Source organism: Dromiciops gliroides, chromosome 6 (genome assembly GCF_019393635.1).
Source record: "Dromiciops gliroides isolate mDroGli1 chromosome 6, mDroGli1.pri, whole genome shotgun sequence".
Lineage (NCBI taxonomy): Eukaryota > Metazoa > Chordata > Mammalia > Microbiotheria > Microbiotheriidae > Dromiciops > Dromiciops gliroides.
In genome coordinates this window covers 250,279,377-250,521,911 of record NC_057866.1, presented here as the reverse complement: position 1 = coordinate 250,521,911, position 242,535 = coordinate 250,279,377, and the positions used below count along the sequence as shown (strand labels likewise).

Below are 242,535 nucleotides of genomic sequence, written 5' to 3'. Positions count from 1 at the left end.
CAGAGGGATGCGATGCACTGTCAGCTCCGGGTGCGTGAAGCAATCCAATTGATTGCTAGAAGCAGGCTTGAACACTTTCTTAGTGAAAGTTTCTGCTCCGGGTATGGAGCGGGGTGGGGTAGAGATGCCCCAAAGACTAGAAATATATTTATTTTATGTCGCTCAAACAGCTTTGCAAAAATTCTTTTCCGAGACTAAAGGAAAAAGATAATTAGTTTCTTTTATAATCCAAGTTAGAAATGAAGTTTCCAAACAAGGAGAACTTAGTAAACTAAACGTGTGTGAAATTGCTATGATGTGACTAAAATAGATAAAATGTAATGTTCTAATGAAATACTTCTCAGAAGAAAACAGTTGTTGAAAGCTGTGGAATGTCTCTGCAGGGCGGCTGTTTATGACAAACAAACAGCTTACAACAAATATCGGTTTATATTAAGTACTACTTTAAACAGATAATTGGATTGGCCTTTATAACTGACACCTACTCCAGTATGAAAAATGTCAAATAACTTAAAAGTGAATAACCAAAAAATATAACTATCACCTAATACTTTATCTTCCAGACAACTTCCAGGAACTACATTTAAACCAAAAACTCACTCTTGTTTATTTCCCCCTACTGGATTGACAAAAAAAAATAGAAGCCTAAGAAAAATCTCTGTGATATAGTATAAAGAAGGAAAATGTCTTTCTGCCTAGCCAAAACCAGAAATTTCAGATAAACAGGCAGTCTATGATCTTGTTACTAGGCTTTACCAATGCTTAGGCTAAGCACTCATACTGAAACTCCATATTTTTCTAGTTTTGAATAGGCACTGAAATTGAAGTCAAGAAAAACTAGGCTCAAATCCTGCCTTAGATACTTATTTGCTGTGTGATGCTTTAGTTTGCTGTAATGAACTCTAAGGTCCTTTCTAACTCTAAATCTCTGGTATGATAGGAATTGTTCTAGATAGCTTACAATTTAGGTTATGGCACAACAAAAGGTGAACAGTATTTTTTCACTTTAAACCTAATCAGTCATTCAACAAGCATTTTTTAAAAATTAACTTTTCAGGGGCAGCTAGGTGGCACAGTGGATAGAGCAACGGCCCTGGAGTCAGGAGTACCTGAGTTCAAATCCGAACTCAGACACATAACACTTACTAGCTGTGTGACCCTGGGCAAGTCACTTAACCCCAATTGCATCACTAAAAAAAATAAAAATTTTTTTTAAAAATTAACTTTTTATTTATAGTTTTGAGTTCCAAATTTTATCCCTCCTTCCTTCTCCTCTCTCTTCCCAGAGAAGGAAAGCTATCAGATGTGGGTTATACATGTGCAATTAAGTAAAACATTACCATATTAGTCATTTTGTACAAGGAAACTTGAATAAAAGAAAAAAATGAAAGTGGACAATAGCATGCTTCAGTCTGTATTCAATCAATATCAATTCTTTCTCTGGAGGTGAATAATATGCTTCTTCATCTTTTGGGATTATCTTGGATCATTGTATTGCTGAGAATAGTCAAGTCATTCACAATTCTTCATCAAACAATATTACAGTCTCTGTGCACAATGTTCTCTTGGTTCTGCTCACTTCACTATACATTAGTTCATACAAATCTTTTCTGGCCTTTCTAAAATCATCCTGCTTGTCATTTCTTATTGCACAATAATATTCCATCAAAATCATAAACCACAGTTTGTTTAACCACTCCCCAATTGATGGGCATCCCTTTGATTTCCAATTCTTAGCCACCACAAAAAGAGATCCTATAAATATTTTTGTACAATAGGTCTTTTTTCTCTTTTTTGGGATGTCTTTGGGATATAAACCTAGCAGTGGTATTGATGGGTCAAAGGGTAGGCACAGTTTGGTAGCCCTTTGGGCATAGTTCCAAATTCAACAAGCATTTTTTATGCAACTATGTACTGAGCTCTGATGACTCAAATAAAGGCAAAACACATCCCTACTGATCCAATCATTCTGGAGAGCAATTTGAACTATGCCCAAAGGGCTATAAAATGTGCATACCCTTTGACCCAGTAATGCCACTAGTAAGTCTGTATCAAAAAGATTTAAAAAAAAAAAGGAAAAGGACCTACTTATACAAAAATATTTATGACATCTTTTTGTGATGGCAAAAAATTGGAAATTGAGGGGATGACCATCAGTTGGGGAATGGCTGAACAAGATGTGTGTATGATTGTAATGGAATACTGTTGTGCTATAAGAAATGAAAGTAGGGTGATTTCAGTAAAACCTGGAAAGAATTACACTACCTGATGAAGAGTGAAGTGAGCAGGACCAGGGGAACATTATACACAGTAACAGCAATATTCTAAAATGATCAACTATGAATGACTAAGCTATTCTCAGCAATGCAATAATCCAAGACAACTCCCAAGGACTCATGATGAGAAATGCTAGCCACCTCCAGAGAAAGAACTAGTGGAGTCTGAAAGCAGATTCAAGCACACTATTTTTCACTTTATTTTTCTCATGGTTTTTATTTTGGTCTGTATGTTCTTTCACAACATAACTAATACAGAAATGTTTTTGTATGACTGCATATGTATAACCTATACAAAATTCCTTGCCCTCACAGGAGGGGGAAGGGGAAAGAGGGAAGGAGAAAATTTGGAACTCAAACATTTTTTTTAAATGAATGGTAAAAATGGTTTTTACATGTAATTGGAAATAAATAAAATATTCAAAATCAAAATTTTAAAATACAATTAATTAAAAATATATTTTTGTACACAAAATGAGGAGGGGGACACCATTCCTGCCCTCAAGGAATTCATATTATAATTGGAGAGAAGAGAAAATACTTAAGTGAAGGCCAGGAAAGCTAAAATGCAAAGATGAGGGGGCAGGGAATTTCAGGAAAAGGGAACAGCTAGTAGTACAAAGTTACAAAGGCATGGAGTTGAAAGGTTGAGAAGAACAAAGTAGTCCTGTGTAGCTGAAGCTTAGAGGTCATGGGGCAGGAAATCAAGTGTAAAAAGCCTAGAGAGGTAGGAAGCCAGTGAGTTGTGAACCAACCAGTATACATTTGATCCTAATAAATACACATTTATGTATCACTTTAAAGTTTAAAATATGTTTCCCCCAGGGGCAGCTAGGTGGCACAGTGAATAAAGCACTGGCCTTGGATTCAGGAGGACCTGAGTTCAAATGTGGCCTCAGACACTTGACACTTACTAGCTGTGTGACCCTGGGCAAGTCACTTAACCCCAATTGTCTCACAAAAAAAAAAAAAAGAAAAAGAAAAGATGCTTCCCTAACAACACACTATCACTGTTTGTTCATTTATTTGGTCTATGCCTGTGATTTCATTGTTGTGGGAAACTGGGTAAACTCCCTTTGTTAAAGAGTTGCCTGGGCCAATGAGGCATTTAATGACCTATCCATGGTCACACAGCTAGTGTGTTGAACCCAGATCTTCTAGACTCCATTCAAAGCCCAATCTCCACTGCCCCAAGCAGCATACCTTGTTTTCCTTATTAGTTTAAAGAGGCAGAAGATGAGGCTCACAAAGGATAAGCAACATGCTTAAGGTCACAGAGCTGGTAATTCTACTTATCCATGTAGAAAGCACTAGGGTAGGCTCAAGATACACAGGCAAAACCAAAGTCCATGCCCTCAAGGAATAGGAAGAATGCCACACGGATATAGAAAGGTAAATGCAAAATATGGACAAAGCTTTTGCTTAGTCTGAACCTTTCATTGTATGTGGGGAAATTTTTTAATGTGAGGAAATTTTCTCTACCAATGCACATATACAACTTACAGGGATAGAGTTGTCTGTCCCAGTTAGATGGGTCAGTGGAGAGAATGCTGAGCCTGGAGTCATATTCTTGACAGCTGTAGGACCACAGGCAAGTTGCTTAACTTCTATTAGTTTGAATTTCATCATCTTTAAAATGAGAGGTTCAACTACAGGGCCTTGAAATCTATGATCCTAACTTGTGACTTGCCCAGTCATACAAGTAGTATATCAAGGGCAAGACTGGAACTCAGGTCTTCCTGACTTAAAGTCCATCACTCTATCTACCATGCTTCTTCACGTCTCAGCACAGGACTGACATACAGAACCTCCTGATGGCTTTCCCTGCCTCATCTTCACTGAATGTACTTCACTGAATTCTCCAAAAAGCTGTCAGAGGGATATTCCTAAAATGCAGATCTGACTATTTCAACCCCATCCCTTATCAGCCGCATACAATAAATTGCAGTGGCTACCCTTTACGTTTAGAATCAAATATTAATTCCTCGATCTATTTTCCAGGTCAGTTTTTTTTTCCAATGAGCTATTTCACATTTTTTTCTACTTTGTCATTCTTTTGACTTTGCTTTATGGGGTTGTTTTTTGTTTGGTTGTTTATGTATAATGGATTCATTAGCTTCTACTTGCCTAATTTTATTTTTAGGAAATTATTTTCTTCAGTGAGTTTTTGTACCTATTTTTCCAGGTGGCCTATTCTGCTTTTTAAGGAGTTTCTCTCTTTGATGGATTTTTGTACATCTTTTACCATTTGGTCAATTCTGTTTTTTAAGATGTTATTTTCTTCAGCATTTTTTTTCCTCTTTTATTCTGTTAATTCTTTTTGGGGGTACATGGAGTGTTCAGGGAGAACCCACACCTCTGGCTTGAAAAGTTGCCAAGCCCTTTTCAGGGCTGTTCATCCACCTTTGATGTCCACCTGATTTACCCAACTCTCACCTGTGGCTCCAAGGAGCTGTATGTAGTATGCACAGCAGCCACATCCCAGTAAAACTGTCTCAGCAGACAGGCTAAAGCAGGTTGAAGTAACTGATAGGCCTCAAACCCATTGGTAAGTTAGGAAGATATCTACCCCAAGCAGGTGAAGACTTTCTCTGTTCCAAAAACCATAAAGGTGGTTTAAGCAGTGAGTGAGCTTAGAGCTTGATCAGACAAGGTCCTGACTTTTGTCTTACCACTGGACATAGATGGCTAAGGAAGAAAGAGTGAGGCTGATGACATAACTCTGTCTTACTTAAATACAATTCATGCTTAAGTAAAGACATCCTGTGATATCACTGGTCCCCTTCAAAAATGAAGGATTAATAGCAATTCTCTTACCATAATTTTCTTGCATCACTTTATTTCCCCAATTTTTTCCTCTACCACTCATCTCTTTAACTTTTCCAGGAATTCTTATTCTGTTTGGGTACAATCAGCATTCTATTTTGAGGCTTTGCTCATAGCTGTTTTTACAATGTTGTTTAATTCTAAGTTTATGTCTTGGTTTCCCCGGTCACCACAGTAGCTTTTTATGGTCAAGTTCTTTGTTGTTCTTGTTTGCTTGCTCATTTTACCTTATGTCTTCACTTTGAATTTTATGCTGAAGTTGTGTTCTGCTCACCTGTGAGTGGGGAAACGCTATCCCACATTTCAGGTGTTTTTCATGCTGCTATTTTCAGAGTTAGTTGGGGGGGGGGGGGTTTGCAAGATTTCAGTGCTTCCAAGGTGGTATGATCCTGGAAGAGGTGTGGTCACAGCTCTCCTAGTCCATGCTCTGGTCCTTACCCAGGAAGGATTCCTGCTCCCCTGAAGCCACAAGCTCTAGCACTTCTCTTTGCTTTGGAACTGTGACCAGGTCTCCTGTTCCCTTGTGAGTGTGTCAGCACTCCTCTCAACCCAGGAACTGTGATCCAGAGCTGTGTATGGGCAATAGAATCAATCAGCACCCAGCTATACCCACTGTTATCAAAGGGTTCCCTGTAATCTCTTTCTGACTATTAGAGCACCTTACCATTTCTGGGCTGGGAGCCCCCATAGTTGCTGCTGTTGTCAACTGCTACACTTGTAGACTCAAAATAGACCTCCACCCCAGTGTCACAGACTTCTCTCGCCACCTCTTCAGTTTTCTTAGACTAGAATGTCTTACCCCAACCTTTTGCTGGCTCTGCCACTGCAAAATTTGATTTGAGGTATCATTTCAAAGTCATTTTAAGAGGAATGTGGAGGAGTTCAGTTAGGTAGCTGCTTTTAATCCACAATCTTGGCTCCACCTCCATTGCACCCATATTTGAAGATTTGCTCACACGATAGAAGATACCAGAGTTTAGTGTTTACCAATACAGCCTTTAAATGTTATATTTGCTGGGCTCAGTATCGGGGGCAGGATCAGTGTTTTCATTCAGCAGGTAGGCTATTTGTGCAAGCCACCAGATGGCAGTCAAAACATGCTATATAAATTCATGGCACTTTACATGTCCTTCAGCACATGTGAAGCTGTCCCTGAATCCCCTAGTTTTTCCATCCTATTGGTTCTTACCAGGTTTCTATCTAAAATCTAGGTATAAGGATATTCCAATAATAATTCAAGGTTTGCCTGGCTCATTTTCCCCATCCTAATCAGTCCCTCCAATTCTTTTCCCCCTCTCAACATGACACGAAGAATTTAATCAAAATGAATTGCCTTTGACAAAAATGCATTTACTGAAGTGAAATAAAGGCCAGCTTTTAAATCTCTAGTTGGAATAGCCTCGGTCAAACTGAGCTGGCCCCTATCTCCTTTACTTCTGCCACATGAACCCAAATTGCTTTTGAAAGGATTAGGACAGTGTACCCATTCAAAGACTTTGGGAAAGAAATGCTTTCAAGAATCCCCTATATCAAGTTATAAAGAAGAAGAGGAAATTTCTCCTTGCCCCTTCCTCTGCTTTCCTTATCCCTTTGTGACCATCTCTCAAACCCCTAGGCTACCTTCTGGGTAAAGCCCTCTTGGATGCCTTCTGGGAATTGGTCAACTTCCTTTCTCCTTGTCTTCAGCCATTACAGCCATGACCCAGAATTCACAGTGAGGAAAGGCTGCAAGCTTCAACTATGAAAGAGGTAATGGCAAATGCAGCCTCTGAATTCTATAAAATATGCCTCAGGGAAAAGAACTTTATTTTTTTTTAATAAGAACTCTTGGGAAAACTGAAAATCATCTTAGCAGATATTAGATTTAGAACATCTTATACTGTGTACCATAATATGCTGAAAATGTATATGTGACCTGAATATAAAAGGTCACATATTTTTAATAGAAGAGAAAGGAAGAGATTCTGTCCAAGATGTCTTCCTGAACAGAGGAAGACACATTAACTCCCCAGCACCTACTCCAGCATAAAGCTGAAATGTGCACCAGACTGAATGACGATCAAGAAAACCAGTGAAAAAATATAGCAACTTCCTCTACTCTAGAACTATAAGATGGAAAACCATGGGCAATAGGAAAGGGGGCTATGTACAAAGCCAGTGCCAGCAGAGGCTAACAAGCCCACAGCCTCCCTTGAAAAGGCTCTTTATGTGGAGGAAGCAAGAGCAAAGGGCTTTCACCAGAAAGTCCCAGTGAGGATCATTAAAGCCCTGAAGACTGCCAGCCATAAGGGCACCCTCAGCATGTTATAAATAGCCCTGGAGTTCCTAGGTCCTGTACTGAAATAATAGAGGGGGCTCTGAAGATCCAGTGCTCTCAACCTCAGTGATCCTTTGGACCCAATCCCAGGATATGGAGATCAGCACAAAACCAGAAGACCCAGAGGAAGACCAAGCAGGGCAAATTGCCACCACCACCCACCTACCAAAATACAGGAAGTGAAAGATCTTGGCCCTAGTATAAAACTCTTATTCAAGAATTAAGGCTAGAAAGTATTAAAAATTATTAGAGAGCTAGAGACACCCAAACAGAAGAGAATAGCTCCATAATGACTACAAGCAGAGATTCAAAGGAAAATCATGGATGTTCCACAAAGACTATGTAAATATGTAGAAGAAATTAATCAAATGATTAAAAAACAATTAGATAAAAGCACTGAAGGAAAGAATTGGGGAAAAAATGGTTTAGGAGAAAACATGGCAAACCTTACTCAATTAATGAGTTCCTTAAAAACTAAAACAAACTGGGGAACAGCTAGGTGGCACAGTGGATAAAGCACCAGCCCTAGATTTAGAAAGACCAGAGTTCAAATCCAGCCTCAGACACTTGACACTTATGAGCTGTGTGACCCTGGGCAAGTCACTTAATCCCCGTTGCCCCAAGCAAAAACAAACTAAACTAAACTAAAACAAACCGAAGAGAAATCAGTCACTATATAAGATAACATGAAATATACCCAAAAAAGAATTAAGAAAATGCAATATATCTGCTTTTAAAAATATTTAACATGTAAAACAAGTCAAGGAGAGATAATATAATAATCTTTAGGCTCCATGGAAGTCACTATTTTTAATTTTTTAAAAAAATGTCCAGGCCAAGATGGCAGAGAGAAGCCAGGAAGCTGCCTGAGCTTTCCTGTGTTTCTCTCAAAAACAACATTAAATCAAGTCTCTAAACAGATTCTGGAACAACAGAACCTACGAAAAAAGAGACACAATCCTCCTACTTGAGATCATTAAGAAGACTTCAGGAAAGGTCTGTCTCACCTGGGTGAAAGGGGAGGGAGGCTCAGCACTGCTCAGCTCATCTGGTGACTCACCTCAACACATCTCAGGTTGGTGAGCAGTTTGTCTCAGTGGATGGCTCGACACTGCTGCAACTTGACACAGCTGAGAGTGGGGCAGCTGAGAGCAGTAAGAAGCTTGCAACAGCGAACCCTGTGCCCCAGGAACGGACTTCAGCTTTATAAGTTTAAAAATAGGCTACAACATGAGCAAGAAACAAAAAAGGACCCTTACCATTGATAGCTTCTACAGTGAAAGGGAAGACCAAAACTCAAACACAGATGAGTTTATCAAAATACCTACAAGTGAAGACTCAAGTGGGAAGATGATCTTGTCTCAAGACCAAAAAGACTTCTTTGAAGAACTCAAAAAGGCTTTTAAAAACCAAATGAGGGGCGGCTAGGTGGTACAGTGGATAGAGCACCGGCCCTGGAGTCAGGAGGACCTGAGTTCAAATCCGGCGTCAGACACTTAACACTTACTAGCTGTGTGACCCTGGGCAAGTCACTTAACCCCAATTGCCTCACAAAAAAAAAATGAGAGAGGTAGAAGAAATGGAAAAAGAAATTAGAGAAATGAGAGTTACAGTGCAAAAAGAAGCACAAAAATTGAGTGAGGAAAATAATTCCTTAAAAAATACAATTGGCCAAATGAGAGGAAAAAATGGCCAAATGGGAGAAAAAAATTGGCCAAATTGAAAAAGAGGTGCAAAAGCTTACTGAGGAAAATAAGAACCTAAAAATTAAAATTGGGCAGATGGAAGCTAATAACTCCATGAGACACCAAGAATCTGTCAAGCAGAATCAGAAGACTGAAAAACAAATAGAAGAAAATGTGAAATACCTCATTGGAAAAACAACTGACCTGGAAAACAGATACAGGAGAGATAATCTGAAAATTATTGGACTACCTGAAAGCCATGATCAAGAAAAAAGTCTAGACACCATATTCCAGGAAATTATCAAGGAGAACTTCCCTGAAATTGTAGAATTAGAGCATAAAATCATCATTGAAAGAATCCGCCAATCACCTCCTGAAAGAGACCCCAAAAGGAACACTTCAAGGAATATTGTAACCAAACTCCAGAATTATCAGGTGAAGGAGAAAATACTCCAAGCAGCTAGAAACCATTTAAATATCATAGAGCCATAGTTAGGATTGCACAGGACCTGGCAGCCTCAACATTAAAGGATCACAGGGCTTGGAATAGGATGTTCAGGAAGGCAAAACTGATCATTCTCTTTCAGAGGAAAAGATGGACATTCAGTGAAATAGGGGACTCCCAAGACTTCCTGAGAAAAAGACCAGAACTGAATAGAAAATTTGATCTCCAAATATAAGACTCTAGAGAAATATAAAGAGGTAAAAAAGGCAGGGGGTGGGGGTGGGAAGGAGAAGGTTGTTCAGTGATGTTAAACTGCTTGCATCCCTATGAGGGAGGATAATACTTTTAACTCTTGGGAGCTGTATCTCTGTTAAGGTATTGCTATCAAATTGACTTTGATGTGATGATATAAAGAATATTAAGGGGGCAGAATAAAAGAAGACTAGGGGGAGGAGAAGAAGGGGGAGGTGGAATGGGGATAATTACATCATATGAAGAGGCACAAAAAGAACCCATTACAATAGAGGGAAAGAAGGGAGGGGTGAGCATTGTTACAACCTTACTCTCGTCAGATTTGATTCAGGGAGGGAACAAAATACACTCCCATTTGTAGAAAGGAACTTAGCTTAATATTTAAGGAAACAAAAGGGGAAGAGGAAAAGGGTGGTATTGATAGAAGGGAGGGCAGAGGCAGGGGAAAATGGAGGGCAAGAAAAAGAAGGGCAGCTGATAAAAAGGAGGGCATATTGAGGGAGCCAATGGTCAGAAGCAAAACACCAGTTAAGAGGAATAGGGTGAAAGAAGGGAAAAAAGAGTACAAACAAAGGGGAAAAGGGGATAGAGGGAAATAAACAGTTAATAATCTTAACTGTGAATGTGAATGGGATGAACTCTCCCATAAAACAGAAGCAAATAGAAGAGCGGATTAAAAATCAGAATCCTACAATATGTTGTTTACAAAAAACACATTTGAAGCAGAGAGATACACACAGAGTAAAGGTAAAAGGTTGGAGCAAAATATTATGCTTTAGCTGACATCAAAAAAGCAGGGGTAGCCATCTTTATCCCAGACAAAGCAAAAATAGATCTGATTAAAAGAGATATGGAAGGAAACTACATCATGCTAAAAGGTAGGATAGATAATGAAGTAATATCAATGCTAAACATGTATGCACCAAGTAGTATAGCATCCAGATTCTTAAGGGAGAAGTTAAATAAATTACAAGAGGAAATAGACAGCAAAACTATACTAGTAGGGGATCTGAACCTTCCCCTCTCAGAATTAGATAAATCTAACCACAAAATAAATAAGAAAGAAGTTAAAGAGGTGAATAGAATATTAGAAAAGTTAGATAGGATAGATATCTGGAGAAAACTGAATGGAGATAGAAAGGAATATACCTTTTTCTCAGCAGTACATGGCACATATTCAGAAATTGACTATGTATTAGGGCACAATATAGTCAAATATAGAAAGGCAGAAATAGTGAATGTATTCTTCTCAGATGATGATGCAATAAAAATTACATGTAATAAAGAGCCATGTAAAGGTAGACTGAAAATTAATTGGAAACTAAATAATCTCATCCTTAAGAATGAGTGGGTGAAACAACAAATCATAGAAACAATCAATAACTAGATCCAAGAGAATGACAACAATGAGACAACATACCACAACCTATAGGATGCAGCCAAAGCAGTGATTAGGGGAAATTTTATATCTCTAAATGCTTACATGAATAAAAAAGAGAAAGAGGAGATCAATGAATTGGGCATGCAACTAAAAAAGCTAGAAAAAGAACAAATTAAAAATCCCCAATTAAATACTAAATTAAAAATCCTGAAAATCAAAGGAGAAATTAATAAATTTGAAAGCAAGAAAACTGTAGAATTAATCAATAAAACTAAGAGCTGGTTTTATGAAAAAACCAATCAAATAGATAAACCTTTAGTTAATTTGATTACAAAAAAAGAAAGAAGAAAACCAAATTACCAATATCAAAAATGAAAGGGGTGGGGGCAGCAGCTAGGTGGTACAGTGGGTAAAGTGTTGGCCCTAGAGTCAGGAGGGCCTGAGTTCAAACCCAGCCTCAGACACTTGAGACACTTACTAGCTGTATGACCCTGGGCAAGTCACTTAATCCTCATTGCCCTGCCAAAAAAGAAAGAAAGAAAAATTAAAAATGAAAGGGTTGAATTCACCACCAGTGAAGTGAAAATAAAAGCAATAATTAGGAGCTATTTTGCCCAACTGTATGCCAATAAATTTGACAATCTAAATGAAAAGGATGAATATTTAGAAAAATACAAATTGCCCAAGTTAACTGAAGAGGAAATAAAATTCTTAAATAAGCCCATTTCAGAAAAAGAAATTGAACAAGTCATCAATGAACTCCCTAAGAAAAATCTCCAGGGCCAGATGGATTTACAAGTGAATTCTGCCAAACATTTAAAGAACAATTAATTCAAATACTATACAAACTATTTGGAAAAATAGGTGAAGAAGAAGTTCTACCAAACTCCTTTTATGACATAAATATGGTGTTGATACCTAAACCAGGCAGAGCCAAAACAGAGAAAGAAAATTACAGACCAATTTTCTTAATGAATATCAATGCAAAAATCTTAAATAAAATATTAGCAAGGAGATTACAGCAAGTGATCACCAGGATAATACACTATGACCAGGTGGGATTTATACCAGGAATGCAAGGCTGGTTCAACATTAGAAAAACTATTAATATAATCAACCACATCAATAACAAAACTAACCAAAATCATATGATTATCTCAATAGATGCAGAGAAAGTGTTTGACAAAATACTACACTCATTCCTATTAAAAACACTAGAGAGCATAGGAATAGGTAGAGCTTTCCTTAAAATAATAAGCAGTATCTACCTAAAACTATCAGCAAACATTATATGTAACAGGCAAAAGTTAGAGGCATTCCCAATAAGACCAGGGGTGCAACAGGGATGTCCATTATCATCTCTAGTATTTAATAGTGGACTAGAAATGTTAGTTATAGCAACAAGAGAAGAAAAAGGAATTAAATGAATTAGAATAGGCAAGGAGGAAACAAAACTTTTACTCTTTGCAGATGATATGATGGTATACTTAAAGAGTCCTAAAGAATCAATTAAAAAACTTCTTGAAACAATTAACAACTTTAGCAAAGTTGGAGGATATAAAATAAACCCACATAAATCATTAGCATTTCTATACATGACCAGAAAAGTTCAGCAGCAAGAGATATAAAGAGAAATTCCATTTAAAATAACGGTAGACAATATAAAATACTTGGGAGTCTACCTGCCAAGACAAACCCAGGAACTCTACGATCACAATTACAAAAACACTTTTCACACAAATAAAATCAGAACTAAATAACTGGGAAAATATCAATTGCTCATGGATAGGCCAAGCTAACATAATAAAAATGACAATTCTACCTAAATTAATTTACCTATTCAGTGCCATACCAATCAGACTACCAAAAAGTAGTTTATAGTTAGAAAAAATAATAACAAAATTCATCTGGAAAAACAAAAAGTCAAGTATATTAAGGGAACTAATGAAAAAAATGCACAGGAAGGTGGCCTAGCTGTACCAAACCTGAAGCTTTATTATAAAGCAGCAATCATCAAAACTATTTGGTACTGGCTAAGAAATAGAGTGGTGGACCAATGGAATAGGTTAGGCACAGGAGACAATAGTAAATTACTATAGTAATCTACTGTTTGATAAACCCAAAGACTCCAACTTCTGGGATAGGAACTCAGTATTTGACAAAAACTGCTGGGAAAACTGGAAGATAGTATGGCAGAAATTAGGCATAGACCAACACCTTACACCTGATACAAAAATAAGGTCAAAATGGGTTCAAGATAGGGGCAGCTAGGTGGCACAGCGGATAGAGCACCAGCCCTGGAGACAGGAATACCTGAGTTCAAATCCGGCCTCAGACACTTAACACTAGCTGTGTGACCCTGGGCAAGTCACTTAACCCCCATTGCCTCACTAAAAAAAAAAAATGGGTTCAAGATTTAGACATAAATGGTGATACCATAGATAAATTAGGAGAGCAAGGACTAGTATACCTCTCAGATCTATGGAGAGGAAAACAATTTATGTCCAAATAAGAGATAGAGAATATTATGAAATGCAAGATGGAAGACTTTGATTACATTAAATTAAAAAGGTTTTGTACAAACAGAAGCAATGCAGCCAAAATTAGAAGGGAGGCAGAAAACTGGGAAACAATTTTTACAGCCAACATTTCTGATAAAGGGCTCATTTCTAAAATATATAGGGGACTACATGAAATTTATAAGAATCCAAGTCATTCCCCAATTGAGAAATGGTCAAAGGATATGAACAGCCAGTTTTCTGATGAAGAAGTCAAAGCTATCTATTGCCATATGAAAAAAATGCTGTAAATCACTATTGATCAGAGAAATGCAAATTAAAACAACTCTGAGGTATGACCTGACATCTATCAGATTAACTAATGTGACAAAAAAGGAAAATAATAAATGTTGGAGAAGCTGTGGAAAAATTGGAACACTAATGCATTGTTGGTGGAGCTGTGAACTGATTCAATAATTCTGGAGAGCAATTTGGAACTATGCCCAAAGGACTAAGGGACTGTTCATACCCTTTGAGCCAGTGGTACCACTGCTAGGTCTGTATCCCAAAGAGACCATGGAAAAGGGAAAAAGACCCTGTGATGTTTAAAATCTAAATGGGATGTCTAAAAAATCTAATGTGTGGTCGCTTTAAATTAGAAGCTTTAGCACCAGTTTACAATCTAGTCAACCTGAAGTAGGCTAATCAGCAGTCAATCACTCTCACCGAATTCAATCAGTTTAGATTAATCTCCAGGTGGGCCTAAATCCCATTATTTTATCACAACCCACATATACAAAAATATTTATAGCAGGTCTCTTTGTGGTGGCAAAGAATTGGAAATCAAGGGAATTCCCATCATTAGGGGAATGGCTAAACAAGTTGTGGTATATGAATGTAATGGAATACTATTATGCTGTAAGAAATGATGAGCAGGAGGAATTCAGAGAAACCTGGAAGGAGTTACATGAACTGATGCTGACTGAGAAGAGCAGAACCAGGAGAACATTGTACACAGTAACAGCAACATTGTGTGATGAACAATGGGGATAGGCTTGGCTTTTCTCAGCAGTGCAAAAATCCATAACATTATCAAAGAACTCATGATAGAAAATGTTCTCAACATCCAGAAAAAAAGAACTGAGAATTATGAATGCAGATTGAACCACACTATTTCTACTTTTGGACTGTTTATTTTCCCTTCTTTTTTGAGGTTCTTCCCTTGTGCTCTGATTCTTCTTTCACAAGATAACTAATGTAGAAATATGCTTAATGTGATTCTACATAAACAACCTGTATCAGACTGCTTTCCATCTTGGGGAGGAGGGAAGGAAGGGAGGGTGGGAGAAAAAAATCTGGACCTAAAAATCTTGTGAAAACAAATGTTGAAAATTATCCTTATATGTAACTGGAAAATAATAAAATACTTTTTAAAAGTCCAGATGCTATATTTCAAGAAATCATAAATGAAAAGTACCTACATTAATTACATCCAGAAGACAAGATAAGGTGGCAAGAATTCAGTGATGATCTCTGGAAAGAAACCTAAAAGAAAGAGAAAGTCCCAGGAACTCTATAACCAAAATCCAGGGCTCCCAAACCAAAGAAAAAATATTATAAAGATTCAAAAATAAGTAATTTGGGGCAGCTAGGTGGCGCAGTGGATAGAGCACTGGCCCTGGAGTCAGGAGGACCTGAGCTCAAATCCGGTCTCAGACACTTAACTCTTACTAGCTGTGCTACCCTGAGCAAGTCACTTAACACCAATTGCCTCACCAAAAAAAAAAAAAAAGTAATTCAAGGAGCCAGAGTTAGGATCACACAAGAACTGGCAGCTTATACTATAAATGAGAAGAGATCTTGGAATGCAGTATTCCAAAAGACAAGAGATACAGGTTTACAATAAAAAATAAATTACATGCAAAACTAAATATAATCCTAAGGAATGAGGATGGGAGAGGGGGAATGGACCTTTAATGGATTCTAATGGAATAGAATTCTTTCAAGAATTCAAGAAATGAGTCAGGCAGTTTTAAAGACGTAGTACGTAGGCAGTAAATGGAAAAGGGTAGGTCAAATTCCACATATTTGCCAGTTCTTGTGTCTCCAGAAAACAGGCTCCCTTGCAATTTCCATGTGGGTGAGGTCATTTTAGGTAGTCTAGGCATGCACCAAACTCTCATTACAAAACTATGGAAAGGTATTATGAGGTAATTGAGGTAGGAAGACACTAATAGTTGGTATAAGGAAAAGATTTATGGATGAAACTTTTGAGCTGGGCTTTGAAGCAAACCAGAGATTCTAAGAGAGAGAGAGGCAGAGCAAAAGCAGAAGCACATTTCTGCAATGGAGAAATCAAGAACTCATAAATGAAAAGTACCTACATTAATTACATACAGAAGACAAGATAAGGTGGCAAGAATTCAGTGATGATCTCTGGAAAGAAACCTGAAAGAAAGAGAAAGTCCCAGGAACTATATAACCAAAATCCAGGGCTCCCAAATCAAAGAAAAAATATTATAAAGATTCAAAAAGAAGTATGCAAAGGCACAGAGGTAGGAGATGAAGTATTATGGGTGGGAAACATCAAGAAGGCTAATTTGATAGGATTGTAAAATATATGGAAGGAACTGATTATAAAAGACCAAAAAAAAATCAACAAAACATGATAAGAAAAAAAGTATTCCACCTGTTGAAACCATGACCGCTAACCTTTACAAAAGATTTTAGCCTTTCTACTTCTACTTGTTTTTCTTTGGCATCTGATGATAAACGTGGAGGTGTGGTGAGGTACAGAGCCAAAATGGCAGAGTAAAGGTAGGGACACATCTGAGCTCTCCCAAATTTCTTTCCAAACAACTATAAAATAATGCCTCAAAACAAATTCTGAAGTAGCAAAACCAACAAAAGGATAGGGTGAAACAATTTTCAGCACAAGACAACTTAGAATGTCAACAAGAAAGGTCTAACTCACAAGAGTGAGAAGAGAGCACAGTCCAACTCAGACTGTACCGTGGCAAGCCAGCAGCAGGCCTGGGGGGGTGATTGAATTGGTAGCAGCTTTTGCTGCTCATAGCCCACAGAAAGAGGTCCCTTTGATGACACTGAGTAGAGGACTTTATTGCATTGCCTATACATGGTTCCTGGTGACAATCCCACGGTGAGGAGGAAGAGCAATAGTACATTAGACTTTTGTAGTTGTCTTACACCAAGAAATTCTTGTTCCTAGAGGCAATGGGATATTTATTCCATCAAGCAGGACTAAAGGAATGATCTTCCTTTTAAAAAAAAAAGTGGATTTTTATAAAATTCTGTTGGAAAATCTTGACCTGGCCAAAAATTAAAAGATTAACATTTCCCCCTTGATTCTCTGAGCTTCTGTAGGTCCTTTCTGCTTTGATGGGGCTTATGTGGCTCACTGAATCAAATTAAGAGATTGTGTTTTGGCAACTGAGTGATTTAAGCTCATCAATTTTAGAACAAGATACAGCTTGCAATAAGTGTTTTACTTTTGTTTTAGTAGTGCTTTAGTTTCACAATTCTAGGTTTAGATTTGTTGACCCTGGGTTTTTGTTACTGGATTAACAATGTCAGTGACTAAGGCAAGAGACAGTAATTAAATCACGCTGAATCATGAAAACAATTACAGTGAATAATGTTTGATACAGTACAATCTGCTTCTCTGAAACCAGAGTGGGTAAACTATTTTAAGTAACAGCATTGAAGATTCAAGTGTAGCATATATAAGCAGCATAAAATTGGTTTAACTCTGACATCGGTAGACCTATGTGTGGTGTTCTGATGCCAGACTTATTTTAAACTTCCTTTCATATGAAATTTAGAAAAAAAATTTAATGTCTTTAGAAATTCTTTTAAGACACATAAACAGACATACGCACAAATACATACACACCACCATCACAAGTGGTTAAAGCTAGAATAATGTCAAGCTCCATAAAAATAAATATGATACTTCTTTTTTACCTAATAACTGGGTATCCAGTTATTGTACCATAGGTAGATTTTAAAAGCACATTATTGGGGCAGCTAGGCAGCACAGTGGATAAAGCACTGGCCCTGGATTCAGGAAGACCTGAGTTCAAATCTGACCTCAGACACTTGACACTTACTAGCTGTGTGACCCTGGGCAAGTCACTTAACCCTCACTGCCCTACACACACACACACACACACACACACACACACACACACACACACACACACACATGAAAAAAGTGCATCATTGCTTAAATTATGTTCATCTGTGGTGAAACAAAGTAGCACTGTGACTAGAATGAAAATCATCTTGAGCATCCTGTTTCTGACTACGCTGACATACTTCCTTCTTACCCACTGGAAAGGCTTAATAAAATAATTGTTGTTTTATAAGTTTATTTAGTTATGTACCAAAAAGTTTGAAAAATTAGTTGCTCTTAATATGCACTGATATTAACTTGAATTTTTCCTTATAAAAGTCAAGGGCCCCATGCTCATATTTTTTGTTTTTACTTTTAGTAAAATGTTCTCATAAAATATCCCTTTAAGCTTTTGTTTGTATCATTATTGTTTTCAGTCGAATTATTGCTTAGTTATTCTTTACAAAATACAATCACTGTGCATGAGTTTTATGCTTTTCAGCAAAAGGGTTTTGTGAAAGTCAGCAAAAAAAAACCCTCTCTTTGTCTCTTAAAAAATAATAGTACAGGGGTCAGCTAGGCGGTGCAGTGGAGAAAGCACCAGCCCTGGATTCAGGAGTACCTGAGTTCAAATCTGGCCTCAGACACTTGACACTTACTAGCTGTGTGACTCTGGGAAAGTCACTTAACCCCCATTGCCCCACAAAAAAAAAATAATAATAACAGTACATTAGAGCATGTACTGTAGGGGAGCAGGGACCCTGGTCACACAGTTCCACAGGGTAGAAAAGAATACTTCTGAAAACTCACAGGTCAGAGCACAAACCAGGAGAGCAGTGACCACACCTCTCCTTAGAACATACCATCTTTGAAGGACTGAAAACTTATAAACCCCAAGAACTTTCTCTGAAAAGAGCTGCACAAAAAAATCTAAAGCTTGGGACAGTATGCCCTCAATCCCCAGGAGTGTAGCCCAACTTTAACATAAAGTTAAAGTCAAGAAATCAGCTGAAAAAATTAGCAAATTATATTAAAAAAAAAAAAGAACCTGACCATAGAAATTTTCTATGGTGACAGGGAAGGTCAAAACACAAACTCAGAAGAAGACAAAAAAGTCAAAATAGCTATATCCAAAGCTTCAAAGAAAAATGTTAATTGTTCTCAGGGCTCAAAAGAATTCTGGGAAGAGCTTAAAAGGGATTAAAAAAATAAATAAGGTAGGTAGAGGAAAAATTGGGGAAAGAAATGACAGTGATGCAAAAAAAATCATGAAAAAAAGAGTCAACAGTTTGGTAAAGGAAACATAAAAAAATACTGAAAAAAATAATGCCGTAAAAACAGAATAGATTAAACGGTAAAAGAGGTATAAAAATTCACTGAAGAAAAACTCCTTAAAAAGCAGAATTGGCCAAATGGAAAAAGATGTACAAAAATTCACTAAGAGAAGAATTCCTTAAAAAGTAGAATTTGCCAAATGGAAAAAACGAGGTACAAAAGCTCACTGAAGAAAAAAATTCCTTAAAAATTAGAATTGGGCAAGTGGAAGTGAATGACTCTTTGGGATATTAAAAAACAATAAAACAAAGTCAAAATTTTCAAAAATAGAAGAAAAAGAAGTATCTCATTGGAAAAACAACTAAAAAAAGATCAAAGAGAGATAAATTAAGAATTATTAGATTGGGGGGGGCAATGAGGGTTAAGTGACTTGCCCAGGGTCACACAGCTAGTAAATGTCAAGTGTCTGAGGACAGATTTGAACTCAGGTCCTTCTGAATTCAGGGCCAGTGCTTTATCTACTGTGCCACCTAGCTGCCCCCAGGATTTTTTTTAAAGAGCTTAAACATCCTGGGGGCAGGTAGGTGGCATAGTGGATAAAGCACCAGCCATGGATTCAGGAGGACCTGAGTTCAAATCCAGCCTCAGGCACATGACACTTACTAGCTGTGTGACCCTAGGCCAGTCACTTAACCCTCATTGCCCCACAAAAATAAATAAATAAAAATAAATAAATAAATAATAAAATAAAATAGTTTAGACATTATATTTCAAGGTATTATCAAAGAAAACTGTCCTGATATCCTAGAACCAAAAAGTAAAATAGACATTGAAAGAATCTACCAATCACTTTCTGAAAGAGATGTCAAAATGAAAAGTTCCAGGAATATTATAGCTAAATTCCAAAGAAACATATTGCAAGCAGCCATAAATAGACAATTCAAATATTGTAGAGCCACAATCAGAATCATACAAGATCTAGCAGGTTCCATCTAAAGGAATGAAGGGCTTGGAATGTGATATTCAGGAGGGCAAAGGAGTTAGCACTAACAACCAAGAATCACCTACTCAGCAAAACTGAATATTATCCTTCAAGGGGAAAAAATGGATATTTAATGAAATGGAGGGCTTTCAAGCATTACTGATGAAAAGACCAGAGCTGAATAGAAATTTTGAGTTTTGAAAACAAGACTCAAGAGAAGGATGAAAAAGTAAACAGGAAAGAGAAATCATAAGGTATTCAATTCAAGGTTAAACTATTTATATTCATGGATGGAAAGATGATACATGTAACTCCTAGGAACTTTATCATTATTAGGACAGTTAAACATAAGGCACAGGTTTGACTTGATTATGATGGGATGATAACTTAAAAAAAAATGTTAAGGGGTGAGAAAGAGGGAAAAGGGGGAAGGGAGAGGTAGAATGGGGGAAATTATTTCATATAAAAGAGGCACTAAAGAGCTCTTACAATGGAAGGGAAGGTGTGGGATGGTGGACAACACTTGAACCTCAGCAGAATTAGCTCAAAGTGGGAAAAACATACATACTCAGTTGGGTATAGAAATCTACCTTAAGATAGTGGCAAAGGAGACAAAAGAAGGAGGGGAGGGTGATAGAAGGGAAGATGGATTGGTCCCACAAAGAGGGGTGACTAAAATGAACACTGCCAACAATTAATTTCTGCTAGTAGAAGAGAGGCTTGTGTGATGTATTAATCCTATATTATTATTGCTATCACTGTCATTGTTATTTATTATCAATTCCAACTGCAAGTACAACTTCCATTTTGGGAAATTCATTTAAGTAGAAGATGCAGTTGTATGAATATATTTTTCTTGAAAACAGCCATTTTGACAAAGTTCAAGACTTATTTAGGCTAAAACCATAACAAAATATAGGCACAAAGGGACTTTTAAAAAATTTCCTGAAAATTTTCTATCTAAAACCAAAAGCCAACATCATACATAGTGGAGATACACTAGAAATTTTCCTAATAAATACAGGCGTAATCAAGGAAGGCCACTCTCTTAATCATTATTTGATAGGGTTCCAGGAATGCTAGCAATAGGAAGACAACAAAAAGAGATTAAAGTGAGAAAGATAACTCAGGAGGAAATAAAGCTATCCCTATTTGTGGATGTTATTATGCTTTACTTAGGAAATCAGCATAAGAATCAGCAAAGTTTCAAGCTTACAAAGTAAATCCTTAAAAGTCAACTACATTTCTATGTAATAATAACAAAATCCAAGATTTAATAACAGAACAAGTGAGATTTTTTTCTTTCTCATTTAGAATTTGACAGGTCACATTTAGGAGAAAAATAACTGGTCCTTATAAAGTGGTTTTTTGTTTGTTTGGGGTTTTTTTGGTGAGGCTATTGGGGTTAAGTGACTTGCCCAGGGTCATACAGCCAGCAAGTGTCAAGTGCCTGAGGCCGGACCTCACTCAGGTCCTCCTGAATCCAGGGCTGGCGCTTCATCCACCGCGCCACATAGCTGCCCCTATAAAGTGTTTTTTAAACAAAAGAGATTTTTTCCCCCCCAAGAGTTAAAAACAGAAAGGAAAATCCCATCCCATATCACTAAAAAGTACATACAATTTTTGGAAACCAATCTACCAAAGTGCAAAAAAGACTTACAATGAATTCATTACAAAGTACTTCTTCAAGAAATAAAAAATAACAAATACCTGGAAGAATATTCAGTGCTCGTGGCTGGTTCATGCCCATTAAAAAATTACTATGCGATCAAAGTTCATTTACAGTTTTAACACTATCCCAGTCAAAATATCAAAGGGATCCTTTACAGAACTCAACAAAATAATAACACAATTCATTTGGGAAAATACAAGATCTAGGCTACAAGGGAAACGATGAAGAAATGTGTGAATGAAGGCCGACTGGCACTTCCAGACCTCAGTGCAGCTGGCTTTCAAATAGTCATTTGAAATTTGAAAGGCACCAATTCTCTCAAAGCATCTTATGACTGACTGGGCAGGTGCTGATGGCACCTCGGGGCACCGGCTGGGTGTAGGTTTGCCCCATCTCGCAGCCGCCCGCTGCTTCGGAGCCCCGGGCTGCAGGTCACTCCTGCTGGCTGGCCGGGCTCATCAGCAGAGAGCCGGGGAGAGCTCGCGTCCCAAGGGCCGAACGATTGCTACGGGTCACGGCCCATGGCCAGGCCAGGGCAGGAGCCAGAGCCCGGGTGGACAGCAGCGCGGAGCAGGCGCCGGGCAGGAGCGGCATAGCGTCTCGGTGGCCCCGGGTCCGAGAGGTGACACAACACCTTCGGACAGCCTGGGACGCGTGAGATTTAGGGGCGGGGGGGAGAGGAATTGGGGGGGGCTGCTCGGCCGGCTCCTGCTTTTCTTTTGGTAGCTCTACCTGGCGCGGGCACTGAACCTGTCGGTTATTCCAAGCCTTTTCCTCGTTTGTAAGACAGGACTAAGGCTCAGCGGGGGGGCACCCCAGCGGGGGGGCTCAGTGACTCTCAGCAGGGGACTAGGAAAAGAGCTCTGGAGATTGTAGAGGCTGAGACCGGCAGGGCCGCTAGGAACGCCCCTCCAGGGCAGTCCGGCTGCCGGCGGGGCGGCGCCTCGGCCGGCAGAGGGCGCTCGAGGCCCCGCTCCGCCTCCGCGCGCTCGTGACCGCTCCGCGCACGCTGCGCCGCCTGGGCTCGCGGGCACGCGCCGGCGTCCGGAAGAGACGACGGCGGCCGGCGGCCGGCAGGCTAGGGAGCGCGCGTGCGCGGGGGCCGTCTGGACGTCTGAGGCCGGGGACGGAACGAAAGCATGGAGGGCGAGAGGACGTCGGCGATGCTCTCGGGCTTCTTGTATGGTTCCCTCGCTTTCCAGCACCTTAACTCCAACGCCGACACGGTGAGGCCACGAGAGGCCACGGCCGGGGGAGCGAGCTCCGAGCGGGGGAGGGGCAGCGGCAGCGGCCACCCCCCACCGGGCGCGGGCGGCCGGGAGACTCTCGGTCCTCCCGCCCCCGCGTCTTCCGCGTCCTCCGGGCGTTGGCGAAGGGCCTACTATGTGCCGGCCCGGAGCCCCGGCGGGGCTCGGCCGTGAAGACGAGGTGACCATCCCCCACCCCCCGGAGGAGCCGCGTCGGGGCCGACGGAGGCTCGGGAGCGGAGCCGGGGGAGCCCGAGGACTCTAACATCGGCCGGGGCGCCTCGTCTTCTTGTTTCCTTTACTGTTTCCCGGCCATGTTTTAATCCCTCCGGGGCCGCAGTCGGCCTTGTGCCAACGCTTTCTCCGTGGCTCCCAAGTCCCGACGGTGACGATGATCGACGATTGATGATTGATGATTGATGGATGATGGTGATTGATTGATGGATTGATGGGTGGTGATGATTGGTGGGTGATGGGGAAGACGATGACGACCCTCGTTAAGCAAAACAAACCCGAATTGGCCATATCCAAAAATATGTCTCCTTCTGGAAGGTGGACGTCATCCTTTACTCTTGGTCCCCTCTGCATTATCAGGGATGAAGGTTGTTCTTGGAAGTTATTTTCCTGTCCAATGCTGTTCTGTGCCAAGTATTCCCCTGCCTTCGTATAAATCTCCCAGAGTTTCTCAGCATCTCTACCTTCATTTCTCCCAACACTGTTTCCATACCATCATTGGCTCAGCCATTCTTTATTTGATCGGCACCCTCCTAGTTTCCATTTCTTTGTTACCTTAAAAAGAGGTGCAGCCTTTTCTTCTTTTATTTTTGACACCTTTGGGAGTGTAGGCCTAGTGTGGTATCTCTGAGTTATTGTATATAAACAGTTTAGTGATTCTTGGGGCATGGCTCTAACTTGCTTTCTATAATAGCTCAGTCACTAAACAGCTCCATCAATAACCTATCAGTTTGCCTCTTTTCATTATCCACATTTTATCGCCTTTTCCATTCTGATGAGTGTAAAGGGACTTTCAGTTGCTTTAATTTGTGTTTCTGTACTCGGTGATTTGGAGCATTTAAAAAAAAATATTTGTTGATGTTTTAGATTTCTATTTTCAAAAACTGCCTTCTCTTTTTTTTTTTTTTGGTAAGGCAATTGGGGTCAAGTGACTTGCCCAGGGTCACACAGCTAGTACGTGTCAAGTGTCGGAAGCCAGATTTGAACTCAGGTCCTCCTGAATCCAGGGCCAGTGCTCTATCCACTGCACCATCTAGCTGGCCCCAAAACTGCCTTCTCTTACGAATTGACCTTTTTTCAGTTGGGGAATGGCTCTCTCACCTACTCTTTAATCTTTCAAAAGAAAGTTCCTCAACAGCATCATTTTCATTATCTCTACCTAAGAGTTGATTATTCTTGGAAACATTTGAGACTGGGAATTAGGCATATTGAATTTTTCTTGGTCACCACAACCTGGTTTGTAAGAGTACTAACTTTCATTTATTTCTTTGCCTTTTGTGAAATGAAACAAATCCTTTAGCAGAGTCATTAAAAAATAAAACTGAGTGGTTTAGCATTGTTGTAAAACACTTTTATAGGGGTGAGATTACAAACCTACATGTATATTTATTTTAAGTTTCTGGCTCAGGGCTTTCTTTGTCTAATTCATCCAGAATGGGGGTGACCATGTTACTCATGCTCCAAAATCTCCAGTGTGATCTAGAATCAAAAAAGATACTTCTCAGTTTGACATGTACTATAAAACTCTTCATTAACTCGCCCTTGCCTTCTTTTTCAGATTTATTACACATTACTCCCCTTCATGCAACCTGCTTCTAGCCAAACTGGCCTACCTGCTGTTCCTCTAAACATTCTGTCTCCTAACTCCATGCCTTCCTATCAGGTGTCCCTTCTTTTCTTCCTTACCTGCCTCTCAGAATCCCTGGTGTCCTTCAAAGCTCAGCTTATTCATCACCTCCTACATGAGGCCTTTCTTAACCCCTCAACTGCTAGTTCTTCCCTCCTCCAGTGCCCCAATTTTATTTACCTTTTATTTGCTCTTTAAGGGCATGGGCAGAATTTTTTTAAACCCATGCCTAGCATGGCATAGGTGCTTTTAATAACTACTTGTTGACTGATATACCTGAACAACCTTCAGTGAATCCTCATTATGCAGAGAATAAAGCCCCAACTTCTTTCAGTGTTCAGACCTCTCCATTCTTCAAGTTTACCCTTCCTATGTGCCAGGACTTTCACCTTTATCAGGATCTCACTATCTTCTAAACCTGACATACTTATTCCTGATTTGAAACCTTAATGCTTACGATTTCTTTTGCTAGGAAGGCCCTTTTCCCCATTAGACTGAACTCCTTGAGAGCAGAGACTGTGTTTTACCTTTCTTTGTATCCTCAGCACTTAGCACAGTGCCTCTTCCATGCTCAGCATATTTGTTGATGACAGACTAAATCCTGCCTTCAGGGTTCAGTTTATATCCCTACTTCCTTAAAAAAACAGTAAGAGCTTACTGCTATGTTCAGGCACTGTGCTAGGTGCTGGGTAGTTCCAAAGACAACAAAAAAGCTCCCTGCCTTCAAAGAACTTATATTCTAGTGGGGTATAGGACCTGTAAAAAGAAACAAATACAATGTCATTTGAGGAAACAGAGAATGCCAACAACTGGAGGAACTGGGAAAGGGTTCACAAAGAAAGTGGCCCCTCTGCTAAGTATGGAAGGAAGCTAAGCATTCTAAAGGGCATAGAAGGTAGCTTGCTTATAGGCATGCAGCTGAGAGATGGGACATTACGTGCAGGGAACATACAGCAGACCATTTAGGCTGATACATAAATGTGTGTGACATTAATGGAAAGTCAGCCTAGAGCCAGACTAAAGGATTTAGAATGCCAAGAGGAGTTGTTATTTGAAAACAATTGGAGATTTTTGAGCAGGGAGTAGACTTGTCATTTGGGAAGATTATTTTGGTGGCTGTGGAGAATGGATTGGGGAAAAAAAGTAACAAAGGAAAGTAGGGAAGAGGCCAATTAGGTTATGCAACAGTCCAGGCAACAAGGCAATAGAGTTCCAAAATAGGTTGGAGACCACATGAGCGGGGGGAAAGGGTGTGGATAGGAAAGGTGTTGAGACAACTGAAAAGACTGGCACAAAGGGTCATTGTTGGCTGACGGGGAGATTGGTCATACCCTCAACAGAAACAGGAAAGTTTGGAGAAAGGGCAAGATAATAAGGTTTGTTTTGGACGTACTGGGTTTGCATTGCCTAAGGTGTCAAGGAAGGCTGTTGATGATGGGGACCGCAATTCAGAAAGATTAGGGCTGGATATGTATCTATTTATGCATCATCTGTATAAAAATGGTACTTGAACCCTTAGAAGATGATATCATAGAGGAGAAGGCTAAGGACAACACCGTGAAGCCCCCCCTCCACCATGGTGAGGGGACAAGAGAGGAATGATAATTCCCAGTAATACAGCCTTGATCTTCCTCTTAACACAGTTTTTATAATACCTGTACCATTGATTTTGACATATTGTCTTCCTGTTATTTAACTAATTCCTTCTCCCCTTCAATGAGGCCAAGAAGAGGTGTTATTTTGTAACCTTTTTAGTATCTAGTCTATTGTAGATACTCAGGTTTGGAATTAATTGAGTAAAGACATAGTAAATGTTAGTTAACTTCATCTATTTCTTCTTTTTTGTACCCCTATAGGAAGGTTTTCTCCTTGGGGAAGAGAAAGGTGAAGCCAAGAACAGCATTACAGACTCTCAATTGAATGATGTTGAAGTTGTTTATACAATTGGTGAGTATACTATGTGTTCTCTATGTGCCAGACCTAAGATAAATGCTCTTCTTATAAGATAGTTTTCTAAACTTATTTTAAAATGGAGATTGCAAATAAAATCAATGCACCCCCTATTCCTTATCTAAAAGTATTAGGTAGATCTTTGCTAAAGTAGGAAAAAACTAAGAAAAAGTGAACAGAAAGAATTACAGAATGCATTCTATATTCTGTAGGTAATTTTAAATGAAATTTCTTTTTCTTCCTCCTCCTGTAATGCTAATGAGTTATGTGGGTTTGTTTTATATTCTGTAACTTTGCTGAAGCTTTTAATGGTTTCACTTAATTTCTTAGTTGAATTCCTACTGTTATTTAAGTATGCCATCATATAATATGCAGAAAGCAGTAATTTTGTTTGCTTTTTGACCATGCTTATTCTCTCACTTTCTTTTCCGTCTTATTGCTGTAGCTAGCATTTCAAGCTCTGTATCAAATAGTGGACCTCCTGATCTTATAGGAAAGGACTTTAGTTTATCCTCATTACATATGATGCAAGCTCTTGGTTTTAGATAGATATTACTTATATTAAGGTAGGATCCAGTTATTCCTCTGTTTCTAGTGTTTTTAACAGGAATGGATGTTTTATCTTGTCAAAAAGTTTTTTTGTGTGTGTATTTATATAGTAATATGATTTATTGTTAACTTTTTTCTCATCAGTTATATTTGTAATATCGAAACAGCCCTGCAGCCCTGGTATAAATCAAGCCTGGTCATAGCCTTGTGCTATGTTTCTATAGTCTCCTTGCTCATATTTTATTTAAAATTTTTGCATCCATATTCTTATGTCATTTAATTTCTCTGTTTTGAGTCTCCCATGTTAAGTAGCAAGACCATATTTGTATCATAAAAGAACACTTTTTCCTAAATTTTATGTAATACTGGAATTATTCTTTAAATGTTTGATGGAATTTGCTTTTAAATCCATTTGGTCCTTCAGAGGTCATTCTCTTTTTCAGTTCATTTATGTCTTGTTTAATTTCTTTTTCTAACAATAGATAATTTAAGTACTCTATCACTTGTGTTAATTTGGGCCTTTTATATTTTTATAAATATTTTTGTAAAATGCCACGTACAGTGAAATATGTATTTCTTTCTATTCCCATTTAGTAACCATCAAATTTCTATCATATCTACCTTTTCTAAAATGTATTCAGGTCCTTAACTTCTTTCTTGTTCATTATTTGGTTATATTTGTCTAGATCTGAAAAGGTCCCCTACTATTATAGTTTTATTGTCTGTTTTTCCCTTTAACTCGTTTAACTTTTATGTTATTAAATATGCCATTTGGTCTATATGTATGGGATTGATATTAATTTGTTGTGGGAATTTTCAGCAAAATTATTTTTCTGTTTATCTCTTTTAATCCAGTCTAGTTTTTTTACTAGTGCTTTGTTTGGGATCCTGATTGTTACTCAGGCCTTTTTTACTTTAAGGCATGATAGATTTGGCTCCAGCTCCCTATTTTAGCTCTGTGTGAATATTACATTTTAAGTGTGTTTCTTGTAAACAACATATTATTGGATTCTGCTTTCTAACTCATTGCTGTCTTATTCCATTTTATGGGTGAGTTCATCCTATTCACATTCACAGTTATTGTTAATTCTGTATCTCTCTCCCTCCTCTTCTCTGTTATTTTTCCCTCACCTTATAAAGAAAACAGTTGTTCAAAGTGTGTGCTCTGCAGCAGTACTACAGGTCCCACAGGCTGCTTCGGTTTCCCTGCCCTTTTTTCCTTTCCTTCCCTAAGAACCCAATCGCAGATTACTTTCTTTTAAGCTCCTCCTTAGGGTCCATGCTCTATGGTTAGTTTCTTTTTCAGTCTCTCAGTCTTCTCTTTTATTCCCCCCTCTCCCTTTCCTCTCCTATTTCTCTTTGAGTGAAATTGTGTCTGTATTCTTTCCTCCTTTGAGCAGTTCTAATGAAAATAAGGTTCACATGTCACCTGTTCTCCCTACCCATTCCTTCTTCTGTGTAGTCTTCTCATTGTGCATCCTGATTGTGTGATACTTTCCCTCACCCCTCCCTCCCATTCTCCTCCCTCACCCCCAGTGTATTGCTTTCCCCCTCTTTTTCCTTTCTTTTTTTAGACCATATCAAAACTTATACCAAGATCTCTTTGTTATGACATCTTCTAGACTCCTGATATTAGAGTTCTGAGGGGAAACATATCTCCCTCTATTAGAATGTAAATACTTTGTCCTTGTTTAATATATTATTGCTTTCATTATTTCCCTTTTTCAATTTCTCTTAATGCTTCTGTTTGTATTTCAAAATTTCTACTCATTTCTGGTCTTCATGAAAGTTTGGCAGTGTTCCATTTCATTAAAATTTCATTTCTCCCCAGTTATGTTATACTCAGTACAATGCCTGGGGATTTGATCTAATGGTTTTAAAATTATTTTATGATGACAAAATGAGTTAAACAGCTTCTAAGTATCCAAGAAGGGCTGACTTTCCCTGTTCCTTGTCCGAGGTTATGAATTGTGGTGATGGCCTCTTTCCTCATGTGCACAGCACAGGCTGTCTTCAGCCGGACTAGCTGACATCAGTGACCATGTACAGTCTGCCATGTGTTTGCAGTTAGACTTGCCTGAGCATCATAGATGGAAGCCATGGGGAGAACATGAGGGCATGGACTATTGTGGCTAATGCCTAACTAAAAGTGAATTGTGGGGCAGCTAGGTGGCGCAGTGGATGGAGCACTGGCCCTGGAGTCAGGAGTACCTGAGTTCAAATCTGGCTTTAGACACTTAACACTTACTAGCTGTGTGACCCTGGCAAGTCACTTAACTCCAATTGCCTCCCTTAAAAAAAAAAAGAAAAGAAAAAAGTGAATTGCACATAGTGGGCTCTTGTTAAGTATTTAGTAATATAAATAATCATTTACATAGCACTTAAGGATGGACAAAGCCCTTTCCCTCAAAAGCCCTGTGAGATATGGAGTACAAATATGATTAGCATTTTTGGGAAGAAGTTCAGTCATAGTTAGATATCTATTAAGTGACAGATTAGGGACTAAATCCAGGTTTCCTAATTATGAGTGCAGCACTCCTCCTATTTCATAACTTCTCACAAACATCTACCTAAGGAGATGATCATGTATGTAATGTCTCATCCCCCTGCCCCTTTCCTTAGGCCCTGATTTGCTTTTTGACATGGCAGTGAGGTACTTTAACTTTTAGACATGTTATTTTTTTCCTACTCAGAGATAACCTCTGCTTTAGTGAAGTTAATGCTGCTTTTGGGGGGGGTGTCCCAACTATGTTTAAGGGTACTTTCCCTATGAGGAAATTCTACCAATTTGAGTCATTGATGATTGGACAACTTGGAGTTTTAGAGATGTATGAGAAGTTCAGTGAGTTGCCAAGACTCACATGGGCAAAATGTATCTGAGGTGGGACCTGAACCTAGGTTTTATTGACCTTGAGAGCAGTCCTCTGTATACTGTGCCAGGCATTAATACATCTAAATTACAACGTATGTCATTTATTTCTTAGGATTTATTCATTGTGATTATAAAATAGTTCCTAAGTATCAATACATGCATGGAATTTAATATGTTTTAAGCAACCACGGAATATAGGTATAGAGAATACACAAAATACTTTCCTAATGCTAACAGCTGCTTTACCAAAATAAGAAACTAGAGAAAGAACATCTTGAAATTCATAGAAAATATAGCAGGCTAAGATTGTGCCTTTGGAAAGGTATTTGTAATCATTACTGCAGTATTAAGAATTTTAATTCGGGGAAGCTAGGTAGCACAGTGGATAGAACACCGGCCCTGGAGTCAGGAGGACCTGAGTTCAAATCCGGCCTCAGACACTTGACACTTACTGGCTGTGTGACCCTTGGCAAGTCACTTAACCCCAATTGCCTTGCCCCCCCACCCCATTAAAAAAAAAGAATTTTAATTCACTTAATATAATCATACTCATCTTTTCCTTTCAGACATACAAAGGTACATTCCATGCTATCAGCTTTTCAGGTATGTGTTACCATATGTGAGAAATTCGGACCAGTGGTTTGTGATTGGATGATGTCACGCAAGCAAGGACTAATTTATGCCAAGCATTGTATTGGGGATATAAAGATTTTTTTAAAAGATAGTCCCTCCCACAAGAAGCTTAAACTCTATCTTACTATGAAAAGGCTTTTTCTTATTGTTTGAAAGTTGCTTATATACTCATCCAACTTGCTCTGGTTTCTATTTAATACTCACATTCCCTCCAATTCCCTTAATTTGCTGCATTTTTCACCTTCTGAATCACCTCAACCACCTGCTCATTTACCCAATTTGTTTCACTAATTCACCTACTTTTCTACTCTCTACTTAACCAATTCTGTTACTTACCCACTATGCTTTCTTTGATGGTTGCTCACCTTTTACCTCTTTTATTTTCTAAAGCACTATGGTTTTGATCTTTCCCCTACCACCCACACAGTATGCCGTGTGACTAAAGTAATGAGGCTGATTTCCATAAACCACATAAAAAAACCACTTTTGTTACTTTATAGTTACAAACTTTATATGACATGAGAATAACTTCCATAATAATTAGAATACATCTGTTGAGAAAATTTGAATCTGTGTGGACCTGTCATGAAGTGCAAACCCAGTCATAAATCTAAGATTTAATATCGAGCAGTTATTAAAAAAAAACACCATACAGCTCTGAGGATCTAGATTAGGAAGAATAGAGAATAGGTGGTCTTGGGGGTCAGATTGTAGAGGGCTTTGATCTCCCTTGTAGAAGTGGTAGACCATGGGTGTGAAGTACTGTGTATACTCTCAGATTCAGTTTGATGTGTTACTTTTGTTGAATTGGGATTTTCCCTCCTCTCTTTTTATATTCAGTTGCCAGGAATGATTTGCAGGGAGTATATAGGGAATGTCATATAAAAACAAATTATCAATAACATAAAAAATAAAGCAGTTTCTTGGTATGTGCTTTTAAAGAAAAGAAGAACAATTAGTAGACTAGGAATTAAGTAACTTTATTTGAAAACTTTTGGAAGATGTCTTTGTATATATTTGGGGGCTCATTTGTCCGGTAGATTCATGAGGTGTGATAGGGTTTAGTACAATGTATAGGTGTTTGCTCTTAACTAGCACACAGATACTTACTGCTTTGCATTGAATAACTTTGGTTAGGACCAACTGTAATATGACACTGGCATTGAGGGGATGCTTTACAAAGGGATCTCATTGAAATGTTTTCATCTGCCTCTTTTTAGCTTTTACAACGCGGTAGGTGAAGTAAATGAGGAGGCACTGAAGGAGGTCATCCCATGCTGCAAAAAGGTATTGGGACTTGTTGACTCACTCCTTTCATTATCTACTTTTTGGACTTATAACAAAGAGTAATAGTCACATTAACTTTGGACACCTGGCTTTTAATCTTCCTGTTATCCTCTGAAGAGGATGGGGGAAAAGCTGAAAGGCAGCACAGTCAGTGCGGGGCCTGGAGGGCTATAGGCAAATCTTCGTGCTTTTCTCAGCCTGTTTCCTCATCTGTCAAATGGAGATAAAATATTGTGCCCAAAGGGTTTTATGAGAAAAGGCCTCTGCAAACTCTAAAGTGCTTTACAGATCTGAGTGTCAGGCCCTTTACTGCACAATTGGGGAGTTAGGCTGGAAATCAAAGGATATTCCACCCAAAGGAGGATTTCCCTGTTACTGGGGAAAGCACTGGCTTCATCCTCCCCATGAGCTGCTGACCTTGGGCAAGTCACTTCCCCTCCCTGGCTTTCAGTTTCCTCATCTGCAAAAGGGGAGGATTGGATTAGATGGCCTCTGAGAGAGGGTCTTTAAGTACTTACTGAGGTTTTGCTTAAATACCTCAGGTGAGGGAAACCTCACCAACCCTTACTTATCCTAACCTCCTAAGGACCTTCCCATTACACTTTTGGAAAACTGTGAGTTTTTTTTCTTAGGGGGCAGCTAGGGGACACAGTGGATAAAGCACTGGCCCTGGATTCAGGAGGACCTGAGTTCAAATCCAAGTTCAGACACTTGACACTTATTAGCTGTGTGACTCTGGGCAAGTCACTTAACCCTCATTGCCCCACCCAAAAAAAAAGTTTTTTCTTACTTCAGTCAACTTGCAGCCCTTGCTCCTAATTCCACCCTTTGAGACTCAACAGAACAAGTCTGATCCTTTCTCCGGAGGACAGCTTTGAAAGTACTTGGAGCAGGTCCTTGGTAACTCTTAGCTTCTCCTGACTAAAGAGCTCAAGTCCCTGCAAATAATCCTCATATGTCATGAACTTGATGCCCTACCCTGGACACCCCTATGTTTATCAGTGACCTTTACCTAAAGTGTGGTCCCTGAACTGAATGGAATACTGTCTTTTTGGTCTGATCAGGGCAAAGCCGCTCATCTGTCTAGTCATTCATTTTGTATGACTAAACGTTTTTGGTTAACCTGTTTGTTTTAGTCATACGGAATTTTGCTTTTTAAATCCATTGCCTTAATCTTGTCTTTTAAAAATGATGGTATTGGGGCAGCTAGATGGTGCAGTACATAGAGCACCAGCCCTGGATTCAGGAGGACCCGAGTTCAAATGTGACCTCAGACATTTGACACACAGACCCTGGGCAAGTCACTTAACCCCAATCACCTCACCAAAAATTAATTAATGAATTTTTTAAAAATTATGGTATTAATTAAAGGTTCAGGTTTTCGGACAGAAAGGGTAACGTTCTGTTGAGTAGGGCTTCTTTTTCTCTCTTAAAATTTTTTTTGGGTAAAGTTTAAGGAATGCACAAGAATATTGTAAATACAAACCAATATTTACATTTTTTGGAATATGTGTGTATAATGTTTATGTATAAATCCTTAAGCTTGTCAACAGTTTCTCTAAATGTTAATCACTATTCCTGAATGTTTTATTAAAATTTTTTTGTCTCATTGTGGTAGTACAGTTTTATATAACATATTTAAATTTGATTTTTCCCCCTTTTAGAAAGTTATTGGATGGTACAAATTCAGGCGTAATTCAGACCAAATGATGACGTTTCGAGAGAGGATTATTCACAAAAATTTACAAAAACATCTTTCAAATCAGGGTCTTGTTTTTCTGTTACTGACACCAAGCATAACCACAGAAAGCTGTTCTACTCATAGGCTGGATCATGCATTATATAGACTTCAGGAAGGGTAAGTGTTGGCACATATTTGGATTAGCTCACTGAGTTCAGGATTTTTCAATAGTTCTTACATATTTTATACAGATATATAAGTTGGTGTAATAACGTTTTATGCATGGGTTTATGCGAAATGGGTCTTTTCCTTTCTCATCTGGATTTTTTTGAACACAGGGGTCATAGCAATCCCTGTGACACTGGGAGCAAAATCACAAATTTCTCCTTCCTTTAGTGGTGCTAATAATAAGCATAGTAGCACCTCATGTTATACATATACCTTTTCCATGTAGCATCAAGACTCGACAAAAATGTATTGGCTTGATAGGAGGTTGTTTTTTTTGTTTGTTTGTTTGTTTGTTTTTTTAGTGAGGCAATTGGGGTTAAGTGACTTGCCCAGAGTCACACAGCTAGTAAGTGTTAAGTGTCTGAGGCCGGATCTGAACCCAGGTACTCCTGACTCCAGGGCCAGTGCTTTATCCACTGCGCCACCTAGCTGCCCCTGTTTTTTTAACTAATGTAAAATAGCTTAAAGCCAATATTGGTTATGTCTCATTGAAGCAGTATTTCATTTTAAGTGAATTAATCCATGTAAAGTAACCAACATGTGTTTTCTCATATTTAAAATAATTGACAGTGCTGTTGTGTATAAAAGTAATTGCTCATAAATTGGATTGGTTTTAGCTATTTACTTTGACCAAATAATAGATGATACCTGTAGGGTGGTCTATTATGAATGGGAAATGAAGAGAATAGAATGCTACTGCTAATTTCTAACCTGACTGTAAATTTATATCAAAAAATCTTTTTTAGAGTTTTCCATAAAGTGCCTTTAGTGGTGGCCAACTTAGGTATGTCAGAGCCGCAGGGATATAAGACTGTATTGGGGTCCTATACATCCACTGCCTTTGGCCGAACAGTCCATGCACATAGGTAAGATGGCTTCTCAGCCACTAACTCGTCACCAATTTCAAATATACTCATTTGCTTGAAAAATATTTTTGTATCATTACATTTAAAAAGGATCCAAACTTGAACTAATTATAAAGGTAAAACCATTGTGTTTATAGTCTGACTACAAATTTATGCTAATCTCCCTTCTAGTTTCTCATGGTTCCTTGGTAATCCTTTTATTCCTCCTTCATTGCTCACCATATCAGTAGATCATTAAGCATAATTAAGTGCCTCCTCTGTGTCAGGCCCTATGCTGGGCATACAGTGAAACAATCCCTTGGAATTCATATTCTTTTTGTGGAAAAGCAACATGTACATAGGTGAGGAAATACAATTTATTCACACACACACACACACACACACACACACACTCTCTCTCTCTCTCTCTGCACAAGGTACTTGAAGAGAGTCAAGGACCTCACAGTATCCCCAAAGTTGCACGTGGGGCCCTGCTGGAGGACATAGCTTACAACTGGAGCTTCTTGACCAAGGAAGTGCTTTGGGAATTTCATACTTCCTCAGGTCCCAAACCTTTGTCTTTCGGTCTTAACTCTGCCTTCATCCTCTTTTCCCTGCAAAGGACTTTACTACCTACCATATTGATAAAACCCATTCAATTTGAACTTTCTGATCTTCCATTTCCTTCCCACCAGTCTGAAAGACTGGCATGACCTTTCTCTTTAGAAATTCTGCAAATTCTCCATAAACCCATCTGATTTTTCCTATTACCATTCCTCTAGGACCTTGTTCCATCATTGGTCATCCCTACTTTTAAAAGTTCAGCCTGTCTTGCCTCAACTTCTAGTTATAAATGTCATATTTACCTCATCCTATATACATACACACACATATATATACACACACTTTTGACCCTACAACATATCCCACCTTCCCTACTTCTTGTCTTTCCTACTTTTCCCTTTAAAAAACAAAAAAGAATAGCACTCTACATCCTTACCACCCACTCATAAAATCTGTATTCAAGGACCATACATCATCTTTTTTAATATTGCATCATTTTTTAAATACATACATACATAAGCGCATGTATGTGTAAATTATTTTCTCTTCCACCAACAGGTCAGAATTTTTTAATGAAGATGGAACTTTAAAAGAGGTACAGAAGATAAGTGAACTATATGCCACCATACAGGAAGAATTAAAGGTGATTATCTCACACCTTTAAAAATCATTTCTAAGATTTAGAAATCATGCCAGGCCTGCATGTTTAGGATTTCTTCAAATTAAATTCACATATTTTGCCTAGTGCTATTACCTATCAAAAACACACTGTACAAAAAATTTTACACTTTATTATTGCATATGTACATTGGAGTGGGTTTTTATTTTTAAATTCAGAAAGTTTATTTTAATACATTTTTCAATCTATAAACTTGAATTTTAAGGTTGTAATTTTGAGGAGTACATTAAGTTTCCTCATCTCCCAACCTAGTTAGCCACATTGTTGTTGAGGTAAAGAAAAAAAAATTGTACTTGCAGAAATACAATTGGTAGTGTGTGATACGATTCAGGAAGTGGTTAAAATTTGTAATGCTGCCCTTATTCTGTCCAGTAGATTTCCTTTTACTTAGCATAGGCTACTAATGTATTATGAATTGGAATGTTGTCTATTAATTAAACTAATTTTCTTTTGTAGGAAATGTGCACTCAAGTATTAGACAGTGAGCAATTAGTAGACAATTTAATAAAGGATATAAATAGACTAAAAGAGGAACTTGCAACAAGAAAGAGAGCAAAGACTCTTGTACCAGGTAAAAAGAAAAGTTAATGTTCTTATATTGCTTACCCTGTTTTATTCCTATATAGCTGTCATTCACGGGTAACTGTAAATCATTAACCTGGCACTTTTAGATTGACAGTTGTTAGTTCCCCAGCATCCTCTTCACTCCCTATTTTATAAAGAAAATAGAGGCTCAGAAAGGGATGGCTTGGATACTTATCATACCCAGTTATCAAACCAGTATGCAGTGCACCACGTTACCATTTACACTGGTGTCAAACTTTTACTTGGCTTCAGTTTAACAAGATTGATGTGGTCAACAGTCTCTGGTTGGGGGGGGTTTGCTAAATGAAAAGGACCCTCTCAAAGTCAGCTTTGGCAGATGTAAGCCAAGCTTGCAGAATATTCTAAGTAAAAGTATTATTGTGAAAATTTTTAAATTGGACTCAGATCAAATACACTATGAAAAGCCCTAGACCATTACATTATATGTCAGTCTGAACTTTTACATGATATTGAATAATAAATTGTGTTATCTGATGTAGCAGCAAGAGGCCGTGACCCGGAAGCAGAGGAGAACGTTCTTCTGTGTCAAGCTTTACGGACGTTTTTCCCAAGTTGTGGATTTCTTCATTCATGTATTGTCTGTTTGAAAGGCAGGCAGGTCTCTACAAACTGCTGTAACACTGACCATAAACTCCATCTGGTGAGTAAATTGACTCTGATGCTAGAAAGCCCAGATTTTCCAGAAGAAGATGATGGTGGTGATGGTGGTGATGGTGATGAAGATGATGATGAAACAAGATGTGGAGTTAAGCATAAATCTCCTGACTCAGGAAATCAGAGACCATTAAAGAAAGCACGAGTGTCACAAACTCATAATCAGTCTCTTAAAAGAGATCATGAAAACAGTGATCAGGAAAAAGAATTGACAAGCAGTTTAGAAATGGATGAAGATGCTGAGAAATTGAAGGATGCTACTGAATATCCAGGCTCACCAACTTTCTGAACCTTTTATACAATTTTTCTGATTGTCCCAATGGACCAAAAGGTAACAGGGGGGAAAAAGTAGTTCTAATAATTTTCTAAAGTGTTGCTTCATTTAAAATATTTTGGAAACTTGTTAAATTAGGAATGTGGCCGTATTTTTATTATAGTACTCTTGGAGTAAGGCAAAAATTACTAGTCATTTTTCAGGTTGTTTTTTTTGTTTTTGTAAATAAAATCTTTCACTGAAACTGTTAATCCACTTTGTAGATGAAATATTTCTATAAAAACAAAGCCATCATTAAACCTGAGACTTTCTTTGTAAAGTTGGTCTAAGGAATACAGGCCACACTGCAAAGTTATATTTCAGAACTCAACTACTCAAGTTTTCACTACATACATTTTCCCATGCCTAATCAGCAATCAGGTTAGTCTTTCCTAAGTCTGAACTGGTCCTGCCTGAATCAAGACATTCTTTTTTTTTTTTGGTGGGGCAATGAGGATTAAGTGACTTGCCCAGGGTCACACAGCAAGGAAGTGTCAAGTATCTGAGGCCAGATTTGAACTCAGGTCCTCCTGAATCCAGGACTGGTACTCTATCCACTGTGCCACCTAGCTGCCCTGAATCAAGACATTCTTGTGCCCACTAAGTTCCTTGGTGGCAAATACTTTTGGGGGTATCTGTCACCTACCAGTACTTGGCTCCTAAGTCCACCTCTTTGTCTGAACAAGTGATTTTTCGATTAAAATTCTAAAGGGCTTGGTGTAAAAACAAACAACACATCTTTAATTTATTATATTATACATGACATTGCCTCCTTCACCCTCCCTGCCATAGGCTAAAATCAAGAGATCTGCTGGTAGAACCAAGAACCCACAGCCAGCTCTACAACATTGAATGATAACGTCCGGTAGAGTTCAGCTGAGTTTTTTTATTTTCTACCACAAGAGTAGAGTTAACTTTATAAAATCAGATCATAGGTCCAGAAAACCTAGCGTAGAAACAGGCCAGCTCCTCTGATGTACAGGCTGATGTTGTTTGAACTGAATCACAGTTGGTACCACAGGTTATCTGTCAAATAAGTTTTCTTGGTACTAGCTTTATTCTCAGTATTTGATGTTGCAAATTTTGGGATCTTTCAGATAGGCAGGATCCTTGTAAGTAACTGGCATAAATCCTACAAAAAGATAATTTGCTTTTAAGTTTCTCACTGTAATTTGCACAAATAAAAATCAATAAAGCTAAAATTAGAAAATGATCAAACATAGAATAAAAGCTTACACAGTCTAACCTCTAGAGCAAACAGACTAAGAGCCATTCCTCAATAGACTAGTGGTCAGAAAAGATGAATGTTTGCAAAGGAAGAAATGCAAACTAATTCTAGAAAGTAAGATTAGAAACACATTAAAATATTGAGTTATCACTTCATATAAAAACCAGCAGAAAATAGTGAAATTTAGTGTTGGACGAGAACCTGTTAGAAGACAAGTATGCTGTACTGCTGGTAGAACAGTCTTTTATGAATTTCTGGAATTATTTAAGGACAGTTACTTAATTCTTCACCTCCTTTGATCCAGAAATCCCACTCCTGAGACTATATCCCAAGGAGGTTAATGAAAACCAGAAATGATTATTATGTGAAAAGTATTCATAGCATCATTGAAAAAAATAACCAAAAGCTGGGGAAAATGTGCCTGGTAATTGGGGAATTACTAAAAGAGCCATGACATATGAGTATGATGAAACAGCACTGAGCCATAAAGACAGAATATAAAGAATTCAGAGAAACACAGCAAGACTTGTATAAAGTGAGCCAGAGTAAAGAAAGCAGAACAAGAATATACACCAACCATAAGATGTGTAAAGACAGCCCTCTGAAGTAGCACAAAATTTAAATAGATCTCTTCCTATTAAGTACAAAAGGGCAAAATGACACACACACAAACTGCAATCGGGCCATTCTGCTTAATTCTTGGGAAGAAAGTTAATGAGGGGTTAGTTGGAAAGTGTCATGTTAAAAGCAAAATGGATCCCAAAACACATACATTAAACTATATAATGGTCAAAAAACTGGATGGTAAATATTCACTAACTCTTACCCATTATCTGAGCCCGCTTAATAGCCTTTGTAATCTCTTTCTGTTTTTTCCCACATAAACCTATGAAAGAAAAATGTTTTCATTAAATTCACTCCAGATATAAAAAGTTAATGCTTATATTAAATTCCTAGGATGATTAGAGTATACTTCCAAACAAGAAAACTTTGCTTTAAAAGAAAAACTATTTAATTTCAAAATACCCCATCAATTCCTATTCTTGAACAAATACTTTTGGACAGGAGCACTAAAATAGTTCATTGAACCCAAAGTGCCTAAAATTCAACCATTCTGCCTCATCTCTAACTAGTCAACAGTTATATTAGAAAACTGGCTAATTTTCTTAAAGGTAAAACTATGATTTTAAAAAATTATTTATACATTAAAATATTTACAAATGCATATTAATATAAATACCTGTTATGTGTCTTCCATAAATGCATCCAGTGAATGGAGAAATAAACTGGGACAAAAGCTGTTGATATTTTTACAAACAAAAAACAAAATTAACAGCAATCAAAACTAAAAAATTCGGTCTTCGATTTTTTTTTAGTCCTGTAATACCAATTCATAATTATATGGTGAAAAAGTTGCCTTACAACAATCTTTTCAGGTAGGTATGAATAGTATTCCCATTTAGAATGATAGGGAAACTGAGGCTCAGCAGTGCTGAGTGTCCTAGCAATAGAACTAGGAAATGTTAATACTGAAACTTCAGCACAGGGCCTCATGATTTCTAAATCCATTGAAATATCCACTACTAAACTGTAAGATTTGACAACCATTTACTTACTTATTTTTGGAAGAGACAATATCTTTAAGAAGTATCAAGCCCATTTATTAACAGCATGAGCCCAAATTTTAATATATTTGTATGAAATCTGATTAAAAATATCCACACCTCTTATTTAGTATCATCAGGGGAGGAAGTAACTTAAGTTTACCCCCCTTTAAGTACCAAGCTGTAAAAATGTTTTCCTTTTGCATGGTTATCTTTAATCTTAGTCCTAGAGAACTCGTGATAAAACAAGCCTCTTAATTGAGATGTGTAATATGGTACACTTTGTCAGACTACAGGTTTTGCTCAAATGTTTTGTTACAAAAGGGTAATGTGGCCTCATATCTAAACTATATTGAGAACTGAATAAATATATAATACAAGTCATTCCCCAATTGAGAAATGGTCAAGGATATGAACAGGCAGTTTTCAAAGGAAATTAAAGCTATCTATAGCCATATAAAAAAAAAAAAGTTCTCAATCACTACTGATTATAGAGAAATAGAAATTAAAACAACTCTGACGTGCCACCTCACATCTATCCAACTGGCTAATATGACGAAAAAGGAAAATGATAAATGTTGGAGATGTGGGAAAATTGGAACACTAATGCAGTTAGTGGAGTTGTGAACTGACCCAGCCATTCTGGAGAGCAATTTGGAACTGTACCCAAAGGGCTACCTTTTGACCTGGTAATACCACTACTAGGCCTGTATCCCATAGAGATCATAAAAAAGAGAAAAAGACCCACACGTACAAAAATATTTATAGCTTCTCTTTTTGTGGTGGCAAAGAATTGGAAATTGAGGGGTTGCCCATCAATTAAGAAATGGCTAAACAATTTGTGGTATATGAATGTAATGGAATATTATTGTGCTGTAAGAATCGATAAGAAGGCAGGTTTCAGAAAAACCTGAAAAGATTTACATGCATTGATGCTGAGTGAAATGAGCAGAACCAAGAGAACATTGTCCACAGTAACAACATTGTATTTTGATCAACTGTGATTGACTTAGCTCTTCTCAGCAATACAGTGATCCAAGCAATGCCAAAAGACTCATGAAGGAAAATGTTCTCCTCATCCAGGAAAAGAACTATGAAATCTGAATGCAAATTGAAGCATACTATTATACTATTTTCACTTCTGTTGCTTCGTTGTTTATTCTTGTGGTTTTTTTCCGACTCTTGTTTTACAACATGACTAATGTGGAAATGTTTTAACATGATTGTAATGTATAACATATATCAGATTGCTAGCTGGCCTCCAGAGGGGGTAGGGTGGGAGAAAAACTTGGAACTCAAAATCTTACAGATGTAAATGTTGAAAACTATCTTTATGTGTAATTTGAAAAAAAATTAAGGTCTGGTACAATGAAAAAAATAAACTCATGAAACAAAACAAAAAAAGGTAGTGCTATTTAAGGGTATAAATAGAAAAAGGTATCAAAATGAATACAAAAATGCATTTATAACTTTGCCTTATTAAACAGAATACTGAACATAAGTTTATGCAATGATCCATTACTATTTTGGTGAATATCAGTTACTGGAGGGAAGAGAGCTCTTTATACCAGTATACTTAGAGTTCTTGCATCAGCATTTTATGGTGGGGTTTTTTTCCTCCCTCACTATTACCTTCTATTTCTTGCCAGCAGTACAGTTTTACCTGGCACATAGGTGCCAGGAAATAAATTTGGTTAGAAATACATTCATTATGGTATATAATACTTAGAATTGAAACACGTGAACTTTATGACATCTGTTGAGAAGCCATTTTTGCTTACTTCTTTGGATGAAAGCTATAATTTGACAATTCCGGTTAATTCAAATTAAATGAACATATCCTGCAGGTATAAGCATCTTATATGTCCTCACTACGAGTTTTAGTGCTGTGGCTCCCATTTAAAAAAGTATTGAATTCTCCTTTAACAGCTATCACCAAATCCCATATTTAAGCATCTCAGGTAATAAATTCAAATCTCACCTGAACATTCTTATAATCTACAGTTTTTCCACACAAAATACATTTTTTGTTTGGTTCCTTGTAGGGATTTTCCATTGGAACTGGCTAGATTGGAGGGGGAAGAAAAAGAATCTGTTAATAAAATATAATTCAGTGTAATAGTTGGCACCTATAAAGTGCTTTAACATTTGCAAAGCACTTTACATGCATTATCTCTTCTAAGCTTCATAACCACCTTGTGAAATAAGATACTACAGGTGTTCTTACATCTTCTTACAAGTGAGAAAGCTGGGATCCATAGGGATTAAGTGACAAAATTTTACAAAGCTGGAATATTTATGGGGCAGGATCTGAATCAAAGTAGTTTCTGAAACGAACTTGCCTAGTAAATGCCTCTGAATATATATGACCCATGCACCTAGCATATTATCTTGCACATAGTGCTTAAAAATGTTGAAAAATCTGGTGTTAGACGCATAGGAGAGGGAAAATCTTTGGAATAAAATCAAGAGTTAAGCCTACTTTTATACTGAAAAGTTTCAGCAATAAGTATTTTTGATAACAATTTTACATTTAATCATTTAGAGAAAACATTTTCTTACAGAATCCTTATTCATACTTCTAAGAAAGTTTTGGAAATGATACAATATACTGAGAACAAGTTTGTTATAAAGGATTTAAAAAAAAAAACTTGAACAATACCATGAGAATTCAATCTCATTTACAAAAGCTCCTGAGAACTTGAAATTCCACACTCTTCCTTACCATGTCTTCATTACTGGCCACCTGTTTATACTGAGAACAACTTCTCCGGGGTACTATAAGTAAACAAAAAAAAAGTAAAAAACAGTTATTTGGTTAACTACACCTTTGATGACCTTTAAAAAAAAAGTCAGTCACGGGGAAAAGCATCCATGTTTCGCAACTCTTAGTGGGCTGAACCAGGACCAAGTAAAGGAGGAATGTAAATTTCAGGCATTATTCCAAACCAGAAATAATGCCCCGCCCCCAGCTCAGGTCAGGGCAATGGCAGATACTTTGGGATGGGTAACCCGCAACGAATTAAATTGATAACAGTCTATTGAACATCAGCGCACCTGTGATGAAAGCAAAACCTTTTTCTGGTGCGAATTTTGCCAGAGGAGGGTGCGGGCCATTCGATGAAGACAGAGGCAGCGAGCCCACCTTGAGAGTCCCGTCTGATGGCGTGGGGGGGAAGGGAGAGGGGGCCGCTACTGTGTTCCAGGCACCACGCTAAGCGCCGAGGACACAAGGAAAGTCCTGCCTTCCAGGCGCTCCCCATCTAATGGGAGAGACAGCCTGGCACAAGAACTAAGAGTGACCGGGCCGGCTCCCTGGAGGCGGGGTGCAGATGGGGGCGGGGTGCGGACACTCAAGACGGCCAGAGAGCTGGAGGGGAGGCGTGAAAGCACCCACTACGTGCCGGGTTCCGTGCTAAGGGAAGGACACGGCCGAAAAAAGCACCGCGGCCCTTGAATTCACTGAGCATTTATCAAGCGCAGGCGCTGCAAAGTCAAGATCAAAAACAGGGCCAGGTCCTGCCCTAAGTGAACTTAAGGGGGAGGAGGGTGCGGACGCAGAGAAGGGAATACAAAGTGGGTGGCGGGAAGGACTAAGGTCCTACTGGGTGCTGGGAGCCTCACACGCTGCCCATCGAATCCAACAACCTGGAAGGCAGGTGGTTCTAGCATCTCCACTCTGCGGATGAGGCCACTCGGGCAACTTATCCAGGGTCACCCAGTTGTAGGCGTCTGAGACCGAATTTGAACTCGGGTCCTCCCGCCTTCCCGGCGTTCCAAGCCCCGCGCCACCGAGCCGCCTCGGTGTTCGGCACCACCATAGCGCCCGGCACGTGGCGGACTGAATGACTAATGTATGGAGGAGGATCGGCCGAGGCCTGCGCGAGCAGTCCAGTCGAGTTGGGCCTTGAATGCCGGGTCACTGCCTTCACCCCCACCCTCCCGGAGACGGCCGCTCTCGGAGGAGCCGGAGGGAGGAGGCGCTTACCCGTCTGAAGCCCGCGGCTAGCGCGGCCAATGCAAACACTCCCCAAACGCACGATGAGCTTCTCCCTCCCGAGAGCAAGACAACCCAGCGGGGCCGCCATGACAAGGCTACACACCTCCCTCCCCACGCTCGAAAAATAATTAAATAAATAAAAGATCCGTTCGGAACGATCCCTTCCGGTTCGCGGCTCACTTTGCCGGTCCAAGACCGGATGTAGTTGTGAGCCGGGGGGGCCGAGAAGGCGAGTTGATGACGTAACGAAGCCCTCACTGCACACATGCAGAAAAGTCGATGGGGGCGTGGTTTCTGAGCATGCGCGGGCTCTGGCCGTGGCAGCCCGCGAGCCGGGGTGTTGGCACCTGAGCTCGGGGCGCGCGTCCGGCCCTCGGCTTCCCCGGAACGTGGCGGATCCTCGCCCGGCCCTGGTCCCGGAGCTCCGCGGCCTCGCCTCCGGGGCATGGAGGGCTCAGGCTCGGCCATTCGCAGGCGGGTATCTGCCCGCAAGAGGAGCCGCCGCTCCGGGAGGGAGACCGCCACCGTTGGCGCGCTGCAGCCGGGCGGGGAGGAGGAGGAAGAGGGGACGGAGGGGAGGAGGCGCCGGAGGAGCGGGACCCCGGAGCCCCCCGAGGTAGGGACCCCGGGGCTGCTGCGGGAGGGGCGGGAGGCGGCCGAGCATCGCTCCTCCACACCCTCTCCACGGGCTCTCGGGGGTCGAGATCTCTTCCGGCCGCCCGGGGAGAGTCCGGGGCGTTGAGGTGCCCGGGATGCCAATCACCCCCTCCCTCCCCCTGTGGTCCCTTCCCGGCCCCCCTCTGTGCGCATCCTCAGGCTCTTCTGCACACCTGCCCCCGACCTCGGCCACACAGCGATGGCCACACCCTTGACCTTAGTACCTTGGTCACCAGCTCCGAAAGCCCCCTCTCTGGTCCCAGCCATTGTCATTTCACCTCCGCCCAGACGCTGGTCAGCACGCCCCCCGGGACCTCCACTCCCTCCAGCCCTGCACCAGATGCAGCCTCTCCCTTTCCCCATCTCCATCACCCCTTTGGTCAACCGGCTTCTCCGCCCGAGCCCCTGACCCCCGGATTGCCCTCCCCACCTGCAGCTTCCAGCCCTGCACCTGCGCTCCTCAGTGAGGCTGGAGACAATCGGGACAGACCCCGAGGACTGGGGACGCCGGCTGACGTCACGGTCTCAGCGGGACTCACCGTCCTCCCGGCGCCCCAGCCCGGCTCCCACTCGCTCTCCACGTCCCATCTGATGTCGAGACCCCTTGAGTTTACCATCAATGCCTCTATGCTGCCGGCCCTGGGCACTTCGTGCCTGCTCTTTGATTCCCCCCGACTCGAGTGTCTTCTGTCCATATTCTACTCAGCTGTCAAAGCCATCCTCATAAATCTCACGTCACTGCACCTACTCTATAAACTGCAGATCCCTGTTACCTCCTGGATAAAATCTGACATCTTGTTGGGCTTTCAAAAACCCTTCATAATTTGCTTCTTCGTCTTCTCCACCAGACTTTTCTATCCAGTGACACTGGTCTCTGTTTTTCAGACAAAACACTCCCTCTCCCATCTTGTCATTTTCACTGGTTATTATCCCCAATGCCTGGGATGCTTTCCTTCCATCACTTCTTGCTGGCTTCCTTCAGGTTCCAACTAAAATCCTTTCCTCTTCTCTCTTAATTCTTTTAATTGTTTCCAGATTATTCTGTGTGTGTGTATATGTGTGTGTGTGTATATGTATATGTGTGTATATATGTATGTGTGTACACACACACACACACACACATATAGTCTATTGTAAATAGCTGTTTGTATGTTGTCTCCCCAGTTAGATTATGAGCTCCTTGGGAAAGGGACTGCCTTTTTGCCTGTCTTTGTATATCCCCAGTGCTTAGCAGCACATAGTAGGTGTTAAATAAATGGTGTATGCCTAATTTCTGCCAGACTGCTTTTAAGTATAATGAAATATCATTGTGCCATAAAAATGATGAAATATGCTTTCCTCTTTTCCCAAAAGTTTATTTTTTAAATCAAATACTGAATCTTTCCTAATTAGTTCATGTTTTCCAGTTTATTAAGTACCAGATTATTGAGTTCCACTGTTTCTGATTCTTCTTTGTCCATATGTTACATGGATTTTTTTCCCAAATACAGAATTATTTTGATGATTTCTTCTTTATAATATAGATTAGTCCTTCCTCATCCCCACCTTGAGATTTTTGCTCTTTTATTTGTCCAAATGAATTTTGTCATTTATTTACAGTATTATAAAATAGCCCTTTAATAATTTGATTGGCATAGCATACAGCCCAGCCATGAGTATGCAATATTTTTTTTTTTGGTTGGGCAATGAGGGTTAAGTGACTTGCCTAGGGTCACACAGCCAGTGTCAAGTGTCTGAGGCGGGATCTGAACTCAGGTACTCCTGAATCCAGGGCCAGTGCTTTACCACTGTGCCATCTAGCTGCCCCCGAGTATGGAATATTTTTGAAGCTATCTAAGTTGTTCTTTATTTCATTAAGGTACACTTTGTAATTTAATGTATACAGATATTTTGTATCCTTCTTGGATTTGATTATGATGCTGTTGATTTTTGTGTGTTTATTTTGTCACCTGCGTTATCCCAGGATTTGCTAAGCAAGCCCTCAATGTCATCAGCAAACTTGGAAAGTTTTATTTCCTATTTGCCTATCCTTATTGTTGGCTTAGTGCTATTTGCTAGTATTTTGAGAAGAGATCTGTTCCCTTATGATAGCCTTTTTAGTGAAAATGAATCCTGGAATCTACAAAGCTTTTTAGTTCTTGTTTTCTGTAACCTGTTAAGGGGTTTTCCTGTCAAGCCTATTAGGGCAAATGAGGCAAATTGCCTTCTTCCAACTGTAAATGGCACTAGAGAGGAAGCAGTGTTTTGCTTTGGTTTTCCTAGCCACAGCTGAGGATTCTCCTTTCTTCCCATTAGTTCTTTCAGATACCACCACTTTCCTCTAATCAGACCCGCAGACACTTGCTTTCAGTTTCTGTCCATCTCTCAGCTCCCTCTAGTTCTGGGCGTCTCTTCTGCAAAGAACTTCTCTTGGGGGCTTCTCTGAACTTGCTCCTGCCCCTAGCTTTGCTTGGCTCTTAAACTTTGTCTCCCATTGCTTCAGATTAGGGCTTTATTATATGTAGTGACCCACTAATTTAGAATGACAGCCCAAATACATATTTCTGTTATCCAGGACACGATTTATTATTCTATTGTCTTATAGTCCAATATTATATGGTCCTGTCATCAAAAAAGAGCTCTTTGATTCAGAGTTTCCCAGTTAAATTTCCGGGTTCTAAAAAGTCCTATCTATATTATTTATTAGAAAACAGTCCACTATTGTCAGGCATCGTGGTGGCACAGGGAGTAGAGTGTTGCGCCTGGAGACTCTGGTTCAAATATAGCCTTTGACACTCACTAGCTATATGACATTGGACAAGTAATTTGAATGTTTTTGCCAGTTTCCACAACTATAAAATAGAGGTAATAACACCTACCTCATGGGTTTGTTGTGAGAATCAAATCAGATAATATTTGTAAAGTGCTTAGCACATAGGTACTATACCAGTGCTTTTTTTTCCCTCTCCCATCATTCACAACTTTCCCCTCAAAAAGGAGCTGCTTTCTCTCAGGGGCTTTCAGTATCTTTAACTGAGAAGCTACTTAGAACTATTTGTTTTCAATTCTTAGGACTACTTCTTTTTCTTCTCACATTGCTTTTCTCTGTTTCACACAGCAGTATCCTTTTCCTGCCCCTTTCAGTGTATAAAAACATAATAAAGGAGCATTTTCTTATATCTGAATTTCATTCTTATTGGAAAACCTTTGAATAGGTTTCTAACAACTCTACTTTTTGAGGACTAGTGTAATGGCTAAGTAAGTGGAAGAAAGCTAGCTCACTTGATCACTGGATGATGAATCTTTGGCTAGGGAAATGGATGAATCCTTCAATTGTTTTCCCTTGATGTGTATGACTATAATCATAAATTTAATTTTGAACTTTTCAGATGTGAACAACATTACCTATCCTAAGTTTCTTTTCTTTTTTTTTTTTTTTTTAGTGAGGCAATTGGGGTTAAGCGACTTGCCCAGGGTCACACAGCTAATAAGTGTTAAGTGTCTGAGGCCAGATTTGAACTCAGGTACTCCTGACTCCAGGGCCGGTGCTCTATCCACTGCGCCACCTAGCTGCCCCCTAAGTTTCTTAATAAATATATTTTCTGTACATAATTGACTATTTTGCTAATTTTGTTGCAGATTTAATAGTAACCACTTGGATTTGGTAAAGCCAAGAAAATAGTACTGAAGTTGCTGGGTGTCACCAACACTGATATTAAGTACTGTTTTTTGTAGTTGAAGAAAAATAACCTAATTATATTGTGGGCAGCTGGGTGGCACAGTGGACAGAATGCTGGACCTGGAGTTAGGAAGACTCATCTTCCTGAGTTCAAATCTGTCTTCAGATGCTTACCAGCTGTGTGACTCTGGGCAAGTCACTTCTTCCTGTTTGCCTCAGTTTCCTCATCTGTTAAATGAGTTGGAGGAGATATGGCAAACTACTGCAGTATCTTGGCCAAGAAAACTCCAAATGGGGTCACAAAGAGTTGAACACAACTAAAATGACTGAACAAGAAAAACTTAGACCTTAAGGAAATGTTAGATATGTTCATATGCCATTGAAAATCATTTGACTACTTCTGGTCATTTTTTTTCCTTACAGTTCTTCTATTGAATGCAAACCTCACTTTTTTAAAGGGGAGTTAATTGCTCATTTTGGGGAGGTGTAGGTTTTTTAATCTATTTAGGAATTGTTGTCTGACTCTTCATGCATGATTCCTTTACGAGATTTTCTTAGCAAACTACTCTAGTATCTTTATTATTTTCTTCTCCAGTGAATTAAGAACCAGAGATGAAGTTGATGTAGGAGGTGAAAAAAGGGTTAACAGAAAAACTTAAGACCCAAGCTTTAATTCAGATATTAGCTCTAAAAGGGAGTCAGACCCCAGTTAATGGATAACTTAGAAGTCAGGATGCTAGGTTCTTGTACCCACATAAATCATTACGCATAACAGGAAGAGAGGGATCGAGACCATGAAGACTGAAAGACTATAACAATAAGACACAAGACAGGGTATAGAAATTCTAATGAAAAATGGGAAACTGGCCGTGGGAAACAGAGGCATGCGCAAAAAATTCAAATTTGTCCCCAGATTCACATTATGACTGTAAACCCCCAAAACACACCTCCACTGAAAAAGGTACCCGCCTCGGGGGTTGGCTTAGGACCCCAGGAACTCCAAATTAGGACAGGCCCTCCCCTGTACCTCCCCAAGGTGGAGATTATTATAATGAGATTAATAATCAATTTATCCATACTATAAATATAACTGTCTTTTCTTTCACTGTTTGAGTGATACCTTTCCATTATTCTGGTTCTCTCCCTGTGGTCACCCACAGTTTTACAATAAAACTTGGGAAAATGAGTAACTGAGTCTTGTAATTCTTTTGGGATGACTCACGATCAATTTGACCCCAAATTCCATCCCACATCAAAGTGACTTAACCAGTGTCAGACAACTAGAAAAGGGTCTGAGGTTGGATTTGAACCCAGGTCTTCCTGACTCTAGACCCAGTGCTCTATCCATGGAGTCATTAAGCTGCTCTAATTGGGGATTAGGGTTCCATCTAACTATCTGGAAAATGGTAGCTAACAATTTAGGTCTAAAATGTTAAGCTTGAAGGGGCAGCTAGGGGGTGCAGTGGATAGAGCACCGGCCCTGGAGTCAGGAGGACCTGAGTTCAAATCCGGCCTTAGACACTTGACACTTACTAGCTGTGTGATCCTGGGCAAGTCACTTAACCCCAATTGCCTCACTTTAAAAAAAAACAAATTAAGCTTGTGTTCTTCCTCTTATTTTCCTCTTGTTTTTCTCTACTGTTAGATAAGTAATTTTATTGGTATTTATCCAAGTTAAATCTCATTTTATTGGTTTTCCCCTTATTTTGATTAGAACTTAATAAAACTGTACCATTCTTTCTACTTTGGGTTTATTTTTTAATATGATTTTTTCTTTTGCATTAGTGTAATGTTATCTAGTTAAACAAAATTTAACAGCTCCACAAAATCTAATTAGATGGGTTTTTGTGGCAATTTAGTCTATCAACTACCTTTACCTTCGGTCCTGAGTATTCAGGGAATTTTCAATATATTTCACAACTTTTGAAATGAATCAATTTTACTTTATACATTAAACTTTTGTAAGAGGAGGTCTCATGTTTCTGGTCAGAATAATTATATGTTGTTGCAATATTTTTTTTCCAGAGGATTTAAAACAATTTTATTTTTATACTTAGCACTTCTCAGGGTAACATAATATATTTAAATGTTGCTTTAATATTGATAAGTACCTTTGTTTTCCTTTCAGTGTGATGGCAGCGAAGAGGATATGTTTGGTGGTTATGATAGTTTTGCTGAAAACTCTTTTTTAGCTCAAGTAGATGATTTAGAACAAAAATATATGCAGTCTCCTGAGCATGGAATAATTACCACACAACCTGCTTTTGAAAAACTTTGTTCAAAAAACACAGAGACCAATGAATTTGATATTATTACCACTGACAGTAACTTGACTGAGGTTAAAACTCGGGATTACTGCTATTCCCCAAAGACTTTGAGTTTGCAAGAAAATGTAACCACCAAACCTGGAGATGACCTTTTGTATGATGTACCATGCTCACAGGCCTTATATTTTGAAAAAACAAAGGACTCTTCCAGTAATTTGAATAACCCAGCTGCTAAAGAAAGTTATCCCCTATCCTCACACCAGACTTTGAATGATATACCTCCAGAATGTCCCCGGGAAAAGAAAAAGTCATCTCCTAAGAGCACAGATCCTGATCTGAGTAGGAAAAGAAGCCTTAAAGATCATTTGAAAAGTGCCATGACAGGAAATGCCAAAGTCCAGACACCTAAATGTTCTAAGAGGGAGCAGCTGAAAGAAGCCATCCTGTCTGAAGAGATTCATGTGGCTAAGAAAGCATTTGAATCTTTTTCTGACGACCTAGGTCCTTTTTATTCATTACCCAGTAAAGTTAGAGACTTGTTTGTGCAATACAAGGGGATTAAAAAATTATATGGTGAGTCCATTGTTTTCCCAGTAACTGTGATGAAAATGTGTGCTTGAATTTATATATATATATATATGTATATATATATGTATATATATATGTATATATATGTATATATATGTATATATATATGTATATATATGTATATATATTTTTTTATTTTCCCCCAATTACATGTTAAAACTTGTTTTAAACATTTGTTTTAAAGTTTTGAGTTCCAAATTCTATTCCTCCCTTTTCCCCTCCAGACCGTAAACAATCAGAGGTTATACATGTGCAATCATGTAAAACATTTCCATATTAGTAATTTTGTACAAGAATACTTACTCAAAAGAAAAAGAATGAAAGTGAAAAATAGAATGCTTCAATCTGTATTCAAACAATATCAGTTCTTTCTATGGAGGTGGATAGTATACTTCATCATTAGTCCTTTGGAATTGTCTTGGATCATTGTATTGCTGAGAAGAGCTAAGTCATCAAAAGTTCTTCATTATACAATATTACTGATACTGTGTACAACATTCTCCTGGTTCTGGTCCCTTCACTTTGCTTTAGTTCATATAAATCTTTGCAGGTTTTTCTGAAGTTATTCTGCTTGTCATTTCTTATAACACAGTAATAATTCTATTATAATCATATACCATAACTTGTTTAGCTATTTCCAAATTGATGGGCATCCCTTTGATTTCCAGTTCTTAGCCACCACAAAAAAAAAGCTGCTATAAATACTTTTGTACAAATAGGTAATTTCCCCTTCTTTTTCTTTTTTGATGTCTTTGGAATATAGACCTTATCCTAGAATTTTTTGAAAGGGGAAGACTGAATTACTTTCTTAAACTTTGAAATTGGGCATTTTATTTTTAAATACATGTATTTTAAGTTTATTTTCATATATTACCTTCTCTCCTCCCAGTGAACAACAAAATCTGAATAAAACCCTGAGTATAAATATGCTTAGTCCAGAAAAACAAATTCCCATATTGGCTATACGTGCCCCCAAATGTATATATCTCACTACATTTAATATTCATCACCTCTAGGGCAAAAAGTGAGTAGTGTTTCATGGTAAGTATTTTAGACTCCATAAAGAATTTATCAGAGTTCCAAAATCTTTCAAATTTGTCATTCTCTATAATGTTTCTGCTGTAAAAATTGTTCTCCTAGTTCTACTCACTTTAGTCTGATTGAGTTCATAGGGGTCTTGCCAGTCATTTCCCAAGGCACAGTATTATTGCATTATATTCAGATACCATTACTTAACTGTTCCTTAATAAGAGCACAGCCCTTTAATTTTCAGTTTTGAGCTGTTATGAAAAGAGCCATTTTCAACATTTTTGCACATATGGACCACTTTTTCTTCTTTCTTTGATCTTTTGGGGGTATAGACCTAGCAATAGTTGTAGCTGGGTCAAACAAAGGGCATGTGCATTTTGACGGTATTTTGGATGAAGTTCCAAATTGCTTTACAGAATGGCTGGACAAATTCACAATTCCTTCAACAGCTCACTAGTGTGCTTGCTTTCCTTCCCACAGACCCACTAACATTTGTCATTTTTCCTTTTTGTCATCTTTACCAGTTTGATGGGTATAAGGTAGAATATAGGTTTGCTTTGCTAATAAGGATTTAGAACATTTTAATAGCTATTGATAGATTATATTTATTTTGAAAACTCCCTGTTTATATTCTTTGATAGGTGTCATAGTGAGTGTATAAAGCACTGAACTTAGAGTCAGGAATACCTGAGTTTGAATTCTGCTTCAGGCATTTTAGATGTGTGATCCTGAGCAAGTCATTTAACTTCTGTGTACCTCAGTTCCCTCTTCTAGAAAATAGAAATGGTAGCATCTTCCTCCCACACCTGTTGTAAGGATCAAATACCATGACCTACATAAAGTACTTTGCAAATCTTAAAGTGTTGTATATAAAAGCTGTTACAGTTACTACTGTTGTTACTATTTATCTATTTAGAAATAGGTGGTGCATAAATTTGAATTGATTCCTTTTGTATCTTGGATAGGAAACTGTTGTCACAGAAGTTTGCTGTGAAGTTTTTTTCTCATTTACCAGTCAGTTTCCCTTCTCCTTTTAACTACTATTAATAATTGTTAGCATTTGTATGACAAGGTTTGCAAAGCATTTTACATATCTTAATTCATTTGATGTTAGATACTAGATTTGTGCAAAATTTTAATTTTATATGATGAAAATTATCTATTTTATTTTTCTGATTCTCTCTTATCACTTGTTTAATTGCGAACCTATTCCCCATCCATATGAACCACTTTTTAAAGACTTGCTAATTCCTTCTCACTCTCAAAATGAGGCTTGCTGAAAGACCAATCTACTTAGTGGAGTGGGCTCATTTAAAACACATTTATGTGCTATTCTTCATTAAGTTAGAGGATTTGTAAGCCTTTATTTCTTTTAAGTCTTTTACTTCTTTTGCCACTTCATAGTGTGTTATGTTATTGAAAATTCTGGGGAATTGATTTTTTTTTATTTGAAAACTTAAATCATATTTAGTTTGTGTAATTTGTTTAAAGAAAGTTTGACTAAATTTCTAAGATCGGGCTATATATGAATAAATTTGACTACTTTTGGGGGTACAAGATTCCCATTTTAATAAAATGCTTGAATGTTAGAATATTTTCCAAAAAATTCATTTTATTTGCTTCCAAGTATAATAATCCATATGTTATAAAAATGTTTCAAGTCAAATGGGGTTTGTTTTCATTAATTGTTTGAGAGACTGTTAAGAGCTTGAAGACAGACTTCAGAGATCGTGAAATCTTTTATTTTACAGATGAGGAGAATGAGCCCAGTAGGAGTTCAGTGACAACTAGGTAGTAGCAGATCTATAACCCAATTCAGGTTTTTTTTGGGAAAGCTAATGAGTTCAGTTTTGCATATGTTAAATGTGAGTTGAGATGTCTAAGAGGCAGTTGGAGTTTCAAAACTGTAGGTCAGAAAAGAGGTGAGGGTTGACTGGATAAATAGGTATGAGAATCTTCCAAATAGACATGGCAATTGAATCCTTTGGAGCTGATGAGATGACCTTGTGGAATAGTATAGAGGGAGAAGAGAAGGCCCAGTTCAGTCTAAATTCAAAGCCTTGCCAGCTTGTTAAGGCTTCACAGATTTCTTGATGAGCTGTCAGGCTAGAATTCAGTGGAGGTTTCACGGGTAGTGGGCACTTAACAAATGTTTGTGTGTTTTTTTTTAAATGACAAGAATAGAGAGGAGTGAAAATTCAGCCCAGCTGAGGTCAAATTATGAATCAATTATTTGACTTAATAGTGTGCTGTATTGTGTAACATTAATGAAAATTTACAGTTTTTACTGACAAAATGTCATACTAGATCTTAGTTGATCTCCATTTTAACTTAACTTTGTGAAAGAACTGATAAATAAAAGAGAAAAGTAACTTCTTTCTTTTTGTAATTCTACAGATTGGCAACATACTTGTTTGACATTGACCTGTCTACAACAGAGGAAGAATTTAATATATTCACTGCCAACCAGTGGTGGAAAAACTCTTGTAGCTGAGATTTTAATGCTTCAAGAATTGCTTTGTAGGCAGAAGAATGTTTTGATGATTCTACCGTATGTAGCTATTGTCCAAGAAAAGGTGGGATAAACGTTTTTTCTTCTTGTTCATTCATGCTTATTCCCATAATAATGGTAGAAATTAAGCTTATGTCATCTTGTATATTTAAGGTTTTACTGACTGATAATTCATCAAGATTGTCTTTTTTCCCTCCAATGTAAAGTGACATAGGGTACAATGGAAAGGGAAGGTAGAGGGGAAATAAAGACTATGGGAGCTTTATGGGAAGTGGTGGTGGGGTGACCATCTTAATTCCCCACCACCACTTGATCCTTCATTGATCATTGGGGGTCCTGAAAACTATGAGTCTCCTTGCCAGGTAACTCATCTGAAGATGAGTTGTCTCTGCAGAAGGGCACGAGGGACCCTAGGCCCTTAAAGGGGGCAACTCTGACTTTCATCAAAAATTGGATGGGGTGAGGAACCCAGTTAAATGGGCATCTGGTGGTTGGAGGTTGTAACTTCAGAGCTGGAGGGAACTTTAAAGGTCTAAATCCCCTTACCTCTCTCTCCTACACATTGGCTTAGCACAGTGTTCACTTCTAGGTGCTTAATAAAGACTTGTTGATTTATCTGGAACAAAGTCCTAGTCATCTTCATACTAGTTTCCGAAGGTTAAGTCTTGAATTATTGTTCATCCTTCATTCTAGAAGAAGACCAGTGACATCAGGACTTGTGACATGGGGGGGGAAACTGGCTTGTGGGTATCCCTCTATTAAAGAGTTAACGATGCTTAGGTAAATCTTGTCTTTTCTCAGGTTAAATTTCCACACAATTTTAGTTTATGTTTTAGTTAGATTTTATATGAGCACTCAGTTTTTTTAATTAATATTTTGAAACCTATTGTTACAGATTTCAAGCTTGTCAAGTTTTGGAATAGAGCTGGGTTTTCTTGTTGAAGAATATGCTGGAAGTAAAGGGAGATTTCCTCCGATTAAAAGAAGAGGAAAAAAATCTGTGTATATTGCTACTATCGAAAAAGGACATGGTCTGGTCAACTCATTAATTGAAGATGGAAGAATTAACGAATTGGGTCTAGTTGTCATAGATGAGGTTTGTTAATACTTTCCTAGTTTATTAGAGCATTATTAGTAAAATGATTAGTAAAAATGATTTCCTCAAAGCTATATATAGATCTCCTCCAGACCACAACAAAAGAAAGTACCAAATATGTCATGTATTTTTAAGATGATTTTATTCTTAATCCATAACCCTCTCTCTATTGCATTCGTCTTGGTTATTTGCTGGACATTACCCAGATTGGTAAAGAAAGTTTTACTGATGCCTTTTTTTCTTTTATATCGAAGTCATTTAACTACTTATACTCCTTTTCCCTCCCCTATGAAGGAATCTTCCTCTGTAACAGAACAACAGTTAAGTAAAACCAACTAACACAGTGACCACATCTGGCCGCGTATGCAATATTCCACACTTATAGACTCCCATCTCTAATAAGAGAAGGGTGGTGTGTTTTCTTAACTTCTTTGGAGCCAAGGGTAGTCCTTATTCAGTGGTGAACCTTGTTTTATTCGAAGTTATGTCCTTTACATAACTGTATATTGTTTTCCTAGTTCTGCTTACTTCACTGTATCAGATCAACGTGTATATGTTGTATCTTTTTGAATTCTTCATTTCTTCATAGCACAATAATATTCCATTATGTCCACGTACTGCAGTTTGTTCAGCCATTCCACAGTCTATGAGCACATACTCTATTTTAATCAGTTCCTTGTTACCATAAAACCTCTTGCTGTGAATATTACACTAAAAACATGCCATAGTCTTAAAAGAAATACAACAACAGGTTCTAAGGAAAGGTCCTTAAAGGCTTGTTGTCACTAAAGGTTCTTAATTGCCCACTTATTGTGCACACAGTACAGTTTTTAATTAAGGTTATACATTCATTTTATATTAATATTGTAAAGCCCATTTTATTAGAAATAAATTTAACAATTTTTTGTTGTTGTTTCAAAGTTGCATATGATTGGTGAAGGAAGCCGAGGAGCTATCCTGGAAATTACCCTAGCAAAAATCCTTTATGCCAGCAGTAAGTATTTGGTGAATTGTGGTTATTATTTAAGTGACTAGGGAATTGCATTAGAAATCAAGAATCCCAGCCCTGCCACTAATAAGCTGTGTGACCACGGACAAGTCATATAGCTCTTCTGTTTTCCTTTTTATAAAATTCACATGATTTCTATCCACTACAAAAATGTATTGTAAGGATAAATGAGGTAAAAGATGTGACAGTATTATATAAAGTAAACCGTTGTTCCAGAAATACACCTCGTCCGGCAATGCATAAAAAAGGCTCAGCTGCTTCATACGCCTGCCTGATGTGCCTGTCTCTGCTGGGCAGACTCATGCGCTGGTTGCTGCACTCTTGCCTTCTCTGTTTCTCCACTGCTGACTTTGCCTTCCCTGGCAGAGTATTTCTTGGCTGTCTCTATGGAAGATTGGCCACCACGGCCGCTCTCTGTTACCTTAGTGTATCTATCTGACTCTATGGCCAGGGTGTATATGGGGGTTAAACCCAAACCACAGCACCCACCCTGAGAACAGAAAGTTCACACCAGCTTGCAGTCTTAGCTGTATGTTGTCAGATACACCTTTTCTTGCTGTGCTTCCTCATGACATTAGTGAAGTGCTCCCCATTTGCTCCCACCTTTGCCTTCCAGAAAGGCCTGGCTGCATAGAACCATTGCCAGTGTGAGGGAGATGCTGGTCTTGACCTAAGCAACATCTTGCCAAACAACTTGATGCCAAAGGGCATCTGCTCCTGTGGGCACTGCCATGTCCCACTCAGTCATGTCATTTCACACTGGGCATGGGCTTGGGTTCATGGCTGCCTTTACCTGCTGTAACAAGAAAAGATTACCATTAATTTGCAAAACTCTCTGAGACTATACATGTAAAACACTATGCAAGCCTTTAGGCTCTATGTAAATGTTAGGTGTTGTTAATTTTATTAATTGTAGCTATAAACAAAGTATGTTATAATAACTGATTATAATGATGGGCATGCATTACCAAGAAAAAGTTAAATTATTTTCAGTATACTTTGCTTAAAAAATCAGGAAATGTTGATACATTATGCAAAGGTTTTCATTAAAAGGAATATGTCATAACTTAAATCTAGATGATTGAAACATTCCATCATTTTATTTGTTTCTTCAAGAATCAGCCACATACTGGCACAGCATAGAATAGCTCTTTGAACCTAGTTTGATAATTTTGTTCTAAACATATAGAGTAATGTGGGTTTTTTCAATTTTTTTTTTCCTTTCAGAAACAACTCAAATCATTGGCATGAGTGCAACTTTAAATAATGTTGAAGAACTACAAGAATTCCTGAAAGCAGAATATTACACTAGTAAATTTAGACCGGTATGTGTTGAAGGTGTTCATGTTAGTAAATAAATTCGTCTAGACTTTGGCATATGCTATGATCCGGATAACATATACTATAAAAGGAAAGGGGAGACAACAGAATTGTCCCGTAAGGAGCCCCTGACACTGTTGTGCTTCTTCTGCCATTTCTAATCCAACACCGATAGATTATAAATCCAACCTTCAACCTTGAGGTTGCTTAGGGGTCCCTGAATCTATGGTGAAGGGAAATTCAGAGCCTTCTAATTCTGGGACCATCAGAATGTTCAGTTATGGTCATCACGGGAAAAATCCTGGGAAACCCCCTCCCATTTGAGGTGGCTTTTTAGGAAGTGGGCACTTCCTGTGTTTGGGGGCTTCCGGAAGGGTGGGGATATTCCAGGTACCCCTACAGGTTCCATCTAACTGTCAGTGGAATCACCCTTACTTCATCTAGATGTGACCAGAAACATTGACAGGTAGGCTCAGAATGTCTGTTGTGGAATCTGCAGCTGTTATCATTTAGGGATGTTTAGAAATTCCCCAGTCAGTAGGATTTTAGGTGAACCCCTAATTATGGAAACCAAAGATGTAGGTGTGGAAGAGAAAGCACTTATAGGTTCTTATTTTCAGATACCTATATAGGGGGAAAGTAACCTTTCAATTGAGCTGTATGTACTTATTTTTACTCCGCTTTTCTTTTTTCATTTATGTATCTGTCTATTTTACTTATTTACTTATTTGTAAATTTGGGGCATATGGCAGAAATCTAGTTCAGATGTATTTAAGTTGTCAATGTGTGAACAAAACAATGAGAAATGTTTTTGCTCTGATTCAAGCATAAGACTGGATGGTTGTAATGCATTTTGTAAAGAAAATTTAGATTTCATGTGGTTTTGAATTTCATTCTCTTATAGAACATCATCTTAAACATATTTGAAGAAATTACAGTGAGATTTCATTTATTTTTATTTGAAAATAGTACTTAGTACATATACAGGATATCCTCAAAGCTATGTTGCAGTTTTACATTTTAGTGGTTTCAGACAGCACTCAGACTTTTGGGACAGCTTGAATTATTGTCTTTTCTCATAACTTTCTCTGATACTAGTATATGAAGGTAGCTATTTTCAGCCCCTTAAACAAGTTTAGAATTTTTTGTTCAAAATAAATGGGATTACACCCCCTACATTTTTGTATAATGTGAGCATTATCAGATTTGGCCATTTTGAGAAAATAAAGTTCATCGTGAATAATTGTTTATAATGAATAATAATTGTTTACTGAAGACATTTTGCATTTACAAAAGAATTCATCCCCCAATAACCACATTAACTTTAAAAAAAAGTAACACTAAACCAACACCCTCACCCCCCAATAATCAAATTTTGTGGGGAGAAACTGAAAAAGTTGCCAGAGTATTCTTCTTAATGATCATATCTGACCACAAACTCCAACACCAGCAAAAGTAAAATGCTTCCTTCTGGTTGAAATCCCTTCACAACTGGGCCCATGGCAGCCTCTTCAGGCTTCTTACACTAGTGTACCCTCCAGTCTAGCCACACTGGCCGGCAGGCTGGGCCCCATTTGTGAGACTTCTTCTCTAGGCTCCGCCTTCTCCTGGCTCTTTCCCCACGTGGGAGCACTGTCCTCATCTTCTCCCCTTGACTTCCAGGGCCTCCCTTAAGTCTCACTTCGGCTCTCACTTTTGCAAGAGGCCTTTCTTGGTCCCCTCCAGTAGGACCTTCCCTCTCAGATTACCCGATGGCGACACTGTGTATCTTACAAGGATGTAGTTATTTGTATGTTGTTTCCCTGTTAGATTGAGACCCTTGAGGACAGGCACTGTGTTTTTGCCTTTCTTTGTCTCCCAGGCTTAGCAGGGCACAGCATATATCAGAAGGGCTTAATAAATGCTTGTTGAATGAAGATTCCTTTTTTTTTTAAAGGATGAAGAGAAAGCTTTTATGTTAGTGGTGAGGAAAGAGATAGTAGTGGATTAGGAGAGGTTGAAGATAAGGGGGGAAAGGAAAGATGAGGGATCCAGCTCCTAGTGGTAATGGGAACCAGGGCAACACTTCGGAGTAGTTAGCCCTGGCCAAGAGTCTTTCCCTCTTTGTTAGAACCTACAGAGCAGACATCCTCTTCCAGAGGGGCGATGAACTCCGAGTGCAAATTGCCTTACATTGCCCTCTGCAATATAGCTCACATAGAAATGTTTTTCATGATTTCATATGTATAATTGATATATTGCTTGCCTTTGGATTGGGCGGGGGGTGGGGCTGGAATCTGGAACACTCAATTTTAACAAAATGAACACCAAAAATAAATAATGAATTGGGTTTTTAAAAAGAACCTAGAGCGGGGCAGCTAGGGGGCGCAGTGGATAAGTACCGGCCCTGGAGTCAGGAGCACCTGAGTTCAAATCCAGCCTCAGACACTTAATACTTACTAGCGAAGTCACTTAACCCCAATTGCCTCACTAAAAACAACAAACAAAAAACAAAGAACCTAGAGCATAGGAGAAGATAATGAGACCTAAAGAGTGAGAAAGTTTGATGTCTATACTGTGGATAGTGTGATAACATTAATTAACAAGGAATAAAATCTTGACCATTTACCAGTGAGGCACATTTGAGATTAGTTAACAAATTTATAGTGAATTTTATCATCATGGTTGCATTACTTTCTCCACAGTTTCGAAGTGTACATGAGGAATAATGGAAAAGGCAGAGTAACCTAGGAGTTAACCTAGGTAGGGTTAATGTTTGTTGACAAGGCATAGCTATTGATTGGAAAACAGCAAAAGGGATTCAAGTGTAGCTGATAATGTATTAGGAGGTGGTCAAAGAATGGGTTTAGGAGGGATGAAGCAGGAGGAGAAAATGAAAAAGTAAATTGTGATAGGAAAGAGGAATTTCAGAGTTCTTAATCATATCAGGAGAATAGTTATGGGTGACCAATAAGGGTGATGACAACCCACGTACATGGCTGATGTGGAGTGAAGATGGAGGTCATGGGAGATTTGGAAGCCAATGAATTAGGAGGCCAGGCTGTTTGACACAGTTATAGTGAAGGTTCCAAATGTGAGGGCGAGGGGTCTGGGTGGAAAGGCAAATTAAAGGCAATGTTTCAAAGCATCAAATTCATACTTATTTCCTTAAAGATGTCATTTCTTTATTCTTTATTTTCATGAAGGGTTTTTTTCCCCTTGTTAATGTCCCCCATCTTTTGTTAATGTTAATTTTTGCAATATCATATTTAAAAATTTAGCACTTTGATGAACAATGAATATTTTATTCATAGATATACACATACACATACATAGTATGTTAAGTAAGTACAACTATACTTTTAAAATTCCAGGTAGAGTTAAAAGAATATCTGAAAATAAACGATACGATCTACGAAGTTGATGTCAGATCAGAGAAAGGCTATACATTTTCTCGTCTCCTGAAATGCAAGGTAATGTTGATCACCAGAAATTTAAGTGAATATTTATATTTGTTCTTTAATGCAAATATTGACATAAAAAAGTTAAGCATGCTCTACGTGAAACTGTACTGAAGACTACATTAAGATGATGATAATTTTCAGTAAACATTAAAAATGAAATTTTTAATGTATATTTTTGTAGAGACTTTCTTTTCTCCATGAATAATAATCTGTATCCCATGTGTCTGACATTCCAGAAGTAACAATAATTCACTGGCAATTTTTTTATTTTATAGTATGAAAAACTCTAGTTTACATACAGATTTAGTGTCTAATTAGTCATCTTACATAGTCTTCTTGAGACATTTATTGAGGCAAGTTGTGTTCTTCTTTCTGGACTTATTGTCCAGGTTATTGCTCTGCTTTGGTGGGAATGATTTTTAAAACCATTCTGAACTTAAACACACAATAAAATGGACTTTTTCTAGAATATATAACAGAACACGAGACTGTAGATATTTATGTACATTTTATTTTTATTCTTAAGTGTATGATAAATTCAGCCTGTAGCTTTCAAAGCTGTCCTGCTTGTCTTTGCTTCATCCCGGGCTTCCAGATGCCTCAGTGAAGCTCCCCTTCCCCTCCCCTTCTGTCATTTCCCCTCTCCATCTCCCACTTACTCCTACAGCCACTCCCACCTTAGAAAAAACAAATAAACATAACAAGCGATTGTACAACTGTGCATAGTCAAGCAAATCAAATTCCTGTGTTGGTTATATCTGAAAATATATATCTTACTCTCCATTCTGAGTTTGAGTGGAGGTCATGAATTTATTGGCTACTTTCTTTAATTCCTCTCGTGAAAAAATCCATTTAGAAATAAATTTTAAAAGAATCTAATGTTGGGGCAGCTAGGTGGTGCAATGGATAGAGCACCAGCCCTGGATTCAGGAGGACCTGAGTTCAAATATGGCCTCAGACACTTGACACTTACTAGCTGTGTGACCCTGGGCAAGTCACTTAACCCCAATTGCCTCACTAAAAATTAAAAAAAAAAAAAGAATATAATGTTAAGTGGATTATAACTTAAGAGAAATTAAGGTATTTGTACACTGCATAGGTAGTTTCTTGTTTTGCTAGCCTTCAATTAACAAAGATGGCAAAGCTGAAAGAGTATAACAGCTGATATGATTTCTAATTATGGCTGTTTTTTATTGTTTTTCAGTATTCTGATAATCTCAAAAAGATGGATCCTGATCATTTAGTTGCTTTGGTGACTGAAGTTATTCCTAATTATTCATGCTTGGTTTTTTGCCCTACTAAGAAAAACTGTGAAAATGTAGCAGATATGATATGCAAGTTTTTGAACAAGTATGTTAATATTTTTAAAAATATATTTCCTCTGTTATTTCTATCACAGAATATATAATTTTTTTCTTAGAATGCTTGATTTATGAATGAATGAATGAATGAATGAATGAATGAATGAATGAATGAAGCATTTGCCAAGCATTTACTATGTGCCAAACATTGAAGCTACAAAATCAAAAGGAAAATGGTTCCTAATCTCAGAGAGCTTGCATTTTAATGGAAATCAGTACCTATTGACAGCTAAGTCAGCTACAGAGGTCAGTGTGATGTTAAGTGAATGGAACCTCGGGGAAGTGGATTGGCATGCCCTTTCCAGGAGCAGTAGCAGTATTTTTTATTTAATTGTGGTTGCAGAACTCGAAGGGGCTCGGTGAGTAGAGGGTGCCCCAGTGCTGCTAGACAGTAGATGGTAGGGTTGTGGCCACATTAAGTATTCGGGCCATGGGAGATCTGAGAATTCACTGACTGTAAAGAACTAAGGATTACATCTTATCTGAACAGCCTACATTTGTGTCTTAAGCAGCATACATTAAAACTGGAAAAACTTGAATAATATGCGTTTTTATCCTCCATAAAAGTCCCATTCCAGTGTATAATTGTGGTTTGGAGGTGATCCTGAGTTCTTAAAGGTTATGTTGGCTGAGAAGGTTCTAGCAAGCTGGGAAATGTGGGCCTGACAAAGCAGTTCTGTCTGTGGATAAACTTTTATTTCAGAGGGCTTCATTACCAGGCAGTGAATAATTTTTTTAGGTATTAAAACAAAGACAATTTATTAAGGCATAGAGGAATTCCAGGCTGTGTCTTTGAAAAGCATGCCAGGAAAAACAAACAAAAATTAAAAAAAAAAAAAAGCATGGCAGGATCATTGAAATCATGAATATTTAAAGTACTCAAGTCAGTATTTCTACTTTCATATGAGAGTCACTGAGGTGCGCACAGAATACAAGACTAGGAGTGATCAACAGTTGGTTGCAGAGAGTTCAGGAAAGATGAGGATTGAGAAGAGAACATTGGATATTCCTGTTAATGTTGGAGAGAATAATGTCAGTTGATTCAATAGCCAGACCTTCTTGTTAAGAGAATGAGAGGAAATGAAGTGAAGACATCTATTGAAGATGTCTTTCTCAACGAGTTCAGTCACAAAAGAGGAGAGAGATACAGGACAATAGTTAGCAGGAATTGATGGATCAGGTGAGGGTTTTTGAGAATAAGTTTGGAAGAGATAAGAGAGAGAATGGAAAATGACAGAGAGGTAGTCTACTGGAGATGACTGGTTGAAAGGGGATCCCTGGTGCATGTAGAGGTGTTTGCCTTGGCAAGAAGGGTCCCCTCTTCATGTGAGATGGGTGAAGGAGCATTTAATGGAAGAAACATCTGAATAATGTGAGAAAAGAAGGAAGAAAAGGGAGCTTTTTGTAAATGGTCTCCATTTTTTTTTTTTAGTGAAATATGAAGCAAGATTCTCAGCTAAGAGTGTGGAAGAGGGGGAAGTTTGTGGAGGGGTTAAGAGGCGTGTTTGGATAGAAGTATATAGCTTCAGTATACATAATAGTCTACTTGACCCTATTTTCTGTTTAAACTCAGGGACTTTTGATTCACTGATAGTTATCGCCAAAGGTAACCAATTTCATTAAGCCTTATACAACTCTTCATATGATGACTGTACATAAAAATGCTCTCAGAATGCTACAAGATTGCCCTTGTTTCTGATTTGATTACTTTGTTTTCACAAACCGTTCCTGTTTATATAAGTGTGAGTAGTACCTGTCATTTAATTTAATTCAATACATACTGTTTTCACTTTGAGATACCAGAATCACTTTGTGAAAATGTACATGACTCATGGCTAAACGTTTTTTCCCCCTATAAAAACGATTCTCCGTTTAAGGGATCATTAATCATAACCAACCATCGGGCATTTATTAAATGCCTTCTATGTTTCTGGTACTGCGCTAGGTCATGGGGATTAAAAGATAAGTGAAAATAGCCCCTCTCTTCCAAGAGCTTACGGTCCACTGATGGAGAGGGTACTTGGTCAGATAATATCTACATGTACAGGTAGGTACAAAATTAATACAAGGTGATTTGGTAGAGCTTGGCTTATGAGGAAAGACCTCATGTAAAAGGTGGCTTGTGAGCTAACCCTTGAAGTGTAATATTGCTACACGTGTAGCAACGTTAAGTGAAGTCTGAGTCATGCTCCTCATAGCCACTCCTCAGCTTGCCACTTCCCTCATTCTCTTATTGACTTGGATCTTCTTGGATCATTCTCTTATTGACTGGCTCTAGAGTGAGCCAGTGGATTGTTTGTAGGATTTATTTCTAGTTAATAAAGTTTTATTAGCTTGAGCCCTACTCCAAGTTCATTAAATATTAGTTATTTAATGAACTGGAAAACCTGCCTTCCCTTTAGTAATTACTTTTTATTTCATCATAATTGAGTGAATATTAAAATGATGGAATATATATGTGTGTGTGTATATGTATATATATATATATATATATATACACACACATTATTAACCAATGAAATCAATCATAGGACAACATTTTGGCTTTAAGAAGTAGTTGACAGGTTCTGTAGAGCTTTAAAGGCCAAATGGAGAAGTTTATCATTTATGCCGAGGCAGTAGGAAGCTGCTGGAGCTGGAGCTGGAGGAGTAGGGGAGCCACATGGGCGCATCTGCCTAAGGACAATTACTCTGGCAGTAGTTTGTAGATTGGATTGTCGTGGTTATAGAAGTGGGGCAATGAGACTAATTAGAAAGCTGTCGCAATAATGTCAGCAAAAGGGGAGAGGGGCCTGAGCTTAGGTGGTTGCTGTGTGATTAGAGAGACAGTAGCATGGGAGATATATTGTGAAGATAGAAACAGCAGCATTTGAGGTGAGAGAGACTGAGGGTTTATGAACCTGTGGGCCTGGGGAGATGGTGGTACCTTTAACAAAAATAAGGATGCTTAGAAAAGGGGAGGGTTTGGGGATGAGGTAATAAATTCAGTTTTAGACATGCTGAATTTTAAGATGTTTCTGGAACATACAGTTTGAAATGTCCAATAATTAATTGGTGAAGTAGGATGGGAGCTCTCAGAGCTTCTGTCTGGGATCTGGGATCTGGGAATCATGTGCATAGAAGGGAGAGTTAAGCCCACGAGGGCTGATTAGGTACCAAGAGAGGAGAGAGAAAAGACAGGCTGAAGACATGCCCTTGGGGAAGGCCGCAGTCGGAGGTGATGTGGATAGTGAGCTGGCAGGGAAGGTCATGAAGTAGAGGCATCAACAAATAGAGGCAAAATAAGGAAAAAACCAGAGAGGGAAGAGCTGGAAGCCTAGGCTCTTTGGCCCTTCTTCTCTTCTCTCCTCTCGGGAATCTCATCACCTCTTATTGTCTCAACTGTCGTGTCTTTGCACAGGATTCCCAAATCCACATCTAGCCTTGGCTAGAGCGTCTTGGAGGAAAGAGTGGTCAGCAGTGTCAAATGTAGCACGTAGGTCAGGAAGGATTAGACCTGAGAAAAGACCATCCAATGTGTAACAATTAAGAGACTCTTGAGTTAATGTTGAGAGAGCAGTTTGAGTTGTGAGGTCAGAAGCCATATGGTCGAGCATTGAGTAACGAGAGAAAGGAGGTGGAGGCAGTGAACTTAGATATCTTTTTCAAGGAATTTGGATAAGAAGGCTATCAAGATACAGGATAAAATCCAGTGAAGGGTTTTGTTTTTTTTTTTTAAATGGGAGAGACTTAGGGATGTTTGAAAGCAGGAGGGAAAGAACTGATAGAAAGAGATTGATTAGCGATAGAGATGATGATTGAGGACACAATCTGCTGGGAAAAGGGAGGGAATGGGACCATGCACACATATAGAAGGAAGGCCATTTCTGTTGGAGACTGGAAAAGAAGAGAATGGGAGATCATGTTGAGAGGGACATAGGGATATGACCCTCCACTGAGATGGAAAGTGCCCCCCATTCGGCCTAGTGATCTGATCTCAAAGTCTTAAAGCCCTTTAGAGCCCCCTATTTCTCTCTATTTTTTCTCTAGAGAGAAGCAATAATGGGAAGCTACTATCCCCCTTTCTAAATATAGGCATATCAACTTAAAAATTGTTTCAAAGAGTCTGCACTGAGACATTACGTAGACATGATAATTTTTTGCAGAAACAGAAAATGTTGCAAAATAATTTATCGCTGAACATTCCAGGAGAATGATTTATTGCTGAACCCAATTACCGCATTTTGCTCAAATTAGATGTCTGTAAAGAGTATAAAAACTGCTTGATTTCCTAATCCCGGTGTGTCACACCTCCTGGTTGTCCCAGTGAGTGTGGTGCACCTTTCTTTCAAAAGAAATAAAATCAATGCTTTGGCCTCCTTTCTCCTCGAGTCTCTATTACAGGGGTCAGTGGGTGTACTTCCCATCCCACTCGATGTTAAGAGGGTTGGGTTTGGTTTTTTTTTTGATGAAAATGGCCCTCATTTTTTTCAGTGAAGTAAGAGGCAAAGAAAAGTCTCTGCTGAGAGAGGAGAAGAAGGGAAGTGTGGGGAGCTTCATTCAGGAAGGATCCAAAGGCTTGGGATAGCTTCTCTGGGAACCGACAGAGAATCGCATAGGGAGGAATGAATGGGGTGCCTTACTGCCATGAGGTTTGGGTAACATGAACTTGGAAAGTCCCCAGTCAGTGTGGTGGGGGTTTCCTCCAGTTTCATTCAGCAGCTGTAGAGGAGGAGCAGAGGAGGCAGATAAGGGGAACAGTCCAGGACTGAGGTATGTTAAGAGAGGAGCAGTGCCAGGAAACAGGAGCAGGTGAGTGCAGGAGTGAAACGATGAACCATTGACCTGACGTGGGAGAAGGTTGAGAGTGGGTACAGTTAATGAGAAATGATAAGAGATGGAAGGAATGGAAGTCTCAATAAGAGTGACCAAGTATAGGATGAAGCCTTGAGAGAGATGAAATATTAAGTGATTATGATCACATAGGGTAATGTCAGAGTTTGTCATGAGGAAAGTAGAACATTTGTGGTTAATGTCAACATCTGGTCTTTGACCATCCCTATGAGTGGTTGAGGTGGAGTAAGGCATATAAAGCTGTGGAGGAAATGGGAAATGAGGGAGCATCTACATACATGTCAGAGTCTTCTAGTATACGGGCAGGAGTTGAGGAGAAGACGGTGAGCCACGTGAACTCTGGGAGAAAGGAAAAACAGTGACGTGGGGGTTGTTATACTTTGTTATACTTAAACTACTCTAATTTTGGTGGAGTAGACAGTTTTCTTAGCTCTGATTTCATATGCCATCAATAAAGGTGGGATTCAAGTTGAGCATAACTTTCCATTTTTCTCTCTGTCTTTTTTGTGTGTGTCAGGGGGCAATGAGGGTTAAGTGACTTGCCCAGGGTCACACAGCTAGTACGTGTCGGAGGCCAGATTTGAGCTCAGGTCCTCCTGAATGCAGGGCTGGTGCTTTATCCACTGCTCTACCTAGCCGCCCCCATTTTCTCTTTTAAGGTAAACGTGCCTTTCTGGTGCCTGTGCCTTTTGCCGTTATTTTTGGTGAGGCAATTGGGATTAAGTGACTTTCCCAGGGTCACACAGCTAGTAAATGTTAAGTGTCTGAGGCTGGATTTGAACTCAGGTACTCCTGAATCCAGGGCTGGTGCTCTATCTACTGTGCCACCTAGCTGCCCCCTGCCTTTTGCCTTTTGAGGAAGATATTGTCCTTATTATAAGGTGGCTTCAGTACAGTTGTCTGGTTTCTCTCTTTATAGGCCACTGTACTTTACTTGATGATGGCATAACTTGTTTTGGAGAAGAAGAGAGAATTTATTAGATGCAAATTGTTAAAATGTACTGATTAGTGTACCTTTATCAGGACACTCATTGGGAATATCCTATGCCTGCAAACGTACATTTGGTTATAGGTGATAAATAGACACTGTCAGGAAGGGTTTCATTTTGCTGGTGGTGCCTGGATGCTCAGGGGCTGTGGCTTTGAAATGAAGGAAGAGGGGTTTGGATTTGTTTTTTGTCTCCTTTAGAAAAGGATAGAGGGGCAGCTAGATGGTGCAGTGGATAGAGCACCGGCTCTGGAGTCAGGAGGACCTGAGTTCAAATCCGGCCTCAGACACTTAACACTTACTGGCTGTGTGACCCTGGGCAAGTCACTTAACCCCAATTGCCTCACACACACCACACAAAAAAAAAAAAATTAAAAAAAAAACAAAAGGGTAGAGACGTGGGAGGGTGGTGTATGTAGTTATCTTGTCTTTATGATTTAGTATAGGATGCTAAAATATATGTATATTCATTTATTTGGAAATACAGCCACAAGAAGATTTGATAAAATCATATCATCATAATGCCACAAAATGACAATTGTCATCATCACTGAGAAGTCAGATTCCATCCCTGTCGCTCCTTGTGCGACCTTGGCCAGATCACGTGACCTTTCTGGTCTCACTTTTTTCTCTGAAATATGAGGATCAGACTACATTGAATCCCTTTCAAGCCCGACGTCTGATCAGAACTAGATTTCTAAAAAACAGTTTGCAATCGTCCATCAGTCAGTCAGTAAAACGTATTAAGTGCTTACCGTGTGACAGGGGTGGGCTAAGTGACAGAAAGCAGAAGACTGGGACTGCAAGACCTCGGGGTTGAATGGGTAGATCACTCAGCTGTTCTCCCTGTGTCTGATGAAAGTGTAGTAGAAGAAAAAGATGGTGACCTGGTGAAATCAGAGTTTTATATTTATAACAGATTTTTTTTTGTAGGGACTATCTAAAACACAGGGGAAAAGAAAAATCCGATGTCCTTAAAAACCTGAAGAATGTCAGTAATGGCAGCCTGTGTCCTGTTCTGAAGCGCACCATTCCCTTTGGAGTTGCTTATCACCACAGTGGCCTCACTAACGATGAAAGGAAGGTCTTAGAAGAAGCCTATGCCACCGGAGTCCTCTGCCTTCTGACATGTACTTCGACTTTAGCTGCTGGAGTGAACCTGCCAGCACGAAGGTTAGTGAACATGTTTGTTGACTAGTCTTTTCTACACAGTGTCTTTTATATATGTGACAGTATTAAAATACAACAAATTAACATATCAAAACCTTAAAACCATTTTTCAGGTCTTTTTCACTTGATCATTTGTTAAAAGTAAACTTAAAGATATAATATTTATTGAATTAATTTAATTAAAATGAAGATTCATACTTTAAAAAATCACCTTAAAAAAATCTATTTTGTTTATATTATTTGTTTGTACATCACCTACATTTCACACTTAGCCTTTTTCTATTACTTCCCCCCCCACAACACACACACACTATTCCCAGAGTGCCATGCTTATATTCATGAAATTAAAGCAGGAAAAAAAGCTCAGTTAAACAAACAAACATATAGGGGGGAATCTAACATCAATGTAATGCTCTATACCTGCCTACTCTCACTTCTGCAACGACAGAGGTATTTTCTGATACCACTTCTTTGGAGAAAAGCTTCAATTTCAAAGTATTTAGTTTTCTTTTCTTTTGTTCAGAGGTGTCAGACGTAGCCTGCACAACTCCCAATTAAAATGTAACCAGGAATGTTTAAAATAAAAATATAATATAAATAATTTTGATTTGTGGTTTTCTAAGTCAATATGCAGGGGTGATGTTTCTCTTTGAGTTTGACACCACTGCTTTTGTTGTTTGTTCCATTTTCATTGTTATTGTGCATTTTTTTCTCTTGAGTCTACTTATTTTATATTATATGTATATATATTATTATACTTCAAATTATATTTTGAAGAATAGCAATATTCCATGACTTCTTTGTGCTACTATTTAGCCACTCCCCAGCCAGCAAATACATCCATTGTTTCCTGTTTTCTGCCACCACAAAAAATACTGTTAGATATTTTGGTTGTGTCTCAGACCTTTTCTTCTTTGTCATTGAACTTTTGGGGGTATGTCTCTCAGTGGAATCTCTAGATCAAAAGGCATGGAGAATTTTTCACATTTTTTGTAAAGTTCCAAATGGTTTTCCAGAACAAGTGGATCACTTTATAATTCCAACAGCAACCTAAGCCTTTCCTCCAACTGCTGCTAACGCTGGCTGTTCCAAATTTGCTAGTTTATTAGATTGACTATGAGGTGAAAGATCGGGGTTGTTTGATTGACATTTCATTTATGCATCAAAAGAAATTAATATATGCACTGCCCTTTTCAGACCTTAAAGTACTGTATAAATGTTGTTATTAGGGTTAAAGATAGGCCATTTGAACAACTGGCTTTCCATTGGCACCAAGGAACTTCCAGTGAAGTGACTCATTCTGTCAGTACAGGTTGGCACCTTCTCTGCAACTTGTGGTCTTAGCAAGTTGCACAGGCACTGAGGGGCTAAATTAACTTGTCCAGAGATCCACAAGCCACTGTGTCTCAGAGACAGGACTTGAACACAGGTATTCCAAAGCTCTGAGTTAAAAGTCCCACCTCTGACACTTAACAGCTGTATGACCTTCTGTTTTAGAATCGGTACTGACCTGCATCAGTAGAAGTTTACTTATCATTCCTTAGACTGACAAAATTACAGGTCCAGAACCTAACCCTTATATTAGTGATCTGGAAGCATTATTACTGTAAGGAATTAATTGTGATTTGGAGTTTTTATAGCCCCCCATCTTTGTTTCAAATCATGGTCAGACAGAAAAGATGCAAGCTTTTAAAAGCTAAGAGAAGATGGGTGTGTGCTTTAAAGAGATTATGGAATAGGGGCAGCTAAGTGGCCCAGTGGATAAAGCACCAGCCCTGGATTCAGAGGACCAGAGTTCAAATCCAGCCTCAGACACTTGACACTTACTAGCTGTGTGACCCTGGACAAGTCAATTAACCCCATTGCCCCACCAAAAAAAAAAAAGAGAGAGAGAGATTATGGAACAACAACTCAAGAACATTTATTGAGTCAAAGTATCAAAATAAAGTACCTAACCTCCACTTAGGAGTTCCCACCACGCCCACATGGGCCTGGCCCAAATTATTATGGGGACAGCCCAAGGGGTATGTTGAACCGATTTGGAGACTCAGCATTGGGATAAAACCACCCTTCCTGTGAGAGAGAGGAGGAAGGGGTAGAGAGACTCTCAGAGAGGGACAGTGAAGGAAGGTAGAGGAGCTGGTGTGTGTTTGATTCTACACACCTAACCAGGAAACACTGCAAAGTTAATTTTCCTTAGAATTGCAGATTCCAGGTGGTGGTGTGTTTGTGTTCCTTCCAGTGAGTCTGGCTCGTTAAGCCAGCCTGAGCTGGAAACAATTTTGAGGTTTGAGTCAGTTTTTGTTTGAGATAAGCTATTCTAACTATCTGGGAAGTGAGACATATTTTTCCCTTTCTCTATTGCCCTTTCTCATTGTCCCTAGCTTTAATTAACTCCTCTTGTGTTGAAAATTTTGTCACCATTAATAAAACCTGATTTGTTTGTGAAAAAAGAGGCTGTTAATCTCCTTTCTCATTTGTCTGGGAGAACTAAATGGAAAAGAGGCAGTTTGGAGAAGGGGAAACTCTGGACCTAGAGGTCCCCCATTATTTTTTGAACCCCAATATTACAGCGAGCCACCCAATAACTCCCATACTAAATTTGGCACTGACATTACAATCATCAGTGGTTTGCAATTCTTTTGGGAACGGCTTATTCATATTCTTTGATCACTATTTAAGAGAGAGTGGTTTTTTGTTCCTACATTTTTCTGTTAGTTGTCTATATATCTTTTTTTCCTTTTCCTTTTTCTTTTCCTTTTTCTTTTTTCTTTCTTTCTTTTTTTTTTTTGGTGAGGCAATTGGGGTTTAAGTAACTTGCCTAGGGTCACACAGCTAGTAAGTGTTAAGTGTCTGATGCTGGATTTGAACTCAGATCCTCTTGACTCCAGGGGCCAGTGCTCTATCCACTGTGCCACCTTGCTGTCCAGTTGTCTATATATCTTTGATATTATACCATATCAGAGATATTTAATTCAAAGATTTTTTCTAGTCATCTGCTTTCCTAAACCTAGTTTTATTAATTTTGTTTATCTATAAAAAACCCTTTTAATTTTATGAAATTAAATTGTCTGTCTTTTATAACAGCTTCTCTCCCTTGTTTGCTTAAGAATTTATCCCTACCTTATGCTTTCTAGTGGTTTTGTGTGTGTAAAATATTTACTATTTGGCTCATATATCCAATTTGAATTTGCACAGACTTTTGAGGAATATAAGCATCTTTAAAATTAAAAAAAAGATAGCTGTACAGTCAGATGTAGTTGCTTTGTCAGTTTGTTTTGCTTAATTGACGTTCCTTGTTACTTCACTGGATAGTATATTGGAAAGATGACTAACGTGTAGGAAAAAAACATCAATAAGACTAAAATATTGATATTAATAGCAGATAGCAATTATATGTTAATACATTTATCTAATTCCATAGAGTTATTTTGAGAGCACCCTATATTGCAACACAATTTTTAAAGAGGAATCAGTATCAACAGATGATTGGCAGAGCTGGTCGAGCTGGAATAGATACTTTTGGTGAAAGTAGCCTTATATTACAAGAAAAAGACAAGCACCTGGTAATGTATACAGACAATTGTCCTTATATGTAGAAAATCTTAGGTGTTGAGATTTGATACCCACATCTTTTTGAGTTTTTTCTGTTTTAGAAAAACTCAATGAGTATTGACTAATATTTTCTTTATATTGATTAAGGTAGATTATTTCTCCATGTTTATTATTTTTACCTTCTCTATAGGACAGGTTATGAGAGTCTACATTTGAGTGTCATAAATATCTAGTTACATCTGATTTTATTAAGGTTGTTGTCCAAAGCTTCATGACATCAAAAAAAATTTTAGTTTCCTTTTTGTAAAAAAAGAACAACAATAAGATTCTTAGAACTACATTTTCAATGATAAGATTAAGTTAACACTAAATGTAATGTAGTTTTATTTTATAGGTACTGAACTAGTAAACAGCCCTCTGGAGAACTGTTGTAGCCATCTTGGGCAAGAAATCACAAAAGGGATCCCAAGTTTGCTTCCGTCAATTGAATTGGGCTAAAGGTATACCTAAAACTTTTTACAGTTAATCCACACTGTTTCTCAGGGGCAGGGCCAGTTCATATCACCTTGTGTATTAGTGTGCTTGTTCTCCCACAGCCCCCCTCCCACATTATTTCAATCTTTTGACATTTTTGTCAGTTTGCTAGGTGAGGGGTGAAACCTGAGCCATTTTGATTTAATTTTTTTTTTTTTAGTGAGGCAATTGGGGTTTAAGTGACTTGCTCAGGGTCACACAGCTAGTAAGAGTTAAGTGTCTGAGGCTGGATTTGAACTCAGGTCCTCCTGACTCCAGGGCCCGGTGCTCTATCCACAGCACCACTTAGCTGCCCTGGATTTACATTTTTTATAGTGATTTGATAGTCTTTAATATATTTGTTAAGAGTGTAGAGTTCTTTTGAGAACTGTTCTTATCAACTGAAAAAGATTTTGGGGTTTTATTTTATTTTGTTTTTTTGTTGAGACAGGAGGTTTGGAGAAGTTCCTGGTGTGGAAATTCCCTCCATTAGTGCACATTGGCAGCTAAACTGTAATTCATAATCTTAGAGGGTTGACTAAACAAGTTGAATGACTTGTCCATACAGCTAGCATATATTGGAGATGGGACTTGTACCTAGGTCTTCCTGACCCCAAGACCAGCCTTCTTTCTGCTGGAGACCACGTTGCTTCCCTTTGGGGACCCCATTTTAATAAAACTCAGCATGATGAATGTTTTCTTCAGCAGGATGTTTTAATTTTTCTTTTGTTATAATGTTTTAAAACATATCTTCATCTGTGTCTTATGCAAGTTTCTTCTTCAGGTAGCTAATAGCTACCTGTAATAGTCATGAATAATGTATATTCTACCTTTGTATGTTGATGGAAGCAAAATTAATGCATTTAATTTCCAAACATTTTTCAGCTAGCAAAAAAACCTTGAAGAAATATATCACTTTATGTGTGGAACATTTTTTGGCATTCAGCAAAAGACTTTATCTGAAGAAAAAAGCCTTTGGGAAACATCTAGGAAAGCCCTGGAAAGCCTCATAGAAAAAGGGCTCCTACAAAGAAAAATTGCTTGTGAGAATGATGAGTCCCAGTGTGATTTACAAATCACCAAGTTAGGGCAGGCCTCTTTAAAAGGTAAGGAATGTGGATGAATTACATTGCTAATTTGCATTTCAGATTTGGTGTGCTAATTTTCTAGGTATTTCCAAATTATTAATCTTGCTTACAGGACAAGCGATTCAACTATTTTGAAGTATTAAAAGATGTTCTTAAGGAAGTAGAACCCTTTAAATGTTATTGGTTTGAAGTTCAGTATTTAATATTCTCAGTTTAAAAGGTTAAATAGTTTAGGTTTTGTATAATTGCTGATATATCTTTCTTATTTTTTTTGGTGAGGCAGTTGGGGTTAAATGACTTGCCCAGGGTCACACAGCTAGTAAGTATCAAGTGTCTGAGGCCACATTTGAACTCAGGTCCTCCTGAATCCAAGGCCAGTGCTTTATCCACTGCGCCCCCTAGCTGCCCGGGAAATATATTTCTGAAGTAGAATTTTAATTAAGGCCTTTCTGACTCCCAGGCCCAACACTCACCATTGTGCCCTCTCGCTTCAGGAAAGAATATGAGATGTAGAGGTAGATTCAAGAGAACTTGGCAATTGATTGGATGTGAGATTGAAGAGCAAAGCTTTGAGGATGGCTCAGAGTTTGTTCTGGTTGACTTAAAAGGGTGGGTTTTGGAGGGAAGATAAATTCAATTTTGGACATGTTGGTTTTGAAATGCCTCTAGGACATTCAGGTCTAGCAGGCGGATGCTATGTAAGGACAGAGCTCACATTTGTTTAAAAACATTCATTTTATGTGTGGTTTTGGTTTTTTTGTTTGTTTTTTTGGTGAGGCAATTGGGGTTAAGTGACTTGCCCAGGGTCACACAGCTAGTAAGTGTCCAGTGTCTGAGGCCAGATTTGAACTCAGGTACTCCTCAATCCAAGGCCGGTGCTTTATCCACTGTACCACCTAGCTGCCCCAAAAAGATTCATTTTAAAGCCATGTTCTGTAGAATCTCAGGGTTAGGGAACGATGTATCTCAGGGCATTTCCTAGCCCTCGGTCATCAGTTATGATTTGGAGGTCTGAGATGTGAAGGTCATTGGTTTCTAAAACTGGAATTTGAAAGAAAAACCCACTCTCATCCACTTTTCTAAAACATTAAAAATCTTAGCTTGCTTAAATGGATTTATTTATTAATTAGGTGAAGCTATGTGTTTAAAACATGCATAAAACTTAAAATTTTCAACATTGTTCTCTTGAGATCCTGAAAAACTAAAACAGCTGCAATACCTTTCTTTTTTAGGAACTTTAGACTTGGCTTACTGTGGCCAGTTTTACACCAAGACTTAAAGAAAGGCCTTGAAGGCCTTGTGCTTGAAAGCCACCTTCATCTAATCCTATCTACAAACTCCATATGATATGGTTTCTCAGTGTAGACCAGATTGGATGATCTATCTCAGACAGGTAAGAATAAGTTATGTAAGCTACTCGGAAAGGAAAAATCTGTTCCTCATAATGTATATAAATGGTTCTTCTGATTAGATTTAAAATATTGACCGTCATTTTGAAATCAGATCTTCTGACTCTAAAGAAATCATTCCAAAGAAAATAGTCTTCAGCACATTTTATTTGCACATAAAGAAAATAATAAAAGACCCACATTTGTTGTTGTTGTCCTGTCCTTTGTTCCTGAAGAGTACTGTGACATTAGGTGATGTCATGACCTGCACTGCATTTAAGTGATTAAGTGGATTCATTTCATTCATTTATTTATTTAGTTATTTATTTATTTATTTATTTTTGGCGGGGCAATGAGGGTTAAGTGACTTACCCAGGGTCACACAGCTAGTGTCAAGTGTCCTGAGGCTGCGATTTGAACTCAGGTCCTTTCTGAATCCAGGGTCGGTGCTTTATCCACTGCACCACCCTAGCTGCTCCGATTAAGTGGATTTAAGCTGTGCGGGGTCACTAACCTCACCTTCTTTCTTCCTCTGGATCCATCTGGGTCTAGTGGTGAAATATATATCAGGACAAACTGGAGATGGCCCTGGATGTTTAAGGTAATTGCGTTAAGTGACTTGCCCAGGGTCTCACAGTTAGTGTCTTGAGGTGAGATTTGAATTCGGGTTCTCCCAGCTTCAGAGCCAGTGCTCTATCCACTGTGCCAGCCCGCTGCTCTATCTCTTGTTTTAGAACTTAGCAAAAGCAGAATTCTTTGAGGATGGTAAAATGTACAATTATTCCCCCTATATTAGGTGAAGCCTGTAGGTCTCATGATGTAGTTGAGCTTGCTCAACCTCTTCTCTTGCTACGCTAACCCAATCCCAGAGCTTGGGCATATGATCCAGGGCAGGGTGGCACTGGTGATGTATCACCCCAGCCCCACAAGGAGGATAAGGCCCCTCTAAGACCAGATGCAATCCTTCCTTGTGTGGGCAGCAGCAGATATTGCCATTCTTAGAAGGCTCGGGAAGTAAGGAGAGCTATGTGTCTGACTCAAGCCTCTGTCTTTGAGCCTGTGTCCTGACAGACTTGTGTGTCCCTTTATAATTCCAGAAAGCCTTTATTTTCTTGAAACTGAATTTTCCTCAGCCTTCCGATGATCCCAAACTGGCTCATATAGAACCAGCGCCTAACCTAATGATAAAGTGAATTCAGAGGGGCGGGTAGGTGGCGCAGTGGATAAAGCACCAGCCCTGGATTCAGGAGGACCTGAGTTCAAATCCAACCTCAGACGCTTGACCCACTTACTAGCTGTGTGACCCCTGGACAAGTCACTTAACCTTCATTGCCCCGAAAAACAAAACAACTTAAAAAAAGTGAATTCAGGAAATGTTATTTATTGCTTGAGATTGAATATTGACCTAATGCAAGTAACATTGACTGCCAGAAGATGCAGTTCACGGTATGGCAGAATAGAGTGATGTCGCATCCTTTCACATGCCATGGCAATTGACTTTTTACAAGTTGTGATTATAAAAAATTGAATGTGTGGTAGATAACAGCTCCTTGTAATCCCAGGAAGTCAGTTTTAGGCACCGTGGTCCTTGGGCAGATTGTCCGTATGACTTCTATTATTTTTAAAAGAAGCACTAAAGCATATGTGCCCATTCTAATGGCCTGTTTTTGCTTCCTACAATTCCCTGACCCCAGTAATGACATAGACAATACCTGTAATTGAGCCAGGTCATCAGTCTGCATTTATTAAGCACCTACTATGTGCCAGACCCTGGACTACCCACCAGGAATACAAAGAAATGGAAAATAGTCCTTATCTCCAAGAGACTGTGTACAGACGTTATAGACAGGGAGGCTGGGGATAATCGCAGAGCTGGAACGCAGCAGCATTCAGAAGCACCTGGAAAGGCTTCTGGCAGATGTGGCTTTAGCTGAGACTTAAAGGGAGGAGTAGGGAAGGAGAGATTCTAGAAATGGGCATGGCCCCTGAAAATGCACAGCCGAGAGATGAAGAAGAGTTTTGTGTGAAGAGGCCAGCCTCGTGGAGGCCGGGTTGTGAAGGACTTTGAAAGCCAAAACTGAGGGCCTTATATTTGATCCCGAAGGAGCTTTAGGCAGATAATTTTGATAGCTTAATGGAGGCAGGCCTGGACTGGGTAGAAATTTAAGGCAGGTGGAGTCAGGTATTGGGTGAAAAGGACCTGCACCGTCATGATGTCAGTGTCAGAGGAGAGGTGGAGCCGTGTTCTTGTTCGTCCTTCACTTTCTAAGAGGACCAATGACAGCACAGGTGATGTCTTGACTTGCATGTGAATTGGATTTAAGTGAGGCAGAAGTGGGCAAAGTCGTCAGCCTCACTCTCTCTTCCTCAGTCCTCAAAGTCCAGTGGCAAGACAAAAATCAGGATGACTTGCTATAGGCCAGGATGCACTGGGTGACCAAGCTCTAGCTGCTCCACAGTGCCTGTTTCTGCCGCCTTCATGGCGGCACCAAGGGAGGTCTTCACATCCTTGGGGTAGATATCCCCCTGACTCACTGACGGGTTGGAGGCCTGGATGTGGCTGCTGCACGTGCTTCAGCTTCTTGGAGCCACAGATGAGAGTTGGGTAAATCAGTAGACACCAAAGGTAGATGAGCAGCCCCGGAAAGGGCTCGCCAAGCTCTCCCATCAGAGGTGTTGGTCCTCCCTGAACTCCTTGCTTTTTCTCTCCTTCCTCTTCCCCCTTTCCTTATGAAGTAAAGGTAAAATCAACAAGACCTCTCAGCAGATTGTTTACATGGGATGAAACAGAGTCAGGAGTCACACAGGGGTTCCAGGCCTAAGGGCTGAACAGATGGTGGTGTCCTTTACAGTAATAGGGAAGTTCGGGAGAACAGAAGGTGTTTTTGGAAATATAATGACGTCAGTTTGGGATAGGTTAAGTTTAAGATTTCTAGAGGACAAAATTCAGTTGGAGATGGCTAGTACACTGTTGGAGATGCAAGATTACTAATGTTATTTTGTCTTTAAATAGTCCCAACAAAAAGAGTTTCATTGTAATAATATGTACAATGTAGCTATACTCTTAAAGAAAGTTGATGCTATACCTTGCAATTTGTTTATGTGGTAGACATAATAGAAGAGATAATACTGAAAAATTAATTTTGAGAATAAAATTCACTGATTTTTTCCTCCATTTTTTCCCCTTTTAAAAATATAGTTTAACCACCTCAGTTTAGCAGAACAAAAAGTAACAGCAATTGTTGGAGTATCTGAAAGCTTTATTACAAAGAAGGCCTCAGGTCAAGCTATTAAAAAGGTAAGCTAATTTTTTTTAAATTCTGAATTCGACAAAATAAAATGAAAGTTTCCACATACATTGTAGAATGGAAGGATGGGCTTATGTGTGATATTGTGGATTTCTTACATGGAGCTTGTCTTATTCTTTTTAAGTACATCATAAAATCAGCATTTATCTTTCAGAGCTGTCCTGCTTACCACTGATTTTCTCCTGACCTTCCTTCTGCTCTCTTCTCCTTTGGGGTGGGGTAGGGGTCGGGTAGCTGCTATCACGAGGTCCCTCTTTGGGAACCAAAGGGAAAAGCCAACCCCTCTAAGAAAACCAGACCCTATGTTGGCCTTGTCCAGAAAGGACGTCTCTTATTCTGCATCTTGAGCCTGTGTCGGGCGTCGAGGCATACTTCATCACCAGGACTCTGGTATGGTGGACACTTACTACATGGGTCAGAATACCCAAGTCTTTGAAAGCTTTTCTTTTTTTACGTTGTTATTTTTATTATACAAATAGTTCTCCCCAATCTGCTCACTTCATTTGGCATCATTTCATATAAATCTTCACTGGTTTCTCTAAACCATCCCTTTCATCATTTCTTATAGCACATAATCCATAATTTGTTCAGGCATTCCCTAGTTGATGGGTATTCCCTTAGCTTCTCAATCTTTGCCCCTACAAGAAGAGCCTTATATAAATATTTTTGTACGTATTTTGGGAAAAGGCTTCTTTTCTTCCATCTTTGATTTCTTTAAGTGTAGACCTAGAAGTGATTGTCGTTGTTGTTGTTGTTTGTCCTTTGTTTCTTTTTCTTTTTTTTTTTTTTTGTGGGGCAATGAGGGTTAAGTGACTTACCCAGGGTCACACAGCTAGTGTCAAGTGTCTGAGGCCAGATTTGAACTCAGGTCCTCCTGAATCCAGGGCTGGTGCTTTATCTACTATGCCACCTAGCTGCCCTCCTGTCCTTTGTTTCTGAAGAGAACATGTCATTGGGAGGTATGTCATGACTTGCAGTGAATTGGAATTTAAGTGAGGGAGGGCTGTGCAAGTTCCAACCTCCACTCTTTCCCTCCAGAGCCATCTGGGTCTAGTGGCAAGATAGATATCAGGACAACTGGAGATGGCCCTGGATGTTTAAAGCAATTGGGGTTAAGTAAGTGACTTGCCCAGGGTCACAGCTAGTAAGTGTCTGAGGTGAGATTTGAACTCAGGTCCTCCCAGCTTCAGGGCCAATGCTTTATCCACTGTGCCACCTAGCTGCCTCCTAGAAGTGATATCTCTGAGTCAAACAATATGTGTCATTGAGTGACTTTTGAGGCATAGTTTCAAATTGCTTTCCAGGAAGGCTGTACTAAATCACAATTCTGCCAACAATGTATGAATGTGCTTATTTTCCCACAACCCCTCTACTATTTGTCATTTTCCTTTGTTGTCATCTTTACCAATCTGATAGGTAGATGATAGAACCTGAGTGTTGCTTTAATTTTCATCTCTCTGATTATTTGTAATTTGGAACATTTGTTTATGTAGTATTAATAGCTCAGATTATTGCCTATTCTTATTTCTTGACCATTTGTCTATTGGGGGATGGCTTTTAATAATTTCTTTATATATCTGGGATATGAAATCTTTATAGGGATATTTACTGCAAAGATTTCTTTCCCAGCTACCTGTTTTCCTTCTGATTTTAACTGCATTGGGGGGGGGGTGTAAAAAACCTTTTTAATTTTATGTGATCAAAATTATTTATCTGATCTTCTGTAATCTTCTGAGTGGCTTGTTTGGTCATATATTCTTCCCCTGTCTATAGTTGTGAAAGGTTGTTTTTTTTCCTCATCTAATTTATTTATGATATAACCTTTCAATCTAGTTATATATCCATTTGGAGCTTTGTTGGGTATATGGTGAGTATATACTCTACTATAAATAGACACTTTCATATGAGGTACATAAGTGAGCTCTATCTTATTTCTTCCAACATTCCCAGCAGCTTTTGTTGAATAGTGATTCCTCACCCTATTAGCTGAAGTCGCTGAGGCTTTTGGATTCATTAGACACTAGGCTACTATGTTAGTTTGCTCCTGTGTGTTGTGTATCTAATCTGTTCCTCTGATCTAGGTTTTGATAGTGTTGTACTGCTTGGTCACCTTCCTTCCTACTTCATTTCAGTGATTTCCCCGGAGATTCCTGGCCTTTATTTCTTCTAGATGTATTTCATTATCTATAAAGTAAACTTGGTTTAGTTTGATTTGTATAGAACTTATCAATTTAGGCAGGCATTTTATCATATTGGTTTGGCTTATATAGGAGTGGTTAATATTCCTCCCATTATGTAGGTCTGTATTTCCTTACAGAGTGTTTTCTTCTGGGCTCTGAGTAGACAGAGAACTGGGGACAAAGTCAGGAAAATGTGAGTTCAAATGTGACCTCAGACACAGGTGACTTTGGGATAGGTCACTTCACCTCTGTTTGCCTCCATTTCCTCATCTATAAAATGGGACTGATAATAGCCACCACCTCCCAGGGTTGTTAAGAAGATCAAACAAGGTCATGTTTGTAAAGCACATCACCTGGTGCATAGTAGGTTCTATGTAATGCTTTATCATTATCATTACTATTATTAGTTGGGATTATTAATTTTTTAGAGTTCTTTGAGTATACCAGGATATGATTTGCAAGGTGATAGTTTTCTGTTCTAGCTTCAAGCGTTATTTCAGCAAATAATAATAAGAGTTATTCTAGGGCAAATAATTATTCACAATGGATTGTGAATTTCAGTTAAGATTTTACAAGATAAAATGTAGACTATCCCAATTCTCCCTTATAAACCCCCGCAAATATCTGAGAAAGACACCCCCCCAAAAGAGCAACAATTTAAAAACAAATGGGAAGAGTAATCTTTTCCATCAAGCCTAGAAGTATACAAGAAGACAGACAGAAGCCAGTGGAGTCAAGCAGGAGTCTCACCAGAGGTGCCAGCATGACCGGTGACAAATGGCCCTGAATCCAACCAGCCAGTGCTCTGAGCAAGGGCCTACGAGCCATTTCAAACTCCAGATCCTAAGTCTAGCCGTCAGGACCATAGCTCAGAGAGGACCATTCCCCAGAAATCCAGCCCTGTACTTCCCGAGGCACTGGGAACTGCAATAGAAGATAAGCCAGGCAGGAGTGTGCAAGAAGCTTGAGACCATTATGATCTTGGGTATCTTTTTTTTTTTTGTGGGGCAATGGGGGTTAAGTTACTTGTCCAGGGTCACACAGCTAGAAAGTGTCAAGTGTCTGAGGCTGGATTTGAACTCAGGTCCTCCTGAATCCAGGGCCAGTGCTCTATCCACTGTGCCACCTAGCTGTCCCTGATCTTTGGTATCTTAGTAGAGTAAGTAGACCCACAACAAGGGATGGACCATCAGTCAATAAACATGTATTAGGTGTTTCCTGTGTGTGAACTCTTGAGTACATGTCACACACAGAGAACAATCCAGTCTGCCTAATACCTGAGATTGAATCAGAAAGGAATTTCAGTAGAGGATGGTACGTCCTTATACCAGTCTTTCCATCTTGTTCTGCAGTGGGAGTATCGCTCAGATTACAAAGGGCAGGACTCCAAAAGATTATTTAACCCATTCAAGAAGACCAGGAGTTCACCTGAGGAAAATAATCTCAGGACAAGAACTGAGGCTAAAAGTATGAACAAACAAAGGAAATGCCATATACCTAAAAAAATGCCTATGAATTAAGAGAAAACTCAAGGCAAACCCAGAAGAGGATCATAGAAATCCATAAAAGGTAGTGGGGTGAGGCAGTGCCAGGCCACAAGTCCACAAGGATAGCCAGAAGAATTGAAGGGAAATGGAAAAGAAATTATAAATTCAAAGAGAGATGAGGAAAGGAAAATTTTGAAAATAAAATCATTATAGAAGTTGCCAAACCTACTAAAGTGGTTAGACTCCCTCAAAAATAGAATGGATCAAATAGACTTAGTGAACTACAGGAGACAAGAAGAAATATTATCAAAAGGTTAAAAAAAGAGAAGAAAATGTAAGGTATCGCTAGCAATAAACAAACCAAAAAACAACTTGACATGGAAATTGGTCCAGGAGAGATCATTTTAAGTCTTATCAGTCTTCCTGAAAAATATTACCAAATCAAAGATTTGAAAACAGTATTTGTTTTATTTCTTTAACAATATATATATTATTCTCCCCAATTACATGTTAAAACAATTTTATTTTTTTTATTTTTTTTTAGTGAGGCAATTGGGTTTTAAGAGCGACTTGCCCAGGGTCACACAGCTAGTAAGTGTTAAGTGTCTGAGGCCAAATTTGAACTCAGGTACTCCTGACTCCAGGGCCAGTGCTCTATCCACTGTGCGACCTAGCTGCACCCCCCACACACACTTTTTTTTTAATTTTAAATATTTTTTAAATTTTTGAGTTCCAAATTCTATCCCTTCTTCCCTTCACCCCTCCCTGATACAGTAAGCAATCAGATATGTTATACATGTGCAGTCACATAGAACATTTCCATATTTGTCATTTTGTACAAGAAGATTCAAAAGAATGAAAGAAAGTGAAAAATAGTATGCTTCTGGTTGTATTCAAACAGCATCATTCCTTCTCTGGGGGTGGAGGGTATATTTCATCATCAGTCCTTTGGGATTGTCTTGGATCATTGTATTGATGAGAAGAGCTAAGTCATTCACCATTCTTCATCATACAGTACGGTATTGTTGTTATTTTGTACAGAATTCTGGTTTTGATCGATTCACATAAGTCTTTCCAGGTTGTTGTTTTTTAAATCATTCTGCTTTTCATTTCTTATAGCACAGTAATATTCCATCATAGTCATATACCACAACTTGTTCAGCCATTCCCCAATCAATGGGCAATCCTTAGATTTCTAATTCTTAACCACCACAAAAAGAACTGTTATAAATATTTTTATATACATAAATCCTTTTCCCTTTTTTTGATGTCTTTGGGATAGAGACCTAGCAGTGGTATTACTGGACCAAAGGGTATGCACACACACCTACAAACACACACAAGGGTATGTACAGTTTTATAGCCCGTTGGGCATAGTTCCAAATTGCTCTCCAGATCAATTCACAACTCCACCAACAGTGCATTGGTGTCCTGGTTTTTACACATCCCCTCCAACATCCAGTGTTTTCCTTTTGAGTCATATTAACCAATCTGATCGGTGTAAAGTGATACCTCAGAGTTGTGAAAGCAGTATTTTTTTTTTGGTGGGGCAGTTGGGGTTAAATGACTTGCCCAGGGTCACACAGCTAGTAAGTGTTAAGTGTCTGAGTCCGGACTTGAACTCAGGTCCTCCTGAATCCAGGACTGGTGCTCTATCCACTGCGCCACCTAGCTGCCCCAAAAGCAGTATTTTAAAAAATTAAAACAGAAAACTGCTCAGGTCTATTAGAAACTGAAGGTGAAGTGAAAGGCTCCACTGATCACCAAGTCTGGTCAGCTGAGAGGGTGGGGAGTAAGCTGTGTTATGATCATTTATAATTAATCTTAAAGAACTCATTTCCCTTCACAAGCTCGAATGTAACTGCACATGTCCACTTAAGTTCGGTAAATGGCATGCTGTCGTTTTAAATGTCTTTCAGGATGTAGACAAGAACATTGTCAACAGGCTCTACCTCTCCTTTGTTCTTTATGCGTTTGCTCAAAGAGACCAATGTCTGGAGTGTATCAGAAAAATTTAATCTGCCTCGGGGATATGTACAAAGCCTTTTAAGTGGGGCTGCCTCCTTCTGCTCTTGTGTCCTACATTTCTGTGAGGTAATTATCATCATCATGACTGTTACGTTCTGGGCCTATGATGTCACTGAATAGGAAACTTCCAGTGTGAACACTCCCTCTACCTATGTAGATTGGCCGCTCTTGTATGTCTTATAGGGCCAGATAATTGCCTGGAGTACGGGGAGGTTAAGAGTTACACAACTAATAGATGTTAAAGTTGGTACTTGCCTGCAGGTCTTCCTGACCCCTAAGGCTAGCTTCACTACACCATGCTGCCTGCTCGAGATAGTTATGTGCTGTGATAAATAACACCTAGTGCTCTCTTGTCGTCTTGTTTTTACTGAATTGATTGGGGAAAAGAGAGAAAAGGAAGCAGTGTAGAAACAGGAAGCCAGATTTAAAATATGATTGAAATAGTCTAGACAGGCGGTAATGAAAGCCTTTCCCAGGGTATTGGCATTCAGAATGGATAAGAATAGGAGGAGATAAGCAGCATTGCTTAGATGGAATTATTGTGACTTGGTAAATGACTGGATAAGGGAGCTGAGAAAGATGAATCAGAAATTCAAGTAATCAAAGGCTTTTGTTCCTAGATTTTGGCACCACAGGCAAGAAAACTGAAATATCAAGATTTACTGGAAAAATACTAAGCTTGATTTAAGACATAGGAATCTAGATTTAGAGATAGATAGGACTGTATCTATCTGCCAGCCCAACCAATTCCCTCAATTTACAGAAGAACCTGAAACCCCGAGGGAGTTTGAGACTTATAAGATGAGATTTTCTGGTTGTCCCTGTTTGCGGATGACATCGTGTGTCTTTCAGTGAGCCAAACACTACAGAGTTGCAGGAGGGTAGGTCCATAGTCACCCAAAAGTGGTAAACTCAAGTGGACAGAGAATTCCTGCTGTCACCCAAGCCTCTGGTGACATGATGGGCTTCACGTGGATAATTAGAGTTTGGGATTTCAGTCCAATCACAGAAGGAATGTATACATAGTTGGGTGGGTCACCAGTGAGTTCATAGGTCATCAGCACATATATCTCTGGCAAAGGCAGCAGGAGAAAAGTGAGCTGGACTCAGAGTTGGACAGGGCTGCCTTTGAGGAGCCGCATGGTCGATCCTGTGTCTCCAGGCTTCTTTACACAAAAGTCCATCCCTTTTCCAGAGAGAAAAGGGGTGGGGATAGAAGGGCATAGAGAGAGGAAGGGAAAGGGAGGGAGGAGAGAGAGCCTATCTTTGTAGAAAAAAAAATTCTTTTAGTGAAAGAAGGGAATAAGAGATGAACAACCCACATATTGCAAAAGTACCCACACAATGGTGAGAGGCACAGAAGAGGACCCCTGGCACTTGGAGTGGATTCTCTGTGGAAGAACAGTGGTACAGAACAAGGTGGCCCTGTGCTTGACTTGCCCAGGGTCACACAAGAAATGACAGAGGCCAGATTTGAATTCACGTCTTTCACCAAGTCCAACACTATTATCCACTGGACCTTCTAGTTGGCCCCAGCTCATATTATAATACTAACCTTGGAGCTCATGGATCTCCAGAGTACCAAACACAAAAAGCAAAGTTTGAAAAACTTTTATTAAGTTACTTTAGTTTATTTCGCCTTCCTTTCCCCCAAACCAAGCCCTTCAAGATCCCCAGATTCTGAGAAATGTTTTCGTTTGGGGAATTCATTTATAAAGAATCTTGGAGGTGTATGCCATCATCCCTGGTTTGGAGCAGCAAGGTGGCACAGTGGATAAAGCACTGGTCCTGAAGTTGGGAGGACCTGAGTTCAAATCTCACCCAGATACTTACTAGGTGTGTGACCCTGGGCAAGTCACTTAACCCCAATTGCCTTAAACATCCAAGACCATCTCCAGTTGTCCTGATATCTTTCTTGCCACTGGACCGAGACGGTTCTGTAGAAAAGAGTGAGGTTGGTGACCTTGCAAACCCTCCCTCACTTAAATCCAATTCACTGAAAGTCACCTGATGTCATGGTCCTCTTCAGGAACAAAGGACAAACAACATGCCATTATCCCTGGTTTAATGATCGTTAGAAAGACTACCCAGACCATACAGCCTGACATTTGATATTAACTTAAAATTTCCATTACTGGGGTTTTCTTAATTGCATTTTTCTGCAGGAGCTAGAGGAGTTTTGGGTTTATAGAGCCCTCCTGGCAGAACTTATGAAGAAGCTGTCTTACTGCGTGAAGGCCGACCTCGTCCCGCTCATGGAAGTGACTGGAGTTTTAGAGGTCAGTGGTACCTTAGTTCCCTAGTCCAGGCCAGCTCAGGCAAGACGCTGTTGCATAAATTCATCTTTGATCACAGGGCAGGTCATTTTGGCCTCGTATGTCAGGCTGTTGGGGAGGTGCAGCTGCGTAGGGGCTTCCTCAAGTAGAATTGGTGCTTCATACGTAGCCTCACAGCAGCCTTATGTTAGTCTGGGGGTATCAGCTATGGTGAAAAACTGTATTTAGGAGAATAGAAGCAGGGATCCCTTATACATATAGAGTACCACCACGATGCAAAAGTCTGTCTCTGTGGGCACTCTTACTTTGAGATCCCTCATGAAGATTTGCCTGCATTTTTTTAAATTTAATTTTATTATATTTTGGTTACATTTTAAGTTCTGAACTTTCTCCCTCCTCCTCACTTAGGAAGGCCCCCGTTTGACACAGACGTGTAAAACCATACTATGATGCTTCTATTTATCATTTCTTTTTTTGGAAGGTGGATGGCATCTTCCATCCTAGGTCCTTTGTAGTTGATTTGAGTATTTATAATACTCAGAATAACAGTCATTCACAGTTATTATTCAGACAGTATTGCTATTACCATATACAATGTTTTCTTGGTTTTGCTCGTTTCCCTCTTCATTATTTCATACAAGTCTTTCCAGGTTTTTCTAAAATCACCCTGCTCATCATCGTACAGCACAGTAGTATTCCATCACAATCATAGATCACAACTTGTTCAGCCATTCCCCAGTTGATGGGGACCCCCTTGATTTCCATTTCTTTGCCACCACAAAGACAGCTGCTAAGAACATTTTAGAACATAGGGGTTTTCTCTGATCACCTTGGGAAATGTTTACTTTTTTTTTTTTTTTTTAGGCAATTGGGGTTAAGTGACTTGCCCAGGGTCACACAGCTATTAAGTGTCAAGTGTCTGAGACCAGATTTGAACTCAGGTCCTCCTGACTCCAGGGCCAGTATTCTATCCACTGTGCCACCTAGCTGCCCCAATGTTTACTTTTTTCTTTTCTTTTTCTTTTTTTTTACATTGTTTACATTTTTTAAAGAGTAAAAACAAAAAGTCCCCACTTTTGCTAGCTTTGCCTTCTAAAGAGAAGGCGCCATCTGTTGTTTAGATATTTGAATTGTATCCATTAGCATTTGATCTTACAAGTTTTATGAACTGACAAAAATTAGATGGCTCCTGGGGAACCCAGTGACTGCATTTCTTGAAAGAATGGGTTGCCAAGTTATGCTTGGGGCCGTGTAGATACACCTCTCATCTTGGTGCTTTAATGTGTCTCTCATTCCAGATCTGTATCAGTTATCGTAAACTGAATGTGAAGCTAATCGGAATGAAACAGTCCAAATTCACTTTAAAACAAGATTTCCCCAAATGCTTGGGGCTTGTCTATTTGTATTTGTTGTCTTAGTTTGTGTCTAATTTCTCTATTAAACTTATTTGCTGGGGGCAGCTAGGTGGTGCAGTGGATAAAGCACCGGCCCTGGATTCAGGAGTACCTGAGTTCAAATCCGGCCTCAGACACTTGGCACTTGCTAGCTGTGTGACCCTGGGCAAGTCACTTAATCCCCATTGCCCCGTTAAAAAAAAAAAAAAAACTTATTCGCTGAAAAATTATCCTGTGCTCACATATTTGACTTTTCCTTCAACTTTAATTATGATGTTAATTATTTTATGATGTTTTTTGCAGTCCAGAGCAAAACAGTTATATGATGCAGGCTATAAGACTGTCGCACATTTAGCTAATGCAGACCCTGAAGTGCTGCTAAGAACTATTAATCATTTATCACGACGTCAGGCCAAGCAAATTGTTTCATCAGCAAAGGTGAGCAAAATTTAGTATTTTTTCCCATGTACAACCTACATTGTTAGCCCATATTTTGGTCATCAGTGTCTGGTATTTTATGTCTCAGAATAGCCACTATTCATATAGAACTCTTGCTGAAGAGCTAGGGTGGGCTACTTATTTTTTAAAAAACATTTTTCAGAGAATGATAGAACCTTAAAATTAGAAGGCACTTTAAAAGGTCATCCATGCTAGTTTTCTGCTTTGTGTGGGTGTCTTTGATGCGTGCTCTGCTTGGACACGTCCTCGTAGGAGAGCCTGCTTGTTTCTGCCTTCTGGAGTTCTCCAGAGTGGTACTGCTCCACTTCCCAGCATCAAACCCCTCAGATCTGAGTACAGCAGCTACGTGTTTTCTTTCCTAGACTGTGTCACCAGTTGCTTTAACTCTTCTGTGTGAGTCCCTTTACCATCCTATCTGCTCATTTTTAGAGGCATTCCATTTTGTCATTGCTCATGTAGTTGTGGTTGGAGCTCAGATTTTAACAGAGGATTCAAGGTGCCTGAAGGGGGGAGAGGACAGTGGCCCATTCCCTGCCTCATTTTTACTTTGTGAGTTTTTCAGATGGCAGGTCTACCCCAGCTATTACTTGTATAATTGAATTTTTGAACCTAAATCTAGGACTTTACACTTATTCCTGCAAAATTCCATTTTGTCTGTTTAATTTCATTGTTCTAACCTGTCGAAAATGGATTTTTACCTGGATTATATAATTGAATAAGTTAGCTGTCCTTTCCTTTGTGTCATCTACATTTATGATGAGAGTGCTGTCACTTTTTTCATCCAAGTTAGTGATAAAAATGTTAAATAAGTAAAGAGCCCTGTGTTATGTCACTAGAAGCTGTCTTCTCATTTAATTTAATTTTTAATTCATTTTAATTAAATTTGGGTACAGTTTTTAATTTAGGTACAGATTTTTGGAGGTACGGTTATTTTAATTTAATTTGGGTATGATTTAGTCATCCAAACAGTTATGATCCCACAACTGGATTGTTTTCCCTTCCCCAGCTTATTATCGGGGATATCGTGAGATATAGGGATAAGGGCTAGAACTGTGATTTCACTGGTTTAGGGAACTCCTGAATGACGAAGCTCACTCTACCTTCTCTCCGTTTTATAATGTTAAAGAGTTGCCTGTAGTGCTCAGGTTAAATGAGTCATACAACCAGAATGTGCCAGAGGTGAGACTTGAACCCAGGTCTTCCTGGGCCAACTCTATCTGGAAATGAAGGACTTAAACATTTTCTCTCATGAGACAGACTTGCTGAAATTAGGATATGATGATATCTGTAGACATTTGTTCATCTCAAGTCTTAAAGCATGTATCTCATTTTCATAATTTGTTAAACACTACCCAGAATGGTCCCATAATCATTTTTGTAAGTTTCTTTAGTTTTGCAGTTTCACACTTGAAATTTCTGTGTCTGAAGACTTGAATCTTTAAAGCAGCGAGCAGCTAGGTGCTTTCTTAGCTTCTTAGCTTTCTTCGTATGAGATTTCATTCTTTTTTTCTTTTCTTTTCTTTTTTTTTTTTGTGGGGCAGTGAGGGTTATGTGACTTGCCCAGGGTCACATAGCTAGTAAGTATCAAGTGTCTGAGGCTGGATTTGAACTCAGGTCTTCTTGAATCTAGGGCCGGTGCTTTATCCAGCTGCCCCCTTAATTTTCTCTTAAACATGGCTGTTCTACTCTTTCTGTCTTAAAGATATGCCCTTGAAGGAGAAGAAAGAACTCAAGAAAAAATGAGTAATTTTGCTTTTTCCTGTGGTTCTTTCTAACATTCCACCATCTTCCCTAAGCAGTGTGGCTCCCCCTTTCTAGGTCTGGGTTGCAAACATAGCTTGAAATTTGTTGTACTTATCAGATTTCACAAGTTCAGATCATTCTGGGATTTGCTTTTTTCTGAAACCATTTCTGTAGGATTGTGACACTCTATTCTCAGCCTCTGCTTTTAAGTTTTCTTCTTTCATCTTTCAGCAATTCAAGTTCATCCATATCCTCTAAGTAGCTGCATAGTTTCTTTTGCTGCATTTCTCTTTTTTTTTCCTCCTCATTTGGAACCTTTATAATTGATTGTTTTATTATTTCATTTTGGAGTCTTCTTTTGAGTTAGAGTCTTTGGCTATGGGATCATACTTCTTTTTCTAAACTCTTGAAATTTGCTTTTGGAAAGATTAAGGTACACAGAGGCCTGTATTATAGGATGAACGGTGGATTTTGATCATTGGCTCTAGATACTAATATCTTTGCATTTCCCTCTCTGAACCGCCGTTACCCCATTGGTGAAATTAAAGGGTTGCATTAATGGATGTTTAAGATCCATTTCAACTCTAAGCTTACCTGACTTCAACTGCATCTGACTATGCCAGGTCTACTTTTCTTTAATTGTGACCTCCAAAAGTTAGTTGAAGATTTTATAAAATCACACCTTAGGTGTGACAGAAAAAGTTATTTTTAAGTAGAAAATTCTTCAACACAAAACTATTTGCAGCTGTTCAAGTTTTATGTACTTTTGATAAAGTAAATAAAAAGATTAGCCAAATGGTTTCAGCTAAATGTTTCAGCTTAATTTACTGTATCCATTTATTTTTACTTGCCATTTTCTTAATCTTGAAACCCATTTTAATGTCTGAATTACCATTTTCATCATCTTTCAGAGAATTAAAGAGCCTTCCTAAAATATTGTGTTTAAAATGCTAACACTTAAAAATAAATAAATAAATGAAATGCTGACATTAATATGTCAAAAGAGATGAGCTTTTTTTGTTCTCTACATTTGGATTTTCTGTTGTAGATGTTATTAAATGAAAAAGCAGAAGCTCTACGAGAAGAGATGGAAGACCTGCTGAGGCCGCCCCCTTATATTCCTGGGACTGTACCCCTCCTCCAAGAACCATGAACTCGCCCAGTGACATTCCCCTTTATTTTTTTAAATAAATAAATAAATGTGTGTGGTATTAAAGATTCTTTGTTCAGAGATAATACATTTTTATTACTCATTATTCAAACGTGATTGTCATACCTCTCCTCTGTAGTAGCCACTGAACTTGCTGCCACCAGTCCCTGCCCCTTCCTCTCCATCCAGCACAGTGCTCCAGAATCAAATGCTTCCCTGGCCCCCATTCGCCTCCCAAATAAAGAACATCGTCCTTTCTTATTCAGGGCTTCCCATAATCTGATCCCAAACTACCTGATCTCCTGTGGTGGGAGACCAGCGGCTAATAGCATTCCATACGTACCCGACACTTCAGCCAGACTGGACGAACTGTCACTTACTGAACATGGCCTGCGTTCTTCTACCTTTTCGCCTTTGCTCGGGCCATCGCCCTCTCTCTGGAATGTTGTCTGCCCGTCATTCTTTAATACATAATTGAGACGACATCTCTTCCCTAAAGAATCAAGTCCCTCAGTGAGGCACGTTTGGTACTGAAATGATGTGCGTGTATGCCTTTATCTTCCCCTCCATTAGACTGTGAGCTCCCTGAGGACAGGGACCTCACCACATTCATCTTTGTTTCCTATGCAACAACAGGAACACAATGATGTTTGTTACATTTATCTCTCTATCTAATCTATGCATGTTTCTATATTTACACTGTGTATTATTTTTACATTATATAAATATATACACACATGTAAACATATAATGTATACATGTATGTGTATAATTGTGACGTATTTTTTCTTTCACTGCTTAACTTACAGGGAGAGTAATCTAGCCTGTTATCAACATTTTCTCACCATCTCACTCTGTAAGATGGGCTTCTGTTACCACCAGTCTATTGAAACTACATCTCATCCAATCTCAATTCCTCAACCTCATTTCCCATGACCTTCACCCCACCTCAGCCACACACAAAGATTGTCATAGGTAAGATCTTGCTATCACCCATAAATGTACTACCTCCATGTTCAAGAATTCCCAAATTCCCATAATCTATTGGCTTTCCACCTCTCCCCTCTCCCTCTTGAGTCAATACCTCCCCTTATTTTATTTCAGCAGTTGTACCCTACCAAACTTCAGCCTTAGATCACTCCTACCCACATGCTGCTGCTGATTGAGAGTGGAGAAAATCCCACAATTATTCTGACTGGGCCCATTACAGATTTATGTTGGACAATCCCACCTCGGTCCTTACTGTTACCAGGCAGTCCTATACCTCCCTCATCAATTTACTATCCCCTTTTCCATAACAACTTTTCCAGGCCTTTTCATCCCTCCTTAAATGGTTCTCTCCCCCCTCACCAGAGAACCTTGCCTCATAACTTACAGAGAAAATGAGGCCATTCACCCTGACTTCCTGTTTCTCTCCTCTTCCTCATCTCATATCACTTATGTGCCTTCTGCCACTATCTCCTTCATCCCTGTCTCACGTGATGAGGTGGCCTTACTCCTTACCAAGGCTAACCCCTCTCCCTGTTAAAACAATCCCATTCTATCCCATCTCTAACAGAGATTGTCATCTACTCTCTTTCAATCTCTATGTCTGCTGTCACCTTCCCTACTGTCTACAAACATGCTCACATTTCCCTCATCCTCAAAAGTAACTCACTTGATCCTTTCTACCCACTGTCCTGTCTCATCTGCTTTCTGTGACTAAACTTGAAAAAGCTATCTACAATATGTGCATCCACTCTCTTCTGAATTCATCATTCCATGAAAACAGCACTCTCCAAAGTTCCTAATGATCTTAGCTGACAAAGCTACTGCCCTTTTCTCATTATACCTCTATGTAGCCTCTGTGATGACAATTTTGAATCAATCAGCATTTACTTGGTTCATTGTGATTTGATGGGGGATCAGTGATTGTATTAGTGAATTAAGCAAAATAGGATGAAGTAAGTTATATATGTTAATGCTGTTAGAATAAGAGTTGTGAATAATCAATCCACCATATATTGATGATTATATTGCTTGTATTTATCAGCTAGGTTAATATTATTACAAATAAGAATGTAGTAGTAGGCTTCCACCAGTTGCGGACGACCATGGATCAGCACCTTGAAGAGCCACAGGCCACAGTGTGGCTGTGCAGTACGATACGGGAGCCGCAGCTCCTGCCACAAGGAGGACATTGGAAAACTGCACTCTCTGTTGCCTGTCAGTTCCTGCGTCTCATTTGTTTTTCTTCCTCCAGAGCTTGGAGGCCCACCTCAGCTGCACGCAAGCTGCTCCTGAGTACTGAACTCCATTAGGTGCCATCCTTGGCCATCTCCTCCCAGCTGCTGGTGTCTATTCCCAGAGCCCTCAAGTCTCGCTTGCATACATCTCTGTAGTGAAGCTGGGGGCGTCCAGCAGGTCTTTGGCATGAAGCTAACTCACCATAGAGTAAATCTTTAGGAATGCGCCTGTCTTGCATGCAGTGCACATGGCCGAGCCAGCGCAGCCATCTTTGTTTCAGTAGTGTGTAGATGCTTGGAAGTTGCGTGCGTTGGAGCACTTCTGTGTTGGTGATCCTATCTGACTGAGATATGCCAGGGATGCGCCAAAGGCAGCACATGTGGAAGCTGTTAAGCTGCTTCTCTTGTCTAGTGTATGTAGTCCATGTTTCGCTGCCGTACAGTAAGGTACTCAGGACGCATCCTCTATAGACGGCAAATTTGGTTCGTCTTATCAGCTTACTGTTTGCCCAGTCACGCTTGGCAAGCTTAGGCATGTTTGAAGTAGCTTTCCCAATCCTCTGATTGATCTCAGAATCAAGTCACAAATTGTCACTGACAATAGAGCCAAGATACGAGAATTGGCTTATGACATCCAACTGGTAGCTACCGATGTGTATCAATGGAGGCGACACAGCGCTCTACAAACCCACCCCTGCATACCCTCCCCGCACCTCACCCAGTGTAATAAGGCTCATTTGCTGGTGCTATACCCCCTCACCCACTGATTCATCAGTGGATGAATCACTACCATCCACTCCCTTGTGACTTTTGCTTCAAACACTCAATTCCTCAGACCCTAGGATAATGTTAGTCAAGCACCATAGTCTTATGACTCATGGAAGGCCCTGAGACGTTGTTAAAAGGGTCTTATGACCTTCACAATGCCCCAGCTGAGATGACCTGGAGTTGATGACCTGTGAGAGGCCTGTTGATGATGGTTATAATTGACGGACATTTCTCTTAGCCAACCATAGGATTTCCCTCTTCTAGAGTTGACCAGTCAGTGAATTGTAACACCTCCTATTTTTAGTGCTCTCCCAAGCATATAAAAGTAGATGGCACTCAAAAGGAGGGGTCCCTTATGATGAGGAAGATTGTGGACCCAATTAATTAGAGACCACCACCATCCCTAATAAATTGGGTATGCTTGGAGCTCAGTCTCAGTGACTTTTGTTACAGATTGGAATTTTTTTTTTTTTTTTGGCGGGGTGATGAGGGTTAAGTGACTTGCCCAGGTTCACACAGCTAGTAAGTGCTGAGTGTCTGACATCGGATTTGAACTCGGGTCCTCCTGAATCCAGGGCCGGTGCTTTTTCCACTGCGTCACCTCGATGCTCCACAAAATGGAACTTAATGGTCCATCCTCAAGAGGATCAAATGAGAAAAAATCACTGTAAAGTGTTAACACAGTGCTTGGCACATAGTAAATGCTATATACATATTAGCTATTATCATTATTATTGATTGCCCTCTCCTCCTTCAAACTCTCATCCCTAGGTTTTGGGACAGCACTCTCTCTCGGTTCTCTTTCTAAGTGACCATTCCTCAGTCTCTTCTTCTGTATTTCCATACACATTACGCCCTCTAACTCTAGGTGTTCCATAAGTTTAGTCCTGGGCCCTCTGCTCTTCCCTCCATAGTACTTGATGTCATCAGCCCCTATGGGTTTAATGACCATCTCTGTGCTGATGATTCTCAGATCTACCCATCCTGCTCCAAACTCTCTCCTGACCTCCCGTCTTCCCTGGCAAATCGTGTTCCCACCATACTGGAGCTTCAGTTTCTGCTGCCGTGCAGCTTTTATGTTCATTGTCTGCCTCAAGTCCTTCCAACCCTTCCTCTGATCTCCAGACCCATTCGTCTGCTAGACCACCTCACTTAGATGTCCTCCACCACCTCAAATTCAGCATGTTCCCATCTGGATATTCATCCCTGACTTCTCACTGTGATACAGCCCTCACACCCCACCTACTCACACCAGCGGCTGAGTCGGCTGTGCCCCTATACCACAGAGCCCATCCGTGCACCAACAAAGCTAAAGGCCATCAGAATATAAAGAGTGAAGACACATTGCTCTCAAGTGGTAGCTATATTTCAGGCAAAGGCAATGAAATCTTGCCTCTAGGTACCGATGTACTTAAATCCAATCCAATCGTGAAAGGACATTGATGATGGCCACTTTAGAGTGCCAGTTGATGTGCAAATTCTCCCTTCAGTGGGAATCCTGAAAACCCCACAGAGAAACAAATATAAATTTAGGAACCTTGATGTTTACTTTAAAAAAAGCTTAAGTTTTGCTTTAGGTGGAATATGGGATTGAACAATAAAGGAGTTGACTCCCATTTGATTTATACTGTTCTCAGTTGATGGGATACCTCTATTTCAAGTGAAGGGTTAGATAAATTAGTGATGGGTGGGCTGGACCCAGTTATGGTACCCAGTCAGTCTAAGTTTGTTGCTAGTGTGAGAAATGATTAGTAATAACCAATATCCTGGGGAGATCCAGAGGCTCTTCCCTTCTAAATACTTCATTTTAAAACAGTCCCTTTTTCTTGAAAATGTTTTAACTCTCTTGTCTCTTAGACCCCACTCAACCATGCAAGGAATTTAATGTAAGAAGTTCATTGTGTTCTACTCAATGGAGACAGATCCTTTTGTCTAGCTTCTCTCCAAGGGTCACAGCCCCCACAATGAAAAGGATATATATTCTTTGAATTGATAGCCTAAAGCCATGGGTGGTCTGGTATAGCCCTTCATTTTAATAAAGCCCACTTCCAATCATTGTTTACCAATTAGATTTGATTGCTGTTTGCTGAACCACCTACTGTTTTGAAGGGTATATGAACAGTGAGTCTGCCTGTCATGATTGTCTTTGGTCTAAGAGAGATGGCCAAATGACCATCCCTTTATTAATAACCTGCTGCTCTTATTAATAAAATGACTAAATTACCCAGAAACTATGTCTTTCCATTTTTAATCACACTAGAAAGAAAATGCAATTGAATAGTTAACAAAAGGAAGTTTACATGGCTATAGCATAGAAAGGATATTCAATAAGGATGTTGCAACATTTGGCTTGGTAGTCTCTCTACCAGGTATATCTACTCCACCCTTACCTCCATATGGAGATGTGGTATGTCTGGTCAGCAAGGAAGAGTGTGGGTACTCATGTGGTTTTGGAAACTTGGACATGTGAGCAGTAATCTGTTACATTCCTTTAAATAAAATACAAGGTCTGTAGACCCTCTTTACTCCCATTTTGTTTAGGAATGCTATCAATCAAGAAGATAGGTCTAGGGGCAGCTAGATGGCGCAGTGGTTAAAGCACTGGCCCTGGATTCAGGAGTACCTGAGTTCAAATTCAGCCTCAGACACAACACTTACTAGCTTTGTGACCATGGGCAAGTCATTTAAACCCCATTGCCCCGCAAAAAAAAAAAAGAAGAAGAAGAAGAAGAAGATAGGTCTAGCTAAAGGTGAGGCAATGAAGTCTTTCAACCAGGAAGACTCAGATAGAGTTCATCTAGGACACTGAAGCAATTGCAAGATGACATTTGCAGTTCATTTTAGGTTAATGTATATAGAGGGATTCCTGGAAATCCGAAAAAAAACCTCAGTATACCCTTGAGGAACGAGGATAGTAACTAGCAATCTGGCACATACATGTTCTAGAGATTAATTCTTTTACTCCAATTTCATTGCTATCATTTAAAATAAATAGTCTGCCTCCATTTTAAGCTGTTGTTTTAACAAAATCGTTAAAGAAGGAAGAAAATCATTAAGTCCATTATGGTTTTGGGAAATTGATCCATTAGCCAGTTCATATTAGATTGTTGTCCATAGGAGGATTCCTGCCTGAAAAGCCTGCAAGTAAAATACAGCATAATCTTTAGGAACCTAGGCTTCTAGTCATCTGGTGCATTCCTTGAATAAAAATAATAATAATAAGTATAATAACAATAATAATTTATTAGGAGGCACATTGGTTCATTGTTGGTAGAGCTGTGAATATGTATAATCATTTTGGAAAGCAATTTGGAATATGCAAATAAAGGGACTAAAATACCCTTTGACCTAGAAATTCCTTTACTGGACTTTGTACTCCAAGTAGGGCAATGATTAGAACAAAGTCCCCAGTCAAAGGATATGAACAGGCAGTTTTCTGATGAAGAAATCAAAGCTATCCATTGCCATATGAAAAAATACTCTGAATCACTATTGATTAGAGAGATGCAAATTAAAACAACTCTGAGGTACACACCTATCAGATTGGCTAATATGACAAAAAAGGAAAATAATAAATGTTGGAGAAGCTGTGGAAAAATTGGAACACTAATGCATTGTTTATTTGGGTTGTGTGTGTGTGTGTGTGTGTGTGTGCGTGTGTTGTTTTGGCGAAGCAGTTGGGGTTAAGTGACTTGCCCAGGGTCACACAGCTAGTGTTTATTTAGTGTCTGAGGCTGGATTTGAACTCAGGTCCTCCTGAATCCAGGGCCAGTGCTCTAGCCACTATGCCACCTAGCTGCCTCGCTAATGCATTGTTGGTGGAGCTGTGAACTGATCCAACCATTCTGGAGAGCAATTTGGAATTATGTCCAATGGGCTATAAAGCTGTGCATACCCTTTGACCCAGCAATACCACTTTTGGGTCTTTTTCTCAAAGAGATCATAAAAAAGGAAAAAGGACCCACATGTACAAAAATATTTATAGCTGCTTTTTTTGTGGTGGCAAGGAATTGGAAATGGAGGGCCTGTCCATCATTTGGGGAATGGCTGAACAAGTTGTGGTGGAATTCTATTGTGCTGTAAGAAACGAGTAGGAGTTCAGAGAAACCTGGAAGAACTTGCATGAACTGATAATGAGTGAGATGAGCAGAACCAGAAGAACATTGTACACAGTATCATCAACATTATGTGTTGATCAACTGTGATAGACTAGATTCTTCTCACCAATACAATGGTACAAGAAAGTTCCAAAGGACTCATGATGAAAAAGGCTCTCCAAATCCAGAAGAAACAAAAAGAACTGTGGAATATGGATGCTGATTGAACCATACTATTTCTTTTGTTTTTGGTGCTGTTGTTTTTCTTTTTTGAGGTTTTTCCTTTTTGCTCTGATTCTTCTCTTATGACTAATGCAGAAATATGTTTAATGTTATTATATGTCTATAACCTATATCAGATTACCTGCTGTCTAGGGGAGGGGGGGAGGGAGGGAGAAAAATTTGAAATTGGAAATCTTATAAAAACAATGTTGAAACTGGAAAATAATAAAATACTTTTATTTTTTAAAAAAAGAACAAAGTCCCCCAATACACCTGTGTGTGTGTGTGTGTGTGTGTGTATCCAGTTTTTTGTAATAGCAAAAGAATTAGAAATAAAGCTGATGCCCACCGATTGTGGGATGATGGGTAAACAGATTGTGGCACATGAATGTAATGGAACATTATATTCCATATGTATGTGCTATAAGAAATGATGAACATGATGAATATAGGGATGGATGAAAACAAATCTATGTGAACTGATGCCAAGTGAAATAAGAAGTCAAGAAAACAATATACACAATGGCTACAGTATCAATGGAAGAAACAACCACATACCAAAACAAAATGAAAGTGAACGTTGCAAAATTATAAACAAAAAGAAAGAATGGCTTGAAAAAAGAGACATGAGAAGGCACTCCACCCCTTTGAAGAGGGGGGAGGTCACAAATGCTGAACATTGCGCATATTATCAGATTTTTTTCCATGTGTTGATCACTTAGGTTGATTTTTTTCTCCTCTTTTTCTTTTATCATCGTCCCCTAAAAATACTATGTGTTATGTGAGATAGCCATCTGGGAGACAGTTGCTGGATAGAAACCAAAAGACATCAATCAAACCTTATTTTAAAAAAGGTTTATATCAGGAGTGCAAGAATGGTTAAATATTAGCACACAATCACTGGTATTAATCATAGTAAAAACAAAACATCTCAAACCACATAATTATCTGAAAAAAATTTTTAAAGCCTTTGACAAAAGTGCAACACTTATTTTGCAAAAAATAAAACAACCAAAAAAAGCCCTGAAAGACATGGGCAGATTTATTTGATATATTTCTGGAAATGATAATAGTATAAGACTTTTTAAAAATCACAGGTATCAGGGCAGCTAGGTGACGCAGTGGATAAAGCACTAGCCCTGGATTCAGGAGGACCTGTGTTCAAATCCAGCCTCAAACACTTGACACTAGCTGTGTGACTCTGTGCAAATCACTTAACCCTCATTGCCCCACAAAAAAAATCACAAGTATCAAAAAATAAAAATAAGCATCATATGCTTAGAATGCTGACTAGAATTTTCTCCAACAAATACAGGAGTAAAGCAAGGATTTATTGTGGAGAGCTAGGTGGCACAGTGGCTAGAATACAGGGCCTGGAGTCAGGAAGACCTGAGTTCAAATCTATCCTCGGACATTTATTAGCGGTGTGACCCTGGGCAAGTCATTTAACCCTGTTTGCTTCAGTTTGCTCATCTGTAAAATGAGCTGGAGAAGGGAATGGCAAACCACTCCAGTATCTTTGCCAAAAAAACCCTAAATGTGGTCATGGAGAGTCAGACAACTGAACAATAACAAGAACAGAAAAAGCAAGGATACCCACTCCTATTTAATATATCCCTGCATATGGTAGAAATAGCAATTAGATGGGAGAAAGAAATTAAAGGCTAAAGTTAAATAAAGAGATAACATTATCCCTATTTGCTGATGGATTACTTAGAAAATCCTAGAGAATCAGTGATGCTCATCAAGACAATAAGTTCAGCAAAGTTTCAGTCTGCAGAATAAATTCAAAAAGCAACAGCATTTTGATAACAATAACAAGATGCAAGAGGCAAGCATGAAAAGGGAAGTCATTCAAAATCACTACAAGATGTAGAAAGTATATAGGGATTGTTCCATCAAAGCACACAAAATATGCACATAAACTCAACTACAGAGTGTTCCTTGAAGAAATAAAGAGCCATTTAAAACAGAAAAAAGACTATTCATTGCTCATTCTGGGCCCCACCAATAGGATAGAAATTACAAAGGGACAATTTACATCAGAGCTGTCAGACAGGCAAATGTGTAGCCAGTAACACTCAGGTGTGCTTCCAGAGCCAGATTAAAATGTAATTGGGTAATATTTAGCTAAGTAAAATAAAATAAAAACACAAGAGAACATAGATGATGTTAATATGTGGTTTTCTAAGTCAATATTGCAGCCCACAGAGATCATTATGTAGGGTTTAGTGACTCTATTTCTGTTTGTTTGACACTACTGTTTTATAGAACTCTATAAAATAATGGAATTAATCTGCATTTTACAAATGGGGAAACTGAGGTAATCAGATGTTAAGTTAATTGCCCAGGGTCACACAGCTCCTGAGTGTCTGGGGCAGAATTTGTACTCAGGTCTTCCTGACTCCAGGCCCGCAGCTCTATCCACTGTGTAATTTAACTGCTCACATCTGTCAAGTCATCTGTGCTTTGCCAGCTTACTATACAACACTATAACAGCAACTTGCTCTGACAGGGACTTCCCACTGTACCCAACAAAAGAATCAATTTTATTTACCTGATTATACTTTTTAATTCCAGTCATCTTAGCTAAATCTCCCTCTTCATCCCTATGCTTCTCAGTTTCTTCACCTCTAAATCATGTGATCCTATGATCTCGAATCAATGATGTTCTCTTTCCACATACTGTAAAAACATTCAAAAAGCCAACCACAAACATGTCTAACTGAGGAGGTCCCAGTTGAGGAGACCTCACCCTGGCAATGGGAAGAGGGAAACGCAATGGTACCAAGAACGTGGGCTTGAAAGAAATGACCAGTCATTCTTCTTAATGAAGGAGCTTTGTGTTTGAAGGTTTCTCTTTGGTCCCACTTCTTATCTTGTTCTCTAGGAATTTCCAACTGGAAATTAGATTTGTTGGATTCTGAAATGGGTCATTGAAATAATAGTTTGTTTTCATCTCTTTAAGAAGTACATAGTTTGACTGGAGCTTTGCCCAGTGACAGAGATTAAATTACTTATTTTGGGGAATAGAGAACTAATCTTAAAGAGCCAGAAAAACCTGGGTTCAAGGACTGATAGAGAGTAACTGTATGAACCTGGACCAGTCATTTACCCTCTGTGTCCCAGGTAATTAAGGCTCTAAGTAATAAAAGAATTGTTGATCTGCATGGATGGAGGGAGAGAGAAAGTTGTAATCTCGGACCAAATATAAAAGGGGGAGGGGGGAAGCTTTGATTCTGCTGCTCAATAAGGTTTGCAACCTGCTGTTTAAATTATTATCTCATTTGATCCTGACAACAATACTAGAAGGTTGGTGCTAATTATGCTCTGGAAGTCTAATACACTGATTCTAGACATCTTAGTGTTTCTTGCAAAGAGACTTGGGCAATAATCCCTGAGGAAAAACAAAACTAATTACTTTTGGTGACTTTTGTGACCCTTTCCATTGCACATAAATCTTTGAGCTGTTTGAGCTTGGAAAGAGAACAGTTATCATATTTTGAAACTTCCAATGATTTGAACTAGAGAGTACCAAGCTACTTATTTTCTCTCTTCAAGCATAGAAGCTTTTTAGGTTTAATGCCTGGGTAGCTAAGGTCGAATAAATAAAACCATCTAGACCAGGGGTTCTTCCCCTTTTAGTGTATCATGGATGCCATTGGCTATCTGGTGAAGCCTGTGGATCTCTTCTCCAAATCGTGTTTTGTTGCCAACATTCAGTCATTAATGGAAATGCTAAATTTCAATCAGAAGTTACTAAAAAATGTATTTTTTCTGTCCACATTCATAGACCCTCTGAAATCTATACATGGTTTCCTATAGACCCTTCCTTTAAAATCCCTGCTCTCCACCGAGTGGTGAGGAAAATGAAGCATGGGTGTCACTACTTGGAGGGGAATTGAGGAATCATGTTGAGTTGGGAATTATGGGGTATAGGAACACGTCAGGAACCTGTCAGGAACAGGGGCTAGTAGGGAGGGGCAAAGTCTGCGACAGGTGGCAAAAGATACTGCCAGGCTGTTCAGAGGGGGCAGTTTAACAGTTAACAATCCAGAAGCCAAAGTCAGCTGATAGGGTAGTGTCACTGGGGTCTAGGGGTAGTTGACCAGTAAGCTATTTTGCTGTGGAAGGGATCTCTCCTGAGCTCCCTAGTCACACATTGAGGGTGTGTGGGGGAGCTGCCAGTTGCCAAATGAAATTTGAAACCTGGGACTGTGTTTGAGGACTGCTCAGTTGTTCCAGTGTCTCATACTGTATATTTACTCATTCACACACAATCACTCTTTTTAACTTCTTGGACAATTCTTTGCAGAACTGCTGGGATTTTTCAGCTCCATGCACTGGACTGCTGAGCGTCTGGGTTGAAGTGGCTCAGACTTTGTTGTGGATAATTTGAGTTTTCCAGGCTGAAACCAAGAAAGGAGAGAAGAGGGGGAAGAGAAGGAACCGGGGGCGAGGGCAACCCAACACAATTGTTCAGTGCCGTGACAGCTGTTTTGGATTTCTTTGGGGAAATTGCTGGTATGCGGTGACCAAGTTCATGGGATGAAGACTTCCTCCTGTTGTGGGAGTCTAAAAGGGCTTCGTTTCTTTCCACTTGAGCTGGCAGCTTCCCTCTGTAACAACGCGGCACTTAGAAGCAGGGTATGTGGACGGAGAATTGTGTCTGTGCGGGGAGGACAGGGGGGAAAAAGTGTGTGGAGATTCTCTTGGGTCACAATCCATGATCATTCAGGGGAAGGGGAGAAGGACTAACAGGAAGTCCCTTTTGCTAGACTCTTGAAAAATCATTTCCAAACTTTGAAACCATGTTCCTTTTCAATTTTACAGGGATAAAAATAGCACCAGTAGCTGGTGTGTATTACTGGTTTTAGAAAATAGTGCTATAGTAATCAAAGTGGTTCTCTCTTATTCCAGTTTTCACCACTGTCTAGGGTAATATTTTCCAAGATAATGGACACAGGAGCGTGGAATTTGCAATAAGGACTTTGATTGTAATCCTGAAAGAATTAAGGTATCTGGTGAATATTAAAGCCACCCAAGAGATTTTGTGTAAAGATTTTTTTTTTTTAATGACTCTTTTCTGGGTAGTAGGAAATATTTTCTCTCATCTCTAATGGGCTAAACATTCTAAGTTTTCAAGATATCTGAAAGACTAACTTTTCAAGTCTCTAAATAGAGAAGTAGACATTTTCGTTATGGATTCTTTAAAGAGTACTGTGTTTTCAGACTCAATCAGAAGTCAAGAATATGGCCTGTCTTTTGAAATATATGCTTGTTTTCTTTCATTTATTTTTCACAGATGCCTTTTGTTTTGACATTGCCTTCAATTCTAAATATATTCCTCCTCCTGTACTACCAGTAAGCCATCCCTTGTAACACAGATTTTAAAATGAAAGATCAGAAAAATGAACAAATACATTGACTATGTTCAACAATATATGCAGTATATTCTACCCCCATAGTGCATCATATTCCAGGAAGGGAAGGAAATGCATTTTTCTTAACTATTCCTGGTGTCAAGCTTGGTCACTATTATTACATAGCATTTGTGTTGTTTTCCCATTTACTTTCTTATACTCTTTGTATCTATTTTTCTGGGTCTGCCCACTCCCTCCTCTTCATCATAGAGAAAGTTTCCCATATTTCTCTGCAGTCTTCATATTAGTCTTTTCTTAAAGTATAGTTCTATTAGCTTACATTTATGTGCCATAATTTCTTTACCTATTCCTCAATCTATGGACACTTACTTGGTTTCCCATTCTTTGCTACCATAAAAGTACGACTATTAATAATATTTTTATCTATATGAAATTTTATTTTTACCTCTTTGGGGTATATATGTAAAAATGAAATCTCTGTGTAAGGGTTAGAAGGATTTTAGTTACTTTTTTTTTTTTTTAGCATAATTCCAATTCACTTTCCAGAATGACTCCATCAACAATGGATTTAATTGCCTGTCTTCCCATGGCCCCTCCAACACTGACCATTTCTATATCTTGTTCTTTTCCATTTAGCTAGGGTGAGATGAAACATTTAGAGTTGTTTGATTGGAAGTTCTTTTGTCTTTAGTGATTTGGAATAGTCATTCACAGTTATTAACAGTCTGTGATTCTTTTGAAAACTTTGGTCATATCTTTTGATCACTTTATTAGAAAATGGGTTTTGGTCTTCGATATTCTTGTTAATTTCATATTTATCTGAGACATTAGACCCAGTAAGGATTGATGGTGCTTATTTAGAATAATGCTGTATTTGAATTGAGATATGACTACTAAAACATTTTCAGTTGTAATATTAACTTGGTTTGTTATTTGTAGAGGCAAGTTACTTTATCTAAATTTAAAAGAGAAAAATGTTAAAACTTTGAAATACAAGTGTAAAAACTTCAAAGTGCAAATAAATGTGATTGTGAAGCCCTAATTGGTACCTTAAAGTTTTTGATAGAGGAGGAGACTTGAAGTGCTCTGTTCATCATCCAGAAGTTTGGGGGAGCTGATTTCAAAGCACTTAGGGAAAGGGTTAAGTTCTGTGGACTAAAATTTCTGTAGGGGAAGTCAAACCAGAAGTTATGGGAACCCTCTTTGAGTGAAATACCAAAGACACATAGAAAAGTATTTGTCATGAGGAAGAAAAGGGAGAGTTGTCCAAACAGAGGGATGCGAGTACAAAAGGAACTCACAAAAGAAGTCAGATTTTTAATAGGGAGGATAAACACAAAAATGTGGCAGAATCCTGTAAGGCATAGTAAAGCTGATGCTGGTGGGGAAGATAAGAATGACTAAAAAGTGATGATGTTTTTTTAAGCTATGTTGGGGAAAGCGTGAGGATCAAAGAAGCTGCTTGGGATGGATGGTATAATAGTGTCTGAAGTCAGACAGCACTTCTTTGGTTTCTGTTTTCTCTGCCAAAGAGGATGATCTTTGAACTGGAAAAGATCGAACAAAATGACTTAGAAAATTCATACTAAAGATGAAAAGGAAATAAGAGGGTATCCTTGGTGCTTTTCATGAGTTCCAGACGTCTGGCCCCAATCACTGCATCCTTAGGAATAAAAAGAACTGAGGGATGTAATAAATAAACTATTTCCAGTTATTTTTGCAAGCTCATAGCAAATGGGAAAGTTATTACAGTATTGTGGATAGGCACATGATGCCTTGATTATGTTTTATTTTATTTTCAGTTCTGAATTCTCTCCCTCCCACCTTCCCCTTCCCACCATTTAGAAGGCAAGAAAAACAAAACTCATATAAATATGTATAGCTACATAAAACAAATTCCCACATTAGCCATGTCTAAAAAAATGCTCAGGATAAGTAGCATGTTTCATTATGAGTCCTTTGGAATCATGGTTGGTCATAGTTTCTAAGTCCTGTGAAGTTATTTATCTTTACAATAATGTTTTTTCTTATATAAATTGTGTCCTGGTTCTGTTCACTTCACTGTGCAACAGTTCATGCAAGTCTTCTCAGATTTTTCTGAAACCATCCCTTTAATTATTTCTTATGGCACAATGGCATTCCACAACATTCCTATGCCATAATTTGTTCAGCCATTTCCCCAACCAATAGGCACCCCCTCAATTTCTAATTCTTTGCTAACATAAAAAGGTGTGCTCTAAGTCCTAGCTTCTTAAACTGCTGGTTGCAACCCCAAATGGGGTCATGTAACAGAAAATGGGGGTCATGAAAAATTTAGCAACAGTAAAAGGTTATTCCTATTTTATATACCTACATACCCAGGGTCATGTAAAAATTTCTCAGGTGAAAAGGGGTTGCAAGTGGAAAAAGTTTTAAAAGCCCTGCTTTAAACGTTTTTGTACATATGGATCCTTTTCCTCATTCTTTGATCTATGGTGGATAGGTGGTATCTCTGGGTCAAACTTTTAATAGTTTTTTGGGGACATATTTCCAAATTGTTTTCTAGCAGGGGTGGGCCAGTTGACAGCTCCCCTAATAGTATATTGATGTACCTATTTTCCCACAGCCCCTTCAGCATTTCTTATCTTCCTTTTTTTTCTCTTTTGGGAATCCATTGGGTATGAGGTGGTATTTCAAAGTGGTTTTAATTTGCACTATCCTGACAATTTGTGATTTAGAGCACTTTTTTTCATATGGCTATTGATAGTTTAGATTTCTTCCTCTGAAAGCTGCCTGTTCATATCCTTTGACTATTTATCAGCTGGGGAATGTCTGCCCTGATTTTCAAAAATGATTAGGGAATGTAGGTTTCAAACTGTACTCTCTCTTCATGAAGAGAGGCCTATGAGATTAACTTTATTAGCAAAATTCTAGAACATATTACAAATGAGTTTAATGAAAAATATATCAATTGTATGTTCCTAGAACTATGCTGAATGCTGAGGATATGAATACAAAAAGGAAAAGGGGCCTTGCCATCCAAGAGATTTTTTATTTTTATTTTTTGGTGAGGCAACTGGGGTTAAGTGACTTGCCCAGGGTCACACAGCTAGTAAGTGTTAAGTGTAGTGACTTGCCCAGTGTCATACAGCTAGTAGGTGTTAAGTGTCTGAGGCTGGATTTAAACTCAGTTCCTCCTGACTCCAGGGCCGGCGCTCTATCCACTGCACCACCTAGCTGCTCCCTCCCCCCCCCCCACCGCCACCCCCCACCCCAGATGATTTTCTTTTTTTTTTAATTTTTTAAAAATTTTATTTAAATTTAATTTTTTGGTGGGGCAATAAGGGTTAAGTGACTTGCCCAGGGTCACACAGCTAGAAAGTGTCAAGGGTCTGAGGTCAGATTTGAACTCAGGTCCTCCTGAATCCAGGGCCGGTGCTTTATCCACTGTGCCATCTAGCTGCCCCCGCCCCCCCCCCCCAGATGATTTTCTAACAGAGAGAGACAATGCATATGGAAGGGTGTTGGCAAGAGTAGAATATTTTGGTTTGGAAAGTTTCAGGAATACTATATGTAGCCAAAGGGAAACAGAAGTGTCTAAATGCCAAACCATGAATCACAAAATATCAAAAGGGCTTTTCCAAGAAAAGGACATGCCACCTAAGCTCATTTACAGTAAAGTATGCACTTGATTTTTTTTTCTTTTCTGCATTTGTTTATTAGATTTCTGTTTCATATCATGTAGTCTATTTTTGCAAAGGTGCCATACGCAGCTAGGATATATGTATATTCCTTTTGGTTTTCATTCAGTAAACATCAGTTATGTAGAACTTTTCTAAAATTCTCTTAAGGTCCTTAACTTCTTTTTTATAGTCTACCTAGTTTTGAAAGAATACATTCAGATCCCCAACTATTATAATTTTCTATATCTCCCTGCAATTCAATTAATTTATCTTTTAAATATTTAGGTACTATGAAATTTAGTGCATATAAATTAAGTACCAATATTGTTTTAGTGTTTTTAGTGCCTTTCAGAGTAATATAGTTTCTCTGTTTGTCCCTTTTAATCATAACTATTTTTACTATTGTGTTCTCTGAGGTCATGATTTCCTGAAGCTTAATAAATTACTTTCTAGCCCCTCATTGTAATTTTGTATGAATCTTTATTTTTCAAATGTGTTTCTTGTAAACAACAACAAATTGTTGTATTCTTGTTTCTGCTTTTATACTCTATGTTGAGTTCATCCCTTTCACTTTTGTTATTATGGCTATAAATTGTGTTTTTCTACCCCTCATATCCTCTTAAACTGCTTCTTCCATTGGCAGTGCACCACTATCATTGAAGGTGGTGAAACAGAATGAACAAAAACCCTCGCAGCTTTTACCATAAAAGATAGGAGAACTTGGAATACAATATTTGAAAAGTCAAATAATGTCACGAAGAGTAACTTACCTTGCAAAGCTGTGTATAATCCTAAGGGGAGGAAAATGGATTTTTAATGAAAAAGAGAGCTTTCAAATATTTCTGATGAAAAGACCAGAGCTGAGTAGGAAATTTGAAATACAAACACAAAGGTCCAGAGAAATTTAGAATGGTAAATTTGAGTAATTACAAGGAGCAGAATGATAATGTAGTGCTAACATTCTAGTGGTAGAAGTGGAGAAACAAGTTCCTCTTCAGAATTAGTTTTCACAGAGTTTTAAGGCTGCTAAATAAGAAGAACGGAGGACTTGCTGGTTATTTGGTTCTGTTCTGAGAGTTTTAAGAGGGGAAAAAACAGGGAGGGTAATAGGAATAAACTAGTATAGAAAGGAGGAAGAAAGAGCTAGAACTGTTTCTCATAATTTGGGCACATGCCAAGAAACATAAAGGAAGCATTTGTGGAAGAAGGCATAAGATTAACTTAACTAATCTAAACTGAACAAGAAGACTGAACACATACAATTGGATATAGAAACCTCAACAGGGAAACAAGAAAGAGTTAAGAAAAAGGAAAATATCAGGGATAAAACATCCATAATCAAAATAAATTTCCTGATCCTGAAAGGGAGATGAAAAGGGGGAAAAGCAAAGAACTAGAATCTAAGGAAATGCCTGTCAGTTGTCTAGCAGCCCAACAAATTGTGATACCATTCTAATAAACAGAGAAGTCTGCACAGTGTGAATTGTCACAGAGTAAAGCATAACCAGTAGAGGGATTTATACAAAGACAACAACATTGTAAAGAAAAAAAGCAACTCAGTGCAATAACCAAACTATGTTTCCAGAGGATCTAGAATGATACATGTTGCCTACCTCCTGACAGAGAGCTAATGGCCTCAAGGAGACATACATCAATTTGACTGTGATTATTTGCTACGAGTTCAGGTTTTTTCTTTCAGTTTTTAATTAAGAGAGGAGGAGATTGGGTTAGTGATAGTGATACAAAAAATATCATTGGAATATATTGCATATACATTTATGTATATTATTTATAATATATACTTATTATAGTATTTTATAATATTATTTTTATATATGTGTGTATATATATCACAAAATGGATCAGAAGGAAGTTCAAAAGGAAGCACAAATGAGGAGGACAGCTTTGAAAGTTTTGAAATGTGTGGACTATATATATTTTAAAGAGAATCAAGCAATATGAATGAGATTCATGTCAGGAAGATGGATGACAGTCACCTAAGTGGAACATGTGCCCCACCTATGTCATATAGCCATTTCAAACTATTGATGTCCAAGACAAAATTCAATAGCTTTCCCTCAAAGCCTACTCCACTTCCCAAATTGCCTATTATCATCAAGGGCACCACCATTCTTCCATTAGCCCAGGTTTTAATCCCAGTATCATCCTGGACTCCACACTCACACCACATTGGCACTCAATTGCCAGATTTTGTCATTTCTGTCACTACAATATCTGCTTGGGGCAGCTAGGTGGCAAAGTGGATAGAGTGCCAGGTTTGAAGTCAGGAAGACTCATCTTCCTGAGTGCAAATCCAGCTTCAGACATTTACGAGCTGTGTGACCTGGACAAGTCACTTCACTCTGTTTGCCTCAGTTTCCTCATTTCTAAAATGAGCTGGAGAAGAAAATGACAAACCACTCCAGCAACTTTACTGAGAAAACGTCAGATGGGGTCGGGTAGAGTCAGGCATGACTAAACAACAACAACAACAACAACAACAACAACACAGTTTGGCTTCATTCATACCAGCTAAATGCAATGACTAAAGAATTATAAGACACACTGTCTCAGACTTGGAAGGAACTTCGGAAGCATCCTAGTCCCACCCACAGCTGGGCAGCCATCTCTTCTAAGACATTTGGTTTTTTTTTGGTTTTTTTTTTTGTTTTTTAAGTGAGGCAATGGGGGTTAAGTGACTTGCCCAGGGTCACACAGCTAGTCAGTGTTAAGTGTCTGAGGCCGGATTTGAACTCAGGTCCTCCTGAATCCAGGCCAGTGCTTTACCCACTGTGCCACCTAACCCCCATAGAAGTATACTCACTTTTTTTTTTTAAGTGAGGCAATGGGGGTTAAGTGACTTGCCCAGGGTCACACAGCTAGTCAGTGTTAAGTGTCTGAGGCCGGATTTGAACTCAGGTCCTCCTGAATCCAGGCCAGTGCTTTACCCACTGTGCCACCTAACCCCCATAGAAGTATACTCACTTTTTTTTTTTAAGTGAGGCAATGGGGGTTAAGTGACTTGCCCAGGGTCACACAGCTAGTCAGTGTTAAGTGTCTGAGGCTGGATTTGAACTCAGGTCCTCCTGAATCCAGGCCAGTGCTTTACCCACTGTGCCACCTAACCCCCATAGAAGTATACTCACTTTTTTTTTTTAAGTGAGGCAATGGGGGTTAAGTGACTTGCCCAGGGTCACACAGCTAGTCAGTGTTAAGTGTCTGAGGCCGGATTTGAACTCAGGTCCTCCCGACTCCAGGGCCGGTGCTCTATCCACTGCGCCACCTAGCTTCCCCTCTTCTAAGACATTTGTAAGTACTGACCATCCAACTGTGCTTTAAGACTTCTGGCTCGCCCCCTGAGGCAGCCCATTCCACCTTTAGACAGCTCTAATGATTAGGAAGTTTATCTTCACCTTGAGCCAATTTTGTGGTGAAGAAAACACCTGAATGGCCACTGAGCATGCATATAAAAGGAGAAACTTTCCTTCCTGCTATAAGGTATAAGGGTAGGTCTCTCAGTCTTCAATTATAGCTGAATTCACAGAACAAAAGGAGACACCCACAACGAGGTAAAATCCCTAGAACAAGATGATTCAAATGCTTATGATATTCACTCAACATCTCTACCCCACCAACCTCCATGGGCAACACCATCCTGCAGAGATGAACAGAGTCATGTTGGGAACACCTCCTGTGGTAGAGATTGTCATTTCGTCTGCTTCCAACCCTCTGTGGCAGTGAGTGGTAGGCACCAAATCTACCTAAACACAAGCAGTGTATTTGTGGTGGAAGAATGCTGACTTCCGCCTGGGAGACCTCTAGGTAAGGGACCCCTAGTTTCAGAGATTCTTCACGGAACACCTTCACAACTACTCACCACTCAAGCAAAAGAAGCAAATCCTGCTTCAGTCAAAGCATAGTAGGAAAGGAGGAGAGAAAGAAGAAACCGGGGAAGGGATGAATCAGTGTTTATGACTGCATGGAGTGTGAAGAAAAGGATGTATTCAAGTTAGAGCTTTTCTGGTCAGCTTAGAGGCTACTTAATCTGGTAAAGACTAACTCCCTCAGTGTGGGAGGAGATTGAAACAGCTGTACTCTCCAGCCTTGGAGGTATGCCCACAAATGAAGTGGAGGAAGTCAGAAAGTGAGGAATGAGGGAATTTAAAGAAAAAAAAAACTCATTTCAAGTAGAATAAAACTCAATGAGGGGCAGCTAGGTGGTGTACTGGATAGAGCACCAGCCCTGGAGTCAGGAGGACCTGAGTTCAAATCTGCCCTCAGACACTTGATACTTACTAGCTGTGTGACCCTGGGCAAGTCACTTAACCCCAATTGCCTCACCCCCCCCAAAAAACCCCACAAAAAACCAATGAAAACTTAGATCATAAACAGATAAATAAAAAAATATCACAAATCTAAAAGGAAAGATGAATACCACATCCTCAAAAAGATTTTCAAGCTTCTTTCTCTTAACAAAAATTACACAATGAAGTGAAACACTAGAGGAAGAAGAGAAGAGGGGACAAGACAGAGAATTGTGGGATCCCACCATTAGCAGGTTGACCTGGATGAAGGTATAGTAAAAGAAGCTAAGAAGGAGCAGTTAGGTAGTAGAGAAACAGCAGAGAGTGCAGTTCTGAAAACCCAGAGAGAAGAGAATATTAAGGAGAAGAAGGTGACATTCTGTAGAGGGATGAAGAATGAGAATTGAGAAAAGGCCATTAGATTGGTCAATTAAGAGATCAATAGTGGGGCAGCTAGGTGGCTCAGTGGATAAAGCACTGGCCCTGGATTCAGGAGGACCTGAGTTCAAATCCGGCCTCAGACACTTGACATTTACTAGCTGTGTGACCCTGGGCAAGTCACTTAACCCCCCCCCCCATTGCCTCACAAAAAAGAGAGAGAGAGAGATCAATGGTAACTTTGGAGTGAGCAGTTTCTGTTGGATGATGAGTTCAGGAGTTAGACTAGAGTCAAAAAGAGAGTGAGACAAAATGAAGTAGATAGGCTTCCCAAGAAGTTTAGCCACAAAAGGCAGGAAGGATGCGAGATGATTGAATGGGAATGGATCACCTGAGGGATGATAATAGGGATGGAACAAGTGAAGGGTTTTTTGATGATGGGGAGAGATGAGTTTATTTTTAGGCAATAGGGGAACAACCAGTAACCAGAGGGGGATTGAAGGTAAAAGAGAGAATGTGGACAGTGTAGGGAGTGGGAGGTGGGGGGAGGCAATCTGCTGGAGAAGATGGAATGGAATGGGATAACTTGTACCTGTAGAGGGGTTGACCTTGGCCATGGTGTGAGACAAAGGTGAAGGAGGATAGATAGACTGGTAGAAGGCATATGGGTGATGTGAGATAAGGAGGAGGGGAGAAGAGTGAGTTCTTGGTTAATGACTTCAATATTTTCATTAAAATATGGGGCAAGGTTCTCAGTTGAGAAGATAGGGAGAAAGGGAGCCATTGGAGGTTTGAGGGGAGCTGAAAAGGTTTTGAAGAGCTCCTGTGGTAAGGAGCAGAAGTGAGTTAATTAGGGAGGTTTCAAAGGATTACCTTGCAGGAGTGAGGGCCCCCCTGGGGTTATTTAACAAAAGTTGTAGTGGACCCAGTCATCATAATTGCATGATTTTTTTCTATGTTCATTCAGCCACACATGTATTGGCAGGGGATGGGGGGAGTGAGCCAAACTGGGCTTGGCAGGACTATCTGGTCTATCTGGTCCTGCCATCTTGCCCTTAGTGCTTACAATAAGGGGACACAGGACTTAAGAGAAGACAAAGTTGAACTAGTTCACCAACATGGGGAAAAGAGGAGAGTATAGCTAGTGTGAGTGTAATAGGCTTGCCTGGAATATAGTGGGCTCTTGATAAATATTTTTTGGATTGGATTGGATTGGATTGGAGAACTGAGGGACTGAGAGCTTGAAGGGCACAGTGTGGATGAAAAACAGGCTTTGGTTTTGGAAGGTAGAGCTAAATAAGGAATGCCAACAGATCATAATCAGATAAAGAAATTTAAGAGTTCATGGGTACGGAAGTGGTGCATTTGCATATGATAGCAAGATCCAATATTTTTGTGTATGACTGAGGTGAGTTAGAGGAATAGGTCATTTTTTTTGTAATGCTCTTTTTAATTTTTTTTTTTTTGGTGAACCAATTGGGGTTAAGTGACTTGCCCAGGGTCACACAGCTAGTAAGTATCAAGTGTCTGAGGCTGGATTTGAACTCAGCTCCTCCTGAATCCAGGGCCGGTGCTCTATCCACTGTGCCACCTAACTGCCCCTAGAGGAATAGGTCATGGGAAATGAATAAGTCAAAGAAGTGGTAGTTTAGGATGTCTGAGAAATGAGTTGAGAAGGAGAGGAAGATTATGAGCCAGGTATTGAACTCATTGAGGAAGGGGAGCATCCTAGAGGCCTCTACATAACAGCTACCAGAATTGTGATTGGGTGTTAGATATGGACTAAGTGAACCTCAGAGGAAGAGAAATTACTGAGTGATAGTGGTAGGGAAAGAACCTGGAAGTGACAAGGGGGAGCAAGGAGCTTCCCGTCTCCACAAAGTTCAGCCAGTGCTGAAAAGAGAGGTCAATAAAGCTGTATCAGTGAAAGCCAGAAGATGAGAGGAGTGGGAAAGGAAAAGATGTCAAATGAAACAAGGTTGTTACCTATGGAGCAGGCATCGCAGAGGGCGACATGGAAGGGGTGGGTAATTTTCGTGTGAGATAGCGTTGGGGGAGTTGAGAAGAATAGGAATAAGGAATCCCACAGTTAGGAGCAAGGAAATGGCATGAGTAGGATGTGACATGGGGGAAGTGTGTTAATCATTAAGGGTAAAGTTTATGGCGGTTCAATGACAATAGGGTTTTGAATTTAGATTGGGTCCTTTCAGAACCTTGGGCAGTTCATTCAGTTTTTATTCTTTTCTGGTTGTTATTTCAATTTGCATTTTTGTAGTCATTTTGTATATTTGGTCTTCATGGTTCTTTTTACGTCCCTTTTAATCAATTCATATGTCTTTTTTTGTTTTTGTTTTTGCGGGGCAATAAGGGTTAAGTGACTTGCCCAGGGTCTCCCAGCTAGTAAGTGTCAAGTGTCTGAGGTCAGATTTGAACTCAGGTCCTCCTTAATCCAGGGCCAGTGCTCTATCCGCTGCACTACCTAGCTGCCCCCAATTCATATGTCTTTTTTTTTTTTTTAGTGAGGCAATTGGGGTTAAGTGACTTGCCCAGGGTCACACAGCTAGTAAGTGTTATGTGTCTGAGGCCGGATTTGAACTCAGGTACTCCTGACTCCAGGGCCGGTGCTCCATCCACTGCACCACCTAGCTGCCCCCCATATGTCTTTTAATGTACCGTATTAATAATTTCTTAAACTACAGTAATATTCCACTATATTCATGTACTATGATTTATTGAGCCATTCCCTAATTGGTGGGTATCTGCTTTGTTTCCATTGCTGTGCTAGCTGCTAAGGATACGAAGACAAAAACCAAAATAATTCCCATCATCAAGTAGCTTATCCATCAGGGAAGACAAATGTACATACACACACACACACACACACACACACACATATATATATGTATGTATGTATGTATGTATGTATGTGTGTATGTATGTGGTGACCTTCCTCCCCAAGCTTTAGGGCTAGTGTGGGTTTCAGTGCCCCATGGGGCAAGTTTCCAGAAACTAATTGCATAGTCTCCTCGAAGATATAGTTTTCTATAGTCAGAAAAATATCCTGTGGGAATTGGGGCTGAATGGTAGTAGATCTTTCAGACACCCCATTTGTTTCTTTGTTAGCAAAGAAGCTTAGGCCAAGAACAGGGAGAGAAGTTGGTTCCACAGCAACAGAAAAGGGTGAAGCAAGGCAGAGTCTGTCCTAAAAGGGTTGAGATAGGGACTAGACTACCTGTGGGGCAGCCAGCATCATGGCATGTTGAAGGTAAAAGAAAATGGTGACACTCAGAATGGAAGATAAGCCTGAGTTTGCCCCTTCTCAGCTTCAAAGACAACCTGGTGAGGAGTACCTTCTTTTAACCCTAGACTAGAGCCTTCTATTCGCTTCACAATGACCTTAAGGAGTACTTAAGGACCTTTTACAATTTCAATAGTGTTTTTTGAGTTACATTTGATTGATTTAAATAAAAATTTTTCTCCACTGTTTTGTTGTGTATGCCCTTAAACGCCATCATAGTGTACAAAGAGAGTGGCTCTGAGGAAGTCTGATCTCTTACTGAATATATAAGCTAGGATGCCACACCATATACCACTGTGGGGGCAGGTCCAGCTAATAATGATTTTATTTTTACTCTTACTAATAACTTGGAAAATCTCAGAGCAGCTAAAGAATTTTAAAACATAGTTTAGGTCCATTCACTTCTCTGATTAAAGGATGCTAAGCTTATTAAAGTAGGACTCTAAAGGGTTGTAGTTTATAGGATGGTAAATAGTGGAGTTTTTTGTGTTCTTGCTCTTTCTCAGGGATGAAATCACACATAAAAAAATCCAAAATTTTTGTTAAATTCAGAATTGTTCCCTAATATATCAATCACATTGGAAAAAACTCACATTCTCAAAAGAAGAATTATAGCAGAACTAACTATAGAGGATTTTCTATTTGATCCTGGAGATAATGGGGAGCCACTAGAGTTGTGGGGTGACTTGGCCAAATCTGAGCTTTAGAAAATCATGTGGATACGGCCCTGGAGTCAGGAGTACCTGAGTTCAAATCCGGCCTCAGACACTTAACACTTACTAGCTGTGTGACCCTGGGCAAGTCACTTAACCCCCATTGCCTCACTAAAAAAAAAGAAAAGAAAAAAAAAAGAAAATCACGTGGATAGTTATATGTAATAAGGCCTAGATTTAGGGGAGATGCAACAGGGAGACCAACCAGAAGGCTACTGTAAGTAGTCTAGGTGTGAGATGATGTTGACTGTTAGAGGGGTGATGGTTGTGTGAGTGGAGAGAAGAGGATGCATATAAGAAATACTGGAAAAGTCAAAATAAAAGGATCTGTGAACAAATTGGATATGGGGAGTTATGTGTAGAGGGTGACACCTAGATTGTGATCGAGAATGACCTAAAGGATGATGGTGCCCTTGACAATAATAGGAAAATTAGGAAGAGGGGAAGAGTTTTGAGGGAAAGATAATGAGTTCAAATTTGTACTTGGTTGGTTGGTTGTCATCTTTCAGTCTTGAAGAGGACCAAAATGACATCATTATGTTGGAGTCAAGGTACAGTGTATTTGACTGTGGCTGATCAGACCAATATGAGCTTGGAAGGTTCCACCACAGGTTGGGCACACAGAGTCCATGTGAAAATTTCGAGTGAAGATGTCTCTAAATTTATGCATCTCTTGTTTCTTTTGAGCTACTTCAATTCTGATTCTCCCATAGAATGCTTAAAGACATTCAGTTCAAGATATCCAATGGGCATTTGAAGATGTGAGATGGGAGATCAGGAGGGAGATTATGACTAGATAAATAGAGATGATAATTAGATTCATGAGAACTGATGAGATCATCAAGAAAAATAGTATAGAGGGAGAAGAGAAGAGGGTCTAAGACCAAGCCCTGGAGGACACTCACCGAAATTGGGCATAACCTGGATAAAGATCCCACAAAAGAGACTGAGAAGAAAGAAGCAAATAGGTAGGGAGAAAAACAGGGGAGAGCAATATCATGCAAACTTAGAGAGAAGATAGTATCAAGTAGAGGTCAATCAACAGTGTTAAGGTTGCAGAAGGATGCTATCCAGCAGAACAAGGATTGAGAAAAGGCCATTATATTTGGCAATTAAAAGATCATTGGTAACTTTAGAAAAAGCAATTTCAGATGAATAATGAATTTGGAAGCCAGACTTCAGAGAGTTTAGAAAAAGGAAATTTTCAATAGGAGGAGCTAAGAGAAATAAATTCCATTCAATATTACTATAAAATCAGGAAACTCAAGACTCATCAGAACTATCAAAAGTTCTTTATAGAAATATAAGAATACATGAGCCAGCTATAGCATGATGGGTAGATAGTTGGCCTTGGAGTCAAGAAGAGCTAGGTTAAAATCTTGATACTCACCCATAAGGACTGAGTGACCTCTGGCATATTACTTAAACTTTCAATGCCCCTGGCAACTTTTAAAGACTAAAATCTGCAGTGCAGTTATCCTTTTTTCTTTTTGGTAAGGCAAGTGGGATTAAGTGACTTGCCCAAGGTCACACAGCTAGTAAGTGTCAAGTGTTTGAGGCCAGATTTAAACTCAGGTCCTCCTGACTCCAGGGCCAGTGCTCTATCCACTGTGCCACCTAGCTGCCCTGCAGTCATCCTTTTGTAGAGGGAGTTTCCTATACCAATGAAATCACCATTCTGGTCTGAAAAAAAACCAAACATCTGAGAGCTTTCCCTTGCTTTCTGGTCAGGTTCTACCAGTATAATTTTTAAAGATCATTATACTACCTTAATATATTTACAGAATGAAAGATGTATCAACCAAATAACAAAGTATTATTTTCTAAAACTAGGAAAAATAATAATAAAATTCACCTGGAGGAATAAAAGGTCAATAACCTCAAAGGAGGTAATTAAAAGAAAAGGAGACTAATGTTGTCAGATCTCAGACAATGTTTTAAGGTAGCAAGTTATCAAAACTATTTGGAACTGGTTAAAGATAAAAAAGTGACCAATGGAATGAACACAGCAACAACTGGACATAATAACTAGTGTTTAATATACTCCAACAATACCAATTGTGGTTTTAGCAATCCTGGGAAAACTGAAAAGTAGTTTGGCAAAAATTAGGTTTATATCAATAATTAACATCATATATCATAATAAACTCAAATGGAAACAAAAAATATGAAAAATCACGTCATATAAAAGATTAGAAGAGAATGAAAAAAGAATTCTTAACCAAAAAAAGAATTGAAATAATCGCAAAAGAAGAAATAAAATATTTCAGTTACATAATATTAAGAAGTGTTTACATGAAAAAAAATCAATGCAGCTAGAACAAAAAGAAAAGATTTCATTTGGGAAGGAAAAGGTCTTCATAGCAAATATAATTGACATCTAAAACATCTAAGAAGTTTCTACAAATAAAAATAAGAAATAGTTCCTAATAAAAAAGTGGTCAAAGGATATGAACAGATTCCAAAAAAGAAAAATATAAACTGTTAAAAGCTGGAGGATAGAATGTTCCAAATAACTAATAACAAAAGAAATGCACATTAATTCATCTCTGAGGTTTTACTCACTGGATTATCAAAAATGACAAGACAAAAATGTTAAATGCTGGATAGGCAGAGGGAAGAAAGGCACACTAATTCATTGCTGGAGCAATGGTTCAACTATTCTCGGGAACAGTCTGTAGTTTTACTAGAGAAGGCACTAAAGTCACTAAGTCAGTCAGTAAACCTTAAATGCCTGCTATATGCCAGGAGATACAAAGAAACTATGAAAGATAGTCTGTGCTTTCAAAGAGTTGATAATCTACTGGGGGAGACAACACACAAATCATCACCATAATCAAGTTAGATAGAGGATAAATTAGAAAAAATCAACACAGGGAAGGCACTAGAATTAAGAGGGATTGGGAAAGATCTCCTGTAGAAGGTGGGATTTTACCCAGTACTTGATGGAAACCAGGAGGTGAATATAAGGAAGGAGAGCATTCCATGCGTGGGGACAACAAGTGAAAATGCCTTGAATTGAGAGATGGAGTTTCTTTTTTGTGGAATAGCAAGGAGACTAGTGTCAGGGAGTTGGGGCCAATATGATCATTCTCTTGGTCATGCTTTTTTTTTTTTTTTTTAGGCCATTGGGGTTAAGTGACTTGCCCAGGGTCACACAGCTAGTAAGTGTTAAGTGTCTGAGGCCAGATTTGAACTCAGGTCCTCCTGACTCCAGGGTCGGTGCTCTATCCACTGCACCACCTAGCTGCCCCTCTTGGTCACGCTTTTTAAGAGTGTTCTTTCCCCTTCTCTCTACTCTGGCTCTTTCCCTTTGGTTAAACCATCAACTCCATGATTCCACTTCTGTTTCCTAAAATAAACAGCATATAAAAGGCAGGATAACATAGTGAATAGAGTATTCAACTTGGAGTTAGGAAAACCTAGGTTAAAAATCCCACCTCTGAGACTTAATAGTCTTTATACTCTAAATATATGTGATTTTGGATTCAAGAAAGAGGGAGACCAGCCAAGATGGCAGAACAGGAGGAAGCAGTGCCCCTAGGCCCCCAGATGACTATTCCAACAAAGGTCTCAGACAAAAGGGCCACAGTGGGGAGTGATCAGAAACCTAAGGAGAAACCATGGGAGTTCATCTTTCCTTTACAGGATCACAAATTTGACCCATAGTCAAGAGACTAGGTCAGAAACCATGGAACAAGAGTGGACAGGGATCTCAGAGCCAGACACCAAGAGCAGAACAGAACTGCAGTACTGTTGCTCTGGCCCCATAGAGGGGATGGGAAACTTGAACTGGCCAACCCCAGAGATAGGCTTCTAGTGCTGGGCTATCCCTCTACCAGGCACGCCTTCTTCTTCCATTGGTGAATTCCTCCGTCAGCCTCCATTTGGTGAAGGAGCCTAAGCCAATCAGCCTTTATTCCCCTCCCAGTTCTGTTCCCAACTTTCTGGACTTCAAAACTATATGCCAGGGGTGGCTAGGTGGCACAGTGGATAGAGCACCAGCCCTGGAGTCAGGAGGACCAGAGTTCAAATCTGATCTCAGACACTTAACACTTACTAGCTGTGTGACCCCGGGCAAGTCACTTAACCCCAGTGGCCTCACAAAAACAAACAAACAAACAAAAAAAACAAACTATATGCCTTCATCTCCTTTACCCTGCTTTCCGGGTGTTTGCTTCCCCCACTATAATGTAAATTCCCTTAGGACATGAATTGTCTGATTTTGCTTGTATGTGTATCTTTATAGTAAATGCTTAAGAAACCCTTCTTTCTTCTTTCCAGAGAAGGGACCTCAAACTCATCCCCTGCTAATTCCTTCCCCATCTCACCATCACCCCCTGCCCCATATCCCCCCCACCTAAAAAAAAAAAAGCAGAGCCACATCAGAGCAGCAGATAGAACAGACTGGCCATGACGGTTCTACTAGAAGTGTACAGAGCTTGGTCCTAAAACAAAGTTCCAATCTGGGAAATAAGATACACACAAAAATAAAGCTCTGTTATAATGTCAGGGTTGCCCAAGATACAAACTCGGAGGAGAACAGTAACTCCAAACACCTATAAACAAAATCTCATTTAAAAAAATACAACTTGGGGGGGCAGCTAGGTGGCGCAGTGGATAAAGCACCGGCCCTGGATTCAGGAGTACCTGAGTTCAAATCCAGCCTCAGACACTTGACACTTACTAGCTGTGTGACCCTGGGCAAGTCACTTAACCCCCATTGCCCTGCAAAAAAAAAAAAATACAACTTGGCCTCGAAATCAATTAAAATTCCCAAAAGAAATGAAACAAGTGTTTGAGTTTAAAATGATGCAATTAATGAAATGAGAGTCTAGAGTAAAGAATTGTTAGATAAATGAGAATTATGGAGGAGAGTTTTGAAAAGATAACTAGCAGATTTACAAAAGAGATACAAACAATTTAATTTCTACACTGCCATTTATTGTCATCTGCGGTTAATTTGTTGTCAGTCTCAGTTTTATTGACTGAACTTTTTGCCCATTGGATAAAAAATTCTATGTATTTATGTGGGAGTTTTACTTTTAAATGTCCAATAATTTGGGTCATTGCTTTGCTCCTGCCAGTGGCTCACCCTCACTATCACCTCCTTCTCTACCTCGACTCTTCACCCTTTCCCTCAGTTCCTCCCCTGCCAGGTGAGCATAGCTCATATTTTGGAGGAAAAAGCAACAACTTGTATAACCATGCAATGGAATCACTGTGGAATACGTACTTAAGTGACATTCCACAAAAAATTAGAATGAACCAAACATGACTCCATGAAACAATAAGACATTAAAACCATGTTACAAAAGATTGAAAAAATAGAAGAAAAATATTTATCTCAGATGAAAATAGATACCTGGGAAGCAGATCAAAGAGAGATAAGAAAAAAACACTGGACTACCTAAGAACTATGACCAAACAAAAATCTGGATGTCATAATTTTCTGTTGTCTTTCTTGTGAATCTTCTAGAATCTGACAGGTTATTTTTAGGAGGGAAAAACAGAAAAGTATCTCATCCTTTTCCCTTTTTGTTTGCTAAATAGGACATTCCATCCATCTGAGGATCATGGAAAGGAATGGCTCCCCAGAGAGTCCACAACAAGGCCAAGGGTGGTATGCTACCCCCAAATGTGGGTGGTTGAGAAAACAAGGAAGATTTACCAAGACTTGGCATGCATGCTGGTTTGTGCTCAAGGGAGACCAACTCTTCTACTTCAAAGATAAAGATGAAACGAGACCATTGGTAAGTAAAAAGGGAAAAATATAAAAGTGATGAAGCCCAGAACTTTTCTTGGGCTCCTTTTTTTCTTTTTACTTTATGTTATCTTAATTGATGGCCTCATAAGCTCCCTGGAGTCAATGGTGATCTCTATACAAATGATTCTGAAATTTCTTTCTCCAGCCTGATCTCTTTTCTGAGCTCTAATCCAACATCACCAGCTTTGTATTAGAACTTGATATTTTACTAGAATCTCAAACTCAACAGGACCAAAACAGGAATCATTATCTTTCCCCCAAAACCCTCCTTTTTGTAGGCTTGCCTATGATAGGCAAAGTTATCATTGAACTTCCAGGCCTTAAGATTCAGATCCTCAGTGTCATCCATGACTCCCCACTCTTTCCCACCCTACACATCCAATCCATTAACAAATCTTTTTTTTATCTGTCTCACATCTCTCATATGCATTCCATTCTCTCCACTCACACAGCAACCAGACTAGTATTGGCCCTCATCGTCTCTTCTCGGGACTACTACAATACCTAAATAATATTCTTGCCTAGAGTATCTCCCCATTCTAGTCCATCTTCCACATAGCCACCAAAGTGATTTGCCTAAAGCACAATCCTGACCACATTGCCATTTGACTCAATAACTCCAGCAACAGCCTCTAAGATCAAATATGGACTCTTTTTTTTTTTTTTTGGCAGGGTAATGAGGGTTAAGTGACTTGCCCAGGGTCACACAGCTTGTAAGTGTCAAGTGTCTGAGGCCAGATTTGAACTTGGGTCCTCCCGAATCCAGGGCCAGTGCTTTATCCACTGAGCTACCCAGCTGCCCTTCAAATGTGGACTCTTCTGATTGCATTTAAACCTCTCCACAATGCCATCCTTTCCTATCTTTCTGGCCTTATTATGTTTTACTCCCTTTCTGTACACTTGAGTCAAGCCATACTGGCTTGGTTGGGGAGATCATCGCCAGTTGTCTTGACCTATGCCTTGCCACTAGACTCTGATGACTCTGGAGGAGAGAATGAGGCTGAGGACTTTGCAATTCACTTGTATGTCAAGTCCTCACCCTCCTGATGTCATTGGTCCTCTTTGAGAATGAAGGATGAACAACTGGCTTACTTGCCATTACTCATGCAAAACAAGGAAACACCATTCCCAGTCTCTGTCCCCTCCTGCCTACATTGCTTTCCCTGCTTATCTTCTCCTCATAGAATGCCTGCCTTTTTTCAAGACTCAGATAAAGTGCTCTGTTCTGTAGAAGCTCACTCCTAGTCCTGCTAGTGGCTGATGCCTTCCTCTTGAAGGTGACCATGCAACAAGTGTGTATGTTTATGGATGTGTGTATCTCTATCTCTATATCATCTTTATCTATATTTATATATATGTCTACATGTATGCACATACACATTTATGGACATGCTGCTTCCCTATTACAGTATAATCAACTTCAGGACAAGGGGCTAGTTTTAATTTTTCCTTGTATTCCCTGGACTTAGAATAGTACCTGGCACAAAGTAAGATTATCAATTGACATTAGATACTAGCTATGTGTTTGTTTGGGTTTTTTGTTTGTTTTTTTACTTTTTTGGTTTTGTTTTTGTTTGTTTGGGTTTTTTGTGGGGCAATGAGGTTTAAGTGACTTGCCCAGGGTCACACAGCTAGTAAGTGTCAAGTGTCTGAGGTAAGATTTGAACTCAGGTCCTCCTGAATCCAGGGCTGGTGCTTTATCCACTGCGCCACCTAGCTGCCCCCTAGCTATGTGTTTTTAAGCTTGTCATTTAACTTCCCTCTGCCTCAGTTTCCTCATCTGTAAGATAGGGACCAGGTTGTTGTGAGGATCAAATGAGATAAAAGTTATAAAAGTGCTTAGTATGGTGCCTTGCATGTAGTAGGCACTATATAAATGTCAGTGATGGGAGGAAGAGGAGGAAAAGGAGGAGGTGGAGGAGGAGGAGGAGAAGAAGAAGAAGAAGAAGAAGAAGAAGAAGAAGAAGAAGAAGAAGAAGAAGAAGAAGAAGAAGAAGAAGAAGAAGAAGAAGAAGAAGAAGAAGAAGAAGAAGAAGAAGAAGAAGAAGAAGAAGAAGAAGAAGAAGAAGAAGAAGAAGAAGAAGAAGAAGAAGAAGAAGGAGGAGGAGGAGGAGGAGGAGGAGGAGGAGGAGGAGGAGGAGGAGAAGAAGGAGAAGAAGGAGAAGAAGAAGAAGGGAGAGAGGAGAAAGAAGAAAGAAGAAGAAGAAGAAACCACCAGAAAAGGGCAAGGACAATATAGATATATGTTAGAAACTGAAAGTCATAGAACACAGTTTGAAGATGGAAAAAGTTGCAGTTCATTCTTGTTTTTGCTGGCACCCAACACAGTTACTACTGTTTGTTCAGCTTCAGATAATAAACATAGCAAAGTGTTGGAGAAGCCTAATGGCAAATTCCACTGTTTAATTTTCATTTAGTTGCAACAGGATTTTGAATATGTCAAGCAAGCTTACTTAATGAGCGTCCACTGCAGATAGAACAGTAACTTCAAGAATGAAGTAAATCAAGTTTTTATAAAGTTGATGGCTTTTGTTACCACTTAAAAACCATATGCAGCTCCTCACCCATAATTGTTGATATAGGTGGTTGTTGGTGAAATATGAAATGTGCATAGAGTGCCAGAGGAGTCAGATTTTTAACCAGCGTTCATACACCTGCATGCCTGTCATGAATCATGCTTGTATCAAATTTCAACACTTATTTCCTGAAATTGGACTTTGTACATACAATTTAATTAATTTTCTACACTGTCACTTATTGTCATCTGGAGGTAATTTGATGTCAATCTTAGTTTTGTTGACTGAACTTTTTACCCATTTGGGGAAAAAAATCCATGGAAGTACATACATGTGGGAGTTGTACTAAAAAATATCCAATAATTTTGATGCTTCCTTTGCGCCCGCCACTGGCTCACCCCACCCCTATTCTTCACTACCACCCACTTCCCCTTACTCCCTCCCATGCCAGATGAGCATAGCTCATAATTTGGGAAAAACTGTGTGCAGTCCTGTGTTGGAATCACTGTAGAGATGAAAATGTCTCCTCAGAATCCAGCACTGACACTGAGGAACTGAAAAATATAATACTTTGATCAGAGAATTCTGGGAGAAAAAAATGAAACAGACAGAGGAGTACTAAGGAGACAGAGTTGAAATTGTGTGACATCTTCTATCTTGGTGCCACGGGAGGAAATGCTGAGCACCCAGGCCTTTTGAGCACACCACCTTCCCAGGTCTTATCTTGAGAAAGATCATGACAAGCTGCAGAATCACAGCCACTAATGCTGCGGAGGGTGTTTGCTGTGCCTATAAGGTCAATGATTGGTCTGACAAACCCCGTTGGCCCCTATAGGACATTCCCCTTCTTCTTGTGGATCCTCCAATGTCTGTCTTTCTCTCTTTGCCATGAGAAGGAAGTGGTCAGAGGCTCTTTGGGCTGGCTGCTCTTGTATCCAGCGCCAGACCTCAAATGGAGGTTCAAGGGAGGAATAAGAGGGGAGGGGGAGTACTTCCAAGGTGTGCATTCCACAATGAAGAGGTTTCTGGGGCATGGTGGGAAAAGCCTGGAGTGTGACCTGGTAAGAAATGAAAGCGAATGGCTACATCTGAGGCTGATGAGAATGCTTCTGTAAGGTCAACTGTCTTTTTAAGGCCTTTTTCATAAAGGTGCAGTTAATGAGGAAAAGGGTACAAAAAGGGTTTTTGCATAAAAGAAGAAATTCATATTGATTTTAAATGATATGAAGTGTTATCACTTATGGATAAACATTGTATATACAATAGGAGTAAAATAAGCATTTTGCTTTATTATAAATAGCCAAAATACAATAAATAGCCAAAATATATAAACAGCTTTCAGATGGGATTTTTGGATAGTTTTTACTAGCTGTGGTGTAGATTTAAAGACCCAGGACTTGTCAGTGTGGAGTGGTGACCCTTTTGTGTAGGAGTAATTTAATGTCAGAGAGAAGTAAAGAAAAATCTTTATTAAAAGCTAGAGAGATGTGAGTGTAAAGAAATTTAGTTTCAAGAGCACTAAAGAAGCATACTCTCTTGTTGGAGAGGTCAAAGTCAAGACAGGATGAGCACCTCTAAGAATCTGTGTACATGTTGTATGACTAAAGAGAAAAAAACTATGAAGATGAGAAATATAAACATTTGGATTGGAAGATTGAAAAAAGACTATTTATAATCAAAAGAATCTCTTCCTCTCAATCTGATCATTGCCCTAATCAGGCCTTCATAAAGAATAAAGCAAAAGGGGGCAGCTAGGTGGTGCAGTGGATAAAGTACCAGCCCTGGATTCAGGAGGACCTGAGTTCAAATTCGGCCTCAGATACTTGACACTTACTGGCTGTGTGACCCTGGGCAAATCATTTAACCCTTATTGCCCCACCAAAAATTTTTTTAAAAGAATGAAGCAAAAAAGATTTTGTTGGAGTAAATTGTTTCCTCAAAATAGATAATTGAAGAAAGGCACAATTTTTCAGATTCAGATTAGACCAAAGACTTTAGACCAGGAAATTGAAATAATATTTTCTTAATATTTGTAAATGTCAGAAGCATCGTATGTTGTCACAAAGTTAAGAACATTTGAAAATGAGATTATAAGAAGGGTAAAAAATAATTGAAACATGGAAAATATTCATATTTTTATGAGAATTATTTTCACTGTTATCAACAGAGGACTCACCATTTTTGGACTCTAACATTATAATCCTCAATTTTTAATTGTTTTTATTGGGGGGGGGCAATGAGGGTTAAGTGACTTGCCCAGGGTCACACAGCTAGTAAGTGTCAAGTGTCTGAGGCTGGATTTGAACTCAGGTCCTCCTGAATCCAGGGCCAGTGCTTTATCCACTGTGCCACCTAGCTGCCCCCCCCCTTTATTTTTTTTAAATGTAGTGGAGTCATCACTAAAGAAAACAAAGCCAAGAAGACTGCTTAGACTAAACCAAGAATACACAGAGAGCCTATGTCCTGGGGGGGCAAAACATAATTAGGAGAAAATTTCAGGTTCATTTCTCAAGATACTTGAAAGACTTTTATAACTATTTTTTCCATCAGTGACAGTGGAGCCTCTACTTTTGTCCTATGCCATCATAATCCCAAATGTATCATATGGGGAAGTAGAAATATTGATAAAGAAAGCAAAGATGGAGGAAGCATCTAGTCTACACCAAGAGTACACAATCTCCCCCCTCCCCTGGGGCCAATACAGTTTTGAAGGCTCGATTCCTAAAATATCTGAAATAATGAAGAATACAAAATGCTTGAAAACCATTTCTGATCTTATTTTTTGTTATAAAAGAGATCAAGAAACTGTCAGTAACTACTGACCCACATGCCTACTTTCTGATAAATACAATTTAAAGAATGAGAATTAGCTGTACACATATAGAAGGAATGCTTGATGAAGGCATGAGAAGGGAATGGGTAAGCTTTTACTGAAGGTGGTCCACAGCAGAGTACATCTGTACGACTACACAACTGACCCCTGAAATGCATAAAATATATTATTCCACTGAACTTAATATTGTTACCTAAAAAAAAATGATTCAGTAGCATATACTGCCCCTTTAAAGGTTTTCCTTAAAGAAGAGTCTCCAATGCTTTGTGTTAAAAATCTATAGGATATTGGGGGGAAGCTAGATGGCACAGTGGATAAAGTACCAGCCCTAGATTCAGGAGGACCTGAGTTCAAATCCGGCCTCAGACACTTGACACTTACTAGTTGTGTGATCTTGGACAAGTCACTTAATCCTCATTGCCTTGCCCCCCCCAAAAAAAAAATCTATAGGATTTCTTGAAAATTGTCAAAATTACTGTTACATTGAGGACTTTTTTGATGTTTAATTTGAAGTAAAGTATAAAATAGGAAGACAAATATCCATCAAAGATATTTACCACTCGCATGTAGGCTAATAAATAGTTGTTGTCCATAATCCCTGTGGTCTAGTTGATGTCCCACTATGTAGGTGCATGTATAGCCCCTGGAGCTGTTCTATCAGTTAATATCGCTTAGACAGATCATGGAGATGCACAATGAACTAGACCCAAACCAAACAGGAGGAAAGTAGTTTAGATCGCCTTCGGGAAACTTTGCAGTGCTTTGAATGACCTCCAGTGTCTCCCTGAAACAAAGGCCCATGTATTTACCATCTTATTCTTTGGGTGATGTTGTGGAGCTGCGAAAAATCATGGAATTCCAAAGTCTCCAAAGAATTAAAGTTGTTAGTCACCCAAAGGGCAATGGAGGGGTGGATGGTGGGCGTAAATATGCTGCAGCTCATTATCACCAAAGAATGGTACTTCACCAAAAAAAAAATCATCAAAGTGATGTATGATTAGGAGAAGAGGTAGGATTGCCAGGCAGTTAGAGTGAACTTACATAGAAAACAATTACATTTTTATTTTGATATAATTTGATTCCTTTCCATCCTTTGTATATTACTTTAAACATTTTAAAACCTTTATCCAAAATGAGGCTTTTCTAGAATGCCAAAGGGCTCATAACATGAAATGGTTAATAACACCTGATCTAGAAGAAGACCCGCACTTTGGGGGATCATCTGTGGAAGGGAAAGAATAAGTATTTATTAAAGACTTTCTGGGGGCAGCTAGGTGGTCAAGTGGATTAAGTACTGGCCCTGGATTTGAGAAGACCTGAGTTCAAATCCAACCTCAGACACTTGACTCTTAACTAGCTGTGTGACCCTGGTCAAGTCACTTAACCCTCATTGCCCCGCCCCCCCCAAAGACTTTCTGTGTGCCATGCACTGTGCTAAGTGCCTTACAAATATTATGTCATTGTATCCTCTTAATAACCCTGGCACCTAGGTGCTAATACTATCTCCATTTTATAGTTGAGGCAGACAGAGTTTATGTGACTGGCCCAGGGTGACACAGCTAAGTATTTGAATCTAGATTTGAACCCAACACCATCTAACTTCCTGAAGATATGTGGGAAGACATAAATAAGAGTAGAAATGGATGAGGAAGTGAGGAATGGCTGTGATCTGTGTCACTGGAGGTTCTATTCGCAGTGAGGATATCAGATCTGTTGAAGCATAACCATTAACAAATAATGACTTTTGCAGGGAGGTAGTTGGAGTTAAGTGACTTGCCCAGGGTCACACAGCTAGTAAATGTCTGAGGTTGGATTTGAACTCAGATCCTCCTGACTCCAGAGCTTGTGTTCTATCTACTGCACTACATAGCCACACCCCTGGATTGCCTCTTAAGGAATTTTAAAACACAAGCCATCAAACCAAATCCTGGATCCTCATTTTAAGTGAAAGAAGGGGACAAAATGAAAGAATATGACTCAAGTAATTACACTGTGAATTACAATTAATCTTGTTATTCAAGCAACCAGATTAGATTCTTGTTCTTTCCATTGATTTTCTCAGCACTGCCTTATTTTTTTTTCTGTTTAGAATTTTATTTTCCAAATTACATGTAAAAACAAATTTTGACATCAATTTTTTAAATCTTTGTGTTCCAACATTGTCTTATTTAAAAATTGTATCTATTTTTATTGGTGCATTTTATTTTCATATAACCTTATTTCTTGTCACACTTCCTCTACCATTGCTCATCACAAAGATTTTGGGGGGGGTGGCAGGGCAATGAGGGTTATGCTGCTACAAATATTTAGGTGCTTGTGGGATTTTTTTTTCTTTCTTGGGATACATGCCTAACATATATATATATATATATATATATATATATATATATATATATATATATATATATATATATATGATCTCTGGATTAAATGGTACAGATATTTTAGATATTTTCTTAATATAATTTCAAATAGTTTTCCAGAATTGTTGAACTAATTCACAACTCTACTGATTGTGCATTGGTGTTTGTCTTTCTGCAGTCCCTCTAATACTGACTATTTTTATCTTTTGCCATTGGCCAAATATGGAGTGTTTCTCTGTCTCTGTCTCTTTCTCTATCTCTGTCTCTGTCTCTTTCTCTCTCTTTTCCTCTCTTTCCTCTCTCTCTCTCTCTCTCTCTCTCTCTCTCTCTCTCTCTCTCTCTCTCTCTCTCTCTCTCTCTCTCTCTCTGTCTCTCTGTCTTGGACATTGAGAAGACTGCATTCTGAACATGGAGTGGGTTAGTAGGAGCAATATACTAATTTCCTATCCCCATGTATGCAAGTTCGCATCCTTGAAGCTTAATTGACTCAGAAAACTAAAGGCTTGGGCTGTTGACATCACTTTCTGATTTCTTAAACACAATGTAACCATAATACTTGGCTGGCAGACCACCATGAGCAGCTCAGAGGCAGGAGAGCTTTGCTCTGGTGAATCAACAGGGATGTGTTCAATGAATACTGTTGTTAAATGTCCTTCCCCTACTTTGGCTAAGGAAATCTTTTGTTAAATGTTGAATGAATTATAACTGCATCACTGCATTCCAATATTGAACATAAACCACCAGAGATTTGTCCTGAGTTAAGCCCAATTAGCTTAGTCAGGAAGGATTGGAACGGAATGACCCAGTTGAAGAGAATGGTGGGAGGTGCAGAGGAATATGGGTCTGGATTGGCCTCCATGCTTCTGGTGGTGTCATGTCTCTGGTGAGAGATGGACGATGCTTGCTATGAGGTGTCAGTCAACCTGAGAAATTAGAGGGAAAATTATCTGTGGCCATTAAACAAGGAGAGACTAATGTGAATATGATTGGTGTTATTAAGAATTGTGCCCCGGCAGCTAGGTGGTGCACTGGATAAAGCACTGGCCTTGGATTCAGGAGGACCTGAGTTCAAATCCAGCCTCAGACACTTGACACTTAACTAGCTGTGTGACCCTGGGCAAGTCACTTAACCCTCATTGTCCTGCAAAAAACAAAAACAAAACAAACAAAAAAAAAAACCTGTGCCTCGAAGAAAACTGCAGCATACTGTTGGTGATCGAAGGGAGGGAGGAAAGGGAATAATCATTTATTAAGCACCTACTATTTTCTAGGCATTATGGTAGGTCCTTTACAAATATAATCCGATTGGAGCCTCACCACAACTTGCTTTTATGCTCCCCTTCTGATAAATGAGGAAACTAAGACAGACACGGAGAAAGTGACTCCTCCAGCTAGTAGGTGTGTACGACTGGATTTGAACTCAGTTTCCCCTATTCCAGACCCAGTGCTCTATGCACAGCACCAGCTAGCTGGCTCTGAATTTGTATGATTTCATACATTTGGGGGTTGGTGGTTCTTTGTATATCTATCAGCTTGTTGATCTACACCTGGTCCGGGGCCAGGGCCCACCGCCCCTATCCTCTGTATTATTATTTTGAGATAGTCTTTGAGACCGATAGCTCCGGTGGTCTTTTCTTGTCCCTCTGTGCTGAAGCAGCAGGTGCTGTAGGCCAGAGTGTCACTGCCCCTAGCCTAAGCTGCCCCATGTGTCCATCCTGACCTCAGCATCCACTCCATCTGGGCCGTGGCAGCAGAGGCCTGAGGCACTGTACTGTGCTGGCAAAGAGGAGAAAACCTTGGTCAGACAAAAGGGGCAGAGTCTGGTCCCTGGAGAGGCAGGCAGCAGACCATGAATGGGCCTACAGCAACACTGTCCCAACATAAAGGGGCAGGGGCAGGCCCTTGCATGGATGGCGGCGTTTGGCCCAGCATAATGTAGCTGAGCCCACGGCCAAGTAATGGCACTTGTCCTGCCCTGAGGGGAAAGTGACAGCACCAGAGGCAGTGTGCAGGCCCTGGCATAGGAAGCTGGCACTTGACCCTGGAAGAGTGGGCAGTGAGGCAGGTGCCAGGGACAGGGCAGCCTCAAAGGCAGCTGAGTGGGCAGATCCTAGATCCCAGCAGAATGACCATTGATTCAGGCAGGCACAAAGGCAAGCTCACTGTGTTGTTGTTGTTCAGTCATTCCGTCGTGTCAGACTCTATGTGACCTCAGGGACTTTGTCCATGGTGTTTTCTTGGCAAAAATACTGGAGTAATTTGCGATTTCCTCCTCATTTCCAACTCATTTTACAGATGAGGAACTAAGGCAAATCAGGGTTAAGTGACTTGCCTAGGGTCACACAGCTAGTAAGTATCTGAAACCAGATTTGAACTCAGATCTTCCTGATTCCACTTTGCTACTCCAGGCTCACTGCTACTATTTGCTTACTCTCCTCAAGACTGATTGACCCCTCCATGTTTCTGCAAGTAGTGTTCCATGGGGAGCTTGGGCAGGGAGTGGTGGGAAGGGAGAAGGCAGGGGAGGGAATAAGCTTTCAGAATCACACAGACCTGGCATCTTCAACATTAATCGGAGAGCTTGGAATATATCATATCCGGAGGGCTAAGTGATCCTTCCTTCAGAGTGATACCATCAGGATCCCATGATTTACTTAGAACTCTGATGGAACTCCCCAGAATGTCAAAGGGTGGTTCCAATCACAACTTTAAGTTCTATTTCTTTCAGCAGTGCTTTACATTGGAATGTTCTCTATCTGTTTATTGGCTGCTGCTGTGAGTCCTTTGTATTTATGCATATTCTGTGAAATAAAATATTTTCCCACATCCTGCATGCATTGTTCAAGAGCTGGGGCCCCTGTTCTGCAAACTTGGGGAAATATGGACGTGAGCTGATTTCCCTGGAGTAAGGCTAGCTGAGCCAGTGATCCAAACAGAGAAACAAGACTTCTGGGGTCGGCTTCCAAATGGAACCTGATCCGTGTGGGCCCATATCCCTGGGATGAGGGTGGGGATAGGCTATGGGTTACATCTGTAATATATCAAGATGACCTTTCCCTCAGAGAGGGAGAAAAAAGAGGCAAGAAAAAGAAAGAAGTAAAGAAAGACTCCTATCTCATAAGTCCTTTGGGTTGAAGGAGAATAAGAAAAGATTCCTGTCATCCTGGGTGACCAATTTTTGTTAGATGATATTTAAAAGGCAATGATTTGAGGAAGTGAGGAGTATAGACCTAAATATAAGCTGGCTTGGCCATAGCTTGTGTATCTCTATGTTTTTTCTATCCATCCATCCATCCATCTCTAGTAACTGACTTTCATTTAATTGGGGGCAGTGGAAAAATTAGAGTGGCTACTGAAATATACTGTGAAAGCAGAGAAGACACTGGAATATCCATTTATGATGATTCATGTTTTGTCATTTATTTCCTCAGGGTACTATTATGCTGCCTGGGAACAAAGTCATAGAGCATCCCTACAATGAAGAGAGACCAGGAGAGTTCCTTTTTGAAGTAGTTCCAGGTAGGATACTTTTCATTAAATTGTCCCCCGTTATGCTGGTAAAGATCACAAATGTTCAGCTAAAATAGAGGCTTTGGATAATTAATGGTTTCATTTTAAAAGGGAAAAGTGGTGGAAATAAGGAGAGCCTGGTTTGTGCTTTGATACAGTTACTTTTTAAAGAGAGAGGAACAGGATGAATACAAAAATTCCGGTTTCTTTTTGTAAGCAGTTTGATGCCTCTCTTGCAGGCAGGGCATTGTGCTTAGCTTCAATTTTCAGGGAAGATTGAAGACATCTCTTATTTTAGCAATGCTGGTAAGTAGTGAGTTTTGATAAGGTATTTGACACAGCAGCAAGTTTACCATACTATTTTCTCCTGGGTATCATGTCCCAAAGAAGATTTTCCTAGAGCAAGCTCACTATAGGCTTCCCTGTTGTATGCTTTAACTCTCCTCTCAAAGCACAGATTTCCTTATTGGATTAGTTCAATCCTGGAAGTCCATGCCAGATCTCAGATTCTGTGCTTAATTCTTTTGAGAGCCATGCATCTTTCTAGGTATACCATCATTCACCATATACTTGATTCCCATTTAAATCATTGCCCATACCTTAACAGTCTTCATTCATTTCAAATGAGCCACTCCATTCATATAAAGAAGAAGGTGAGAATGTGAATGTTGAAGGGCTGGTTCTAGAGGTTCTAAGTCAGTGGTGTCAAACTGAAATGGAAGCAAATTGTTGGTATAATGACTCAGAAAACCACAAATTAACATTATCTGTATTGTATTATATTCTTATTAAACACTTCTGTTCCAGGTCATCGGATATTTATATTGACTATGAATCCTCAGTTGGTTCAAATGTTTGAAAGAATAATAAACTATTGTATATGGATATTAACAGCTCACATTTCCTCAAAATAACCTGAAGATTGAGGTTCACAGAGGTTGGATGATCTCCCTAAGGTCATAGAGACAGTGAATAGCAAAGATCAGATGTGAACCTCTCAGATGTTTTGACCACAAGTCTACAGTCATCTTCACTATACCATGGGGAGTGGTGCTAAGTTCACAGAACAGTAAAATTATAGAAATATGGCATTTCAGAGTTTTCAGGAACCCCAAGAGTTGTCTAGGCCAATCTATCTCTGAAAAAGAATCTCCATTACATGACTTCCCAAAAAGGGGCACCCAGCCTTCACGTAAAGACTTCCAATAAAGAAGATTCTATTACCTCCTCAGGCAAACAGGCTTACTTCTGGATGCTTCTAATTCTTAGTAAGTTTTTTTTCCTTTGAGCAAATTTTATTTTCCTCCTTGTGATTTCCAACCATTGAACCTCGTTCTGTTACAAAAACTCAAGCCTAACACCTCTTCCATATTCTTCAATTATTTGAATGTTCTTTCAATATTTGTGCTCAGCTACCATGTTCCCCCTGAGTCTTCTCTTCCCTAGGCTAAAGGTTTCCATTTTCTTGACTCGAGGACCCCTCAGAATCCTGATTGCCCTTCTCTGGATCAATGTCCTTCAGAACTGAACACAATATTCACAAAAACAGAGGACGATGAGACCATCACTTCCTTATTTCTAGACCCCTCATGGTGTATCCCCAAACTGCATTATCTCTTGTGGGTACCATACCACACTGTTGACTCAAGTGGAACCAAAGCTTTTTCAGCACTTATGGTTTGGAGAAATTGCAGTTGTTTGAAAAGGATGTGGGACTTTTAAAGGACCACAACCTCAATGTGAATCAGCAGTGAGATGGGGCAGCCCAAAATCTAACATGACCTTGGTTGGCCTACCTCGGGAGATGGCAGCTACCCTTCCTTAGAGGCCTTCAAGTGAATGCTGGCTGACCACTTGTCAAGTATATGATACTGGGAATTCCTTCCATGTGCTTTTCAACTCTCAGATTCTGTAATTATTGCTTTCTCTTAATTATCAGGAACGGTTTTACTACATGGTAGTTTTCTGTCTCCTGATATGCTCCTTTTGCTATAAAATGATCTTTCCAGGGCAGCTAGGTGACTGCACAGTGGATAAAGCACAGGTCCTGGATTCAGGAGGACCTGAATTCAAATCCAGCCTCAGACACTTGACACTTACTAACTGTGTGACCTTGGGTAAGTCACAGATCTTTCCTCTTCTTCTTTCCCTCCATTCTCTAACGTCTTAGTTGTTGAACCCTTGCTTACCCCATGCACAAACTCTACCCTTAACCTTTTGATCTTTCAAGAAAGATTAAAAATTAAGGCCTGCTACAGAACAACAATAACACTAAGAAATTCTTCCAAGCAGCAGTAGCCACAACAGACATTTGCTGAGACATTTCCTGTACATTTCTCTACCTTGTTCAGCAGTAGTTACCTTCTTTTTTTTTTTTTTTTTTGCGGGGCAATGGGGGTTAAGTGACTTGCCCAGGGTCACACAGCTAGTAAGTGTTAAGTGTCTGAGGCTGGATTTGAACTCAGGTACTCCTGAATCCAGGGCCAACGCTTTAACCACTGCGCCATCTAGCTGCCCCTGTAGTTACCTTCTTAAGTATCTGGTGAAATATAGGTAAACACAAACAGACCAGAGATATACTTATAATCATATCCCTAAAGAACAGTAGGAAAGACTACATTAACGCTCTCTCCCTGACAGATAACTTTTCCAAATAAATGGTTCTCGTGTTTAAAATATTAGCATAATTCTTTGGTATTATTATTAATTATGAATTGAATTGTGAGGCTCCATGATCGGTTTTCAAGAAATGTTAGTTACAGAAGGAAATAAGCTCATGCCAGGTTCCAGTGCATTTGAAAATGCTACGTCCTGTAATTTTGAGCCAGAAAGGATCTTTTTTGCTTTTTTTTTTCTTTTTTTTTAGTGAGGCAATTGGGGTTAAGTGACTTGCCCAGGGTCACACAGCTAGTAAGTGTTAAGTGTCTGAGGCTGGATTTGAACTCAGGTCCTCCTGACTCCAGGGCCGGTGCTCTATCCACTGCACCACCTAGCTGCCCCTTAGAAAGGATCTTAAAGATAGTCTGGTCCAACTTCAGCATTTTACAGCTCACTTATCATCTCTGTGCTTTTCTGTTCTGTAAATCGAAAAGAATCATAACTTGCCCACCTATATTATAAGGTTGTTATGACAAGTATGGTAGTGTGGGGGGCAGCTAGGTGGCACAGTGGATAAAACACCAGCCCTGGATTCAGGAGGACCTGAGTTCAAATCTGGCCTCAGACACTTGACACATACTAGCTGTGTGACCCTGGGCAAGTCACTTAACCCCCACTGCCCCCCCCCAAAAAAAAACCAACAACAACAAAAAAAAAGTATGGTAATGTGGGTAAAATCCTGAGTAAGTGATCAAATCCTGTATAAATGTTTGGTCTTTATATTATCTCTAGGTTTCCTAGAGTTTCTAAAGTAAACCATGAAATTACCTTTCAATTGAGCTAGTGTTTGTACTAAATCTTGATTATTTGTGCTAATACTGCACTGTCATTGGAAAAGAGGAGTAATTCTAAAAATGTACTTCTAGGAGTTAAACGTTTTTAAAAAGAAAGAAATTTTATGCGGGGGGGGGGCGAATATTATTAGGGTTTTTTGTTGTTGTTTGTTGTTGTGTTTTGGGTTTTTTTTTTTGATGAGGCAATTGGGGTTAAGTGACTTGCCCAGGGTCACATAGCTAGTAAGTGTCAAGTGTCTGAGGCTGGATTTGAACTCAGGTCCTCCTGAATCCAGGGCCAGTGCTTTATCCACTGCGCCACCTAGCTGCCCCCTATTATTAGGTTTTAAAAACCATCTAAATAATAGGGGGTTGGAAAAATATTCCAATTATTTTGAAAAGAACAAAGAGTAGTAAAAAACAAAACAAAATTGTGGTTTCTACAAATATGTAGAGTGGTTTCCCCCCATTCATCTACAAACCCAATTCTGTGCAAAGAAGTATGTTTTCTTACTATAAAGAACTCCTACTCACATTCTCTAAATAGTTCTGCACGCATTAGAAATCCAGAGTAAGCAAAAAACCCAAACCCCAACCCCAAAGCAACAACAACAAAAATGAGAATAAAGCAGCTCTGCTGGCTTCAGGTCTGCCCACTGCTCTGGCAGACAAAGTGGGGATTGTCATGGTTATCTTTGGGATTATAAATACAATTACCTCCATTTTGGCTACATACAGCTAACTCATACAAAGTGTGTGTGTGTGTGTGTGTGTGTGTGTGTGTGTGTGTGTAGAGATGAAATGTCAAGACATTAGGGATGTGTTAACTTTTAACTAGTGATAACTCATTTCTGTGTATCAACAGAATAATAATTTAAAATAAACACCAAATTAAAGCCTTCTTCAGAAAAAGGACAACTATACTACATTTTAACTGCACTAACTACTTTTTCTTCAGCCTAGAGTATGTATTCTGGCTCAAATTTATTCATATATGCATTTACATACACAGATCTTCCAATTTATCAAAATCCCTATTCTAAACCTTTTTTTTTTCCAAGACTCAGTTCATTCAAGGTACAATTTCTTTCCCCGAGAGTATGGTTTTTTTTTTTATATTGTGTTCATTTGGTTGAAATCTCCCTATCTCACCCAGTCTCTTTGTCTTCCTGGATTTCTTCCTATAATATACTTTTTTTTTTTTTTTAGTGAAGCAATTGGGGTTAAGTGACTTGCCCAGGGTCACATAGCTAGTAAGTGTTAAGTATCTGAGGCCAGATTTGAACTCAGGTACTCCTGACTCCAGGACTGGTGCTCTATCCACTGCTCCACCTAGCTGCCCCCTATAATATACTTCTTAATGTGCAAAGCAGGCTTACTCTCACCCCTTTCACTTATCCTGTTTCTTTTTTTTAATGAAGTTTTAATTGATGTTTGCTATTTCTTACATCTTCATAATTATCTCAGTTATCCATGTCCCTCCCAGAAAGCCATCCCATATAACAAACAGTATCTTTCAAAAAGAAAAAAATAATCAGCACAGCTGATCAATACATTGAAAAAGAATGAGAGCTGCCCCTACATTTACTTTCAATTATCTTGGTGTGTAATTATTCTTTCCATTTACATTGTTGTAGTTTCCATTGTCTCTTTTGTTTTGTTTTGTTTTTTGATTTTTAGTGAGGCAATTGGGGGTTAAGTGACTTGCCCAGGGTCACACAGCTAGTAAGTGTTAAGTGTCTGAGTCTGGATTTGAACTCAGGTCCTCCTGACTCCAGGGCCAGTGCTCTATCCACTGTGCCACCTAGCTGCCCTTCCATTGTCTCTTGAATAAAATGTACCCACCAAGAGATGTTGTCTTGTCATGGGTTTCATTTCATCATGTCACAATCATAACTTTCAGTTCAAATTTGACCTCTTGCAACGAGGACTTCTGGTCCCTCTTCTGTGTTGTCTAAACTTTGAGCATCTGTCACCCAAGGTTATTGGTTCTTAGATTTTTGTCTTTTGTGAATTTCCAGTTGTGTCAGTTGCTACCAGTTCTTTCTTCTTTGTTGCTCCTCTTGACAGTATAAAATTTGGGAAAAATGCATAGCAATCCTTTTTCCCCCCAGGGCAATGAGGGTTAAGTGACTTGCCCAGAGTCACACAACTAGTAAGTGTCAAGTGTCTGAGTCCGAATTTGAACTCAGGTCTTCCTGAATCCAGGACAGGTGCTTTATCCACTGTGTCACCTAGCTGCCCCCACAATCCTTTCTTTTTATATTATTTTTATTTAAAATTATTTTTATTAGAATTGCAACACATGTTATAAATAAGTATTTAGTCTTAATCTATCCATCTCCAGCTATCTATCAACAATATGCAATAAGCCATGATTAAAAAAACCTCATTCTCAGATAATGCCTTTTTAGACAGCTCCTCACTTCCCCCAACTAATTTTTCTCTTTGGCATCTCCTGAATTCAATGGAAAACAGTGAGGAAAACACAGGTTCTGACTGTGTTCTCTTTAGTTTCTTGCCCAACATTTCATAATTACAGGTGATAACTTTTTAGTTTCCTTCTCAGAATGTCATTTGTGTCTGCCCAATGTGGGTACTTTTCAACTCTTCCCATAATGTTTTGGATGTTAGTTGTCATCCCATATTTCTCCCCTGTTTCGTGACTAAACTCATCAAGAAAGCTGTCTACAGTTGTTGCTGGACTTTATTGGTAATATATAGAAATGCTGATGATTTATATGGCTTTATTTTGTATCCTGCAACTTTGCTAAAATTGTTCATAATTTCAAGTAGCTTTTTTTTTTTTTTAGTGAGACAGTTGGGGTTAAATGACTTGCCCAGGGTCACACAGCTAGTAAGTGTTAAGTGTCTGAGACCGGATTTGAACTCAGGTACTCCAGGGCCGGTGCTCTATCCACTGTGCCACCTAGCTGCCCCTCAAGTAGCTTTTTAGTTGATTCTCTAGGATTTTCTAAGTATAACATCATATCATCTGCAAAGAGTGATAGTTTTGTTTCCTCATTACCTACAGTCAATGCCTCCACTTCTTCCCTTCTTAATTCTATGCTGACTGGATTCATCGTTAGAAAGTTTTTTACTGAACTCAAGACTAAATTTCCACCTTTGCAATTTGTGCCGTCCACAGATCTGATGAGCAGCCCATGTATACCTATACCCAAGTCATTAATAAAAATGTTAAATAACCCAGGGCCAGTCTCAGATCCCTGGAACCCTCTCCTGAAGATCTCCGGCCCCGTTAACATTGAACAGCTACTCTATGGCTAGTCATTCAATTCTATCTGATTGTATTATGGTCTCATCTGCATCTCTCCACAAGAGTAGCAGGAGATATTTTATCAAAACCTTTGCTAAAATCCAGCTAAACTATCTACATAACCTTCCCCTCCTTTATTGTTTAGTAATCCTTTCAGAAAAGGAAATGAAGTTCGATTGGTGTGACCCATCCTTGATGAAGGCCTGCTGGCTCTTGGTAAACACTTCATTTCCTTGTCTTTGATAGTCTGTTCTAGAATTTTGCCAGGAATCAAAGTTAAGCTCACTGGCCTATAGTTTGGGTTTTTGTTTTTGTCTATTGGGAGAAACAGATGTGTGGATTTACATTAAAAAACTTCCCTTTTAGTCCAAATAAAAATATTTCTCTAGTTTCAATACCCTTTCCTGATTTGTCCCCTTTGGAAAGTGGATCAAGTTGAAGAACAAAGGCTTTTCTTAGGGAAGTGGAATAATGGTAAAAACCAAACTTTAAAAAGAGTACCTCTTTTCTTCTTAATATCTTTATCTTTCCCATCCTCGAAGTGACTGAGCTAGATGTATTGTCTTTAATATAAGGTCATATCCATTTTGAATATAATGTGGAATATGGTGTAAGATGTTGATCTAAACCTAATTTTTACAAGACTGCTTTCCGCCTTTCCCAGGAGTTTTTTCTTTTTTAATCACATAAGGAATTATTTCCTAAGTATTCTGTGTTTTTCAATTTCAGCATGGTTATTGAAGTCCATCGTTTCTACCTTGTCTAGTCTGTTCCATTGCTCTGCCTTTTGCTCTTGTTCTACTTCCATTTCTCTATTTTTTTTTTTTGAGTGGCAATGAGGATTAAGTGACTCTCCCAGGGTCACATAGCTAGTGTCAAGTGTCTGAGGCTGGATTTGAACTCAGGTCCTTCTGAATCCAGGGCTGGTGCTTTATCCACTGGCCACCTAGCTGCCCCTATTTCTTTATATTTTTTTTGCCAAACACTAAATGGTTTTGATGACTGTTGTTTGAAGTCTGGAAATGTTATTCCCCCTTCATGCTTACTCCTTTTCACTATTCCTCTTAATATGCCAACTCTTTCATTTCTCCAAAAGAATTTTTTCTTCATCAATTGAAATAATCCTGTGGTTTTGAACTTTTTAATGTAATTGTTGTTCAGTAGTTTTTCAGTCACGTATGACTTTGTTTTCACCGCATTTGGGGTTTTCTTGGCAAGGATACAGGACTGGTTTGCTATTTCCTTCTCCAACTCATTTTACAGATGAGGAAACTGAAACAAACAGAGTTAAGTGACTTGCCTAGCTGTCTGAGGGCAGATTTGAACCAAGGAAGATGAGTCTTCCTGATTCCAGGCTCAGCATTCTATCCACTGTGCCACCTTGTTGTTGTCGTTTGCCCGATCTTGAAGAGGACCATAACATCAGAGTAATTGTCATGACTTGCACTCAATTGGATTTAAACGAGGGCTGTGCAAAATGATTAGCCTTACTCTCTCCTCCAGAACCATCTGGGTCCAGTGGCAAGATACATATCAGGACAACTGGAGATGGCTCTTGATTCCTTTGAGGCAATTGGGGTTAAGTGACTTGCCCAGGGTCATACAACTAGTATGTATCTGAGGTGAGATTTGAATTTAGGTCCTCCCAACTTCAGGGTCAGTGATCTATCTACTGTGCTACCTAGCTGCCATGTGAACAATTATGTTGATTGTTTTACCATCTCTGAATCCCTCGTATAAATGCAACCTGGTCATAATGAAAGATTGCTTAGATGAATTGCTGTAGTCTATTTGACATGATTGTTTTAAAATTTTTAATCAATATTAAGCCAATGATATTGGTCTACGTATTAAACTATAATCAATGAATGACTATCCATGATTCCACAGGATCTGTGATGAAGCATGTTATCCACTTCCTGATAGAAAGGTAATGTATTTCAGGGTGTAGAATGAGACATATTTTTTTTAACATAGCAAAGGAGGGAATTTGTTTTATTTAACTGCATATTTCTTTTTTTTTTTTTTGCAGGCAATGGGGGTTAAGTGACTTGCCCAGGGTCACACAGCTAGTAAGTGTCAAGTGTCTAAGGCCGGATTTGAACTCAGGTACTCCTGAATTCAGGGCCGGTGCTTTAACCACTGCGCCATCTAGCTGCCCCTAACTGCAAATTTCTTAAAGGAGTTTTTTTCCCCCCTCAATTAGCGTGGGAGGTAGGAGAGAGAGAAAATAGATTTCTATTAATTATAGAAAAAAGAAACACTTAAAAAGACATATATGAACAGATGAAGAGTAAAGTGACCAAAACCAGAACAATTTATACAATAACAAGAATATAATATAAACAATTGTGAAAGACTTAACTCTGCTCAGTGAAGTGGCCAGCCATGATCTCCATGCATGCTACCTCTTTACAGCCAGGTAATGGACTCAGAATACAAAATGAGACGTATATGTATATACATACATATATGTGTATATGTGTATACACAAGGGTGTATATATATATATATATATGTGTGTGTGTGTGTATGCACATATATAATATCTGTACTTATATGATTTATAAATAATTATTAATAATAATAGTATATGTTAGCTATTACCAATGTGATCATTTTGTTTGATTATGGATATTTGTTACAGAGATTTTGCTCTTTGTTATTTGGAGGGGTGAGAATGAAACGGAGAGAAAATATATGCTTGTTAATCCAAAAAAAAAATTGGGGGTGGGGCAATGAGGGTTAAGTGACTTGCCCAGGGTCACACAGTTAGTAAGTGTCAAGTGTCTGAGGCCACATTTGAATTCAGGTCCTCCTGAATCCAGGGCTGGTGCTTTATCCACCAAAAAAAATATTTTAATTATAAAAAATGAAAGGAAGGTCAGTGATCTTGATCATAAATTGGGAAGTGCAGTAGTTAGATGTGGTTTAGGAAGAAGAATAGATGTGTAAGTCTGTGCTAGCCTAAGGGGCTTAGGACAGAGCATTTCCATGCTTTCTCAGCAAGCTGGACTTGCAAAAGACCTGGAGTGGAGGAAAAATTTGAAGAACAAGAGGGAAGATGGTCCTCCTTATTTATGCTAAAATGGAGGCTAGTTTAAAGATGGAGCTATTCCAGTCAAGAGGGAAAATGTGCGACTTCTCTCAAATCCCCTCGGAGCTCTTGAAGGTTTCAGTGGTTTTTATCTTCGTCAGTCACAGAGACAGACACTTGAAGTCCTAGAGCAGGAATTAAAGGAAGCAGCTGCATGGCATTAAGGGCCTTAGAGTGGCTGAGAATTCTGAGTGCACACTTGGCAATCTGTGCGACAAAGGGAAACAACTAAAAGCACAAAGGACAGAGGAAGTATAGAGGACTTGCAAAACGCTGCTCTTCCAGTTTCCAGCTAGCTCAAGGGCACTTTAGCCTAATATAGTCAGGTGTGACTCAGCAGTGAAGGAGGACTCTCCTGCTTTGAGATCATGAGGCAATTCCCTTATGTGGTCCACTGAGCAGGAAGATCTTTTAAAAGAGAATGACTCTCAAGGGGGCAGCTAGGTGACACAGTGGATAAAGCTCTGGCCCTGGATTCAGGAGGACCTGAGTTCAAATCCAGAAACTTGACACTTACTAGCTGTGTGACCCTGAGCAAGTCACTTAACCTTCACTGCCCTGCACAAAAAAAAAAAAAAAAGGAAAGAGAATGACTCTGCCCCTGTCTCTGGCCTTCCTTGAATGCTATTAAGGTACATAAAATCAGGGGAACAAGGACCACCCTGTGTCTTTGGTTGTCATGAGATCTAAGTGGTAGAAGATCCCAGAGGGGGTTCAGTAGCACAGGACAAGAAGTGGCAGAGAGTCATTCAAAGGGAGTGGGTTCTTTTGGACCATCATTTGTGGTTAGCATTTGTTGGCCCTGATGACAGTCAGAAGTGCTTGTTTCTGGACCTGGAACTTAATCTTCCAGTAGGAATCAGGGTCTTTTGACTTGATCAGCTTTTTTTGTAAAGCCAATTTCCTGGCTGAAGGGTGTGAAAAGGAGTGTAAATCACTCAGGCAGAACTCCTAATCCCTTCCTTAAGGGGTTTATCTTCAATATTTCTAGGGGATTTTGATTCACTTTAGGTTAATCTCTCTTTGTTTTCCATCTGTCCTTTTAACTAGCCTGGGAGTGTATGCACAAAATACCTCCAAAGGGATCATGATCTCCCAGAGGAAGAGCACCCCCTCTGCCACCTCTTGGATGATGATGAATCTCTCCACCCAGATTCAAATTCCCCCAAGTCTCTGTCCTCACTGCTAATATTACCATGAGGATGAGCACCTGCTAATCATCTTTTCTTTCTGTTGAGAGGAAATGAGCAATAGGAGGGAAAGGATTTTTGTTGTTGTTCACGACCCCATTTGGAGTTTTCTTGGCAAAGATCATGGAGTGGTTTGCCATTTCCTCCTCATTTTACAGATGGGGAAACTGAGGCAAACAGGGTGAAGTGACTTGCCCAAGGTCACACAGCTAGTAAGTGTCTGAGGCTAGATTTGAACTCAGGAAGATGTGTCTTCCTGATTCTCAGCCAGGCACTCTTTCTTCTGACCCACCTAGCTGCAGCAACAGCAGGAACAACAGGCCGCTTGACCAGATGCAACAAAAATTGGATTTCTTTCTCTAGACTCCCTTCCCTTATGGGGAGCAAGTGGGCCAAGGAAGCCCCAGAGAGGTGCCTGTATCTGAGGTTGGGGGGTGGGGAATGGGCAGGCCAGGCAGTTATGGGAGGAGGGGGCATGAGGGGATGGTTTCACCAATCAACACTCAGTTTATGGCAGCATATCAGCGTGGCAACATCTGCACCCTGTGAAGAAGCACAGACCCATAGCCCTGCCTCAGTGCCTGACCCCAGAACACGCACATGGTTCCCAGGAATGAGGACAAACTCTGACTTGGTGGCTTTCTCCCAGAAATCTCCACCAAACAATCCTAGAAGCTCCGGCTGTAAAATGACACTAGTTTATGGATTCTGGGATTGTCTCTCATTTCTGTGGTAATGAATTTATCATGAATGTATGAATGTAATGAATATACTGATGGACATTACAGCTCAGTTAAGAATGTCAAATTCTAAATAAAGACAATCAGTGAAATCTAGTAGTAGTCGCGTGGGCATTTAGATGGAGCCACAGTGGATAGAGTGCTAGGCCTGGAGTCAGGAAGACTCATCTTCATGAGTTCAACTCCAGCCTCGGACACTTACTGACTGCGTGACCCTAGGCAAGTCACTTTACCCTGTTTGCCTCAGTTTCCTCATCTGTAAAACTAGATAGAGAAGGAAATGACAAACAACTCCAGTGTCTTTGCCAAGAAAACCCCAATTGGGGTCATGAAGAGTCAGACATGACTAAATCAGTTTAACAATAGTTGTCATGTAAATGAGTGTATCTCAAATAGCTCGGAATTATTTCTGTCATCATCTAATAAAGCTCCTGACAGAGGAAGACTGTAGTAAGTTTACATGATCACCTTTCATTTGCTTCACTATATAAGATGAGGCAGCTTTTCATGATTGTTCAAAAGTATGATAAGAAATAGGAATAAGCAGAACTACTCCCCCTATAAATGTATGGGGAAGGGGGCAGCTAGGTGGCTCAGTGGATAAAGTACTGGCCCTGGATTCAGGAGGACCTGAGTTCAAATCCAGCCTCAGACACTTGAGACTTACTAGCTGTGTGACCCTGGGAAAGTCACTTAACCCTCATTGCCCTGCAAAAAGAAAAAAAAAGTCAAAAAGATTGCTTGAATGAATGAATGAGATAGATAGATAGATAGATAGATAGATAGATAGATAGATAGATAGATAGATAGATAGATAGATAGATGGGGAAGATAAGGACAGCAATGTAGGACTCCTCAGTTAGTCACTTTTAAGAAGACTCTGCTGGGCCTAGAGTCAAAATGCTGATCCAAGGACAGGAAACAGAGTCATGCCAGAGGACAGGTCAGGTTCTTGGGAAATATTCATTATGACCTTGTGACTTAAAAAAACACAGTCTTTCTGCTGTTGAAAGAAAATAGAGATAACTCAGACCAGCTCGCCCACATCGGTTCCATGGAGTTCATTAAACAGTCAGATAGATCCTTGCACAATAGTTCAGTGGAGATAGTTGAGAAGACTCAAAATCTTACCCACAGGGAATAATAAAACAGACAGACAGGAATCTCATAAAGAAATCATTCAGACTCAGAACAACATTCACCTGGTTCCACCAGAAACAGAATAAAGAAGAACATCTGAGAAAGTTCTTTAATAACTTCTTAGCACACTCAGAGCTAGGAGGTACCATTCAAGCCAGTCCTCATTTTGCAGATCAGGAGACTGTGGCTAAGACAAGTTGAGTCACTTGCACAACATCACATAGCTAACAAATACTGGAGGCAAGATTTTGAAGCTAGGGCTTTTCTTCTCCCAGTCCCAGTGCTCTATTCATTATAGAATGCTGCCTCTCCAGAAGGAAGAAAGAAAAACCCACATGCCTCACAAATGCATGCTGGAACCCAGGGGCAACTCTTCTTGAAATCCCCCAAGAAGGATAGTACAAGGCTCTTAGTGCCTTTGGCAGAGCCCCAGAGCTTAAAGGGAAATGGTCTCTGGTTCTTCCCCACTAATTCCATGTTTTGGATTCCTGATCGATGCATTGTAAAACTATTGGAGTAGAAAGACTCAGTCTTACTTCCTGCTATTGCCCCTTGATACCAACTACTTATATACTTACTATACTGACTAGAGGTGTGTGTGAAGGGGGGACAGGGGAGATGGTGGTCAGGAGGAGCAGAACAAGATACAATTGAAAAAAAATTTTTTTTTGGTGAGGCAATTGGGGTTAAGTGACTTGCCCAGGGTCACACAGAAAGTAAGTGTCAAGTGTCTAAGGTCACATTTGAACTCAGGTCCTCCTGAATCCAAGGCCAGTACTTTATCCACTGTGCCACCTAGCTGCCCCTACAAGATACAATTTTAACATAAATGCATAGGACAGAGGACATACCTAGATGACAAACTGTCCTTTCTGTCTTTATGGCCTGGCTGAGTTTTCCCCCTTCTATTTACTTTCTCCAAAGTAAATAGACACACCAGAGAACTTTAGAAGTAGAAGCTCTAGTGTTTCCAGCCTCACTGCCTGTCCCTTCATGGCCACCAAATTTCTTATGGGAGAAATCTCTCCTCTCTGAGTTCGTGTGCCAAGTCCGTATTTACCACAACTCGGAGGTAAAAACCTAAATTTCATTATTGTGCTCAAGCATAGGTTTAAGGCTCCAGAGAAAACCTGTAGCCTGATTAGGGTACTGACGGGTCTTCTAGGCAAAATTACCTCAGAGGGACAGAGAAATAATTCATTTCCATATTGCAGTCTTGTACATCATCCCACAACCTCATACTTCCTTCAATGTCATAAAAAGTGAACACAGTTAATCAGAGTCATCATCTCATCCATCCCCTAAGGAAACAAACTCTGTGGTTAAACTAAGTCAGATTACAGATTACACTGCACTTAGAGGATTCACAAATAGGCTGATGGAGGAGGAGGAGAATTTACATGTTGCCAAGGAATCAGGGACAGTGGAGAGTCTCCCTCTGGCTTCTTCTCTAAGGCACATTTAAGGCCTCAAGTAAATTTTTACATCCCATGGGACAGGTTTTTAGTCAGGTGAAATTAATATTAAAACAGACTTTTAGTTAGCCAAAAATTGCAGGAAGAATGACTGAGTCGCAAATAATAAAGCAAAATTTTAAAAGCCCATTACATCCCCCTCGTTGAGGATCTCCTAACCTTTCTTAGGACATTTATTGGCTTGCCTGTTTCAGATCTCTTCTCCAGGACCAGACTGTATGATTGCTATTGCATTGTATAATTAACTCTATTTTCAACACAGTCTGGTTCAATGGATAGTTACAGAACTGGATGATAAACCTAGAACTCCCAGGCTGATGTATTCTGTGGGTGGCTCAGTGGATAGTGTTGGGCTTGGAGTCAGGAAGACTCTTTTTCATGAGTTCAAATCCAGCCTCAGACACTTAATAGCTGTGTGACTCTGGGCAAGTCATTTCACCCTGTTTGCCTCAGTTTCCTCATCTGTAAAATGAGCTGGAGAAGGAAATGGCAAACCACTCCAGTATCTTTTCCAAGAAAGCCCCAAAAGGGGTCACAAAGAGTTGGACAGGACTGAAAAATGACTGAACTGAAGCCAGGGAATGAATGTCACTTAGCTTCTCGGTTCCCTCTCCGTGCAATATCAGAAGATTATAAATTGCAAAGAAATTGCCAACCTGTGTTGATAGAGGATTTCACCAAGAGGACATCAGTAAAATCCCAGGCCCACTGATCTCATTTTATTTACACATTACTAATCTATTTCTGAGTTCTGAATGCCCAGATACTGGTTAGTTTTTTGTTTGGGTTTTTTTTTTTTTTTTGATGGGTCGCTGAGGGTTAAGGGACTTGCCCAGGGTCGCACAGCTAGTACGTGTCAAGGTTTGAGGCCGAATTTGAACTCAGGTCCTCCTGAATCCAGGGCCGGTGCTTTATCCACTGTGCCACCTAGCTGTCCCCCCGGGTACTTTTTTTTTTTTTTTTTTTTTTGCGGGGCAATGGGGATTAAGTGACTTGCCCAGGGTCACACAACTAGTAAGTGTCAAGTGTCCGAGTCCGGATTTGAACTCAGGTACTCCTGAATCCAGGGCCGGTGCTTTATCCACTGCTCCACCTAGCTGCCGCCCCCCCCCCCCCAGGTACTTTTTAAAAGCCATTGTCTAGCTTTGGGCTTCATCTGCTCACAGTAAAAATTTGAAAAAAAAAGTGGATGGGCACAGAAACAATATGTGCCTTTCAAAGCTTCTATTTTCACTCGCTGGCGATTTTTTTTTTTTTTGCCTGCCTCCCCGTTTTCCCAAGCCCAGGGCAAACAGGATTGCTTAAGGAGTGAGGGAACCCTGTTGCTGAGGTTGCTCATTGTTTGATGACCTTAATGCTCTGGAAAGATAAAGGGCGAATTAGAGATCACATTCCAGCTGGCTTGATTTCCCTCCTAGGGCCGGGCTACTCACCTTCAGGCCAGAAGAAAGCCTTCAGACTGGCTCCCCATTGGCCTGCCTTTGCTCTCTCTGGCCTTTCCTCCCTGGTTCTCTGAGTCACGGGCTCCCCCATGCCGCCGCTGCGTGCTGGTCCACAATGCCTGCTTCTATCCATCCAGTGCTCTCCGCTAGCTTTTCTTTGTGTCTCTTTTCTATCAACAGAAGTGGAAGGGATCAGGCCAGGGGCATGAATTCAGCATCCATCAGTCACTGCAATATGCAGCAAGCGCTCTGCACCCCACCACTAAGTACATGGCTGCTGCTCGCTGCACATGATAGGTGTGTAATAATTCCACCCTGCTCTCTAGCCTATACAAAAACACTGAGTGAGAGAGGCACTACCTCTACCTTCCATCTGAGGGATCAGAGACATGCTTTAGGGCCGTCCTGATGGAATGTTTCCTAGATCCACATATAGAAATCTTTTATGTGCAGAGGAGTTTTTCCAGGAGCTAACAGCTGGACTGGTTTCCAGAAATTTGACAAGAGGAGAAAGAAGTTTTTCTTCCTTCTGAAACTGTCAGGTAGGTGGGAGTCTGACCCAACACCAAGGAAAGAAGAGATAAAATAAAGGAGATTTGTAATGCCAAAGTGAAACCAGAAGGATTACCTCGATAATACTCGGGAAATATCTGTATGGTGATAGGCTATGAAATGACTTAGACAAAAATGAAAAGACAGACCTGTCTTTTATCAATTTAAACAAATGCAAGTAGTTTGACAATGATGTAGTCAGGAGGCCAAGAGGAGCTAATTTTTCTCCTTCAATGACCTCTTGGGGTACCTTCTAGTCCTCTGAGGGAGGATTTTTTTGTATTAAATTAGTTGGATTTGTCATGTACGTATTATAAAAAGAAAAGCATGCCAAACAGTAAGTGGGCTATGACTGCTTGGAAGGTAGGCAGAAGAACTATCTGACCTAACCAGTGAAAAGTCATTTACTCTCTTCCTCTCAAACAGAAAGAAAAAATATACAGGGTGGGCCAAAAGTCACCAAGGGGTCTGATGTTTTAATGACTTTGAAAATTATTTTTTCTTTATTTTTTGCCATTTATGAGATTTGATTTTTCACATGTAATATAAATTCATTTCCTGTTCATACCATATATGCTATTGTAAATTAAAAACAAAAAATAATATTAAATACTCGTGACTTCTGGCCCACCCTGTATTATGTGAGTTATCTATGAAAATTAACCCCCCCAACTTCACTTTTTCATATAATTTATAATTATAGGCAGCTACGTGACACTTTACCTTGAAAAAAAAGAACTGAATTTCGTTTGCTGAAGTGGGTGTCAAAGAGGTTGTGGCTTGTGAATTATTATGAAGTGGTAGAGTTTTCTTCATTCTAGCTGTTTCTGGAGGATGAAATTGAGAATTTTCAAACCCAAATTCAAGTTGTGTTCTAATTGTTCCCTAATATATCAGTAGCATTGGAATATATTCATGTTTCAAAACAAGCGTTTTGGCAGAACTGAATGTATTAGAAGACCAAAAAGGTAAGAAGGGACTAGTTTCTGAAGGGCTTTGAATGACAAATAGAGAATTTTATATTTTATCTTAGAAGTGATAGGAGCCACTGGAGTTGTTTTTTTAATTTTGTTTTGTTTTTTGAAGAAGGAAGTGACATAGTCAGACCTGAATTTTAGGAAAATCACTTTGGTGGTGGACTGGAGTAGAGAGACTTGAGGCAGAGGGTCCAACCAGAATATTGCAGTAGTCTAATTGTCTGGTGATGAGGGGTTAGACCAGGATGGTGACTGTATCAGAGGAGAGAAGGGGGTTGTGAAGGCAGATTCAATAGGATTTAGCAACAAACAAGATTTTGGGGAAAAGATGAAGAATGAGGAGTTCATGTTCCTTGAGCTGCAAGTCTGGATGACCGGTAGAATGGTGGTGTCCTTAACAAATATATTTTTCTTCATAAAATGAATTTTTAAATATTGCTAATGGAGAATCACAGTATATTACTGAGTCGTTCTTTGTTTTCCAGAATGTCAAGTTAATGCTTTAAAAAACCTCACAGACCCCTTCTTGACCTATTTATTATGTGGTTTGACAGGGAGCCCTATTTCTGGTCATCCTGAGAAACACAAGTATTTCCCTTCTGCTTTCTCAGTGTATGTGTATATAATGTTTGTACCTCCAGATATAATAGTTTAAGTTGTTTTCTAAAGGAGATGGGTAACATTTATTTCCTCTTTATACTTTCATTAAAAAATCATGATTTAGGGGCAGCTAGGTGGTACAGTGAATAGACCACTGGCCCTGGAGTCAGGAGGACCTGAGTTCAGATCCAACCTCAGACACTTGACACTTAGTAGCTGCATGACCTTGGGCAAGTCACTTAACCCCAATTGCCTTACACCAAAACAAACAAACGACAACAACAAAACAAAACAAAAACATGATTTAAATGTTTCTTGATGATTAAGACAACTGGATATGTAAAATTTTCAATATAACTTGAGACCTTGTAGACAGTCACTAAAGCAAGTTCCTAAAACATATCCAAGCCTGTATATTTAGGCATTTGTATGGATAGGCATCTATGGATATTCAAATGGACCTGAAAAAAAAATCAGTAGTTTCCTATTACCTTCAGGATAAAAATTTAAATAGGAAAAATTTAAATAGTTAGGGAAATGATCTTCATTTGGCTTTTTAAAGTTGTTTTTCATTGGCTTAACTACAGAAGTTCTAAGGCTAATAAAACAATTACAGTTAACATGAATCCTTTATTTTCTCTATGGAAAACATTGGAAAGTCAATCATATGTCTCAGTTTTCAAGTGGAAACAGTCTAATCTTGTTGCTTTTCCACAAAGTGAAATTTACTCATTCATTAAAATTAAGATGTTTACATCTATATCACATCACATCTTTCTCTTATCCCAGATTTGAGGATATATGTAATCCTCATTCAGTTAAGATATAATACAGTGCAAACATAATCTTATATATGAATATGTGACAAGAAGATGACAAGTCTAAAAATGGATTTGTCTTAGTCATGCAGGCTAGGAAATTGACAATTACTGGTCAAATTCAGACCTTTAAAATCAAAGCAATAGAATCCTTAGATTTTGGACCCATTATTGATGATTGTAACAATAAGATCCATCATAAAACATTTACAGTTTTCTTGACATGGTGCTGTCAGATGCTGAATGTCTACTATGTCTTTGAAAGATCACTGCTCTTATTTCTCATTCCATCTTCCTCAGTATTTTGACCCTACTTGGCACTCAATATTTGTTGAATTTAATCAACAGTACTGGAAATGTGGTACAAAGGTAGTTAACATTTTGTAAGAAAATTAACTGGAAATTTTAGAAAAATTTAGAAAAATTAAGGTTTTAAAATGTTTTACAAAAAAAAATGTTTTAAAATTTTGCAAGTGATATAAAAAACCTTTAAGATGGCACCCCTCCCCCAACACATACATTAGCATTGTGAGCCAAGACCGAAAAGTGAACCCATCTCACTAGCTTCCATTTGGACTAACTAGGGAGACAGCTGATCAACATAAACAAATTACGTAACAATGCTGCCCTCTGCAGCTCCTCTGAAGGACAGCATCCTTTTTCCTAGGACTGAAACTCAAGATAGTCACAAACATAGGCTCTACCATCAATCAAATCAACTAGTTCTCCAGTGTTGTCACAACGATAAGCATAATGCTACCCAATTTAGATATAGTTGTTTCATTCAGTCTGAATGGCCTGCTTTTCTCCTACTAACGTATTATATTAATAATGAATAAATATGTATTAAGTACCTACCATGGATGGCCTGTGCTCTGTGCTAAGTACTAGGGATATAAAAAGAGGCAAGAGACAGTCCCTGCCTTTAAGGAGTTCACAATCTAATGGGCTGGGGGACAAAAAACCAATCTATCCAAACAAGCTGTCTACAGGATAAATAGGAAATAATTAACAGAGGGAAGGCACTAGAATTAAGAGGGGTTGGGAAATACCTGGAGCTGATAGAGGCCAGAATCACTGGATTGAAAAAAAAAAAAGTACATGATAGGAAGTAAAGTGTAAAAGGACTAGAAAGGTAGGAAAGAGCTAGATTGTTAGGAAGGGTTTTGAATAGCAAATGGAAGAATTTGTATAGGGGATAGGGAGTCTCTGGAGTTTATTGAGTACTAAGGTGACATGGTCAGACCTGTGCTTTAGTAAATCACTTTCATGGAAGAATGGAGAATGGGTTGGAGTGGGGAAAGATAATGGGATATTCAAGGCATGAGGTAATGAAGGCTGACTTGGAGAGGGGTGAAGGGAGAGTATTGGAGGGATGTTACAAAGGTGAAATTGATAGGCCTTGGGGCAAGGGGGAGAGAGGTAAGGGAGAGAGACTTGGACTTTGTGAGGGACGGAGAGAATGATGTGTCCCTCTTGGTAATAGGGAAGGTAAGAGTGGAAGAAGATTTAGAAGGAAAGATAATGAGTTCAGTTCTAGACATGTTGAGTTTAAGATGTTTACTAGATGTCTAGTTTAAGATGTATGAAATACCATTGCAGTTGCAAGATTGGAGGTCAGCAGAGTCTGGGGCAGGATAGGTACCAATTACCATAGAAATGGTAATTAAATCCGTGGAAACTGATGATGTCACCAAGTGAATTGGTAGAGAGGGAGAAGAGAAGAGAGCCCAGCACAGATCTCTGTGGACTCCTCCAGTTAGAACTCGTGATCTGGATGAGAATCTAGCCAAGGAGACAGAGAAGGAGCAGTCTGATAGGAGGAGAGCCAGAAGGAAGAAAGTGGTGTCTGCAAACACACACACACACACACACACACACACACACACACACACACACACACACACTGCTTTAAAGAATAGCCAAAGATGCTTAGTAACCTAGCAGTAGAATGCTTCCCAAGGATGCTAGAGAGCTGGATGGAATTATTTTGTTAAATTGCACAGTGCATTAGGAGATCCCAAGATAGTTGCTGATATAAAAGCCATCTTTATTATTCTTGGTTTTTTTTTGAGGGGGGGCGTGGACCAATGAGGGTTAAGTGACTTGCCCAGGGTCACACAGCTAGTAAGTGTCAAGTGTCTGAGGCCGGATTTGAACTCAGGGAGTCCTGAATCCAGGGCTGGTGTTTTATCCACTGCGTCACCTAGCTGCCCCCAAAAGCCATCTTTAAAAAACCAATGTGATGTTATATCGTTGCCACTCATAGAATGCCATAATCTCAAAAGAATCTCAATTGTCACTGACCTCATGGACAGTGGGAAGATGCATGGGAAGAACAAACTGCTGTGGTGCTTGAATGCAAGAAGTGAAAAATGAAAGACACGATCAGAGACATGTATTACTGGACTAGGAGATGGACCATTTATGTAAAAAAAAATGAAACGAGATAATCACTAGACAGCAACATGGTATAATGATAATAGCTGACATTTACGTATCCTATCTCATTTGATCCTCACAATATCCCTGTGACATAAGTACTACAGGTATTATTTTCTCCATTGTAGACAAGAAAACCTGAGGCTCAAATAGGTTCAATGACTTGAATATGTTTTCACAATTGCAAGTATCAGAGGTGGATTTCAAACCCATTTCTCTGATTCTAAGTTCACTTTCCATCATACAATTATTCTTGAAAGAGCATTTGTTTTAGAATGGGAAAACCTGTGTTCAAAGCTCAAATCTGCTACTTACTTTTTTTTTTTTTTTTTTTTAGTGAGGCAATCCGGGTTAAGTGACTTGCCCAGGGTCACACAGCTAGTAAGTGTTAAATGTCTGAGGCCGGATTTGAATTCAGGTACTCCTGACTCCAGGGCCGGTGCTCTATCCACTTCGCCATCTAGCTGCCCCAGCTACTAACTTTTAAAAATAAAGATCCTTCTTTTTTTTTGTGGGGCAATGGGGTTAAATGACTTGCCCAGGGTCACACAGCTAGCAAGTGTCAAGTGTCTGAGGCTGGATTTGAACTCAGGTACTCCTGAATCCAGGGCCTGTGCTTTATCCACTGCACCACCTAGCTGCCCCCTAAAGGTCCTTCTTTAAATCTTCTGGGGAATTCTTGTTGGGTTAATGTCCAATCTGCATTTTCCTTGTTTACTTGATGTCATTTTCAAGTCATTCTCTTCTGGGTTTGTCTTGAGGTCACTGTTACCATAGTAGCTCTTTTTTTATTTGCTCATTTTTCTAGCTGTCTTCTTGACTTTGGGCTTTATGTCAGTGTTGGGCTCTGCTCTCTTCTAGGAGAGATGTCTAGTCTGAGCTTCTGTCCTTTTATGTCTTTCTGCTGCTCTTCCAGCTCAGTCTGGGGGCCTGCAAGTTTTCAATGCTTCCAGAGTGGTGTGGTCCAGGGAGAAATGTGTCTGTTGCCCTCCTGGTCTTTACTCTGCAAGTTCTGGACCCAGATTTGGAGATGTTGGTTTGTGTGTGGTTGAGTTTCAATTGACTGCTTCTGGACCCAGCCACCATTAGCCCAAGTTCATAGCAATAGAACCACTGGCTCACTTATGATCTGGATTCCTATAGTGGTTATTCTACCATGCTAGATTAAAGGCTAGAACTCAGTCGCAGATCTACTCCTGGGCTCAGAACCACATGGCTCCCTTTCCAGAACTTGTTCCTTGCTAAATACACAGCTAGACCCCAGGCTTACTTTCTACCCCTCCTTTCTACCCCAGATTTGTGACCTGGAACTAGGTGAGTGACAAAGAACTGCCAGATAGTGCCTGTTCCTGTTCCCCTGCTTCTAGGTCCCCAAGCATCTCTTTCTGCCCTAGTGCTTGCTACCCTGGTGCTGTATCTTAGCTCCCTTTCCCTATCCCTGCTGCCCCTTTGCTGTGACCAGCCGCCACCCCAACATCAGCAGCCTTCTCCTTCTTCCTAAACTGCCTTAAGCTAGAAAAGTGACTCACTGTGACTTTTTCTTGGCACTCCTGATCAAAATTCAGTTTTTAGGTAATTGTAGAGGAGATGTGCCGGTCAATTAGGCAAAAATGCTTCTTTTCCCTCTTCCTTCTTGACTCTGCCCCTAAGCCATGTATTTCACAACCTGAAATCTAATATTCTACATTTCTAGTTTCTAAATACGTAGGCACTAAGCCTTTCAAGTTTTATAGAGTAAATGATTTAATGTTTCTTATTTGGATAACTTGTCTCCAAAAAAATATCTGGATAACCTGAAGACTATTCAACAGAAAAGCCAGTGACACTTAACTTTGGGCCAACCATATAGTTACTGGAATCAATGCTAAACAACTTCATCTATACTTTAATTGCTGTCATATTGAGCTCTGGGCTCAATATGGAGGAGGGGAGGGGCAAGAATGATAAAGCCAAGAAAACTTCAATACCAGCCTATTATTGATTGCAACATCCTGAAATTCAGTTGAGACCTGAACTGCTGAGAATAGATCATTGTTTCATTGTTGACACAAAAACTACGATTATTTCCCATTTGATGATTGAAGAAAATAAACACTTGTGAAACATATATAGTGGTTTCTTATAATTCAATTCATTCATATTCTAGATTTGATTTTTTAAGTTTAAAAATGTGTGTTTACATCTTATTAGGGAGGTTGGGCCATTGCCTGGAACAAGTATTTTCTAAGCTTCTGATTGATTTGGGGGACATGATGTGGTGGAAATCGCCTTAACTGTAGAGTAAGAGGACCTGCACTTAAATCTTCCCTTTTGACTTTGGGCAAATCACTTAACCCTCATTGCCCCACAAAAAAAATCAAATAAAAAATTAATCAAATAAATCTTCCCTCTTAGGCTTACAACCTCTGTGACCTTTGTGGTCGGTAAAATATGTTTTCAATGTTTTTGTTTTTCTAAATTTTTTTTGCAGTTTTTCTGTCCTAATATATAGTCAATTTTTGTAAAGGTTATTTACACACAAGAGAAATATGTGTCTCCTTTCTATTTACATTCAATAATCACCAGTTTTATCCTGTTAATTTTTTTATATTCTCTGGTCCTTAATTTTTGTTTTGTTTTGCTTTGTATTTGTTTGCTTAGACAAATAGTCTAGATCTGAAAGGGCCACATCAAGCTCCTCCACTATTATTGTTTTACTGTCTATTACTTCTTTCAAATCATTTAATTTTTCCATTTAAGTATTTAGATGCTGTGCCATTTGGTGTTTAGTATTGATATTAATTAATTGTCTATGGTACCTTTCAGTTTCCCTGCTTATCTCTTCTAATTAAATCTATTTTTGCTTTGCCTGAGATTGTGATCATGTTGCTTTTTTTTTTTAGTCCAGCCAAAGTATAATAGATTTTGCTTTAACCCCTTATTTTAACTCTAGGAATATCTATGTCTTAAGTGCGTTTCTTGTAAACAACAATCATTGGATTATGTTTTCTAATCTATTCTGCTATCCTTTTCAATTTTATGGGTGAATTCATCCCATTCCCATTCATAGTTATTAGCATTGTGTATTTCCCTCCATCCTATTCTCTTATACTTTTCTTTCTCTGTTCATGCTCAGTCTTTATAAAGAGGGATGGTGAGTGAGGAGTGTGTTTAAGTGAACTGTATGCCTGCACCCAACTCTTTGTGTATGTTCTTTGCTCCTTTGACCAGTTCAGATGAAATTGAAGTCCATGTTAGCAAGATCAAAGTTATAACCATCTCTGTGTATAACTGATGTGGGATAGAGGAATAGGTGATGTGAAATAAGTAAACTGGGGAACTGGGAGTCAACTGTGTTTGATTCAATATGTATGTTGAAGTCTTCTAGCATGAAGCCAGGAGTTGAGGAGAGAAGAAAGACTGTGAGCTGGTCAATAAACTCATTGAGGATAGAAGAAGTTGGTGCCCTGAAGGTTGGTAGACAACATTTACCAGACTTTTGATTGGATGGTAGATGTAGATTATGTGACCTTCAAAGGAAGAGAAGTTACTGAGTGATGGTGGTACAGGGTGAACTTGGGATTAGCATTGGGGAGCTTCTGGTATCTTAACTCCCCCACTTCAACCAGTGAGTCAAGAGAAATGAGTAAGTGCAACCAGTTCTGGAAAGTGTGACTACCTAGTCACACTAGGGAGTTTTTAGTTTCCCTAAACTATGTCATCAGGAGGAAGAGAAGTGTCTGGGAGAGCCTGAAGATGAAAAGAGCAGGAAAGGAAAATATGTAAGATGAAAACAAGTTTGTTACCTATGGAGCAAGCATTCCAGAGAGTACAATGGAAAGGGTGGGTAGCTTTGAGTTGGAGATTGCAGGGTTTGGGCTGGGAGTGGGGGGGATGGCAGTAAGGGAACAGGGAGTGGGGGGATGGAGATTGGAGTTTGAATAATGATAGCTAAGGGTTGAAATTCACTGGGATGGGAAAGGTATGACATGGTAGAAGTGAGTTAATCATTGAGGAATGAGTTCAGGTAGATGATTAACATCACTAGGAGTTGAGCTTCAGGGTGGAGTCCTACCAGTATATTGGTTGAGTTAACTATCTGTTCTGACCTTCTAGAAATCTGTGGTTGTGTAGGTCATGAGCTCAAAGAAGCCATTGGTTTTCCTTGTCTTTTTTCTATTTGGATTTATGTTCTCAGGAAATTACTGGTTCCATGGAGATGAATTGTATTGTGCTTAGAAATTCAGATTCATCAAGTTGATTTATCACAGCAGAATTTGAAGCTGTCAGACATCATTGTTATACCCTGCTGAAGAAGAGGACAAACTCATTCCTTTCTCTAAGCTACCAGCAGCTGAAGAGCTAATATTTAAACTTGTGAACGTCCCATCATTTTAAAATTAGATTCTAAAATGTCAGAGTGAACCAGGAACTTGTTTCAGTGTCCAGGGAAACCTTATTTTCACTGCAATAGGAGACCTGATTGGCATTCTGGGATTTGTAGTTCAGAAGGACAAATATTTCTTTTTGGCTCTGCGTGATATGAACTATCTCAAAATTTGAACCAAAAGGTGGTCTTGAGCTATCCCTGAGAGCTTTATAAGAGATGCAATCTGTGAGAGAAAGGATCTGGTACAGAATGAGGTAAGTAGTCATATCAGGAAAGGAGAATTACCTCAATTCTACTACACAAGACTTGATAGGGAGAGGGGGCCTTGGTGCAGCAGCATAAATCCAATTTATCAAACCCATTTCTTTTAGGAACAACATTCCCTCCCTTGCAGATAGGTTCCTTATCTCCAACCTGGCTGCAAAGGGAATTAGTTCAAGTGCAAATGATTTTGGCCCACACCTTCTCATCCTGACATTCCACCCTTAGGCACAGGTTTGTTCCTCAGTCCACCCTCAATCTATGACCCAGAACTGGGTAGTGACTAATAGGTGCCAGTTGGTACCTGCTCATCCATGCTCTACAAGTCTGGGTCCCTTGACGCTGGTTTTCAGGCCTCTCCTTGCCCTAATACACAGCCTCTCCCTGTGCAGGAACAGTCTGTCTGGTACCCTCCTGACCAGATTCCATCTGCAGCGGCTACAGACCTACCTCTCTGTTTCCTTATGTGACCCCAGCTACAAAAGTGACTCACTGATTTTTTTTTTCTTGGATTTCCTGATCAGGATTAGGTCTGGGGCATAGGAGGTGGGGAGCTTGCTGTATTCCTTTGCTATTTCATATTAGCTCCACTGTCCTACTGTTAAGGCTTAAATTCTAGCTAAATTGTCTAAAATATCTAATGAGTGGTCGCCAATAAATTATAAGCTTTAGGGGGCAGCCAGGTGGCGCAGTGGATAAAGCACCGGCCCTGGATTCAGGAGTACCTGAGTTCAAATCCGGCCTCAGACACTTGACACTTACTAGCTGTGTGACCCTGGGCAAGTCACTTAACCCCCATTGCCCCATTGCCCCCCCCAAAAAAATAAATAAAAATAAAATTATAAGCTTTGGCAAGAGTTAGACTTTTAAGCATTTATTAAGGAGAATAAGAATTTGGTAAAGAGAGAAGAAAAGGCCTAGATTCCTATCTATTAAAGGGAGAGCACATTTCTAGCTCCCTTCCCCACCAGTGTCCCCAGGAAAAGAGAAAGAGTCAGAGTGCCCAGCTCCCCCTTCCTCCTCCCACCAGCAAACATCACTTCCTGACACCAAAGAAAAGACACATGGTCCTGCCCTCAAAGACCTTCCTTCATGGCGGAGCTTTCCTATAGTAAGTCTCCAGTAGGTGGCGTCATTCCAATCATTACACTATGGACTCTTTATTTAAAAAAAAAAAATCTTAAAACCAGATTTCTTAGCATCTATCGGTATCAAAGAGACCCAGAAAATAAAAAAATGTATAAGTATTGGGGGGGGGCAGGACTAGATTAACTTTAAAGTTTCTTCCAGCTCTGACTATGATCTTGTGATTCTACCACTCTCTAATTTAGCTTTTTTTTTTTTTTAAAGGAAGCAATGATAGTTATTTAGACCTGCAGAGCAAATGACTAAATTTTTCCTGGGAAACTTTGAAGCCTCCAAGATCATTTTCAGCTCTAAAATTATGATCTATGATCAAATGAAAAATATAAATATGTCACTGGAATGTTGACAAAAATCAAACCAAATGAAAAAGGAAAAATCATTATGATAATACGAGCCTCAGAGTTTAGAAGTTAAATACTATACACTTATCCCTTCCACATTGCAACTTTCCCCATTGCTATTTCACTGTATTGCTGGCAGCATAAGAAATTAAATGGAATTTGGGGAGAGTTTTGTGGAAGCCGCAGATAATACATGAAGGCCAGTAGATGACACAGAAAAGGTTTAGAAACTCAGAAATGCATAAAATAAATGTGTAGTATTAAATCATTTCAGCATATTTTTGTCTTTTCATACCATAATAAATCAGAATTCTTCTCTGGGAGGGCTAAAAAATTTTATGTGGGTTTTCAAATAATGGGGGCCTGTGTACCTAACCCCCACAATGTGGAAGGGATAACCGTACTGCAAAATAATAATGCATATCCCCCAGCTGACACCACAGCATTAAAGAAAGACAAGGGTTAGAAAGAGTTTTCTAATATTAGGACTCATTGTATTATCTTTAATCTCTGTGAAAGTCAGGTTTGAAGCTCTTTCCAAACCACCTGTTCTGGAGGAATTAGATTTAATCAAGGGCCTGAAATATAAGTTAACCTGAATTTAACAGTGAAGCACGTAACCTACAGCTAAATGAAATAGCTACAGAAAAGCAAAGCTCCAGTGGCTTCTTACCCCTAAGATAAACCCCAGACTCCTTGGTCATTTAAAGCCCTTTGCAGTCTTGCTTCAACCTATCACATTACTCTCATTCATGCACTCTACATTCTGGTCAAACTGACCAACTTGCTATTATTGCCCACACATGACATCTCATCTTCATGGGTAGTCCCCCTTCCCTGGGATCTCCTCCCTTCTTACTACTGGAGTTTCCTTCAAAACACAGTTCTGGAGCCAGTTCTTAGAGAAGAACTTTTCTAATCTCCCCAGCTGGGCCTTAAGTCAAGAGGACCTGATTTTGAAGCTGTCCTCAGACACTTACTAGCTGTAGGACCCTGCCTCAGTTTCCTCATTTGAAAAATGAAGATAATAATAGCACTTATCCCCCAGGGTTGTTGTGAGGATAAAATGAGATAAAATCTATAAAGTGCTTTCTAAACCTTAATTTGATATTGAAGAAGTCAGCATCTTTTTCCTCATTTAGAAAAATTATTTAATTATTTACAAGGTTGGGGTTTGTAGGAATAATATCAGGCAAAACCATCTGTGAACTCTGCTTCCCTGTTCATCCTCATTCCAATGTAGAACATCTCACCCACCAAAATCCTTATCTGTATAGCTGGGGCCTTATTATTTTATCATCTTTTATCCTATATATGCATATATGTATGCATTTTATTTTTTTTTTCTTTTAGGAAGCAGTTAGGTGCCACAGCAGATTGAGTTCTGGACTTCAAGTGGGGTAGATCTGAGTTCAGACCTAGCCTCTGACACTTACTAGTTGCGTGATACTAGGCAAGTCTGCCTCAGTTTCCTCATTTGTAAAATGAAGATAATAACACTTACCTTCCAGAATTGTTGAGGATAAAATGAAATCATATCTATAAAGTACTTTCCAAACCTTAATTTGGGGGAAGCTAGGTGTCACAGTGGATAGAGCACCGGCCCTGGAGTCAGGAGGACCTGAGTTCAAATCAGGCCTCAGACACTTGACACTTACTAGCTGTGTGACCCTGGGCAAGTCACTTAACCCTCATTGCCCCACAAAAACAAAACAAAACAAAACAAAAAAACCCAAAGAAGATATAATATGAAACTGAATCTCTCTATTGCCAATAAGTCACTTTTTTTAAGTGTATTTTTTATTATTTATTTAGTATTTCATTTTCCCCCAATTACATGAAAAATACAAAGTCCATGTCTTCAAATCTTACCTTTAATACAAACTATGTGTACTTGGGTAAATCACATAACTTAGGTTTTTAATGAATGCCTCCTAAAGCTTCAGTATCACATTCATTACAAACAAGAGCTACAAGGGGGCAGCTAGGTAGTGCAGTGGATAAAGCACTGGCCTTGGATTCAGGAGGACCTGAGTTCAAATCTGGCCTCAGACACTTGACACTTGCTAGCTGTGTGACCCTGGGCAAGTCACTTGACTCTCATTGCTCTGCAAAAAAACCCCAAAAAACAAAACCAAAAACAACCAAGAGCTGCCATGTAGCTACCATTTGGATCAATCACACAGAGGCCAGTAAATCTCAACTTTTTTTTATAGTTCCTTTGCAAACAAACATGTTTTCTAAGAAGCCTAGAGAGCAGAGGTAGTTGGGAGGAGGTAAGACTCCTTTCAAAAAGTGTCTTCAGAACAAGGGAAAAGAGAAATCACTGCCCTCCACTAGTAAGTAGGAGAATAGGGGAGTGAGTGGGAGAGTTGGCAGTGTCTTTGATGAAAAAAAAAATGCAGTTAAAGAAAAAATAAATTTCCATTAATTTGGGGGAAAAAAAAGAAATAATTTACCAAGAGGCAGAGACTTTAAGAATGTTAATAATTGGGGTAGCTAGATGGTGCAGTGGATAGAGCACCGGCCCTGGAGTCAGGAGTACCTGAGTTCAAATCCGGCCTCAGACGCTTAACACTTACTAGCTGTGTGACCCTGGGCAAGTCACTTGACCCCAATTGCCTCACTAAAAAAAAAAAAAAGAATGTTAATAATTTATGGATTGTATTTTGGGAAATGGAAAGGCCCTAATCACCAGGGGTTTAATTATTCTATAATCCTCAGTTTTCAGGAAGGAAATAACACCTGTAGTCTTGATTCAAATCTATAGAACATCAGTTAGGGAGACAGTATGATGCAGTGGGCAGAACATAGACTGGAGTCAAAGGACCTGGCTTCTGATGCTTGGTACCTATGGGACCTTTGCAAATCATTTAACCTCACTGAGGTTCACTTTCCTCATCTGTAAAAAAAAGAAAGAAAGAAAGATGGAGGGGGGGGGCAAAGAGAGAGAGAGAAAGAGAGAGAAAGGAAGGAAAGATGGAAGGAAGGAGAGAGGAGAGGCAGGTATATTTTTGTTTTTTTGTATTTTTGGTATCCCTAAAGCTTAGCACATCTGGTATACAGTAAGTGCTTAATAAATGCCTCTTGACCCATTGACTAGAAGTCCTTTGAAGTTTCTTCTGGCTCTGGATCTATGATCCCTGAAGGAACAAATACATAAATGTGTATACATAATATCTTTGTATATTTTGATACACATCCTACTTTGGAAGGAACCAGATTTGGTTTTCTAACATGGATTATATTGATTTGGGCTAATCCTGTAATTCTGTAGGACTTCTCTCTACATTAGATCATCTGAGGGAAATGATTCAGAAAAGTTTCTTGGTTCCAAATGAGAAAGATGCGGTCATAAACGCCTGAGCCACTAGTGCGGTATTAGCACAGGCAGGATTGGGTGACTATATGGCGCTCTCAGATTCACTGCCCTTCTGACCTCCCCTTGGCTTAGCCTCCTTTTATAGAGCTCAGTCTGACTTGAGTTTAAACCCTGGCGTTTAGGGTTTCTCCTTGGCCCTCCCTGTCCTTCTCTGTTCCCTTTCTGCTTGAACTCCCCTCTCTGTTTTGGTGTAACAGTATTTTTTTTTTTTTGTCCAAGGTTAATGGTTTTGAAATCCCACTGATCCTCAGAAGAGAAGTTATAGCTTCCATTTCTGGGTGATGGGGTCACGGGACAAATAGCAGTGAGCCAAGAGATAATAAAAGAGTCTGTTGTCTCAAATGTGCAGGCAACGAGAAGCTCTCACCAGCAGCACCTGCTCCGTCTACCAGGCTCCAAGGGTCTTCATGTGGAACTGGCACCAGAGGGTAGAGGAAAAAGCCTTTCCATTCCCTTAGAAGCACCCGGCCAGGTATTGACCCCCTTCGTCTTTAGTACTTTGAGGGATTTTGTCACCTTTTTTATTTAGGAGCTGGCTTGATTTATTTGTAGCCCTTATTTGCAGTCACATTCTCCCTACCATTCTAGACCCTGTCAGATTTGGTATTCCAGGCTGCCCTGAGTGGTATAATTAACTGCTGCTATCAAATGATCTATCTGTTCTATATTCAGAACAGCCAGGCTAACTCAAAAAGTGTCTTCAGGCTTCTTCAGATAGAAACTGTGATTTTTTTCCACAACAGGAATCCCATATGTTCTTGGCTTCATCTACCCAAGAAGTGAGCTCACCTTGGGAGAGGGTTTTATGGGGTCTGACTTGCTCATGATATAAAAGAGGACTTCTGTGTTTTAGTTTGCAAACATTTTAAAAAATATATTTTCTTTACTTTCCATAAAATTGCTTAAGAACAAAGTATGTTCTGTTCCAGTGTACTTATAAATGTGGCCTGAAACATAGAGAAGCTGTTTGCAAGTCTGGCTGCATTGCTTATTTAGCCACGTTACATACAATTCCATACAAGGGGTGAATTTGTTTGTGTAAAAGAGTGTTTTCTCAGTACCAGGACCAAATGGATTGATTAAGAAGTGTGTCAGTCAGCCTACTAGTATGGCATAATATCTAATTACACATACAAACCCCCCCCATTAATATAAAGTATGAAACTTATATACATCTTTTGGCTGTGTCTGTGTAAACAAATAAAACACAGTACATAAATATGACCAAAAGAACAAAATAATATTGTTAGATTATGGAAGAATATATATGTATATATAATGTATATGTGTGTATTTATACATACATATCCAAATATTTCTATATATACATACATATACACATAAACAGAGGAGGAATGGAATGTAAATATTTTTAAAAACCACTGAGTATAGTAAAGAGATGAATTATACTAAATTGAAATTAAGAGGAAATGATTATACCTTCAAAATTACTTCAGTTCCTCTAAGAGGTTTTCGTGTGTGATCCCAGAAGCATATACTTAGTTAAATAAAATATAAACAAACTTGAAGCCAAATGCAGAAATGATTCCTAAATTATCTATTTGCAGTTCGATTTAACTGAGTCGTATCATTGCTAAATATAATGAAAATGTTCTAAGCTTGTTTGTTTAGTCTTTAAAATTACATCTTTCATTTGAATGGGTACCAGAAGTTAGTAAAACTCTCTCTCTCTCTCTCTGTCCATACTCTATATATTCAAATTTACACACATATAATTTAAAATTATTTTAAATAAAAAATTTGAAAAATAAAGAGCAGTAATTTTAATCAAAATATAATCAGAATGTAGTATAAAATATTCAACTAGCACCAAATCTTTATAAATTTTCCTTATAGCAGTGAAATAAGGAAGCCTGGATTACAATCATCACCCAAACCACCATGAAATGGTCAATAGGTTCATATATATATATATATATATATATATATATATATATATATATATATATATATATATATATATATATATACACATACACATATACATATACATATATATGTATACACATACACACACATATATATAAATTTATGAAATCATTTCCTTTTTCTCTTTGTCCCCAATTTTTTTTCTTGGGATGTCCAATTAGCCTATATTTTCAAGTTGTGCATTTAATGCACAAAGTCAGCATTTTAGAAAATATATTAAAATTAACATTTACATTTTTCTTCTTATATTTACTTTAATTTACATTAGAGCATAATGATAACTCAGTATACCTTACATGATTCCAGGAATTTTGTAATATATTTTAAATCAAATGATTTATATAGACAGAGACTCCTCCCCAAAAATTTTTGCCTGGGGCTGGCATAAATCCCAGGTGCAGCATCCTTACTTAAAACCAGGAGCTCTCCTCTCCCAAATTCTTGCCACCTTTACCCAGTCAAGAAGCACAGAATAATCCTTGAAGCATAGGGTAATCATTCCCAGCCAATAAGGAAAGTTATACAAATGAAATGGAGCCCTAGGTTACCCTCCCTCAAATGCGGAGAATCAAAAAATGACTTAAGACCTGCTTAAATATAAATTAAAATTATTTTTTTAAATGATGAATGCTCTTTGAGTTTGACCCTTCTATAAACCCTGACCCTATCCCACATCCCTCCATCTTTCCCCAAAGAACAATTTGAGGGGCAGCTAGGTGGTGTAGTGGATAAAGCACCAGCCCTGGATTCAGGAGGACCTGAGTTCAAATCCGACCTCAGACATTTGACACCAGCTATGTGACCCTGGGCAAGTCACTTAACCTTCATTGCCCCACAAAAAACAAACAAACAAAAACCCAGGGCCTTCCCTACAGGCCAGGAACTGTTGTCGATGTTGGAGACGCAGATGCAAAAGAGAAACAGTCCTGGTACTCCAAGGGCTTCAGTTCTATTGGGATAAAAACACAACATGTTCACATATAAATCAATATTCTCTCTCTCTCTCTCTCTGTCTCTCTCTCTCTGTCTCTCACTCTTTGTCTCTGTCTCTCCCCCTTCCTCCTTCCCTCTCTCCCCCTCTCACCTTTTCTCTCTCTCTCTCTCTCTCTCTCTCTCTCTCTCTCTCTCTCTCTCTCTCTCTCTCTCTCTCTCTCTCTCTCTCTCTCCCCCCCTACCTTCCCCTTTCCCTCTCTCCCTCTCCATATCTCTTTCTCTCTCTCCCCTCTCTTGCTCTTTCTCTCTCACACACATATGTATGTGTGTGTGTGTGAAATACAAACAATGATTTAGGAGCTGTGCACTAACAACTGAAGGACTTATAACTCTTGAAGTAGAAGTGAAAAGGAAGCATGGTCCAGTCATGAGGAGGAAGTAGCCTTGTTTTCTCTGAATTATCATTTTTTTTGCCTCGGGAATTCTTTCTTTTTTAACTTTTGTCATCTATAAAGCTGGTTTTTTGTCATATTTTATGATCCAGGAGCACCTCACTACATTCTAGAGCTTTAACAACTAGAGTGGCTTTAGTTAATTATGTCCCAAAAAAACTTCAAGTAGAAAAGGGAAAGTAATTTACTATAATATCATAATAGGGGAAAGAAGGTAGATAGTGATTTTCTTCATTTAATTTTCTTCTGTTCCCCTTTTGTTGTATTAAAATATGGTTCCTAAAAGGTGGCCTAAAGGAGGATTTTTTCACTTGGGTAAAGATTTATGGAAGTTTTTACCATGTGATAAATCTTTAAAAATCACTATAGATTTAGGGGCAGCTAGGTGGAGCAGTGGATAAAGTGCTGGCCCTGGATTCAGGAGGACCTGAGTTCAAATCCATCCTCAGACACTTGACACTTACTAGCTGTGTGACCCTGGGCAAGTCACTTAACCCCAATTGCCTCGCCAAAAAAAACATCACTATAGATTTAATAATTGCCCCAAACATAATTAATCAAAGAAGTCCATAAACTGTTAGCACTTAGCAAAGAGGAATTGAATAGATTAACAAACAGTACATAAGAACATATTTCTCCCTTCCTTCTATGTAGTTGCAATCAATATATATGTAGTTACGTTTCCACTGGTGTCATTTTGGAGGATTTTGTTTAGTATTCCCTTGTATACTTCACATCATTTTTTTTAGAACATACTTCAATGTGTAATTTATTCTATTATTTATTTTATATGTACAGATTGAGCCAAATGTCACAAAGGGGTTTCAATATTTAATAACTCCTTTATTTTTTGTTTTTTAATTTACAATACCACAGCATCATATATAGTATATAAGGAAATTAATTTACATCATGTGTGAAAAATCAAATTTTGTAAATGTTGAAAAATAAAGAAAAAAATTTTCAAAAAGTTATTAAAACATTGTGACTTTTGGCCTACCATGTATATTCTATAATTTAATATATTTATAATTTATTATACTATGTAATGTGTTCAATCATTTTCCAATTATTGAAGGATGTTTCCAATTATTTTGTCATTACAAAAAGAGCAGCAGTGAATTTGGCTGCTTACATTGGTCATTTACCTTTTATTTGTTTCCAGGAAAGTAGGCATATTGATTGACAGTTGCTGATGTTTTCTCAGGCATCTTTTTTATGGGTTAATAATGTTCAAGATTTTTTCCCCCCACACCTGTGGTACTATTGTGAACCTGTCAGTTTCCTCCAGTCTTCTCTATGTAAATTTAGTTTAATACAGCTATGTTTCCCATCTTTGTTCTCTTTAGTGCTATTTCTACCTCCTCTCTAAGCACATCCAGGCCTGTGAGTCTAACCTAAGAACCCCCTAGAGGAGAGCCATAAGAAATCAAAAAGTTTGGCCTAATTTGCCACACAGGAAAAGACAAGTAGGTGAAGAATACCTGTTGTCCAGATTACGACACACAGTGAGATGAATAAACTGTTGAGCTCATCCACTACAAGCAAATCCATTTTGGACAGACATTGCAAGTAGTGAGTTGGATCTAGAATTAGACAGGAGGAGATCAAGAGTTTTGGTTGCTTGGGGAAGTTACAGAATTCTTTTAGTGACCCAAAATGTGTCCTTGAAAAAAAAAGCCCCAAAGGTATTATTGTGTGGCGATGAGTCACAAGACATTGTAGACTTTGAGGAATTATCAATGAATTTTGCTCAGCCACAGTGACAGACGATGGTAATAGACAATGGTGATAGATATAGTGGGTGTGAGCAGACTCTCATAAGGAACTACAAAAGATATCATCAAAAAAATTTTTATTAAAAAAGAAAATGAGAGGGGCAGCTAGGTGGCACAGTGGATAGAGCACTGGCCCTGGAGTCAGGAGTACCTGAGTTCAAATCTGGCCTCAGACACTTAACACTTACTAGCTGTGTGACCCTGGGCAAGTCACTTAACCCCAATTGCCTCACTAAAAAAAAAATGGGCTGTTTACAATAGAGTAAGGGATGAACATCTTCATGTCTTCATGGACATCCAGCTGGTTGAGTGAACCCCCTGTGTCAAACTTCCAGAAAGACTTGGCAAAAGTTTAGTAGGATGGGTTACAGTTCCCAATGGGTTACAGATAAGTGGGTTACAGTTCCCAAACATTCACATCAATGAAAATACAAATACACAAAGTATTTTTGTATTTGATTTGATTTAGGGGGAACAAAGTCCTAGGAAGAATCACTGGGTTGAAAGGAGTGACCCGTGGCACAATGGCGCACATTGCCTTATTGCTTCTGCTTGATAGAGTGGTGGAAATGGAATCAGAAAGACGAGTTCAAAACCTGGATGGGACACCTAATAGCTGATGTGACCTGTGCAAGTCATGTCACCTCTCCTAATAGCAACTAACTCCTAAGGTTATTTCATGAGGATAAAATTAAGTAATGTAAATGCAAATTTTAAAATGCTATGTGGATATTAGCAATTATTGTTATTATTCTTATCATTATGTTAAAATTATATCTAGATTCTGGTTCCTCTGACCCCTTCCCCCCTTCTAGTCGGTATAATAAGTTTATAAGTAGCCGATATAAATTAACAATAGCAGGAATTAAGAATACAAAAGGGATCCCAGGAGTCTCATACATACAGAATGTTCCAAAGATCAAATGAGCATAATTTGTAAACTCTATCATATTCTAACCAAGAATCACATCCTGAGACTATGTGTTAAATCAAGGGAAGCCAGCTAAACCTTGCTGTCTGTCAGGGACTTTTGGCTCTATGATATGTGAGTCTCAGATAATCTCCACATATTTGCAGTAAGACCAGAAGACCACCAAATGGTATTGACAACTTTGAGAGGATGTGGTTATGTTAATGAACGTATAACCCCAAAGTGGCAAAGATGGAAATTAAGTCTGTTCCCCACCAAAGCTTATAAAAATTGAGACTCTCCCCAAACTTCTGGCCCATAAGAATGCCTCCATCTCCATCTGGGCCCATGTTGTCTAGTGCTCCCAACTCTAATCCATGGTTATAAGAAAGACTTTCTGTGACTCTATCCCTCCCCATTCTCCTCTCTGTGCTGCCTGCCTTCCCCCCCCACCTCATCCCTGTCCCCATGCTGTCTGCCTCTGTACCCCGCTTTTTGCCATTTGGATTCATACTTTCTCTGTCCCTGCACCCTCTGCACCTTGTTAAAGTGGGATTAAAACATTACTCCCCACTGTCATTATGGTCTTTCCTTTGAATTCCCAAAGAACCAAGCATGCTTGTCCATTTCATAATTCCATAATCAGCAACTCAATTACACACATTGTCATTAACATATTGTTCCAGTTTAAAAAGTCAACAATGCATATTATGCCAGTTGATGATTTTGAATATATGAGCCTGATCTCTTGAAATCTTTACGTGGAAGTAACTCATGGGTCAATATACGTATAGAGAAAACATGCAAGCACATGTGGACACCCAATAGATGTTTTTATTTACCAAGGAAAGAGAATTAAGAATCACAGGCTAATAGATATGATCCTTGGGCATCCTCCACATTCAGCAGCAAAGACTTCTTGGTAAATTTTGTGCCAGTTTTTTGAGAGTCAACAAGGACTCATTAAAATGGATATAGTCATGTTGATCTGTACATGGCATAAGCATTCAGTTTTGTTTCATGTTACTTCACTGTATTTCTGTATATGTGATGTTCTAAAAACCTATTCATTTTGTGTTTCATTTAACCTAGGTTTTCTTAAAACCTAGTGCCCTTTCCACTCTGCCATATCATAGTCATTTCTGACAATACAGACCCCACTTCAGATTGAACCTTCAACTATAATAAAGGAAAACAATTGAGGAAACAGATATAATATCATGGCCACTGACAATTTCCAGAACAACTTGTCCTTAATGGTCCCATGACCATTAAGGAGCGATGTCTTATAGGGTTCATAATCTATTTACTTCCATTCAGGGATCTTTCCATTTGCATTGCTGTAATACATGATTGTTTATTTCATTTTGCACTAGTTCATACAAGTCCAATCTCTTAGAATTCCTCAGATCTATCTTTTATGCAACACAATATTATTTCATTATATTCATATCAGTTTGCAAAGCCATTTCACCATTTGATGGGTACCCACTTTGTTTCCAGTTCATTATTATCATTGTTATAATACTGTGAATATTTTGGTATGCACTGAACTCTTATGCATATCTTCTCTTTCTTGGGCTAGAAAACCTTTACCGGGGTAAAGAGTTTGAATGGATTAGTGACTTTTCTTGCATAATTCCAAATTTAATATCGACTGTTCCCATTTTTATTACACTTATTAATTCTGTCACTTTTACCAATTTGTAAAGTAAAACTTCAGCATTGTTCTAATTTTCATTTCTTTTCCTATTAATGATTTGGAGCATTTTCATATGGTCATAGTCTACAATTGTTTTGAAAAACTATTTTTGCTTTTGCTTCGGCCCGGACGGCGGCAGCATGGGTAAGTGCCGTGGTCTTTGTACAGCTAGAAAGCTTCGCAGCCACAGAAGAGACCAAAAGTGGCATGACAAACAATACAAGAAAGCTCATTTGGGCGCAGCCTTGAAGGCCAACCCATTTGGAGGAACATCTCACGCAAAAGGGATTGTCTTGGAGAAAGTTGGTGTTGAAGCCAAGCAGCCCAATTCTGCCATCAGGAAGTGTGTGAGAGTCCAGCTGATTAAGAATGGCAAAAAAGTCACCGCCTTTGTTCCCAATGATGGTTGCTTGAACTTTATTGAGGAAAAAGATGAAGTTTTGGTTGCTGGATTTGGTCGAAAAGGTCATGCTGTTGGTGATATTCCTGGAGTCTGCTTCAAGGTTGTGAAAGTTGCAAATGTTTCTCTTCTGACCTTGTACAAAGGCAAGAAGGAAAGACCAAGATCATAAAAATCGTATGATGTCTTTGTCATAGTAAACAGTTTTCATGTAACAAAAAAAAAAAAGAAAAACTATTTTCACTCTTTGCTGACTTTATTAGGAAAAGACTTTAAGACTATATTTGTGACAATTCCATATATCCCTTAGATCAATATTAGTTGATGCAAATAATATTTTCTTCTTGACCATTTTTATCATATTTGCATTTACTTTATTCATGCAAAAGCTTCTGAACTTTGTGCACTTTGTTAATTTTAGCTTTTATGAGTTCTCTACTTCATTTAAGAACCTTCTCCCTAACTGTATTTTTAGAGGTAACTCCTCTTCATCTCTATTTTTTTGTCACTTTTATTTTCATTTTGAACTTTTATATATATATATATATATATATATATATATATATATATATATATATATATATATATATAGAGAGAGAGAGAGAGAGAGAGAGAGAGAGAGAGAGAGAGAGATATGCTGGTCTAAATTAGATTTCTTCCCAAATGCTTTTCTATTTTTTCAGTAATTAGGAACTCCTAGAAAGAGGAGGTTCTTTGAAGCCCCAGTAACAAACATTCTTGGCTTTACCAAACATTGGACTACTGTTTTTATTTATTCTAGGTCCTTGCTTATCTAGTCGGTTTCACTTATCTACTTTTCTATTTTTAACCAGTACCAAATAATACTGATATTTATTTCTTAATATAATGGTATCTGGAAATATTCTGTCTTTCCCATTACTGCCTTTACTACCACCACTCCAATTCTGTTAAGTGTCCCATTGGTAATGTTAATGGCATAGAATTAAATCTTGATTTGGAGTTCCATCAGTTTTGGTATACTGGCATGGGCAGGAAGTTAACTCCTATATATTTTATATATTTTGCAGTTATTTTTCTCCACTTTATCAATATTTGTATCTTTAATTGTGTTCCTTTGTCGCATTGCTTTAACCAGTTTTGCCAAATAATAGTGGGAAGAGAGAACATGCCTTATTCCTGTTTGTACTTTGAAAATTTCTAATGTCTATTATTAAAATGATAGTTCTTGGGGCAGCTAGGTGGCGCAGTGGATAGAGCACTGGCCCTGGAGTCAGGAGTACCTGAGTTCAAATCTGGCCTCAGACACTTAATACTTACTAGCTGTGTGACCCTGGGCAAGTCACTTAACCCCAATTGCCTCACTAAAAACAAAAAACAAAAAAACCCCATAAAATGATAGTTCTTGGTTTTAGATATATATTATCTAACATTTTAAGGAAGATCCTTTCCATGATTATGCTTCTTAACATAAAGACATATTGTATTTTGTCAAAGGCTTTTTAGGAGTCTGTAGAAAAAATTATATTATGGTACAAGAGATAGAATGCCAGGCCTGGAGTCGGGAATACCAGAGTTCAAATCTGTCCTCAGACACTTACTGTGTGATCCTGGGGAAGTCACTTAATCTGTTTGCTTCAGTTTTCTTAACCTTAAAATGGGGATAATACCCCCTACTTCCCAGGGTTGTTATAAGGATGAAAGTAGATAATATTTATAACGCACTCAGCACCCTGCCTGGCACATAGTAAATATTACTTAAATGTTAGCCGTCATCATCATCATTATTTTTCATTTATACAATTACTTATGTTAATTTGTTTTCCTAACGTTCAGCCATCACTGGTACAAATCCAAATTGGGCATAGTAAAGTATATTCTGTGTCTTTTCCTATAGTATTTTTGAAGGGCTCTTATTTTAAAATGTTTGCACCAATATCCCTCAGTTAAAGGTTTCTACAATTTTGTTTTTCTGCTTTGTCTGACCTTGGCTTGGGGATCAGTACCACATATGTCTCATAAAAACATTTTAGTGGACTTCTCTAATTTTGAGAATATTTTTTATAGCAAAGATTTTCATTGTTTTTTAAATGTCTAATAGTGTCTACACATGGGGCGGCTAGGTGGCACAGTGGGTAGAGTGTGGGATCTGGAGTCAGGAAGACACCTCTTTCTGAGTTCAAATCTGGCCTCAGACACTCGCTAGCTGCATGACTCTGGCCTAGTCACAACTCTGTTTGCCTCGGTTTCCTCATCTGTAAAATGAACTGGAAAAGGAAATGGCAAACCATTCCAGTATCTTTGCCAAGAAGCCCAAAAAGGGGTCACAAAGAGTAGAATGTGACTGAAATGACTGAACGAGAAACAACAAAGCGTCTACATATAAATCCATCTAACCCAAGTGTTTCTTCTACCTTGGCAGTGTGTTTGTGGCTTGCTTTTTTTTTTTTTAATGAGACTGGTTTTATCTTGTTTTGTAAATTTAGGCATTTCATATGTTTTTACATATTCCTTCATGCTACAATATATGATGACCATAGGCATAGGGTGGACCAAAAGTCACAAAGGGATCTGATGTTCTGATAATGTTTTGAAATTTTTTTCTTTATTTCATATATATATATATATATATATATATATATATATGTATATATACACACACACACACACACACACACACATATATATATATATACATACATACTGTATATGATGCTATGGTATTATAAATTAAAAACAAAAAATAAAGAAGTTATTAAATATTGAAATCCCTTCATGACTTCATGACTTTTGGCCTACCCTGTACCATGAAATTGTGTGTGCGTGCGTGCGTGTGTGTGTGTGTGTGTGTGTCCTTTTGGCAGTACTACAGATAAATAATTTCAACTTATGTACTAATATAAAGGATAAAATGAGAGATTCTATGAAGAACTTGATAAAATAAACTAAATGAAATCAACATTTATTCTGATACTTTGTAATTTCAGTACAAAGGTGGAAAAAGGTGAGGATAGGCAGAACTATATGGAAAATTATGTTTCACATGAAGAAATGATAGGTCAAAGAATTATTGATTATACAGAAGCTTAATGCATCTATAATTTTTTTTTTTGCAGGGCTATGGGGGTTAAGTGACTTGCCCAGGGTCACACAGCTAGTAAGTGTCAGCTGCCTGAGGCCGGATTTGAACTCAGGTCCTCCTGAATCCAGGGCTGGTGCTTTAACCACTGTGCCACCTAGCTGCCCAATGCATCTATAATTTTTTTAAATGGTAGGCACTGGACATGCTGAAAACTAAATAATGCCTCAAAAAACGAAATTGACTACATTTGAACAGCTTCATATTTTAATATTTAATATTTTAAAATGCTAGTATGAACTGACAGCTGTCTGTGTTCAGTCAGACCATCAACTAGTGAGAACCAAGAAGATCAAACTTGGAAGCAGGAAGAGGAAGAGGAAAGGAAAGAATAACAAGAAAAGAATATGTCATGAATTTAAAATATTTAGCCTTGAACCAAATGGGGAAAGGACAACAAATGGAATGTCAACTATAATAATTGCAGTAGAAATTAAAACAATGTGAACTGATTACCTTAACAAGAATACCAAAAAAAGCCCCACAAAACAGTGTAGTTAACAAACATCTGTCTTTCTTGCCAGAGAAAGGTGGCTGATAAAAGCATCACTGCATTAAAATGTGAATTCACCTGTAAAATTGTACTAAGATAATAATGAGCACTATTGTCTCAAAGCAGAAATAAGCAGTAGAGTGTGAAACCAATTTAAAAACAACTAACTCATCTAGATTTCCAACTAAGCAAAGTTATAGCAAGGGCATTCAAGGATGAAAATGGAGAGAGAAAAAGTAGAAAGATTTGTGAAAAAAAAATTCAATAAACAGTTTTCTTCATCAAGGAGAATGTAACTGCCACACTTTGACCCCAGCACCACAGGCCCTGAAGTGCTTACACAGGAGGTAGAAATGGCCCAGGGAAATAGAAAGAACCTCTAGGGGCAGCTAGGTGACATAGTGGATAGACCACCAGCCCTGGATTCAGGAGGACCTGAATTCAAATCCGACTTCAGACACTTGAACTTACTAGCTGTGTGACCCTGGGAAACTCACTTAACCCTCATTGCCCTGGGAAAGGAAGGAAGGAAGGAAGAGAGCGAGAGAGAGACAGAAAGAAAGAAAGAAAGAAAGAAAGAAAGAAAGAAAGAAAGAAAGAAAGAAAGAAAGAAAGAAAGAAAGAAAGAAAGAAAGAAAGAAAGAAAGAAAGAAAGAAAGAAACAAAGAAACAAAGAAAGAAAGAAACAAAGAAAGAAACAAAGAAAGAAAGGAAGGAAGGAAGGAAGGAAGGAAGGAAGGAAGGAAGGAAGAAAGAAAGAAAGAAAGAAAGAAAGAAAGAAAGAAAGAAAGAAAGAAAGAAAGAAAGAAAGAAAGAAAGAAAGAAAGAAAGAAAGAACATCTAGAGAGAAGACCTATGTGGGGGTGGGGGTGGGGGTGGGGGTGGGGGTGGGGTGGGGGAGTGATACAATCCTGAGGACAGTATGACCAGTATACAGAGCATCAGAAGGAAGGGAAGATTCCAAAGGCACAAAAGGAAAAAAAAATCCAGGAACTTAATAAAGATGTCTGCAAGAACATCAATTATTATCTAGTAATAGTCCAACTTGCACATTTCTACTAAAGCTTGATGACAGTCATCTGTGGATGAATTGAGGGCAAATTCAAATGAGGGCATATTAGTATTTGAGCATGTGGGAGCCGATAATCATCTCCTTTTGAAGTCTTAGTTTTGCTAGTATATTATATATAGCACTGTCTTACAATTTTTAAATATTCTTCTCTACAGTGAATTTGCCTTGTTCATTTTTTTATTTTAGTAATTTGATTTTTCTTCTCTTTCTTAATTAAGTTTCTCACTGGTTTATCAATTTCATTGCTGGTTTTTTTTTTTTAAACCTCTCTATTTTGTTTATAAGTTCCATAGTCTTTGTGTTTTCATTTTTTCCCTATTTCTTCTCTAATTTTCAAGATTTATTCACTTGTACTTGTTTCGGGGAGGTTACTTGCAAGTTTATTTTGTTGATCCTTTCATTTTCTGTTTGTTAATATATTTATTCAGAGATAAATTCTTTGCTTTTTCTTTGATTGCATGGCCTTCATCATCATTTAGTTCCTTTCAGTTGTTCAAATAGACTCCCTCTTCCAGGTTTCCCTTTTCTCCTGTGTTCACATTCCAAAATTCTTCCGAGCCTTTTTATCAAGACTGCTTAAAAGTACTTTGTTAAAGGTCCATTTTTTTTTTCCCTTTACAGGATTTTAAACTCAGTTTTGCGGTCTAAGTTATTTTTGGTTATAAGCATTTTTCTTTCATCTTTTAGAATATGGGCAAGATTTTATCTCAAGTCACCAAGCATTTATTTATTGCCTACTGTGTACAAGGCACTGTTCTAAATGCTAGGGATACAAAGACAGGCAAAAGTCAGTCCCTGCTCCTTCATAGTAGATGTAGTATAATCTAATACGATCTTGACTATAGTTCCTTAGTATCTGAATGCTTTCTGCGCATTTGTGGCATTTTTTTTTCTTTTACCAGGAAAATCTTGATTTATGCTATGACATTTCCCGGTATTTTTAACTTAGGAATTCTTTCAGGAGATGAATTGTGTTTTTTGTTTTTGTATTTTCTTTTCTCTTTTCACTGTGTTTTCTGGTTCTAAATGATGTGAGCAATTTTCTTTTATAATTTACTATAATATAGCATACACATTCTTTTAATTGTTCATGGTCTTCTGGGAATCCAGTGATTCTTAGACTAACCATTTTGGGGCAGGGCAGGCAATGAAGGTTAAGTGACTTGCCCAGGGTCACACAGCTACTAAGTGTCAAGTGTCTGAGGTCAGATTTGAACTCAGGTCCTGAATCCAGGGCTGGTACTTTATCTATTGCACCACCTATCTGCCCCCTGAGTACAATGATTCTTAAATTACATCTCATTTCCCCAGGTCATTTGCTTTTGAGAGTGGATACCTTACAGAATTTTCTAATCTCTCAGTCTTTTTATTCTATGCTAACATTGCTTGTTGTCTCATGGAGTCATTTACAACTGTGTCTTTAATTCTTTTTTCCAAAGAGTTCACTACTTCTAGTTTTCTACCTTCTGTTATAAGCCACTTATTCTCCCTCCAGTTTTTCTTTTTCCTTAAAAGAATCATAGGTCTTAAGCTAGATAAGACTTAATGGGCTATATCTAAGTCCAGCTCTTTAGTTTTGTTGTTGGGGAAACTGAAGCCCAGGGAGATCAAATGATTTGCCCAAAGTCACACAGGTATCAGCAGCAGAAGAAGGGTTTGAACCCTTTCTCTCTCTGGAGGTTACTCTTGAATGGTGCCAAAAAGCCAGGAAGCCGACAGCACTCAGTATTCTTACATAGTCTCCCATTTCAGTACTAACCTAGACTAGCTCTGTTTAGCTTTTTTTTTTTTTTTTGATTCTTGGTTGTAATCCCATTTCTTTTGCCCTTTGGAATATCATATTCCATGCCCTCCGGTCCTTTAATGTAGAAGCTGCTAGATCTTGTGCTATCCTGACTGGGGCTCCACAGTACTTGAATTCTTTCTTTTTGGCAGCTTGCAATATTTTCTCCTTGACCTGAGAGCTCTGGAATTTGGCTATAATATTCCTAAGAGTTTTCCTTTTGGGATCTCTTTCTGGAGGTGATCGGTGGATTCTTTCAATTTCTATTTTAGCTTCTTCTTCTAGAATTTCAGGACAATTTTCCCTGAGAATATCTTAGAAGATGGTGTCTAAGGTCTTTCCTTGATCATGGTTTTCAGGTAGACCAATAATTTTCAAATGATCTCTCCTGGACCTATTTTCCAGGTCGGCAGTTTTTCCCAGAAGATATTTCATATTGCCCTCTATTTTTTTTTTTTTTTTAGTGAGGCAATTGGAGTTAAGTGACTTGCCCAGGGTCACACAGCTAGTAAGTGTTAAGTGTCTGAGGCCGGATTTAAACTCAGGTACTCCTGACTCCAGGGCCGGTGCTCTATCCACTGTGCCACCTAGCTGCCCCGCCCTCTATTTTTTTATTCATTTGGATTTGCTTTATTGTGTCTTGGTTTCTCATAAAGTCACTGGCTTCCATTTCTTCAATCTTAATTCTTAGGCAATTATTTTCATCAGAGAGCTTTTGTACCTCCTTTTCCATTTGGCCAATTTGACTTTTCAAGCTGTTGACTTTTTTCTCATGTCTTTCCTGCATCACCCTCATTTCTCTTTCCATTTTTTCCTCTACCTCTCTAACTTTATCTTCAAAGTCCTTTTTGAGCACCTCTATGGCCTGAGACCAATTCGTATTTTTCTTGGAAGCTTTAGATATAGGGGCCCTGATGTTGACATCTTCCTCTGAGGGTGCCCCTTGGTCTTCCTTGTTACTGAAGAAACTTTCTATGGTCCTCACCTTTCTCTGTCGGCTCATCTTGCCTTTCTTTTACTTAACTTTTAGCTCCTTAAAGTGGGGCACTGTTTCCAAGCTGCAGTATCCCAAACTTAAGAAGTCCCAGGTGGTATGATTTAAGGAGAATCAGGTTCTTCCCTCGCCTGGCCTATTTCCTGGTCCTTAGATGACCCCAGACCAACTTGCCAATCAACCAGCTTTGTGTATTGTGGTTGTCAGCTCAGACAAGCCTGTGCCCCTCCCCCACCTGGGCCACCTCTACCTGAGCCTACCTCCTGGTTCTCAGCAGGGGTGTAAAATCCAAGTTCTGCCTTAGCACCAGCAGAGACCCCTGTGGTCTCCCCCCTGCCCAGGGCTCAGCCCACTCACCAGACTGTGAGCTTAGTTTCAGACAACACTGGTGCTTCAGCTGATTCAGAGGCTCTGGGGGTCTGCTTCTCTAGTGAGGCCTTCCTGGGACGGGATCTGTGTCAGGGTGACTGTGGAGTTGGGCTCGACTCCTGTATTAGCACAGCAGCTCCCTCTTTCTGATCTTCCTCTGCTTAGCTTTTGAGGTCAGAAAAGAACAGTGAAAAAATTTCATATTTTTCATATTTTAAAGTTATGAAGCATAACTTCATGTCTTCCAGCTACTTTTACAGTCATTGTAACCAAATCATTTTTTTCTTTGAGGTCTTGTACTTATTCTGTAATTATCCTCTTCTGGGTTCACTGCTTGCCTTCTCCTAAGCCATGGTATTTCTTCATTGAGTTTGGAGAGTTCCTTTTGGCTCACATCTCCAGCCTCTCTTCTTGGATTGAGACGTTGCACTGTGGCCAAGGTCTACATCCTTCTGCAATCTTGGAACCTCCCTTGGGTCCTTTCTCCTTTCTGGACTATGCAGCCTACCGTGAGAATTCCATGTGGTATGAATGGAATCACTCCCTTCCCTGCTACTGTCCCTGGTTTATGCCTGTACCTCCTGGTATCACCAAGCAGATGCTGCCCTACAGAACCATCTCTGGCTCCTTCTTGTTAAAAACAAACAAAACACAACGCAGCTGAGAGTTGACTCCCTTCCCTAATACAGCCTTGACTTGCCCCAACTGCATTCAAAGGTTATGTTGGTTTCAGCCTTCCTAGAGGGCTCTCCCAGCCCATTCCCTTCTGTGTTCTGACTGGCCAGAGCCAAAAGGCTGCTAGCCTCAGGCCACATTTACCAGAGATCACATTGGATTTATTTCCCCCTCATATCCTCCAAATATTCCCTATTCTTAGTTTATAGTTTTCTGATAATTTGTTTAAGTAATAATGGAATGAATAAAGGAGTTTACTGGTATTTCTCACTGATATTCTTGTTCAATATTTAATCTGGGGTCCCTCGAGGTATTTGCTGGGGTGTTTGTCAGGAACAACTAGGGTGGCACAGTAGATGAAATTCCGGGCCTGGAGCCAGGAAGACTCATCTTGCTGAATTCAAATCTGGCCTCAGATACTTACAAGTTGTGAGACCCTGGACACTTAACCCTATTTGCCTGTTTCCTCATTGGGAAATTTCACACACACACACACACACACACACACACACACACACACACACACGTGTGTGTGTGCATGTATGTTCATGCATATATGTACACACATACACATGTAATATATACATGTGTGTATGCATATGTATGTGTGTGTATACACTCATATTTATATATGATCTGGAGAAAACAATGGCAAACCACTCCAGTATCTTTGCCAAGAAAACCCTAAATAGGGTCACAAAGAGTTGGACATGACTGAAGCAACTGAGCAAAACAGTTTTCAGGAGATCTGAGTTCCTAGGACTTTTAAACTTTACTATCTTAACTAGAAATCCTTGACCAGTTTTTTCCCTAGACTTCCCACCCTACTTCCATCAAGAAGAATTAAAATGTTTGTGAAATATTTTTATTTATGAAATATTAATTTTTCTCCTACTTTCCTATTGCTTTCTCCCCTCATATCTTTTGTTCCTTTGATTCTTTAGTTCATTGAAGCACTCTTTTCTTTATCAGTGATTTTCAGATGATGTTTACTTAAAGAAAAATTTGAAAACCAACAAATAGACTTGTCTACTCCCACCCCCCCACAGCCATGTTTATCTCTAGATGCATAAAAACTTACATTCCATTTCTTAGTCTTGGGTTGCTATTTGAAACTATGCTTCTCTTTGATGAGTTTGCATTTTGAACACTTTTCCATTTTGGGGAATGTCTGATAGAATTACTTGTCTTATGCTTATTTATTATAAGCAAAGAGTAATGCTATTTTATTTTCATTTATTTACTTGGAATATGATACTTATCTCCTAGCTACCTGGGTTTTTTTAATGAATAACTTGGAAGTCTAACTACAATGTATTTTTAGGTTAAATTTGGGGTTTCTTTCTGCTGTTATTCTGTAGACTCTTTCATGTTGTACTTTGTCTTATATATCCAGCATTTCTGGGCAGTTTTCCTATGTTTTCCAAAGCATGGTATTCACGTGTTTTTGTTTTCTTATGTTGTTTTACTTAAAGATTATGTCTTTACAACTTATCTTCAATTTCAGCATTCTCTTTTTGTAGAGCTTCCAAGTGTTCTTCCTGTTTTGTATTTTGATTTTTATTAATTAATTTTCCTTCTGCCACCACTTTTTTTTTGCATTCTAATTGTATTCCCTTTTTCAGAGATCTTCTGTTTTAGATAGTTGCTTTCTAAATTAGATTTCTATCCTCAGCTCTTTCTAATCATTTTTGTCAGTGACTTAGATGAAAACATTGATGGCATACTTATACCCAAAGAAGAGAATGATAAATAATATGTTACTTTATAAAATCAAACCCTGGTATAGCACCATCTCTGTACTTGCATCAAGCATGTAGTATGTGACAGTAATTATTTGGGAAGCTCTTGGTGGCAAGGTTTTTCTGGAAGCCTGCTCATGTGTTACTACTTTTTTACAGTAAGAGATCCACATCAAATGACATCGAACCATGAAACCCACCTCCTCATGGCTAATACACAGAATGACATGGAAGAATGGCTGAAGTCTATTCGCAGAGTCATATGGGCACCTTTTGGGGGAGGTAAGTCTATTTAAATATGATGAAGAAAGCAGGCATGATGAAAAAATTCTATGGTACAGTTTTCTGTTGAGGCTTATTTTCCCTATCAGATAAGAGGCTATTGTTTCGATATCAGCATCTGTCTTTTTTTGAATTTTAAAAATTTTTTTGGCATGGCAATGAGGGTTAAGTGACTTGCCCAGGATCACACAGCTAGTAAGTGTCAAATGTCTAAGGCCAGATTTGAACTCAGTCCTTCCTGAATCCAGGGCCAGTGCTTTATCCACTGCACCACCTAGCTGCCCCCAGCATCTGTCTTCAAATAGATAAATATAGAGAGTTGTGTAATGACATCAGTGAACTATGTGGGGTTTGGGGAGGACTGACTCTCATGTATAGAAGTATTGGACTCTCAGTAAGATGGTAGAAATCCCACCCTCACCACCTCAAAACAGAAAGAAGCATGCCAAATAAAGTGATGTAAATCCCGCCAAAGAAGAAAAGAAATATGTTCCTACAAGGTAATTCCTACAGGAAAAACACAAGTCTATGTGGTAGGAGTAATGATCATAGTGAAGGCCCAATTGAAATTATATATACATATATGTATATATAGATATATAGATATACACATACACACATATATACATACATTTATGTGTGTATACACACATATGTTATTGCTCTAGTTGGCAGAGTTTTGTGATTTTCTTCAAACTTCTCTAGTTTTCCAAAATTATTTTTCTTTATAATACTGTTATTATATAAGTTGGTCTCCTGGTTCTGCTCACTTTACTTTGCATCAGTTTATACAGGTCTTGCCTTTTGTTTCATCATTTTTTGTGGAGCAATGTTTTATTGTATTTAAGTACCATCATTTCTTCAGCCACTCTCTGATAGAATGGACTTAGGTGTCTTTTCCCCCCTTTTTTCTCATTGAGGTATATTGCTGAGGATGTACAGTTTATGGACTTCTTGGCATAGTCCCAAATTGTGTTCTAAAATGGAAAAGATGCATCACTGGCACCCATCATGAGGCCTTTTCCTACAGCCTCTCGAGCAATTGTCATTTTCAGTCTTGGCCAGTTTGATGCATTTGAGGTTTTTCTGGGCTGTGCCGGACTCAGACCAGATTCCTGGTAGTTTACATTCAATATTGGAACAAAAAGGTCATTCAACTGTAAGGGAGATTTATGTAGCAGTACTTAGCAGGAGGGCATTGTTATCTCCCACCTCCTTCACACTGTTGTGCCTGTGACTGCACCTATGGCCTTGGTCAGTGACTGGATAGAATCAAAGATAAAAACAGAGGGTACAGGGGCAGCTAGGTGGCACAGTGGATAAAGCACCGGCCCTAGATTCAGGAGGACCTGAGTTCAAATCTGGCCTCAGACACTTGACAGTTACTAGCCATGTGACCTTGGGCAAGTCACTTAACCCTCATTGCCCTGCCACCTCCCCAATATTAAAAATTTTTTAAAAACCAGAGGGTACAACAACTCTGGGAGAGCCACTACAGCTGTAACTGCCCTGCTGGGAATCCCTATACAGTTCTCAACAGGAGCCAAGGAGCTTCCTATGGAAGGTATAAGGTTGTTTGGGGTGTGACATGACTTCCAAGGGAGCTGTGGTAGTTGGAAAACAAGAACAGGATCTCATGGAGAGCATCAAAGGCAAGTGGTGGTATAAACAGAACCCTTTGTAAAGAAACCCCAACAAACAGCAGCAATTCTCCATACAAAAGAGGACATTAAAACATTTTTTAAAAGAAAAGAAAAGAGGACATTATCATACTTTTATTGGTCATTTCAATTAAATTTTATTTTGTAGTCCACATTCTCTTCCACACACACATCTCCTCCTGTCCCCCTTAGGTCCCCTTCTTCGATAGAAAAAGCAAGTAAAATAAAACCCACTACAAACATGCATAAACAAGCAAAACAGATAATTCAAACACTGGCTATGTCATTCATCTATCTATCTATCTATCTATCTATCTATCTATCTATCTATCTATCTATCTATCCATTATCTAACTACCTATATACTTGTTTGGAGGTAGGTGGCATGTTTCATTAAGTCCCCTAGAGTTGTGCTTGGTCATCGATCAAAGTTCTGAATTATTTCAAAGCTGTTTGTCTTTAAAATGTTGTTATTATTATATAAATTGTGCTCCTAAGTTCTGCTCTATTCACTCTGCATCAATTTATACAAACATTTCTGAAACCTTTTTCTTATCATTTCTTACAGCACAATAGCATTTCATCCCATTCATTTACCACAACTTGTTTAGCTAATCCCTAGCTGATGGCCACCCTTTTGTTTCTAATTCCTTGCCACCATAAAGAGTTTCTATGACTATTTTTGTACATAACGGCCCTTTTCCTGTTCTCTGACCTCTTATGGTATAAACCTAGTAGAAGCATCTCTGAATCACAGGGTATACAGAATTCAGTGGCTTTGGTGACATAGATTCAAATTGCATTCTAAAATGCCTGGATTTGTTCACAGCTCCACCAACAGTGCAATAATTTACCTGTTTTCCCACAGCTCCATAGCATATGTCATCTTCCTTTTTTTGTCAACTTGGCCAATCTGATGAGTATGAAGTGATACCTTAGAGTTGTTTTAATTTGCATTTCTCTAATTATTACTGACTTAGAATATTTTCTCATTGGTTATTGATAGCTTAGATTTCTTCCTCAGAAAACTGCCTGTTCATATCCTTTGATCATTTATCAATTGGGATATGACTTTTATTTTTATTAATTTGAATCATCTCCCTAGATAGCCTACAAATGAGAACTTTATTTGAGAAACTTGCTACAAAGATTCCCCGCCCCCAATTTTCTTCTTCTTCTCATATGTTAGCTGAATTGATTTTGCTTATGCACAAATTTATTAGTTTTATATAATCAAAGTTGTCCATTTTACTTCCTTTTAACTTCTCTATCTCTTATCTCTTCTCTCATACATCTGTTAGGTAATTTCTTCCATGATCCTATAATTTGCTTATGATATTATACTTTATGTCTAAATCATGTGCACATTTAGAGTTTACATTGGTATATAGTGAGAGATGCTGGTCAGTACCTAGTTCTGCCAGATTGTTTTCTAATTTTCCTAAAAGTTATTGACTAATAGGAGGTTCTTGCTCCATAGCTGGTATCTTAGACTATGGTTTTTATGCCTCTATGTTATGTACCTACTGTATTCCACTGATAAAGGTTTCTATTTCTTACCCAGTACCAAACGGTTTTGATGATTGTGGCTTTATAATATAGTTTGATATCTAGCGTTGCTAGGCCTCCTTCCTTCTAGCTGGAGCTGTTTAAGATTTTTTATTGGCGACTTAAATAAAAGCATAGATGGTCTGAGTCTCAGATGTGCTGCTGACCCAAAGCTGGAAAAATAGTGGCCAGCCCTAGGGCAGAGGGTGAGAGTTCTCTTCACTGCCTCCACCCTGACCAGACCACGTTAGGAACATTGTTTGCCATTCTGAGCACCCTGTTTTAGGTAGGGTATTAATAAGCTGGAAAGACGTCACATTTATGCCATGACGATTACTTGAATCAAGTTGCCTTCAATGATTTGAATGATTGTCACATGGAAAACACTTATTCTGCTTGGCTCCAGAGAATGCTGGAACCCACAAATGGAATTTGCAAAGGACAAATTTGGGTTTGATGTAAGGAAGAAACCTCCCTACAATGAGAGCTGTTCCAAAGGAAAGAGGGCTTTCTTGGGAAATGTAGACTTTCCCCAAATATACAATATTTTAATTCAGTGTAAAATACATTTGCCTTACTCCACCACAGTTCCTGCTGTCTCACAGTTATTTGTAGGGACTTCCTGAAATCAGGAGATGCCAAATCCCAGAAACAAAATGTTGGTGCCAATGCTTCCCCAATCTAATTCTTTGAAATATTTTTCATCTCTACCACTGACAGTACAAGAAGTTTTAACAGAATAAAGAAGAGACACTGGCATTCAATGCTTAGAAAGTGTTTTTGGAATTGAAGTGAAGGAGAAGGGAAATCACAGCTTAAATAGAAGCTAGTAGTTCTTAGAGAGATCACTTTTGATCCATTCTATGAGGATGTCAGACGATGCTTAATTTTGTTTCTCCACAAGTCTCTTTATCTACTTTGCCACACTTTTTTTCTTATTAAACAAACTATTGAGCAAATAGCTTGTGTTTTGACATGTCTTCAGTGATTCCCATTGTCATTAGGATAAACTGCAAATCTGCTCTGTACAACTTGCTAATCCTTTTATTATTTTATTATTATTGAATTAAATAGTGAATCTAAAATATAACAAATAAAATAATAAACATTGCATAATAAAATATCCAAATATCCTTTCTTGTAATAAAGAACTATAATTAAGCAAAACAGATCAATGTACTGGGCATTTCTGAGATTACATGCCTCATTCTACACCTATAGTTTACCATCTCTCTGCTTGGAGGACAGAGGCACCCTTCCCTCTTATATCATATCCTTCCCAGGAACTGATCTGATTTATGATGTCTTGTGTTGCTGTTTTCCTGTACTTTATTGTGATCATTGTGTAAACTGTACCGATTCTGCATCAGATCATATAAATCTTTCCAAGTTAACCTAAATTCTTCATCTTTATAATTTCTTATAAAGCCACACTATTCCATTGTGTTCATATACTGCAGTTTATTCAGAGATTTCCCCAATTGTTGAGTAGCCACTTTAGAATAATAGAGAAAAGTAATGAATGATGATGATCTATTTGAAGATTCTTCTGAACAGTCCTTTGGGATGATACAGACAAATGAAGTGTTGGTTATAGTTAAGTTAATTTCCTTTCCATGTGTCAACATTCAGACAAATAAACAGAGCTATTTTCCTGAAAACCAGAGGTTTTTGTTTTTGTACCCTGCCAGGTATTTTTGGACAGAAACTGGAAGAAACAGTCTGCTTTGAGAAGAGATATGGGAACTTCCTGGCCCCCATGTTAGTAGAACAATGTGTGGATTTTATCCGACAGTGGGGGCTAAAGGAAGAAGGTCTGTTTCAACTTTCAGGCCAGGCTAAGCTTGTGAAAGAGTTACAGGATGCCTTTGACTATGGAGAGAAGCCTTCTTTTGACAGGTAAGTCCAAAAAAGTTGCCAAGCATTTACTAAGCACCTACGATATGCTAGACGTGATGCTAAGTGTTGGAGAATTTTAAGCATTTTTATTATAAGAACCTTATTTCTGATCTATGCCTAAGAGAATACCATTTGATGATTCCTATAACTACTTGTAGTTGTCTTGTTATCACTGCTTCTAATTTGAAATTCTGGAATTGATCTAATTGTTTGCTCAATTGTGGTATAGCTCTCCAGTGGTTAGGTATACGTTGGTACTATGGAGCAATATTGTAATGATATGAATACAATATTTGAAAAATACTGCTAATTTAGGGAAATCAGTATTCACCAGGAATTACTGCTATGTGGAAGAGAACCTGTATTGAATAAGAAGGATCTTATAAATTTCATAAAGAGCAGAATAAGAGAATTAGGGGTATTTTTAAAAAGTATATATTATATATATATATATATATATATATAAAACCTATGTTGGATTGCCTGCTGTCTAGAGGAGGGGGGGAGGGAGGGAAGGGGGGAGAAAAATTTGAAATTTGAAATCTTATATAAACAAATGCTGAAAACTATCTCTACATGTAACTGGAAAATAATAAAATACTTTTATTTATTTTTTAAAAGTGAGGCAATTGGGGTTAAATGACTTGCCCAGGGTCACGCAGCTAGTAAGTGTTAAGTGTCTGAGGCCGGATTTGAACTCAAGTACTCCTGACTTCAGGGCCGGTGCTCTATCCACTGTGCCACCTAGCTGCCCCCAAATACTTTTATTTTTATTTTTTTTTATTTTTGTGGGGCAATGGGGCTTAAGTGACTTGCCCAGGGTCACACAGCTAATAAGTGTCAAGTGTCTGAGGCCAGATTTGAACTCAGGACCTCCTGAATCCAGGGCCAGTGCTTTATCCACTGCACCACCTAGCTGCCCCTAGAAATGATTCTTTTTAATAAGGTGGTATAGAGTTGATACAAAAATACCCCATGTCAGTGACACACTCACCCACGAGCACAGACAGAATCTAAGGGAAAGGGGGGCTCCAACTTAGAGACCACAAGTGATCTCTAGGATCACATGTGATCACATGGGATAACTCAAGAACTCCTTATGAAGCTATAAATCTGTTACTCTTTCCCTGCTGCTACTAACTGATCTGGGGATGCTATTAGGATGCTGATGGGAATTGGGATGTCCAACATCCACCAGGAAAGGGCCTCTTCTACCTGAAGGCAAGGGCAGGGAGAGGATACCTGGGTAGAGGTTCACGTTGAAGCCTCTCCTTGCCTCTAAGTGATTCTTCCTCAGGTATTTTATTAGAAAACCACCCTTGCTTCAACCTCTCAAATAACTTTGGTTCTAAATGTATTTAATAATTTATAGACAACGTCTGGAGCATGGCCAAGTTTCCTAGTCATATCTGTTTTTGTTTTTGTTTTTTCTGGTGAGGCAATTGGGGTTAAGTGACTTGCCCAGGGTCACACAGCTAGTAAGTGTCAAGTGTCTAAGGTTCGATTTGAACTCAGGTCCTCCTGACTCCAAGGCCGGTGCTCTATCCACTGCGCCACCTAGCTGCCCCTCCTAGTCATATCTGAACACCATTTCTGTGCATTATCACTTTATCTCCAAGGGCTTCTTGCACTTTAATTGATTGGGCATCTTATCATTTACTTTGTATGGGAAGAAGTGACTTGATTGAGTAAGTCAATCAACCCCATGTTTACACATAAATAAACTAAAAATATTCTATGACCATGGACAAACAGCCGGAATACCATTGAGTTTGAAAAATAAAATATTCAGGGAAAAATGGAAAAGCCATCCCAATTTCTATCTTAAGCAGAGGAACCCTTTTCCTGAGTAGTAGAAGCAAGAGGGGAATTGAGGCTGAGTATTGAGACTTGACCAGAATGACTTGAGTATCTACAGGACCATAAGACTGGCCCAACCTACAGACATTTATAAAGATTCCATAGTGAGGAAACACATTCTGATCCATGATTATGAAAAATCATTTGAGTATATTGAGAATAAGTCAAGAAATGTCTCATATGACAAATACTCTAAGTACCATGAGAATATTTTTCCATTCATGATACAGGAAAAACATCCCTGTAGATGGTGAGTCAACAGAAGAACTCACAGTAACTATAGGGAAAGATGAATCCAAGGACAAATCTGTCCCATGTGGAAAACTAACAAGACAAGGGGAACCTGGCATAATACCAAACATCACCATCATAAGGAAGCCAGAAAGACACATATTCTTCCTGTTACAGTTGTTTAAGAGGTAGCTCTCTACAGGCCACCTGCTTTTGAGAAGAGAATGTAATTTTGGTAAGGTAGAAGCTGAGGGCTACAGGATGATCTTTGGAAAAGTAAGACAGAAACAGGGAAGGAGGACACTCTAATCCCTGCAAACAATATCCATGACTTTGTCATCTTTCTTAATGACTTGGTTTTTTTTTAATTTCATTGATAGGTCACTGAATGATCTCACTTAAGCATATATATAGAGGGCTGTCCTTAACATGTAGCTTGGGGGTGTCATTTTGTGACTCAGAGGAGGCAGAACAGACATCTCTCCATATCTAGATATCTCTAGCCTCTTTTCCTCCCACCCTTCTCCAAGAGAGACTTTGATTCCTGCCAGGAAGGGAAGCAGGAGCTTGGAGCAGAAGTTTGACCACTCTGCTCTCAGAGAGATGAGCTACCAGGCTAGAATTGTTATCTATCTGCTCCCTTAAATATTGCTAGTCTAGGGGATGTAGTTTTCAGGTTCAAGATAAACTTATGATTGCTGTTCATTAAGGAAAGGAAGACCCTAAGTTCTATATCCAAGGTTTGATTTCCTTCCCACCATTTTTTTTTTGTTCGACAGAGATAGGTGTATCACTAGCTAACTTCACATTCAGCTACATTAACAGGCAGGGAAGACTGATGGTGACTTAGATGTGTTGTCAAGAAGGCACTTGACACAGAAACCATGGTAATATCCAAAGGAAGAATGAAAGCTGGATGGAATAATCAAGGAGGTAGAATACACATGGCTGAAAGTCTGGGATTTCCACCACAGAGCATGCCAATAAAATTTATGAGCCTTAGGTCATTGAGCCAACCTCTTTGCCTCAGTTGTCTGTGAAGGAAGAAAGAAGATGGCTAACAATCAACTGTGAAGCAGTAAATGTTAAGGGACTCAATTCCAATTCCTTGAAGTCACTTTATTGTAGAGATAGTTGTCAAAAGTAGAACTGTTCAGTGCAGTACTATGGCAGACTATCACTGATCCTACCCAGGCTTCCAAGAAGCAGCTGGTATTACCTGGGTTATAGACCTCTGTGGTCATAAAAGCTTTACATGACTTTGGTCATATAGGTCAAAAAATGCCCTACATGAGGGAGATTTCACTATTACTGGCCCAAGCTGACCATAGGGATGAAAAGAGGTGAAACTTGTGCCCACGTGTACAAAGAAAAGTAGTATCAACTTGCAATGTGTACTTGAAGAATATTAGCACCAGCCAACGTTAGAGCTTGTCTGCCTTGACTTTTTATCTCTTGAAAGAGTGATAACTTCATAAAGGCTACACAAGCATATCCTACCAGGAAGAAGACATTTTCCCTGGTTGCCAAAATATTGCACAAGTATTTCTCAGTATATGGACTTCCTGCCAGGATCCATTGAGATCAAGGAAAATACCCTGAGAGAACACTGTTCAAATAAATATTAGTCTTAGGCATTAAGAAATCTAGAACAACACCTCCTCCCTTCTCCCACCAAAGAGATCCAGAACATGAATTTTTCAGCTACATACTGATGAACATAAAAGTGTGATGGTGAGGGGCAGCTAGGTGTCGCAGTGGATAAAGCACCGGCCCTGGATTCAGGAGGACCTGAGTTCAAATCCGGCCTCAGACACTTGATACTTACTAGCTGTGTGACCCTGGGCAAGTCACTTAACCCCCATTGCCCCGCCCCCCCAAAAAAAGTGTGATGGTGAAAATAATTGCTATAGACACAAGTTTTGGGTAAGATTCTTATCAATTTATCAATTTCTACCAATAAGGGATTGACCAAGAGTCTCCTTAGCCTCTTATGGTCCCAAGCAAGCACATGGCTACCTGTCCAGGTTTTTTATCCCTTTTCAATAAAAGGTGGGTCTATGGCCATCTCTCTCAGAACAAAGACCACCCCCCTACTCCTACTCCTCCTAGGTCTCCACTCATATACCTTTCTACTGTAGGAGGTCCATCACACAGCAAGCAAATCTAATTGGTTAGCATTATTCAAATCTAATTGGTTGACATGATTTGAAGGTGGGTTATATTACAATGAAGTCCAAGGATGACATCAGACGAAAGAATGCAAGACCCCCCCTCAAACTGGTTAGAGCAAAATAGTTTCATATAGGTGTGACTTAATCTCTTTTTGTGAGCTTGGGGTTGGGGTGGGTTTGACCTAGATAAAATGATAGAATCTAAGAAAGAGAGCTTGCCTTTGTGTGGAGGGGGAGGGAGAACTAAGAAAGAAGGGAAGATCTCTGGGTCCTCCAAGATATTGATTATTAATCATTGTTTCTCACAATAGATACACTGAGACCAGAAGAAAATTCTTTGTAGAGCTGACGCGTGCCTTTTCTAATCCATGCATATATTTATGCCATTGGTTTTATACTCTATTGTATACTGGTGTTTGGGTGAGAGCCATGTAGACACCTACAGCCAATACATTTCTCAGCTGAGAAAGAATCTAAAGAAAGCTTATCATCCAGTTACAACTTCAGCCCAGTAAAAGCACTGAAATAAATAAGTAATGGACCTCAAAACATTACGACCTAGATTAGAGCAAGTCACTTAACCTCCATTTGCCTGAATTTCTTCAACTGTCGTATAGGGATCATAATAGCACTGACCTTATAGAGTTGATGTGAGGATCACATGAGATAATATCTGTAAAAGAACTTAGTGCAGTGCCTGGCACATAGTAGGTCCTTAATAAATGCTTATTTCCTTCTACCTTCCTCTTTTCTCATTAATCACATTATTAGTTTCTTTTTGGACTCAGTCTTCTTGAATCTTTCCTTCCTCTCGGATACATTTAGTAAAACCTGAATCCAAGAGGATTTTTATTATCAATAAGTATTCATAAGCCTGTTTTGTGGGCTTTCTAAGGAATCCATCTTATTTCATTTCCACCTCTCTGGGACTATTTGTGGATCTTTAAAATTAATCTATGATTTTACACTGTGCCAAAGGCCCACTAAAGCCTCATTATTTCTCTGAAAAATATCTTTAATGTTCTATCCCTCCAGTAACACAGATGTGCACACAGTGGCTTCTCTTCTTCAATTATATCTCCGAGAACTTCCAGAACCAATCATCCCCTATGCAAAGTATGAAGATTTTCTGTGCTGTGCAAATTTACTCAGTAAAGAAGAAGAAATGGTAAGTTTAATAGTAATTCTGAATCTAAATGTGTTTGGTTTTTGTGTCAGTGTTTCTGACCTTAATTTGTAATCTGCCCTTTTGATTCTCTTTAAAGTTGTTCTTATACTTCTTTGTGCATTAGTATAATCATCTATGACCCAAGATCCCTAAACTCTGGACTCACATGGATTGGGTCTGATCTCAGGGACCAACCCAAAATATTAGTATCACTTTTTGGTATGTTGTGGTCTCACCTTAAGGGGGTCAAGATGGTAGAGTAGCAGGAAGAAGTATAAGCCATATCCCCCTACCACACCTTCTCCATAAAGATCTAGAAAAATGTACCTGACTGAATCCTGATTGAGAAATCAGGAAGAAAAAATAACAGTGAGTCATTTAGAAAAGGGCAATGGGAACAGAGTGTGGCCGAGCATTCTAATGCCCAGAGACCAAAAAAGGTCCAAGGCTGACATCACCAAGGCAAGAAGAGGACCCTGGGGATCCTTGAACTAAAGCCAAGGGCAGGTACAGGTACCATCTGGCAATTCTGTCCCAGGCCTGGGTCATAGACCCAGGGCCAGCTGAGGAAGAGAACTATGCCTAGGGATAGGAAGAGAATAGAAAGAATACGTGCAGTTTAGTTGTATATTGGGTAAGGAATGGATTGGGAAGCAAATAGTAACTGTGTGGCTCTGGTCCCAGGAATGGACAAGAGGATTTTACTTCTTGCCTACAGCCCAGGTTGAAGCCTACAATAAAATAACCTGAAGAGGAGCCCAAGTCCACAAGGGATCCAAAGTTCCATTGCTTTCTAGGAGCAATCTTCTGAAATTTCCAATCAGGGACAAACTAACTGGCATCTTGCTCAAACCAAAACCTGGGGCAAGAACTTTCAGAGCCCACCCCAGAAGGGCAGGAAGCAGATTTCATGCCTGATGACATCCCTTTGGGAGCTCTGAAAACTTGCATGTCTCCAAACTGAGTTGTCCGTGAGATTCTAGAATAATACAACACTCAATACCACAAAAAGGCAACAGAAGGACCCAAGAGGACAGAAACTCAGACCAAATATTCCAGCCTCCTCATAAGTTCACAGAGTCTGGCCATAATGTAAAGTTCCGAGTCAAGAAGTAGGCTGGAAGAATGATCAAGCATTAAAAAAAAAAAAAGCTATTATGGTGACAGTGACACTCAAGACACAAACCCAGAAGAGGATAAATGATTTGGAGCAAAGTCTCAGACACAAGTCCAACTAAAATTCCTGGAAGACATAAAGCAAGAGTTTTTGAAAAAAAAAAGAAAAGAAAGAACTAAAGACTTTTAAAAAAACAAATAAGAGGAAAAAATATGGGGGAAACAAGAGCTATGAAAGAAAGGTGTGGACAAATAATGGTATGGACAAATAATTAAAAGCTTGGATCAAAAATTATGAAACCTTATAAAAGAATATAACTTCCTAAAAACAAGAATGAGCCAAATAGGAACTATTGATTCTATACGATATTAAGAAATATGAAAACAAAGTCGGGGCAGCTAGGTGGCACAGTGGATAAAGCACTGGCCCTGGATTCAGGAAGACCTGAGTTCAAATCTGGCCTCAGACACTTGACACTTACTAGCTGTGAGATTAAAATTGGATATTAGATCATAAATCTACCCTACTTAACCTTTCCCTTAATTTATCTCCCAGACTAGTAAATGGAAGAAGCTTCTGGTTTTCTAGATAGAGCTTTTATTGTATGGTAGTCACAAGGTGAAGTTGATTAGAAGGATAGGAAAGTAGAAATACAATACAAATCGTCTTAAGTCTAGGCTTAGTCTATATTCTGTATAAAACTCACCAAAACCCAAGGCCACCTTTGGGGAGAGAGACCGAGTCAAGCGGTGCTATTAACCGAGAGCTGGGCCGAGTCAAACTCCAGTCCGTGTCTGTCTGTGCAGCACAGCCAGGAGACCAGCGGAGCAGGAAAAAAGGCCCCACTTCCATTCTCTCCTTGCCTTTTAAGCTCGCACCCCAGAAGTCGAGTGCTCAGCAGGCAATCTGGCGTGCGTCGCAGGCGGACTGGTGTGTGTAGCTCATGCTGTTGGTCTCCTCCCCAAAAGGGTGGTCCTAAAAAAAAACTGGCGTCTCTCCATTATCTAACCAACTGTTAAAACTTTTTACCACATAGTGTGACCCTGGGAAAGTCACTTAACCCCCATTGCCCCCCCCAAAAAAAAAGTCAAGGGGGCAGCTAGGTGGTACAGTGGATAAAGCACTAGTCCTGGATTCAGGAGGACCTGAGTTCAAATCCAGCCTGAGACACTTGGCACTTACTAGCTGTGTGACCTTAGGCAAGTCACTTAACCCTCATTGCCCTGCCAAATAAATAAATAAACAAATAAATAGGTTACTGAGAGGTGCCACAGACAATGAATAAATATCAAGAGTAAATATATGTTTAGCAGATGGCGTAGCAGCTAAATTCTTAAAGAAAAAGTTAAATGAGTTATAGAGAGAAAAAGGCAGTAATATATATATATATATATATGTATGTATATACATACATATATATATATGTATATGTATATACATACATATGTGTGTGCAAGAGGGGGCAGCTAGGTGGCATAGTGGATAAAGCAATGGCCTTGGATTCAGGAGAACCTGAGTTCAAATCTGACCTCAGACACTTGACACTTACTAGCTGTGTGACCCTGGGCAAGTCACTTAACCCTCATTGCCTCGCCAAAAAAAAAAAAAAAGAAAAGAAAAGAAAAAAAAAAGAAATGTTGAAAACTTTCTCTCCGTCTCTCTCTCTCTCTCTCTCTCTCTCTCTTTCTCTTTCTCTTTCTCTCTCTATATATATGGGGGGATGGGGTGGGTATAAATATATATTATATATGTATATATATATATATATATATATATATATATATCCTCAATTTAGCCCTTTCAGACCTAGATAAATCTCACCAAAAAATTAAAAAGAAATAAAGAACCTGAATAGGTTAGAAAAATCTAGAAATGATAAACTTCTGGAAAATATTGAAAGGAATATTGGTATTCTCAGCTGTGCATAGAATCTTCACAAAAACTGACCATTTATTAGGGGGGAAAGACCCTCATGAAAGCAAAAATATTAAATGTATGTCTTACAGATTATAATACAACAAAAGGACTTTGAAGTGAAGACTAAAAATTAATTAACAACTAAACTTAATCCTAAAGAATAAGTGTATCAAATAACATATCCTAGAAACAAATAGTGGTTTCATTAAAGACAATGACAATAATGAGATAAGATAGCAATATTTTATATCCCTATATATTGAGAAAAAGGCATATTTCTATTTAACTTCATCAATTAAAAGTTGGGAAAGTAGGTCAATTAATTGGGTATGCAATTAAAAAAACCTAGAAAATCTACAAATTAAAACACCAAAATTGCAATTCCAAAAACAAAGGAGAGATTAATAAAATGAAAACTAAAAAGCCCTCAAATTAATAAATAAAATTGGGGGCTGTTTTTAAAAATAAAATAATGAAGCTATTAGCTAACAATGTAAAAATAAGGAAGCCAAACCAGTATTACAAATGAAAAAGGTAAATTCACAACCAATGAAGAAGAAATAAATGAAATTATTACAAGTTTTTTTACCCAACTATATGCCAATGAAATGAATGGATAATCTAAATGAAGTGCATTAATATTTTAAAAAGTAAATTGCCCAGATTAACAGAATAAGAAATAGAGAATTTAAGCAATCTTATCGTTGAGAAAAAAAAAACTTAAATAAGCTATAAATAAGTCCCAAAGGGAAAACAATTACAGGACAAGATGGATCTACAAGCAAATTCTCTCAAACATTTAAAGAATAATCAATTCCAACAATACATAAACTGTTTGTGGAAAAAAAGTCATATGAAAATTCTTATATAGCACAAATATGGTCAGTATCCAAACCAAGGATAATCAAAACAAAAACAAAATTATAGACCAATATCCCTATTGAAGACCAATGCAAACATTTTTGATACAATATTAGCAAAGAACTGCAGCAGCATATCACAAAGATCATACAATAGGAACAGGCTGGATTCAGACCAGGAATTCAGGGGAAATTAAATGAATTGCAGGTAGATTTTATAATACATAATATAATAATACATAGTAGTATATAATAATTATAACATAGTAATATATTGAACTGAAATTGTAATAGTGGAGGACTTTAATTTACCACTTTCAGATTTAGGTAAGAGTTAACTTGCCCCAAAAAACCTAACAAGTAAGTGCAGAAAAGCAAAGTATAAACAAATATTTTACAATGTTATAACAATTATATTAAATTAAAAGCCACAGAAGAAGCAATTAAAATTAATTGGAGACTAAATAACTTAATCCTTAAGAATGGGTGAGTCAAAGAACAAATTGTAGAACAATCCATAATTTCATTTAAAATAGTAACAACAATGATAAGATATGAAAATTTGAGGGAAGTAGCCAATGAAATCCTTGGGTGAAATTTTACTTCTCTAAACACTTTCATCAATAAAAGAGAGAAAGAGCAGATCAATAAATTGAGTGTGTAAATAAAAAAACCTAAAAAGCCAACAAATTATTATCACCCAATCAAACACTAAAATGAAAATCCTGAATCAAAGAAAATTTTAATAAAATTGGAAACAAAAAAAGAAATAATAGAAAAATTAAAAGCTTAAAAAATAAAATAACAAACATTTGGTAATTCAGTTTTTTAATTAAAAGAGAGAAAATGAAATTGCCATTATCAAACGTGAAAAAGTGAATTTACAACCAATGAAAAGAAATAAATTATTAGAAAATACTTTGCTCTAATACATGGCATTAAAACAATTTGAGTGAAAGGATTAAATATTTACAAAAATACAAAATTCCCACCAATAGAACAAGCAATAGAAGATTTAAATACCCCAATCTTGGAGGGTGGTAGGGTGGGGAATGAGCAAGCTATAAATGAATTCCCAAAGAGGAAAAACAAAACCAAATAGACAAATTGAATTCCCCTAATATTTAAAGAACAGTCCATTCTATTATCAAAAGCTGTTTGGAAAAAAAATAGGAAAAGAAAGGGACTTGCCAAATTTCTTTTATTATGAAAATAGTATTGATACCTAAAATAGAGTCAAAGGAATGAAAACAAAAAATGAAAAATGTAGCTCAGTATCTTCACTGAGAATCAATGCAAAAATTTCAAATAAAACATTAACAAATAGACTCTAAGATGTTACAAAGATTATTCATTATGCCTAGATTGGATTTATACCAAGAATTCAGGGTTGTTTCAATATTGGGAAAACTATGAACATTATTGACCATGTTAACACCAAGATCATATAGTTATATAATTGGATGCAGAAAAAGCTTTTGACAAGATATAACACCCCTGTGAAAACACTAGAAAACATGGGAATAATTGGATTTTTCCTTAAGTATTATCTATCCAAAAGCAAGAGCTAGCATTATTTATAAAGTCCTTTTCAGTAAGATAAGAGGTGAAACCAGAGTGTCCATTATCACTATTAGTATTTGATAGAGCACTAAAAATACTAACTAATGATAAGACAAGAAAAATAAGGGGATTAACCAGACAAGGAGAAAAGATTAGCACTGTTTAAAAATGATATGATGATTTGCATAGAAAACTCTAGAAAATCAATTAAAAGAAAGTAATAAATAACTTCAACCAAGTTGCAAGGTATAAAATAAACCCACATAAGTCATTAGCATTTCTTTATGTTACCAACAATTGAATGAGAAGTCCCATGGAAAATGACCACAGACATTTGGGGAGGAGGCACTAGCAGCAATTGTGACACAGCAAAGTGTACATGCAAAAGCTGTCCTGAGTCAAGTCATGAAGGAAACTAGAGATTCTAGAAGTCAGAAGGGAAGAATAAGTACATTCCAGGCTTGGCAGACTTGGAAGGCAGAGGCACGGTTATGGAAAATGGAATATCATGTGTAAGTAACATTGAGAAGGCCAGTTTGCTTGGATTCTAGAGTGCATGAAGAAGAGGAATATGTAACAAAGCTAGAAAGGTAGATCATGGTCAACTATTTGGGCTTTAAAGACCAAATAGGTTCTTAGATTTGATTCTAGAGGCAATAGAAAGTTACTGAAGTTTATTGAATAGGGAGTGGGTTAAGGTGATTAATCTTTTATTTTAGGAAAATCACCTTCACAGCTATGGGAAAGAAGGAGTGGAATATGGAAGAGACTGAAGGCAGAGGCCTATTAGAAAGTTATTTCAACAGGCCAGAGAAAGGTGATAAGGGGCTCAGCAAGGGGATGTCTTTATAAATGGTAAGAAAAAGACATATGTGAGATATATTGAGGCAGTAGAAACAAATAGATTTAGTAACTGATTGGATATGTGAGGCGACTGAGAGTGAAGAGTTGATGATGTCACCAAGATTAAAAACTTTGGTAAACTGAAAAGAGGATGGTATCTTTCAAAGAAATGTCATTTGGTCAATTAGTCATGTCTGACTCTCTGTGACCCCATTTGGGGTTTTCTTGGCAGAGATACTGGAGTGGTTTGCCATTTCCTTCTCCAGCTCATTTTACAGATGAGGAAACAGGCAAACAGGGTTAAGTGCCTTGCCCAGGGTCACATAAGTAGTAAGTGTCTGAGGCCAGATTTGAACTCAAGAACGTGAGCCAGCACTCTATCTGCTGCCCTACCTAGCCACCCTTAACCATCCGGTACATTCCTAAATCTTGCTCTCGGTAGGTTAAGCCATAAACTGTGAGAGTCATTTGTCCAATAATTGCCACACATCTCTGGATTTCAGGCCTCCCCAGTTTTTGTTTGTGTTTTTTTGTTAAAGGCCTAGTATGTGTGAGAAAGAATTGTTAGTCATGAAAATCTTGGTACACCCAGAGATCTCTCTTTCTTAAGTTCTCCCTTCCCCTCCATTCAAAGACAAGCTCTCCTTGAGAAAAATCTCTCAACTTTTTATCTAGGTCAAACCCATCCCAACCCTAAGTTCACAATAGGAACCTTAGGTGGTGACAAATTCTTTTGTCTATATAAACTGAAGGATTTTACTGATGAGATATGGCCTGCATGAACTAGTTCTAGGTGAGACCTTTCTATCATCTCTGGTTCTTTCCAATTACAACCTATAAGTGTGCTGAAGTCTAAAGAGATCACTCTCTCTTGTACTCAACACAGAAAAAGCCACCAGAACCACACCAGTATGACATTTCTCAATGGCTTTCAAAAAAAACCAAAAACCAAAAAACCAACCAAACAAACCCCAAACTAGCTCTGTAGCAAATATAGAATGATCCAGCCTTCTCTGATTGTGTTTATGTAGACGGCTCAGAGGGGAAGATAGGCTGATTGTCACTCTTCCTGGGGTTATTGCTCACAGATTACGCTTGCTAGTGAAAGAGTTCAGCTATACTGGTTTCTATAAAGTGGTCTCATGTAACATACTTATTCCATCAAAGCATCTTTACTGCCCCCCACCCCCAGCTACATTGAGTTTATCTTAGTTTGTCTCTATTCCTTCTGAACTTGTCTGAAGCCAATGTTTCATCTACAATAATGTCTATGCTGATACCCATTTCTTTCTAAATAAATCCTGGAAATGGAATAAAAAGGTAGTACATTTATTCCCCATATACTTTAATATATTTATATATGATATAGGTATTTTTTTTTGGAAAATTGATAATCTATCTCCTTTTTCTTTCTTACACAGGGTGTTAAGGAACTAGTGAAGCAGGTGAAAAATCTGCCAGTGGTTAATTACAATTTCCTCAAGTACCTATGCAGGTAAAACCTTTTTTCAAAAAGGTAATTAACATTAACTTGGTCACTAATTTACTATGTTATCCTTGTCATTAATATACAGTGTGAGCTTGAGTAAGTCACTTGACCTCTGAGAATGTTCAATTGTCTCATTCCTTAGATAAGGAGATTGGATTAGATATTCCCTAAAGTCCCTTCCATACTTCTTTTATTCAGTATTCCTGTTCCTTTTCGCTGGCTAAGTGCAGCCTTCCATGAGTCATTTCCAAAGCAGGATACATTGATAGAAAAGAATCCAGTAATTCATTTCTAGCTGAAAAGAAAGATGTTCTAAGAAGGAATACTCCCTTCTGTTGTCATTTTAGAGCTCTGGTGTGGTAATGTACATCTCACAATCTGAGAATATTCCACAAGGGCAAATGGAAAGTTACAGAACAGTTAGATCAAGCATCAGAAGTTGTTTAGCACCAGATGTCCCAGGAACATGGCTCTGCTCAGAGAGAGACGGCCTTCCAGCCCTGTAGTGAGGGGCCTTGAGCTTCAAGCTCAGGCCACAGTGCTGCCTGGCCCCCCAAGGACTGGAAGGAGAAGTCTGACTTTAGAGGTGTTCAATCATAACCCACAGTTTGCCCTATTAGCTCTCCAGCCAAACACATGCCCCAGATGTCTGCACCTGTGGTTCCTCCTGTACAGAATAGGATTCCTATGGCAAGGGTGAAATTAACATACCTCACAATGGTCTAAACTTTGCTTATCTCCTCTATGAGTGGGTCAGCAATCAAATGCTTGATGAATTTTGTTTCGGAAAGGAAAAACAGATTTTAAAGAATCAAAAAAGCAGTGATGCTGCAAATGATTGGCCACCAGTCACCTGGGGTGACTTTTCTGATTTTTTCTGCTTAATACCCCAAAGGTCAGAAGGATCATTAGGCCCTACTTTCCTGGTCTGTATTAATAGTAAAAATCAAGATCCAGCACACTTTTACACTTCTGCTCCATGGGAGTTTTTTGTTATGCCTGAGATCATCTTAGAAAATCTGCTTTTTAGGGAGCAGCTAGGTGGCACAGTGGATAAAGCACCAGCCCTGGATTCAGGAGGACCTGAGTTCAAATCAGATCAGGCACTTGACACTAGCTGTGTGACCCTCATTGCCCTGCAAAAAAAAAAAAAAAAAGGAAAAAAAAGAAAATCTGCTTTTTGGTTTAACAAGTGTATTCTCCCTTCTCCCTTCCCAGTCAAACTTACCCTTTGGTGTCCTAAATTAGACCTGATCAAGGTTCAATCCCTACTCCAAGGGAAATGAAAAAAAAAAAACACTTCACTGGAGTATTTTGTTAAATAATACCTTCCCACCACATTTTTAAAACTTCAGTTTATGTACAAAAGGACTAATATGGAAATATTTTACATAATTGGACAAGTATAACCGATAACGGATTGCTTAGTGCCTCAGGGAGGCGAAAAGGGAGGAAGGAAAGGAGGGATAGAATTTGGAATTCAAAACTTTAAATAAAAATCTTTATTATAAAAAACTCCAAACAAAGTAACTACAAAAAAAAAACTACAATTTAGTTTTTTCTTTAAAACCCAAGTTTTTTTTAACTGATTTTCAGAAGCATTTCACTTATCTAAAAAAAAAAGAAGACAGTTGCACTGTAGACTAAAATACATGAAAAACCATGAAGAGAAGCTGAGATGGCTTGATGATCAGATAAAGGAAAGTAGGATTTACCATGTATATCCATTATCATTATATTTCATCAGTGGTGGCAATAAATAGGTAGATTGTGTCTTAAACTTAGGAGTAGAAAATTCCATAAATAACAATATAACCAAGGCCTTTATATTCAATGCACACATATATTTAATTATATGTCTTTATTACTAAAATATCAGATTAATCCTCGCAATGTGCAATCAATGCTATGACTTTTGTGAATAAGTAAAAGCAAAGGTTTTTTGTCTTTCCAGCAGAAGAATCTAGTTTTACCCGTTTTTGTTGGTATTAAATAGATTTAATTGTTGTCGTTGAGTCATTTCAGTCGTGTCCAACTCTTTGAGACTCCATTTGGGGTTTTCTTGGTGAACATACTGGATCAGTTTGTCATTTCCTTCTCCAGCTCATTTTACAGATGAGCAACTGAAGCAAACAAGGTTAAGTTCCTTGCCCAGGGTCACACAGCTAGTAAGTGTGTGAGGCCAGTTTGGAACTGAGAAAGATGGGTCTTCAAGATTCCCAGCCCTGTGCTCTATCTACTGTGGCACCCGGCTGCCCATAAATAGATGTAAGCTGACTTTTAACCTCTGCTTTTGGGGGAAGAATTATTACTTTCAACTTTAATCTGGCATTAGGTTTGCCATATATGTTAGGCTTCCCTAAATAGTAGCAAATACATGAAAATGGACGTATTTTCTAAAATCCGAAACATCTGGATATATCATGTCTATTTTATCTAACATCCATCCATTCAATGTACTGTCCTCCCACATTGGGAAGGGCAAAATAATTGGCTAGAGCTTTTGCATAACTAAAGACAGTTTGGAAAGTAAGGGAAGAAGGGGATAGATGAAAGATATAAAGGAAAAAAAATAACATCTGCTACCAGAAGGACAAGTGACAAAGGTTTTTTACCCCTTGCTACTTCACATGTGGGGAGTTGGGGGAGGGGGGTGTTGGTTTGTTTTTGTTTGTTTTGGACTGGATCTGTTATTTTCTCTAGAATAGGGTACTCTTGGATAAGGAAGGCTTTCTGCATCACATGCTGGGATTGCCCTGTAGTTTCTCACCTCTGAGAGTCCCCTGGGGTACTGAGAAGTTGTGACTTTCCCACAGTCAGTATGTGTCAGAAGTGTGGCTGAAGGAAGCCCTGGTCATTCTGACTCTGTGCCAGTTGGGTATGCAGGTTGGGATAAATAGAATATGACCTCATCAAGCTAGCCCAGTAATAGTCTGGCACATTTCCTCTATTTTTACTATTTTAATGCTCCATTAAGTCTAACTCAGTCATTGTATGACACTCTACTCCCCCTAGTGTCTTATCCACGAATAACATGAAAATAGAAAACAGCCAGAGGTAATGGGTATTTGGCTCAGGATTCCATGATCTTCACTGACGTCAATCCCTCTGTATTCGGCTTCTTTTCTGACATCAAACAGCTTCCTGGCTGAAGTCCAGTCCAACTCGAGCGCTAACAAGACGAGTGTACAGAACTTGGCCGCTGTCTTTGGTGCCATTATTTTGCGTCCCAAAGTACAAGACCCTAGGACCCTTATGGAGGGTGAGTAAAAGATAAATCCCCCCATTTCTAAAGCAAGAAACCATTTTGGACAAACTTTTTCTCAAGATTCTGGAAAAGTTTTGTCTTGTGTAATTTTCCGTGGAAAAGGAATCAAAAGTTTTTCCATATATTGACTTTGGTTTGTTACATGGTAAAAATACTCTTTGGGAGTTAGGCAGTTGGAAAATTTAGTATACCATATTTTATAAAGAACTATGGTCTCAGAGTTCAAAAGGATATCAGAAGATATCTTAGTTGAATAATAATAATTGCAAACCGTAAAGCACTATATAAATGCTAGCTAAGTGCTTTACAGATATCTCATTTGATCCTTACATATTCCCTGGGTGGTAGGTGCTATTATCATCCCCATTTCACAGATGAGATAGATAGCAGTGAAGTGACTTGCCTAAGGTCACAATTGCTAGCAGGTGGCTGGGACTGGTTTTGGAATCAGGTTTTTCCTGATCCCAAGGCCAGCTCTCTATTCACTGTAAAACCCAACTGCCTAAAAGAAACTCCTTCCACAAAATCTCAACACGTGGTAATCCAACTTCTTCTTGGAGACTTCCCGTGATGATCTCCCTAAGTAGCCCATTCTGTTTCAGATCTATAATTGTTAGGAAGCTTGCTCTGATACTGTGAACTCATAGTGTGATCTTCCCATATATTGAATCTCTCCAACGTCCATTCATTATTTTTGGTTCTTCCCTTCAGAACCCATGAGGACGGGTCTAGACCCTCTTCTCATCTTGCCCTTCCAATTCTGGAAGACAGCTGTCATGGCTCTTGGTAGGCCTTCTCTTATTCAGACTAGGCATTCCCAGTATCTTCAAATGATTCTCCTGATTCTTTTTCTCAATGCGGCCTAGTTTGTCCTTGTTCCTTTTATAATGTGATAACCTGAACACAGTATTCCAGATAGGGACTTAAAATTAGAGTAGAATAAAGCAATTAATCATTCAACAAACATTTATTAAGTGCTTACTATTTTCTTTTTTTTTTTTTTAAGCGAGGCAATGAGGGTTAAGTGGCTTTCCCAGGGTCACACAGCTAGTGAGTGTCAAGTGTCTGAGGCCAGATTTGGACTCAGGTCCTCCCGAATCCAGGGCCGGTGCTTTATCTACTGCACCACCTAGCTGCCCCTGACTGGGTATGATCTTAAGTTTGTCTGTGGTGGACCAGCCCAAGCCCTTAAACCTTCTTCAAAGGGCCTATACAAGACCTTCAAAATTGGCCTACATGGGGGCAGCTAAGTGGCGCAGTAGATAAAGCACCAGCCCTGGATTCGGGAGGACCTGAGTCCAAATCTGGCCTCAGACAGTTGACACTTACCGGCCGTGTGACCCTGGGCAAGTCACCTAACCCCAATTGCCCTGCCAAAAAAAAAAATGGCCTACATGGCCCAGATCAAGCCACCAAACTGGTATGAGATGGTACTGCCACAACCTCCAACCATGTCTGAAATAACCCAGGCCAGTTGATTAAGTCTTTATCAATTCATAAAACTTGTCATTTGTTTTTACTGCATGCAAATATTTCATTGTATTCATGGACTATGTTCATGTTCTATTTTGGGTTTGGGGTTGTTAGGTTTTTGGTTGTTGCTGTTGTGGGTTTGGGGTTTTTTTTTGGGGGGGGGGAGTTTGCCATTCTCCAATCAAAGGATATCTACTTTACCAATTCCTTGTTATCACAAAAAGAACTTGTCATACATATACAACCTTTTCCCTACCTTCAAAAGCCCAGACTCTATGTCTGCCATAATGTTCACTCTAACCCCTTTCTGCTGCATGAGGTATAGAATTAGAGGATATAAACATGGGGACCTTTTTTATGTAGTTAAAGTGAGTTAAAGTATATGGGAGCATCTCTGATGTCCTATGCATTGTGTGCTATGATACCAATAAAAATCTATTTTTAAAAATCAAGTCTATAAAGAATGCCATTCTCTTAGTAAATTCTTATACAGAAGCAAAATATGCATTTAGCATATTTGTTTTGATTATTCCCTGATGTGACAACCTTATTAAAATGGAAATACAAATATCAGGACTCTATTCAAAAGAAGCGTTAATTCTACCCATATCCTTCCCCGCTCTCTCTAACGAGCCATCTCTTATAATAATAAAAAAAAATTAAAGAAAAAGAGGAAGAAAAAAAAATTAGCAAAACTAATTAGTACATGAAAAAACGTTGACTTTATAGTTAGTGCTCTGCACCTATGCAGAGGAGTGGCGGGGGAATATTTTCTCCTATCTCTTCTTTATTAATAAAAGAAAAAAGCCAAGCCTTTTCAAATTTAGCATCATTCATTGCCAGTGGTTTTTAAGTTGTTCTTTCCAGCTACATTGCTCTTGTCCGTGTAAATACCATTTCCTGGCTCCACTTATTTCACATGACATCAGGGGATTAACTCTGTCCATGCTCCCCTGTCCTTTTTACAGCACAATAATATTCCATTACATTCACACTCCCATTTCTTTAGCCATTCCCCAGTCGACGGACATCTTTTATTCCAGTCTTGAAATGTTGAGATGGTAACTCAAATTCAAATATCAAAGTGAACACGTCTCCCAAATCTTTCTGGATAACTGTTTTCTCCTTTTCTTTCAGAACTAAATTCCTGGGCTTTGTAATTTTAAGAGTGAGTGAATAACGCTTAATTTTTCATTCTGAACTATTTTACCCATATGAATTAATTTGTCATTCCAGGAACTTCTGTGGTCCAACAGTTGATGTCAGTGATGATTGGCAGACACAAGCAGCTCTTCCCCAAAGATGCAGAGCTTCAGACCAAGCACCCAGAGGTCATGTGCAACAATAACAATAAAATTCAGAAGAAATCGATGACTGACCAGCTGCAGAATAAAGAGAACAACACCAAGGACCCAGGAAGCATAAGGTACTCTTGGGATAAGCTTGAGTCTCCCCAGAGAATTAGCATGGATAATGGGTCTCTCGTAACTCTGCCAGGCTCCCAGGCCAACAGCCCACAAAACAGTGTACACAGATTTGATGTTTCCAGAAGTCCTGCTCTCACAGTTAAAAAAAATCCTGCCTTTAATAAAGGCAGCGGCATAGTCACCAACGGGTCCTTTAGCAGCAGCAATGCAGATAGCAATGAGAAAACTCAATACTCCTCTACTGGAAACTTACAGGCCAGGAGAACATCTTCCCTAAAAGGGGCAGGTACCAAAATGGGGACGTGCAGTGTGCAGAACGGAGGGGTCCGCATGGGCATTTTGAGCACAGACACTCTTGGAAACACGATGAATAGCCGTGCCACAAACTGGATGTCCAATGGCTATGTGACGCTGCGGGATAACAAACAGAAAGACCCGGTAGGAGACTTGGACCAACCTAACAGGCTCTCCACGTATGACAACGTTCATCAGCAATTCTCTCTGGTGAGCTCAGAGGACAAGCAGAGCTTGGACAGTGCTGCCTGGTCTACCTCCTTGGGTGAAATATCCCTTTCTGAAAATTCTACCTCCTGTCACTCTTCTACCACCACATGTCCGGACCATGACTTCTGTGGTGCAAACTTTGAAGATCCTGCGTTGGAAAAATCCCCCCTCGAAGAGCCCGCATACCCTGGAGATTATGAAAGCAAATTGGAGAAGAGGAGGATGGGGGACCATAGCATCCAAGCTATCAGCAACAGGGACGAGGCTGAAACCTTTGTGGGGATCAAGCCAAGCAACCACAGTGCCCTGCACGATCTGGTTTCTAGCCTAAAACAGGAGATAACTAAACAGAAAATAGAATATGAATCCAGGATCAAGAGGTAAGTGGCGTCAGATATTTGTAGCCATAAAGCATATGGAAAATAGCATGATAGCATGATCCAAGGAGAAGGATGGAGTGGCAAATGTTGAAGGAACTAGGGAGGGAGGCAAAGACCTGTCAGGCAATAAGTAGCAGGAATTTAGGAGAACACCACCATTTGTTTAATTGTTCTCAGTAGAGAGTTGGGAACAATAGTAATATGATCTGAGTCAAGCATGCTGGATCTTAATTGCTTTAAGTTTTCATATTTGCTATACATTATATAAAGCAGTTGGTGTTAAATGTTTTGTTTTTTTATTGGGGGGGGCAATGAGGGTTAAGTGACTTGCCCAGGGTCACACAGCTAGTAAGTGTCAAGTGTCTGAGGCCAGATTTGAACTCAGGTCCTCCTGACTCCAGGGCCTCTGCTGCCCCTGTTAAGCGCTTTCTAAGAGAAAATTACTGAACTAAGGAATACAAAGGATGATCTTTCTAATTGGAACTAGGCATGTTCACAGTAGATCTGGGCTAGTGTTTCCATATTCCTGGAAGATACTAATCCTTGAGATTTGGGGACCAAAACCCTAGTATTTTCAGGATTTCTCAAGAATTTCTGAAATTATCCATTATTCTATATTTTCATAACATTGTATGTTTTAGGTAATAATGAGCTGTCATAAAAAAGTAAAGAGTAAATCATTTTTCTTTGACAGGATTATATTAAGAGTTTGAGTTTTTTGTAAAAAAAAAAAGTTATAAAAATAATTGGCATGGGGGCAGCTAGATGGCTCAGTGGATAGAGCACTGGCCCTGGAATTAGGAGTACCTGAGTTCAAATCCAGCCTTAGACACTTGACACTTACTAGCTGTGTGACCCAGGGCAAGTCACTTAAACCCAATTGCCTCACTAAAAAAAAATAATTAATAATAATAATAATTGCATGGTTTGCTATTGTATGGACCAATATATTATGACAATCATTTAAAATATCTGGCAATTGACTGATTTCCTTTCAGTATGTTAATGTAAATATTACATTTCCAACATTCTTTATGCTCGTTATTTTTGATATCTAAAATTATTTCATAAATAAGAATGTTGAATTTAGTAGTATTTACAAAGAAATGTAAACTATGGTGAGTATTTAAACACTAGAAAATACCAGGTCATATTCAGATAACTTAATATTCAGATCTCCTAGGAAGGTTAACAGCATCATATAGTCACATATCGAAACTGTCCATTTAAAGGACTTATTTTCTTTCCAAAACTTGCTAATCTTTTAATACTATTCATGCAATTTTTATAAAGTATGCTACGCACATAAACTTACCCTTATGTAATTTGCGAGAATGACTCACCACTAGGAGCAGACAGGGCCACGAACACACACTTATAACACTGCAGCAGCTACAAGCAAGACGACTAATTAAATCGTGACCACTTCTCTCCTTTGTGCTCCCATCCTGAGTTCCAAAAATCCCAACCTTGACCTTCAACTATATGTCTCAGTTTCTTTTTCTTGCTTTTGACTTGATGCCCATATATTCCTTTGAAACAGTCATCTTTCTACTGATAGTTAGCCTTTAATGATCACATTTTTTCCTGATTTCTCAACTGATTTTTTTTTCTCGTGATTCAGAGAAATATATAAATTCCCTAAGAAAGGCCAGGAAGAAATTCCCTTATGGAAACATTCATCTGGGCATCTGAATAGTGCTCTAACTGGGAAAAAGGAATTGGGGGAAAAAATGGCCCTACATCCCAAAAAATTTGGGCTTGGGCTAAAAAAGACTGAGAATTATCATATGCATCATGTTAATTTTGGTTATAGTAATGATAGCACTTTAAAGTTTGCAAAGTTTAATAATCTGTTTTTTGAGTCTCATAACAACCCTGTGAGGTAAGTACTTAAGATATTATTAATCACCATTTTACAGGAAAGAAAACTAAGGTTCAGTGAGTTTGCTTCTCCATTATATGAGTCTCTGAATGTGGAAAAAGCAACAAATTAGAGTTTAGCCTGGATCCCAGTTCTACCAATAAGTAGCTGTGAGAGTTTGAATAAATCATTTAACTCCTTAGAATTCAGTTTCCATATCTGCAAAAAAGGAGGGAGCCTAAGGCCTCTATTATTATTAATAATTATTATTATTATTTTATTTTGGCGGGGCAATGAGGGTTAAGTGACTTGCCCAGAGTCACATAGCTAGTGTCAAGTGTCTGAGGCCAGATTTAAACTCAGTTCCTCCTGAATCCAGGGCCAGTGCTCTATCCACTGTGCCACCTAGCTGCCCCAGGCCCCTTATATTATTGTATTTGGTTTTGTTTCCCTTACTGGCCTTAGGCATCATGAGACTATGGATGGGGGAAGTAAAAAAATTTTACCTTTTGTCATGAATGACAGATGCCTTCTGTCCACACCAAAGCAACTTTGTGTTCACAGAGGGTTGAGAAGACCTGCCATAATTCTGACTAAGAGGATCTCTTCTGTTCATATTAAAAGGCTACTTGGTGGGGTAGTTAGGTAGTGCAGTGGATAGAGCACTGGCCTTGCAATCAGTAGGCTCTAAATTCAAATCTAGCCTCAGACATTTACTAGCTGTGTGACCCTGGGCAAGTCACTTAATTCCAATTACTTCCCAAAAAATATTTAATGAAATACATTTTTTAAATGGTTACATGTTGGTATTAACTTTTTGATGATATGGAACTAGAAAAGGTTCAGTGAATTTAGGAACTCCACTATCAAATCGCATCCCTGTTATTTTTCCTTTAAAAGTTAGCAAATATATCCTTCAGTTCTACTCAATCAAACTTTATCCTTTTCATTTCCTAAAGAAAAAACTTAAATATCACCTACATGGGAAGCCTTATGATCCAGCTGAAAATGATTCCAATAATCCCTCTCTGACTTGAAAGTAGCTGGCTGCATGGTGTTGGTCTATCTATAGTGTCATTCCATCTTTAAATAAGTGCTCTGTTCCACAGAGATTTAAGAACAAATTGGTAATAATGAATGGCAAAGGGGCAGCTAGGTGGCGCGGTGGATAAAGCACCGGCCCTGGATTCGGGAGAACCTGAGTTCAAATCTGGCCTCAGACACTTGACATTTACTAGCTGTGTGACCCTGGGCAAGTCACTTAACCCCATTGCCCTGCAAAAAAAAAATTAATAAATAAAAATTAATAATGAATGGCAAAGTACCTTGTAAAATATAAAGAAATAAAGCAAAATAATGGTGTGTTTTTTAAATGAAAATTAGTTCTGTAGGTGAACATTAGGTCAGTCTGGTTTTTTATCTAATAGTGAGAAAGACTAGACAGTCCTAGGCTGTAAGCCCTGCAGTTCAAATGGCTTGGGCTCTCAGTGCTGGAATTGCTATGTCACCTGAAGCAAGACACTTAAACCACCTGAACTTTTTCTTCTGGAAAATGAGGGGAGGGGAAGATTGAGGCTTGGTCTTATTCGTCCAAGATCTTTGATTCCTTCTCCATCTTTACCGGGTACATTCTATGCCTTTTCCCCTCCTTGTAGTTTGGAGCAACGAAACTTGACATTGGAAATGGAAATGCTAACCCTTCATGAGGAACTAGATCAAGAGAGGAAAAAGTTCACAATGGTGGAGATCAAAATGAGAAATGCCGAGAGAGCAAAAGAAGATGCAGAAAAAAGAAACGACATATTACAGAAAGAGATGGAGCAGTTTTTTTCCACATTTGGGGAACTGACAGTGGAATCCCATAGAACTGAGAGAGACAACACTATATGGATCCAATGAGCTTCCTCTATTGCTGGGAAGGGCTCTTGGAAGGAAATGCAATGGGGATATAATACTTTACTATGTTCTGGTAACCTGACTGATAAAAGCACTCAGCACTATAAATCCTGGAAAGAGAAAAGATATAGTATGTTAAATCATCTATCCTTTCAAAGTAAACTAATCAAAGCTGGGCTATACTCCTGAAGGCTCCAACAAGCCCCCGTCAAGTATTAAAATCTGATATATGTATATATTGTCATTTTTTAAAGTCATCTAGAAATGAAAGTTGTATTTAAACTGGCAAATCAACTGCGTTTTCTATCAAGTTTTACTCCAAAGCACTACTTTTGCCATTATGTTTCACTGATTTATTTTATGGCTCAAAAGTTTTTGTTACCCATCTTGTTGGGAAATGCAGATAACAATATATATTTGCGTGTGTTCATATACAAACAATATAAGTGATTAAAAGCCAAGTTATAACTTGTGGTTGTGCAGTTTGACCATGAATAAAAAAATAGTGTAAATAATTTTATAAAATATAACCTACATGAAAAACCTTCGGATTCTCTTCATTTCTTATTAACTTTTAAGAAACTCAACAAATTCCATCTTCTCCCCCTCCCATTCAACCATCCTCTATAGAGAAAGAAGAGAAAAAAAAATCCCATCCCACTCTTAAAAAAATGTATACTAAAGCAAAGCAACTTCTCATATTGGCTATATATATATATATATATATATATATATATATATATATATATATATATATATATATATATATACAGGCTATATGCAATATGTGTGTGTGTGTACGTGTGTGTGAATCTGCATTCTGAGTCCTTCACCTCTCTGTTAAGTGGTAAGTAGCATGTTTCATCATGAGTCTTCTGGAATCATTGTTAGTTGCATCAATCAGAGTTCCCAAGCCATTCAAAATTGTTTGCTTTTATAATGTTGTTGTTATTGTTTGGGGGGATTTTGTTTTGTTTGTTTTGGTTTTTTTAGTGAGGCAATTGGGATTAAGTGATTTGCCCAGGGTCACACAGCTAGTAAGGGTCAAGTGTCTGAGGGCAGATTTGAACTCAGGTCCTCCTGAATCCAGGACTGGTGCTCTATCTACTGCGCCACCTAGCTGTTCCCCCATGTTGTTGTTATTGTCTAAGTTTTTCTCTTGGTTCTGTTAATTTCTCTCTGCATCAGTTCATAATAGTCTTCTCAGGTTTTTTCTGAAGCTGTCTCCCTCATCATTTCCATAAATTGCTCAACCTTCTCCAATTGATGCCACCCCATCAATATCTACTTCTCTGCCACCACCACAAAAAGAATTAAAATATGTTTGTACATATAAATCTTTTTCCTCTGAGTTCTTTGAGCTCTGTAGAGTATAGTCTTGGTAATAGCATAGCTGTATCAAAGGGTATGCACAGTGTAATAATATTTGAGGGCATGTTTCCCAAATGCTTTCCAAAATGACTGGATCTCTTCACATCGCTATCAAAAGTGCATTAAGGGGCGGTTAGGTGGTGCAGTGGATAAAGCACCGGCCCTGGATTCAGGAGTTCCTGAGTTCAAATCCAGCCTCAGATACTTGACACTTGACACTTACTAGCTGTGTGACCCTGGGCAAGTCACTTAACCCCATTGCCCCGTAAAAAAAAAAGAAAAACTGCATTAAAATACTGTTTTCCCAAAGTCCCTTTAAGTTTGTATCATTTTCTTTTTGGGGGGTCAATTTTGCCAATCTTATAGGTATGAGGTAGAACCTGAGTTGTTTTAATTTGCATTTTTCAAATTATTAGTGATTTAGAGAAGTTTTTCATATGCTAATTGATAGCATGGGTTTCTTTCTCAGAAAACTGCCTGTTCATATCCTTTTATCATTTGGGGAATCATTTCTCATTTATCATGTGCATATCATTTATAATTTGCGGAATGGTTCTTATTCTTTTAAATTTGTCTCGGTTCCTTATGGATCTTAGAAATGATCATTTTAATCAGAGAAACTTACAACAAAGATTTTTTCCCCAATTTCCTGCTCCTCTTCTAATTTTAGAAGCATTGGTTTTGTTTGTACACAAAATTTTTAATTTTATATATCAAAATTGTTCATATTAACATCTGTGATGTTCTGATAATTAATTTCTTCCTTACTACTCTTATTGATGATGTCACTTTTTGTGTCTAAGTTTTATATGCATTTAGAGTTTATCTTGTTATATGGTCTAGTTATAAACTTAATTTCTCCTAAGCTACTTTACAATTTAACAGTTTTGTTGAATAATAAGTCCCAATAACTAAGATCTTTGCTTTATCACATTATAGGCTACTGTGCTCATTCACTTCTATATATTGTGTACCTAATCCCAAGTTACTTAAACTGTGGGTCACAGCCCCATATAGGGTTGTATAACTGAATGCAGGGGTCACAAAAATTTGGCAATAGTAAAATGTTACATATATCTGTTTTATGTACCTATATACCTGGTATGAGACTTTATAAGTAACCTAATTTGGGTAGTAATAATATTTTTATTATTTTGGCTCAGTCTACTCATGAATAATTCATATTTCTCCAATTATGTAGATCTGCCTACCTTTGTATAAATAATGCTTTATTACTTGTATTCATATAATTCCTGTGTGTGTCTTGGCAAGTAGATCCCAAATATTTTTTACCATATGTAGTTATATTATATGGAATTTCTCACTTTTCTTGCTGCATTTTGTCAGTAATATACAGAAATGCTGATGACTTATGTGGGTTTATGTTATATCAATTTTGCTAGAGTTTTTAGTTATTGTTATTCCTTTTAGTCATTTCTCTAGAGTTTTCTAAGTAAACCATAATATCATCTGAAAAAAGTGATCATTTTGTTTTCTCTTTGTCTATACTTAATTCCTCTGTTTCTTTTTCTTCTCTTATCAATATAGCTAGTATTTCTAATACTCCATCAAATAGTAATAGTGATAGTGGACACTCTTACTTCATCTCTGATAATGTTAGAAAGGCCTCTATCTAGTTCATTCCTATTATAGATACCCATGCTATTTGTTTTATGTATTAATTTTATTATTATCATTATAATAACTGTTATAATAATCATGATAATTTACACTATAATTATAATATAATCCATATAATTATTATATTATTATATTGATATAATAATTACTAAATTCATATATTAAATAATAATGTGGTATTCAGATATAATTATTAAGGAAAGATCTGTTTGTTTTGAATTTTTTTTTGTTGTTTTGTTTTTTGTTTTTTGTTTTTTGTGGGGCAATGGGGGTTAAGTGACTTGCCCAGGGTCACACAGCTAGTAAGCATCAAGTGTCCGAGGCCGGATTTGAACTCAGGCACTCCTGAATCCAGGGCCAGTGCTTTATCCACTGCGCCACCTAGCTGCCCCTGTTTTGAAATTTTTTAACGTTTTAAGAGAATTTGGTTTCTCATCTTGTCAAGAACTTTTTCTGCATATATTATAATCATATGATTTGTGTTGTTCTTGATATTAGTATGGTCAATATAGTTATAATTTTCTCAATATTGAATCAGCTCTGCATTCTTGGTATAAACTCAACCTGGGCTTAGTCTATAAACCTTGTAATATGTTGCTTGCTAATAGTCTCCTTTCTACCTAATAGTCTCCTTGCTAATATTTTATTTTAAATTTTTTCCATTGATCATCAATAGAGAGGGAAATAAGCATTTACTAAGCACCTATTATATGCATTGATCTTTAATAGAGAACGGAGGGGGCGGCTAGGTGGCGCAGTGGATAAAGCACTGGCCCTGGATTCAGGAGCTCCTGAGTTCAAATCCAGCCTCAGACACTTGATACTTACTAGCTGTGTGACCCTGGGCAAGTCACTTGACCCCCATTGCCCCGCAAAAAAAAAAAATAGAGAAGGGAACAGGCATTTATTAAGTACCTACTATAAGCTATGTCCAACAGTTAGGTGCCACAGTGGATAGCATAGAGTCAGGAAGACTCAAATTGCTGAGTTCAAATCTGGCCTCAAATTACTTCCTAGCTGTGTGACCCTGGGCAAGCCACTTCAACCTGTTTGCCTCAGTTTCCTCATCTGTCAAATGAGCTGGAGAAGGAAATGGCAAACCACTTCAGTATCCTTGCCAAGAAAACACCAAATGGGGTCACAAAGGGTCAGACGTGACTGAAAAATGACCAAACAACAACATATGCCATGTGCTGTGAGATGCTCTTTTAAAATATCATCTCATTTGATTTTTCACAACCCTAAGAGGTAGGTGCTATTTTTCTCTTCATTTTACAATTGGGAAAACTAAGCCGGCCAAAGGTGAAGTGACTTGCCCAGATTTATACAGCTAGTAAATGTCTTAGACTGGATTTGAATTAAGGTCTTCTTGATTGAAGGTCCAGAGCACTATCTACTGCACCACCCAGTTGCCCCTTCCCCATCAGGATATTGGTTTATAGTTTCTCTGTTTCGATTCACCCAAGTTTAGGTAGCAAGACTATACTTGGGTCATAGAAGGAATTTGGTAAGACTCCTTTTCCTATTTTTTCAAACAACTTTTGTAATATTGGAATTAATTGTTCTTTATATACTTGATAAAATTCACTTATAAATCCATCTGGTCCTGGGTTGTTGTTGTTATTTTCCATTGGGACCTTTTTTGGCTCATTCAATTTCTGAAATCAAGGTATTTAAGTTCTCTATTTCTTGATCTATTGCTCTGCGCACTTTATATTTTTTAAAAATATTCATTCGGGGGCACCTAGGTGGCGCAGTGGATAGAGCACCGGCCCTGGAGTCAGGAGGACCTGAGTTCAAATGTGGTCTCAGACACCTGACACTTACTAGCTGTCTGACCTTGGGCAAGTCACTTAACCCTCATTGCCCAACCAAAACAAACAAACAAACAAACAAAAAGGGGCAGCTAGGTGGTGCAGTGGATAAAGCACTGGCCTTGGATTCAGTGGGACCTGAGTTCAAATCCAGCCTCGGACACTTGACACTAGCTGTTGTGACCCTGGGCAAGTCACTTAACCCTCATTGCCCCACAAAACAAAACAAAAAAACAAAACCAAACAAAAAAAACAAACAAAAAAATAAATATCCATTCATTTAATTTAGATTATCTTTTAATGTCATTGTGCTTGGGCAAACTAATTTCTAATAATTTAATTACTTTTATACTGATTATGAATTTTTTTCATTTTTGATACAATTTGATTTCTTTTATAAAAATTGAATCGGCTAATAGTTTATCTGTTGATTTTCAAAAAGAGTAGTTTCTGGTTTAATTTATTAAATCAATGGAGAGTTTTTTGCTTTCATTTTTGTTACTCCCTTAGATTTTCAGGATTTCCATTTTGTTGTTTAATTAAAGGGTTTTAATTTATTTGTTTCTAAGATGTTTGGGGGTTTTTTAGTTACAAACCCAATTTGTTAATCTACTCTTTCTCTCTTTTATTGGTGAAAATGTTAAGAAATATAAAAGAAGGGGCAGCTAGGTGGTACAGTGGATAAAGCACTGGCCCTGAATTCAGGAGGACCTGAATTCAAATCTGACCTCAGGAACTTGACACTTACTAGCTGTGTGACCCTGGGCAAGTTACTTAACCCTCATTGCCCCACCAAAAAGAAAAGAAAAGAAAAGAAATAAATAGAAATATAAAAGGACTAAGCACTGCTTTGGCTGCACCCCACCAAAATTTAATATATTGTCTCATTGTTGTCATTATCTTTAATGAAATTGTTGATTATTTCTATGATTTATTTTTTCCCTCACTCATTCAGAAGTATTATGTTATTTAGTCTCCAATTACTTTTAATAATTTCTTCAGTGACTTTTTATTGAATATGTTTTTTGTTATGTTGTATAAGATTAATACTTTAACTTCTCATTTGTTAAGCTTTCTGGTTAGATTTATCTAAGTCTGAAAGGGATGAGGTCTCCCATTCATATAATATTGCTGTCTATTTTTTTCTTTATAATTTATTTAGGGTTTTTTGTGTATTCAGTTAATGTCATTTGGTGCATATGTGTTTAGAATTGATAATGACTTATTGTGAATTGCCCTTTTCATCAAAATGTATTCTCCTTTAAGTATTTTCATTTTTACTGTTATCTGAGATCATGATTGCTACCTCTGCCTTTTTAATTTCAGCTGAATCATAATAGAATTTGTTCTAGCCTTTATTTTAACAGTCTGTGAATCTTTACATTTCAAGTATGTTTCTTGTATACAACATATTGTTGGATTCTGTTTTATAATCCTCTTCCAGTTTATGGGTAAGCTTATCTCATTGTTCATAGTTATGGTCATTAACTGTGCATTTTGCTTCATCCTATTCTCTTCTATTTTTCCCCTTTATGTTATTTCCTGCCTTCTCTTTATAAAGAAGAAAAGGGAAGTGACAAAAGTGAGCTCACTACCAGTGGGCTCCAGGTTTGGTGTAATCTGGTTTTGTTCTTCCTCTTCTTTTCCCCTTATCCAGAGCCCAAGAATATATTCTCATATTTATGTCTTTTGTTTTTAAACACCCCTTTTCAATCTACTCTACTTTGTTTGCTTAATCCTAATCCTTCCCTTAACCTACCTTTCCTTTTATTTCCCTTTTTTATTCTCCTCTTTCCCTTCTATTTCCCTATTTAGTGAAATGTATTTCTCTGCCCAGCTGTGTGTATATTCTTCCCTCTCTTAAGCAGTTCAGATGAAAAGGAATTTGAAGTTTAAAATTCTAGCTTCATCTTTTCCAGGAATTGTCACTGAATAGAGAACAAGCTGTTTTGTTTTCTTTGAGACTTTGCTTGTAGATATTTTGCAGTTATTCTCCTGAATTTGTGTCTGGAACATTGCTTTCTCTACAATAGCTCTTTGCGATAGGATTCTTTTTTTTTTTTTAATTTACTCATTCTTCCGATCCACTTTCTGGCTTCAGACTTTATGTTTGTACTCGGTTCTGTGCACTTCTGTGGAGAATGTCTAGGCTAAGCATGTGGCTTCTTTGTTCTTTCTGACGCTTTCTACAATATTGAGTATTGTATTATTTCAGAATCCTTAGTGAAGTCTGACCATTGCTCTCAGTCTGAATTCTGCAAGTTACTGACCTAGGCTTGATCTGAGTAACATAACTTCAGGCTTGTCCCTGGTTGGAGTTCCAGAAGACTGGTGGTGGACTTAGCCCCTCTCAGCCATCTGGAACTGTAGCAGCTCCTCTGGTCTGGAACTTCTGGCCTGATTATTCCACTGCAGGATTCAGGCCAGAGCTGGGACCCCACTACACTCCTGGGAGAAAAAGCCAAACAGCTGCTGTTTACTTCAGGATTTGCTCCTTGCTCAGTATCCAGACACCTCGCCCCTGAATAACACCCCTATGTTCAGGTCTCCTCCTCAGTTGGCCCTGGAGTGTGATCCAGAATTGTGTGGTAACAGAGCTGGCATTTGGTATCTATTCCTGCACCCTGCTTAAGGCCAGGATTCTTGGTTCTAGACTCACGCCTATTCTTGGTTCAGACCTCTTCCAGTCTCTGCCCTGGAAAGTCCCCCTCCCCAGCTTTTCCTGGCTAGACCCCATCCTCAAGGTCCCCATACCTTTCTGTCTCCCTCTCCAAGCCTGTGCTGGAAAAATAACTAATGATTTCTTTCTTGAATTTCCCAGTTGAGACTCAGTCTGGTGAATTTTATAAATCTTTGTGGAGAAGCTGTTGGGGAGAATTCAACTAGTTGAAATGATATAATAACAGCCCTTTGGAGCCCCAGAAAGAATCAGACACTATGTCGTTTGATTCAGTAGAGACTTATTGCTATGCCTGCTATGTGCAAGGCACCCTAATGCTTGAAGAACATTATGCCATTTAACAAATAAGGCAATTCTGAATATGAGCTGCTGACCTATTTGTGACTGGGAAAGGAGGTAAAGTCAAACATTGGCCATGTCTTCACCTACTGCAAAGACCAAATGGAATTGTTTTGAAACAATTACCACCCCTAAAACTCCCCTTCCCTTCTCCCCCTAAGTCTTCTCTTCCCCAAGCTAAAACAGCCATCTGTAGTCCCTTCAATCAGACCTAATATGACCTTGACTCAATGTCCCACCACCCTGGTTGCCACCCCTACCTTATTCACTACCCAGAACTGAACCCTTTGGTAAACAATGAAAGGATTTGAAATAACTAGAGTCAGGAGTGATGATTCAAGTTGTCTCATCACCAACTAAGCTAAATAGCTCAGTCCTACCTGAATACCTACCCCAAAAGACCTTCAAATACTTGAAGATAGTTATTATCCCCTACAAAGCCATAACTGGGGGAGGTCAGAAGGAGGTCAGCAGAGGTCTTTCTCTAGATACCAATATTTTAGAGTAGAGGATGCTTTCTCTCTACAGTGTTCTAATGATCATTGTCCCCAAACTTCTCAGTCCTCTGACTTCAAATCTGGCTTTAGATATTTACGAGCTGTATGACCCTTGGCAAGTCACTTAACCTCCATTTTCCTCAGTTTCCTTAACTAAATAAGGATAAAATGAGGATAATAATAGCACCTTGTTGGAGGAGGGGTAGAAAAAAAGGAAACCAGTCTGAATATAATTAGACCATCTCTCCTGGTACCTTCCTGGGCTGTTATTCAGGCCCCAAAGGAACTCAAGTGCCAGAATTCCTGGTTACATCTTTTATGCCTCCTCTTTTCTAGGCAAAAGGTTCTCAGTCCCTAACAAACTCATATGGCACAAATTCAAAGTCCCTTACTATCCTGCTTACCCTTCTCACTGGACACCCTGCTGTTTATCAATGTTCTTTCTAAAATGTGGTAACCAGGACTGAGCAAAATGTTCCAGACATGCTCTGAGCAAGGCAGAGTACATTAAGATTATCTACTCCCTGGTCCTGGACAATATGCCTTTAAATGATAGAATGAAGGGCAAATGCACAAATAAAGAAAAAAAAAAGGAAAATAATTGGCAGTTATACACAAACATCTGTTATAGAGGATGAAAAGTTAAAGAAAGTCTACCATAAACTCAGTAAAATCCAAATTAAATGAACATATACGTTGATACCCTGTGATTTCTGATGCAAGGTTAATAGGTGAGGATGGCAAAAAACAATGTTGAAAAATATGAATCAAAAATAAGGAATGAAAGAATCCAGGGACTACCACACAGAAGTCTCACTCATACACCCTGAATAATTTTTTAAAGAAAAGAATCAATAGATACTACACATAGCAAACACCCAAAAACATGACAAAAATGACAGTGAGTATATTGTAAAAACCAGGAAATGACTCATTATTAATGTAGGAGTCATTGTTGAATAATCTGGGTCAAATCCATTCATCAACTCTGTGTCAAATTTATTCATCAACTTCTTAGAGCAAAGATCAAAATTAGTAAAAAGCTTAAAGAATTAAGTTGATAATAAAGGCATCATCATTAAGATAATGCCTTGGGGCTGCTAGGTGCTGCAATAGATAAAGCACCAGCCCTGGATTCAGGAGGACCTGAGTTCAAATCCAGCCTTAGACACTTGATATGTACTAGCTGTGTGACCCTGGGTGAGTCACTTAACTCTCATTCCCTGCCAAAAAAAAAAAGATAATGCCTTAAGTCCAATCCAACTTAAACAAATTATTGTCAAAAATGAGATATGAGTGGAATAAAAAGCAGAGATAACAATCCTATAGAAGTTAAGTGGTTAACTTATGAAATTAAGAAATTAATTTCACATAGAAGTATTATAAATGAATTGCTCAAATGAGGATATGTGGGAAGATAGTGCTTTATTAGGGCCTAAGGGGCCCAGATCCCACAAACACCCCTGAAAAGCTTTTAAAGTTCACCAGGAAGAAGAATGATAAAAAAAAAAAGCTCCTGGCTCCATCCAGTTGGGTACAGCATAAAAACTGCTGGCATCATGTGAAAACTTAGAGCAAAGACAAGACCAGACAGGAAGAAATCAAAACCCAGTCCCAGACCAGAAGACAAGGCCAAACCAACACCCAGGGCGGAGAGATGAAGTAGCCTGGGTAGGTCAGCAAAGCCACAACCTGCCAAAGGCATAGCAGCAAACAGGGCCAAATTGGAGCGCAGGCATCTCGTCAGCAACAGCCAACCAGCCCTAATAAAGATGCACGAAATAGAGCCAGACCGGCAGCCAGGAAGCACAGATTGCAGCGCCAATGCATCTTAGAGCTCAGTGAAGACTCATCCCCAACAGAGAAATGGGGTCAGACCAGAACCCAGGGTCAGTGTGCCCAGACATCTCTACACCCAGGCAGCTCTCTAAATAAACTTACAAAATATGAATGTTTGTAAGAAAATAGAAAATATAGAATATCCCTTTTCAAATATTAGGCTTTGAATGCTTCATGTTTCCTTTGGTTTCAAATCCATACCATGCATTATTACATTTATGGATGAGGGTTCTGTAATGCCGGATTAAATAATCTAGGGCTTCCCTTTTTCACAAGGGGACCAGGTCATAGAGTAGCAGAACAAATAGTCAATCAGAAGGACTTCTGATCCCCAGGGCTGCTTGACATACTAGTGATCCTTTGCAAAGTAAACTTTAGCTGAACTCAGCGATGCCTACAACTGCTGAAAACAGTCTTGACCAACTCAGAGAGAAAAGCAAAGATCTTGTTTCCTGACTTATCTAAAAAGCAGCAATCTTTCTGCTTTTGGATTTATTGTGTTTACACACATCTTCTCCCGAGACCCCCACTTCCTGCCAGACTTCCCAATTTCTTGTTTTTTTCCCTTAACCCCAACTTAGTATATGTAAGTACCTCGCCCTTTTCCCAATCCCCTCTGTTCCATTTTTCAAGCTTCTTCTCCTCAGGCAGTAAGTGCAGTTATAGTCTTTGTAAACCATGATCAGACTTGTTCCAGGTCCCCATTTTTGGACCTGGGGTTTCTTCCATTTTAGCAGTTCACAGAGGTTTTTGTTTTATCACATTGTAGTATTGAGAGAAAATGTTGGAGCAGCTAGGTGGTGCAGTGGATAGAGCACTGGCCCTGGACCTGAGTTCAAATCCGACCTCAGACACTTAACACTTACGAGCTATGTGACCCTGGGCAAGTCACTTAACCCCAATTGCCTCACACACATGCAAAAAAACGAGAGAGAATGTTGTATATTTGAAGGGGAAAGTGGAAGCATGACAGGATATGAAAATACTATTATTTTAGAAAGGAAATATTGAAGCAAAAATACCTTTGAATATATAAACATCATAAATTATGTAAACAAATATTAATAAAATAAGAATCAACAAGGCAAAATGTTGTTTTCTTAAAAAACCCTAATAATATATTTTAACAATGCAATTTTATAATATTCTTTATTAAGAAAAAAAGATGGAACCTATTTTTATATTCTGTGCTGAAGTATCTTGGAGATTACATAGTAATTATTTCATTAATAGGTTAAAGGTGTGGGGGCAGCTAGGTGGCTCAGTGGATAAAGCACTGGCACTAGATTCAGGAGGACCTCAGTTCAAATCTGACCTCAGACACTTGATACTAGCTGTGTGACCCTGGGCAAGTCACTTAACCCTCATTGCCCCATAAAAATTAAATTAAATTAATAGGCTAAAGGTTTATCCTTTATTTACCTAATTAACTATTGCAAATAAGATACATGTAACTATTCTAATTCCTCTTTGTCATTTAGTACAATATTACTAGATAAGTTGTATGCTATTAATTTATTTTTATTTGATTTGCATTAAAGTATACAGTTTAAGCAATTTCAGAGTTTGTGCAGGAGAAATTACCTAATAATTTTTTCCCAAAAGGTCAGTAGCAAAATGTTCACCCAAAATTCAGTCCAAGCTAGGTGGTGCACTAAATATAATGCTAAGCTTGGAGTCAACAAGACCTGACAGTTCTGTTCCTTCTCTTATTTGTTGATGAACATGTTTAGAGATAAAACTTCCTCTCAGGATTGCTGTGATGTATCCCAAAAGTTTTGGTATGTGGTCTTGACACTGTCATTTTCTTGGATAAAACTTTCTGTTGTTTCTTTGAGTTCTTTGACCCACCAATTCTTTAGGATAATATTATTTAGTCTCCACTTAAATTTGAATCCTTACTAAAAGGCCTTTTGTATTGTGGTCAGTAAAGGATGTGTTTAATATTTCTACTTTTTCTGTGGCTTTTATGCTGTAATACATGACCAATTTATGTAAAGGTGTCAAACACAGCTAGGAAATATGTAAACTCCTTTCGGTTCTCATTAAGTAATTGCCAGAAATCTATCATATCTTAATTGTCTAAAATTCTTTTCAAAACCTAGATCTTTTCTTTGGCTTAGTTTTATTACATATATCTAATTCTGAAAAGATTACATTAAGTTCCCCAATTATTATAATTTTCATGTCTATTTCTACCACTAATTTTATTAGGTTTTTCTTTAAATGTTTATATACTATGACATTTTGTGTGTTAAGTATAATTATTATTTCATTTTCTATCATGCCTTTAAATGTGGCACAGGGTATAGAGGGTTAGGCCTGGAAACAAGTTCACATCTGGCTTCAAATACTACTAGTAAGCAATGTGACCCTGGGAAAATCGCTTAACTTCTGTCTGCCTCTATTTCCTCAAATGTAAAATGTGGTTAATAAAGCATCTATCTCCCAGGGTTGTTATAAGGATCAAATAAGTTAATGTTTATAATGCCTGGCACATAGTAGAAGCTTAATAAATGCTTATTTTGTCCCTCTTTAAATGTAATAAGCCTCTGAGCTTCCTCCTTGGATTATAGGGAAGAAAATCTTAGTAGCTTATTTTGGTCTATACTTGAATTCATCTGAGTTTTCCCCACCCACTGTATTTTGTTTTTGTTTTGTTTTTGCAGGGCAATGAGGGTTAAGTGACTTGCCCAGGGTCACATAGCTAGTAAGTGTCAAGTGTCTGAGGCTGGATTTGAACTCAGGTCCTCCTGAATCCAGGGCCAGTGCTTTATTCACTGAGTCACCTAGCTGCCCCTCCCACCCACTGTATTTTACCCAAAACTTGCCTGAGTTTGTCTGGACCTTGGATTTTCTTATGGTTGGTTTTCCATGCTTTAGCCCTCAACCACCATAGCTTCACCTGACCTTGTCAACATTATGATATTATATATACATATATGTGTGTATGTATATGTGTATATATAAATATATGTATTATGTACACACATATGTGTGTATATGTTGCTGTATAGCAATTCCCTTAGGAAAGGAAGCCTTTTTTATCCTTTCGCCTACCAGATGGTGGCACTATTAGGGAGATTCAGACAGCCCTGAAAAATGAAAGTAAGGCTCTCCTAGATGCTCTCTCTGATGAAAGTGAACTGGTTTTGACTAATCTTAACCCCAGGGATTTAGAAAAAAAAACATTCTTGAGGTAGATGACTCCACAGTGCTCATCTGCACCTGAGCTACCTGGTCTGCTAGATTGATGAGATCATGATGGGCACGATGACTTTATTCACTTCCCTGTAGTACATCAGAAACCACCAGATGTCATCTGCTTTCCATTTTGGGTAGTTAAAAGGTGCTGATGGGACAGCTAGGTGGCGCAGTGGATAAAGCACTGGCCCCGGATTCAGGAGGACCTGAGTTCAAATCCGACCTCAGACACTTGACACTTACTAGCTGTGTGACCCTGGGCAAGTCACTTAACCCTCATTGCCCTAAAAAAAAAAAAAAAAAGGAGCTGGCTTCCTTCATCTCCATCACTGACTCCGAATGAATGAATAAATAAAGTTTTTATTAAGCACTTGCTATGTGTCAGACACTAAGGATACAAATAGAAGGGTAAGACAACTCCAGACCTCAAGGAGCTCACATGCTGATAGAAGAGACAATACATAAGGAAGGTTTCAGCTGTAAATCAGATGGAAGAATCCCATGGTTCTTCCTGTGCAGCAGAAAAGCATATGGTAATACCGTTACTGTTATTTTCACTGTTAAAATGCCAGCCTCTGGGGGCAGCTAGGTGGTACAGTGGATAAAGCACTGGCCCTGGATTCAGGAGAACCTGAGTTCAAAGCCAGCTTCAGACACTTGACACTTACTAGCTGTGTGACCCTAGGCAAGTCATTTAACCCTCATTTCCCCACAAAAATAAAATAAAATAAATGCCAGTCTCTGATGTTGAACCACTTTAAAGCCAAGGGCTTTCATAGCAACAGCTTCCTTTTGGGGGGTCTTTCATAACTGAAGATATAACCCCTATCAGTGCTGCCAGGTTGCATTCCCACAGGGGTAGCTTCCTAGTCCTGGGCTGGAGGCATTGCTCTTCCCAAGGCTCTGGGGTTGGGGTCATGGGCTGTCCCCATCAGCATCTGAGGAGAGACAGTGGTCCAGGTCACGGTGGCCTGACTCGCCTGACACATCCTGCCTCCCGTCTCTCCTGATAATGCCATGGTGCTTTAGCTAACTTGTCTCGCTTAGCCAGTATGTTGGTTGGTCATTGGTGAAGATGGCTGGCCCCTTTTCCAAAGGAGTCGTCTACCCAGTTGATGGCTGTGAGGCTAATCTAGAAGACCAGTGGTCTGAAAAGTGTTGCCAATTCAATGTGGGGGCTAGGCTAGAAGCAGGTCTGGTGATTGGGGGGGGCAGGCACTGCCACTCCCATAGCTGAGGGTCCTGAGCTCTCTCTGGATATGGGAGGGGAGAGTGGGCAAGGTGGTGATATTGGTCTGATTTGTTTGGCTCAGAGAGCTGAGCTGGAAGCATGAGCAGTGACCTTGGTAGTGCTGCCACTCCCAGGGCTTTTGTGCCTACTTTGTAAAAGTAAATCATCAAGGGGCAGCTAGATGGCACAGTGGATAGAGCACCAGCTCTGGAGTCAGGAGGACCTAAGTTCAAATCTAGCCTCAGACACTTGATGCTTACCAGCTGTGTGACCCTGGGCAAGTCACATAACCCCAATTGCCTCACCCCCCCCCCAAAAAGTGAATCATCAGAAACTATACCAAGCAGATTGAATTCTTCTATGGAGAGTCCCATTAATTCCCCTGGACCTCATCCCCAGCAATGGAGTGGCCTCCAGTGATTTGTCAGATTATTGTTTGAACTTCTCTCACCATCTCCTCAGTTCTCTGGTGGTTAAAGCCCACTTGGCCTCTGTTTCTTCCTTGGAGGAAATCATACTCCAAAAGGAAATGATAGGATCAGGTCTGAGCTTTCTTGGCACCAGCGAGGGTTCTCAAGTCTCATCTTCTCTCATGGACCAAATTGGTTCCAATCTCAGCATGACACAGCAAAATCTCTGGGCTGGAGATAATACTTCCCAACAGCAGTCCATGGGTGACTGACTACCTTTGGCCCTTGTCCCCAGGAGCAGGACCTCTTTTACTTATACTGTTACCAGATCCATTAGTAGCCTCTCAGCTCTTTTGAACACTCCTTAAAATCTGATGACTCTTTTCCCAGTTATTGAACGTGCTGGACCAATTTACTTTCAGTTTTATTATCTGCAGAATGGTCAACATTTACTAGGGAATGCTGGAAATGGCATTTTCTTCACCCTCCCTACCAGCCTTCTCCAACGCTCTCTGTGCAAATTGTTCTGCATTAGTGTCCTGATGATTTATTATGATTTCTTCCAAGTAGGAAACAGAGGGTAAGTGGGTTTTCACAACCAAAGAACTGAGGAGGCGTCAAGAGAAATTCAAAGAATAACCTGACAAATCACTGGACAGTGTCCAACAGAACCAACATGGCTCTCCGTATTTACTTTGGGCTTACTCACCAAATCCACCCTCTTCCTAGGAGTCAAACAGGAGCATGGTTTTTAAAAGATCTTTACTCAAGTCTTATTGACAGCTTCCTTGCCTTTTAGGGAAAGAATTAACCTAAACTCCAGGAAGAGAGGTAGGAGAATCCTGGCTATATAGTGATCCTATTACAAACATCCTTTCTGATTCACCTTTTAAAGTTGAAGTTTGTTTGTATCTATTCTTTCTCTGACACTACCCTTCCTCTTAAACCCTCTCTCCTTTTCTGTCTAGTTCTCTGTTGAGTTGAATGTATTCCTACATCAAACCCTCTGTGTGTGTGTGTGTGTTCATGTGGTTTCTGTTTTCCCCACCCCTTCCACTGTTTGCATACTCTTCCATATCCTGATTTTGAGAAATTTTAAGTTTCATCCTTTTCTTATGCCTTTCTTCCCTGCTGTATTCCTTAAAATAGAAAGATGCTATCTACATTCAGAGAAATAATTGGTTAATGGAAGTATGTATAGAATAATCATATATACATATACATACATGTGTGTATATATATATATATACACGCACCTATTTGTGTTTAATGGTAGAATCTCTAGGGTGGAAGGAGGAGAAAATTTTATATAATCTTGTATATTTGAAAGGAATAGCAAGTTTTGCATAGTAGATTTGCAGTCTTATGTACACGCTTTTTAAAAATCATATTATGTTATGAAAATGCTTATTTTATTCCACATATTAAAAATGAAATTTTTTAAAAAGTTAAAGAAAAGAATAGACCCACCCCATGATTCTCTATCTGTGTTGTTCAACTCATTAACCTCAATTGCTCCTGAACACATGAAAGTTCTAAAGTTATTTCTTCTCCCTCATTAGAATGTGAGCACTTCAGATAGCCTCTTTCAAATGACTTTACATTTCTACATTTCTCTTAACTACTGTGTTTATATTTTATAATTTCTACTCAACTTTGGTTTTTTCATCAGGAATCCTAAGAAGTCCTCTATTTCCTTAAATGTACATTTCCCCCTATACGATTATCCTCAGTTTTGCAAGATAAGATACTCTTGGTTGTAATCCTTTATCTTTTGTCCTTTGGTTACTATATTCCAAGGTTTCCTTTCCCTTTAGTGGTTGCTATTTAGTCTTGTTTATTACTAACTGATTTCTTGGTATTTGAATCTTTTATTTCTGGCTGCTTGGAGTGTTTTTTATTTAACCAGGGAGCTCAGGGTATATGAGAGTTTTCATTTTGAGGGTTTCTCTTGTAATGTGATTAGTAGATTTTATTTTTATTTTGCCCTTTGGTGTGGGCAATTTTCATTTATAATTTCATTAAATATGGTATACAGGCTAATTATTTTTGTTTCTTTGTTTGTTTTGGTGGGGCAATGAGGGTTAAGTGACTTGCCCAGGGTCACACAGCTAGTACGTGTCAAGTGTCTGAGGCCGGATTTGAACTCTGGTCCTCCTGAATCCAGGGCTGGTGCTTTATCCACTGCGCCACCTAGCTGTCCCCCAGGCTAATTATTTTTGGTCATAGTTTTTAGGGAGTCTGATAATTTTTTCTTTCTTTTCTTTCTTTTTTTTTTTTTTTTTTTTTTGCAGGGCAATCGGGTTAAGTGACTTGCCCAGGGTCACACAGCTGGTAAGTGTCAAGTGTCTGAGGCCAGATTTGAACTCAGGTACTCCTGAATCCAGGGCTGGTACTTTATCCACTGAGCCACCTAGCCATCCCGAGTCTGATAATTCTTAAATTACCTCCCTTGGGATTTTTTTCATGTTAGGCTATTTTTGATAGCTATATTAAATTTTTTCTTCAAACTTTTAAATTTGTTCTCATTATATCAGAGGCAAAATAATTGCTACAATGGCTAGAGAGTTGCATTTAGATTCAGGAAGACATGAATTCAAGTCCTGTCTCAAACATTTACCTGTGTGACTTTGGAAAAATAATTTATCTCTGACTGCCATGGCTTTCTCATCCTTAAAATGGAGATATCTATGTCATAGGTTTGTTGAGGACAAAATGAGAAAATATAAAGTACTTTGCAAAACTTAAAGCACTATGTAAATTCTAACTAGTATTATTTCTTGTCTCATGGAGTCATTAATTTCCCTTTGATTTAAAGAGAATCCATATCTTGAGTAAGATTTACCACTTTCTGTTCTAAGCTATTCTCCTTCCATTTTGTACCCCTCTAGACTGATTCTTCATTTCATATAAATATCATTTTTTGTTTCTTTCTTTATTTCTTCCAGTACTCTTATAGTGCTTTTGACATAAATGACAGAATCATATTTATTTTCTTGAGTTCTATTTGCAGTTGTCATGGAACTAGTCTCTTCTTTAATTGGACTCTTGGGGATCTCTGGATCCATAGTATTTCTTTGTCTTTGTTGATTTCTTCTGTTTCCTCCTATCTCTAGTCTCAGTTCTGGAATTAGCATTTGGTAGCAGAGGTACCTTCACCACTTTCTATTCTCTTTCCTTGTCCTTGTTTAGTCCTGATTTCAATGACCTAATCTCCTGCTTGGGCTTACACATCTCCTGATGTGACTACCCTCACGTGTAGGTTTTGGGTCCTGTTGGATTGTCAAGGTTCAAAGCTCTTCCATGTCCTCTGACTTGTTTTAGATTACAATGCTACAGTCTCCCATTACTTCCAGGGCTTCCAGTGCTTACATGGAAGCCAAAAAACACTCAAACTAGCCCAAGAGTGGGCTGAGTCCACCGTCATATCACTTAGAGTTTCCAACCACCTTGGAGCTTGCTCGTCCGAATTCTCCACTTTTCCTGACCTGGAGTACAGAGTACTAGAGTTTTTTAATATTTCTGGAACATCTTTGTCCAATACTATCAGGTTTCTACCTTATTTTGCCTGCATTTGCATTGGTTTTTATAACAGGTCCTCTTTCCTATTGTTTGAAGATTTCTGGCTATCTTTTTTGTGAAATCCTGGGCTGGATAAAGAAAATTATTATAATATAACTTAGGATCATTATGGAGAAAATCATTGATTTGGGCAAAAAAATTCACAAGTTTTAGATATCATTATTGTCATAATCAACAAACGTGTATTGAGTGAACTCTGTCATTAATACACTCTTTTGCTCCTAGGCAAAAACTTGTCTAGCCACATTAATGCTCTTATTTGGAAAAGGAAGCACCCAGGAGTCACAGGAAACATGGTGCCCAGGCCCAGAAGTAAGGAAGAAACTCTAGAAGTCTTGGGAAACTCTTCGGGATGTTACCTTCAAAATCATCTAATCAAACTCCCTTATTTTACAGATGAGTAAACTAAGGTACAGGTGGGCTAAGTAATTTGTCAAAGGTCACTCAGGTTGAAAACAACAAAGTTGGGTTTCAAAATCAGGTCTTCTGACTCCAAATCTAATGGTCTTTCCACTGTACTACATGGATTCACCCTAAATCTGGACTGCACCATAGTTGAAACTATAGGTAATAGTAAATAAATGAATGCCCTCTTAGATGATGTTTAAATTCTATTCTTACTAGAGAGACAACATGACAATAGATAGAGAGCCAGGAAAGCCTGTGTTCAAGTCCCACTTCTGACATCTTCACTCACTTGCATTGGTGGGAAGGGGTGGGATGGGGGGGGTGGGGGAAGAGGGCCTTCCTTATCTCAACCAAGAAAATCTCAAGTCCTATCCCTACCCTTATCCCTAACTTACTGCATCAAAGTAAAGAGAAGGTGATGGCAAAGTACAGAGGTCTGTTGTGTTAAAATTGTATCTTTTTCTGGTCCCCCTGACCAGCCCCACTGCTACTTTTAGTCAGCATAGAAAGTTTTTTAGTATCCAGTATAAAGGTTCAATAGTGGAAACTAATATTACAAAGGGAAACTTGGAAATTGCATACAAACCATCCCAAAGATCAAAGACAGTATAATTTATAAATTATATCATATATTAACCAAAATTCATATCCTGGTAATCTGTATTGATTTAAGGGAATCCATCTAGGTGATGCTGTCAAGGTCTTATAATATGTAAACTTGACATAAATTCCAGACCTCCCCAAATCCAATCCAGCAAAAGATCAAAAAAGTGCTAATAACGATGTGATGTAACTTTGAAATTTTACTGATAACTTTGAGGTGATTTGGATGTTTTAGTGAACTAATCCCAAGGTGGCACAGATAGTTGGTCATTTCCGACCCCCAAAAAATCATTATTGTTATGATGAATATATGGACCACCTGGATTTGATGGAGCTGTCTTGTTATCCAAATGGATTTTATGAAATCCTGGATTAATAGGAGCAAAATGCTCTTTGACCAAACTCCAAACTGAACCCAGATAGCTAGCAGATAAGTCCCTATCTGATGACTTCCTGAGATAGTAAGACCCCCATCTTGATTTGTTTGTTTGTTTTTTGCAGGGCAATGATGGTTAAGTGACTTGCCCAGGGTTACACAGCTAGTAAGTGTCAAGTGTCCGAGTTCAGATTTGAACTCAAGTCCTCCTGAATCCAGGGCCGGTGCTTTATCTACTGCACCACCTAGCTCTTACCCCCTCCCCCCCCCCGTAAGTCCCTATCTTGTAAAAACACCTGGGCATCCTTGTCCTTACCAAACCCCTTTTTTGGAATCATATAATCTTATCAAATGTTTCCATTAAATCAAACTATCAAACTGATTGGTATTTCCTACATTCTTTTTATAACTGAAATCGCTAAACTGATTTGCATTACGTCCATTCTTATTATAGTATTTGCTTTTAGGTTGATTTGTATCATACTAATGAAACCAATAACACCCTGTAATCAGTGAGCAAAGAAACATTATACTATACCCTCAGAAAAAGGGATTCTTCTAGCTCCTTCTTTGGAAAGGGTCTCTGCGTGATTCATGCCTGCTTGTTCTTGGGATAAATAAACTGGTATTATGTTTTTCCTGTCTGCCTCTGATCTGATCTGTGTGTTGTTTTTGTTTTGTTGTTTGTTTGTTTTTTGTAGGAGACAGGCATAAAAACAAAATTTGACACTATAAAAATGAGACCTCAGGGGCAGCTAGGTGGTGCAGTGCAGAGCAGCTAGGTGGCACAGTGGATAAAGCACCAGCCCTGGATTCAGAAGGACTTGAGTTCAAATCCAGCCTCAGACACTTGACACTTACTATCTGTGTGACCCTGGGCAAGTCAATTAACCCTCATTGCCCCACAAAAAAAAAAGAGAGACCTCAAACTCTTGCCTGGCCCCCAGCCCTCTTCCATCTCCAAAGAGTGCACTGGGTAAAGTGCTTCCAATTGTAATCCATAGCTATGTGAAAGTCTCTTCCTCTTCTGCTCCCTATTCACTGCTCAATGCTGCTTGCCTTCCTTCAACACCCCATTCCCTGTTCCTAAGCCCTATGTCTGCATTGATATCTCTCTGGGCTTTTCACTGCTTGTTTGTGGTCACACCTATTGTGGTTATTAAAGTGTGATTGCTCTCCAATTTTCTGCTGCCATTCATGGTCTTTCCTGGTAAATACCCAAAGAATGGAATGCATACCCCCATATTTCATAAATTATCAATTCATCTGTGTTCATATTAATCAATGAATCAATCCAATGCCTGGTTTAGAGCCTGTGGTACACCCTCCTCCCTACCCCAAACTACAATTCAGCTCATTTCCCAGCATTCAAGCTTCTCTGGCCAGCAGAGAATACAAATAAGTATCAAAACAAACTTCAGATAATGAATAATGGAAACATCCGTACTGTTTATTTGCAATTATAGAAATTATTTCATTATCTAGAGGGTAATGGCAAACATGGGAAGGCCTGATGAATGTGTTGATAATGTGAACGTGCTTATACTCCTAGAAAAGAGAATGAAATGGAGTTAAATGCCATTATTTTAAAAAAGAATTACTGAGGATCTATCTACTCATTCCATTCGCATTACTGATTCAAATAAGTGAGAAAATAACAAATGAATGAAATGCAAGTGCTTCCCTTTAACATATACTTTCCAAAGATAAAAAGTCTACAAATGTAGTTTTAAGTTTCTAGCTTGGAAAAACCAGAGACTGAGTGACTGATAAGCCACTCTTGTATTCCTTGTCATTTGGATCGCTGAATGGAGAAAACTGTTAGCCCAACTTTGATAGCCCCACCTCTTCCCTCTCTTCTTCTTACTCTGATATAGTTAGAGAAGCTTTTAGAACCAGGATGGAACTGAGAATATGGGCACCTTTATACATAGCTATTTCCTGCAATAGGGAACATGGCCATGAAGTAGTTGAGAGGGAGCTGGCTTTAAGGTCTAGCTAGATAGGATAGAATGATTACATAGGTGATAGATAGATAGATAGATAGATAGATAGATAGATAGATAGATAGATAGATAGATAGATAGATAGGTAAGTAGATTAGATTAGATAGCATTTATTAAGTGCTTACTTTGTGCCAGGATGACCTGGGTGCAAGTCTTGCTTCTGATACATACCATCTACGAGCAAGTCGCTACCTCTCAGTTTCCCAGGAAACTTTCTGAGATCCTATAAATTGCATAACAGCTGAAGATCTGCATGGCCAATGGGAATTTCTTATGCAAGAGCTTTCTACACTGATCAAGTCAAAAGTCTGGACAAAATAAAATTCTTAAAGGCAACTCAACCAGCTGCCAATTAGTAAAATGTTTTAGAAACAGCTTTTCTGCACTATTACCCATTGTCTTGACTTCTGCATTCATCTTCCTGGAAAATAAACTGAATAATAGTTTGCAATAAGAAAGAAAAGAATATAGCACTCCCTCTTATTAACTTTTATTAAGAGTGGAAGCTCTTATTAAGAAAAAAAGTCATTTAGGAGATGAGTCATTTTTAAATAAAAAGACACACTAGATGAAGAAAATCATTTTAGAGCTCGAGATTAATTCAATCTCTTCATTCCTCAAGGAAGTGAACTGAGGCTCAGCACTATGAAATCACTTGTGAGAGGTTACAGTAGGATGAAGAGTAAAACCAGATCTAACTTCCAAGTCTATTTCTCTTTCTGCTAAACCCTATTTCTGTTTGGTGTTGTTTTGGGTTTTTTTTTTAAGTTGAACACTCTGTGGCTGATTGAAGGGCTTATGACATAAAGAATTTGTCTCAAATGATGCATAAAGATCACAGGCCACAGGCCTTATAGATAATACAACCTATAATTAGGCAATATGAAAAGTCAGATTTACTGAACAAATAAAGTAGGTGGTTATTCACTTTCCAAAATAATTTAGTTCCCTTTGTGAATATTAAATTAGGTTTATTTGTTAAAAACTGATTTACATGCAATTTTTCAGGAATGCATCATTTGTGCTAAGTAAAAATATACATGTATTAGGCTAAGCTTCATTTCAAGGAGAATTCTATTTCTACAGCAATTGTTCCCCCAGCTCTTGGGTGCTCAAGTAGTCATTCTTCACCTTATTCATTGAATAGCCCTCAGAGAGCACCAAGCAGTCAGGCGATATGCAGGCTAAATTTTCACCAACTGTGTAAAGGGAATTCAAAAGATCATAGAGCTGGGCATAAGTGTAGACCCACAAGGGGTGTTAAATATCTCCTCTAGCTCCCTCATTTACCGGAGGCTGAGGCCCATGGAAGGCTCAAGATCACACAGGTGTCAGAGGCAGGATTAGATAGATACCAGCTACTTGTGTGGCTCCACTGGTTCAGGCCTCCAATTCTCCTCAGTTCTGATGGTTACCTTTCCTGGGATTTTTCATTTTCTTAAGGCAATAGAAACCTATATATTCAGTTTAGAAAATAAGCTGTGCCCAGGAAAAGAAATCATTTTCACAAAGTGAAGAAAAGAGCAAAATTGAACGTGAAAGCTCATCTATCAGGTTTACCAAAAGAGTGATTATTTTGTTTTCGTTTTAATCTAAAAAAATAATGGAAACCCTGTTAATTGCATCTGTGGCTTTGTCACCAAGTCACAGAATTATGTTTATTTATAAGTACATTTGAGGAGCACAGATTGGCTGTTTGGGAAAATATGTCTTTTGCTCGTGACTATACTTTTTTCTTTTGTTATTTCCTCTCTTGGGAATGATGCAAATCATTCTGGTAGTTAATCATTGCTAAGATATAATTGATGAAAATGAATACCTTGCCACCCACCTAACACCTTCCTTCCTTGTTAAAAGCTGTGAATTCCTTTTCTTAGTATTGAATTTCATATGACTTCCATATTACCTCCCAGAGAGAAGCAAAAAGAGAATTCTACTCATTTGCAGATACAGAATGGGACTATATTCTGATATAAATGGCTTATTTATGTAATTGGGTGCTCTGGCTGACTTCTCCTGAGGCCCAGGGAAATGGTAGGAAACCCATCTGTGAATTGTGGACATCATGGTCTGAGATGTTAATGTTCTCTCCCTACCCTGGGAGTGGGTGAGACTATCCCTATCTTTGAACAGGACAGAAAAAGATTATAGTGGATCACAGCAATGACTGGGGATGGGGGGGGGGCAGGGGAGAGCAGGAGGAGGGAAGGGGCTCTGAATGCAATATGCATAGAGGCTAACAATCGAATATAGCTGGGGCTTCAGCTATTCCAGCTTGGTGCTCAGCCCACTCAAAGCTCTCTGTGGGGATGGGACTGAACTGTTTCTCTGAGAGAGACTGAAGAAAACAAGAGAAGGTGCCTTTCATTCACACATCCCCCTCTGCCTCTACCCCCACAAGCAGGCCGTTAGCATTTACTCCAAAGTTTCTCTGTTCTTTAAAACTATGATCCATCATAGTTTTATTTCAAGGGCTACGTTTTCAAAGATCCAAAACTCAACCATAAGTTATAAACAGCCTTAGAGAAGAAAGGAAGAAATTGGCCCACCCACAGCATTGGGTTCTGGGAGCAGGCTCTGGCCACAGCAGCACCCCCCCCTTCATCCCCTTTCTGATTGCCCCTCGAGCTGAATCTCCTCTGCTGCTGGCCTGGTCAAAAAGTCCCTGAGCAGCTATACCCCATCCTGGCTCAAACAACGACAATCTCACCCCCTCCTTAGGGCAGGAAGAAAATGAGTCTGTTTGGGGCTATGGTTCCCATGAGGCAGTTTGGTTGGTTATCCACTTTATGCCTGGTCTGCTGAGGAAATCAGTTGAACCCTGGATTACATTAAGAAGAAAAAAACTGTCATGTTTAAATATCACCGCCTCTCAACAGTGAAAGGCATCTGTTTCTCTAAGCCCTTTCCTCCTGCCAAACCATCCATTCACCATGTTCTCAGCATTCATTTTTCTCCTGGGAACCTTGACAGACACACTTCAAATGTACAGCACTGGGTGCCAAATGAAACAAAGGAATGGGTTTCAGACCTAGCATAACATGAAAAATATAGGAAAAGGGGGCAGCTAGGTGGCGCAGTGGATAGAGCACTGAGTTCAAATCCAACCTCAGACCCTTGACAAATACTACCTGTGTGACCCTGGGCAAGTCACTTAATCCCAATTGCCTCACCAAAAAAAAAGAAAAGAAAAGAAAAGAAAAGAAAAGAAAAGAAAAATATAGGAAAAGAAGACAAAGTCTACTCCAAGCAATGGCCAACAAGCTTTTGGTTTTGGAAAGGGAAGCAAATTCCTCCTGACTTTTACCCCAAAATACAAAGAGTTAAAGAAACCAAAGTCCCATATGATTTTTTTCTGTATTAAAAATCAACACACAGAGACAGCTAGGTGGCGAAGTGGATAAAGCACCAGCCCTGGATTCAGGAGGACCTGAGTTCAAATCTGACCTCAGACATTTACTAGCTGTGTGACCCTGGGCAAGTCACTTAACTCTCATTGCCCCACCCCCCCAAAAAAAGGGAAAAAATCAACACACGATGCAAAAAGGGGTTAAACCATTCATCAACATGAATTTCCTTTTCCCCATGCTGTCTGACAGTAACCAGCTCTCATAAGTAAGACCTTGCAATGATGCTGAGCATACTTCCCTCTCTCTTTTCCAGTGTTGATGTAGAACTTTGAAATAAAATACCACCCCCAACCAATATGACAGTTCACAATTATTATTAATGTACTTTTAAGTCCAATCATTCAGCATTACAGGCAGATTCAAGTTGAGTCTTGTTGTAATAATATGGACATGATAAGGTGAAAATTTCATTACTATTAGGATATACTGACCGTAAGTCCCAAATACCCAGTGGGCTAAATATACAGTATTCTATATATAAATTGAGGACACCCATTTAAGCAAGATTGACCAAGAAAATGAATCCAGGTCAAACAAGTTTAGAGTGCCAGTGATCTGGTGTGGCTCCAAAAGAAAGAGTATATTCTTCTATTTTAATTATAGGAAAGAAAATCAACATAGCTATTTACATTGTGAATATCTTTTCTTCCAGAAAACATTTCACTTGCTCGGTGGGATGACATCAGTGGACAATGTTGGGCTACCAGAACTAAAAAGTACAGTGGGGCAAGTAAGAAGTTTTCTTTTTTTTTTTTCAGACCTCACATAACTGGAACAAAAAAAAGCCCCCACTGGTGTGTGCAATTTGAATTAGTCCTTGGAGTGGAGAAAAATGTTCTTTTCAGAAAGAGCTAATAACATTCCTTTCAAAAAGTTCAACTCCTTTAAGATTTAAGCTACCATTTGTTTTTTCCTTTTGTTTTTTAAGGGTTTAAAAACACAGTTCTTAACTGTGTTTAGTATAAATAATCCTGATATTGTAAATTAATATTTAAGTTGACCCTACAAAATAAAATGAAAGTAATTACAACCAGATTTTTCCTTACAGGCAAAATAGAACACATGCATTTCGTATACACAGAGCCGTTTTTGTATCAGTAAGGGTGACGTTCATAGCTCCAGCTAAATTTTTCTACTTCTGACAAAACAAATGGGCTAAATACTCAAATAATCAGCCTCATTTATATCTGTTCATTCTTTCCCTACTGGAGGTTGACCATGTCCTGTTCACACAATGAAAAATATCTTGACAAGTTCAGCCATCAGATTCTTGAAGATTCTGGGTTAATAAGCATTATGAGTTCATTTTTCAACAATGGGAAATTGTGATGCAAGGGCAAAGATTCACCCCCATACCTATCAGCACAATGCCACACATAGGATGTGAGTATAACAACCCCAAAAGTTGCTAAAGCAGTGAGTTTGTCAGATAATCATGAAATTTAACTCTTCCCTACAGCTTTATATCCCTTTCTGCCTCCCAAGAAAAATCTTACTCTAAATAAGATTCCACTTCATAATGGGTAAAGTAAAAGAAATTCCTCTAACGGCACTAGAAGAAAGCTGTTTTTCTCTTCATTGTGCCAACTGTAGGCTCTAAGGCTAGACCTCCACCACAGCCATCACCTTCTCTTCTCTGGTTATATACATTCAGGTGGTCTGATATCATTAGGACCAATGAGTGTGTCAAGAATAAGAGAACAGCTTCTTTGTGGAGTAATGGGTATATGGAGAGGGGGAAATGACATTTCTTAGGTAAAGCAGCAGAGAATCTGGTGAAGTATGAAAAAAGAATATCCTGTTCTCACAAATCTCTGAATGACAATAAACTACATCATGGTGACCCTGAAATAGCTGGAGCAAATGGTAATCAGGTGGGGGAGAAGGAAGAGTTCTAGTTCTGTGGCTGCCATATCATCTAACCTGAATTACCTAGCAGAACTCAAAGGGCAGGGATAACCCAATGAGTGGCTTCAGTTATGCAGACTCTTTAACTCTGGGCACATCACCGTCTTTCCACAGAGTAAAGATGTCTAGAGGCAAGCAGTTTCAGAGCTCATCAAAGCAGAAGAAGCCTGGTTGGCATTGAAGGCATGGAGAGCACTAGCCAAGAAAAGGGCAGACTCTTGTTCTAAAACCTGAGTGAGGAAAAAAAAAAACATTATCCCTTTTCAGGAGAGATAACCTTATTGTGTAAAGAAGGTTCACACTTCCCTGAGTGGTCCTCTGTGAATTGCCTATGAAGATGTTTCTCTGAAGACTCATTTCCCTTTCCCAAAGCTGCTAGCAGTCTTCACACCAGATCTTATGAAAGAAAACCAAGGTAAGGAAATCAGGTTGTGCAAGTCATAGGTATTAAACATGGAAATGGGTTGAAAAGGAGAGATGGAGGAAGGAAAGTAAAGGAGAAAATGTAGGGTTGGATAGAGGGAATGTAAGAGAGTTCACCTCTCAGATTATTTGATGTACTAACACAGAATGACATTAGGAGAAGCTTCTGAGACCATTTTGAATCTGTAGAAAAGGCTGTAGCCTAGTCATTTGTCCTTAGTACCATGTCAGGCCCCATTGGCAGTTGCTATTTCAAGGGCAAGAACTCCCCTATTGACTATTGCTTAAGAAAAACGATAGCTTCCTTACCCCCATTTGTTTTTAAGGCAGTTTTATGGATTTTCTCATTTCCCATTATTATTCCATTTCTTTAAGTGATTGCTTTTGGAAGTCACTCTAACTAAGCTGTCTTTTGGTTATTCCAAGAATTTATAACCACATAATGAGCACCAAAATGGTTGAAGTGCAGAGTAACTGTGGTCAATACTTCACCTATGTGAAAAAAAAAAAGATTGGATCTGGTTCCCATTATTGCTAAGAAGTCCTCACTGTTATTGCCTTCATGACATTCAGGAAACATTGCAGAGTCCCCCTAAATATGTTTACAAACACATTAAATGTAAGGTGATACTCCATGGCTTTTAAAAGGGACTTGTGGGGCAGCTAGGTGACACAGTGGATAAAGCACCTGCCCTGGATTCAGGAGTACCTGAGTTCAAATCCAGCCTCAGACACTTAACCACTTACTGGCTGTGTGACCCTAGGCAAGTCACTTAACCCCAATTGCCCTGCAAAAAAACCAAAACAAAACAAAAAAAGGGACTTGTATTGCTATAACTATTTTGCAGCCGTAACTTCTTTACTAAGTTACTACAGACAAGTTTATCCTTATTACCAAAATCCACAACCATCTGTGCCTTTCATTATTAGGCTGATAGGTCAAGATTATATGCTGGAAAAAAAAAAAGGTGGGAGGGGATGACGAAACAGCTCATGGAGAATCACTTACATCTTTGTAGGAGTTGTCACCCACATACCTGTAGGGTAATGCTACATTTCTAAGATTTCACCTTAATTTGTCATTCTCAAAGGGACATGGAAAATTGGTTGTTTTTGTCAAAATGGAAATCCTGACTTGGTACATCACTAACTGGGTATGGACAGCAGCTCATTAATGGATAACAAAATGGAGAAGATTGGAAGTAGTTAAGAAAGGGATCAGGGCTGGCGATA

The 242,535-nt window shown here is 38.9% G+C and overlaps 6 protein-coding genes across 7 annotated transcripts; 5 read left to right on the top strand and 1 right to left on the bottom strand.

Annotated features, from left to right (window-relative positions):
* The first annotated feature begins 22,775 nt into the window (after positions 1-22,775).
* Positions 22,776-38,196, top strand: ABRAXAS1 (abraxas 1, BRCA1 A complex subunit). Of its 2 annotated transcripts, none has more exons than XM_043970756.1 (9): positions 22,776-22,970; positions 26,709-26,799; positions 30,790-30,826; positions 32,077-32,143; positions 33,808-34,001; positions 34,799-34,918; positions 36,020-36,104; positions 36,597-36,711; positions 37,229-38,196. In XM_043970756.1, exons 1-9 carry the CDS (start codon positions 22,884-22,886, stop codon positions 37,687-37,689), a joined length of 1,257 nt encoding a protein of 418 aa, XP_043826691.1. In that variant the 5' UTR covers positions 22,776-22,883; the 3' UTR covers positions 37,690-38,196. The 2 variants fall into 2 exon arrangements, with proteins under 2 accessions (XP_043826691.1, XP_043826690.1); XM_043970755.1 differs by having other exon boundaries at positions 37,226-38,196.
* Positions 38,197-38,579: 383 nt separating this feature from the next.
* Positions 38,580-44,722, bottom strand: MRPS18C (mitochondrial ribosomal protein S18C). The gene is made up of 6 exons (XM_043970757.1): positions 44,534-44,722; positions 43,271-43,323; positions 42,527-42,610; positions 40,182-40,239; positions 39,768-39,827; positions 38,580-38,845 (listed from the first exon to the last, which is right to left on the bottom strand). The coding sequence occupies exons 1-6, from the start codon at positions 44,631-44,633 to the stop codon at positions 38,775-38,777; spliced, it is 426 nt and encodes a 141-aa protein (XP_043826692.1). The 5' UTR covers positions 44,634-44,722; the 3' UTR covers positions 38,580-38,774.
* A 127-nt stretch (positions 44,723-44,849) lies between these two features.
* On the top strand, positions 44,850-75,645 carry LOC122730361 (helicase POLQ-like). Its single transcript, XM_043969467.1, has 12 exons — positions 44,850-45,161; positions 50,989-51,700; positions 55,142-55,320; positions 56,152-56,352; positions 57,274-57,346; positions 58,589-58,686; positions 62,035-62,133; positions 63,329-63,474; positions 70,240-70,479; positions 73,901-74,042; positions 74,426-74,531; positions 75,430-75,645. The coding sequence occupies exons 1-11, from the start codon at positions 44,991-44,993 to the stop codon at positions 74,435-74,437; spliced, it is 2,073 nt and encodes a 690-aa protein (XP_043825402.1). The 5' UTR covers positions 44,850-44,990; the 3' UTR covers positions 74,438-74,531; positions 75,430-75,645.
* Positions 75,646-76,982: 1,337 nt separating this feature from the next.
* Positions 76,983-93,111, top strand: LOC122730362 (helicase POLQ-like). The gene is made up of 6 exons (XM_043969468.1): positions 76,983-77,025; positions 80,220-80,318; positions 85,915-86,089; positions 88,189-88,302; positions 89,997-90,131; positions 92,944-93,111. The coding sequence occupies exons 3-6, from the start codon at positions 85,964-85,966 to the stop codon at positions 93,046-93,048; spliced, it is 480 nt and encodes a 159-aa protein (XP_043825403.1). The 5' UTR covers positions 76,983-77,025; positions 80,220-80,318; positions 85,915-85,963; the 3' UTR covers positions 93,049-93,111.
* An 11,780-nt stretch (positions 93,112-104,891) lies between these two features.
* On the top strand, positions 104,892-214,063 carry ARHGAP24 (Rho GTPase activating protein 24). The gene is made up of 10 exons (XM_043971273.1): positions 104,892-105,004; positions 123,650-123,849; positions 135,007-135,094; positions 184,296-184,418; positions 189,319-189,526; positions 194,827-194,959; positions 202,681-202,754; positions 205,889-206,010; positions 208,726-209,800; positions 213,320-214,063. Exons 2-10 carry the CDS (start codon positions 123,673-123,675, stop codon positions 213,561-213,563), a joined length of 2,244 nt encoding a protein of 747 aa, XP_043827208.1. The 5' UTR covers positions 104,892-105,004; positions 123,650-123,672; the 3' UTR covers positions 213,564-214,063.
* On the top strand, positions 173,621-174,105 carry LOC122731268 (40S ribosomal protein S23-like). Its single transcript, XM_043971274.1, has one exon. It carries the CDS (start codon positions 173,631-173,633, stop codon positions 174,060-174,062), a length of 432 nt encoding a protein of 143 aa, XP_043827209.1. The 5' UTR covers positions 173,621-173,630; the 3' UTR covers positions 174,063-174,105.
* Positions 214,064-242,535: the final 28,472 nt, after the last annotated feature.

Excerpts from the sequence above, each read along its gene's own strand:
- ABRAXAS1 (XM_043970755.1), top strand. The coding sequence starts at position 22,884 with ATGGAGGGCGAGAGGACGTCGGCGATGCTCTCGGGCTTCTTGTATGGT. Across the intron at positions 26,800-30,789 it reads TGAAGTTGTTTATACAATTG|ACATACAAAGGTACATTCCA; the intron begins GTGAGTATACTA and ends TTTTCCTTTCAG. Across the intron at positions 32,144-33,807 it reads TCATCCCATGCTGCAAAAAG|AAAGTTATTGGATGGTACAA; the intron begins GTATTGGGACTT and ends TCCCCCTTTTAG.
- MRPS18C (XM_043970757.1), bottom strand. The coding sequence starts at position 44,633 with ATGGCGGCCCCGCTGGGTTGTCTTGCTCTCGGGAGGGAGAAGCTCATC. Across the intron at positions 40,240-42,526 it reads TAGATTATAAGAATGTTCAG|CTTTTGTCCCAGTTTATTTC; the intron begins GTGAGATTTGAA and ends AAATATCAACAG. Across the intron at positions 38,846-39,767 it reads TAAGCGGGCTCAGATAATGG|GATTTATGCCAGTTACTTAC; the intron begins GTAAGAGTTAGT and ends ATCTTTTTGTAG.
- LOC122730361 (XM_043969467.1), top strand. The coding sequence starts at position 44,991 with ATGGAGGGCTCAGGCTCGGCCATTCGCAGGCGGGTATCTGCCCGCAAG. Across the intron at positions 55,321-56,151 it reads TAGCTATTGTCCAAGAAAAG|ATTTCAAGCTTGTCAAGTTT; the intron begins GTGGGATAAACG and ends CTATTGTTACAG. Across the intron at positions 70,480-73,900 it reads GTGAACCTGCCAGCACGAAG|AGTTATTTTGAGAGCACCCT; the intron begins GTTAGTGAACAT and ends CTAATTCCATAG.
- LOC122730362 (XM_043969468.1), top strand. The coding sequence starts at position 85,964 with ATGCGTTTGCTCAAAGAGACCAATGTCTGGAGTGTATCAGAAAAATTT. Across the intron at positions 86,090-88,188 it reads GTGTCCTACATTTCTGTGAG|GAGCTAGAGGAGTTTTGGGT; the intron begins GTAATTATCATC and ends ATTTTTCTGCAG. Across the intron at positions 90,132-92,943 it reads AAATTGTTTCATCAGCAAAG|ATGTTATTAAATGAAAAAGC; the intron begins GTGAGCAAAATT and ends TTTCTGTTGTAG.
- ARHGAP24 (XM_043971273.1), top strand. The coding sequence starts at position 123,673 with ATGGAAAGGAATGGCTCCCCAGAGAGTCCACAACAAGGCCAAGGGTGG. Across the intron at positions 202,755-205,888 it reads TTCCTCAAGTACCTATGCAG|CTTCCTGGCTGAAGTCCAGT; the intron begins GTAAAACCTTTT and ends GACATCAAACAG. Across the intron at positions 209,801-213,319 it reads TATGAATCCAGGATCAAGAG|TTTGGAGCAACGAAACTTGA; the intron begins GTAAGTGGCGTC and ends CCCTCCTTGTAG.
- LOC122731268 (XM_043971274.1), top strand. The coding sequence starts at position 173,631 with ATGGGTAAGTGCCGTGGTCTTTGTACAGCTAGAAAGCTTCGCAGCCAC.